Source organism: Eubalaena glacialis, chromosome 5 (genome assembly GCF_028564815.1).
Source record: "Eubalaena glacialis isolate mEubGla1 chromosome 5, mEubGla1.1.hap2.+ XY, whole genome shotgun sequence".
NCBI classification, from domain to species: domain Eukaryota; kingdom Metazoa; phylum Chordata; class Mammalia; order Artiodactyla; family Balaenidae; genus Eubalaena; species Eubalaena glacialis.
The window spans coordinates 73,437,313-73,650,435 of record NC_083720.1 but is presented as its reverse complement, the minus strand read 5'-3'; the positions used below and the strand labels follow the sequence as shown (position 1 = coordinate 73,650,435).

At 40.1% G+C, this 213,123-nt stretch overlaps 1 protein-coding gene and 2 pseudogenes across 2 annotated transcripts; 2 read left to right on the top strand and 1 right to left on the bottom strand.

The window, feature by feature from the left end:
• The first annotated feature begins 45,867 nt into the window (after window positions 1-45,867).
• On the top strand, window positions 45,868-195,282 carry TEC (tec protein tyrosine kinase). Of its 2 annotated transcripts, XM_061191376.1 has the most exons (18): window positions 45,868-45,976; window positions 103,277-103,462; window positions 156,314-156,418; window positions 159,352-159,433; window positions 160,095-160,223; window positions 162,047-162,093; window positions 163,274-163,449; window positions 167,127-167,192; window positions 172,146-172,200; window positions 174,490-174,569; window positions 176,017-176,150; window positions 179,180-179,254; window positions 180,008-180,179; window positions 180,301-180,517; window positions 190,401-190,465; window positions 193,114-193,232; window positions 193,316-193,473; window positions 194,650-195,282. In XM_061191376.1, the coding sequence occupies exons 2-18, from the start codon at window positions 103,325-103,327 to the stop codon at window positions 194,740-194,742; spliced, it is 1,911 nt and encodes a 636-aa protein (XP_061047359.1). In that variant the 5' UTR covers window positions 45,868-45,976; window positions 103,277-103,324; the 3' UTR covers window positions 194,743-195,282. The 2 variants fall into 2 exon arrangements, with proteins under 2 accessions (XP_061047359.1, XP_061047360.1); XM_061191377.1 differs by lacking the exons at window positions 45,868-45,976; window positions 103,277-103,462; window positions 159,352-159,433; window positions 160,095-160,223 and having other exon boundaries at window positions 156,352-156,418.
• LOC133092141 (large ribosomal subunit protein uL6-like) lies at window positions 67,001-67,576 on the top strand (annotated as a pseudogene).
• Window positions 105,978-108,206, bottom strand: LOC133092474 (small ribosomal subunit protein eS8-like; annotated as a pseudogene).
• Window positions 195,283-213,123: the final 17,841 nt, after the last annotated feature.

The following is a 213,123-nucleotide window of genomic DNA, read 5'->3' as shown; positions in this document are numbered from 1 at the left end:
GGGGTGATTCTCTGCTAAAGCTAAGTGGTTGCAGGCTTTTTAGCAGGTTGTGCGGGAGGAAGAGTTGCATTTAAAGGGCCAGTGATGCTGCTGTCTGGCTGGTTTGTGAGTTGCTAGTCTTGGGACACACTGGTAACCAGATATGTTGGACTAGGGCCTGCTCTTCAGAACTCCCTGATGCACAGGAGTCCAGCATTGTGTCGATCTGTAAACAGATTCCATCTCCCCAAAGTTCCTGGAAACCAGATAGCTCTCATCTCACATCTGCACTCTAGTCTAGAGAAACGAGGGTAGAGTGTCGGGCAGGGAAGAGATGACTAGTAGGGCATGGCACAGGTGGTTCCCCTGTTATCAGTGGGTATGGTTTCCTTCAGATAGGGCACCTGCACATGAAGAGGTGGCTCTCAGTTCAAACAGAGCTGCTCTGTCTGTCGGCACGGTTGTCTACCCCAGTATTATGGAAGACTTGTTTCCTCTTTTCTACCATCACCATTCTCCCAAATTGATTGCACTTTCACTATTGCCGGTTTTTGCAGCCCCCCTCAGTTGATCAGGAGGTGTGGCCAGGTATTCAGGCAACCTTCAGTCACACACAGCTGTCAGTTCGCAGTTCTGCTTCAGCATCCTCTGGTCCTTCAATACCGGACCCAAATTATGATGTGGTATCTTTGTAAACAACTCTTGAGAAAACCACCAAAATTCTGCTGTGCATTGGCAGCAGGACATATCATGGTGTTGCTGGCAATGATCCTGGCAGGGAGAGGGTATGTATTCTATGGGATAGCAGGGCAATGCGTATTGCTTTCAAAGATGGGATTGCAGTGTGCGTGGAAGGTGATAAATTTCTCAACCTCTCCACCTGGCAGGATAAAAGAGATGCTTTTCTACTTCTCCACCACAGATGCCTTCAGAGCTACATCATAATGTCGCACAAGGTCCCCTCCAAGAGTGGGCGTAGCCTATAAGACTCCAGGCAGATAAAACAACTCCTCCTACACTTAAGTCAAAAGGCTGATAAAGGCCACCACCTCCACACAGAAGCTGATGTGCTCCCTGAGCACAATGATGTAGTTGCCATATCTTCCACACGACTGTAGTAATGCGCTTGGCTCTGGAGCCTTATATTTGGGCAAGAACATTCAGTCATCCCTTGAAGGGTCAGCCCAGCAATTAACCAGCCAGGATTAGTACCATGAGCAGAGAATATGGGCAGAAGCTATGTGAGAAGATCCCTAATGATGGGCTAGAGGGCTCCAGGCTCATTTTTATTGGGTCAGTCTAGCTTAAAGCCACGAAGTTCAGACAGTCCTTTCCCTGACCTCTAAACAAATGCTAAATATCACACCTTTTTTTCTTATAGTTTCTTAGAATTCTTACATTCAACTCTTCAGTTGACATGGGATTTATTCTGGTGGGTTGTGTGAGGTATATCTCTAAATGGACAGTTTTATATGGGGCATTGTCGTATGCTAGATTATACTCTATGTACTTATTCAGTCACTGTTACTAGTTCAAGGTACACTGTTAAGGGCCAGAGATGATAAAGGTCATAAGGACTGTGCTCCTCGCTCTGGAGCAGCTTGTCATCCAATTAAGGGGATGAAATGTACACAAGATAACAATACATACAAAGAACCATGTGAAAAGTGCCATGTGAGCCATATGGACAAGAGAGAATATAAGGGCTTTTTTGGTGTGTTTGTTTTTCCTCTGATTTTTTTTTTTTTTTTTTGAGAGTATTAAGGGAATAGAAGTGGAGCCTTTCTCCTTGAGATAATAAGAGCTTTCCCAGAAGAAGCGTGATTTCAGATGGGCCTTCAGGGATAGGTAGCTATTTTAATCTTGACTTGTTGGTTGCAAAGAACAGAAAACCACTTGGATAATCTCAATTTAATCTCATCTCACTTGTAAGAATCGATTCCAAAAGGAAACTGGAAACAAATATGAACAGAAATATGCACAAGGCAGTTTACTATTTTTATGCCATTATCTGTAATATCAAAAGACTGAGAGCAACCCTGATGTTATCAATATGGGACTAGTTGAGAAAACCATGAAGCATCCACACAATGGAGGACTAAGCCTCAATAAAAAGGAAAGAGAAAAATCTCTGTATGTCTCCAAGATAACTGGTTCAGAATGGTGCTTAGTGTTAACAGCAGGAGGGATATAAAATATATACATATATGCTTATATATGTACAAAAATATACATATAAATAAAAAATAAACAATGGAAGCCTAAACCAAAAATCGATTTTAAAAAATGGTGACCCAATGAGGAAGGAGGAAACAGAGTGAAGGGCATAGAAATTGTGAAATAAACTTCATATTTTATGGCAAGACAAGAAAAATTTAAACATGAAAAAAATTTTCTCTGCCCTTTGGCCTCCTCTCTCCCCTTACTGTGCATGGTGTATCTGCATTATGCATCAACCAAAGCTCCCCATCAGCAGAAATACCTGCTCAACCATAAAGAGCAACATTCTCCTAGCAGCAATCAGACAACTCCTTTAAAGATAACATTCCTTCTTGATCTTTTAAAGGGGTCTCTATGATCCACCACTGTGTACTTGCAGATCTGGATTGTGTAAACTGTCAATAATACATCATTTAATGTACAGCGTTCTGTCTCAAAAAATTTTCATAACTGTACTTTGGCTTCTAATAGGTGGAACATTTCTCAGAGCTTTCTGAGGAGCCGTTCCCGGGTGATAATACTCAATTTGGCTCAAATAAAAATTTCCATTTCATTTTTAGATTGATTAATTTTTCATCAACAAAATAGAATTTATCTTGAGTTTATCTTGTAACATGGTTTTGACTTTGGAACCATGTAAATACTGACATGCTTAACAAACAAAAATTAAAAGTAAAAAAGGGGAGATATTAAAAAGTTGTATCATACAAAAATAAACTCAAAATGGATTAAAGACCTAAATGTAAGGCCAGACACTATAAAACTCTTAGAGGAAAACATAGGCAGAACACGCTATGACATAAATCACAGCAAGATCCTTTTTGACCCACCTCCTAGAGAAATGGAAATAAAAACAAAAATAAACAAATGGGACCTAATGAAACTTCAAAGTTTCTGCACAGCAAAGGAAATCATAAACAAGATGAAAAGACAACCCTCAGAATGGGAGAAAATATTTTCAAACAAAGCAACTGACAAAGGATTAATCTCCAAAATTTACAAGCAGCTCAATATCAAGAAAACAAACAACCCAATCCAAAAATGGGCAGAAGACCTAAACAGACATTTCTCCAAAGAAGATATACAGATTGCCAACAAACACATGAAAGGATGCTCAACATCACTAGTCATTAGAGAAATGCAAATCAAAACCACAATGAGGTATCACCTCACACGGTCAAAATGGCCATCATCAAAAAATCTACAAACAGTAAATGCTGGAGAGGGTGTGGAGAAAAGGGGACCCTCTTGCACTGTTGGTGGGAATGTAAATTGATACAGCCACTACGGAGAACAGTATGGAAGTTCCTTAAAAAACTAAAAATAGAAATACCATATGACCCAGCAATCCCACTACTGGGCATATACCCTGAAAAAACCGTAATTCAAAAAGACACATGCACCCCAATGTTCATTGCAGCACTATTTCCAATAGCCAGGACATGGAAGCAACCTAAGTGTCCATCGACAGATGAATGGATAAAGAAGATGTGGCACATAAATACAACGGAATATGACTCAGCCATAAAAAAGAAATGAAATTGAGTTATTTGTAGTGGGGTGGTTGGATCTAGAGTCTGTCATACAGACTGAAGTAAGTCAGAAAGAGAAAAACAAATACCGTATGCTAACACATATATATGGAGTCTAAAAAAAAGAAAATGGCTCTGAAGAACCTAGGGGCAGGACAGGAATAAAGACGCAGACGTAGAGAATGGACTTGAGGATATGGGGAGGGAGAAGGGTAAGCTAGAAAGAAGTGAGAGAGTGGCATGGACATATATACACTACCAAATGTAAAATAGATAGCTAGTGGGAAGCAGCCCCATAGCACAGGGAGATCAGCCCGGTGCTTTGTGACCACCTAGAGGGGTGGGAGGGAGACACAAGAGGGAGGGGATATGGGGATATATGTATATGTATAGCTGATTCACTTTGTTATACAGCAGAAACTAACACAACAATGAAAAGCAATTATACTCCAACAAAGATGTTAAAAATTTTTTTAAAAATAATAATAACAGCAAAAAAATAAATTGTATTAGCTACAAGACCAAATTATCTTCCAGTTATCACTTGAGATATTAATATTACAAAATTGCTATCCTATTAAGAAGCAGTCAGAGATGATGAAGCCAAAACATGTAAGAGAAATAAGCATTATAGTTGTGTATCATGTGTGCTCATTTATTTTGAAAAAAAAAGATTTTTCTGGATATTATAATGCTAGTGGTATATGTCAACTATTAAAAAATCTAATGAGTAAAAAAAAAAATGTTGTATTATAACATCAGAGAGTAGGTAATACAGTGCGGCCAGGCCACTTGAGGAACAGAACTACAAAGTAAGAAACCAAGGAAATGTCCTCCATCTCCTTTAATGAGTCATTCATTTATTTATCCAACATATTTATTGAGCACGTACTATGTACCAGGAATTGTTCTAGGCAATGGGCATATAGCAAAAAAATCAGAGGAAAAAGACCTGACTTCACGGAGCTTACATTTTACTGATGGGTGACACAATAAACACATAATTAAAATGTAGAGTATGCCATATGATGATGGCGCTATGGAGAAAAATAAATCAGAGAAGAGAATAAGGAGTGTGGGCAGGGGTGGTATTGAAATTTTAAATAGAGTGGTTAGAGAAAGCATTGCAGAGAAGGTGACATTTGAGCAAAGGTCTGAAGGAGGTGAGAGAGCAAGACATGCATGTAACTTAGGAAGAGCATGCCAACAGAATAGCAAGTGCAAAGGCCCTGAGGCAATAATGTGCCTGGCTTCAAGGAAGAACAACATCTATGTGGCTAAACTGGAGTGAGTGATGGGGAGAGTCTTGGAAGATGAAAGTCGGAGGGACGGAGGAAGGAGTCTATAGGACCTACTAGGCTCTTGTAAAGACTTTGGCTTTTACTCCAGCCAAAATGAGAAGAAAAGGGAAGATTTTGAGCGGAAGAGTGACATGACCTGATTTACATTTTAACAAGAGCCCTCTCTTCTCTGCTTCTTGCGTGTTTGCTCCATTCCCCTAATTCTCTCTCAAAACATCTGCTTACTCATGGTTTGTGAGTTCCCTTCACAACATCAGTTTAGATGTGGGTTTTTGTTTGGTGTTGTAACAACTGTTGACATTTGTGTGCCTACTGTGACCTAATCAGTCTCTCAGTGTCTCAATTCCAGATTCTTGGGTGACATAATATTAGACTCACATACTATTAGGCTAAGATTAGTCCACTGAGGGAGAACAAGATGAGGTGGCGGGTAGGGGCAGAGGTGAACAGAATCCTATAGTATTTCCAGGAAGGGATTATGGGCAAAAAGGCAATAGTTAGCACATCAACTTCATCAGGTACCTCAAATATTTTGGGTTTTCAATATATTCATAACAGGGCTTCCCTGGTGGCGCAGTGGTTAAGAATCCGCCTGCCAATGCAGGGGACATGGGTTCAAGCCCTGGTCCGGGAAGATCCCACATTGCCACGGAGCAATTAAGCCCGTGCACCACAACTGCTGAGCCTGCGCTCTAGAGCCCACGAGCCACAACTGCTGAGCCTGTGCTCTACAGCCCGCGTGCCACAACTACTGAGGCCTGCGCGCCTGAAGCCCGTGCTCCGCAACAAGAGAGGTCACCGCGATGAGAAGCCCGCCGCAAGGAGGAGTGGTCCCCGCTCGCCGCAACTGGAGAAAGCCCGCACGCATCAACGAAGACCCAAAGCAGCCAAAAAGAAATAAAATAAAATAAGTAAATTTAAAAAAAAAAGAATATATTCAGTTTTATAAAAGATAACATGTAATTTGTTCTATTTAAATTTGCTATTACAGATTAACTCTACTGCTAAATATAGCTGAAATAAATTCTAGTTTCTCTTGGGTTAGAAATGGGACAAACAAGGGGAAAAAGGAAATATATTTTCTTAAATTTCAGAGATAGACAACAAAAAAGTACTAACACTAAATTAGAGGAATGGTGCTTCTAAGTATTCGTCTTTCATTAAGATTGAAAATCTTGGTTCTATAATTGATTTATGGACCATTTTCTAATTTAGCTAATATTTAAGCACTCAATTGCTATGCTAAGTTCTCTATAAAGTGAATTAAACTGATTAATTCAGTATTTTATGGTTTCATCATCTAAGACATATGTAACAATAAGTGTAACTGAAGAAACAGTAAATAAATCATTGATTTGTTTACAAACTACCATTCCATAATCACTGATTGGAGAGAAATCATAGAATAAGGTTACTCTGATAGCTGGTTTATTTCCTAAGACTATACGACTTTCTTCATCTACAGAGTTCTGGGTAACCAGAATTTCAAATTCATGTACAAACATAATTTTAAAAATCTGAAATGGTCATGAGGGATTAAATAAGGGCATTTAAGTCCCTTAGTACTGCCTCGAATTTCTTTTAAAGACAGCTATAAATGTTCCAAGTTTTGTTTTTATTCATACAGAATCAGAGTAGTTCAGATTCCCTTAAGCAGGAAAAACATAAAACAATACCTTTCTTGACCCTTTGCCACAATCTACTCTTTATTTATTTATTTTTAAAATATTTATTTATTTATTTGGCTGCACTGGGTCTTAATTGCGGCACACGGGATCCTCCTTGCCGCATGCAAGATCTTCGTTGCGGCATGTGGGATCTTTAGTTGTTGCATGCGAACTCTTAGTTGTGGAAGTGGTATCTTTAGTTGCAGCATGCAAACTCTTAGTTGTGGCATGTGGACCAGGGATTGAACCCAGGCCCCCTGCATTGGGAGTGCGGAGTCATTAGCCACTGGACCACCAGGGAAGTCCCCACAGTATACTCTTTGGAAAAAGAAAATTTAAAAAGGGAAATTAGTTTTAAAGAATTATTTCAATGCATCATCGCCAGGAATTTAAATTGTTCTCCTCCATACCAATTGTTGTGAAAACACATTAATATTGTTTTCAAAATATTCTATACCTTTTGCGAAGAGTTTTTTAAGAAAAACAGGTTCTATGGGACTTCCCTGGTGGCGCAGTGGTTAATAATCTGCCTGCCAATGCAGGGGACATGGGTTCGATCCCTGGTCCAGGGAGATCCCACATGCCGCGGAGCAACTAAGCCCGTGCACCACAACTACTGAGCCTGCGCTCTAGGGCCTGCGTGCCACGACTACTGAGCCCGCGTGCTGCAACTACTGAAGCCCGCAAGCCTAGAGCCCATGCTCTGCAACAAGAGAATCCACCGCAATGAGAAGCCCTTGCACCGCAACGAAGAGTAGCCCCCTCTCGCCACAACGAGAAAGCCCGGGAGCAGCAACGAAGACCCAACGCAGCCGAAAAAGAAAAAAGAAAAACAGTTTCTAATGGTAAGGTTCTATAAGATAAAAACTAGTAAATATTCCCTGAATTCATTTGTAAAAAGTGCTAAACTTATTCCCACAACCATTCTAAAAGCTACCACGCTCCAGAGATTTTGGTGGATGTCTGTTATTTTTTTGGGCTTAGGGCATCCTGTCCCCCTCACCTGCCTGGTGGGAGCCATTTCTCCCTGGATCTCTTGCATTTCTGCCTATCTTGTGAGAGAGGCACTGCCACCCTTCTTCTGGATTATCTTTTCAAGGATGTTTATACAACAAACAACCTTGGAACATAAAGAGAATGTCTCTCTGTAGCAAAAAGCAGGTTTGTTTACGATCCAATACAATAAAAATAATGTTTCCTCCCAGGGCCAAGGTCAGGCATGCATCCTGCCCATTATAAAAGATTTGGGTTCCGTAAACTTGGAGTTTCTCACCTGTAACACAACACACTGGGTGCGTAAGCACCACCTGGCTCTCTTCATGTCGCCCTGTGGGAACTGGAGCTCAGAACCAGTGCAAATGCTGATACTCTGGCTACTGCTATGGGTATGAATGATATATTGTTCTTTGTCTCTGACTCAGGAACCTTCCGTCTTCTGCCAGAATGTAACGGTGGCAGGCTAACTAGTTAGCTTGCAAGTAGGGTAAAATCCCCAGATTCCCTACAGTACCCCAGTTCCTGTGTTGAGTTCTTTCCTAAGACACATCTGTAGCTTTGCCCTTCAGCTTCCTGAGAGAATCCTGTATCTGCAACTTTTTTTTTTTTTTAATCTTTATTGGAGTATAATTGCTTTACAATGGTGTGTTAGTTTCTGCTTTATAACAAAGTGAGTCAGTTATACATATACATATGTCCCCACATCTCTTCCCTCTTGCGTCTCCCTCCCTCCCACCCTCCCTATCCCACCCCTCTAGGTGGTCACAAAGCACCGAGCTGATCTCCCTGTGCTATGCGGCTGCTTCCCACTAGCTATCTATTTTAAGTTTGGTAGTGTATATATGTCCATGCCACTCTCTCACTTTGTCCCAGCTTACCCTTCCCCCTCCCCGTATCCTCAAGTCCATTCTCTAGTAGGTCTGCATCTTTATTCCCATCTCTGTATCTGCATCTTAAATGGGCTTCCTTTACTTATAAACAAAATAGTCCTGATACGGCCAAGAAAATCTGTTTCTTTTTGAAAATTGAACAATAGGGGGAAATATTCAAGTGGTTTTCTAAGTGCTTTCATTCAACAAATCTTTATTGAGCCGTTCCAGGTATTTTGCCGTATGCTGGGGCTACAATAGTAAGTAGCATGTGGTTCATAGAGGTTTAATTCTCATAAGAGAAACAGCCTAAAGTATAAGTAAAGCAACACATAATAGTTGCAAATTGTGAGAAGTGTTGTGAAGAAAACGAAAAGGAGATGAAGGAAGGGAATAAAAAGGGAGGCTACTTTACAAAAAGTGATTGGAGAAGGTGACTTTGCGAGAGGCATGTTTAAGCTGAAATGTGAACAATGAGAAGGCAAAAGATCGGTACAAATTGAAGGAACAGTAAGTGCCAAAGCCTTGAGATGGGAACAGCTTAGGAAATATGAAAATTGAGAGAAGAACAAATGTGAATAAATGTAGTGAGGAATGGGAAGAATGCCAGGTGGGGACTTAGGCCAGATTATTCAGGGATTTACTGTGTACAATGGGAAGCTATTGGAGAGTCTTAAGCATTTAAGTGACAGGACCCAATTTACATTTAAGAAAACAAGTTTTGCTGTTGTGTGTGGGAAAGGCTGGAGGAAAGCAAAAGTGGAAGCAGAGAGGCCAGTTAAGAGTTTGTTGCTTTGTCCAGGAGAGAAATTATGGTGGCCAAGAACAAGTGGTAGCAGTGGAGATAGAGAAAGTGGATTCTGTGTACTGGGGAGACTGGGACAGTGGATGTGGATGGAGGTGGCAACCTGGGGGAATGGTAGGTGGGGAGGTTTGGGGCTGTAGAAATCAAGATTGCCATTTGGGGCTATGTTTAGTTGTATATTTCTGTGCAATGCCCAAGGGAAGATATCAGGTTGGCTATTGGAAATTGGAGCCTAGAGTTAGATGTGAGCTATAAATTTGAGGGTCATCAACAGATACATGGTATATGGTCCCAGGATCATAATTTCCAGGATTTGGTGCCTACCCTCCCCAAATTGGGGCATGCAGGAACTTCTGAATCTCCTGCAAACCACCCACAGAACATGAAGCGCCGGGAGCACCATCTCCAGATTTCTCTCTGCCTAATGGTGCCACCATTACTATTTTTTTTTTTTCTATTATAGCTATTCCAGGTTGGTGAGGGTCTTCCTGTAAGGTGGCCTCCTCCCAGAGACGCTGACAGAAAGGTGCCTTTGATTTCAGCCTTCGCCTCAACCTACCTGGAGGGTTTTTACTGACATAGTTTAATGGGGTAGAGTTCTGGGTCCTTTCTCAGATTTATATCTATCTATGTTCATGTCTGTAATCTAAAATAACATTCCCTCCCTCTCCCCCAAGCATAAGTGTTTCTTCTTTAAAGACTTTTTAAAAACAGTGGGTTTTTTTTTTTTGGGACATATAAGTTACGTACTATAACATTCGCCCATTTTAGGTTTATAATTCAATGAATTTTAATAACTCACAAAGTAATATACAAAGTTGTGCAACCATCATCACCATCCAGTTGTAGAATATTTCCATCACCCCCTAAAAATCTTCTGTGCCCATTGGCAGGCACTCTGTTTCCTCCCCCATGGCTCCAGGCAAACACTAATCTATTTTAGGCACTTTTTTGGCCTTTTTTAGACATTTCATATAAATGGAATCATACAATATGTGGTCATTTGTGTCTGGCTCCTTTTACTGAGCATAATGTTTTTGAATTTCATCTGAGTTGTAACATATATCAACATTTCATTGCTTTTTTATTGCTGAATTTCCTTCCTTTGTATGGATAGACAACATTTTGTTTATCCATTTGCTTGCTGATGGCCATTTGCGTTGATTTTGGCTATTATGAATAATGCTGCAGAAATAACATTCTTATTCACCAACCTCATTGTGTTGTTGAAAGAATTACATAATTTTTTTTTAATTGAAGTATAGTTGATTTACAATGTTGTTCCAATCACTGCTGTACAGCAAAGTGACTCAGTTATACACACATATACATTCTTTTTTTATATTCTTTTCCATTATGGTTTATCACAGGATATTGAATATAATTCCCTGTGCTATACATTAGGACCTTGTTGTTTATCCATTCTAAATGCAACAGTTTGCATCTACCAACCCCAAACTCCCAGTCCATCCCTCTCCCTCCCCCACCCCCCTTGGCAACCACAGGTCTGTTCTCTGTGTTTATGATTCTGTTTCTGTTTTGTAGATAGGTTCATTTGTGCCATATTTTAGATTCCACATATAAGTGATGTCACATGGTATTTGTTTTTCTCTTTCTGACTTACTTCACTTAGCATGATAATCTCTAGTTGTATACATATTGCTGCAAATGGCATTATTTAGTTCTTTTTAATGGCTGAGTAGTATTCCATTGAATATATGTACCACATCTTCTTTATCCATTCATCTGTTGATGGACATTTAGGTTTTTCCATGTTTTGGCTATTGTGAATAGTGCTGCTATGAACATAGGGGTGCATGTATCTTTTTGAATTATAGTTTTGTCCAGGTATATTCCCAGGAGTGGGATTGCTGGATAATAAGAATTACATAATTTTTAAAAATTGTGGGTTAAGGGTATAATTTGGGGTGAATTTTCCTCTATTTTCCAATTTTTTGGGGAAATTTGGTTACACTGTGTATATAGTTTTAGAACTAAACTTTATTTATTTGATTTAAAATTTATCATGGAATAGTTTAGTCATACACAAAGGCATAAAGATTATAATAACAAAAAATCATGTACCTACCACAACTCAAGAAATAGATGTGGGAAATTCCTCTGGGAATTCCCTGGTGGTCCAGTGGTTAGGACATGGCGCTTTCACTGCCGGGGCCTGGATTCAGTCCCTGCTCAGGGAACTAAGATCCTGCAAGCTGCACAGTGCAGCAAAAAAAAAAAAGAAAAAAGAAAAAAGAAATAGCTCTCTGTCCAGGAGATAACTGCTATCATTAATTTGTATTTTCATTCACATTCATGTCTATGTGCTTTTACATGTATACATTCTTACAAAATACCCAGTATTTTTTGCATGATTTTAGACTGAAGATACACTGTAAGAAAAATAATGGTATTATGTATTCTTCTCAGTACTTTAGTACTAACTCATTTTTCTTTTCATAATAACCACATTAAGTAGAACAATTATTATCCCCATTTCACAGAGAAGGAAACTGAGGCCAAGATGGGTTAAGTTACTTGCCAATGTCACACATGTAGTAAATAGTGGAGATGGCTTTGAATTCAGGAGTCTGACTCCAGAGTATCTGCATGACTAAGCCACACTGTTTCAAATACTGTTATATTGTTATACTATGTTTCTTTTGCAACCTGCTTTTCCCTTCATCAACATTATATTTGCAAGATTCCTCCATAATGATACATGAAGCCATAGTTCAGTCCTTTTCATTACAGCACAGTATTTTGTTCAATCAATAGGCCACAATTCAGTTATTTATTCTACTATTAATAGAGATTATAACCAACAACACTGCAAGTACATTCTTGTACAGGTCTCCCTGTGCATATATGCAAGAGTTCTAGGGTATATATCTACGAGAAGAATTTCTGGGTCACGTGGTACGTGCATCTTCAAACTAACTAGATATTTCTAATTATTCTCCATAATGATGACATCATTTTACTTTATCAGCTTGTAAAAAATTCTGTTGTCTCTGGTTACAATATAAAAAATAACCCAGCACTACAAGAAAGTGGAATAAAATGCCAAGAAAGGTGACAAGAAATGGAAGTTAAACAGGATAGTACAGTAACCCAAATCTGCCATTTATCAATTCTCCCTTCCAAGTGCATGCAACAAAGATGAAACACAGCTTTTTTTCCCCTCTCCACTGTCATCTCCTTTCCCTTTCCTTCCAAGCTATATTCAACACTTGGATCTTCCCTGAAAAGCATGAATGTGATGTATTACTATAAATATTAAAATCCCTGAATTCTTTCCAGAGGAAGGAGTGAATAATGTTAAAATGGAGCGCCTTCACAATCCAGTGTTTCATTGACTCCCTCTTTTCCTTAAACATTGCCATAGATTTCCTCTCTACTAGTCTGAAACTTGCTATTTTGTTTTATACTCACAATCACGTAGTACTAAAGGGTTGAAACTCTCTTTCACATACAGATACAGATATAATATAGAGATATAGGTCTCAAGTAAGTTTTCTCAGTGAAGAACTTGTAAAGTTGTAAGCAAACAATATGTTTAGTGTAAGAAATTTTAGTCCAATTGTTTGATAATTTACATTAACTTTAACACTGCATAAGAAAAATTCTTATATAAAAGAAATATAAGCAAACTTTGGAAGGTAACTATTCTTTTCAAAATATTTCACCTTAAGATTCCTTTCAGGGACTTCCCTGGTGGCACAGTGGATAAGAATCCGCCTGCCAATGCAGGGGACACGGGTTCGAGCCCTGGTCCGGAAGATCCCACATGCCGCGGAGCAACTAAGCCCGTGTGCTACAACTACTGAGCCTGCGCTCTAGAGCCCATGAACCACAACTACTGAGCCCGTGTGCCACAACTACTGAAGTCCGTGCGCCTAGAGCCCACACTCTGCAACAAGAGAAGCCACTGCAATGAGAAGCCCGTGCACTGCTATGAGGAGTAGCCCCCGCTCGCCACAACTAGAGAAAGCCTGTGCGCAGCAACAAAGACCCAATGCAGCCAATAAATAAATAAATAAATAGATTTTAAAAAAAGATTCCTTTCAAAAGCTTTCTCCCTTATGCATTAAGTAGAATCAAATGCAGTTTGCTTCTAAATTAAGAGCACTATACTGCTTCCTCTGCAGCTTGGAGGGACATCAAGGATGATGCCTTTCAGGTATAGAGAAGGGGGGAGGATTAGCAGGAGTGGAGGGTGGGAGGAGAGAGAAAAAGCCTCCAAAACACAAGCTCATGGAAGATTGTAAACACTGCACTTTTATTCTTCAGGCCAGCTAGGCACCTTAATCCATTTGTCTTGTCCCCCTACCCACCATGCTCTCTGAAACTGCCTCACTTTCTTCTGTGCTCGTCTTTCACTAGTCTCTCCTCCTTTGTCCTATTGTGGCAGGACAGGATTTACAATGTGCAAGTGCTACCCTCCTGTATGCTTTCTTTCACTTGATGCCCCATCCCTATAGAAGATATGCTCTTTCATCTCACAGATGCTTCCTGTCCTTCCTGGTGTGCCTTACAGAGCAGGGGTAGCAAATTCAAATGCCCACAGGGGGTAGAAAGGCAACTTGAATGAGGAAAAGTGGGAAGGGATCATGGAGAACTGGAGTGATGCCCCACAAACGGAGACGGCTGCTATCAAGCTCCCGTTGATGCTCACCATGGAGAAAATGGGATCCCAATGTTGCCAGGTCTTTTAATTTTCCAGAAGATCTGGAAATCCAGATTTTTAGGTGAAATTCACCCACTGTGAAATGTTGGAAACTAACTCAATAAAGACAACAGCAACACTCTACAACTTAAAATAAGTTGGAGGGCTATGGGTTGCTTGTGGGCTGCCATTTTGCCATCTCTACTTTAAGGAGAATTTTGTCTTGGCCAGCTTGATTCCCAGACCTTTTGCAGAATTGAAAAAATGAGTAGAGAGAAGCAAGGTCTGGGAGGTGAAATAAAATACATAAGGACCTAACTGGATGAGGTAAGAGGATCTAGATAACAAAGAGTTGGGAGAGAGAGAGGGTAAGAGGAAAAGAGGTCCCAGGGTTGGGCAGTCCAGGTGTGGAGAGGTGGGAAGTTTGTGAGTGTGATGCTCTAGAGGAGCTCTGAGTGAGAAACTTTCTCAGGGTGGAGGTGGGTGAGGAAAGACCATGAGTATCAGTAAATATGGGTCATAAAAGAGATCCCTTTTAATGTTCTTCAGAGAAGTCAGACAGGGATTGGAACTCTTTTTACAGTTCTTTTTGGATGCAGGATTGGGCTATTAAAATGTGACTTAAAAAAAAGACAGAAAAGAAAGAAAAAAACCCAAAAATGAATAAAAAAGAAAAAAAAAATGTGACTCCATGTGGAGGCCAGGTCACTTCGAGCCCTGGGAATTGGTAGGAATAAGTTTCTTGATGGCAGACAACCGAAAGCTACTCTGGATAATTTAAGAAGAAAATGGATTGATTGGAAGGATATTAGGTACATCAAAGAACTGGTAGGAAAACTAGAAAAGCAGGCTCAGAAAACGAGCAGGAATGAGGGGACCTGGCAGTCTGGAAGACAGCTAGGTCACACCACCGGAACAGTCTGCTTATCTTGTCACTACTGGACACTCACTGTTACGCCCCTGACTGCACTCTCACTGCTGTCACTCCACTGGACACTGGCAGCTGCCACGAGCAACATAAATGATACTATAATATACTGTTCTTGCTTCTTTGTATTAAGACTCAAAGTCCTGAGTCGAGAGCTTCCAAATGGCTGACCTTAGGTCGCATGCCTATTCTCTAGCTGTGAGGAATCTGGGAGAACAAGGGTCAGTTCTTTTTGACTTCCCCAGTGGGAGGCAGAAAGTGCCTCCTGCCAAAATTCATGCAATGGCAGCTTCTCCAAACAGGGAGTTTGTTTGTATCAAGTACTGGGTAGCCATACATCTATTACAGAACCTCAGTGGAGGTAGTACCCTGTGTGAAAGAATGATTAGGAGATGGCCAGTATATCAGCCGGGATAGGATTCTTTTTATTTTTATTTTTAAAAATTATTTTTTGGGCCACACTGTGCAGCATGCAGGATCTTAGTTCCCCCGACGAGGGATTGAACCCCCGCCCCCTGCAGTGGAAGCTCAGAGTCTTAACCACTGGGCCACCAGGGAAGTCCCCAGGATAGGATTCTTAATGCTGCAGTAATGGATAACTCCAGAATCTCAGTGGCTCACAGCAACAAAGGTTTACTTCTCATTCCCGTCCATTGTAGATTGTCCACATTGTCCTCACTTTAGGACCCAGGCTGGTGAAGCAGCTTCTACCTGGAAACATTACGAATCTCATAGCATGGGGAGAAAAAAAGGAGCACAGCAAGCCATGTTCTGGCTCTTAAAGCTTATGCTTGGAAGTGACAAACATAACTTCTGCTCACATATTCCTAGTCCAAACAAACCATGTAGCCAAACCTGATATCTGTGGGACAGGGAAGTATGATATGACTCCAAGGAGGGGCAATTATTGTACTATTTTGGAAAAAGAATTAAAGTCATTTTCAGGGAGGGGGGTATGCTAGGTAATAGGAATGAGCATATTAGAGGCAAGAAACAAAGTGGTGTTTGTGCAGTAGCTATAAATAGCTTGCTATTAATGAAGCATAAGGCTCAGGACAGGAGGAAGTAAGAGATGAAGCAGTAGTGACAGGTGGGGGAGAGGTCAGCAGACCCTTGTCAAGGGCTTGATCCTTATTCTGTAGGCAATGAGGCACCCTTGAGGGCTTTTAAACAGGAATATGAGATGGCTAGATTTATGCTTTAGACAGACTACTTTATGTAAAGGATGATTTGAGAGAGATCTGTTAGGAGGTTATTGCATTTATTCAAGTGAAGGATGACAGCCTGAACTAGAGAAGCTAATAGGGGTGAAAAGGTGGTGACAGACAGAGAAAAGGCAGAATGGCTGGGTTTGTTGATTCATCAGTTGTGAAGGGTGAGAGAAAAAGAGGCAGAGAGGATGCTCCAAAGTGTCCAGACTGGGCAATTCAATTTCTTTCACCTTCCCACCAAATGATAAAGCTGAATGTCCCAATATCACCAAAGTATCTTAAAATCTAGGATCTTCTGTTTCCCTAGATGTGTACATCAGACTGGGCTAAAAGCTCCCAAGAAAATCAAAATGGCTAAACATCACCTCACATCCTAGTGTAAAAAGATAAAAGTCAGAAATGAATGTTCTTCCTCAGGCGACTACTTGATCTCTCTGTTCCATTTATCTCCCTTTTTATCATCCTATTCTTACTTCTTATCCTATCCTTTAAGATGCAGTGTCAGAGTGAGAAAGGCATTCACCCTTATATATAGCTGCTGAAAGGGTAGATTATAGCAAGCTTTTTGGAAAACAATTTGGCAATATGCTCCAAGAGCTTAACTGTATTCATAGACTTTGACCAGATATCCTACATCTGGCAATCCAACCTAAGAAGATAATTATCAATGAGAACAGAGATTTATGTACACAAATGTTTATTCCAGCATTACTCAGCATTGTAAAAAACAGGAAACAAACTCAATGTAAAAATTAGGACATGGTTAGGACACATCTATGTTTTCATTAATGATGTTTACAAAGACTTTTAAATGAAATGGAAGAATGCTTATATGATAACATTACGAAAAAAACAGGATATAAAAGTAAATGCCTATAATAAAATCAAGTTTGTTTTTTAAGAGCGTGGGAAACATTGGAAGAAATTATATCAGAGAGTTATAGTATTACGGGTGATGTTTGTTTTCTTCACTTTACTTTCATTTTCCTCAAATTTCTAGAATGTGATGATTTCTTTTATCATCAGGAGAAAAGGTGCTTTTCCCAACCCTACCTGACTTCTACCTCTTAGATCAACTCTGAGGTGATAAGGCAAGGTCACTGACGATGCAAAATATTTAAAAGACAAGTACAGCCAACTGGACTTCTGGAGCACATTACTAGAAAAGAGAGTGCAGCATCAAACTGAGATGCACTCACCTATCCACAGAAACTCAGGTTGCAGATTACGATTAGGAAGCTACAAGATACCAAGCCACCAGTGATGCTGGACTGATAGAGGTGGCCTCTCACTTTCTGCCACTTCCTCCATCAGGAGAGCTTTGCCTTCTGAGTATCACTTCATTTTTGTGGACCAGGACCAAGACTTAACTCCTCACATCCAACTTTTGGGCCCTCTCAATAATTTTTGGGATGAGAGCAAGCATGGGCTGGGGAACATGTTGCTCTTTAACCATGATTAATAAGACCCTTAATAATTGGTCTTATTAATCCAAAAAACATTAGAGGGAGAGGGAGGAAGAATATACTAGCTCCCACAATTACACTGATGATTTGCTAGGCAGCTGGTACAGTTTTCCCAGTCATATAATCATACATAAAGAATATAGAGAAAGAGACAGATTCAAGAAATATTTAGGAGGCAGGATATTCAGGGCTTAGTGGTTTATCATATGTTCACAGTGAGGGGGAGGGAGAAATCGCAAATGACTGGGGACCATTTGGGGTCAAAGGGACTAAACTGGTACACCTGGCAGGTATGGTAGGGCCGGGCCTGAGGAGGTAATCTGTGCATTTGATTTGGTTGTGTGAGCCATGGAGATGGAGGAGATGGCTCACTTAATCTGAATACTCGTTACTTACAGAGAAAACAAATATATTAATGATGACGGGAGACAATGTTCTTGTTGGAGAAGGGGGTACAAATATGGAAAGGGGGGAGGCTAGAATAAACTTTGCGGTATTGGATTGGAATTGTAGAGATTGCTGTGAAGTCAGAGTTATTTACATATATAAATGAGAGAGGGGCAGAGAAGGGGGGAAAGAGAGAGAGAGAGAGAGAGAAAGAGAGAAAGAGAGAGAATGTTAGAACAGATATAGGTGTAGATACAGGAGTAATTCTAGCTCTTTTTGGTGAGAGGCCTGCAAGCAATGACACCCAGATCTTGGTTTCTAAGTAGCTTACTAAAAGGAACCAGAGTTCATTGGATAAGTTGCCAGTTCTAGGGCTGTGCCATGGAAAGTAAAGATGAGTCTGAAACATCTTCTTGCTCCAGAAAATAAGGAAGCTCCCAAAGTATGTTGGGAACATATTAAAGGATACAGAATTTAACCTGAAGGGGCTCTCAGTGGTGAAATATGGGACATTTTGAGCATCAAAATAAATAATATTAATAATGGATTATAAACCATTGAACAAAAGGAATCCATGAGTCTATACTGGTATAAATAAACAAATAAATAAATGGAAAGAATGCCAGCTAATTAATGTAGAAGGAATAATGGAATTAGAAAATCAACATTTAGTAACAACCATAGTAATAATTTATTCAGGCAAAATAGCAGGTGAAAGTTTGATGAGAAAAAGGGTATTTACATAGTCCCAAAGTATCTCCCCACAAAATACTTAAAAATTATATGTTAATTAGTAACTACAAAATATTTATTAATTATCTCTGAGTGGAGAAACAAAATGAGAAAGGTTAGTATTACCAGTAAGAAGACACATTGACACTGTGTGCTTCCTGACATGATGCGCTGAGGACACAGCATCGCATTTGTAATATTCCTGCCCCCCAAACCATAACGTGTATCTAATCATGAGGAAACAACAAACAAACCCAAACTGAAGGTCATACAAAGTACCTGGCCCTCAAAAATACCAAGACTATAAAAGATAAGGAAAGTCTGAGAAACTGTCCTGATTTCAATAGGGATGCTGTAGTTTTTGTCGAACAGTGCCCCTTGTTTATAAGGCCAATGGGACACCATGTCTGCAACTTACTCTTAAATGGTTTAGAAAATTATACATAATTGATACCTCATATATTTATACATGTGAGATAATGAGAAGGGGAGGGAAAGAGAGAGAGAGAGAGAAAAGGCAAGAGAATGGTGAAATATTAATAAGAGGGAATCTAGGTCTTGGGTGAAGGGTGTATAGAATTTCTTTGTACCATTTCCTATAACTCTGATCTCAAACTAAAAAAATAGGAATGAAGCTATTGAATATCGAAAAACATATTTTTCAGAAAAAATATCCTTGACACAGTATTAGAGATAGATATTGCTAAGGAACTGAACAAAATAAGTGGCTTGGGGAAACAGCAAGCTTCAGAGATGTGTCCCCAGTGCCAACATGGTGTGACAGGCAGAAAGCAGATATGGCTCTCTGGGTCCAGATTACAACTTCTCTAGTGCTGGTGTCTAGTCTCTTCCTCCAATGATGATGCGGAGTAATTACAGAAATGTAGCAACCTAATAGAAGACAATACAACAAACTACTCAAAAGCCAATAGGCACCATCTAGTGGCAAGAAGGTGATTTTCCCCACAGTTTAAGGATGGTCAATTTGCACGCCTACCAGCAGTGTGAGAGTTCCCGAAGTTTCACATCTTCACCAAGCTTGCTAAGGTCAGACTTGTCAAGTTCTATCATTTTGATAAGTATGGGATGTTATTTCCTATAAACTTGCAGTTAGATTTAGAGGCTTGGTTTAGATTTAGGTTTATTTACTTAGGCAAAGATACTTCATTCATAATGCTGTATACTTCCTATTGTATCACATCAAAAGGCACATAACGCTGATTGTCAATCAATAGGTTCAAAAGTGGTCAACCTGATTCATCAATACATGTAATAATAAGGTCCCTCATCAACATTTCACCTAATGATTTTAGCAACCATTGATAATCCCCTATGCTTCACTTACTCATCCCTAACCCCTTCCTCCCCCAGAACTTCCAGAAACCACTGATTTTTTACTGTCTCCATAGTTTTGCCTTCTCTAGAATGTCATATAATTAGAATCATACAGTATGTAGTCATTTCATATTTGCTTCTTTCACTTAGCAATATGCATTTAAAGTTCCTCCATGTCTTTTTGTGGCTTGACAGCTCATTTATTTTATTTTTTTATTTTTATTTTTTTTAAATTAATTAATTAATTAATTTGTTTATGGCTGTGTTGTGTCTTCGTTTTTCTGTGCGAGGGCTTTCTCTAGTTGCGGCAAGTGGGGGCCACTCTTCATCGCGGTGCGCGGGCCTCTCACTATCGCGGCCTCTTGTTGCTGAGCACAGGCTACAGATGCGCAGGCTCAGTAATTGTGGCTCACGGGCCCAGTTGCTTCGTGGCATGTGGGATCTTCCCAGACCAGGGCTCGAACCCGTGTCCCCTGCATTGGCAGGCAGATTCTCAACCACTGCACCACCAGGGAAGTCCCAGCTCATCTATTTTTATTGCTGAATAATATTCCATTGTTTGGTTGTACCACGGTTTATATATCCATTCACCTACTGAGGGACATCTTGGTTGCTTCCAAGTTTTGGCAATTACGAATAAAACTGCTATAAACATCTGTGTTCAGGTTTTTCTGTGGATATTTAGGTAAATACCAAAGGATGTGATTGCTGGGTCATATGGTAAGAGTATGCTTAGTTTTGTAAGAAACTGCCAAACTGTTTTCCAAAGTGGCTGTACCATTTTGCATTCCTACTAGAAATGAATGAGTTTCTGTTGCACCACATCCTTCCCAGCATTTGGCGTTGTCAGTGTTTTGGATTTTAGCCATTGTAATATGTGTGTATTGGTATCTTGTTGTTGTAATTTGCAATTCTCTAATGACATACCATGTTGAGCATTTTTTCACATGCTTATTTGCCATACCTTGCTTCTGGTTTTTTCCTTCCACTATACGTAACCATTTTTATTGGCTTTTGGTTTGTCCTTCTATTGTTACTTAAAAAAAACACACACACACATATCTATAGTCTCCTTTCTTACACAGGAAGTAGCATACTGTGCATATTCCATAGCATTTGTTTTTTCTTTTTTCTCCCCCATAGCACTTTACAGAGCATCTTTTACAGCAGCATAGGATTCATCATATGGATGTACCATGGTTTCTTAAACTAGTCCCTTACTGATGAACATCTGAATGGTTTCTAATCTTTTACTATTACAAATAATACTACAATGAATCACCTTATACATACATCATTTCATGTTTCTGCCTATATATCTTTGAGATACATTTTATAGAAAGGTGATTATAGTGTCCAAGGTTAAATGCATACGTAATTTTGCTAGATATTGCTAAGTTCCCCTGATATTCCTGCATTCCAACCAGCAATGTATGAAAATGCCTGCTTCCCTGCAGATTTTCCAATAACATGTTTTGTCAAACTTAAGGATTTTTGCCAACGTGATGAAATACTGTAATGCTCTACATTATAGCTGTATGGTGGGTACAAAGAAGTTTGTTCTTTTTTTTTTCTTTTTTAATAGATTTATTTATTGATTGATTGATTTTTGGGTGTGTTGGGTCTTCGTTTCTGTGCTAGGGCTTTCTCTAGTTGCGGCGAGCAGGGGCCACTCTTCATCGCGGTGCACAGGCCTCTCACTGTCGTGGCCTCTCTTGTGGCGGAGCACAGGCTCCAGACGCGCAGGCTCAGTAGTTGTGGCTCACGGGCCCAGTTGCTCCGTGGCATGTGGGATCTTCCCAGACCAGGGCTCGAACCTGTGTCCCCTGCATTGGCAGGCAGATTCTCAACCACTGTGCCACCAGGGAAGCCCCTGTTCTGTTCTTAATTACACATTTTGATGCATCTAAGATATTTTATAAAACAAGCTAACATAAGGAATTGCTTTTAAAGAAGACAGGTTTTCTATTTCAGTCTTAGAAGAAATATACCACTTTTATTGATAATCTAACTGTTGATTAAAGAACTAGAGGGAATTCCCTGCTGGTCCAGTGGTTAGGCCTCCATGCTTCTACTGCAGGGGGCACGGGTCTGATCCCTGGTTGGGGAACTAAGATCTTGCAAGCCGTGTGGCCCAGCCAAAAGAAAAAAAAAAAAAAAAATTGGAAAGAATTTCAGAGATAAAGTCTTATCATTCAACAAGTTAAAACTCTTGGGCTCAAAGAAGCCAGGTAATTAATTTCAAGTCACATGGTTAATGAAAAACAAGCTCACTTCTTTTTTTTTTTTTTAATTTATTTATTTATTTATTTATGGCTGTGTTGGGTCTTCGTTTCTGTGCGAGGGCTTTCTCTAGTTGTGGCAAGCGGGGGCCACTCTTCATCGCGGTGCGCGGGCCTTTCACTATCGCGGCCTCTCTTGTTGCGGAGCACAGGCTCCAGATGCGCAGGCTCAGCAATTGTGGCTCACGGGCCCAGTTGCTCCGCGGCATGTGGGATCTTCCCAGACCAGGGCTCGAACCCATGTCCCCTGCATTAGCAGGCAGACTCTCAACCACCGCGCCACCAGGGAAGCCCCCAAGCTCACTTTAAAAAAAAAAAAAAAAAAAATTATTTATTTATTTATTTTTGGCTGTGTGGGGTCTCCGTTGCTGCACACGGGCTTTCTCTAGTTGCGGCGAGCAGGGGCTACTCTTCGTTGCTGTGCGCGGGCTTCCCGTTGCAGTGGCTTCTCTTGTTGCGGAGCATGGGCTCTGGCGCGCGGGCTTCAGTAGTTGTGGCTCATGGGCTCTAGAGCTCATGCTCAGTAGCTGTGGTGCATGGGCTTAGTTGCTCCGCGGCATGTGGGATCTTCCTGGACCAGGGCTCGAACCTGAGTCCCTTACGTTGGCAGGCTGATTCTTAACCACTGCACCACCAGGTAAGTGCCCAATATTAAGTCTTGAGTCACAGTACTGGATAGGAGTTGCCAGGATATTTCTCATAACATCCTGTTAGTTCCATGGATGACACCTGGGGTTTTGTAACACCTGATGCCTAATGCTCTGCCATTTGGTAAGAAATTTCTTTCCTGGAAGGATTGAATGAGTAGCTATTTTTCATATCCATATGAAACACCTCACACCCAACTCCACCTTGCTGAATGTTTGGATGGTAGGATGTATATACAAAGCTGATACAATAATTACTTTGCATCCACCAGGATGAAAAAGATGGTACACAGCTTCCTTTTTAATGACCGTGAGAACTAGAAAAGTTACTTTCCCCCCTAAGACTACGTAGCTGAATCAACCCAAGCTTTAAAATCCTTGGTGAATTTTCCTTATTATGAAATTTCTTTTAAAGCAAAATTAAAGAACAACTTATTAGTCATTGCCAATACCAAAAATCATACAACAACTTCCACTGATTCTCCATAGATAGAAGGCTCATCTTCCAGAGAGGTGGGGCAGAGAGAAAATTGTTTCAAGTGATCACTTCCTTTTAATGCTTTCTTTTGTGTTTATATGTGAGGCTTTCTTCATTTTTTCACGATGATTTCTCTAGCCTGTATTAAGGACTGCTTTTTTTTTCTTAAGCTATTGAATTTTTATTTCTTATTAAAAATCATTAAGTTCAGTAAAACTGTTAACAATGAGAGTTTTAAAAAAATAATAACTGGGGATTCCCTGGTGGTCCAGTGGTTAGGACTCAGCACTCTCACTGCCCTGCAAACAATCCCCCCTGGATCAAATGGTATAAAAAATTTTAGGGCTTTTGATATTTACTACAGAATTTCTCTTGGTAAAGCTTATATAATTTATACACTCAAAAGCATTTTAACCCCCCTTTTTTTTTTTACTTTCTTACAGATAAGATTTTAAATTTGTTGGTCCTACTCTATAGATAATACATGTCAAGCTTGATAATATTTATCAACATCCAATGGAATGTTGATCCATTAGCATCCATTTAGTACAATGTTATCCATTAGAAATCTTACCATATACTAGCTAACTATTAATCTGAGAGCCATTTCTAGCATTAAATAAAGATGAAAATTAAACTTAAAAACTTGTCTGTGAATTGCTTCAAAACATATTCAGGAAAATACTTTTTCTTTTTTACAAACTACTGTATCATTGGAGAATGAGTAAGAGTCACAAGAAAGGTAGGTTTTGAACAGAACCATATCTTTATATCATAATATAAACATTTGGAAATTATTCCTAAAGTTGTATAGGCTGAAACTATAATAGAAATTTTTAAAAATTTAGATAAATTAATGGATAATTGAATGATTGACTCAAAAGAGAGATTAAGTATACTATACATAATTATTTCACAGAGCAACACTTTTCTACAAACTAGATTCATTATAAATACTAGACTAATAATCTGATCCCAAATAGAATTACATTCTATTGTCTTACATTCATTCATTCAACAAATATTGAGTGCCTATATGTGCCACTTAAAGATTTTTAGTCTTTTTTCTATAAACAGTCTTCCATTAGCAATTTCATATTCTACATAGCAAGAGTTTAGATTTCCATGATACCTAAATAAAAAATAATATAGAGGGACTTCCCGGGATTTCCCTGGTAGTCCAGTGGTTAAGACTCTGAGCTCCTAATGCAGGGGGCCGGGGTTCGATCCCTGGTCAGGGAACTACATCCCGCATGCTGCGACTAAGACCGGTGCAGGAAAAAAAAAAAAAAAAAAAAAAAAAAAAAAATATATATATATATATATATATATACACAGAGAGAGAGAGAGAGAGAGAGAGAGAGAAAGGCTTCCCTGGTAGTCCAGTGTTTGAGACTCCACACTTCCACTGCAGGGGTCATGGGTTCGATCCCTGGTCGGGGAACTCATAAGATCCTGCATGCCATGTGGCCAAAAATAAATAAATAAATAAATAAAAATAATAAATAAGTTAAATAATGTAGAGAGTATTAAATCTTTGATATTTATGGAGACAAATGTGACTGGTGAATGACCTTGTAGTCCTAGAAAGAGAATTGCTGGGACTGGGGTTTCCCTGTTTCTGAAGTGGGAGGTGCTGCATCTTCCCACTAAGTCTCCAGGTGCTAGGAGCCGCTTTCTCAGCACTGCTCAAGACTGCTGGCAATTAAGCTCAGATTGCCCAAGTGGTCCATCTATCCCCGTGACACTCTCATGCTCACCTTGCCTAAAGAGGGGGCGGGTCCCTCTATTAGAGGATGGCCCCCACATTATACCCACTATGTCCTGGCTCAAGTACATCTCTTTTTAGAATGTGTAAAGAGGAGGAACACATCTACCTGCTGCCCCTTCTACCTGGAGTTCCTGCTGGCTCAAAGTGATACCGCTGATACTCACTGGAGCCGTTTGCATGGCAATATTTAAGTAAACATTGTGGGAATCTTGGATCTGGCAGGGTCCCACTACCCCCTTCCAGCCTTCTCCTCAACTCTATCATGCCTTGGCGAAACTACTAGAGTCCCAGGCAGGACCATCAAGGCACGTTGCCTTCTCCTCTACGCCCCCTGAGCTTCCCTGAGAGCAGCTCCACTGCTTTTTGTTCCCTTACCCAACACACACAGGAGCTGGGACGTGAGGAGTTGAGGGGGGCCGACTAACTTCTAAACCCTATGGGTTCCTCTTCATTTCTTCCCCACCCTCCCCAGGTTTGAGGAGTGTTTCTATTTTGGATTTTGGTGATGGGGAAAGAACTGGCCTCTCTGCTGCATTTTCTTTCAAAACAATTTTTTTTTAATGACCTTACATCTGGACATTCCTTTTGAACTTAGAAAGCTAGGATTCAGTGTTTTTTTCTCACACCCAGAACTGACCTCTGTCTTGACCTTACCCAGATGGTGCCCTCTTGTTTTGCAGCCCAAAGGGGAGAGATGGTCGTAGGTTTGGGGAACAAAACACATGGACTAACACCTCATAGAATCATCCCATCACATAGCTCATGAATATTATGTTTTACGTGAAGAAAATTGTTATGTTGTAATATGTGAAAATAATAGGAAAAATGTAATTATACCTTGATTAAAGCAATATAAAATGAAAATGTCTGTATAGAAAATAAGACAGGGATGAGGAATACTAAATTGCTAATCTTGGTTACATTTAGAGTGGAGGGATTATGAGTGAGATTTTATCTCTTTTCAAAATGCTTGTGAATACTTTCATAAGTAGGAAAAAAAATGAATTTACCAAAAGTAAAAGAGAAATGTCTCTTCATTGCTTGCATGTACATTTCCTTGAGCAGACCTTGAATAATGAAGAAATAACCTACATTTATAGATAATGATCCCAGTCTCCTGTGGTAAGCCATTCTAGTGCTCTAATAACCTTCTTGGTCAGGAAGTTTTCCTTTTATCTGTCATTAAATATCTTCTGCTATATTATTATAATGTTTCTTATGTCCCTGGCTAAAGTTTTAGCTTGTTATTTAGCCAATGTTTACATTGTGGTTAATCACAAAGGAAAAGTATATTCATATATTATAAATAACAATAATATGTTAGCTAAACTATTAGTTGTTTATTGAAAGCATTACAAATTATATAAACCTCTATCATAAAGTATCATAATATATTGGAATAAATATAAACAGGGATAAAATAATTTGTCTTTATCTACCAGACTTCTTAGCATATGGGAGACTTCCAATAAATGATTATTAAATAAATTAAATTTTATGATTTTAAAAATTATCATTTCTTAAGTATATAATGATTTGAAATATCTTGATTTTTGGAAGTCTTTGGATTAAAATTCGGATCAAGGCTTTTAGATATTTATTTGAAAAATTGTCATCATCTACAATATGAGAGTTTTGCCTGGAGGGCCTCTAACTAACCCTTTCACCCCCTATAAAGACAGGTAATTCTTTTTTTTTATTTTTGGCCTTAGTTCCCCAACCAGGAATTCCCCGGCAGTGAAAGCGCTAAGTCCTAACCACTGGACTGCCAGGGAATTCCCTCAAGGTGTGTAATTCTATGACTTTATGATTCTTTGGCCCACAAATGCCAAAATATTCAAACCTAGTTAATTTTTATATTTAAATATTGTTTTATTTATTTTAAGAAACATTAAAAAAAAATAGAACTGGCATATTTAGGCCAGACCTGTATTGTCAATAGAAACAGAGTTGAGGGCTTCTCTAGTCTAGTGGATTCAGATAGCAGAGCTGTGTGACTAAACAATCCTCCCTCAAGATGACAGAAGGTAGGCTATTTTTACATGTAGTGAGGATAGTTTTTTTTAAATGGCTCTATGATTTATACAGTCTTTTTCACACTCCATGTTGACTATGCACATGGCCTAAAATAAAATAGTATTAAGAGTACGGTAGAAACACTACAGAGGCAGCTCATTGACAATCAACAGTTTTGGAAGCTTTGATTATAAAATCACAGAAATTGCCTGGAGAAAGGGGGAAAAGTTAAACCCCCTAACTAAGGTGTTCTTCAGCCACTGGTACAGAATTTTGTATAGTTTCAGCAATGGCCCAAAGGAGTAGCAATTCAGACGGGATAATCAATCCCTAGTCTGGAGGTCCCTGAAACATTTCTGAGGACATTGTAGGCAGTTTTAGGATTAACCAAGGAATTTCACTCAGTATAATCCGACTAGGGATCCCTTAATATCATGAAATCAGGCTGTGAAAACTCCAAGGGTAGTGTTTCCCGAAGTGTAATACCTGGGGTATTTAAGGCAGTGACATTTTCCCTGCCCACCCCTCTGTGAACGTACTACCACAGTATGCTCTGGGCCCATGCTGTCCAATATGGGGCCATCAGGCCCAAACAGCCATTGAATACTTGGAAGTGGCTAATCCAAATTAAAATGTGATGTGAAATACACACCCAATTTTGAAAGCATAGTAGGAAAAAAAAGAATGTAAAATGTCTGACTAATAGTTTTTTGCGTGGATCACATGTCAAAAAGATATTTTGGATAAACTGGGTTAAGTAAAACGTACTCTTAATATTAATTTTGCCTGTCTCTTTTTACTTTTTTCAATGTGGTTATTAGAACTTTTTTTTTTTTTTAATTTTTATTTACTTATTTATTTATTTTTGTCTGTGTTGGGTCTTCGTTTCTGTGTGAGGGCTTTCTCCAGTTGCGGCAAGTGGGGGCCACCCTTCATCGCGGTGCGCGGGCCTCTCACGGTCGCGACCTCTCTTGTTGCAGAGCACAGGCTCCAGACGCGCAGGCTCAGTAGTTGTGGCTCACGGGCTTAGTTGCTCTGCGGCATGTGGGATCTTCCCAGACCAGGGCTCGAACCTGTGTCCCCTGCATTGGCAGGCAGATTCTCAACCACTGCGCCACCAGGGAAGCCCTAGAACATTTTTGATAACACGTGTGGTCTGCATTTGTGGCACACGTTACGTTTTGGCTGGACGGTGCTGCTCCGGACAGACACCACTGGGAAGAGCTCCTGCCCATCCCAGCAGTCCGCTCCCACAGCATGCTGGGAGCTACACCTGGGGCCACCAGAGAAAGCTCTGCCTCAGGCGAGGAGGAGGATTTATCTGATGACCAGCAGCAGGGCGCTGTGTGGGAAGCTCCGTGCTGGGTGCTGGGGCCGAGCCTGGGGCTGAAGGCGGATGAGGTAGAGGGAGGAAATAGATCTTTGCACTTTCGGTTTCCTGAAGTTTCCTTATGAAGTAGATTTATGTAAGCGGGGGGCAAAAAAAGCAAGGGAGTTAACAAATATATTAGTACAGGTAAGTCTTTAGATATGTAAATATGGCAATTGAAGTTTGTTTCATACATCAAGGTGACTGTTTACTTAAGATTCTTTGGCTAAAACCATTGATATATGTATATTAGAGTATGATTTTCTGGGTTTTATTGTGAATCATTAGCTTTTCTGTTTCATACTAAGTACAGGGTTCATTTTCTCCATTACATCAGGAGATAGCTTTTCATTCAAGGAAGGAGAGAAGCTAACTTCTCTGCCCCACACGGTTTCTTCTCTATCTACACCCGCAGCAGTCACCCTCTCTGTCTACGTTACTACTGACACTTAATCAGTGCCTACAGTTGGGACCCGTGAGAGGTGTTGGTAATATGCTAAGCTGTCCTTTTGAATGTTTCTATCAGCCCCTGAAGACTAGAGTTGCATTAGTATGGAAGGACATTCAAGAAATTTCTGTTTAAATAGGATACAGGAGTGCTACTAAAGACATTTTTTTTTTTCTGTTAAAGTTAATAATGCAGGAAATTATAAAGAGCAGAAAAACAGTCTGAGAATGAAGGCAATTTCGCAAACAGAAATGAGTTCATTAACTATCTTCTTCTACAGAGAAATTTATTTATTTATTCACCTACTTGGTAATTTGATGAGAGTCTCCCAGCTAGGCGCAAGGCGAAGGTATATACAGTGGGTGCTAGTTTCATGAAATCTTCCAGGCAGTTAAGAAGAAATTTCACAGAGGACAATCTCTAGTACAGATCTGAAAACTTCAAAATGGAGAAACTCAAAATTAGCAAAGAGGGGAAGAAATTCCTTTTTAAAAAGAGAAAGATGTTCATTTTTACCTCTTGAAAAAGACCAAGAGCACTGCCATCAGTTCTAGCAGACTCCTTAACAGCAATATGTCTTGTAGGCCAAATTTTCTACTGGGTTTTGATCCCACCATTGTTTAGAAGCCAAGAATTAAGTTGAACTAAAGAAGCCTAGCTTGTTTTTGGTCTTCATATTGTGTTATCAGTGTTATGAAATAACATGCAATATTAGAAAAACAAGCACAGGAAAAGGGAGTTCTTTATAACTTCTTTATTTCTTTTGTTTTTAAATTATTCCTGGGGGAAAAGAGAACAGAAGAGGCAAAAGTGTTTCTTCCATTTTATAAATACATGTAGTACATAATCTCCTTAATTTGGAATTGATTTGGCTGAGCACCTCTGGGTGGGTACCGACGGAAGATGATGTGGAACATGCCTTGATCTCAGTTTCTAACACTACCAGTTGCAGCTATTAATGAATTCTTAATACCAGGGTGTAAAACACATAGTCCTTATTTTTCTAAACCAAAGGTCATCAGCGTTGACCCCTCATCTATTCACCTGGCAGGAAATCAAATCTCAGTTGTTATTCAATCCCCTTTTCTCCCCCCCATGGAATCATACAAGAATCACAGGCTTATACTGTCCGAGGAACTGTGGGAAGAGGCCCAAACTTAGTCCTTGGATAGCTGTTGACTTCACTTCCATTGTTTCTTCTGTAGGTGCTGATCACTGATACTCTGGTGGGCTCAAGACTGTGGTGAATGAAGTAGACCTTTGCTTAGTGCATTCCTGAATTTACCTGGAGGTAAAGAGTGCAGTACATGAATGGGGCTCTGATAGCTGCCATTCCTAGAACCAGATCCTACTTTGAGTCTGGGGGCAGGTCCTGTCTTACCTTGGGTTCCCCCAAAAGCAGAGCTGTGATAAGCACTTCTACGTAGGCAGTATGGAGTGACCGCAGAAAACAAGAGTAATATAGTGGGGAGATTGAAGCAGAGAAGGAGGAAAAGCCAATATGAGGTGTGTTTTGGAGGTCAATGCTTTGGGCAACAGGGCTTTGATTTGGCTAAAGCCTTCTGAGCAGCATGCTAAGTCCCTTCCAGAATTGTCTGCTCAAAGGACTGGAGGTGGAAAAATTCATATGTACATCAGATATTGTCCCCCAACTGTCGAGGACTGCTGTATTAGTTTGCCTCAACTGCCATAAAAAAATCCCAGACTGGGTGGCTTAAACAACAGAAATTTATTTTCTCAGAGTTTTGGAGGCTGGAAGTCTAAGATCAAGGTGTGGGAAGGTCTGTTTTCTCCTGAGGTCCGTCTCCTTGGCTTGCACAAGGCTACCTTCTTGCTGTGTTCTCACCTGGCCTTTTCTCTGTGCACAGGTACTCCTGGTGTCTTTTCCTCTTCTTATATGGACACCAGTCCTATTGGATTAGGGCCAACCCTTATGACCTCATTTAACTTTAATTACCTCCTGAAAGGCCCTAACTCCAAATACAATCACATTGGGGATTAGGGCTTAAAACTATGAATTTGGCAAGGATTGGGATGGGTGGGGGGTTGGTACAATTCAGTCCACAACAGTTGCCCTTGGAGGAGTTAACTGGACCACCAGAGTAGAGAACAAATTCATTAGTGCAAAGTTACTGGAAGTTCAGACTTGGATGAATTCAGAGGTGAGGAAGAAAGAATACCAAGTTGGGATTTCAGATGCTTCTGCTCTCACCTTTTCCCTTCTCAAGTCAAAAACTAGACCTTATCTCTCCATCTAAAACCAGCCAGGTTAATCCTTTTCAATGGACTGGAAACACAGCCAATCTTTACTTTCCTCCTGGGTGAGGCTATATATATATATATATATATATATATATATACACACATATATATATATTTATTTATTTATTTTAAGAAGTTCTTTTTTTAAAAAATAAATTTATTTACTTTATTTATTTTTGGCTGTGTTGGGTCTTCGTTGCTGCACGAGGGCTTTCTCTAGTTGTGGAGAGCAGGGACTACTCTTCGTTGAGGTGCGCGGGCTTCTCCTTGCAGTGGCTTCTCTATTGAGAAGCACAGGCTCTAGGTGCGTGGGCTTTAGTAGCTGTGGCATGTGGGCTCAGTCTATGTGGCTCGAGGGCTCTAGAGTGCAGGCTCAGTAGTTGTGGCGCATGGGCTTAGTTGCTCCCCGGCATGTGGGATCTTCCCGGACCAGGGCTCGAACCCGTGTCCCCTGCATTGGCAGGCGGATTCTTAACCACTGCACCAGGGAAGTCCCAAGGCTATATTTTTAAAGACAACATGCTGGGGACTTCGCTGGTGGTCCAGTGGTAAAGACTCTGTGCTTCCACTGCAGGGGGCACAGGCTCATCCCTGGCTGGGGAAGTTCTGCATGCCCAGTAGTGGGATTGCTGGGTCATTTGGCAATTCGATTTTTAGTTTCTTGAGGAACCTCCATACTGTTCTCCATAGTGGCTGTATCAATTTACATTCCCACCAACAGTGCAAGAGGGTTCCCTTTTCTCCAAACCCTCTACAAGCATTTGTTGTTTGTAGATTTTCTGATGATGCCCATTCTAACTGGTGCGAGGTGATACCTCATTGTAGTTTTGATTTGCATTTCTCTAATAATTAGTGATGTTGAGCAGCTTTTCATGTGCTTCTTGGCCATCTGTATGTCTTCTTTGGAGAAATGTCTATTTAGGTCTTCTGCCCATTTTTTGATTGGGTTATTTGTTTTTTTAATATTGAGCTGAATGAGTGGTTTATATATTTTGGAGATTAATCCTTTGTCTGTTGATTCATTTGCAAATATTTTCTCCCATTCTGAGGGTTGTCTTTTCGTCTTGTTTGTAGTTTCCTTTGCTTTGCAAAAGCTTTCAAGTTTCATTAGGTCCCATCTGTTTATTTTTGTTTTTATTTCCATTACTCTAGGAGGTGGATTAAGAAAGATCTTGCTGTGATTTATGTCAAAGAGTGCTCTTCCTATGTTTTCCTCTAAGACTTTTATAGGGTCTAGTCTTACACTTAGGTCTCTAATCCATTTTGAGTTTATTTTCGTTTATGGTGTTAGGGACTGTTCTAATTTCATTCTTTTACACGTAGCTGTCCAGTTTTCCCAGCACCACTTATTGAAGAGACTGTCTTTTCTCCACTGTATATCCTTGCCTCCTTTGTCATAGATTAGTTGACCATAGGTGTGTGGGTTAACCTTTGGGCTTTCTATCCTGTTCTATTGATCTATATGTCTGTTTTTGTGCCAGTACAATATTGTCTTGATTACTGTAGCTTTGTAGTATAGTCTGAAGTCAGGGAGTCTGATTCCTCCAGCTCCGTTTTTTTCCCTCAAGACTGCTTTGGCTATTCAGGGTCTTTTGTGTCTCCATACAAATTTTAAGATTTTTTGCTCTAGTTCTGTAAAAAATGCCATTGGTAATTTGATAGGGATTGCATTGAATCTGTAGATTGCTTTGAGTAGTATAGTCATTTTCACAATGTTGATTCTTCCAATCCAAGAACATGGTATATCTCTCCATCTGTTGGTATCATCTTTAATTTCATCAGTGTCTTACAGTTTTCTGCATACAGGTCTTTTGTCTCCTTAGGTAGGTTTATTCCTAGGTATTTTATTCTTTTTGTTGCAGTGGTACATGGGAGCGTTTCCTTAATTTCTCTTTCAGATTTTTCATCGTTAGTGTATAGGAATGCAAGAGATTTCTGTGCATTAATTTTGTATCCTGAAACTTTACCAAATTCATTGATTAGCTCTAGTAGTTTTCTGGTGGCATCTTTAGGATTCTCTATGTATAGTATCATGTCATCTGCAAACAATGGCAGTTTTACTTCTTCTTTTCCAATTTGTATTCCTTTTATTTCTTTTTCTTCTCTGATTGCTGTGGCTAGGACTTCCAAAACTATATTGAATAATAGTGGAGAGAGTGGACATCCTTGTCTTATTCCTGATTTTAGAGGAATTGCTTTAGTTTTCACCATTGAGAATGATGTTTGCTGTGGGTTTGTCCTATATGGCCTTTATTATGTTGAGGTAGGTTCCCTCTATGCCCACTTTCTGCAGAGTTTTTATCATAAATCGGTGTTGAATTTTGTTAAAAGCTTCTTCTGCATCTCTTGAGATGATCATATGGTTTTTATTCTTCAATTTGTTAATATAGTGTATCACATGGATTGATTTGCGTATATTGAAGAATCCTTGCATCCCTGGGACAAATCCCACTTGATCATGGTGTATGATCTTTTTAATGTGTTGTTGGATTCTATTTGCTAGTATTTTGTTGAGGATTTTTGCATCCATATTCATCAGTGATACTGGTCTGTAATTTTCTTTTTTTGTAGTATCTTTGTCTGGTTTGGGTATCAGGGTGATGGTGGCCTCATAGAATGAGTTTGGGAGTGTTCCTTCCTCTGCAATTTTTTGGAAGAGTTTGAGAAGTATGGGTGTTAGCTCTTCTCTAAATGTTTGATAGAATTCACCTGTGAAGCCATCTGGTCCTGGACTTTTGTTTGTTGGAAGATTTTTTTTTTTTTTAAATTTTATTTATTTATTTATTTATTTATTTTATGACTGTGTTGGGTCTTCGTTTCTGTGCGAGGGCTTTCTCTAGTTGCGGCAAGTGGGGGCCACTCTTCATCGCGGTGCGCGGGCCTCTCACTGTTGTGGCCTCTCTTGTTGCAGAGCACAAGCTCCAGACGCGCAGGCTCAGCAATTGTGGCTCACGGGCCTAGTCGCTCCGCGGTATGTGGGATCTTCCCAGACCAGGGCTCGAACCCGTGTCCCCTGCATTGGCAGGCAGATTCTCAACCACTGCACCACCAGGGAAGCCCTGTTGGAAGATTTTTAATCACAGTTTCAATTTCATTACTTGTGATTGGTCTGTTCATAGTTCTGTTTCTTCCTGGTTCAGTCTTGGAAGGTTACACCTTTCTAAGAACTTGTCCATTTCTTCCAGGTTGTCCACTTTATAGGCATAGAGTTGCTGGTAGTAGTCTCTTAGGATGCTTTGTATTTCTGCGGTGTCCGTTGTAACTTCTCCTTTTTCATTTCTAATTTTATTGATTTGAGTCCTCTCTCTCTTTTTCTTGATGAGTCTGGCTAAAGGTTTATCAATTTTGTTTATCTTCTCAAAGAACCAGCTTTTAGTTTTATTGATCTTTGCTATTGTTTTCTTTGTTTCTATTTCATTTATTTCTGCTCTGATCTTTATGATTTCTTTCCTTCTACTAACTTTGGGTGCTGTTTATTCTTTCTCTACTTCCTTTAGGTGTAAGGTTAGATTGTTTATTTGAGATTTTTCTTGTTTCTTGAGGTAGGCTTGTATATCTATAAACTTCCCTCTTAGAACTGCTTTTGCTGCATCCCATAGGTTTTGGATCGTCACGTTTTCGTTGTCATTTGTCTCTAGGTATTTTTTGATTTCCTCTTTGATTTCTTCAGTGATCTCTTGGTTATTTAGTAACGTATTGTTTAGCCTCCATGTGTTTGTGTTATGTTTTTTCCCCCTGTAGTTGATTTCTAATCTCATAGCGTTGTGGTCAGAAAAGATGCTTGATATGATTTCAATTTTCTTAAATTTTCTGAGGCTTGATTTGTGACCCAAGATGTGATCTATCCTGGAGAATGTTCCATGCGCACTTGGGAAGAAAGTGTAATCTGCTGTTTTTGGATGGAATGTCTTACAAATATCAATTAAATCTATCTGGTCTATTGTGTCATTTAAAGCTTGTGTTTCCTTATTAATTTTCTGTCTGGATGATCTGTCCATTGGTGTAAGTGAGGTGTTAAAGTCCCCCACTATTATTGTTATTGTCAATTTCCTCTTTTATAGCTGTTAGCAGTTGCGTTATGTATTGAGGTGCTCCTATGTTGGGTGCATATATATTTATAATTGCTATATCTTCTTCTTGGATTGATCCCTTGATCATTATGTAGTGTCCTTCCTTTTCTCTTGTAACATTCTTTATTTTAAAGTCTATTTTATCTGTTATGAGGATTGCTATTCCAGCTTTCTTTTGATTTCCATTTGCATAGAATATCTTTTTCCATCCCCTCACTTTTAGTCTGTATGTGTCCCTAGGTCTGAAGTGGGTCTCTTGTAGACAGCATATATATGGGTCTTGTTTTTGTATCCATTCAGCAAGCCTGTGTCTTTTGGTTGCAGCATTTAATCCATTCATGTTTAAGGTAATTATCGATATGTATGTTCCTATCACCATTTACTTAACTGTTACGGGTTTGTTTTTGTAGGTCCTTTTCTTCTCTTGTGTTTCCCACTTAGAGAAGTTCCTTTAGCATTTGTTGTAGAGCTGGTTTGGTGGTGCTGAATTCTCTTAACGTTTGCTTGTCTGTAAGCTTTTGATTTCTCTGTCAAATCTGAATGAGATCCTTGCTGTGTGGAGTAATCTTGGTTGTTGGTTCTTCCCTTTCATCACTTTAAGTATATCATGCCACTCCCTTCTGGCTTGTAGAGTTTCTGCTGAGAAATCAGCTCTTAACCTTATGGGAGTTCCCTTGTATGTTATTTGTCATTTTTCCCTTGTTGCTTTCAATAATTTTTCTTTGTCTTTAATTTTTGTTAATTTGATTACTATATGTCTTAGCGTGATTCTCCTTGGGTTTATCCTGCCTGAGACTCTCTGCACTTCCTGGACTTGGGTGGCTATTTCCTTTCCCATGTTAGGGACGTTTTCGACTATAATCTCTTCAAATATTTTCTCAGGTGCTTTCTCTCTCTCTTCTCCTTCTGGGACCCCTATAATGTGAATGTGGTTGCGTTTAATGTAGTCCCAGAGGTCTCTTAGGCTGTCTTCATTTGTTTTCATTCTTTTTTCTTTATTCTGTTCTGTGGCAGTGAATACCACCATTCTGTCTTCCAGGTCACTTATCCGTTCTTCTGCCTCAGTTATTCTGCTATTGATTCCTTCTAGTGTATTTTTCATTTCAGTTATTGTATTGTTCATCTCTGTTTGTTTGTTCTTTAATTCTGCTAGGTCTTTGTTAAACATTTCTTGCATCTTCTCGATCTTTGCCTTCATTCTTTTTCCGAGGTCCTGGATCATCCTCACTATCATTATTCTGAATTCTTTTTCTGGAAGATTGCCTATCTCCACTTCATTTAGTTGTTTTTCTGGGGTTTTATCTTGTTCCTTCATCTGGTACATAGCCCTCTGCCTTTTCATCTTGTCCATCTTTCTGTGAATGTGGTTTTTGTTCCACAGGCTGCAGGACTGTAGTTCTTCTTGTTTCTGCTGTCTGCTCTCTGGTGGTTGAGGCTATCTAAGAGGCTTGTGTAAGCTTCCTGATGGGAGAGACTGGTGGTAGGTAGAGCTGGGTGTTGCTCTGGTGGGCAGAGCTCAGTAAAACCTTAATCCGCTTGTCTGTTGATGGGTGGGGCTGGGTTCCCTCCCTGTTGGTTGTTTGGCCTGAGGTGATCAAACATTGGAGCCTACCTAGGCTCTTTGGTGGGGCTAATGGCAGACTCTGGGAGGGCTCACGCCAAGGAGTACTTCCCAGAACTTCTGCTGCCAGTGTCCTTGTCCCCACGGTTAGCCACAGCCACCCCCCGCCGCTGCAGGAGACCCTCCGACACTAGCAGGTAGGTCTGGCTCCGTATCCTATGGGGTCACTGCTCCTTCCCCTGGGTCCTGATGCACACACTACTTTGTGTGTGCCCTCCAAAAGTGGAGTCTCTGTTTCCCCCAGTCCTGTTGAAGTCCTGCAATCAAATCCTGCTAGCCTTCAAAGTCTGATTCTCTAGGAATTCCTCCTCCCATTGCCAGACCCCCAGGTTGGGAAGCCTGACGTGGGGCTCAGAACCTTCACTCCAGTGGGTGGACTTCTGTGGTATGTGTTATCCAGTTTGTGAGTCACCCACCCAGCAGTTATGGGATTTGATTTTATTGTGATTGCTCCCCTCCTACCATCTCACTGTGGCTTCTCCTTTGTCTTTGGATGTGGGGTATCTTTTTTGGTGAGTTCCAGTGTCTTCCTGTCAATGATTGTTCAGCAGTTAGATGTGATTCCGGTGCTCTCGCAAGAGGGAGTGAGTGCACGTCCTTCTACTCCGCCATCTTGAACCAATCTCCGATCAATGTAGTCTTAATAATTTTTTTCTCCATGACTTTTTCATTTTGCAGGCACAAGGTAATGTTCAATGTTTTTTGTTCTTTTTGGCCATGCTGTGCAGCTTGACGCACAAGGTAATGTTGTATGCCAGGGTCTAAAAACTTTAACGTCTACAGGACCTGGTGGGTAACATCAATGGATGAAGTGAACTGGGAATAATAAAATAGACTCCACTGAAGACAGAGTAGTGGACACTTTGACAAATGTATAACAATGCCCTGCCTAGAGGGGCAGCAGCTACTGATCCTCAGGCAACTGTTGCAGAGTAGGAACGTTGATACAGATTTATAAAGCTGAGAAGCCTGAGTATGTGGAATTGACTGGTTATCAGCACTGAAGTTAAGATTGTAGGCTCTGGAGCCAGGCCTCCTGAATTTGAATCATAGTGCTACCAATTAACTACATAACCTTAGGCAAGTTACTTATCTGTTCTCTGATCCTCAGACTGTACCTGTATCATAGGGTTGTCGGGAGGATTAAAAGAATCATGTGCTTAGATTTCATATTTAGCATTAAGTATTCCAAAATTGGGGGCTATTGTCATTATCAGCTGTTAATTAAAATTTTAATTAAACTTTCAATTTTGAGATAATTATAGATTCAAATGCAAGTGGAAGAAAAAAATACAGAGAGTTCTCATATTTCCTAGTTTCTCCCAAAGGTAACATCTTGCAAAATTATAGTACAGTATCACAGCTAGGATACTGATATTGATACGGTCAAGGCACACATTTCCATCTCCATAAGGCTCCCTCACATTGCCCTCTTACAGCTGTACCCACTTTGTTCTGCCACCACTCCCTTATGAACACCCAGTAACCATTAATCTGTTCTGTTTCTATAATTTTATTTCTAGAATGTTATATTAATGGAATCATATGGTATGTAACCATTTTTATTGGCTTTTTTTCGCTTAGCATAATTTGCTGGAGATTTGTCCAGCCATTGAATCAACAGTTTATTTTTTGTTGCTGAGTAGTATTCCTTAGTATGAGACACTACAGTTTGTTTAACTATTCACCTGTTGAAGGACATATGGGTTTTCCCACGTTTTGAATATTATGAAGAAAGCTACTATAAACTTTGGGGACAGATTTTTGTGTGAACTTAAGTTTTCATTTCTCTGGCACAAATGCCTAAGTGCAATTTCTGGGTCATATGATAGTTACATGTTTAGTTTTTTTAAGCAAGTGACCAACCATTTTCCTGAGTAGCTGTACCATTTTACATTCCCACCAGCAATGTAAGAGTGGTCAAATTTCTCCACATTCTCATCTACATTTGATGTCGCTGTTTTATTTTAGTCATTCTGATATCTCATTGTGATCTAAATTTGCATTTATCAAATATTTAATAATCTTGAAGATTTTTTCATGAGCTTATTTTCTATTTGTATATGCTCTTTGGTGAAATGTCTTTTTATGTCTCTTGCCCATTTTCTAATTGCATTGTTTATTTACTGTTATGAGAGCTCTTTATATAGTGTAAATACTAGTCTCTGTTAGATATTCAGTTTGCAGATATTTATTTCCAGTCTGTAACTTGTCTTTTCATCCTCTTAACAGGGTCTTTCAGAAAGAAAAGAGTTTTATTTAATTGAGATATATATTCATATAACATAAAATTCTCCATTGTAAAGTGCATACTTCAGTGATTTTTTTTTTATTATATTCACTATGTTGTGTAACCACCATTACTACCTAATTCCACAACATTTCCATCCCCTCCAAAAGAAACCCTGTACATATTAGCAGTTAGTCCTAAATTTCCTCCCTATCTCCAACCTTTGGCAACCAGTAATCTACTTTTCTATCTCTATGGATTTTCCTATGTTGGACATTTCATATAAATGAAATGAATACAACATGTAGCCTTTTGTGTCTGGCTTCTTTCACTTAGTGTAATGTTTTCAAGGTTCATCCATGTTGTAGCATGTATCAGTAATTCATTCCTTTTAACAGTATAGTATTCCCTTGTATGGATATAATACATTTTGTTTATCCATTCATCAGCTAAAGGACATTTGGGTGGTTTCCACTTTATAGCTATTCAAATAATGGTGCTATGAACATTTGTGGACAAGTATTTGTTTTAGTACCTGTTCTCAGTTCTTTTGGGTATACACCTAGAAGTGGAATTGCTAGGTCATATAGTAATTCTATGTTTAACTTTTGAGGAACTGCAAAATATTTTCCACAGTGCAAAAGTTCTTGTTTTTCTTTTTTAAAATATCAAACCAGTCTTGCATTCCTGGAATAAACTTCACTTGATCATAGTGTATAATTATTTTTATGTATTACTAAATTCTTTTTGCTAATTTTTTTTTTTTTTTTTTTTTTTTTTGGCTCATGGGATCTTAGTTCCCCAACCAGGAATGGAACCTGGGCCCCAGCAGGGAAAGCACCGAGTCCTAACCACTGGACTGCCAGGGAATTCCCAATGAGTACTTTTTAAGAAATTGGTCTATCTCATCTGAATTGTCAAATTTTTGTGTGCAGAGTTGTTTGTAGTATTCCTTTATTACCTTTTTGATGTCTGAATGGTCTTTAATTACAGTCCCCTGTTCATTCCTGATACTGGTAACTTGGGTTTTCTCTCTTTTTTTCTTTGACAGGCTTGCTAGGTGTTTGACAATTTTACTGATCTTTTCAAAGAACCAGATCTTTCATTGATTTTCTCCATTATTTTTCTGTTTTGAATTATATTGATTTCTGCTTTTGTCTTTATTATTTCCTTCCTTCTGTTCGGATTTATATTGCTCTTCTTCTTTTTCTAGGTTCTTGGCAGTGGGAGCTTAGATTTTTGATTTGAGACTTTTCCTCTTTTCCAATGTGTGCATTTACTGCTATAAAATTTTCTCCCAACACTATTTGGCTGTGTGCACAAATTTTGATATGTTGTATTTTTGTTTTTATTCCATTCAGAATATTTTTTGTGTTCCCTTACGACCTCCTCTTTGATCTATGGATTATTTACAAGTAAGTTATTTATTTTCCAGAGGTTTGGCACTTTTGCTGGAAATCTTTCTTACTGATTTCTGGTTTGATTTCATTGTGATCTGAGAACATACACTGTATGATTTCAATTATTTTAAATTTGTTCTGGTTTGTTTTATGGCCTAGGATATGATTATCTTGGTACATGCTCCATGAAGAGTTGAGGGATATTTTTTAGAATTCTATTTCAGTTTATGTAGGGTGTTTTTGTGTGTATCTTTTTTTATAGCTTTTTAAAGTGGTTGCTCTAGGTTTTACATTACGTCTACATAATTTCTACTGATGTCATCATTTTACCAGTTTGAGGGAAGCATAGAAAATTTAGCTCCCTTTCCATATCTTACTCTCCCCCATTTAAAATTGTCCTAAATAGTGACTTATGATGAAAATCTCGTTTAAAATGTTTTTATACTTTACTCAATCCATTTTTAAATGACTGACTTTTCCACCATAACGTAAGTTCCACCATAACAGGGAGTTTTGTTTTGTTTTGTTTTTTAATTAATTAATTTATTTATTTTTGGCTGTGTTGGGTCTTCGTTTCTGTGTGAGGGCTTTCTCTAGTTGCGGCAAGCGGGGGCCACTCTTCATCGCAGTGCGCAGGCCTCTCACTATCGCGGCCTCTCTTGTTGCGGAGCACAGGCTCCAGACGCGCAGGCTCAGTAGTTGTGGCTCACGGGCCTAGTTGCTCCGTGGCATGTGGGATCTTCCCAGACCAGGGCTCGAACCCGTGTCCCCTGCATTAGCAGGCAGATTCTCAACCACTGTGCCACCAGGGAAGCCCTAACAGGGAGTTTTGTTGGGATTGTTCACCAATGTTTTCTCAGCTTCCTGCTAATGCAGTGATGGTCACATTTTCATAACTGCCACCATTGAGAAGGAGGCAGCTTCAAAAAGTTCTAGGGATAGATCATTCTAGGTAGAAGAAACAGTAAGTAAAAGGCACCAGGCCAGAATATACTTTCAGTCATACTAATAATACTGAATATAACATTCTATGTGACATAGCTCATTTTATCTCAATCCTCATAAACTATAAATATGTTGATATGTTGGACCCATTTGAAACACTATTTGGATTCTAATCCAAAACATAAACTGGCCAAACCCAGATGGTTTCACTCAGTATTTTCTTCATGTTACCTTTTTATCTGTCTCTTCTAAGTATAATCTGGTTTTACTTCTGTGCCTTTTTTTCTGACTCTGTAATTAAATATGTTTTTACTCACTGTTAAATTAACATTAAAACATTATACAAGGAAGTTTAAAAAAAAAAAAAGATTCACGATTCAAACGTTATTTTCGCTGGCAGCTTTGCATGGCTAAGGCTGCAAACTCTAGAGCCATACTACTTTATAGTCACATCCTGGCCATGTGACTTTGGGTAAATTACTTAGACCTCTGCCTCAGTTCTCTCATCTGTAAAATGAGAAGAAGAACTGCACGCAGTTTTCTATTAAAGCTATTGTACCTCACGCAGTTGTTGTGAGAATTAGGTGAATTAATCCAATGCACTTAAAACAGTCTGGCACATAGGAACCCCCTGAATAACTGTTCATAATTATTTTCAACCCATCAATTTTCTTCCCACATAATTTGAATTTAGTTGTAATCATAGGATATGTAAAGCACTGTGTTCTACTTTTTTTCATTTAATGTTCATAGGTTTTCCTCCACATTTCTATTTATTAACATAGATACTATTTTTAATGACAGCCTGACATTCCATACCATTGATATATTTTGCTTAAACATTTCTCTAGCATTGGACATTTAATTATTTTATTATTATGAGTCATGATCTTATACACATACTTTGTACATGATGTTATTTCTTTCTTTTGAATGATTTACCTAGCAACAATTCCCAGGAGTATAATTTTTGATTTCGTGTCCCATATTTAAAACTCTTTCCTTCCTCTATTTAGTTCCAAGGAAGCAACTACTTTCAGTACATCATGGAAGGAGAGGCAGACATATCATACCACCACAATGAAGTAATCTTCATGTAGCAATAGACTCTCTGTACAAGACTGATAAGGTCTGCATTATTAACATCACTGTTGTCATCACTCATTCATTCAACAGACAATTACTATTCACCTAGGACGTGCCTGTCCATAGGTAGGAAGAAAGTTACAAAAGGGAGCCAGAGATGTACAAAAAAGAGTGGGAGAAGCTCCAAATACAAAACACCACATTATTTACAAACTTTCCATGTTGATGCTGTGTGTCTTCTTAGGCACAACGTGGAATCTATTTCCAGTTAAAAAAAAAAGCATTTTCTTTTCTCAAGGAAGCAAAATTATGTCAACCTGACATTGCTCACCTAAACATACAAATTTTATAGAAACCGTGTGGATATTCGTTAAGAAGGGAGTCCCTGTCTTTAAGAAGTCATAAATGCCTTTTTTCTGTATCTCAATTTTATTAAAATAAAGAAGGCAGTAATAGTATTGTTTGAATCTTCTTCTTGGAGGAAGAGGGAGAAATCTTTTTAGGTCCACCATCACATTCCTTCTTTTGAAGAGGCTCAACCTGAAAGCTCGAGTTACATAAGCCTAACTTTGTATTCTGTTTTCTATTAAAGCTATTGTCCGTTTCACATAAGAAATAGTACACATTAAATTTTTTTTTAGCCTACCACATCCTGAGTTCAGTTTTACACCTTTTCATCCATGTAGCTGAAGCTCTCTTACAGTCTCTCTCTCTGACACTGTCTCTAACAACACTGCTGAAAACCAATGCAAGTACTCTTTACTACATGCTCTGGGGATCATATACAGGCGTTAACCACCTACTTACACTGTTTGGTAATATAAAGAATGCTTTCTTCAGGAAACAGTATGGGAAACGACCTCAATTATCACCGATAAAGAGTTATGTTGATCTAGATGTTTTGTTTACAAATCAGTTTCTGGTTTTCTTGAGAACTAAGAGTGACAATAAAGATATTCTCTTCTCTTTTAATTTTAAACTTTTTGAAGGGCTTACATGAGGATCTGGATTTGCTTCCCTTTCAATCAACCTTTATAAACTTTGAGAGCCTCATTTCCATTAAGTCAGAAATATGAGCCTCCACAGTTGCCTAGCTAGCCCAGGCAAAGTGAGTTGGAAACTAGTTCTTTTAATCACCACAGTATCAGTTAAAATCTTCAGACAGTGACTTTTACGCTTTTTGGATCAGACCATTTGATGAAAATTCTAAGTCCTCTCCATTATGCATATATATATATGTGAGCATTTTTCTTGGGAGAAAGCCAACTTTATTACCATAATTATGTAACTATAACTTTTTCTCTACACACACGTTTTGCATCCTTTCAGAAGGTTCCTGACTTCTGCTCCCTCAAAGAACACCTGCCCTGGGGGAAATTATGTTAATTAGTCAACAGGAGGCAGAAGAGACAGGGGCTGGGAGGAGGCAAGATCACAAAAGAAAAATTTTACTAGATTCTTCCTGAGACAGCCCATCATCATCACCTGAGTGAAAGAGAATTTGGAATCAGAAAGCCTTGGTTCAAACCTGTGTGCTCTTCCCATCCTCCCCCTCCCCTCCCAACCCTTTTCCTAAGGAGTAGTATGACTTTAGGCAAATCATTAATCATTAGATTTTTTTTTTTTCCTGTAAAATGGAATCTTGTCAGACTTCTCAGGGTTATTGTATGATCAAAAGAGAGATAATATAGGAAGGCATGTTTTTAGGTCTCCAACAAGCATGAAGTAGAATGATGATTATTTCACGTGCCTTTCCCTTTGCTTCATCTTCAGGCTGACTGCCTGGCCTACCATTCAGTTCCCAGCTCCACTGTCAACTCGTCCGAGAAGCCTCCAGGACAACTAGATCTGTGGCCTCCCCATCCCCATCACTCTCAACACCATCACCTACTTGATTTTAGTCAGGACACTTCTCACATGTGTAATGGCTTCATTTTTTACTTGCTTATTGATGACTGATTGTCCTTCTCCCTGAACTAGACTAAAAGCTCCTTGAGGGCAGAGCCCGGGCCTTTACCAGTTCATGGGACATGGTGGACACTCAAATTTTGTAAGTCAGGAGAGCAGTAGTTTAGAGCAGCGGTCCCCAACCTTTTTGGCACCAGGGACCGGTTTCATGGAAGACAGTTTTTCGGGGGGTGGAGGGTGGGCGTAGAGAGGTGGAGGGGTGGAGGGGTGGAGGGGTGGGGAGGGATGGTTCAGGCAGTAACGCGAGCCATGGGGGGGAACGGTTCAGGCGGCAATGCCAGCGATGGTTCAGGCGGTGGGCGAAGCGGAGCGCCATTTGAAGCTTTGCTAGCTGGCCCGCCGCTCACCTTCTGCTGTGCAGCCCGGTTCCTAACAGCCACAGGCCGGTACTAGTCTGCAGCCGGGGCGGGAGGGTTGGTGACCCCTGGTTTAGAGCTCAAAATCAGGAGGCCGACTACGGGGATTTGAATTCTAGCTTTTATATTTATTAGTTGGGCGACACTAGGCAGGTTGTTTAACTTCTCTGTGCTTCACTTTCACCCTCCATAAAAATGGGGGATTCTTATAACATATACTTCACAGAAATGTTGATACGGGTAACGTACTTGAAAGAGTGCCTGGGACACAGTAAGTTACCTAAGGGCAATTTTCTACCTTACAGTGAATGAAGAAAGTGTTACTACAGAACTAGGGAGGCCACGTGACCTGTAAGTGTATCAGATACGCTCTGCTGCTTCAGGTTTGGCAGTAAAAAGACTTACTCTTTTGGTAAAACTCGTTGCTTCGCTCCACCGCACCGCGTCACCCACCTGGTTCGCCACCATTTAGCGGAAGGGGAGGTGCGGTCCCTAATTGCGACAAGAGTCCCCGGTCACCCACAGGTGGCACTGCTCGGGTTCTCCCGGGCTGGGGGGTGTCCGTGACGTCGCGGGTCAGTTCTCTGGGGTGAGGGGGGAAGGAGGAGGCCCAGCACGGCGTCCAGGAACACCAAGGACGTTCCCGCGACTTCCCCGAAACTCCGACTGGGTCGGGGGAGCCGGGAGGCCCATCCGACCCACTCGGGCCTCCAGTCTCAGAACCGCAGCAGACCCTTGCGAACCTGTAGCCGCCGGCCTCGGCGTGCGGGGGCGGAGCCATCGGGGGCCTGGCTATCGCTGGGCCGCGCGGGGCGGAACGAGTGGGGGCGGGGCCGGGACGCCAGGCTCCAGACGCCAGGCTCGGGACTCCGCGGCGCCGGCAGGCTTCAGCGTCTCCCGGACTCGGCGCAGCCTGCGCGCTCCAGCCAGGTAAGGGCGCCGCGGGCCGGCGGGGCGGCCCCGGGACTGCGCCACTCTGGGAGGGGACGGGTTGGGGACGAGGATGCGCGCGGCGAGAGGAGGCTTCCACAAGCCCAGAGACGGACCCTCGTGGAACCAGGAAGGATTTTCTCTCCTCCGCGCCGCCGTGAGCGAGGGCGCGCCACGCCAGATGAGGACCTGTCCCCTGCGGACCACGAAGGGACAGGTGCGCGTCCCGGCGTAGCCACGCCTTCCGGCGGCCGCCGCTGCCTCTCCGCCTCCCGGGCTCCGGCGCCGGCCTCTCCCGAGGAGCACCCGTCCGTTTTCCTCTTGGGTCCCTGGACGCGGGCCGCCCCGCAGCAAGTTAAGCGTTGGGCTCACTTCCCAGCTTCCCCGCGGGGTTGATTCCTCCTCTCTGCTTGGGCGGCGGCGCAGTCTTGATTGAAAGTTGGCAGCATCGACAGAGACTTTCCACAGTTGCACGTGTGTGAGTGCCTCGCCCCACCAGCCTCACATTTTCAATCTGGGAAATTGTGTTTGAATCTTGATAACAGGGATTCGGTGAATACATGTGTTGGGAAAACTAGGGCCTTGCCTCGGGGGTGTGCGCTTTCCCTTGGATCCTCAATTTCCTTTTGATTTGATTTTTTGGTTTTGTTTTCATGGAAGAATAACACGTTGCTGTGTATCAGGTTCGGAAACAATCTCATCTATTGCCATTCTTTGGAAACTGGAATATTTGATTAGAAGGGTAGATCTCAATGTTAAGTTGGAACAACAGGATGACTGGTGGCTAAGTGGGTTTGAAGCTTATCCAAAATAAAGTGTTTTGAGCATATACCCTGTGTTTTTTCAGTGAGGGCCCATTTTTTCCTCTTAGGAAATTCTGAGAACTTACTTGCTTCTAGAAGATTCTCCCCTGAAGAGCTGGAGAGGAGAAAACAGCCCCAACAAACCAGTGGGTTTCCCAAATAAATTTAGGATTTAGCAGGCTGGTTTGTGATGCTGGTAGCTCAGCTGGCGAGAATCACATGTAGTATGGAGTGTCATGATTTATATGGAGAAAAGAAAAGTGTGTATAATATTCTCATTATGTATTTGAAAATATTTTTTTGGTTTAGGTACATTTTCATTGTTTAGGGAAAACTTATACTTTCCCAATACTCCAATTAATCTGATCCATATATTCTCTTGTCAGCTGTAGACGCTTACTGCATTGTTTATGTTAATGATCTGGATTCTTCCCTGAGGTTGTGTACATTTTGGTTTGTAGAACTGTATAGGGCAAGTGTTGCAAACACATGCGAATCAGTGCAGTGCTCTACCACACATAGGTCCTTGAACTAGAATTTTCACACCTTTACAGATAGGAGAAAATATAGAATATTAATATATGCTTTAGCACTGTCAACCTGTTTATCTACTTATTCTGTATCAAGATAGTCATCTTGGGACTTCCCTGGTGGTGCAGTGGTTAAGAATCCGCCTGCCAATGCAGGGGACACGGGTTCGAGCCCTGGTCTGGGAGGATCCCACGTGCCGCGGAGCAACCAAACCTGTGCGCCACAACTACTGAGCCTGCGCTCTAGAGCCCGTGAGCCACAACTACTGAATCCACGCGCTGCATCTACTGAAGCCCACGTGCCTAGAGCCCGTGCACCGCAACTAGAGAAGGCACTGCAATGAGAAGCCCGCGCACCGCAACAAAGAGTAGACCCCGCTCGCCGCAACTAGAGAAAGCCCGCGCGCAGCAATGAAGACCCAACACAGCCAAAAAAAAAAAAAAAAAAAGATAGTCATCTTGTTTTCTCAGCAGCTGGTTATTCAAGGGCAGGGGCTGTGTTTTATCAAGTCAGAGTGAAGCTCAGAGAATGGCCACCTTTGCTCCCTAAGTTGACCCTTGACAGCATGGCTGCAGGGGTTGTGGGTAGTGTCTGGCCACTTTTTGCTTTTGGGGAAGAATTGCTGGTCTCTCTGCCTTCCTCTGTGTATGCAGAGTACTGGCAGCCTGGGCCTTGGGCCTCCAGGCACACCTCTGTCTACAGGTTCCTCCAGGTTGACCTGGTTGGTGCCTCCCTTCCCCAGCCCAGCTCTTCCAGCTCCTTGGTTTCCACCCGACTCCACCCCTTCGTGGGATCCCCCTCCTAGGAAGAATCATCTTATTATTCAGGGCAGGGAGACTTGGTCCACAGAGTTGACAGGGCTGTTGATCCTCAGCCTGGTGCACAGATGCTCAGTAACTATCTGTTGATGACAGTGTCACTTGCTTCAGAGCCCTTACTGTGCTCTCCTATTATCCAGTCTACACAGGCAAAGTGGAGTAACTGAAGTTGAATCCAGATCAACCACTGTGGAGGCTAGCCGCCTTGGTTGGATTAGGGTCATAAATTGGGCATTGGAGTCTGTTAGAAAGGAGTGAAATTGGTCCATGGTCACTGCCAATTCTAAAATTACCCTGTCCCAGGTGATTATGCCGTGAGAATAGCTTTGTTAAAAAGAACCCCAGAGGAGAGAAGCTTAGTAGTTGGCTTCACCTCCAAACTTGCCTCCACCTGGACTTGCCTTTGCATCTCTGCCCTAGCTCAACCTGTCCTTCCTTGGATTGGATTATAACTATTAACTTTCCCACTATATTTGACTGCTCAGAGCTCAGATGATCACAGCTACATGGTGTAGATGTAGAAAGTGACCTTTTCTTTTTATATTATTATTTATTTATTTTTGGTTGCATCAGGTCTTAGTTGTGGCATGCGGGATCTTCCTTGCGGCATGTGGGCTTCTCTCTAGTTGTGGTGCACAAGCTCCAGGGTGCTTGGGCTCTGTAGTTGTGGCATGCGGGTTCCAGAGCACGTGGGCTCTGCAGTTTGCAGCACACGAGCTCAGTGGTTGTGGCATGTGGGCTTAGTTGTCCCGCGGCATGTGGGATCTTAGTTCCCTGACCAGGGATCGAACTCGAGTCCCCTGCATTGGAAGGTGGATTCTTTACCACTGGACCACCTGGGAAGTCCCTGACATTTTTTTGTTTGTTTGTTTAGGGAAAACAAGGATGGAATTTTCCCAAATTGTTATTGGGAAACAAAGCAAAAGCAAAAAAAAAAAAAAGAAAGGGCATAGAAGTCAATATGATTTTTGTTTTGTTCTTTTCTTCTTTTTTTTTTTAGTTTTAAACCTTTAATCCAAGTTGCATTTTTCCCTCTCCAGAAGCAAACACTTGTGATTCTTCGAGTTGGTTATTTTGGTATTTGTTGCTTGTAAGTGATACTTGTAATTTTTCAGTTTGAAGCATTATCTGTTGACTTCCTGCTGTGGAAGATGATGACTTGGCTCTCTTCGTCTAACCCCCAGCCTAACCACAGCTTCCCTATTTTCCCATCCTTGCAATAGTTAAACAGTAATTTTGGTTAGATCAATATTCATAGCCAAGCCAAGCACAACTTTTTCTTTTCCTCGGAGTCAGTAATTGCTTTGTTTGTTCACTGGCTTAGTTTTTTATGTACTCATCATTAATTCAACCCAAAACTTTTGACCAGTTTTCTAATTCTTGCCTCAGATGAGTCAGGTATTCTGTCAATTTCATTTTCCCCAAAGAAACTGTCCCTGAGCCTCCTGGCTTGCTGTAGTCTGGACTGGTTGCCCTCTACACATGGGGCACAGATGTCACCCTGAGGACCTCCCTTTGTCATCCTGGGGGGGAATCCCCATCATTTCTCTCTGTATTGGATCTTCTGTTACCTGTAGTACATGCCTTTCTCTTTCTTGTAGACTCCTTTTTTTTTTGATATAGCCCATTTTCAAGGAATTTTCTGGTAAAGGATGCACAGGATGTCTGTTTTCCTTCCTATTTATTTTATCTATTCATATTTTGTCTATTCATTTTTCTTTTTTTAAAAAATCATCCTTTTTGTTTGTTTATTTATTTATTTATTGCTGCATCGGGTCTTAGTTGTGGCACATGGGATTTTTCGCTGCGGCACGTGGGCTGCTCTCTAGTTGTGGAGCTTGGGCTTCTCTAGTTGTGATGCGCAGGCTCCAGAGCGTGTAGGCTCTGTAGTTTGCAGCACGTGGGCTCTCTAGCTGTGGCTTGCGGGCTTAGTTGCCCCGTGGCATGTGGGACCTTAGTTCCCCGACCAAGGATCAAACCTGCGTCCCCTGAATTGAAAGACGGATTCTTAACCACTGGACCACCAGGGAAGTCCCTCATTTTTCAGTAGGTGCCTGAAAATATCTGTTTTCTACAACAATTGATAGTTTGTCTGAGTGTAGACTTCTAGGATGGAAAATTTGAAGGCATTTTTCCATCACCTTCTAGCTTGTGTTGCTGTTGAGAAATTCAGAATTGTTCTGATTCCTTAATTTTTGCCTCTAACCTCTCTACAGGTTACAAACCAGCTGTGTCCTTTGTGGAAGTTTGTAGAATTTTCTCTTGGCCTCCACAATCTTGGAGTTTTCATGATGTGTGCTGTGGTATGGGTCTGTTTTCATCCATTGTGCTGGGTTCTTTCAATCCAGAAATCTACATCTTTCAGTTTGGGAAATTTTCTTGAGTTATCTCATTGATAATTTCCTCCTCTCTATTTTGTGATGTCTCTTTCAGAAACTTATTGTTCAGATTCTAGATATTTTGGGCTGTATACTAGATATTTTCTTACCTGGAAAGTTTTTTCCTTCATGCATAGACTCAGTTTCCCCAAGTTGCTATTGTCTGTTTATTTGTTTAGGCCTCTACATTTCATGTTAGAGGCTTTCCTTGTATTTCTGATACCCTAGGTTGTCTGCTCACATCTGAGTGGGGGATTAAAAAGCTTGTTGGCTGGGAACTTAACCGTTGGGTGATTTGGCTGAGTCTTTTTTTTTTTTTTTTAATTTTAATTAATTAATTTATTTTGGCTGTGTTGGGTCTTCGTTTCTGTGCGAGGGCTTCCTCTAGTTGCAGCGAGCGGGGGCCACTCTTCATCGCGGTGCGCGGGCCTCTCACTATCGCGGCCTCTCTTGTTGCGGAGCACAGGCTCCAGATGCGCAGGCTCAGTAATTGTGGCACATGGGCTCTAGAGCGCAGGCTCAGTAGTTGTGGCACACGGGCTTAGTTGCTCCGCGGCATGTGGGATCTTCCCAGACCACGGCTTGAACCCGTGTCCCCTGCATTGGCAGGCAGATTCTCAACCACTGCGCCACCAGGGAAGCCCTGGCTGAGTCTTTTATTTGGGGAAATTTTGATGTTAGTACCTCTTGGGCTGGTGAGGGTCCTCAGAAAAAGCTCTTCCAGTCTTTTTCCTGGGCGGTGGGAAGAGCCTGGCTGCCAGTGATCTGGGAACGAGGTAGAGAAGAAGGCTGAATGTCTCAGCATCTGCATGTTCATATAACCTCTCCACGGTATTTCCAGTAAAACACCTGAGCTGTGCCTGACATACTCCAATCCAGAGACTTTCTCTTTTTCACCCTCTCTGGGGAAGTTATATGTTCATGTAATTCCTCTCGGGGAGGGGGGTAAGGAAGAAACTCCAGGTGTTTTTGCTGGGGTAGAGAAGGGGCCATCACCTAACTGCTCAGAGTGGCTGGAGGGACCTGGGAGATCCAGGTGCTTTCCAAGGAGGCTTTCAATTTTTATTTTATTTTAGATCAGCCCCCGTCCCCCCACTCCCCACAGAGAGTCCAATTGCCTTTAATTATTTAGCATTTCGAGATTCCATGGTATAAATCAGGTTGTTTCTTGGCTTCCCCTCACCCCACCTAAATGTTTTTACTGTTGTCTCTTCTTTCATTCTCCCCATCCTTGTGGGTTTATCCCTTTACTGTCATTTTATTGAGCTTTCAGGAGGGAGAGAAAGTAGAGAGTTTTGTTTCATTTTGTTCATTACTACTCCTTAGTGCCTGGAGTATAGCTTTCTTAACCAACCTCTGCTGAGAGACTAGTGTGGTTCAGCCATGGCAGTTTGCTGCCATTTTCCCTGCCTTTACCCAGCAGAGTTGGGGCCCCCGATTCCTTCCTATACCACTCTAAGCGTCCACTACCAATTCATTACAGTGGTCTTGGGAGGCAGAACCTCTCTGCAGCCCTAGCCTGTTGCTATATAGCTTGCTGGTCGTAGAGCCCTGGTTCCCACGTCTCAAATTCACCTCGTCTGGGAGGACTCATTCTGTCACCTTGGCCTCTGAACGTTTTACCTTTCCGTGAAGCTCAGCTTCTGTAAATCTAATGTTTTAGGCTGAATGGTGGGCCTGGTGTCATTGGTGGCCATGTGGCCCCAATGGAAATTATCGTTATTTCCTTCTGGAGGCGTTTATCACACAGTTGCCTTCCCAGCAGCAGAATCCTCTCTTCCCATTTCAAAGCTCATGCCTTTCTTGGAGTGTGCACCAAGTTCCTGTTTCTGGCTGGGCTGAGCAGAGATGACTGACCTACCCTGCTCCTCGTGGATGATCACAACTTTCCAACCCTGTTTAACCAGTTGAGTCATTCTTCAGGCTTCCTTAATGCAGTGTGACCTTCCAGCTTTCTATCTCAGTAGCCTGACAACATCAGCATGACTTTCTGCTTATACACAGAGGAATGGTGGCAAGAGTCAGCTTCTGCTGAAGTAGGAAGAGTGTTGTTTCCACACCATCTTATCTGCCCAGAAAAAGCAAAGCTCTATACTCTCATGATGGCAGCTATGCATTGGGAATCCAGAAAATACCAGTGCTGGCAATTGCTACAGTGGAGCAGATACAGTAGTCATTCTGAAGGAGGACAGCGCAGGATAGATGGTTAGAAAACACTTCTTCAGCTGGACCTACCGGGTACCATTATGAACAACAGTTTGGCCAGTGGGAATATCTGCAATGCTCATTCCTCCCTCTGTGCTTCCACAGGCATCCTTCCCTTTTCTAAACAGAACCTTTGAAGTCATTGCAACCTCTTTTTCCAAGCAGTATAGTTTTTCTCTAATGTGCTAGGTAATTCACGTAAGTTCTTTTTGTCTTCTCAGCTGAATTGTGAACTCTCCCAGGGAAGAGCACATGCCCAGTAAATACTAGATCATTGTACCAGATGAATTTTCCAGATAGTTGTGGACAGTTGGCAGTTTAAAAAAAAAAAAAAAATATATATATATATATATATATATATATTTGGTCATAATTATCCAAGTTGTATCCAGTAGTTAAAGTCACTAAATTCCTTTTTAAATTTTGTTTATTATTATTTTTTAAAATTTATTTATTTATTTTTGGCTGCATTGGGTCTTCGTTGCTGCGCGCGGGCTTTTCTCTAGTTGCGGCGAGCGGGGGCTACTCTTCGTTGCGGTGCGCGGGCTTCTCATTGCGGTGGCTTCTCCTGTTGCAGAACACGGGCTCTAGGCACCCGGGCTTCAGTAGTTGTGGCACGCAGGCTCAGTAGTTGTGGCTCGCGGGCTCTAGAGCGCAGGCTTAAGTAGTTTTGGCGCACGGGCTTAGTTGCTCCGCGGCATGTGGGATCTTCCCGGACCAGGGCTCGAACCCGTGTCCCTTGCATTGGCAGGTGGATTCTTAACCACTGTGCCACCAGAGAAGCCCTAAATTCACTAAATTCTTGATTAGACTTTCACTCCTCTTTGGCTGTATAGACTGAAGCCATAGAGTATTATTCAATTTAAGTGTTCCCAAGTGTATTGTTTTTCATATTATTTAGAAATAATCCTCACTGAAAACATCCTTGAAAGGACAACATTAATTGTACTTATTATTATTGTTATTTTTCACCCATATATTTCTTCTTAGCATAGTCTTGTGATTGTCTTGATTTTTATGGCTAAGAAGAGTGGATTTGGAAGAGGGAGGGAGGTGTGTGCGGATTAGTTTTCTAGTCTGCTAAGTGTTACGTTTCTAAAAGAGGAAGATGTCTTTGGATTTCAGCAATATTAGATATATTTTTCCTTTCGTAACTACATGCCATTTATTTTTTAAGGTTGAGAGCTTTGGAAATGCTTAGCTATAGAGTATCAAAATGAAAGACTTTAAATTGTCATATACTACATGAAATGCTTATAAAGTAGAACTCCTCATCAAATATCCTACTCCCTGTACCTTTAATTTTTTTGAAGTTCTAGCCTGATTTAACGGGGAAAACTTTTCATGTCTTCTCTTTATCCTAAAAAGAGTTCCAGCAGTGTCTTTCTGTTAGCTATTTCCTTAGAAACTGTGATGTCCTCATGTATCTCCCAGTATTAGGTTTCAACCACAACTTGTGAGAGCTCCACATGACTACCCCCAAAAATAAATCGTGGGTTTTTTTCCCTACAAAGTAGTGATTTCAAAGTTTATTTTTCTGCAAATATAATTTAAGCATGCAGTAAAGTTAGTTTTTACCATTGGGGTTATTTTTGTTTCACAGAAGGCAGTTGGCTTTCTTTTTTATTTTCCTGCTTTGAGTGCTAAAAATGCTTGATCCTTTAACCATGCAGAGAAACAGAAATACAATTTAACTGAGTTATGAATGCTGTTATATATGTAAATTTATGAATGCTTTTTACTTTTTAAAGTATTGTCAACTTATTTGTCACATATTTAAACCAGTTATAGAAGCACTGCATTAAAGAATTCTTGTTCATAGGTTCTGGAATCATAGCTGGAGATTTTCGGGGCTCAGAGCTGGTGATGCAACCCCCTTTCCTCCCCCAGACAAAGGATAGAACTCTGCCTGCCACTGCGATTCCCCAGCTCTCAGTTTGCTCTTTGGACTCTCCCTGCCATCATTAAAAAAAAAAAAAAAGTCATTTTATAGAAATTTATTTATTCTTTGTTAAAAAATTGAAATAATACTGAAGCTTACAAAAAAGAGATTAAAAATGACCCCAAAACTATTCCAGAGAGACTCTTGGTGAACCCCCTCTCCATCATCTTTATCATCATTTGACTTTCTACAAATCTTTAGCACCTTTCTAGAAGATAATTAACCTAAGGAGCATTGTGTGCAACCGTTTATGTAACTCCAAATTCTATAATGTTTATATCTATATAATTATATAAATATATATATATATACACACACATATATACACATACACACACACATATATATATACACACACACACTTTATGAGGTTATAATTAGTTCAGGCATAATGTTCTTTGGTAACAATATTCCAAATAGACATTTTCTTGTAAGAAAAATTGCCATTTTTAATAGCTTGGTGACAGTCTGTTATGTTAATATACAATGGTATTTTGAACCACTCCCCAGTTGTTGGACATATGTTTTTTTGTTTGTTTGTTTTTGTTTTTAAGTAAGTAGTGTTGCTATATGTTTTTCCCTTTTGGGGATTGTTTCCTTGGGAAATATTTTTCAAAATACCACTCTGGGATTAAAGGATTTCTTGTTTCTGTTAATGTCAGAAGGACACAAAATAATAATTTAAAAAAACTCACTGGCTATATAAAGTTATATAAAGTTTCCATTACCTCTTTTTTGACCTTTTGGATCCACAGTATCTCCTTTATGTGAAGACATAAGGTTTATTTGGAGTTACTGAGGCCATGCCATGTATCTGACCAGTTGTAGGTCAGATAATAAAGCCCGAGTAACCTGACAGGTTCATTTGCAGAGGCTGTGTTCTTTTGATAAATCTCTATAGCCTCATTTTATTTTGTTGGATGTGTGATAGGAAAAGTTTCCAGGGATCAGTAACAAAATGTGGAGAAATTGTTATGGTATCTGTGAAACTACATTTGCCCTTAGTACCTGGTCTAGGGTTCATGACCCTTTCTGTAAGCGGGGGAAGGCATTATGCGTTCAATAGGGAATATCAACTCTCCCACCCATTTCCCCATTCCTGGACTGCATGAGGAAGTAGGAGGGGCAGGGCAACCAGTAACTGGAGAGAATTTTGCAGTAATGTAGTTTCTTGTTAAAGAACTAGAGCAGAGTGAAATTCCTATTCAGGTTTTCCCCCTGACATCTTTCTGACTAATGTTTAAAGCCTGGGCTAGATTTTTAAGTTAGCTATTGAGTGGTATTGTGTTCCCATGCCTTATGTTTTCCATCTATTAAACAAAGCATAATGACACCTAATTAACAGTCCACTTCAGAACGATTCATGGCCTAATGCTTGTAAAGGGCTTTGAGCTTTTCCTAGAGTGTTTTATATACATTCATGAGTAATGAGATGGCTTGCTCTATTTAGCAAAGGGCATCTATATTATGCCCATTTTATAGATGAGAAAAGTGAGCCTCACAGAGGATAATGGCTTGTTGAGAATCAGATGGAAGATTTAATGTAATGTCTGTGGAATTTTTCTTGGACTTTGTGGAACAAGTGGAATCTAAAATAAATTCTGCACAAGTGTATGTGTTGGGAAAATGGATTTTACAGTTTTTAAATAGATAAAACCTTTTGGGGGGATAGGTTACTCCTTTGTAAGGAGGAATCATGTTTGACAAATTCACTAGAGTTCTTGAAGAACTTTAAATGATTATGGAAGCTAGGGATAAACTGTGATTTTCCAAGTGTTTTTGAAAAGACTCCACACAAAGGTTATTAAATAAATTGAGTCAGTGGGAGGCTGGGAGAAATGTTTTTAAAAGTCAGGAATAGGGAGGGGACTGGAAGACAGAACAAAGGTTTAGCATAGATGGGCATTTCTCAGGTTACAAACGTGAGTAAACTGTTTATTACTATTTTTAAAATAAAACATGTAGAAGAGGGAGTACACAGTGTAAACTCCAAGTTTACAGTCAACACGAACCTTTTGGGACATTAAAAAGCAAATTGCTGGTCTCAAGTTTATGCAAAATGGCAGGGAAGAGGTAAAGAATGCATTTAGGTAAAATGAATCCATCTGTACATGCAGATGGACGTTCTGGTTTTTACTCAAGAAAGAGATTCAGATATTACTATAAACTCTTAACTGAAGACATTGATTCAGTGTAGGATTTGGAACAAAAAAGCTAGTTAAATCTTAGCTGTTGTTACACACAATTCAGAAATGCCACCTTACCCATTTTCATGATTTTTCAACATCTACGATAGTTTCATCAATGTACCTTAAAAACATAATGCACTTAGAAAAAAGCCAACATATTAATCAGCAGCATAGAGGATTGAGTAAAGTAGACTCCTGTCCAACTCTTTGGTCTAGAAAGATAAATGCTGAGGAGACATGTGGACAGGGTGTGCCCTCTTATACCATGGCAACCTGAGCTCCATGGTACAGGGAGACCATTCATTTGCACCTTCTTTATTACCAAATAATGCCCCAGTGGCCCCCAATAGTTAGTTGAGCACATAAGATGTGCTAGGCTCCATGCTAAACTCTTTACATTGGATTATCTCACTTAATCCTCCCAACAACCCAATAAAGTGGGCAAGATTATTTTAAGCATTTTACAGATGAGGAGCCTGAGGCTCAGGGAGATTCAGGGGAATTTGGTTAGATGGTGGAGCCAGAGCTCAGAACAATACAGTCCGACTCCAGAGTGTACTCTGATAGCTCTCCTGAGCTATCCACACTGAACTACCCTCTTCCCCTCTCCTTCTGTTATTTTCCTTCCTGGTCAACAGAGTTGGACAACCTAGAAGAAAACATGAAGGTCTGCTTCAAACAAAACCAAAAGCAACCAGTTCTTCTGGGTATCATTCCATCCTCCTTAGTACTATAGATCCTAAGGTGTCTTCAGAGCAGCACTGGTGAATAGAAATATTCTGTGAGCCAGACATGTAATTTAAAAGTTTCTAGTTGCCACATTAAGAAAAAGCAAAACGCAACAAGTGAAATTAATCGTGAAATTAATCGTAATAGTATATTTTGTGTAGCCCAATATTTAAAAAATATTATAATTTCACCATGTAATCATATAAAAATTATTAATGAGATACCAGAAACAACTCAGGAGCTTGATATGTGCAATACAATACAGTACAATACAATGCAATTCAATAGAATATCTTATGCAGTGCAGTGGATAAAGTAAAATGTAGTCCTACCAAACAAAGTTAATGGAAACATATTTACACCACTTCAGTTTTAAATTTTAAATTAAAATTAATTAAAATGAAATAAAAAAAAATTAGTCCTCAGTTGTACTAGCCACATATCAAATGCTCAATAGCAATTTGTGATGAGTGGCTACCATATTGAATGGAGCAGCTCCATAGCAAAAGTTATTCTCTGTCTCCAAAGGCCTGGGGACTCCCAGATTCTCCATCCCCGCCCTATCCCTTGACCCCTCTCAGCCCCCATGTCATCTTCCCTGCCTGCCATGTACAGTTGTGCAGGTTATACACTGCAAAACTCTGTGATGTCATTCACATGGAAGATCTAGTAGATTTGTTTACTGTGACAGTTTTTTGGAAGATGGAAGTAAACTTTCTAAAGGAAGAGACACTTTTTCCTAGTTCATGCAAAGGCATTTTTTTTGAGGGGGAGGAGGCTGTGACTGTAGTCCTTTTATACCTTCCTAGCATTCCAGCAGTTGGCCCCAGGCATCATTCTCTTGTACGCTCAGCACTTTTCCAGTGCCTACAGCCTATGGCTGAAAGTAAGGAAGCAGATTCAGTCAACTTCTCCTCCCCGCAAAATAACGTCATGAAGCCATAGTCATTTTTCATGGTAGGTTACCTTGGAGCCATGTGTCTTATTCATAATTGTATCCCCAGTGCCTGGCACATAATAGGTACTCAACACATTTATTGATTTGAATTGTCATCTTAGAGTTCATTCAGGGCCCCTGTATTGTATTCTGAGTTGAGCTTAATGAATCTTGACCCAGGGCTGATTTATCCAAGTGCTGACTTGGCTCTCTCTTTCACCGAGTCACAGCTCACTCTTCAAGCTCACCCTAGTTCTAAATAATAATTGTCATGATTGTTATTATTACTAATAATAGCTACCATTTATTGATCACTTTATGTCAAGCATTGTGCTTAGCAGTTTATGTGCATTATATCATTTAATCTTTCCAAACAGCTCTAGAAGGTAGGTACTATTCTATTTTATAAGGAGGAAACTGAGGCACTGAGAAATTAAGTAATTTACCTGAGGTCACCCAGCTAGTAAGTGTCAAAGCTGAAATTTAAAACCAGTTCTGTCTGACTTCAAAGCCCTTCTGTGCTTAAGCAACAAGACTGGGCTTCTTTTTTGGTATCTGGGGCCTGACTGACAAGTGACCACGCTGTCTATAGTAGACTTATTCTTTGTTTGCCCAGACTTCCTTCCTCTGGGGAACATCTCTGTCCACAATCCATGTGGTTTGGGTGGGGTTGACACCAATACCAGGGATGGTCATGTGACTCAGCTTTGGCCAATCTGAGAAGTGCCTTGTTCATCTGACCAAGTGATTGGTTCGGGGTGAGCATATGACCCAGGCTCACTCAAATCAGGCTCCTTTTCTGCTCCAGTTTAGGAAAGGAGTCATTCTTTTCCTCTGGGATTTTTTGGCTGCTGGAGTGATGTAGCCTAGAGCTCCTGGTGGCTATCTTTCCACTAGGATTCAGATGTGTCTGAAGGATTCAGATGTGTCTGAAGCTTCCGGGACTTCTTGGTTATGTGAGCTAATACATTCCTTTTGTTGTTGTTGTGTGCCTAAATCTAGTTATTTGCAATTGAAAACCCTGCCTAATAGACAGACTTTTCAGAAGATATTTTTGTCTTGCATTCCCCATTGCCGTTCTCTGTCTACCGTTTGGATGAGCTCACTAGATCTTGGGCCTTGGTGCCTACTGTTGTCTGCCCCGTGCCTGGAGATCTTTTTTTTTTTTTTTAATTTTTATTTATTTATTTATTTATGGCTGTGTTGGGTCTTCGTTTCTGTGTGAGGGCTTTCTCTAGTTGCGGCAAGTGGGGGCCGCTCTTCATCGCGGTGCGCGGGCCTCTTACTATCGCGACCTCTCTTGTTGCGGAGCACGGGCTCCAGACACGCAGGCTCAGTAGTTGTGGCTCACGGGCCCAGTTGCTCCGCGGCATGTGGGATCTTCCCAGACCAGGGCTCGAACCCGCGTCCCCTGCATTGGCAGGCAGATTCTCAACCACTGCGACACCAGGGAAGCCCCGATCTTTGATCCCTGTAAACACTGTACATGTTCAGCTTGCTTCTTCCCTTTCTGGTCTATGAGCCCTGCCCTAGTGAAGGGAGATACCACACCCAACCCAATCCCTCCCTGATACTGCCCCCAACCCGCTACCCCCATGGCATAGCCCACTCACAGGGATAAGGATTGTGCCATGAGTGGAACACTAGGGAAATCTGTTCTTTGCAGACATTAGAAAAATTACTCATCAACGTACTTTCGAATGTTGATCAAAGACTGTTGAATTCTTAACTCATCTGGCCCCTGACACTGTCTGGGATCTCAGCCAGTTTAGGTTAAGGCATCGCCTCTTATCCCCAGTTTCCTTGGCTCCCAGCCTTTCTGATCAGCTGTCTTCTTGTGTACTCTCAACTAACTGCCCTGTGATTCTGAGCTTCCATCCTTCTACTGGCTTCCTTCCCAAATCTTTCCGGTGGCCCTCTGAGGGCATTGTTCCATTGTGAATCAACATTCCCACACCCCAGCCGTCTCACAGAGTGAAAACACTCCCGTTTCTGCAGCTCTCTCTGCTGTAGCCTTCTCTTGGCTTCCCTTTGCTGCTTCCAGGTCATGCCACAACCCTTTCTCCTTTAGCGTTCAAGCCATTCTTGCAAATACCCTTCTGGTTTCTCCTTTTGTCACCAACCTCTTGGTCATTCTGCTTGATAGACTCACCTGGTTCATGGTCTTCTCTTCCAGCTCTGCCATCTCTGCATTCATATGTACAACTAACTTTCTGTATCTGTGATAAGTTTTGCAGTAGCCTTGAGGTAGTTAAAAGGAGTAGCTAATTGTGGCCAGAGTGGGATATAAGGGAGACTTCATAAAAGAGATTACCTATGATCAGGACCTTAAAAAATGAGTAGGATTTCAACAGGTGCTCTTCTAGGCAGAGAGAACAACTCAAACAAAGGCATGGGGATGTGAAAATGTTTAGTTGCTTGAGCTCTTGGAAATAAATGGTAGGATGGGAAGAGGGAACCCAGATGGGATTTGACATGATTATATGTACTTAAGATTAAGGAATAACCCTAAGGAGGATCCAGCGTGGAGAATGCAAGTGAAGGACCAGCCTTTATTATTTTTTATTTATAGTTTTAAAAAAAATTAATTAGTTTATTTTTGGCTGCGCTGGGTCTTCGTTGCTGCACGCGGGCTTTCTCTAGTTGCGGCGAGCAGGGGCTACTCTTCGTTGTGGTGCACAGGCTTCTCATTGCAGTGGCTTCTCTTGTTGCGGAGCACGGGCTCTAGGCGCGTGGGCTCGGTAGTTGTGGCATGCGGGCTTCAGTAGTTGTGGTTCGCGGGCTCTACAGCACAGTCTCAGTAGTTGTGGCGCACAGGCTTAGTTGCTCTGCAGCATGTGGGATCTTCCCGGACCAGGGCTCAAACCTGTGTCCCCTGCATTGGCAGACAGATTCTTAACCACTGCGCCACCAGGGAAGTCCCCACCAGCCTTTATTATTAAAGGGAGAAGTACTTTGAAGTTTCCAGGCATAGGAGGATATTGTAAATTACAAGATTGAAACTCCGTTGGGTTGATTATAAAAAGAAGAGGAGTAATTAAAGCAGTTGAAGGAAGTCCATAATAAGACTGAGGATGAAGAGAGAAGGGATAGTGGAAGAAAAGGTGGGAGGATTTGCAGAGCATACTGGTCATGAGGGTGCAGGGAGCAGGGCAGAGAAACCAGGCAGGACATCTGCTGCTTAGGAGATGGGAGAGATTGAGGCCCTGCCTGGTGACAGGTGTTTGAAAGTGTAGGATGCTGGGGGAAAACAACTGCATACTAGATGTGAATCAAAGTAGTTGGCCTTTTAATTACCTTATGTATAAAGAGTAAGATGTTTATTTCATGATGGTAAAAATGACTTAAATTATGTAAGCTTGGGAATTCCCTGGTGGTCCAGTGGTTAGGATTCTGCGCTTTCACTGCTGAGGGCCCAGGTTCAGTCCCTGGTTGGGGAACTAAGATCCTGCAAGCCATGTGGCATGGCTAAAAAAAAAAAAAAGTAAGCTTAAGATGTTTCTCAAACTGTTCTATAGAATACTACAACTCTGGGAGATGTTAATCAGGTTAATCAGGTTCAAGGGAAATAGAATGAGTTCTATGATCAAATAAGGTTGGGAAATACTGCATTCTATATGATTCACAGAGCCTATTCACGTATTAAAGGTTTTGAGAAATGTGCACAAGGAACCAGTTTGACATTGTTTAACCCAGATTTCCCCAAATATATTTGTTTATTCAGCAAGCATGCAGTAAACACATACTATGATAGTATAATTTGGCCACTGTGCTGGCCACTGGTCCTGCAGTAGAGAATAAAATCAGCCCATGTCCCTGCCCTTGTGAGATTATGGTCTGGTGTAATCTAACAGGTTTTGAGTGTTCTGGAACAGCTTGGGAAGCTTTGAGGTAACGTGTTTAGATATTCTTGTTTGTGGTCTGCAATGGAGCAGAGCAGATTATCTGCCAGCCTGTCTCTCTGCATCCCTGTCTCTGCATTATGCCAATACCTCCACTTCTTCTCAGAATGTTTCCTGCAGCTCCTGCCTTGGGGATGGACAGAGCTGATGACAAGGTAACTTTCAGGTCTGGGAAGTTGGTGACTTGCCCGAGGTCACCCAGCTAGTTAGTGGCAGAACCAGAGCCAGAACCCAGCTCTTTGGATTCTAGGTCCTATGCTCATTCCATTCTTGGTGAGAAGGGACAATTTGGAATGCCTAAAAACTGAAAAAAAATTAGGTAGACTAACGGGTTGAGTGAGATACTATGGATTATGCCAATTTCATCAATAATAGCGGGGCTGATTTAGATATCACCACCACCACCACCATCATTGCCATCACTAATGTTGAGTAATTACTGTGATCCATGTACTGTGCTAAGCGCTTTATATATATTTAATTTCTACAACAACTCTGTGAAGTAGTAATTATTACCCCATTTTATAGATGAGGAGACAAGCTCAGAAAGGTGAGTGGTATATCCATGTTTACACAGCTAGGAAGGAACACAGAGCCAGGCTTCCATTCTAGGCTGTTTTTAGAGTCCACACGCTTAACTTCATTTTATATTAGGTGAGTTTATTTTTTTCTTTGCTTCTAAAATTTCCTCTCAGAATCAGTCTGTCTTTTTTCCCTTGCCATTTCAGTTTGCCTGGCTCTTTCTCTGTGTAAAAACCTGATCTCAGGGACTTCCCTGGTGGCACAGTGGTTAAGACTCCACGCTCCCAATGCAGGGGGCCCGGGTTCGATCCCTGGTCAAGGAACTAGATCCCACATGCATGCTGCAACTAAGAGTTCCCATGCCACAACTAAGGAGCCTGCAGGCTGCAACTAAGGAGCCCACCGTCCGCAACAAAGGAACACACATGCCACAACCAAGACCCAGCGCAACTAAATAAATAAAATAAATATGAAAAAAACCCTCCTGATCTCAGAAAGGATCTGATCTTTTATTTATTCCATGTCAGGTAGCATTCTTCAAGTATTTAGTGAGTACTTACTATGTGAAGGAACTATTTTAGGAGCTGAGGATCCAGTGGTGAATACACAGACCAGGTTCCTGCTCGTGTGGAACTCACAATCAGTGGGGGATCACACAATTAAACACAATCAATAAAAATGTCACATAGTGATGAGTATCATGCAGAAAATTTAAATCCCTGTTTTAATTTAACCAGAGTGACTAGTTATCTACTTTAGATTGTGTGGTCAAGGGAACGCCTTTTTGCGAAAGTGACATTTAGGCTGAAATATGAGTTATAAGAAGTTATTGGTTAGAGAGTGAGCAAGAGGGAACAAGTGGAGTGATTTTCTAGGTAGAGGGAACATGATTTGCAAAGACCTCGCCATGCTGTGAGTTTGCTGTGTGTGAAGGACAGGAAGAAGGCTGGTGTGGTTGATGCATAGTGGGTCAGGGAGAGAGTGGTACTAGATGAGGTTGGACAAGTAGGTGATGTACTAAGTTAAGAGATTTTTAGTCTAAATTCAGGGAGGCCATTAGTGGGTTTAAGTAGGACTGAGGACATAAGCTGATTTATGTTTTTAAAAGTTTGTGTTGATTGATGAATGGAGAAAGGATTATAAGAAGATAAGGAAGGAAGTAGTGAGACCTAGTAGGAGGATGCTAAAGTAGTCCTGACAAGGGATGATGGTGGCTGTATCAGTTATTGCCACAGTAATGCCATGCAACAAACATCCCCATAAACTTAGTGGCATATAGGAATAAGGATTTATTTTTGCTCGAGTCAGTGGGATGGTTGGGTAGTTCTGCCGTTCTGGGCCAGGCTCAGCTGATCTTGACTGGGCTTCCCCATGTCTATGATCAGCTGTCGGTCAGGTAGGTAGCTCTGCCATATTGCCTGGTTTTCCTGATGTGTTTGGCAGGGCCGGATGGCTGTCAGCTGTCTAGTATGGCCTCGGCTGAGATGGCTGGGACAACTTTGCTCTCCTCTGTGTGTTTATGTTACATCCCTCTAGTAGGCTAGCCTGGGCTTATTCTCAGGCTGGCCCAGTCATAGTCTCATGGTGATCACAAAGAAGCAAAAAGGAAGTAGAAATGAGTAAGCAGATTTTTAAGCCTTAGCTTGTGTCAAATTTGCTACTGTCCCATTGGTCAAGGCAAGTTGCAAGAGTACATCCACAGTTAGTATAGGAGGGCGTTGCCAAAGAGCAGGGATACAGAGAGGTGTGAAAAGATGCAGAGAGGCATGAAAAATCAGGGCCATTAGTGCAATCAATCTACTGCACTAATGGGAGAAAAGAGAAGTAGAGACTTGAATATTCAAGTTTAGAATATTTTGGTGGTACAGTCTGAAGACCATGCTGATGGATTAGAATTGAGGTATGAGGGAGAGGAATGAATCAAAGATAACTCTTAGATTTTTGGCTGGGCAGCTGGGCAGATGGTGAGGCCATTTACTCAGATAGCAAAGACTAGGTAAAGAACAAATTTTAGAGGACTATCTAGCACTGTGTTTTAGCCATGTTATGTTTGGGATACTTGTTAGATAGTCAAATAAAGATGTCAGGTTTGCAGTTGAATATATAAATCTGAGGTTCTTGGGGACAGGGCTAAAGATGTAGATTTCAGGGTTATCAACCTATAGATGGTATTTCAAGCCATCCAACTGGATGAGGCAGCCCCTGAGGAGGAGGTATAGATGAAGAAGCAAAGCAAGCCCAGGATAGAGCCCTGGTGCACACCAGTGTTTAGAAGTAAAGCAGAAAAATAGAAGCCAGCAAAGGAGACTGAGAAGGTGCAGACTCTAAGATTGGAGAAAAATCCAGGAAACTTTGGTGTCCCAGAGAACCAAGAGAATCTAAGCATTTCAAGGAGAGAATGGTCAGCTGTGTTTAACACTGTTGGGAGAGACAAGAACTGGGAAGTGACCATTGGGTCTGGCAACAAGGCTGTTCTTGGTGACTTTGACAAATGCAGTCTTAGTAGAATGATGGAGACAGAAGCCCAACTGGAGCAGTTTGAGGAAAGCACATGAGTTGAGAAGCAGGGACAGCAACCCTAATCCTGTCTTGCAAGAACTTTTGCTGTAAAGGGACTCAGAAGTGATATGGTAGCTGGAGGTGAATGTGGGTCATGGCAAAGATTTATGTTTGGGAACGTAAGTGATGCTGCTGTACCAAAGGGGATGATCTAGTAGAGAAGGAACAGGTGCACTGAAGAGGGGGAAACTGTAGGCCAGAAATGTTTGAAATGGCAAGAGAGGATGGGACTGAGAATTTAGGATAAACTTAGTCAGTGTGTTACCTTCCTCAGGGGTACTTGGGTGCTGTGTTTTATTTCTCATTTTGGAATGAAGAGGTATATTTACCATTGGAACAGTTTCAGCCATCTCTAGGGTAGGGAAGAATATGAGTTCTGTTGTGACACTGGGCAGACTGAATGTCTCTGTGTTGGGCTCATTCAGCTTCTGTTGTAGAGAAGAGACCTCTTTGGAATTACTCTATCTCTGTTGGTGGTGTTCAGTTTTTCTTATAATGATAGAAAAGCTGATAAATTCAGTTTCTTAGATTTTGATATGGGTAGCAAGTTTGGCAGGTCCTGGGCAGAGCTAAGAAGGGAATGTGAATGAATGTGCCACTTCCTCCTCCAGGTTCCTATACCAGTATGACCTGATGTTTTGATCAATTCAGTAGATCCTAGATCAGGCACGTGTTCTGGAATTCCAGCTGAGAGGTAGAAGTTTTGCCTTTTATGCTTTTTAAGCCACTGTTACTTCAATTTGAAAGTATAATGTAAAGCAACTATATCTAATAAATGGTAATTTTAAATGTATTTTGTTTAAGGTCAAGTATACATTTGGTGGTATTTAAGCAGCTATTTTCATCAGCCTTCCTGGGGTCTGTGCTTTGTGTGTGGTGGGTGAGGATGGCGGTGTGAAGAAATGCAGTACCCTGTCTTAGAGTGTCTTTACAGCCTTGGAAGATTTTTTGTTCAGTTGCTTTGAATCTGCTTTGCTATTTCACTCGTTTAAATTATTGGTGTCTACTCATCCAATTCATATTGTGAATTGAGAACCACATCTGTCGCCACTCTGCCTTTTACAGCTTTCTGATTTGGTGGAAATAATACTGAAAAGGACATCTGCTAGGGTCTTAGTAATTCTTATATATAGCAGTCTGAGGACTGTTAATTCAGAGTTAGCAGAACTATCATGAAGTCAAGAAGCAAGACGTAAATCAGATGAAGTCAGAGTCTCAAAATGTAAATGTTTCTAGTGTGAAGCTGTAGATCTTTGGAACTGTTGCTGTTTTTTGTTACATTAGGTCTTTCAGGAGGGTATATCTGAAAATACTTGGCCTATCAGGAAGGTGGTACCTATTAGCCTTCAAAAATTTTTACAACAAATATATTGATTATTTTATCATTAATGTAATATTTACATTTCTGTCACATATTGGAGAGTAAGTCTTAAACTAAATTTCATTCAACGTTTGTTGAAAATGAGCTTAAGATAGTGTTTAACACTCTTTGCCGCGTCTACTGTGAGAATGAAGACCATTCTCGGCACTCAGACTGTTGACATTACAGAAAATGTCATTACTTTGAAGGGATGCACAGTTATGGTGAAGGGCCCTAGAGGCACCCTGTGGAGGGACTTCAGTCACATTAGTGTAGAACTCAGTCTCCTTGGAAAGAAAAAGAAGAGGCTCCAGGTTGACAAATGGTGGGGAAATAGAATGGAACTGGCGACTGTTAGCACGATGTGTAGTCATGTACAGAACATGATCAAGGGTGTTACCCTGGGCTTCCGTTACTAGATGAGGTCTGTGCTTGCTCACTTCCCCATCAATGTTGTTATTCAGGCGAATGGTTCTCTTGTTGAAATCCAAAAATTTTGGGGTGAAAAATACATCTGCAGGGTTTGGATGAGGCCTGGCGTTGCTTGCTCAGTATTTCAAGACCAGAAAGATGAGTTGATTCTTGAAGGAAACGACATTGAACTTGTGTCAAATTCAGCTGCTATGATTCAGCAAGCCACAACAGTTAAAAACAAGAATATCAGAAAATTTTTGGATGATATCTATGTTTCTGAAAAAGGAACAGTTCAGCAGGCTGATGAATAAGATCTGAGTGGTCAGGCTACAGAAACAGCAAGATGCCAAATGATTTTCGGACTCGTTTGTGATATTTTAAAGATGCAATAAAACCTCTTTTGATTTGGGGAAAAAAAAAAGTAGATAGTGTTTAACAGATGTAGCCCAAGGATCATTTCTATTTACCTAATTCTGTACTGTACTCCTGTTTCTTGAGTTAACAAGAATACCTGTCTAGCTCAGCCCAGAGAGAAATGATTTTATCAGGCTTTATTTACTAAGCTATTATCAAGTGTTAATATAAGAAATAGCCAGGTGAGGAATGTTTTTATAATTTCTGCCCAAACTTCTATTGAAGATGTATCATGTAATATCTTTCATTGTCCTTTATGATCATATAAACTAGTTTGTCCTTAGAATTTAATGACAGGGAAAGTTTTTCTTTTGATCAATTGGTTTGTATCTTATGATAAAAAATTATTATCCTGTGAAGCATTATGTTATCCTTTGTTCCCTGGATTTTGAGGAGCTCCAAATCTAATGCTCTGATTATCAGTGTGCAGTAGCATTGTAGTATCTGTGCATTCAACTTAGGGGAATTAAACTCTATGGGTTAACAAAGAAAAGAGAGAAAGAAACAACATTTTTTTAAAAGCTTGGACCCCTTTTTAAAAATTTAATTATTGTTTTATTTTGGAGTATAGTTGTTTACAATGTTGTGCTAGTTTCAGGTGTACAGCAAAGTGATTCAGTTATACATATACATATATTCATTCTTTTTCAGATTCTTTTCCCATACAAGTTAGTACAGAATATTGAGTAGAGTTCTCTGTGCTATACAGTAGGTCCTTGTTGATGATCTGTTTTATATATAGTCGTGTGTATATGTTAATCCCAACCTCCTAATTTATCCACCCCCCCCACCCCGACCTTTCCTCTTTGGTAACCATAAGTTTGTTTTCTAAGTCTATGGGTCTATTTCTGTTTTGTAAATAAGTTCATTTGTATCATCTTTTTAGATTCCAAATATAGGTGATATCATATGATATTTGTCTTTCTCTGACTTACTTCACTTAGTATGATAATCTCTGTGTCCATCCATGTTGCTGCAAATGGCATTATTTCATTCTTTTTTTAATGGCTGAGTACTATTCCATTGTATATATGTACCACGTCTTCTGTTTTTTTAAATAAATTTATTTATTTAATTTATTTATTTTTGGCTGCATTGGGTCTTTGTTGCTGCGCGCGGGCTTTCTCTAGTTGTGGCGAGCGGGGGTACTTTTCCTTGTGGTGCGCGGTCTTCTCATTGCGGTGGCTTCTCTTGTTGTGGAGCACGGGCCCTAGGTGCGTGGGCTTCAGTAGTTGTGACATGCGGTCTCAGAAGTTGTGGCTCACAGGCTCTAGAGCACAGGCTCAGTAGTTGCGGCTCACGGGCTCAGTTGCTCTGCGGCCTGTGGGATCTTCCCAGACCAGGGCTCGAACCCGTGTCCCCTGCATTGGCAGGCGGATTCTTAACCACTGCGCCACCAGGGAAGCCCCTGTACCACATCTTCTTTATCCAATCCTCTGTCGATGGACATTTAGGTTTCTTCTGTGTCTTGGCTATTGTAAATAGTGCTGCAGTGAGCATTGGGGTGCATGTGTCTTTTCGAATTATGATTTCTCCATATATATGCCCAGGAGTGGAATTGCTGAATCATATGGTAGCTCTATTTTTAGAGAAACAATTTAAAGAGTGTCGGTGCTTCTATTCACCATTTTACTTTGGGAGCATATGCCCCAGAGGGTGTGTGCATTGGGAGATGCAGGAACCTCCCGCTTCCTTGTCTTAGTCTGCCAAGGTTTTTCCATGAGCATCTCATAGTGCCGAATGTGATTTTAGTGGTTAAAGATAAGTTTTTCACACAAACTGTCCCTTGAGTCCAAACCAACTATTGATACTTTATCTGATACTAAATCAAATAACCAAAAATCTGTTTTTCTCTCTGCTAGGTTGTTAGATTGTTTGCAAAAAGTCCTCCATAATTCCTTTCCCCGTACGTACTCCACCTTGAAGAATCACCTCCAATTCTGAATCTGGGCTTGGCCATGTGACTTGCTTTGGCCAATGAGATAATAGCAAAGGTAAATCATTCAGAGACGTGAAATGTGTTGTGTATTGGGGCTTGCTCTCTCTTACTGCTCTTGGAACCTTAAGAACTACATGTATAAATCCAGGTTGTCCTGTTGAAGAGACCACATGGAAGGGAAGTGAGGTGTCCTGGCTGATAGCCTGCAAGTGCTTGAAATGTGCGTGAGGCCGTCCTAGACATGCAGGCCAGAATTGCCCACCCAACAGAATCAGGAGCAATAATACATTTTTATTGTTTTTATGCTAGTAGTTATGGAGTGGGGTTTTTTGGTGGTGGTCATTCTCATCAAAAGCTAACTAATATAACTTCCAGTGCTAGTGGACATTTTTGCTGATGCTATGTTGGACTTATCCAGGGATAGTATGGCCATGTCTTCTGTGGAATGTTCAAGGCTAATTTTGATTATATTCAGTTTCTGCTGTACATGCTGATGTGAGAACCAACCTCCACATAAGCTTTGGTTCCACTCTGTTTTATTCCTTCCTTTTGGTTTCTAATTTCTCCTTTTACTTTTAATTCTCATCTGTATATTGTTTACATGTTGTGCCTGTATTTTCTCTTAAATTTCTTTTATTGAGAATAAATTCAGGTAACATAAAAACCACCATTTGAACCATTTTAAAGAGCACAGTACTGTGGTTTTTAGTATCAATATATTTACAGTGTTGTATAACCACCACCACTATCTAATTCCAGAAGATTTATATCACTCAAAAAAGAACCTGATACTCTCTCCCCTGCCCCCCCCACCCCATTCTTCCTTCATCCCATCCAAACAGTAATCTACTTTTTTTCTCTATTGATTTGCCTATTCTGGGCATTTCATATAAATGGAATGAATACAACATGTGGCCTTTTGTGCCTGGCTTCTTTTCCTTAGTATAATGTTTTCAAAGTTCAGTCATGTTGTACTATGTATCAGTACTTCATTCTTTTTTATGGTGGAATAACATTCCATTGTATGGGTATATATATATATATATAGAGAGAGAGAGAATGAATAAATAAATAAATAAATAAATAAATAAATAAATATATATATATCACCATTCATCAGTGTATGAGCATTTGGATCGTTTCCACTTTTTGGCTCTTATGACTAATACCACAATGAGCATTAGTATACAAGCTTTTGTGTGAATATATGTTTTCAGTTCTCTTGGGTATATACTTAAGAGTGGAAATGCTGTGTCATAGCTTAACTCTGTGTTTAACTTTTGAGGAACTGCTGAAATGTTTTTCACAGTGGCTGCACCACTTTACACTAGTAGTATTTGAGGGTTCCAGTCTTTCCATATTCTTGTCAATCCTTATTTTCCTCTTTTTTTTTTTTGATTATAGCCATTCTAGTGTGTGTGTAGTAGGATCTCATTGTGCTTTTGATTTATATTTTTCTAATAACTAGTGATGCTGAGCATCTTTTCATATGTTTATTAGCTTTTTGTACATCTTTGGAGAAATGTCTATTTAAGTCCATTACCTGTTAAAATTTTGTTGTTGTTGTTCAGTTGTAAGTGTTCTTTATATATTCTGGATACTAGACTCTTATTGGGTATATCATTTGCAAATATTTTCTCCCATTCTGTGGGCTGTCTTTCCACTTCCTTGGTAGTGTCCTTAGACATACAGAAGTTTTTAAGTTGAAGTCCAGTTTATCTATTTTTCTTTTGTTGCTTGTGCTCTTGGTGTCATGTTTAAGAAACCATTATCTAATCTAAAATTATGAAAATTTACAGCTACGTTTCCTTCTGAGGGTTTTTTGATTTGAGTTCTTACATTAAGTCTTTGATCCATTTAGAAATCATTTTTGTTTGTGGTGTGAAGTAGGGGTCTAAATTCATTCATATCCAGTTGTCCCAGCACCATTTATTGAAAAGACTACTCTTACCTCGTGGAATGGTCTTGGCATGCTCGTCAAAAATCAGTTGCCCATAGATATATGGGTTTCTTTCTGGACTCCCAATTCTATATCGTTGATCTGTGTATCTATCTTTATGTAATACCACACTGTTTGGATTACTGTAATATTGTGGTAAGTTTTGAAATTGGGAATGTGAGTCCTCCAACCTTTTTTTTTTTTTTTTTTCCCAAGATTAACTTGGCTATTCAGCATTACTGTATGAGTTTTAGGATCAGCTTGTCCATTTGTACAAAAAAAGAAAAAAAAATAGGCAGTTGGAATTTTGATAGAGTTGCGTTGAATCTGTAGAGCCATTTGGAAAGTTTGTTATTTTAGCAATATTAGGAATTTCAATCCATGAACATGGATGACTTTCCCTTTATTTAGGTCTTCTTTAATTTCTTTCAACAACATTTTTTGGTTTTCAGTGCATAAGTCTCACACATCCTTGGTTAAATTTTGTTCATGTATTTTTTTTTAATTTATTGAAGTATAGTTGATTTACAATGTTGTGTTAATTTCTGCTGTACAGCAGAGTGATTCAGTTATACATATATATATTCTTTTTCATATTCTTTTCCATTACGTTTTATTACGGGATATTGGATATAGTTCCCTGTGCTATACAGTAGAACTTTGTTGTTTATCCATTCTATATGTAATATTTTGCATCTGCTAATCCCAAACTCCCAATCCATCTTCCCCACTCCCCTCCCCCTTGACAACCACAAGTCTGTTCTCTATGTCTGTGAGTCTGTTTCTGTTTCATAGATAAGTTCATTTGTGTCATATTTTAGATTCCACATATAAGTGATATCATATGGTATTTGTCTTTCTTTTTCTGACTTAATTCACTTAGTATGATAATCTCTAGGTCCATTCATGTTGCCGCAAATGGCATTATTTCATTCTTTTTTTAATGGCTGAGTACTGTTCCATTGTATATATGTACCACATCTTCTTTATCCATTCATCTGTCTATGGACATTTAGGTTGTTTCCGTGTCTTAGCTATGATAAATAGTGCTGCTATTGTTCATGTATTTTTATTGTAAGGTGTCTCAATTTCTCACTGGATGTACACAAGGTATAAATTATAAATCAATAAAAATAAAATTTTTAATGTAGCTTGTCAGCTATCTAATGTAGCCAGACTTTTACTATAGAAGTCTGGGAGTAAGGACACTAGATTTCTAGTCTCAAAGGTATTATTATTGTTGTTGTTGTTATATTGGTTACATTCTCTTTGCTTTTATTTATTTATTTATAAAGTGGTACTTGCTATGGGACTCTTGCACATTTTAATTTCTTAGTGATTAATAGTAACACTATGAAAAATAAACTAAAATGATAACACTAGGAGGAAACACTTACATGACTCTTAAGTGCCACGTACTCTTCTGAGTGCTTTATGTGTACGAACTTATTTAATGAAATGAAATACTGAGTGGGGGTGCAGTTTTTTTTTTTTTTATAAATTTATTTACTTATTTTTGGCTGCATTGGGTCTTCGTTGCTGTGCACGGGCTTTCTCTAGTTGCAGCCAGCAGGGGCTACTCTTCGTTGCGGTGCGCGGGCTTCTCATTGCAGTGACTTCTCTTGTTGCGGAGCATGGGGTCTAGGCACCCGGGCTCAGTAGTTGTGACTCGCAGGCTCTAGAGCGCAGGCTCAGTAGTTGTGGTGCACGGGCTTAGTTGCTCCGCAGCATGTGGGATCTTCCCGGACCAGGGCTCGAACCCGTATCCCCTGTGTTGGCAGGCAGATTCTTCTCAACTGGGAAGCCTGGGGGTGCAGTTTTAAAAGTTAAAGGACTGTGTGATTGTGTGTTTGTGTGTGTGAAACCTTACCTTCTGAATGGCATTGAAAAAAGGACTGTGTGATTGTGTGTTTGTGTGTGTGAAACCTTACCTTCTGAATGGCATTGAAAAAAGGACTGTGTGATTGTGTGTTTGTGTGTGTGAAACCTTACCTTCTGAATGACACTGAAAAAAAAACAACCCATAATTTTAGCCTAGAGTTCTTAAAAAATTGCTATGGTGAGTAGTTAGTTTTTAAAAATTAAGATACTGATAACAGTATTAATGAACAAAGAGAGAGAGGTAGTATTTGTCAACTCAGCTTTTTTGGACTCTGATATTTATATTATCAGTAGAGAGGTTTGGACCTAGTGATTTCTAATCATTGGAGTACCCAGCTCTCATTTTCTGTAATCAAATAACCTGAATATGAATAACCTGGGTACACCCCTGTCCTCTGTGTGGCATTTGAGAAGGATGTTGCAGGGGAGGGCTCTTTAAGGCATTAGAGAGAAACCCCACTGGAGTGTAAGCTCCAAGAAGGCAGGGCCTGTGTCTTCCCTTGCACTGTTGTATCTCTGTCACAGCGCTTGGTATACAGTAGATTTTAAACAAACCTTATTTGGTTGAAAAATGAATGAACAAACAAACACAAGGCTGGAAAGGAATCATTTTGGATTTCGATTTCTTTTTGATAGTGGAAATAGCATTCTCTCCTTTGAGAGTATGTGTACGTATTTGGATGGGAATGGGGAAGAGGAAGGATTACTGAAATAGAATATATTTAAATGAATAGAAGCTGTTTTTACTGTTTGTTTTTCTTCAAACTCACCTTGCATTTCATGCGACTGAGCCCTTGCTCCACTATCTTCCTTGGGTGACAACTAACTCAGCCTTTACCCAGCTCAGACATCATCTCCTCTGATTATCTTTCCACCTCCTACCTCTGGGCAGAGCCGAAGCTTGTATCCATCTGTGGTGTAGCACTTATCACGTGGTTAATGACATCATTAGCTTCTGTCATATATGTCCTTTCTCCTAGGCTGTGGACACCTTACTGGATGTGTCTTACGCTTTATTTTGTGTCCCATCTGGCACTTAGCAGATGCTTAGTTAACAGTTGTTGAATGTGTAGATGTGTATCAGTTCAGAACAAAGGTATGGCAAAACCAACTGACTGTGCTTTCCTGTTTGCTGTTTTTAAGAAACTTTACGTGCATTTTTCTGATTTACACCTCATGATACTCCTTTAAGGTTGGTATCATTATCCTCATTTTATAGGTAAGGAAATAGTCTCAGAGGAGTTAAGTAACTTGCATGAAGTTATACAGCTAATAAATGGCAGAGCTAAGATTTAGAGCCAGGTCAGTCAGACTCAAAAGTTCAGGTTCCTGTAGGCAAAACATTCTCTGACATAAATCGTAGAAATGTTTTCTTAGGTTGTTCTCCCAAGGCAATAGAAATAAAAGCAAAAATAAACAAATGGGACCTAATCAAACTTATAAGCTTTTGCACAGCAAAAGAAACTGTAAACAAAATGAAAAGACAACCTATGGACTGGGAGAAAATATTTGCAAACAATGTGACCAACAAGGGTTTAATTTCCAAAATATACAAACAGCTTATACAATTCAGTAACAAAAAATCAAACAACCCAATCAAAAAATGGGCAGAAGACCTAGACATTTCTCCAGAGAAGACATTCAGATGGCCCATAGGCACATGAAAAGATGCTCAATATCACTAATTATCAGGGAAATGCAGATCAAAACTACAATGAGGTATTACCTCACACTGTTCATAATGGCCATCATTAAAAAGTCCACAAACAGTAAGTGCTGGAGAGGGTGTGGAGAAAAGGGAACCCTCCTACACTGTTGGTGGGAATGTAACTTGGTGAAGCCACTATGGAAAACAGCATGGAGGTTTCTTAAAAAACTAAAAATAGAGTTACCACATGATGCAGCAATCCCACTCCTGGGCATATATCTGGAGAAAACCGTAATTCGAAAAGATACATGCACCCCAATGTTCATAGCAGCACTATTCACAATAGCCAAGACATGGAAGCAACCTAAATGTCCATTGACAGATGAATGGATAAAGAAGATGTGGTACATATATACAATGGAATATTACTCAGCCATAAAAAAGAATGAAATAATGTCATTTGCAGCAACATGATGGACCTAGAGATTATCATACTAAGTGAAATAAGTCAGACAGAGAAAGACAAATATCATATGATATGACTTATATGTGGAATCTAAAATATGATACAAATGATCTTATTTATAAAACAAAAACAGAATCACAGACATAGAAGACAAGCTTATGGTTACCAAAGGGGAAAGAGGGTGGGGGAGGGATAAATTAGGAGTTTGGGATTAGCAGATACAAACTACTATGTATAAAATAGATAAGCTGGGCTTTCCTGGTGGCGCAGTGGTTGAGAATCTGCCTGCCAATGCAGGGGACACGGGTTCGAGCCCTGGTCTGGGAAGATCCCACATGCCGCGGAGCAACTAGGCCCGTGAGCCACAATTACTGAGCCTGCGCGTCTGGAGCCTGTGCTCCACAACAAGAGAGGCTGCGATAATGAGAGGCCTGCGCACCACTATGAAGAGTGGCCCCCACTTGCCGCAACTAGAGAAAGCCCTCGCACAGAAACGAAGACCCAACACCGCCATAAGTAAATAAATAAATAAATAAATAAAATAGATAAGCAACAAGATCCTACTGTATAGACAGGGAACTATATTCAATATCTTGTAATAACCTATAATGGAAAAGAATATGAAAAAGAATCTGTATATGTATATGTATAACTGAATCACTTTCTTCTACACCTGAAACTAACACAACATTGTAAATCAGCTATACTTCAATTAAAAAAAAAAATAGTTCAGCTTCCTTCTACTAAATCATGCTGCTTAGCCAGAAGTTCTAATGTAAGCAGTTGGTGAAATAAGGTAACGGAGGGTGACATAGGGAAAGGAATCTTTAGTATAATGTTTAAAGAACCATTGTTTATGTCTTTTGCAGCTCTGTCAGGGAACATATTAAAAATTTGAGAGTTAACATGTCAAAAGGTATAGGCCTGCCTTCTAGATGGTTGAATTTTCTGTGTTTAATACCATAGTAATATAGGGAACAGGTGGGTTTCTAAAATGTTGAGCTACATAGAATTTTAGGGCTAAAGACTACGTTAGAGCTCGTCAGCTTCAGTGCATTAATCTTAGAGATGACATCATAGGGTCTCAGAGTTTGTGAGTTTTGCTTTCCGTTGCATTGTCAGCTAAGAGCAGAGAAGGTTCTTCTATACCATGAGGCTCACTTTTACATGTTAACAAGAGATTCGGAATAGTGGAGGACAAAGACCTGTCACATTGAAGAGATAGCACAGGAGAGCTTGGAGGAAAACACCGTCAGTTCTCAACATCAGAGATGTGTGGGACTCTGGGTTGAGTAAACTCTGAGCTGCCAGCCCCGTCAGAAAAAAGAACCTCGTGCATAGGGCAGAATTAATCCTCAGGAACATTTCAGAGGAGAAAAAGATCCTGTTAGTTTTTTGTTGATTTATGGTTCAAAGACAAAGACCATGCTGATTTGAAATGCAGATGGATGTACTTTTGAAAAAGATTTTTCCTGCAGGTCTGTCCAGTGACAATAAGAGAAACTAAATATGGTGAGAGGGCTGAAGTAGATGCTTCCGTTACCTTTGAGGTTTGGCTTCTGAAGTAAATACCATTGAGGCTTAAATAAAGGGAAATCATTAAGCCATCTAATACTTATTGCATATGTATTGTGTTTCAGGCAGTGTACCAGTTGCTAGATCATGCCAAATATTACACTTTCTTTTGCTTGGTTTGTGTTAAGACAGAGTATTCAGAGGGGGAAAAATACTTGGAAATATGCTTTTGAGAAATTGCTGTGGAACAGAATGGATATTTATATGTCTGTATAACATGTATACACACACATAGATATTAACTAATTTATTCTGTGTGGCTATCTACATATCAGTATTCTTATTTACGTAAAGTTGATTTTTTACAATTTTCACACAGCACTGGAAAAAATTAGGCATCTATTTTATAGAATATAATTTTTCAAATGGAATTTTCAGACACACTGAAATATGCAATCATCTGTTGGCAAAACATGATATTAAGATTTAATGCTTGGGGGACTTCTCTGGTGGCACAGGGGTTAAGAATCTGCCTGCAAATGCAGGGGACACGGGTTCGAGCCCTGGTCTGGGAAGATCCCACAGGCCGCAGGGCAACTAAGCCCATGTGCCACAACTAATGAGCCTACGCTTTAGAGCCCGCGAGCCACAACTGCTGAGTCCGCGTGGCAAAACTACTGAAGCCCGCGTGCCTAGAGCCTGTGCTCTGCAACAAGAGAAGCCACTGCAATGAGAAGCCTGCGCACCGCAGCGAAGAGTAGCCCCCGCTCTCTGCGACTAGAGAAAGCCCGCGCACAGCAACAAAGACCCAACGCAGCCAAAAATGAATAAATAAATGAATAAATTTTTAAAAAAAGATTTAATGCTTGGATATCACCCCCAAAGGAGAACTGTCTAGAGTCAAAATCTTTGTATGGTTAGGGGATGCTTATGTACGGGAAACATTTGTTTTGGAGAAGGTAGTTGAAAGTAATAGGATGATGGTGAAATGAAAGTTCTGTAAAATACTAGATTTGAATTCAAGCTGTTGACAAATTCTGGAAGTTTCATGAAACCATTTCTCAATTCTTTAACACCCAGAATGGCCTTGTTTCTTTCCAAAGATTGGTACCATGTGTATCGAATAAACGTTTTTCCCCATGCAAATGTATTTTTAATTCTATAATTGAATCCATATTGGCACATTATTCTAGTTAAAATTTATTTTAATTTCAGCCATGTACTTGGAATGCATTTCGTATGTAAAGTGAAGAATATATGTAGTTAAAAGAGTCATTCTTCTGTAACTAAGGCTACTGCTTTTCTGTTTAACTTCTTTTCTACACTAACAAAATATGCAAAATTAAAACTCATAGTGGAGAGCCAGAATAAAACTTCTGAACATACAGATGGCCAACAAACACATTTGTCAACAGCTTGAATTGCAAAGATGCTCAACATCACTAATTATTAGAGAAGTGCAAATCAAAACTACAATGAGGTATCACATCACACCGGTCAGAATGGCCATCATGAAAAAATCTACAAACAGTAAATACTGGAGAGGGTGTGGAGAAAAGGGAACCCTCATGCATTGTTGGTGGGAATGTAAATTGATGCAGCCACTGAGGAGAACAGTATGGAGAGTCCTTAAAAAACTAAAAATAGAACTACCGTATGACCCAGCAATCCCACCACTGGGCATATACCCTGAGAAAACCATAATTCAAAAAGACACATGCACCCCAATGTTCATTGCAGCACTATTTACAATAGGCAGGATATGGAAGCAACCTAAATGTCCATTAACAGAGGAATGGATAAAGATGTGGTACATATATACAATGGAATATTACTCAGCCATAAAAAGGAATGAAATTGGGTCATTTGTAGAGACATGCATGGACCTAGAGACTGCCATACAGAGTGAAGTAAGTCAGAAAGAGAAAAACGAGTATCGTATATTAACGCATATATGTGGAAACTGAAAAAATCGGTATAGACGATCTTATTTACAAAGCAGAAAGAGAGACACGGACGTAGAGAACAAACGTATGGATACCAAGGGGGAAAGGGGAGTGGGATGAATTGGGAGATTGGGATTGACATATATACACTATTGATACTATGTATAAAATAGATAACTAACGAGAACCTACTATATAGCACAGGGAACTCTACTCCATGCTCTGTGGTGACCTAAATAAGAAGGAAATCCAAAAAAGAGGGGATATATGTATACGTATAGCTGATTCACTTTATTGTACAGTATAAAGTAACACAATATTGTAAAGCAACTATACTCCAATAAAAAAAAATTCTGAAAATGACAGAGTGAACACATGCCATTTAAAAACTTTTATTTCCTTTTTATGATTCAGATTAAAATCAAGCAACTTTTAAGAAAGAAAATTTTCATATATATAATACATGGAAGTGATTATACAGACCAGAATATTAACATCTACTTTTATTCATGTGTTGGTGTATCTCTAGCCATCTGTCAAAATTCTCTTTATATGTCATATCCGCATTGAAATGGTCCACCATACTTCGAAGAGGGGTAATTGTTACCTCTTTAGTGATTACATGTTAGTGATTTTTAGGGGCTATTAGTGTTCCAGAACACTTTGTACATATCACTTTTTATAGCCCTCAACAGATTGTATTGTAGCTCTTTGTTTTTAAGTCACTTTTCCCTATGCCACTCTAGAGCAAAGATCATGCCTTGCTCATCTTTGTAACCACCTCAACGCCTCATGCATAGTTCCCCATACATCATGGCTATGCAATAAATGCCAGAATGAATGATTATATATGAATGTCTGAAACTACTCCTGTGAACAGATTGGTTCGTGAACTGAACATGGTGAAAAGATGGATGAGTGAAGAAATGAATGAGGAAACATTTAAGGGAAGGAAGAGAGTTGACAGGGATTAGAGATGAATGAAATGAGAATGAGGTGGTCAAGAATGATGTAGTATATTAATTATATGTCCCAGTTATCTACTGTTGTGTGACAAACTACCTTAAACTTACAGGCACACAGCAACAACCATTTTATCACACTCATGGATTCTGTAGGCTAAGAATTGGACAGGGCACAGTGGGAATGTCTACTCCACAATATCTGTGCTCTTGGAAAACTTGCTACCTGGGAGCAACTTGGACAATTAAGGGCTGGAATCATCTGAGAGTTTTCTCAGTCATATATGTGTCTCCTGGGCTGGGATGATTTGAAGGCTGGGCTCAGTAGGAATTCTGCACTAGAACACCTATATGTGGTTTCTGCATTTGGCAGGAGCTTCTCTCAGTATGGTGGCTAGGTTCTAAGAAGGACTGTTCCAAGAATGAGAAGTCCAAAAGAACAAAGCAGGAGCTACTTGGCCTTTTCTGGCTTAGCCTCAGAGATTACATAGTATCCCTTCTGCTGTACTATATTAGTTGAAGGAATCAAAATCCCACTCAGATTCAAGGGGAGGAGTGTCAGTGAATTTGCATCTGTTTTAAAAAAGAGCAGCATTACATATCATAGATGGTCCAGATAATGATGATAATAGGTAGAGCAAAGAACAGGGAAGTACATTGTCAGTTTACTTCATTAGGGATAGGGTATATGAAAAAGGCCCAGTTCCATTCTTTGGCATATAGCTGTCCAGTTTTCCCGACACCATTTATTGAAGAAACTGTCTTTTCCCCCATTGTATATTCTTGCCTCTTTTGTTGTAGCTTAATTGACTGTATGAGCATAGGTTTATCTGGGGGCTCTCTATTCTGTTCCACTGATTCCAGTGCCATACAGTTTTGATTACCATAAGTTTGTAGTATAGTTTGAAATCAGGGAGTGTTATGCCTCCAGCTTTGTTCTTCTCTCTTAAAATTGTTTTGGCTATTTGAGGTCATTTGTGGTTCCATACAAATTTTAGGATTATTTTAGTTCTGTGAAAAATGCCATTGGTATTTTGATAGGGATTACATTGAATCTATAGATTGCTTTGGGTAGTATGGGCATCTAAATGGTATGGATTCTTCCAATCCATGAGCATAGTATATCTTTCCATTTATTTGTGTTGTCTTCAGTTTCTTTCCTCAATGTCTTATAGTTTTCAGAGTATAGGTCTTTCATCTCATTGGTTAAATTTATTCCAGTTGTAAATGGGATTGTTTGCTTCATTTCTCTTTCTGATGGTTTGTTATTAGTATATAGAAATACAGCAGATTTATGTATATTACTTTTCTTATACCATATTCAAAAATAAACTCAAAATGGATTAAAGACTTGTATGTAAAACCTGAAACCGTAAAACTCCAAGAACATATAGGCAGTAATTTCTTTGACATCAGTCTTAGTAATATTTTTTTGGATATGTTGCTAGGGCAACAAAAGCAAAAATAAAGAAATGGGACTACATCAAACTAAACCTTTGCACAGCAAAGGAAACAACCAACAAAACAAAAAGACAACCCACTGAATGGGAGAAGATATTTGCAAATGATATATTTGATAGGGGGTTAATATCCAAAGAACTCCTACAACTCGATATCAAAAAACAAACAAACAGCCTGATTAAAATATGGGCGGAGGATCTGAATAAACATTTTTCCAAAGAAGACATAAAACAGACATAGGAAAAGATGCTTGATACCACTAATCACCAGGGAAATGCAAATCAAATTGTATACAATGAGGTATCACCTCACACCTGTTAGATTGGCTATTACCAAAAAGACAAGAAACAACAAATGTTGTCAAGGATGTGGAGGAAAGGGAACCCTTGTGCCCTGTTGGTGGAAATGTAAATTGGTGCAGTATAGAAAACTATATGGAGGTTCCTCAAAAAATTAAAAATAGAACTACCATATGATCCAGCAACTCCGCTTATGGATATTTATCTGAAGAGAATGAAAACACTAACTCGAAAAGATATATACCCCTCAGTGTTCATTGCAGCATCATTTACAATAGCCAAGATATGCAAGCAACTTAAGTGTTCATCGATAGATGAATGGATAAAGAAGGTGTGATATATATGTGCAATAGAATACTACGTGGCTATAAAAAAGAATGAAATCTTGCCATTTGCAGCAACAGGGATGGACCTGGAGGGTATTATGAAATAAGTCAGACAGAGAAAAATAAGTGAAATAAATCAGACAGGGAAAAACAAATACTATATGATTTTACTTATATGTGGAATCTAAAAAACAAAACAAATAGACAAACAAAAACAAAACAGAAATAGACTCATAGATACAGAGAACAAACTGGTGTTTGCCAGAGGGGAGGTGGGTGGGAGGATGGATAAAATAGCTGAAGGGGATTAAGAGGTACAGTCTTCCAGCTATAAAGCAAATAAGACATGGGGAAATAACATACAGCATAAGGAATATAGTTAGTAATACTGTAATAACTTTGCTGACAGTAACTAGACTTTTGTGGTAATCATTTCATAATGTATAAAAATATTGAATCACTGTGTTGTACACCTGAAACTAATATAATATTGTGTGCTAATTATAATCCCATAAAAAAAGGTCACTGGACATCTTCCACAGTAATTAGATCATGGCTTATATTCATACTTTTAAAAAATAAATTTTTTTATTTTATTTTATTTATTTTTGGCCACATTGGGTCCTCATTGCTGCACATGGGCTTTCTCTAGTTGTGGTGAGCGGGGGCTACTCTTCGTTGTGGTGCGCGGGCTTCTCATTGTGGTGTTTTCTTTTGTTGCGGAGCATGGGCTCTAGGCATGCAGGCTTCAGTAGTTGTGGTGCATGGGCTCAGTAGTTGTGGCCCGCAGGCTTTAGAGCTTAGGCTCAGTAGTTGTGGTGCACGGGCTTAGTTGCTGTGCGGCATGTGGGATCTTCCTGGACCAGGGCTCGAACCCGTGTCCCCTGCATTGGCAGGTGGATTCTTACCCACTGTGCCACCAGGGAAGCCCCCATGATACTTTTTGAATGTAGTTTACAATTTTTATTTGTTATAAGTGATGTATTAGAATGTTTAGTATTTTTATCAGTGTATTTTTATCCTTTTAGAGATCAGGTATGTAACAGCTGGCATTTCAGTTTTGGAAATTTTTCATTAACTGAGCCTCACAAGTCTTAGAAGTAAGGGTAAATAATTCTCTGGTCTAATTTGCCATCTTGTTTTAGTATGCTCTGTAGTTTCAGTTGTGATGCTTACCTTTGGTGAGCTTTCTAATGATTCTTTTATAAAAAGGCTGCAATTTGGATATACTCACTTTACCTGACTGCCCACTATTCTTTGGTACTTTGTTAACCTGTACAGAATTTTCTTTTTATTGTGCTTTAGGCTTGAAAAGCTAACTTCTGCTTTCATGAAATTTGAACAGGGGAAGGGAAAGGAAATAGAGGGAAGAAGAGGAGTTATAACAAGGACAAATGTTGCATACACTGTGGTTTTATTTTTGGCCCTGGAAACCACATATTCCTGTTTGTTGGGGAAGAAATGGTATCACATTACCTTATCATGAGGTTCTGCTGACTCAGGGAATCATTGGGATCATTGGAAGAGCTTCCGTGATGAGCTGGGTAGCGTGGTAATAATATCCTGGAGGAAGGAGAGCCCACCCACCTTTTTCTACTTTTATTTGGCTGCCTTGGTTCTTTTTTTCCCCTTCTCTCCCTTCTCTTCCTCCTTTCATCTTTTTCTATTCTCTTTCTTACCAGTTCCAAAGGGTTGGATGACAGGGACATGGAAAACCATGCTATTCCCTTAAACATATTTCAAAAGTTTTTATTATGGAAAATTTCAAACACAGACAAAAATAAAGTATAATGGACTCTTCCTGTGTGCCTCACTCAGCTTCAACAGTTATCAACTCATGAACAATTTTATTTTGTCTGTGCTCCCATATCCCCCTTACCAGGTTATAAAGCAAATCACAGACATTATTTTATCTGTAAATTTTTCAGTATGTATCTCTAAAAGATAAGAACTCCTAAAAGTACAATCACAATACCGTCATCGCACCAAAAAACTCCAGAACAACCTAACACTATTTTGTTATCATCAAATAAATCTTACCACAAACTTAAATATCACCAATATACAGTTAGTATTCAAGTTGCCACAGTTGTCTCACGCATTCAACTGTCTCGTAAGACTTTTAAAGTCTATTGGTTCCTCCTCAATCTCACTGTTTTTGTTCTTGAAATTTTTGTTAAAGAAGCTTGCTCATTCTGTAAAAAAACTGAATGCTATAATGACTTGGGTTCTTTATTCCTATTTTTTTTTTTTAAACATCTTTATTGAAGTATAATTGCTTTACAATGGTGTGTTAGTTTCTGCTTTATAACAAAGTGAATCAGTTATACATACACATATGTTCCCATATCTCTTCCCTCTTGCATCTCCCTCCCTCCCACCCTCCCTATCCCACCCCTCTAGGTGGTCACAGAGCACCGAGCTGACCTCCCTGTGATATGCGGCTGCTTCCCACTAGCTATCTATTTTACATTTGGTAGTGTATATATGTCCATGACACTCTCTCACCCTGTCACATCTCACCCCTCCCCCTCCCCCTATCCTCAAGTCCATTCTCTAGTAGGTCTGTGTCTTTATTCCCGTCTTGCCACTAGGTTCTTCATGACCTTTTTCTTTTTTTTTTTCCTTAGATTCCATATATATGTGTTAGCATACTGTATTTCTTTTTCTCTTTCTGACTTACTTCACTCTGTATGACAGACTCTAACTCCATCCACCTCATTACAAATACCTCCATTTCATTTCTTTTTATGGCTGAGTAATATTCCATTGTATATATGTGCCACATCTTCTTTATCCATTCATCCGATGATGGACACCTAGGTTGCTTCCATGTCCTGGCTATTGTAAACAGAGCTGCAATGAATATTTTGGTACATGACTCTTTCTGATTTATGGTTTTCTCAGGGTATATGCCCAGTAGTGGGATTGCTGGGTCATATGGTAGTTCCATTTTTAGTTCTTTAAGGAACCTCCATACTGTTCTCCATAGTGGCTGTATCAATTTACATTCCCACCAACAGTGCAAGAGTGTTCCCTTTTCTCCACACCCTCTCCAGCATTTATTGTTTCTAGATTTTTTGATGATGGCCATTCTGACCGGTGTGAGATGATACCTCATTGTAGTTTTGATTTGCATTTCTCTAATGATTAATGATGTTGAGCATTCTTTCATGTGTCTGTTGGCAATCTGTATATCTTCTTTGGAGAAATGTCTGTTTAGGTCTTCTGCCCATTTTTGGATTGGGTTGTTTGTTTTTTTGTTATTGAGCTGCATGAGCTGCTTGTAAATCTTGGAGATTAATCCTTTGTCAGTTGCTTCATTTGCAAATATTTTCTCCTATTCTGAGGGTTGTCTTTTGGTCTTGTTTATGGTTTCCTTTGCTGTGCAAAAGCTTTTAAGTTTCATTAGGTCCCATTTGTTTATTTGTGTTTTTATTTCCATTTCTCTAGGAGCTGGGTCAAAAAGGATCTTGCTGTGATTTATGTCATAGAGTGTTCTGCCTATGTTTTCCTCTAAGAGTTTGATAGTGTCTGGCCTTACACTTAGGTCTTTAATCCATTTTGAGTTTATTTTTGTGTATGGTGTTAGGGAGTGTTCTAATTTCATACTTTTACATGTACCTGTCCAATTTTCCCAGCACCACTTATTGAAGAGGCTGTCTTTTCTCCACTGTATATGCTTGCCTCCTTTATCAAAGATAAGGTGACCATATGTGCGTGGGCTTATCTCTGGGCTTTCTATCCTGTTCCATTGATCTATATTTCTGTTTTGGTGCCAGTACCAAACTGTCTTGATTACTGTAGCTTTGTAATATAGGCTGAAGTCAGGGAGCTTGATTCCTCCAGCTCCATTTTTCGTTCTCAAGATTGCTTTGGCTATTCGGGGTCTTTTGTGTTTCCATACAAATTGTGAAATTTTTTGTTCTAGTTCTGTGAAAAATGCCAGTGGTAGTTTGATAGGGATTGCATTGAATCTGTAGATTGCTTTGGGTAGCAGAGTCATTTTCACAATGTTTATTCTTCCAATCCAAGAACATGGTATATCTCTCCATCTATTTGTATCATCTTTAATTTCTTTCATCAGTGTCCTATAATTTTCTGCATACAGGTCTTTTGTCTCCTTAGGTAGGTTTATTCCTAGATATTTTATTCTTTTTGTTGCAATGGTAAACGGGAGTGTTTTCTTAATTTCACTTTCAGATTTTTCATCATTAGTATATAGGAATGCAAGAGATTTCTGTGCATTAATTTTGTATCCTGAAACTTTACCAAATTCATTGATTAGCTCTAGTAGTTTTCTGGTAGCATCTTTAGGATTCTCTACGTATACTATCATGTCATCTGCAAACAGTGACAGCTTTACTTCTTCTTTTCCAATTTGGATTCCTTTTATTTCTTTTTCTTCTCTGATTGCTGTGGCTAACACTTCCAAAACTATGTTGAATAATAGTGGTGAGAGTGGGCAACCTTGTCTTGTTCCTGATCTTAGTGGAAATGGTTTCAGTTTTTCACCATTGAGGACGATGTTGGCTGTGGGTTTGTCATATATGGCCTTTATTATGTTGAGGAAAGTTCCCTCTATGCCTACTTTCTGCAGGGCTTTTATCATAAATGGGTGTTGAATTTTGTCGAAAGCTTTCTCTGCATCTATTGAGATGATCATATGGTTTTTCTCCTTCAATTTGTTAATATGGTGTATCACGTTGATTGATTTGTGTATATTGAAGAATCCTTGCATTCCTGGAATAAACCCCACTTGATCATGGTGTATAATCCTTTTAATGTGCTGTTGGATTCTGTTTGCTAGTATTTTGTTGAGGATTTTTGCATCTATGTTCATCAGTGATATTGGCCTGTAGTTTTCTTTCTTTGTGACATCTTTGTCTGGTTTTGGTATCAGGGTGATGGTGGCCTCGTAGAATGAGTTGGGGAGTGTTCCTCCCTCTGCAATATTTTGGAAGAGTTTGAGAAGGATAGGTGTTAGCTATTCTCTAAATGTTTGATAGAATTCGCCTGTGAAGCCATCTGGTCCTGGGCTTTTGTGTGTTGGAAGATTTTTAATCACAGTTTCAATTTCAGTGCTTGTGATTGGTCTGTTCATATTTTCTATTTCTTCCTGGTTCAGTCTCGGCAGGTTGTGCATTTCTAAGAATCTGTCCATTTCTTCCAGGTTGTCCATTTTATTGGCATAGAGTTGCTTGTAGTAATCTCTCATGATCGTTTGTATTTCTGCAGTGTCAGTGGTTACTTCTCCTTTTTCATTTCTAATTCTATTGATTTGAGTCTTCTCCCTTTTTCTCTTGATGAGTCTGGCTAATGGTTTATCAATTTTGTTTATCTTCTCAAAGAACCAGCTTTTAGTTTCATTGATTTTTGCTATTGTTTCCTTCATTTCTTTTTCATTTATTTCTGATCTGATCTTTATGATTCTTTCCTTCTGCTAGCTTTGGGGTTTTTTTGTTCTTCTTTCTCTAATTGCTTTAGGTGCAAGGTTAGGTTGTTTATTCGAGATGTTTCCTGTTTCTTGATGTAGGCTTGTATTGCTATAAACTTCCCTCTTAGAACTGCTTTTGCTGCATCCCATAGGTTTTGGATCGTCGTGTCTCCATTGTCATTTGTTTCTAGGTATTTTTTGATTTCCCCTTTGATTTCTTCAGTGATCACTTCGTTATTAAGTAGTGTATTGTGTAGCCTCCATGTGTTTGTATTTTTGACAGATCTTTTCCTGTAATTGATATCTAGTCTCATAGCATTGTGGTCAGAAAAGATACTTGATACGATTTCAATTTTCTTAAATTTACCAAGGCTTGATTTGTGACCCAAGATATGATCTATCCTGGAGAATGTTCCATGAGCACTTGAGAAGAGTGTGTATTCTGTTGTTTTTGGATGGAATGTCCTATAAATATCAATTAAGTCCATCTTGTTTAATGTATCATTTAAAGCTTGTGTTTCCTTATTTATTTTCATTTTGGATGATCTGTCCATTGGTGAAAGTGGGGTGTTAAAGTCCCCTACTATGATTGTGTTACTGTCGATTTCCCCTTTTATGGCTGTTAGTATTTGCCTTATGTATTGAGGTGCTCCTATGTTGGGTGCATAAATATTTACAATTGTTATATCTTCCTCTTGGATCGATCCCTTGATCATTATATAGTGTCCTTCTTTGTCTCTTGTAATAGTCTTTATTTTAAAGTCTATTTTGTCTGACATGAGAATTGCTACTCCAGCTTTCTTTTGATTTCCATTTGCATGGAATATCTTTTTCCATCCCCTCACTTTCAGTCTGTATGTGTCTCTAGGTCTGAAGTGGGTCTCTTGTAGACAGCATATATATGGGTCTTGTTTTTGTATCCATTCAGCCAGTCTGTGTCTTTTGGTGGGAGCATTTAATCCATTTACCTTTAAGGTAATTATCGATATGTATTTTCCTATTCCCATTTTCTTAAATGTTTTGGGTTTGTTATTGTAGGTGTTTTCCTTCTCTTGTGTTTCTTGCCTAGAGAAGCTCCTTTAGCATTTGTTGTAAAGCTGGTTTGGTGGTGCTGAACTCTCTCAGCTTTTGCTTGTCTGTAAAGGTTTTAATTTCTCCATCAAATCTGAATGCGATCCTTGCTGGGTAGAGTAACCTTGGTTGTAGGTTTTTCTCCTTCATCACTTTAAGTATATCCTGCCACTCCCTTCTGGCTTGCAGAGTTTCTGCTGAAAGATCAGCTGTTAACCTGATGGGGATTCCCTTGTGTGTTATTTGTTGTTTTTCCCTTGCTGCTTTTAATATTTGTTCCTTGTATTTAACTTTTGATAGTTTGATTAATATGTGTCTTGGTGTGTTTCTCCTTGGATTTATCCTGTATGGGACTCTCTGTGCTTCCAGGACTTGATTAACTATTTCCTTTCCCATATTAGGGAAGTTTTCAACTATAATCTCTTCAAATATTTTCTCAGTCCCTTTCTTTTTCTCTTCTTCTTCTGGGACCCCTATGATTCGAATGTTGGTGCGTTTAATGTTGTCCCAGAGGTCTCTGAGACTGTCCTCAGTTCTTTTCATTCTTTTTTCTTTATTCTGGTCTGCAGTAGTTATTTCCACCATTTTATCTTCCAGGTCACTTATCCGTTCTTCTGCCTCAGTTATTCTGCTATTGATCCCATCTAGAGTATTTTTAATTTCATTTATTGTGTTTTTTATCGTTGCTTGGTTCCTCTTTAGTTCTTCTACGTCCTTGTTAAATGTTTCTTGCATTTTGTCTATTCTATTTCCAAGATTTTGGATCATCTTTACTATCATTATTCTGAATTCTTTTTCAGGTAGACTGCCTATTTCCTCTTCATTTGTTAGGTCTGATGTGTTTTGACCCTGCTCCTTCAACTGCTGTGTGTTTTTTGTCTTCTTATTTTGCTTATCTTACTGTGTTTGGGGTCTCCTTTTCACAGGCTGCAGGTTCGTAGTTCCCGTTGTTTTTGGTATCTGTCCCCAGTGGCTAAGGTTGGTTCAGTGGGTTGTGTAGGCTTCCTGGTGGAGGAGACTAGTGCCTGTGTTCTGGTGGATGAGGTTGGATCTTGTCTTTCTGGTGGGCACGTCCACGTCTGGTGGTGTGTTTTGGGGTGTCTGTGGCCTTATTATGATTTTAGGCAGCCTCTCTGTTAATGGATGGGGCTGTGTTCCTGTCTTGCTAGTTGTTTGGCCTAGGGTGTCCAGCACTGTAGCTTGCTGGTCATTGAGTGAAGCTGGGTCTTGATGTTGAGATGGAGATCTCTGAGAGATTTTCGCCATTTGGTATTACATGGAGCTGGGAGGTCTCTTGTGGACCAGTGTCCTGAAGTTGGCTCTCCCACCTCAGAGGCACAGCCCTGATGCCTGGCTGGAGCACCAAGAGCCTTTCATCCACACGGCTCAGAATAAAAGGGAGAAAAAATAGAAAGAAAGAAAGAATTAGGATAAAATAAAATAAAATAAAGCTATTATAATAAAAAATAAGAAAAAAATTAAGAATAAATTTATTAAGAAAAAAAAATTTTTTAATTTTTAAAAATAGATTTATTTATTTTGTATAATAAAAAATAAGAAAAAAAATTATTAAGAAAATTTATTAAGAAAAAAATTTTTTAATTTTTTAAAATAAGAAATATGAAAAAACTTATTAAAATTTTTTTTTAATTTTTTAAAAATAGAAAATAAGGAAAAAATTATTAAGAAAACATTTATTAGGGAAAAAAAATTTTTTTTAAGTTAAAAAAAAAAAAAAAAAACAACGGACGGACCTAACCCCAGGACTAACGGTGAGAGCAAAGCTATACAGACAAAATCTCTCCCAGAAGCATACACATATACACTCAGAAAAAAAGGAAAAGGGGAAAAATTAATATATCCTGCTCCCAAAGTCCACCTCCTAAATTTGGGATGATTCGTTGTCTATTCAGGTATTCAACAGATGCAGGCACATCAAGTTGTTTGTGGAGCTTTAATCCGCTGCTTCTGAGGCTGCTGGGAGAGATTTCCCTTTCTCTTCTTTGTTCGTACAGCTCCCGGGGTTCAGCTTTGGATTTGGACCCGCCTCTGCATGTAGGTCCCCTGAGGGCGTCTGTTCCCCGCCCAGACAGAACGGGGTTAAAGGAGCAGCTGATTCGGGGGCTCTGGCTCAGTCAGGCCGGGGGGAGGGAGCGGTACGGAGGAGGCGGGGCGAGCCTGCGGTGGCAGAAGCCGGCGTGACGTTGCAGCAGCCTGAGGCGCGCTGTGCGCTCTCCCAGGGAAGTTGTCCCCGGATTACGGGAGCCTGGCCGTGGCGGGCTGCACTGGCTCCCGGGAGGGGCGGTGTGGAGAGTGACCTGTGCTCGCACACAGGCTTTTTGGTGGCGGCAGCAGCAGCCTTAGCGTCTCATGCCCGTCTCTGGGGTCCGCGCTGATAGCCACGGCTCGCGCCTGTCTCTGGAGTTCGTTTAAGCGGCGCTCTGAATCCCCTCTCCTTGTGCGCCACGAAACAAAGAGGCAAGAAAAAGTCTCTTGCCTCTTCGGCAGCTGCAGACTTTTTCTCGGGCTCCCTCCCGGCTAGCTGTGGTGCGCTAGCCCCTTCAGGCTGTGTTCACGCTGCCAACCCCAGTCCTCTCCCTGCGATCCGACCGAAGCCCGAGCCTCAGCTCCCAGCCCCAGCCCGCCCCGGCGGCTGAGCAGACAAGCCTCTCGGGCTGGTGAGTGCTGCTCGGCGCCGAGCCTCTGTGCGGTAATCTCTCCGTTTTTCCCTCTGCGCCCCTGTTGCTGTGGGATCCGTGCTGATAGCCGCGGCTCGCGCCCGTCTCTGGAGCTCGTTTAGGCGGCGCTCTGAATCCCCTCTTCTTGCGCGCCGCGAAACAAAGAGGCAAGAAAAAGTCTCTTGCCTCTTCGGCAGCTGCAGTCTTTTTCCCCGGACTCCCTCCCGGCTAGCACCGAAGCCCGAGCCTCAGCTCCCAGCCCCCGCCTGCCCCGGCGGCTGAGCAGACAAGCCTCTCGGGCTGGTGAGTGCTGCTCGGCGCCGATCCTCTGTGGCTCTGAAGCTTACCCCCTCTGCTAAATCTATTTTTTTTTTTTTTTTTTTATGAATTACCTGATAACCTTTATTCGGGAAGTGAGAGTAATTCTGAAACAGTGCTTCGTGAGGTGCATCAGACAATGCCTTTGTTTCCAGCGTGTGCAAGGATGCTGCCCAGTCCTGCGCTCCCCTAAGGCACCTGTTAAGATGTCACCCTGTTGGGCCACAAGATGGTGGCAGCATCTTAGCCAGGAATCTCTCCGCTTTGCCCTCCGCACCCCTGTGGCTGCGCTCTCCTCCGCGGCTCTGAAGCTTCCCCCCTCTGCCACTCGCGGTCTCCGCCCGCTAAGGGGCTTCCTAGTGTGTGGAAACCCCTCCTCCTTCACAGCTCCCTCCCACTGGTGCAGGTCCCATCCCTATTCTTTTGTCTCTGTTATTTCTTTTTTCTTTTGCCCTACCCAAGTACGTGGGGATTTTCTTGCCTTTTGGGAGGTCTGACGTCTTCTGCCAGCGTTCAGTGGGTGTTCTGTAGGAGCAGTTCCACGTGTAGATGTATTTCTACTGTATCTGTGGGAAGGAAGGTGATGTCCGCGTCTTACTCTTCCGCCATCTTGCCCAGACCCCACCCCCTTTATTCCTATGTTGAAAACAATAGGAAAATAATATGTTGACATAGATGAACGTTTCATATTAAAAACAATTCAGATTAATGTAATAAAGGAACACATTTTGGTGCTATTTTATATATAATTTCCAAATTACTTTTATGTTTTTTTCTAGTAAAAGTTGCTGAAAATCACTTTACCTACTTGAGAAACTTGTTATTCATGCCTTGTTTTCACTGGTTGTTTCCTTCTGAATTAGCAAGAAGCAGAAAGAGAAATATTTGGTGTGTATTAGAAATTCCTTCATGGGAGGAGAATTAATGCCAGAATGTTGTCAAAGTGAATCCACTTACATTTCATAGTAAGTAGTAAAAAACCAAACAAAACAAAACCAAAACCAAAAAAACCCAAAAAACAAAAGAACACAAACTGTTATGATTCAGACTTTATCATGAAAAATAAAGTGAAAATGTTTATTTTATCTCATATATGGCACCATTTAGATTATAATTGTTAACTCTTAGAACAAAGATGGAATCAAATATTAGTTGTTTTCTTGAGATTATTTTTCTGATGAAAATGCATGATAAAAAGTTGTGACTGCCTTTACGTTTAAATTAGTCAGCACAGATCTAAAGAGGGCCATTTTTTTCGAAAGCGTTAGAAAGCTTTATCAGTTTTTGCAAGGGTGTATCCATGAGGTAGAATAAAGATTAAGTCACTGTAACAAAGAAACCATCATATGTCATTTCTAAAATAAGATAGAAGTGTGTTAACCTCTCAAAGTAGGGTACCAAGTCTAGGCTGATAGGGCAGCTCTGCTCCATGAAGTCATTCAAGGACTAGGTTCCAAGAGACTAACACACCATGTAAAGCAATTATACTCCAATAAAGATGTTAAAAAAAAAAAAAAAGAACTAGGTTCCATCTTGTTTCTCCCTTGCTCTTGTCTACAGTGATGTCTTGAATGCATAAAGTTGAGTCTGCCATGTGTACTTTCCAGCTGGTGGGGAGGTGAAAAATGCCCTAAATCTGGGGAGAGTAGCTTGTCTTTAAGTTGAAGTTGGCCCACACATCACTTCTGCACACATCCGCTTGGCTTGACCTTAGATGGCCACATCTCACTGCCAAGAAGGCTGGGAAGTATCATCTCTAGCCCATACGTCCAGGAAGAAGGGAAGAATGGATGAGGGCAGGGGGTTACGAGTGGGCAAGGGAGCAAAAAGCAGTCTGCTTCAGTGTACTTTAGTAATTTAAGTGTAAGTCATTCTTGACACTTGTTGTGTTATTTTATTTTATTTTTACTAGCTAACTAATTGCAAGATCCTCATTTGCCAGTGGCATTGAGTGTGATGGGAGCAATTCTCCAACATTATTCTCATTATTGACTTTTTGAAAACCCTCATCTTTTGAGTATTTGAAGTTGTTGACTGTTGCATTCCCTTATTCAGTGAGAGAAGCAAAACCTAGTAATGTGGAAGGAATATTTGATTGGGACCTATGTGGTTAATTGATCAGTGAGTAATTTTTATGACAACTCTTGCTTCTCTCTAGAATTACTTAACTATGAATCACCTATAGAGTAAATATATTTGTTGATGCTTTGAGGTATTGTAAGCATATAGGGTCGGGGTCCCCGGAGGAAGAGAACGTGGCCATTTTAGGCCTAAGCCATTTTGTGATCTAAGCCCGGCCACAATGCTTGCCCTTGCAGAAGAATAGGTCTCAGTAGTTAATGATTTTAAGGGAGCAAAAGAAGGTAAAAACAAACAGCTGTTACCAGGCCAGGGAGATAACTTAACCATAATATATCAGTTTACTATTTCAAAGGTAAGGGTTAGCCTGAAGCACGTTCTTGAGCCGTTTTGCAGAATGCACACCCTCTTGAGGGCTCAACCACCAGATCAACTGGAACCTAAGGAATGATTATTTCGACCTTTGCTGACCCTTCTGACTTCAGTCAACTAGTGCCTGGACTCTGTCAACCTTTCCCCAGTATATGCTGAATTCTCTTTGTTTCAGCCCCAATCTTGCTGTTTGGGGAGACACCGCTTTGGGAAATATCCCTGTCGTCCTCTTTACTTGCTGCAAGAAATAAATCCTTTCTTCTGCTCTTTGGTTTGGTTCTGTCTTTTGGCTTGATACCCACCAAGAGGCAAGTCCAGTTTTCGGGTAACAGTATTACACATGGTTTCTTTTCTCCATCCATTGTTCTTTTTCTCTCTCTTTCTTTTCTCTTCCTCTTTATCAGCCAGGAGGCCCTCAACCACAGTCATAGCCAAGGACCACAGTGGGGACCTTCATTGTGAAACCCAAACTTGTCTTAAAGAGCACATGTTAAATCAACGCATGTACCTGTATTATATGGGCAATAAGAAACAACTGTCCTTAGTGCAGCACTGCTGAGTCTATTTCCAGGTTCACTTGTCCCCCAGTACAACACTGTAATCACCCACCATTTGGCAGTGGGCTGGATGGGGGACTACATTACCAGGAAAGATGAGATAAGTCAGCTGGCCTCTGTAACTTTTGCCTTTTGACCTTTTGAGTCTTCTCTTATCTAGACCTAGGTTCAATAGGTCACCAGACAAGGGTACTCAAAACTTTGTAGCCTGCTACAATATCAGTTGGTTGAAAGAAGACACAGTCAAGACTTTAATACAGGTTATCCCTGGGTGCCTTTGTTTCATAGGCAAGGAAGACCTGAGGGCTAAAGTGTTACTTTCTTCTAGAGCTACAAAGCTGCCTGATCCTGGAATAGCTCCAATTCATGATAAGTAGGGAGCCTAGAATGTACCCTTTATTCTGATTGAAGTCAGCCTAGCATTTTTTTCTTCTTTGCTTGTGTTTCTGCTACTCAAGTCCCCTTTTACAAAATAAAATTGGGGCTTAAGCTGAGAGTATACATTGCAGAAGAGAGCATGGTAAGATTTGTTCCTATATAGTAGCTACCCATTTTAGGTACTTTTGAATTGAAATATAATCTACAGATACTGTTGGCAGGCACACGTTTGATTTCTCGGGTAAATGTCAGTCTGATGTTTATTCATGCTAGATTTCTTAAAATTGCAAACAGGCACTAACTTTGTCGTAAACCTATGACAAGATGTGTAATAGGCAATGTGTTCTGATGTATAAATTCCAAAATTGAGGGCTTTAACTAAACCCTACTAATCTTAGGGCATTAACAAGTATTAGATTGAATTAGATAGTATTGCTGATTTTGTAGGTAAAATATTGCCGAACATTGGCAATTTCATATGGCTTAACCTAGTAAGGTGAGAATTTCAGCAACCTTAAATCACTCTTTGCTCCTTCCTGTAAGGAGTTCATCCTTTTTCTACCCTGATAACTAGGCTGTTTGTTTCTTATTTACTATACCGCTTACCATCCTATCATTTGGTAACTCACAGTCACCTCTGTTCCCTTGATTAAAAATGTTATGAAAGGGTGTATAGAGTAGGCTGGGTAGCCTTAGTAGCCATTTATAATAAATATATAAAAATATATAAAATATATTTAAAATATATATATTTAAAATATATATATTTAAATATATATATTTAAAATATATTTTATATATTTTATATATTTAATATATTTTATATATTTAAATATATATATTTAAAATATATATAAAAATATAAAAAAATATATAAAAATATATAATAAATATATAATAAAATATATATATTTTCAGGCAAAATTTTTTATGATGAAAAAGAGTTTTTAGATCTTTTGGCTAAAATTGCTAGACCATGAAACTGAGATCCATTAGTCTGGTACTCTGATTTGCAACACTGGGCAGAGAATGTAACCTCTTGGTGGTTTGGGTTTCTCATTGGTGAAACAGTGTTCATTACCTGAACAGTGTCTGTTACCTACTTCAGAATATTGATGTTCAAGATAAGCAACAAGAATTTGCTGTGTAGCACAGGGAACTATATTCAATCTCTTGTAATAACCTACAGTGGAAAATAATCTGAAAAAATATACCTGAATTACTTTGCTGTGTACCTGAAACTAACACAATATTGTAAATCAACTATACTTCAATAAAAAAAAAGAATGTTGGTGTTCAAAGACTGTGTTAAGTTTTTCAAACTTTTAACAATTAGCAGTCAGAGTAAAGAAAATAGTGTTCTTTTTTTTAAAAAAATGTTTATTTATTTATTTATTTTTGGCTGTGTTGGGTCTTCGTTTCTGTGCGAGGGCTTTCTCTAGTTGTGGCGAGCAGGGGCCACTCTTCATCGCAGTGCGCGGGCCTCTCACTGTCATGGCCTCTCTTGTTGTGGAGCACAGGCTCCAGACGCGTAGGCTCAGTAGTTGTGGCTCACGGGCCTAGTTGCTCCGCGGCATGTGGGATCTTCCCAGACCAGGGCTCGAACCCGTGTCCCCTGCATTGGCAGGCAGATTCTCAACCACTGTGCCACCAGGGAAGCCCTTTTTTTAAAAAAATAAATTTAATTATTTATCTATTTTTAGCTGCGTTGGGTCTTTGTTGCTGAGTTTGGGCCTTCTCTAGTTGCGGTGAGCGGGGCTACTCTTCGTTGCGGTGCGCGGGCTTCTCATTGTGGTGGCTTCTCTTTGTTGTGGAGCACAGGCTCTAGGTGCACGGTCTTCGGTAGTTGTGGCACTCTAGAGCGCAGGCTCAGTAGTTGTGGCGCACGGGCTTAGTTGCTCCGCAGCATGTGGGATCTTCCCGGACCAGGGCTCGAACCCGTGTCCCCTGCATTGGCAGGCGAATTCTTAACCACTGCGCCACCAGGGAAGTCCCAAGAAAAGAGTGTTCTTGTGTTCACCTTCAAGGAGACACAGAGGAAAGGGGCTTAACTTGCAGCTCCGAGTTTTATTTTAAAAAGATATTTGTAACCCAGAGTTGGTTCCTTTGTGATTCTTTTTTCTGAATGGGTCAGTTCTTTTCGGTGTGGAAAATGGCTGGGAGAGTGAGCTGGAGGACTCTGAAATTTTGTTTCATCTTCGTTTTCTACTTTAGAGCATCAAACCTATTATTTCTCCAGTTTAAAAAAAAAATTAATTATGTATGTATGTATTTTTATTGAAGTATTGTTGATTTACAATGTTTTTATAAATCTGCTGTCTCCAGTTTTTTAAAAGAGACTGTCTCCAGAGAGACTGTCTCCAGTTTTTAAAAAAAATTAATTAATTATGTGTGTATGTATGTATTTTTATTGAAGTATTGTTGATTTACAATGTTGTGTTAGTTTCAGATGTACAGCAAAATGATTCAGTTATACATGCTTATATATATGTATTTTTTCAGATACTTTTCCCTTATAGGTTATTACAAAATATTGAGTCTAGTTCCCTGTGCTGTACAGTACGTCCTTGTTAGTTATCTATTTTATTTATAGTAGTGTGTATATGTTAATCCCAAACTCCTAATTTATCTCCACCACCTTTCCCCTTTGGTAGCCATAAGTTTGTTTTCTATGTCTATGGGTCTATTTCTGTTTGAATATAAATTCATTTGCTCTCTTCAGTTTTTGGTATTGAGAGGTTGGTGTCCCTCTTAATGATGCCTTGGAAGTCATAGAGTATCTGTTGAAATCTGGAGATTAAGTCGAATTGCTTTTAGCAATCTGCCTAAATAGGAGGCTGAAAATGGCACATCATTATGCTGTTTCCTTCAGTTCCCCCTTCCCTTCCACTGGAGAGGCTGTATGTGTAGTGGGTAATAGTGCAGGCTCTGTGGTTAGAATGTGCCTGTATATTAAAATCTGGCTCTTATTCTTACCCTGTGTCTAGGTAGTAGTACCTACTTTAGAAGTTTTGTTGAATTAAATGCTTTGCTACATCTAAAGTGCTTATTGCTTAGAACAGTGCCAACACATAGCAAAATAGTAAAAGCTTGGTAATGATAATTTTTATTATTTTTCTGTACAAATAGTAACTCTATAGGGATACTTCCTGATTCTCCTATGGTTGCTTATCCCTCTGGTTTTCATTGATCTTATCAAAAGGTCATTGGATTGATCTTTCAGGACAATGATGTCTACTATAAGGGAAATCTACTCAGCCTCCTCCCCTATTTTGGTCTACTTTTCACAGTATTTGGCAAATATGTGTTTCATAGTTTGTAGCTTGGGGTTCATGGCCATCTTTTTGTTCACTGGACTGTGGAATTATCTTCCTCTCTGATTTTAATGTTTTATTGCTTGCATAGAGTTTTAGGGAAGGAGAACAGAGAACATACACCTTTCCACTGCCATCTTCCAATAATTTTCTGATTGCCAGAGGCAACCACTTTTATTTTTTAAAAAACATGTTAGTATTGTCAATCTCTAAGTAACATATTTCTTGCTTTTTCAATTTTAGGTATGATGTACTGACTTCCTACTAGTACTATGGAGGATATAGTTCTCTTTCACAACATACTTCTGGATCCACACACAAGCACATTGCCTGTACTCACTTATCCTAGTAGTAAGATTATTATTTATTATTTACCTTATTATGATGTTCCAGATGTTATTTATAGCTGAACTCTGTAGCATACTGTGATTATTTTTCCTTTACTGCACAATTTTTTGTTTTCCCTGCAATTGATTTATTATTTTTAGGTTTGCTAAGTTTTAACTAATTTATTATAAATCTTCTCCCAACACCTTCAGGTTCATCTCCTGGAAAAATTCCTTCCAAGAACCTTCTACCTTGGTCAGTTTGGCCTGGTTGCTCTCTGTCTGTTGCTCAATGTCATCTTAGGATTTCCCCTCACCATCATCTGGGAATCTCCTTACCTCTTTTGTTTTGAAACCCTTGTTTCCTGGATTCCATGTTTTTTGTGGTTTACTTCTTTATTTAGATAGAGTGTGTCCTCAAGTAGCTATTTGAGACGGGTGAATAGGAGATAAAAATTTTAAAGCCTCGCATATTTGAAAAATGTCTTTATTCTCTTGTCGTTGCATTGATGGTTTGGCTGAGTATAAAGTTTTAGGTTAGAAATCAATTTCCTTTGAAATTTTTCTCCGTTATCTTCTAGCTTCTAATAGTGCCCTTGATAGTTGCTGTTATAAATTTTGATCCTTTCTATAAAACCTATTTTTAAGCTTGCTGAATCTTCTTATCCCCATGATTTTGAAATTTTATGAGAATTGCCTTGATTTGGTTCTATATCAATCTGGAAATAACCTTCAGTTTGGGGAAATTTTCCTAAATTTCTTCTTTGATTGGTTTCTCATTGTTTTCTCCTTCTGGAATTCCTATTTTTCAGATGCTAAATTTTCTGAATGGGTCCAGAAAATTTTATTTGCTCTCCAAGTTTTAATATTATTGACTTTTTTATTTTTTGGGAGATTTCCTCAACTTCATATTCTAACTCTTCTGTTGAGCTTTTCATTTCTATCTTATTTTTTTCTCTTTTTTGGCTCTCTGTTCTTTATTTTGACTGTATCCTGACCTTATTTCATGCCTGCAGTATCTTGTCTTAACTCTGATTTTATTGTTTTTGTTTGTTTGTTTGTTTTGTTTGTTTTTTTAAGCATTGTCTTTTCTCTGAACAGTCTTTGTTTCCTCCAAGTTACTCTTTTTGTTTGTTGTTTCCCATGTTTGAATTCATATTAGAGTCATTCCTTAGTTGTCTGGTGATCCTTGACTTTCTCTCATACATGAGTGGGGCTCTAAAAAGTCAACTGGAAACTTTGTGGGTGAAACTTCCTGACTACAGGCTTTCCTGAGCCATTTCTGTTGGGGAGCTCTCCTGTGTCTGCATCTTGAGGTCTTTTCTCACAGTACAGACCTTATCCGACATTGTGGAGTCAGGTGGGAGAAGAGATCTGAGTGCTGTGAGAGCTGCAGAGCCCCCTTTGCAATATGGTACTCCTAGCCTCAACTGTTTATAGCTTCTCCCAGTATAGAGACCCTCTGTTTTATAGACTTTAGAAAATAACCTCCAGTTTTCTTCCAGGTTTGGGGAGGTTTAGTCACCTAGCTATATGGCATGGGAGAGGGGATTTGGGGAGTCTCTTAAACAGACCCATAAACAATTCTTTTGCTTTAAGTCCTTTACCACCACTTTTAGAGATACCAGGTTCTGCTGATTCCTGAGCTACTTGGAGGTTTTGCAGCATAAATTGGTTATTTCCAGGCTTCTTCCCAGCTGAACCGACCACATGTTTGTTTTCAATAAACATGTTTTCACAAAGCAATATTTTGTGTCCAGAATTTTGTTATCAGCTGTCCTATTTCCTATTTCCTTGAGAGTTAATTCCTTAGTGATGACAACAACATCAGCAGCAACAAAGAACTGATTTAATGGGATTTCAGGAGGGAGCCTAGGCTAATGTGTACGTTCAACCCTCCATCTTTAACTGGAAATCTGCAAGAGAATTTTCCTTCATTTATATGAACTTTAATAGTGTTCTTTGGTGAGGATTTCCCATTGACCGACGGATTATTAAAACAACAATGAACTTTTAACTGTATGGTATGGAATGCTGGAGACGGCTTCTCAATTGGAACCAGGAGACTTCTTTTCTAGTCTTGGTTTGTGTGGCCTTGAGCAAGTCACTAAATTTTCTAAATCTCAACTTCTTAATTTGTAAGATGAGTGAGATAGATTAGGTGATGGCTAAGATTCGTATGATTCTGTATATGACTATTCACCTCTCATACAAATCAGATAAAATTTTTTTTCCAACACATCCAACATGAAATAGTTCTCCCCTGTCTCTGTGTTGAGGCCTTTTGCTTCTAGCACTGCAGATGAGCCATGCCCAACTTATCCTCCTCGGCTTTCCAAAAGTCTGCCTTCCATTTGGTAACTATGGTATTGCCCACTGGTATGGCCATTTGCATATGGCCTGTTATCCAGGGCATATCTTGCTTTTTCCTTACACTCCGTTTTTGTAAGTTGTCATCTTTACTCTGCATTGAAGATACGTTGCACAGAGATGAAAAGATGATTTCCAAATAAGTGTATTTATACATCAACAGTTTCTCAGGAACAAAAAGATAGAGTACCAAAATTTTAGTTTAAAATAAGGAGGACCAACTTAGAATCAAAGGAACAAGAACTTTTTTCTCTGACTTCTCAGCTTAGGATAATGGGTCAATTGGGTCTGTTATCCAGCTGCTAATCTGTTATCCATAAACACCAAGAGTGGTATAAAGAGTTAGTGTAAGAGCCCAATTTCTCTTCATTTAAGATAGTGGCTCTCAAATCTACCTGCACATTAAGTCATGATGTGCTGGACCCCACCCCAGACCAATTCAAAATATCTGGGTATGGATTCTGGACATCTGCATTCGGAAAAAACCTTTCTATGTGATTCTAATGTGCGCTTAAGGTTGAGAACTATTCCTCTAGGAGCATAAAATCTAGGTGAGAGTTAGAATATGTACATCTATTGCTCTAGAACAGGGAAGGCAATGATGAGCTCTATGATGGGTGATACAGAGATCATGGGTACAGGAATTGGATGGTTTTTAATTAATTGGAATCATCAGGAAAGGCTTCATTAGGGAGGTGAGTTTTGAGCTAGTAGAGCTTTCATAGGTGGAGAGAGGGAATTTTCTAGGCCAAGGGGAGTGAATGCTGACTATTTCGACTGGGGTGTGGAGTGTTTGGGGAGCAGTAGAAGTAAAGATTGGATGTTAGGTTGCAGCCAGATTGTGGACAATGTCCAGTGTTTTGGCTAAGGAGTTTTGACTTTATCTTGCAGGTGATGGGGAGGACTTTGGGGAGGCATTGAGGATTTCTGGTGAATGAAATGGCATGACGAAAGTGGTATCTTTGAAGGTTGATCCAATGGGAATAAGGGGCATGTAGTTTGAATAAAATGTGGCAGGAGCCGGGGGTGAATGGAAGACCAGTTGGAAAGCTACTGTCACGGCCCAGATCGTAATTCTTTGAGGTAGGAAAAGAGCATTGGAATTAAAAATAACAATAATAAACATTTGTGTAGTGTTTTCTTAATAAGTTCTCTCCCACATCTCAGTAACCTTGTGGTATTTACCTCCATATTTTATGAATGAAGGAAACTGATGATATTCAGAGGTTAAGCTGTTGTAAAGTAACTTTCCAGAAAATGGAGGGCCTGATTGGATGATGAGAGTTCAGTAATAGGGAGTTGCAAGGGTGTTTCCGAGGTGTCGGGTTGGGCGTGAAGATGGTAGACTTCCTCACTGGCAGTATCAAGTTCCCGGCTGTGCTCTTCACATGACTCCTGTTGCCTCTATGGTTTGATACACAGTGACTTCTTGTCAGGGTGTGGTGGAGGGCAGGGAAGAAAGGGCTGTTGTCCATTCAACTTGTCTCAGGTAAGAATGTTCAGGCCTTTTCTGAGTGTCTTTGGTTTTCAGAGAGTTAAATTTTGTTGGATTTTAGAAGGCTTATTAGTCTAGGCATGGATAGTCTAGACGTGGGGCTCCAAATACAGGGCTGAGGACCTTATACAGGTGAGCTCTGCCCTGAGGGGCAGCTGTGTAGGGTAGGTTAGCTGAGTAGGATTAGCTGTAACTGGGTGGGTTTCCTTTCTCTTGTGGTTGAGACAGGAGCCATAGGGAAGAGAAATGTGGAGCATGGTAGTGTAGGTATCAGAGAACATCCTCGTGGCTTTGGTGACGAGGATGCTTGATCAAGATTACATCCTTATTAGAGCTGGAGATTGAATGCTATCCACCACTGTGGTAATGCATTTTGTTCACAGTCTACCGTGCCTGTGTGCTTGTCTGTTTTGTGTACCAAGATCCCGAGGCAATTTAAATATCAGCCTAAACCAGCCATGCAGGTGATGAAATGTACTTTTCCTGCTGAGATATTTGTTTCCCTGCAATCAAATAGCAGAAGAGTGTGCCAGCAAGCTAAGGGATGGCAGGGAGGGACAAAGGAGTGAATCATCATCATGGCAAATCTTGATTAGATTTTCTTATGAAATCCAGGAACATGGAGGAACAGGATGGGGCTGGGGAAGAAGAGGAGGTTGAGCTTTCATGCCCTGGGCATTTTTAGTCCAGGTGCATGGAGTAACATTCCTCGGCTCTAGCTGTGGTCAGAGTAAAATCTGTTTTGGTAAATTTGGAATGACAGCATTCTTGGATAATTAACATGTCGCATTTATTTCAACTATTTATTTTCTTACTTTAGAACCCTGGGATCTTCAATGGCAGGAGAAACAGTGATCAGAAGACCGAGATGAATTTTAACACTATTCTGGAAGAGATTCTTATTAAAAGGTCACAGCAGAAAAAGAAGACATCGCCCTTAAATTACAAAGAGAGACTTTTTGTGCTAACAAAGTCCATGTTAACCTACTATGAGGGTCGGGCAGAGGTAGGAGACAATCAAAGTTTACTTTGTTGCTTTCCATGTTGATACTATTTTATAATACTGACATTCAGCATACCCTCCAAATCTTATGGAGTAAGCTTCAGGTTAATGAAGTTAAGGTAATGATTTGTTATCATTTGGATTTGAATGATAAAGTTAAGGATATGGATAGACATTTTTCACAAGTCTGATAATTATGGGTTTAGTATACATGGGTATACATTTTATATCGGCCTACTGAATTAATGTGTTAGAGAAAACAAATTCCTACATCAGTTTTAGATCCTTGTGGAATTCATTAAGTATGTTGTGTACATGGCTCTTTTCCATAAACTATCATATTATGTATAAAAGTCTTCTTTAGCACATATAAACTATGTCCATCACTTTATATGAATATTTCTTCATTGTTAAGTGAAAGTTACTTAAAACTGCTTAGTGATTTGGTGAAGTTGACTGACAACAGAACTGTTCAACTTTTTTTTGTGTTAAGCAGCTAGTGCAAAGTTCCTTTGATGGGAGCAGAGGGCAGTGGCTCACTAAGAACCTGGTCAATGAGCAGGTGGCAGAGGGGGGCCATGTTGTCAGCCAGCTCCTGGCTTTTCAGTTGTTTTAGCCTCTGGTTCTACCACTAGATGAGGTGCATGCATATATAGTGGCCTCTGACCCATCTTTTTTCTCCTGCCATCTTGGGAATGCCTCATCTAGTACTGCAGGCCCAGCCACGTTCCTCCCTTTTAGAAATTTTCTTGGGTTCTAGGGAATGGCTGGGAGACTGTGTTGCCCTTTTTGACCACATGCCATTGTCTAGTTGGTTACAGTAGATTGTTGGTGATCTTGATGTTTGATTTTATTTTATTTAATTCTGCTATTTTCCTAGAGCACCTTCCTCAGAAATAGATTTACTCATTTTTATTTTGTTTTTGTTGTGTTTTACTTCCACGAATTTCTCCCACTGATTTCTCTGTATTTTGGTTCCCCCAATACAGACAGAATGGCATTGCTTCTCGCTGGTGGTCCTCAACTCTGTTAATTTCTGCTGTGGCTTGTCATTGTGACCTTGTCATTGTGGAATTCTGCAGGCTCACTTAATTTAGGACTATAGTCCTTTATCCACCTTCCTAAATCCCCAAAACGCTGAAGACCCAAACTTCAAAAACTCTTTCAGTTGCAAAACCTGACCTTAGATGAAGCTATTTTTAGTCCTTATCTTAGTGTGATTTTGTGTGTGTGTGTGTGTGTGTGTGCAGAATTAGTAATGTGTTTAATTATGTGGGGCTGTCCAGTTCTTGCTGAGAGTGTATATGGTGTATGTGCTATATTACATTTATTAAATCTGAAAAATTCAGGATTCCAAAAGGGTTTCAGATAAGACTAGAAATGTGAATTATTTTAAAATCTAAAATAAAATTTAAGGGGAAACATTAATAATTTTTTGCTGTATAATAATGATTTGTCATAATTTGAATAATATCATAAGAAAAGAATAGGAATGTAACAGTAAACATTGGAAAGTGTGGTCCTTTACTAACCAAAAAAACCCTCAGAAACCTACATTACCTGCTTAGAAACATGGACCGATACAGTTGAAATACATTGCAATTGTTAAGTCACTTTGAAGATGATAAATGATAATACAAAGATGATACAAAGTTAAAAGTGCCCTAATTGCTTTAGCTTAAGCAGAATAAAGAGAACAGTGGAAACCCTCTTATCTGAGAACCTGACCCACTGTCTTTCCTGGCAGCAGCCTCCGCCACCATGAGAACCAGAAAGGACAGAATGAAGAGGTTGTCACAACATGTAACAGCCCAGCCTCTGACACTTAGCATTGATTTACTGTATAGCACAGGGAATTATACCCGATATCTTGTAATAACTTATAATGGAATATAATCTGCAAGAAGCCTGAATCACTGTGCTGTACACCTGAAACTTATACAATATTGTAAATCTATACTTCAATTTAAAAAAAAAGAAAAGAAGAATCCATCTCCTTTCTGGCTACTGCTGAGTGGCCCAGGGAGCCTAGTCCCGTTAGCTAGTCCTGCCTGAACCCCCCTCCTCCCATGAGCTGGGCATTTTGATCCCTCCTGGATTCTTTTCTCGGGGACTGATGTTCATTGGCAAACTTATGACCTTCAGTTGGAAATATGGTTGCAGATTTGTTTGCCTCCCACAGTTAAAAAGAAATAGTTACCTATATTAAAAAGTCAGGAATTTTAAGATAAGAATCTGAATTCATGAGACAATAAAAGTTCTGATAGTACTAGGCTGAATTCCTTCTTGACAGCTCTCAGCCTAGCTCCTAGGTAAGCCCAGTAGCACTTCACTGTTATGTTTCTTCCCTGTTTGGGTTAATCTGCCCAGTTCTCTGTTTTCCTTGGATAAATGTTCTTGTTTTCATCTCCCTCGCCCTAGAAGCTGTGATCTGAAAAGGGCTGTAATGTGGGTAACCCACTTTTTTTAGAACAATAAACACCTTTATTATATGAGCTAAGATAGGAGGGAAGAGGATTTATTTGCCTTTCTGGGCCTTGACTTTCCTCAGATAGATCTCCAGCTCCTTTCCCTCTAGCACGTAGTGATCTGCTCAGCCACACTGGCCTGCTCTTGAAGTGATGCATGCAAGAAGCTTGTCCTGCTGGAACTGCTCCTCTAGAAGACTGCTGATTTTGGCATTCTTTTTCTTTTCATTCACTCATTCATTCATTTATTTTTGCCTGTGTTGGGTCTTCGTTGCTGCCCGAGGGCTTTCTCTAGTTGCAGCGAGCAGGGGCTACTCTTCGCTGCGGTGCACGGGCTTCTCATTGTGGTGGCTTCTCTCGTTGCGGAGCACGGGCTGTAGGCATGCGGGCTTCAGTAGTTGTGGCACGGGGGCTCAGTAGTTGTGGCTTGCGGGCTCTAGAGCGCAGGCTCAGTAGTTGTGGTGCACGGGCTTAGTTGCTCCGCGGCATGTGGGATCTTCCTGGACCAGGGCTCGAACCTGTGTCCCCTGCATTGGCAGGCGGATTCTTAACGACTGCGCCACCAGGGAAGCCCCCTTTCATCATATTTCTTCTGAATATTCTTTGATCGTTTTTTGTTTAAAATCTCTTCCTCCTCAGGAGTCAGCTTGGCCCCCTTCTTGCGGCCCAGGGGCAGTGCATAGTGGGACTTGTACCACTGTCGGTACGGTGTGCTGTCAATGAGCATGATGCAATTCTTCACCAGGGTCTTGGTATGGACCTGTTTGTTGTTGGTTGCATTGTAGACAACATCAATGATCCTTGTCTTGCGTGTACAACACTCTGAGCCCCAGGAGAAGTTCCCCACGTCCAGCCTCAAAGCCCGGTACTTCCTGTTGCCCCTCCCTGCACATGGACTGTGTGTATGCGGCGGGGTCCAATCTTGGTGTTGGCAGCGGGGCGTTCCAGCTCATACTTCCACTTCCTGTGGTAGGGCTTTCTCTTGTCCCCGGTCTTGCGGCTCATGTGCCAGTTGTCCCGAGAGATGCCTACGTGTGGAAGCAGGGGACAGGAGCCTCAGCCAGGGAGCCCGGGGCTGGGCCCTGCCAGCCCAGCACCCTGCGCCCAGAATCAACAGGTATTAAAAAAATATATTTTGTTAAAAGTGTAAGACTCTAAGTGGATTAGAAAAACCATGGGGGCCATTCTGTGGTAGCCCCAGAGATATTTATTTTAGTTGTTCATAGTTCTGTTTTTAAAAGAAATACTGGGTAGGCTACTGATTGATCTAGTAGCTATGATTCCTAGTTTCTTTGTAGCAATTCAGTGACATTCATCCTTTATTAAAACTCTCAGTTAATCACAGAGTCAGACATCAATCTTTTCCTGGTTCTCTGGACCCGAGCTCCTTCAATAGGATGGCAATAAGCTTTTTACTGAAAATTTTCCTATTAAGTACAGTTTATTGTACTTTTCAAAGTATGCTAAGAAATTCTGTTCTAGATGATGAGAGATTCAGTGAAGCTGTTTCTTCCAAGTCTGATGTTGGAAAACTTGTGTTTCAGTTTCTGCTGTGGGCCATTCTTTGGTTTGTCCTCCTTGCTCTTTCTCAACTAGCTTATGTTTCTGCATCTTCTAGTGAACTGATAAAAGATCTTACTGACAATTTATATTGTTTGCTCTTCTTATAATAACACAGAACAAAGGAAACTGTGCTCTTGCTTTCTGGTCAGGGAACTAAATGACACATGGGTTAGATCACCTGACGTTCTGCTGGAGCCTCCACATGGTTTTGAGATGGAATCCAGGGAAGAACAGGGCTGGAGTTTAATCAGAAAAAAGGCCTGTTAAATAATGGTGAGAAAACAAGGAATGGAGAGATTTTTATATGTTTAGATATTTGAATACAAAAATTTCGAGTAGCGTGTAAATCTGCAACTATTGTTAGCTAAGAAATCAGGAAATTTTTATAATTGGACTTTGGTATTACCAATTTTGTTGGTTTCTTGTCTGTAATACTCCTCTGTTATGAAAACTGACAATAGTTTATAAGGTTGAGGAATAGGGAGACTAGTTGTGTCAGGGATCCCCAAGGCCACCCCAGGTTCAGTAATTCACTAGGAGAACTCAGGGGACTGAGCACTGAGTTTAACTCACTGCTATGATTTATTTCAGTGAAAGAAGAAAAAGCAAAATTAGCAAGGGAAAAGGTGCCTGGGGCAAGTCTGGAGGAAACCAGGCACAAGCTTGCGAGAGTCCTTTCTCAGCAGAGCCACAAAGGGGGTGTATAATTCCTCCATTACCGAATTGTGACAATTGTGAAATGTTTTCTAACTGGGAACCTCATTAGAGACTCAGTGGCCAAGGTTTTCATTGGAGGCTGGTCACATAGGCACCCTCTGTCTAAGCATGTACCAAAATTCCAGACTCCAGAAGGAAAGCAGGTGTTCAGCATAAGCCAGGTTGTTTGTACAAACAGGTTAGGCCCAGTGAGCCATTCTTATCAGTGCTGGGAATGGGAGAGCCCTCCCCTCCCAAAGTGCAAGTTCCCAGATGCCAGCCAAGGACCAACCTTGTAGGCAGCGTCATAGGCCTGTCATGTTAACTCTTTCCTGCACATTAGTAGTAATTATGATACAAATTATTGAGTACCAAATACAGGCCAGGCACTGTGCTAAAAAAGTACATGCATTATTTTCTTTATTCCTCAAAACAATGCTGTATGAAGTCTTATTAGTACCCCCATTTCAAAAATGAGTGATATGAGGCTCAGAAAGTTTAAAAACTTACACAAGGTCAAATACTAATGAATTGCAGGGCTATTTCTTCAGAGCCTATCTTTGAAACAACCTTGATACTCTGGGGAAAGTTAGGGAAAAAAATCTATTAAATCTCTCTATAATACAGATGAAGTTTTATTTTAAAACTTTTGAGGATATTTTTATTACTTTCAGTTATGATTTTTTTAAAAAAATTTCTTTGTGGTAGAAGAAAATTAACGTCAGACAAAATGAGGGTTTTTGTTTGATTGTGCCACTATCTAATTGGACTTCAGAAAACAATGTTCTTCAATTGTTTTTATAGTTTAGAAATTGCTTTCATATAAATATATTGTCTCTTTACACCCTTAACTCCCTTGCCATCACTGTTTCAACCCAACACACATCCAATCTATTTCTAAGTCCTGTGAATTCTCCTTCCCTTCATTACAACCTTATTGCAGCTCCCAACTCCATTCCCTTGGTGGATTACTGCCCTAGTTGATTTTACTTTTGGATCTTCATCTTTCAACTATACAACCATAAGAGGGATTTTTAAAACTTGTAGCTTTGCATCTGCTCTAGGATCAAGTTTAAATTCGTTAGCTTGGAATACAAGGTACTTGATGCCCTTTTTCCTTGTCTTCCCTCTCTCCTTCCTCCATCCCCAGCTGTCTTCTACCTGCAGTTACTCTTTCACATTGTGTCTCTGTTACTATTGTTCAATCAACTTGAAGTGATATATTCCTCTGCCTGCCTACCAGGCTCTGTCTATCTATCCATATCTATTTTATCCATCAGAAATGTGTTGAGTGCCCTAGTAATCACTTACTCATCTTTTCTGACTCAGCTCAATCCCCACCTTCTCTGAAGCCTTTCCTGTATCCCTCCCACCAGTGGTAGAATCCCCAGCCCACCTCAGCCCTTTGTGCCCCGTCCATATTTTTATTGTGACATCTTGGTTGCTTGACTCTATCTACATATCTGTGTCCCCCATTGGACTTTAAGCTCTTTGAGGGCAGGGTTCATAGCTTTTCTATCTTCGTATTTCTGAGAGTTTAGTGCAGAGTTGAGTGGATGGCTGGATGGGTCCAAGGAGACATGGGGAGACCTCAACCCTTAGAAGCAGGCAGGGCAGATTTATCCTATGCAAACATCATGAACAACCAGAAAGGTTGTCATGCTGCTAATAAGTAGAAGGGTCAGGATTTGAGCCTTGGTATTCTGACTCTAAGTTCAGTGCTCTTCCTATAATGCCTCCCTTATCCTTTTATTCCAGTTGTACTGAAATCAAACATTTTATGTGATGAGTTGTTTGAAAATTTAACCTTTTACTCAGGTTAACTGTCGGGATGGTGGAGGTAGTTATAAGATGATGGCACGAGTCTCTTGAATATCCTGGGCAACCTCTCATATTTCTATAAGGCCTTCTGGGTCATATAGAGTTGTTTTCTTTACCACCCCTGGAACCTGGAGACTCTAGTGATATAGGCATAAGAGCTTATTAAGGTTCTGAAATGATCAGATATTTCTCCCTTAGTTGTATCGCTAGACTAGGTGGACTCCCAGTGGGAAGCATAGGTTTACAGGACCTTTCTAATTGCTACCTGAAGATTTATATCTTCTGGCACTTTCTAGGATTCTGGGGGGCGAGTGTGGGGTGGACAAAATGGTTTCTTTTACTATAGGACAATTGGAAGTGTTTGCATCAGACTTTAGAGGTTATAAGACAATTCACTAGCTTGTAAAAAGTGGGACAGCTCTAGATGCTCTCAAGACGGTACAGTGGTTAGTGTACTAGGGCTCTGAAAATTCTCAACTCTATCATCCCATGAAAACTCATTTTCTTTTTGGCAGTTGAGTTTCCTTGTTTCCGAAATAAGGTCGTATCAACTTCCTGTCTGTGTCTCAGTTTCCTCTCTGGTGTCTCTTTCCCCACTTTTGATTCATATCTGTTTTCTTATTCTACTGTCCTGGATCTGACCTTCCTCATCACTTAAAAGAGCCAAGATGCAGGTCTGAAGTCCTAGGGTCTGATTTACCTTCTTAATTTGTCAAATTATCCATTTTCATTTAATAATGTTCACTGTTTTTTTCCTCTAGGAAGCAGAAACCTATTTAAGATAGAAAAGAGGGAGAATACCATTTGTTCCATCCACACTCCTAAAATATTTTTGTAACTTTTAATTTTGCTATAGTTTCAAACTCACAGAACAGTTGCAAGAATAGTACAAGGAACTCTCAAGTAACCTTTACTCAGATTCACAAATTACCTGTGGTTGCCCCATTTGCTCTGTCATTCTCTTGGTCTCTTCCTTGGTCTCTTTCTCTTCATATGCATGTTTTCCGAACCATTGGAAAGTAAGCTGTAGACAGTCCCCTTTTGCTGTTAAATAATTCGTTGTGTATTGTCTAAAAATAAGGACATTCTCTTTTAGAACCACAGTACAATGATCAAAATCAAGACATGTAACACTGATACAGTAGTATTATGTGGTCCAGAGTCCATAGTCAGATTTCATTCATCATTCCACTGATGTCTTCATAGCTGTTTCTCAACCTCCCCTCCTTGCCCAAATCCAGGATCTAATCCCTGATCACACATTGCATTTAGTAGGTCAAGACATAAAGTTTGTAAATGTCCATGGTGCAGGGAAGAGAAATGTATGGAGGAAATACCGTCCTTTGTCGTTTGTTGTAAAATGCCAACTACATCATGAACACTCAGTGATTGTATATCAGAGTCCGCAAACGTGAAATTGGATTTAAAAATCATTAGAGTTGTTCTCCTACTCTCATTCTCATGGTCCTCATTAGGGGCTGAAGATCACCTTCCTGCGAAATAAGTTATTTTAGCCTGGTCCACTGGGATGAATAGAAATCACTTATTCCTGTTTCCCTTTCTCTCTCCCCCACCTCAATTTTAACTTTTTCTTCTTCCGTGTTAAATAATTATTAGTCATGTAAAGCATTTGTTGGAGAACAGTACAGTATGAGTAATTTCTAGTAAATGAAGAGGGAGTTTAATCAAAGGTTTGGTCCTCATGCTACTTAAAAGTAGAAATAATAAAAGGATTCTAGATCTCAAAAAATACTCTTGGATCTGGCTGTGATAGTTGTGGTTTATTCAGTGATTATTTGTATCATGATGAGAGAGACAAAGGCCATAAGAAAAATCAGCATTTCTGTTCATAAATGGTATTACCTAGTTTATTTTATTCATAAGACTTAGCTCTCAGCAGTTTTTAGTGTTATCAAAAAGTCAAATTTCCATCAGAGTTTTATATAGCTATTTTAGGACTGAATCTATTCAAAAAACTGTGCTGTAGGCACTGAAGGCAGTTATGAAAAGAACAATTCCCAGAATGTTTGGGAAATGGCAGTATAGTTGAAATAAACAGTGTTTCCTCCCCACCCCCTTTTCCCACCTGTCTATCTTGAAAGAAACTTGTCTTAATCAGAAGTGCGTGTCGCTTGTTGAATTGGAAAAAAAAAGAACTGTATCTGACATCATGATTTTCGTAAGCTGAGTTTTGTTTTTCTCTGCATCGTGAACTGCTGGGCTGGGGATTCTTAGAAATCTTTGAAGCTAGTTCTGTAATCAGTAGTTTCTATTAAGTGTTTGTTGATGAGGATAGGTATGATAGCACTTACCCTGAGGAACAGTTAAAAAAGAGACCAAATTATATGAGTAGAGGAAGCATTGGTGGTAAAAGTGCAGACTATATAGATTTTTGGTGAGGGGTGGGGTTGGGGAGGGATTGGGGAAGGTCTCCATTTGGCCATGGGTTGGAGTATGAGCAGTGTTGGGCAGAAAGAGCCCGTTCATACAGTGGGAACATCACGTGCAAAGGCCCTGGGGTGGAAGAGGGCTTGGTGTGTCTGTGAAACTGTTCTGTTCTAGACCTACATAGATTTATATGCTGATAATTACCCATTCATGGGGATGATTATTTGTTAGTAATGAAGAAGTGATACAGTTTTAGAGCTGGAAGGCACTTTAAAGAATAACCTTCAAGTCTTCCACTTGTGGAAACTGAAGATAAGGAAATGATTTGCTCCAGGTCACCCAGTAAGCTGGTTGTTAAGCCTGGACCAAAACTCAGATCAGCCTCTCTGATTGCACTGCCTTTGTTTTGGAAAGGATGAGTTTGGGTTGCCCAGGTAGGTGAGGGCACTTACACAGCTTAAATAATATGGTTGTTCACAGAATGGACTCCATCTAGTGACTATTCAGACCCCTTTGCTTGAAAATACTTGTCACTTCTTTGCCTTTGAAGCTTTGCTCTTGCTGTGCCTAACAGTTATCCTTCTGTTCATCCAATTCCCATCTCAAGTCCTATTTTTTTCTTTAAATTTGAAAAAATTTTATTTTTTTAAAAAATTGAAGTATAGATTTACAATGTTGTGTTAGTTTCTGGTGTATAGCAGAGTGATTCAGTCGTGTGTGTTTGTGTGTATATATGTATCCTTTTTCAAATTCTTTTTCATTATAGGTTATTATAAGATATTGAATATACTTCCCTGTGCTATACAGTAGGACCTTGTTGTTTATCTATTTTATGTAAAGTAGTGTGTATCTGTTAATCCCAAGCTGTTTCTGTTTTGTAAATAAGTTCATTTGTATCATTTTTTTAGATTCCATATAGAGGTGATATCATATGATGTTTGTTTTTCTCTGTCTGACTTACTCTTAAGTGAGAGACCTTGTTCACCTTCCCACTCCCCAGTTGTAAATGCCAGCCCCTTCAGAATTACTGTTAAATTTATATGTATTATTATTGTTATTGCCTCTTTAAAATCACCAACTACATAATAATCTCCTTGAAGGCAGAGGTTGTTGCCTTCTAATTTCAACATATCACACAATATCTTGTACCCGTTGCCTGCTCAAAAAAGTTTTTGTTGGTAATAATTACAATAGTGATGATCAGTGAGTATTTCAAGTAAGCAAAAAGATCTTTAGAGACATTGTAATAGTTATTTCCCATGCAATTTTGTTCCATTTTAGTTGTTGAGAAGATGCCTTATTTAAATTTAGAATCAAAACTATGTTTTTATTTAGTATTTATTAGTATTAATCTCTCCCCCAAACTAAAATGTGGACATTATTGTAAACAGCCAGAGTATGAACTGTCAGAAGAAATCACATGGCCATTTGAGAAAGTGAAACTACATTTTGAGTTGTTTCTAAATCCATTTAGAACATGGTTTAGCCACTGGTTGATGCTGGTCAGGTACACGTAGAGAATCACCTATAGAAGGGCACTTAGAAACACCTGGGTTATTCAGTAGTTAATTCCTTGACTCTCTTAAGAGAACTCTTGACGTTATTAGCCTTTGGGTTTTGTGACTATACTGTACTTCTGAGATAAATATTATCTCATGATGGCTTGATGATTGCTACTTCAGATAATTAAAAACATTGTTATAGTCTTCTTACCAAAGCTCTTCATTTACCTTTTTTATTTTTAATCTTAGAGAACTGCCTATAATATTTGCATGATACCACATTGGTAAACACCTGAATTGAAAAATTGCACAAAATATGTGCAATATAGTTGTTAAATAAAATTAAATGAGTAAGCAAGAGACTTAAATGAAATCTCTAGTGATTTTTAATAGACTGCGAGAAAGGAGTCCCCCCGACCCCATCATTTTGGTTGTATGTGAAGACTTTTGGAAAAGTTCTGTCTTTATTCCAAGTAATCACATAGGTATAGCTGTTCCTTAATTTTATTTGCCACTGCAAAAAGTAACATGGATAGGTGCAATTCCCTGCTCATGAGATTGTAACATGTGAATTTTTCTCCTTTTAGGGGAATATATATATGTAGAATATTAATATTTTTTTCATCTATATATATTTCCTGGCAAAAGAGAGGCTATGCACTTATTTGTTATATGGGACTCAGCTCATTTGCTTTCATTCATTCATCATTTGTACAGAAAAGATTTAGTGAGTATGTACAGTATGGTAGGGATGGAGGAATTCAAAGATGAATGATTCTGGTTTTGTTAAGCTTACAGTCTGATTAAGTTATACTTCTGCCTTTCTGGATTCAAAATGGCAAACTTTCCTATACTGCATCCAGTCTGTTTTGAAGAGGGCCTCTTGAGACCTGGAGTTATCCTTGTGTGCCACTGTTGTTTTCACTCACCCATGCTTTTCTGGATTACCTGGGAGTCTTAACTTTCCTGGCCCTTGGGTTTCCCTCCGTTCCTAGACTTTACATAGCATAGAGTTCACAAAAGTACAGGGGTTTTGCATACATACTTGCAATGCTCTGTTCTCCGTAGCATCTCCATAAAGTGTATCTGTAGATAACCAACACATTTGCCCACCATCTACTTCACAGTTGAAGACACTGGGGAACAAACAACTAAGTCAGGTACCTTCTCTGAAGTGACATCCCATTTGACTAGCTGAACCAAGATGTCTTATCTTTCTGGCTAGCGTGCTGTTAAACCACACTGTGCTAGTTGAGGGAAGGGGGACTTCCTTCAACAGTGTGTTCACTGACCACCTCTATATATACGTTTCCTTCCTCCTTCCATTCTTTAGCTTTATATATAAGACCTTAGAAAGGGTGTTCTTTTAGCACTTGTTGATTTGTGTTTGTTTTTTCCTCACTGCACCCCTGTGAGGTGGTGGGAATTCTATGCGTTTCAGTAAATTAGAGTTGTACAGAAAAGAGACCCACGGAAAGAACATATTACTGTGAATGCTTACATGAAAGAAACTGAAAGGGTTATACTGAAGTTGTAACTCTTAAGAACTTTAAAATGGGTTTGGTTAAATAGTTCATTTCATAAATACTTTAAATGATTCTTTGCAGAGAAAACTCACAGGTAACTTAATTAAAGATGAATTTATTCACATTCATAGTCTGTCCCAACAAGTAGAGAACAATGTCACAGTTGAAGAGAATCCCTAAAATCTACTGCAGTAATTAGTTCAACACTTTTCAAAATAGTAAATAAGTAAGTTAAACACTTACTAAAATAGTAAAGTAAGCTGATTTTTAGGTTAACTCAGTTCTGACTAGGATTGATTACAGTATAATATCAAAAAAAGGGTAGAGACTTGACTTTTCTTGGAAAAAGATGAGTAGCTTGATGCTGAAGATCAAATATGTAATTCAGAACTTATTTTTTTAATATATTTTTTAAAAATTTATTTATTTATTTATTTTTTGGCTGCATTGGGTCTTCGTTGCTCCGTGCGGGCTTTCTCTAGTTGTGGCGAGTGGGAGCTACTCTTCATTGCGGTGTGCGGGCTTCTCATTGCGGTGGCTTCTCTTATTGTGGAGCACGGGGTCTAGGTGCGCGTGCTTCAGTAGTTGTGGCACAGGGGCTCAGTAGTTGTGGTGCATGGGCTTAGTTGCTCCGCGGCATGTGGGATCTTCCCGGACCAGGGCTCGAACCTGTGTCCCCTGCATTGGCAGGTGGATTCTTAACCACTGTGCCATCAGGGAAGCCCCAGAACTTGTTTTTAAACAGGGTCATTCTTTTATTTTCAGACGTCACACTTAATCACTTTCTAAGGTTAGGTGTTATGACTAAAATATGTGTAGGAAACAAGACCAATTTCCATTGGATGAGATAATGTGTTTCTTGAGGTTCTAGAGTGAGCTTACCAGCAGTTTTCTATTCCTTCTTCATTATAGGGAACTTCTGTTGTGGTCTGAGGTCCATCTCTGAGTTAATCGAAATCCTGTGAGTTAGAGAGTAGACTGTGGACTTTGGAGCCAGATCGTCTGGGTTCAAATCCTAAATTTGTTACTTATTAGCTGGGTGACCTTGGTCAAATTACTTAATCTCTCTGTGCCTTATTTTCCTCATCTTTAAACTGGGGCAAATAATAGTACTTCCCTCACAGGTTTTTGTCCGGAGTAAATGGATCCCTATATATGAAGTAGTTAGGACAGTTCCTAGCATATAGTAAGTGCCATTGTAAGTATCAGTGATTATTATTATAAGTAGCTTCCATTGTCACCCACTTTTATCTTTTTTGTATAACGTGTTTCAGAGTTTCTGCTCTTGCATCTGGCTTTTCCCAGATATAGACTTTTTTTTGCAATAAGCATAACCATTTCATTCTCCTAGTAAGTCACTAATCACAGGTGATTCGTTCTTTAAATTGATCTTTGCTGCTTGTGGTCCAGTTACACTGTGGAGCTCTGGTTACTGGTGGAAATGCATACCTTGGGGTAGGGCTAGTTCTCATTCTTGGCACCTCTGAGCCTGTGTTGGTGGAACTCTCATTGGGTCTGCTCTGGATGTTTCTCTCTGGACGTTTGTCTGTGGGCACATGACAGGGTGCTGATTGCGATAAATGTGTGCTGTTCAGTTTTACATTTCGTAACATCAGAGGTGGATCTACTAGTAAGCATTAGAGCCTTTCAATTGCGTAGCCCTTTCTAAGGCCCCTGGAAGGCCCCTAGCGCTTTCACATTCATAATTTTGCACTGAAAAAAAGAGAGTCTTCTCCCCAAAGTGTGTAAGCTTCAGGCCACTCGAAACCTGGATCTGTCTCTGCAGAGCATGTGAGACTCTCTTTGTTCTAGTATCTGATAATATCTACAAATTCTGCCAGTGAAATACCCCCAGGCATCTTCACTGTAAAACATCTAAAATGTAAGCATATTTATAGTTTATGTTCTTAAAAGTTTTTTTTCTAGAACAAAGTAGTGTATCTACTTTAATCTGTCAAATTTATTTTCCTTTAATAAAAGTTTCAGCGTTGTTGTTATTTTTTATTTATTAATTAAATTAATTAATTAATTTTATTTTATTTTATTTTTTGGCTGTGTTGGGTCTTTGTTGCTTCACGCGAGCTTTCTCCCATTGCTGCGAGCGGGGGCTACTCTTCATTGTGGTGCACGGGCTTCTCATTTGCGGTGGCTTCTCTTGTTGCAGAGCAGGGGCTCTAGGTGCACGGGCTTCACTAGTTGCAGCACGTGGGCTTCAGTAGTTGCGGCTCACGGGCTTAGTTGCCCCACCATGTGGGATCTTCCTGGAGCAGGGATCAAACCTGTGTTCCCTGCGTTGGCAGGCGGAATCCTAACCACTGCACCACCAGGGAAGTCCTCAGTGTTGTTTTTAAAACTCCCATACTTTTCTTGTTAAATGTATTCCTGAGTATATTATGGTTGTAGTTACTCTTGTGAACAGGTGAATTTTCATGATATGTTGTAATGAGATATAGTTGATATATAATCAAGCTCTAGAGTTTTATAAATCTATTTTGTAACCAACCAGTATACTATGCTATTTCTAAGTATTATGTATTTTCTAAGTATTACAATTTTCTATTACCAACTTTGCTATAAAAGGGTTGTTTTCTATTAAATTTAATCCAAATTATGAGAAGAAAATAATTTTTAAAAAAATATTAAGAAAAATAGAAGCATTTTAAATTCTAAATGGGAATACTCGAAAGGCCATGTGGAAGCCTGGGGGAGGGCGTTCCAGCAGGGGAATCCAGGAATGTAAGACCCCAAGGGAGGCAGGAGCAGCAAAGAGACTGAGGGGCTGAAGTGGAGTGGGATGGGGCGTAGGGGGGATGTGGCTGGAGACCTGGGCAAGATCCTGCATGGATCATTGCGGACCATGGAAAAGACTTCGGATTTTTTTTTTTTAATTTTTATTAAAACAATTTTTTTTAAACGTGATACGAAGATTTTGGAGGGTTGGGAGTGGGGAGTGACAAAGTTTGGCTCTTACATTCATGCGCGTTAAGATACTGGGGCACAGTAGAACATGAATTGGCAGTTAGAAGGTGTGAGGTTTAGTTCTGGCTCTGCTAGCCAGTGTGATCTTTTTTTTTTTTTTTTTTTTAAATCTTTACTAGAGTATAATTGCTTTACAATGGTGTGTTAGTTTCTGCTGTATAACAAAGTGAATCAGCTATACATACACATATATCCCCACATCTCCTCCCTTTTGCGTCTCCCTCCCACCCTCCCTATCCTACCTCTCTAGGTGGTCACAAAGTACTGAGCTGATCTCCCTGTGCTATGCGGCTGCTTCCCACTAGCTATCTATTTTACATTTGGTAGTGTATATATGTCAGTGCCACTCTCTCACTTCTTCCCAGCTTACCCTTCCCCCTCCCTGTGTCCTCAAGTCCATTCTCTACATCTGCATCTTTATTCCTGTCCTGCCCCTAGGTTCTTCTTAAACATTTTTTTTTCTTAGATTCCATATATATCTGTTAGCATACGGTATTTGCTTTTCTCTTTCTGACTTACGTCACTCTGTATGACAGTCACTAGGTCCATCCATCTCACTACAAATAACTCAGTTTCGTTTCTTTTTATGGCTGAGTAATATTCCATTGTGTATATGTGCCACATCTTCTTTATCCATTCATCTGTCAATGGGCACTTAGGTTGCTTCCATGTCCAGGCTACTGTAAATAGTGCTGCGATGAACATTGTGGTACATGACTCTTTTTGAGTTATGGTTTTCTCAGGGTATATGCCCAGTACTGGGATTGCTGGGTCATATGGTAGTTCTACTTTTAGTTTTTTAAGGAACCTCCATACTGTTCTCCATAGTAGCTGTATCAATTTACATTCCCACCAACAGTGCAAGAGGGTTCCCTTTTCTCCACACCCTCTCCAGCATTTATTGTTTGTAGATTTTTTGATGATGGCCATTCTGACCGGTGTGAGGTGATACCTCATCGTGGTTTTGATTTGCATTTCTCTAATGACTAGTGATGTTGAGCATCCTTTCATGTGTTTGTTGGCAATCTGTGTATCTTCTCTGGAGAAATGTCTAGTTAGGTCTTCTGCCCATTTTTGGATTGGGTTGCTTGTTTTTTTGATATTGAGCTGCCTGAGCTGCTTGTAAATTTTGGAGATTAATCCTTTGTCAGTTGCTTCATTTGCAAATATTTTCTCCCATTCTGAGGGTTGTCTTTTCGTCTTGTTTATGGTTTCCTTTGTTGTGCAAAAGCTTTTAAGTTTCATTAGGTCCCATTTGTTTATTTTTGTTTTTATTTCCATTTCTGTAGGAGGTGGGTCAAAAAGGATCTTGCTGTGATTTATGTCATAGAATGTTCTGCCTATGTTTCCCTCTAAGAGTTTTATAGTGTCTGGCCTTCCATTTAGGTCTTTAATCCATTTTGAGTTTATTTTTGTGTATGGTGTTACGGAGTGTTTTAATTTCATTCTTTTACATGTAGCTGTCCAGTTTTCCCAGCACCACTTATTGAAGAGGCTGTCTTTTCTCCATTGTATATTCTTGCCTCCTTTATCAAAAATAAGATGACCATATGTGCGTGGGTTTATCTCTGGGCTTTCTATCCTGTTCCATTGATCTATATTTTTGTTTTTGTGCCAGTACCATACTGTCTTGATTACTGTAGCTTTGTAGTATAGTCTGAAGTCCAGGAGCCTGATTCCTCCAGCTCCATTTTTCTTTCTCAAGATTGCTTTGGCTATTTGGGGTCTTTTGTGTTTCCATACAAATTGAAATTTTTTGTTCTAGTTCTGTGAAAAATGCCAGTGGTAGTTTGATAGGGATTGCATTGAATCTGTAGATTGCTTTGAGTAGTATGGTCATTTTCACAATGTTGATTCTTCCAATCCAAGAACATGGTATATCTGTTGGTATCATCGTTAATTTCTTTCATTAGTGTCTTATAGTTTTCTGCATACAGGTCTTTTGTCTCCTTAAGTAGGTTTATTCCTAGGTATTTTATTCTTTTTGTTGCAGTGGTACGTGGGAGCGTTTCCTTAACTTTTCTTTCAGATTTTTCATCATTCGTGTATAGCAGTGCAATAGGAATGCAAGAGATTTCTGTGCATTAATTTTGTACCCTGCTACTTTACCAGATTCATTGATTAGCTCTAGTAGTTTTCTGGTAGAGTCTTTAGGATTCTCTATGTATAGTATCATGTCATCTGCCAACAGTGACAGCTTTAAATTCTTCTTTTCCGATTTGGATTCCTTTTATTTCTTTTTCTTCTCTGATTGCTGTGGCTAAAACTTCCAAAACTATGTTGAATAATAGTGGTGAGAGTGGGCAACCTTGTCTTGTTCCTGATCTTAGTGGAAATAGTTTCAGTTTTTCACCATTGAGAATGATGTTGGCTGTGGGTTTGTCATGTATGGCCTTTACTGTGTTGAGGTAAGTTCCCTCTATGCCTACTTTCTGGAGGGTTTTTTATCATAAATGGGTGTTGAATTTTGTCGAAAGCTTTTTCTGCATCTATTGAGATGATCATATGGTTTTTATCCTTCCATTTGTTTATATGGTGTATCACACTGACAGATTTGCATGTATTGAAGAATCCTTGCGTTCCTGGGATAAACCCCACTTGATCATGGTGTATGATCCTTTTAATGTGCTGTTGGATTCTGTTTGCTAGTTTTTGTTGAGGATTTTTGCATCTATGTTCATCAGTGATATTGGCCTGTAGTTTTCTTTCTTTGTGACATCTTTGTCTGGTTTTGGTATCAGGGTGATGGTGGTTTCGTACAATGAGTCTGAGAGTGTCCCTCCCTCTGCTATATTTTGGAAGAGTTTGAGAAGGATGGGTGTTAGCTCTTCTCTAAATATTTGATAGAATTTGCCTGTGAAGCCATCTGGTCCTGGGCTTTTGTTTGTTGGAAGATTTTTTGTTTTTTTTAAAACTTTTAATTTTTTATTTTATTTATTTATTTATTTATTTATGGCTGTGTTGGGTCTTCGTTTCTGTGCGAGGGCTTTCTCTAGTTGTGGCAAGCGGGGGCCACTCTTCATCGCGGTGCGTGGGCCTCTCACTATCGCGGCCTCTCTTGTTGCGGAGCACAGGCTCCAGACGCGCAGGCTCAGTAGTTGTGGCTCACGGGCCTAGTTGCTCCGCGGCATGTGGGATCTTCCCAGACCAGGGCTCGAACCCGTGTCCCCTGCATTGGCAGGCAGATTCTCAACCACTGCGCTACCAGGGAAGCCCCTGTTGGAAGATTTTTAATCACAGTCTCAATTTCAGTGCTTGTGATTGGTCTGTTTATATTTTCTATTTCTTCCTGGTTCAGTCTCGGAGGGTTGTGCTTTTCTAAGAATTTGTCCATTTCTTCCAGGTTGTCCATTTTATTGGCGTATAGTTGCTTGTAGTAATCTCATGATCCTTTGTATTTTTACAGTGTTGGTTGTTACTTCTCCTTTTACATTTCTAATTCTATTGATTTGAGTCTTCTCCCTTTTTTTCTTGATGAGTCTGGCTAATGGTTTATCAATTTTGTTTATCTTCTCAAAGAACCAGCTTTTAGTTTTATTGATCTTTGCTATTGTTTTCTTCATTTCTTTTTCATTTATTTCTGATCTGATCTTTATGATTTCTTTCCTTCTGCTGACTTTGGGGTTTTTTTTGTTCTTCTTTCTCTAATTGCTCTAGGTTATGTTATGTTGTTTATTTGAGATGTTTCTTGTTTCTTGAGGTAGGGTTGTATTGCTATAAACTTCTCTCTTAGAACTGCTTTTGCTGCATCCCATAGGTTTTGGATTGTTGTATTTTCATTGTCATTTATTTCTAGGTATTTTTTGATTTCCTCTTTGATTTCTTCAGTGATCTCTTGGTTATTAAGTAGTGTATTGTTTAGCGTCCATGTGTTTGTATTTTTTACAGATTTTTTCCTGTAATTGATATCTAGTCTCATAGCGTTGTGGTCAGAAAAGATACTTGATACGATTTCAATTTTCTTAAATTTAACAAGGGTTGATTTGTGACCCAATATATGATCTATGCTGGAGAATGTTCCATGAGCACTTGAGAAGAAAGTGTATTCTGTTGTTTTTGGATGGAATGTCCTATAAATATCAGTTAAGTCCATCTTGTTTAATGTATCATTTAAAGCTTGTGTTTCCTTATTTATTTTCATTTTGGATGATCTGTCCATTGGTGAAAGTGGGGTGTTAAAGTCCCCTACTATGATTGTGTTACTGTCGATTTCCCCTTTTATGGCTGTTAGCTTTTGCCTTATGTATTGAAGTGCTCCTATGTTGGGTGCATAAATATTTACAATTGTTATATCTTCTTCTTGGATTGATCCCTTAATCATTATGTAGTGTCCTTCTTTGTCTCTTGTAATAGTCTTTATTTTAAAGTCTATTTTGTCTGATATGAGAATTGCTACTCTAGCTTTCTTTTGATTTCCATTTGCATGGAATATCTTGTTCCATCCCCTCACTTTCAGTCTGTATGTGTCCCTAGGTCTGAAGTGGGTCTCTTGTAGACAGCATATATATGGGTCTTGTTTTTGTATCCATTCAGCCAGTCTATGTCTTTTGGTTGGAGCATTTAATCCATTTACATTTAAGGTAATTATCGATATGTATGTTCCTATTACCATTTTCTTAATTGTTTTGTTTTTGTTATTGTAGGTCTTTTCCTTCTCTTGTGTTTCCTGCCTAGAGAAGTTCCTTTAGCATTTGTTGTAAAGCTGGTTTTGTGGTGCTGAATTCTCTTAGCTTTTGCTTGTATGTAAAGGTTTTAATTTCTCTGTCAAATCTGAATGAGATCCTTGCTGGGTAGAGTAATCTTGGTTGTAGGTTTTTCCCTTTCATCACCTTAAATATGTCCTGCCACTCCCTTCTGGCTTGCAGAGTTTCTGCTGAAAGATCAGCTGTTAACCTTATGGGGATTCCCTTGTATGTTATTTGTTGTTTTTCCATTGCTGCTTTTAATATTTTTTCTTTGTATTTAATTTTTGATAGCTTGATTAATATGTGTCTTGACATGTCTTTCCATGGATTTATCCTGTATGGGACTCTCTGTGCTTCCTGGATTTGATTAACTATTTCTTTTCCCATATTAGGGAAGTTTTCAACTATAATCTCTTCAAATATTTTCTCAATCCCTTTCTTTCTCTCTTCTTCTTCTGGGACCCCTATAATTCGAATGTTGGTGCATTTAATGTTGTCCCAGAGGTCTCTGAGAATGTCCTCAATTCTTTTCATTCTTTTTTCTTTATTTTGCACTGTAGTAGTTATTTCCACTATTTTATCTTCCAGGTCACTTATCCGTTCTTCTGCCTCAGTTATTCTACTATTGATTCCTTCTAGAGAATTTTAAATTTTATTTATTGTGTTGTACACCATTGTTTGTTTGCTGTTTAGTTCTTCTAGGTCCTTGTTAAATGTTTCTTGTATTTTCTCCATTCTGTTTCCAAGATTTTGGATCATCTTTACCATCATTACTCTGAATTCTTTTTCAGGTAGACTGCCAATTCCTCTTCATGTGTTTGTTCTGGTGGGTTTTTACCTTGCTCCTTCATCTGCTGTGTGTTTCTCTGTCTTCTCATTTCGCTTAACTTACTGTGTTTGGGGTCTCCTTTTTGCAGGCCGCAGGTTTGTAGTTCCCGTTGTTTTTGGTGTCTGCTCCCAGTGGCTAAGGTTGGTTCAGTGGGTTGTGTAGGCTTCATGGTGGAGGGGACTAGTGCCTGTATTCTGGTGGATGAGGCTGGATCTTGTCTTTCTGGTGGGCAGGACCACGTTCAGGAATATGTTTTGGGGTGTCTGTGACCTTATTATGATTTTAGGCAGCCTCTCTGCTAATGGGTGGGGTTGTGTTCCTGTCTTGCTAGTTGTTTGGCACGGGGTGTCCAGCACTGTAGCTTGCTGGTCGTTGAGTGGAGCTGGGTCTTAGCGTTGAGATGGAGATCTCTGGGAGAGCTTTCGCCGTTTGATATTACGTGGAGCCGGGAGGTCTCTGGTGGACCAATGTCGTAAACTCAGCTCTCCCACCTCAGAGGCACAGGCCTGACACCCGATCAGAGCACCAGGACTCTGTCAGCCACACAACTCAGAAGAAAAGGGAGGAAAAAAAAGAAAGAAAGAAAGAAAGAAAAAATAAAATAGTTATTGAAATAAAAAATAATTATTAAAAATTAAAAAAAAAGTAATAAGAAAAAAAAGAAAGAAGAGAGCAACCAAACCAAAAAAGAAATCCAGCAATGATAACAAGCACTAAAAAGTATACTAAAAAAAAATAAAACGGACAGACAGAACCCTAGGACAAACTGTAAAAGGGAAACTGTACAGACAAAATCACACAAAGAAGCATACACATACACACTCACAAAAAGAGTAAAGGGAAAAATATATATGTATCGTTGCTCCCAAAGTCCACCGCCTCAATTTTGGGATGATTCGTTGTCTCTTCATGTATTCCAGAGATGCAGGGTTCATCAAGTTGTTTGTGGAGATTTAATCTGCTGCTCCTGAGGCTGCTGGGAGAGACTTCCCTTTCTTTGTTCGCACAGCTCCTGGGGTTCAGCTTTGGATTTGGCCCTGTCTCTGCGTGTAGGTCGCCTGAGCGTGTCTGTTCCCTGCTCAGACAGGACAGGGTTAAAGGAGCAGCTGATTAGGGGGCTCTGGCTCACTCAGGCCGGGAGGAGGGAGGAGTACGGAATGCGGGGTGAGCCTGCGGTGGCAGAGGCCGGCGTGATGTTGCACCAGCCTGCGGCATGCCTTGCATTCTCCCGGGAAAGTTGTCCCTGGATCATGGGACCCTGGCCGTGGCGGGCTGCACAGGCTCCTGGGAGGGGAGGTGTGGATAGTGACCTGTGCTTGCACACAGGCTTCTTGGTGGCTGCAGCAGCAGCCTTAGTGTTTCATGCCCGTCTCTGGTGTCTGTGCTGATCGCCGCAGCTTGCACCCATCTCTGGAGCTCGTTTAGGTGGTGCTCTGAATCCCGTCTCCTCCTGCACCCCGAAACAATGGTCTCTTGCCTCTTAGGCAGGTCCAGACTTTTTCCTGTGCTCCCTCCTGGCTGGCTGTGGCGCACTAGCCCCCTTCAGGCTGTGTTCACGCAGCCAACCCCAGTCCTCTCCCTGGGATCTGACCTCCGAAACCCGAGCCTCAGCTCCCAGCCCGCACCTGCCCCGGCAGATGAGCAGACAAGCTTCTCGGGCTGGTGAGTGCTGGTCGGCACCGATCCTCTCTGCGGGAATCTCTCCACTGTGCCCTCCGCATCCCTGTTGCTGCGCTCTCCTCCGTGGCTCAGAAACTTCCCCCCTCCGCCACCCGCAGTCTCCACGAGTGAAGGGGCTTCCTAGTGTGTGGAAACTTTTCCTCCTTCACAGCTCCCTCCCAGAGGTGCAGGTCCCGTCCCTATTCTTTTGTCTCTGTTTTTTCTTTTTTCTTTTGCCCTACCCAGGTACGTGGGGAGTTTCTTGCCTTTTGGGAAGTCTGAGGTCTTCTGCCAGCATTCAGTAGGTGTTCTGTAGGAGTTGTTCCACATGTAGATGTATTTCTGATGTATTTGTGGGGATGAAGGTGATCTCCACGTCTTACTCCTCTGCCACCTTGAAGGTCTCCCCCAGTGTGATCTTGAAGAGGTCAGTTATCCAGTTTCTACCCTAAAATGAGGAAATTGGATTTTGTGATCAATAGAATCCCTTTCATGGCTAAATATGATTCTCAAGTCTTCAAATAATTATAAACATTCAACGTGTATTGGCAGTGGTTGTTGGCTGTGCAGAATAGGAGACCTCCCCCCCACCCCACCTCCCCCACCTTCTGCTCAGTCCTGAGCTTCACCTCTGTCTCTGGGCGGCCAGGTTCTTGTGTGTGTGTAGTGGTGTTACAGTGTTTTTTTCAACATGCATTTCCCTGATTACTAAAGAGGATGAGCAAGTCTACCTATTTTCATTGTCTATTGGCATTTACTCTCTGTTGAGGACCCATTTAGATATTTTTCCCTGTTGTTTTTTTAACTTAATTTAATTTATTTTTATTTTTGGCTGCATTGGGTCTTCGTTGCTGTGCACAGGCTTTCTCTAGTTGCAGCGAGTGGGGCTACTCTTTGTTGTGGTGCGCGAGCTTCTCATTGCGATGGCTTCTCTTGTTTTGGAGCATGGGCTCTAGGTGCGTGAGCTTCAGTAGTTGTAGCACGTGGGCTCAGTAGTTGTGGCTCATGGGCTTTAGAGCGCAGGCTCAGTAGTCGTGGCACACGGGCTTAGTTGCTCCGTGGCATGTGGGATCTTCCCAGACCAGGGCTCAAACCCGTGTCCCCTGCATTGGCAGGCAGATTCTTAACCACTGCGCCACCAGGGAAGCCCCCTCCTTTTTTTAAAATTAGGTTTTCTTCCTTTTAAAATTTATTTCTAAAAGATATAAAATATATATTCTGAATCAAACCCATTATCTGTATATGATTTGCAAATACTTGTTTGTACTTTGTGGCTTGCCTTAACTCTCTTAATGATATCTTTTTTTCTTACTGTGGTAAATACACATAAAATAAAAGTTACCATTGTAACCATTTTAAAGTGTACAATTCAGTGGCATTATGTATATTAATAATGTGCAAAAACCACACTGTTTAATTCCAGAACTTTTTTTATTACTCTAAACAGAAACTGAGAATGTTCTGTGTGCACTGGAGGAGAATGTGTATTCTGTTGCTTTTTGGATGGAATGTTTTGTATATATCTGTTAAGTACATCTTGTATAAAGTATCATTTAAGGCAGATTGTTCCTTATTGATTTTGTGTCTCGATGATCTATCCATTGATGTAAGTGGGATGTTAAAGTCCCCTACTGTTATTGCATTGTTCTCCTTTTAAGTTGGTTAATATTTGCTTTATATTTTTAGGTCCTCCTCTTTTGGGTGCATAATTGTTTATGATTCTTCATCTCTTATAACAATCTTTATTTTAAAGTCTGTTTTGTATGATACAAGTAAAGCTGCCCAAGTTTTCCTTTGGTTTCCATTTGCATGGAATACCTTTTCAATCTGTTCACTTTCAGTCTGTGTGTATCCTTACATCTAAAGTGAGTCTCTTGTAGGCAGCATATATTGGGTTGGCCAAAAAGTTCATTTGGGTTTTTCTGTAATATCTTACAGAAAAACCCAAATGAACTTTTTGGCCAACCCAATAGATGGGTCTTTTTAAAAAATCCATTCAACCACTGTATGTCTTTTGATTGGTAAATTTAGTCCATTTACATTTAAAGTAATTATTGATAGGTATGTACTTATTGCCATTTTGTTAATTGTTTTCTGGCTGTTTTTTTAGTTCCTCTGTGTTCCTTTCTTCTCTTGCTCTCTTCCTTTGTGGTTTTATGACTTTCTTTAGTGGTATGCCTAGATTCCTTTCTCATTATCTTCTGTGTATTTACTATAGGTTTTTGCTTTGTGGTTACCATGAGGCTTACATATAACAACTTATATCTATAACAGTCTATTTTAAGTTAATAACAACTTAAGTTTAATTGCATTCTAAAGCTGAAGGTTTTTACTCTCTACCCCCAGACTTTTTGTATGTTGATGTTACATTTTACATCTTTTTATCTTGTGTACCCCTTAACTAGTAATTGCAGTCATAGTTATTTTTACTACTTTTGTCTTTTAACCTTCATACTAACTTTATAAGTGATTAATCCACTACCTTTACTATATATTTATCTCTCCCATGAGATTTATTCTTTCGAATATTTTCTTGTTGCTCATTAGTGCCCTTTCTTTCAGCTTAAAGAAATCCCTGTAGAATTCTTATACATCTGATTTAGTGGTGGTGACTCCTTTAGCTTTTGTTTGTCTGGAAAACTCTTTATCTCTCCTTCAATTCTGAATAACTCTGTTGGGTGAAGTATTCTTGGTTGGAAGTTTTTTTCTTTAAGCACTTTGGCTGCATTGTGTCACTCCCTTGGGGGCTGCAAAGTTTCTACTGAAAAATCTGCTGATAGTCTTATGAGGGTTCTCTTGTACATAACAAGTTGCTTTCCTCTTGTTCCTTTTGAGATTCTTTCCTTGTCTTTAACTTTTAACATTTTAATTATAGTGTGCCTTGGTGTAGGTCTCTTTGAATTCATCTTATTTGGAACTCTCTGAACTTTCTGGATCTGGATGTCTGTTTCCTTTCCCAGGTTAGGGAAGTTTTTAGCCATTATTTCTTCAAATAAGATTTCTGCCCCTTTCTCTCTCTCTTTTCCTTCTGGGAGCCATATAATGTGAATGTTAGACTGTCTGCTATTGTTCCATTCATCCTTAAGTTATCATCACATTTTTTCTTTTTTTTTTTTTTGTTTTGCTGCTCTGGGTGAGTTTCACTGTTTTGCCTTGGAGTTGACTAATTCTTTCTTCTGCTTCATCTAATTTGCTGTTGAATCCCTTTAGTGTAATTTTCAGTTCAGTTATTGTATTCTTTAGCTCTGCGATATCTATTTGGTACTTTAGTATATTTTCCATCTCTTTGTTGAAGTTCACACTGTGTTCATCCATTCTTCTCCTCAATTTGGTGAACATTTTTATCACTGTTACTTTGAACTCTTTATCAGGTAAATTACTTATCTCCATTTCATTAAGGTTTCTTTTTCTGAGATTTTATCTTATTCTTTCATTTGGAACATATTCCTATGTTTCTTCGTTTTGCTTGACTCTCTGTATGGATTTCTGTGTAGTAGCTAAAACAACCACCTCTTCCAGTCTTGAAAGAGTGGTCTCGTGTAGGAGATGAACCTTGTCATTCAACTTTGCCCCAGCTCTTGGTTGTTCCTCAAACCTTTGTGCTTGTCCAAGCAGCCTATTATATTTTTAATAGTGCCAGTATTTGAGGATATGCTGAGACCTGTCAATGTCCCAAAGGGGAAGATATTAAGCACTTAGATTCAGGCTAATTGGAAGCCAGACTCACAGGTAACAGGTTTTAAAACTATGCAAATATATACAGTTCTATGGGACTGCAAGTGTAAGACCTGCTGGCCATCAGAGCCAGGTGAACTGAAGGTGTCCCCTGGGTGGCAGTTGCAAAAATTGGGGCTCCAGATGAGTATATAAGCTATTTTCTGGAGGAAGCCTTTTTCTGGGATAGATCCTCTGTTAGGCCACAAAACAAGTCTTAATAAATTTAAGACGAATGAAATCATATCAAGCATCTTTTCTGATGACAATAGTGTGAACCTAGAAAACAGTTACACAAAGAAAGCTGGAAAAGTCACAAATATGGGGAGATTAAACAACATGCTACTGAACAACCAGTGGGTCAAAAAAGAAATCAAAAGAGAAATCAAAAAATATATTGAGACAAATGAAAATGGATATATAATATACCAAAATTTATGGAATGCAAAAGCAAAAGCAAAAGCAGTTCTAAGAAGGAAGTTCAGCAATAAATGCCTACCTTAATAAGCAAGAAAAGCCTGAAATAAATAACCTAATTTTATACCTCTAGGAACTAGAAAAAGAAGAACAAACGAAGCCCAAAGTTAGTAGAAGGAAGGAAATAAAGATTTGCACAAAAATAAATGAAATAGAGACTAAAAAGATAATAGGAAAGATTGATGAAATTAAAGCCAGATCTTTGAAATCCGCCTGCCAATGCAGGGGACATGGGTTCGAGCCCTGGCCTGGGAAGATCCCACATGCTGCAGAGCAGCTAAGCCCGCATGCCACAACTACTGAGGCCCGTGTGCCTAGAGCCCGTGCTCCGCAATAAGAGAAACCACTGCAATGAGAAGCCCGTGCACCACAACTAAGAGTAGCCCTCTCTTGCCGCAACCAGAGAAAGCCCACACGCAGCAACGAAGACCCAACGCAGCCAAAAATAGAAATAAATAAAATTTAAAAATTTATATTAAAAAATATATATATAAACAAAATTGACAAAACTTTAGTTAGACTCATCAAGGAAAGAAGAGAGAGGAGATCTTACAACTGATACCACAGAAATACAGAGAAACATAGAGACTACTACAAACAATTACCAACAAATTGGACAGTCTAGAAAAAATGGATAAATTCCTAGAAACATATACCCTACCAAGACTGAATTATGAAGAAATAGAAAACATGAACAGATTATTAAGAAGGAGATTGAATCATTAATCAAATACCTCCCAAGAAACAAAAATCCAGGACCAGATGGCTTCACTGGAAAATTCTACCAAACATTAATAGAAGAATTAATGCTAAACCTTCTCAAACTCTTCCAAAAAATAGAAGAGGAAGGAATTCTTCCAAACTAATTTTACAAGGCCAGCATTATCCCAATATCAAAACCAGACAAGGATGTCACAAGAAAAGAAAATTACAGGCCAATATCCCTGATAACTACAGATGCAAAAATCCTTAGGCTGTAAGCTCATTGACATAGGTCTTGGTGATGATTTTTTAAATCTGACACCAAAAGAAAAGGCAACAAAAGCAAAAATAAACAAATGGGTCTTCATCAAACCAAAAAGCTTCTGTATAGCAGGACTTCCCTGGTGGTCCAATGGTTAAGAGTCCACCTTCCAGTGCAGGAGACGTGGGTTCCATCCCCGGTTGGGGAACTAAGATCCCACATGCTGCGGGGCAACTAAGCCCACGTGTCACAACTATTGAGCCCACACGCTCTAGAACTTGCATGCTCTGGAGCCTGTGCACCACAACTAGAGAGCCTGTGTGCCACAACTAGAGAGCCCGAGTGCTACAACTACTGAGCCAGCACGCCGCAACTAGAGGAGCCCCCGCACCACAACGAAGAGCCCATGCACTGCAATGAAGAGCCCACATGCCGCAACGAAAGATCCCATGTGCCGCAACTAAAACCCAGTGCAGCCAAATAAATAAATATATATATATATTAAAAAGTACCTAAGTTACTTAAAAAAAAAAAAAAAGCTTCTGTATAGCAAAGGAAATCATCAGCAAAATGAAAAGGCAACATACTAAGTGGGAGAAAATATTTGCAAATCATGTATCCGATAAGGAGTTAATATCCAAAATATATAAAGAACTCATACAACTTAATAGCAAAAAAGAAAAATCCAGTTAAAAAATGGGCAAAAGGTCTGAATAGACATTTTTCCAAAGAAGACATACAGATGGCCAACTGGTACATGAAAAGGCATTCAGCATCACTAATCATCAGAGACATGCAAATCAAAACTGCAATGAGATATCATCTCACACCTGTCTGAAAGGCTATTAAAAAAGACAAAAAATAACAAGTATTGGTGAGGGTGTGGAGAAAAGGGAACCCTTGTGCACTGTTGGTGGGAATGTAAATTGGTGCAGCAAGTATAGAAAACTATATGGAGGTTCCTCAAAAAATTAAAAATAGAGCTACCATATGATCCAGCAATTCCACTTATGGATATTTATCTGAAGAAAATGAAAACACTAACTCGAAAAGATGTACACTCCTCAGGGTTCATTGCAGCATTATTTACAATAGCCAAGATATACAAGCAACCTAAATGTCCATAAATGAGTGAATGGATAAAGAAATTGTGATACACACAGAGACAGACAGGCAGACAGACACACACACACACACACACACACACACACACACACACACACACACTGGAATATTACTCAGCCATCAAAAAAGAAATCTTGCCATTTGCAACAACATAGATAGACCTCAAGGGCATTGCTAAGTGAAAGTCAGTTAGAGAAAGACATATAGAGTGATTTTTTAAATATGTGGAATCGGGCTTCCCTGGTGGTGCAGTGGTCGAGAGTCTGCCTGCCAATGCAGGGGACGTGGGTTCGGGCCCTGGTCTGGGAGGATCCCACATGCTGCGGAGCGGCTGGGCCCGTGACCCACAATTGCTGAGCCTGCGCGTCTAGAGCCTGTGCTCCGCAACGGGAGAGGCCGCGATAGTGAGAGGCCCGCGCACCGCGATGGAGAGTGGCCCCCACTTGCCGCAACTGGAGAGGGCCCTCGCGCAGAAGCGAAGACCCAACACAGCCATAAATAAATAAATAAATAAATAAAATTTAAATATGTGGAATCAAAAAATAAAAGTAAAAAAAACAAGTTTATAGATATAGGGAATAGATTGGTGGTTGCCGGAGGTAGGGGGTGGAGGGTGGGAGAAATGGGTGCAGAGGTATTTAAATATTTAAAAAATAATAACATAAAGTGATCGGGGCAAAAATAAAAAGGAATTACAATAAAACTTAGGATACATAGTTTCCCTTATTTTACATAAAAAAGTAAATCCATTAAGGCATTTTTTGAAAATGCAAGTGAGGTGCTTTCCATACATTCTGAGATAACCCATTGGTTCCTGAATTGCAATAAAATTTTTTCGGCACTAAGATTCATAAACATTATACAAAAGAAGCCTAAATGAAGCTGACTTACTATGTCAACTTGTAGCTTTCATTTCCTCTATGAGGACACTGACATACCACTAGAAATATTTTTTGTTTTGTTTTTATTTAGAAGGAAGTTTAATTACATTCTTTGCTAATAGTTTCTAGTCTATGAATTTAAATTAACTCTACAGATAACATCCTGCACTTCTACCTCTAACTTTTGATAGTCTCTAAGACTGTCAAATATAAGAATGGGGAGTCAGTAAACCCAAGGTCTAGTGTTTATTTGGTCTGTGGAAACAGGGAGTCACATAATTACTCTGAACTTCAATGATCTTATGCGTAAAAAGGTGAGGGTGGGATGGGGGGAGTAGCATCTGCCTTACCTATTTCATACAGTTGTGAACATCTACTTAAAAATTGGTATTGAAAACAATTTGCATCTTTAAAAAAATTAGCTATCATTATTATTATGATTCTGAATTGATTGTCATTATAAGTCATCTGAAAAGTCATAAGATATAATATATTAGGTCGTATAAAACCAGATGGCACAAAATTACGTAATTAACATCTGAAAAACTGCATATAGTTTTGGTCATTCCTCAAGACAAAAAAACTGGAAACTAGCTGGAAACTATCAAGATGGGTCATTAAAATGTTCAGCGGGAAGGACTTCCAGTGTAAAGGAGTAGACTAAACATTATAGAATCCTGAAGACTGATACAAGGAAAGCCAAGAAAGGAGAGCAATGGGTCTTTAAAACAAACAAACAAACAAACAAGAGAATCCTAAAGACTGACACAAGGAAAGCCAAGAAAGGAAAGCAATGGGTCTTTGAAACAAACAAATAAACCAACGAACGAACAACCCTTGTGCTCATTAAGCAGTCAGTCCCTTTTCCCCCCTCCTCCCAGCCCCTGGCAACCACTAATTTGCTTCCTGTCTCCATGGATTTGCCTGTTCTGGATATTCCATATAAACAGAATCATACACTATGTTACCTTTTTTTTGTATATTGCTTTCATTTAGCATAATGTTTTCAAGGTTCATTCATGTTGTAGTGTGTATCAGTACCTCATTCCTTTAAAAACTTTTTATTTTAATACAATTTTTAAAGGTTACTTTCCATTTACAGTTATTGCAAAATATTGGCTATATTCCCCGTGTTGTACACTACATCCTTAAGCCTATCTTACATCCAGTAGTTTGTACCTCCCACTTCCCCACCCCTATACTGCCCCACCCCGTCTCGTCACTGGTAACCACTAGTTTGTTCTCTGTATCTGTGACTCTGATTCTTTTATGTTATATCCACTAGTTTGTTGTATTTTTTAGATTCCAGGTATAAGTGATACCATACAGTATTTATCTTTCTCTGTCTGACTTAATTTCACTTAGCATAATGCCATACAAATCTAACCACGTAGCTGCAAATGGCAAAATTTCATTCTTTTTTATGTCTGAATAGTATTCCATTTTATATATAGACCACATCTTCTTTATCCATTCATCTGTTGATGGATACTTAGGTTGTTTCCATGTCTTGGCTATTGTAAATACTGCTGCTGTGTGCATGTATCTTTTCAAATTAGTGTTTGTGTTGTTTTTTTTTTCAGATATTTACCCAGGCCTCATTCCTTTTTAGAACTACATAATGTTACATTATAAGGATATACCACATTTTGTTTATTCACTTCTCTGTTGATGGCTGTTTGGGTGGTTTCCACCTTCTGGCTATTTTGAATGGAGCTGCTGTGAATATCCAAGTACAAGTTTTTGTGTAGACATATGTTTTCATTTTTCTTGCTGGGTCATTGGGTAACTATGTTTAACGTTTTGAGGGACTGCTAGACTGTTTTCCAAAGGGGCTGTGACATTTTACATTCCTACCGGGAGTGATTGAGGGTTCCAGTTTCTCCACATCCTCAAGACACTTGTTAAAATCTCTCTTGTTGATTGCAGTCTTCTTAGTTGGTGTGAAGTGGCATCTCATTGTGGTTTTGATTTGCATTTTCCTTATGGCTAATAATGTTGAGCATCTTTTCATGTAGCCTATTGCTTTTTAAAATGCATATATGCTTGCCTTCTTTGGTTAGGCAGTAAAGCTTGTCTGGCAGGAACTTCATTTTTACTTGAGTTTTTAATGAAGGGGACAGTGGTGTGCTAGTAAATGTTTAGCAACTGGGGGTCAAGGGGGAAGCCCATATTTTTAGTGTTTGCTACTTTCCATGGTTTACACACTCCTACCGTGGCAGATTTCCAGCCACCAACATGACACTGAAAGTGGAGCAGGGAAATGGTGTGCACAGTAGGCTCTCATGAGCTGGCACAAGCTGACTCCAGCACATTAGTGGAGGGAGGAGTGGGTGAAGTGAACCTCATTAGGGCTGCCTGGTGTGTACAGGCTGGGCCCTGCACATCCGTAGGGGTGCCATTCACATGTTAGTCTAAAGAGAAAAGCATATAATGTTCATTGAGTGTCTACCACATACTTAATCTTCACGACAGTCTTCTGAGGCAGGTTTTACTATCTTATTTTCAGATAAATCCAAGGCTTAGGGAACTTTATTAACTACCTCAGTGATTCACAGCTAATAAGTGTCAACGTTGGGGTTTAAGTCAGGTCTTTCTTACTTCAAAGTTCATTTCAGTTTACCAACTGTTTTGGAGAGATGGAGGGATCTCTAAGGCCACCCCCCAGGTTTGATTAATTGCTGGGGGGACTCATTGGACTCAGCATATTATTGTACTCATGACTCATTTATTACAGAAAAAGGTTGCAAAGTAAAATCAGCAAAGGGAAAAGGCACATGAGGTGAAATCCTGAGGAAACCAGGCATGAGCTTGCAAGAGTCCTTTCTCAGCGGAGTCACCTTGAATGTGCTTAAACCTCCATCAGTGAGTTGACAACACATGTGAAATATTGCCTACCAGGAAGCTCATTAGAGACTCATTAGGTGACTAGTTGGTTAAATAAGCACCCTTTGCCTAGCATGAACCAAAATCCAGACTCCAGAAGGAAAAGCAGGTGTTCAGCATAAATCAAATTGTCTGTACAAACAGTTTAGGCCCAGTGAGCAATTCTTATCAGTGCTGGGAATGATGGGACCTTCCCAAAGTCAGAGTTCCTAGATGCCAGCCCAGGCCAACTGTAGAACCGGCAAGTAGGCCTTTCTAAGAGTAACAGTCTCGAGCCTGCTGTGTTAACTCTTTTCTGTATGCTAACCAAATGCAAAAATAGGAAAGAAAGTTGAGAAAGGGTAGAGACCATGTCTGCTTATCAGTACATCCCCCTTCCCTTTCCAGCGCCTGCATCAAAGTTGATATGAGCTGGGTTTCTAATAATGGTGCGCTGAGTTGTGCAAATCCTCAATGATACTCAGCCCCTGTGTGTGTGTGTGTGTGTGTGTGTGTGTGTGTGTGTGTGTGTGTGTGCCATCTGTAAGGCCTCTGTGCTGGAAGGGCTCTCTGGGTTCAGCCAGAACCTCCAAATCATGATTAATTATAACTGCTTAGTCCAGACATCTCTGTGTAGCTTCACAACCGCGACTCTGACTTCTCAGGGACTGTTCTCTCTTGAAAGGCCTTCATTTGAAGTACTGAGGTCTGCTATTTGTATCTCCAGTGGAAATATTGGTTCTTTTGTTCCAGTGCCCCAGACACCTTGCCTCAGACTCACTTTTACTTCTGTGAACTTTGACTAAAAGTGGAAGTTTCCTCCACCTGACTTCCTCTGTGTCACGGTCACATGTTGAGGTCACACCTTCTTTTGTTCTTATGGGCACAGACTGACTGAATTGTCTACACTGTGTCCAGTTGTTATAAGCACATTCACAGGGGCTCTGCTCTAGAAGAACAGTACTGGGAGAGAGCAGACCAGGCTGAGTAAAACCCGGTTCCTTTCATTCTGAGTCACCAGACAGACCAGTCAAAGAAAGAAAACAACTTAACTTTCTTTGGCCATTTCCCTCAGCTCTCAAGTGAAGTAGTTATTATCCTGCCTATGGCTTTACATCATTATTTTTCCACTAATTAATGTTATGGCTGGAAATGTTCTTTTTTGGAGTTAAGAAAAGCAAGCTTTCTAACTAAAACAAGAAGCACTGATTCTGATGTTAGATGGCCAGTGTTCCAGTCCCAGGCTCTGTCACTCAGTAGCTCATGTGAAGCTGGACAAGTGAACTTAACTGCTCTGTGCCTCAGTTTCCTCTTCTGTGAAATGGGGACAATAATAGTTACTACCTCACAGGGTTGCTGTGGGAATCAGTTGAGAGAATGCCTCTAAAACATGCACCAAATGAGTTTAAAACACAATCTGCCATATAGTGAGCCTTGAAGAAAAGTTAGTAACCTTGCTGTTAGTGTTAACCCTCGGTGTAGAGAAATCATTCTTTTTGACTGCTCTTGTTGCTCTGAGTCAGTAAAATTCCTGACCCTCTACCCCACACTCCTTTAAAACTTTATTTAACTGACAGCAGAAAATTTAGGATAATTGTTTGAAAAGAGTTCCAGTGTGGTGGATGAAGCCTGCCTACCTTCAAACAAGCCGTGGTGGGCTGGAGCCAGGCAGCCTGGGGTCCACGTATGACTCTGGCTGTGAGTGGAGGAACACCTACTGGGCTCTTGATTCTTGGGGTGTCGGGGGAAGGGGATGATTCCGCCTCTCCCATCTGCCCAGAATGTAGCCCCTCCAAAGTCTCTCTCCAGTCTCAGAGCTCCCTCCCACCACACCAGACTCCCAGAACATTCTGCTTCTCCTGTTCCTTGCTCCTCTCTCCTTATCCTCTGCCTGGCCCGTCTTTGTCTGTTAGACCCTGCTTCCATGTTCTTACAATGCCATATGGAAGTGATCTCCCTGCCTCTTTGATGGCCCCTAGCCCTTCTTGTTCATATAATGAGTAATGGAGTTTATCTCCTGGGGTGAACTCCACGGTTTTCCTGCTTCCTTTCTGGCTACTGGTTCTTGTCTCCTTCAAGAGTCAGTGTTCCTCCAGGTTCTGTTCTCAGGCCGCTTTTCTCACTCTGCACTTGCCTTAGGAGACATCATCCATTCCAGTGGCTTTGGGTTGGCATCTATGTGCGAATGACGTCTCCACTATGTTTCCCAGCCTGATGTCTATTCTGAGTCCTCAGAGTTTCCATAGGCATCTCAAATTCAGAATGTCTGAAAAGAAACTCAGGATGTCCCTACCATCTCTACCTCAGTAATTGTACCGTGGTCTACCCAGCTGCTTGTGCCAGATACCTGGAAGTCAGTCTGACCTTACCCCTCTCCTTCACCCTCTCTCATGTCTGGACTCTCAACAGATTTTGTTGATTCTATCTTCTAAATATAATCTCAGTCCTGCCACTTTTCCCCATCTCTACCACCACCATGATCCAAACCACCCCTGCCTCTTCTTGGATGAATACAGTAGCCTCTTTATCAGTTAGGATGGAGTTAGGCTATATATCACACAAACCCCCTAAATAATAGTACAATAGCTTAAATAAAATAGAAAATTTTTTTCTCTGTCCAGGTGGAAAAAAGACAAAGACTGGAGGCAGGCTGTCCTAAACTGGTATGGTAGATCCAACCCATGGATCTTGGAGCCTGTCTTTCCCTTCTATCATCCTAGCTTATATCTTTTATTTTGGCCCAAGATTTTTGCTGGTGCTGCAGCCATCTTTTCTGAATTGCGGGTTGGAAGAAGGAAGAAAGAAAAGCAAGAAGGTACTTCTCCCACCTGAGTCGATTTCCCTTAACAGCCTTCCCTTACGTTCCATACAGACTTCTGCCTGTATCTCATTGACTAGAACTTGGCCACATGGCCATACTTCGCTGCAAAGGGAGCCAAGAAATAGTGTTTTATTCTGAATATCAATAAACACAACTAAAAGTTAGGGTTCCGTTACTGCTGAGAAGTGGATATTGTGGCTAGACAACTAGGGATCTCTGTCACATCCTAATAGGCTCCTTTTTCTACTCTTGTCCTCTCCAGTCTGTGGTCCATAATGGCCACAGTGATCTTTTAAAAACACAAATACAGTCATGTTCTTCTCCTGCTTAAAACCCTTCAGAGGGACTTCCCTGGTGGTGCAGTGGTTAAGAATCCGCCTGCCAATGCAGGGGACACAGGTTCGAGCCCTGGTCCGGGAAGATCCCACATGCTGCGGAGCAACTAAGCCCGTGCACCATAACTACTGAGCCTGCGCTCTAGAGCCCGTGTGCCACAACTACTGAGCCTGCGTGCTGCAACTACTGAAGCCCACGTGCCTAGAGCCTGTGCTCTGCAACAAGAGAAACTACTGCAATGAGAAGCCTGCGCACCGCAATGAAGAGTAGCCCCCACTCGCCGCAACTAGAGAAAGCCTGCGCGCAGCAACAAAGACCCAACAGATCCAAAACTAAATAAATAAAATAAATTTATCAAAACAGAAAAAACAAAAAAAACCCTTCAGAAACTTCTCATTATCCCTAATTTAAACCTCAGAAGTCCTCAGCAGGCCTTTGGTCCCGTAGCCTGCCCATCTGCCTACATTCATCTGCAATTCCTTCTCTTCCTCACTTGTAACCTTCCAGCTCAACAGTCTTTGTGTTCCTTTAAGGCTCCTTTCCACATTAGAGCATGTACTTTAGCTATGTCCTCTGTCCAGAATCCATGCATCCCCTTCCTTGACTGGCTAGCTTCTTCAGGTTTCAGCTTGATTATCACTTGCTCAGTGCAGCCTCTCTGATCTTCCAGGTTAGATTAGTTTTCCATGTATAATATCATCTTGTGCTTTTTACTTTTTACCACCTATCTCTGTTCAATAAATTATTAGTACAATTGTTTTTTCAGTCTCTGACTCTTAACTAATCACAAGGCAGGTGAAAGCATTGCTTAGCCTAGTACTTGACCTGTGGTAGATAATAAATGATTGTTGAATGATTGAATGGGATTGAAGTTCAAGGATGGGTATGGCGAATTTATTCTGTATCATGTTAAAGAGATATAAATGAAAGACATAAAGAGAAGTGTCTTGCTACGTAGTCAGAGATACTGAATCAGGCCCAAGTGAGAAGTTGGGACTAGAGAAGTGAATTTGAAATCATCAGATCTAATCCATTTAATTCTCTTTATCCCAGAAGGAGTTAGCTTCCCAAGGGGATGTGCAGCAGGCTTTAAAGCCAGACAGATTTGCTCTGAATCCTGGATCTGTCATTTACCAGCTGTGACATTGGTCAGTTGATAAAACTCTCTGAGTCTCAGTTTCTTTATCTGTAAATGGAGAAAATACCTACCCTGCAAGGCCATTTGTATGCAGACAGAATATTTCAAACTCTTCTGTCTGTTTGGGCCAAAAAAAAATTTAAGAAGGAAGATATATCTACTTTGAAAACAGAGGCAATGGAAAACATTATCCTTTTTATCATTTCGTGGTTCCTGAATGCACATCCTTTTTTTTTTTTTGCATGTTATGTTTTATTAAGGTTCAAATACAAAACATTCCAAAAAGAGAAAAACCATTATACCTAAGTTCTATATTCAACTACCAGTTAAACAAGAAAAACATGTTATTCTATTATTCTATTTCTTTTACAACCAGTATAAAGTCAGAAGAATCAAGACAGATTCTTTTTCCAACAGGAGCAGAATTAAGTCTGCTGGGTCAGCAAACTATTTGCCAAACAGCTGTCTGGTCATTAAGCGTTCTTCAATTTAGTATTCATGTTTACTATGGTTAATCTCTATGTTCTACACTATCTTCAAGGTAACCTAAATAAAATCTCAAGAGCCAAAAGGTCCATGGAAGCATAAACCCAAGTATTTAGATTACAGAATGATTGAGGAAGACAGCAATGTAAGTGCAATGGTTTTTTAAATTTGGTCAGTACTCTTATGGTCTGCTGAATGCACATCCTTTTGCACAGTGAAAATCAAGATTGCCTTCTGGGCTTAGGAGCAGAGGGCTTTGGGACTTTTTTGTAAGCTTTTTTTTTTTTTTAAATTCAATTTACCAAATACTTCCGTAGTGCTTACCATATGTCATGGTCTTATGTGCTTTGCAAGTATTAACTTTAATCCTCTGAACTTTATAAGGTGGATGCAGTTATCATTCCCATTTTACAAATGAGGAAACTGAAGGACGGGGAGGTTGAGTACCTTACCCAAGGTTGTAGAGCCAGAACGTGGCAGAGCCAGGAATCCAGCTGAGACTGTCTGATTCATACTTATATTAATCTTTATATTCAACAGAAAAAGAATTAACCCTCAAGAAAGCCTAAGAAACTGGTAGAAGTATGCCTTTGTAATACTACTATTATACTTTGAAGGAAGAGAAATTTTTGGCCAAAGGTGTTCTCTGCTGTTGTGTGTAAAGGCTGTGCGTTACCAGAGATCAACTGTTTCTAACATAAAAAGGAAGTGCGTATATAGTCACTTGCTGATTCATTATTGGTTTCATACTGTAAGACAGCTAAAATAGCCTCAAAAGGCAAAAATAGCACAGTCACATGAAGCATCAACCATCCTTTTAAAAAACAGGATTATCAGACCCATGAAGTAAAGGTTAATCTCTTTTTCTGGATGAAAAGAGTGGATGTTGGTGGATACTGGTCACTTCTAGTATATCCTCCTGTAATTTTAGGGAACTGATATTTGTCATGACCCAGGGAAGAATCTCATTCATGCCATTTTATTTTCTAAGATACAATCAAATTTGACATCAGTTCTCAGAAGATCTTTCCTAGAGTCTAGAAGGTAGGTGTGAGGGTCTTTCCTTTAACAGAACTAGTGACTTTTCCTTTATTTTCCCTAAGGACTAATATTTTTTAAAAAAAATATTAATAGCTAATTTTATCAAGCATTTACCATTTGTCAGCTTTGTTTTGAGAGCTTAACATGAATTGACTCTTGAATTCTTACAACAAACTTATGAAGTTGTGGTGCTATTATTCACCCCATGGTATAGCGAAAGGAACTAAAGCACAGAGAGGTTAAGTAACTTGTCTAACGAGACACAGCAAGTAAGTGGCAGAGCTGAGATTCAAACTCAGGCATTCTGGCTCCAGTCTTTGCTCTTAAGCAGTAAGCTCTTGTTAGAGTCCTGCTGGTTCTTAGTCTGAAGAGGTATAAGATATGTAAAACAAAGTAAAAATGGTTTGTCCTTTTATTTTTGTTTTTCAAAAGCTACCCGGGTTTCTTCCTCCAAAGAAGAATAGCACACCAAGTAACAGAGCCAAGCTTAGTTTTCTGTTTTTAACCGCCTGGGTCCTTGCATGCCAAAATATAATCATTCAAGGCCATGGTTCCTCATTGCCTTGAAGATTAAGTGCAACCCCTTAGCCCTATATACAGAGCCCTTCATAATCTGGTCCCTTCCCACTCTCCCAGCCTCCTCTCCTGCCTCTTGCACTTGTCCTCCTCAGTACATCTGAACCTACAGGTACACTGACATCCCTAGATCTGCTGTGGTCTTTTGTAACTACACACCTTTGCTTATGATGTTCTAGTTGTTGGTGATACTTTTTCTCCTTTCTTTGCTTGGAAAACTCTTGTTCATGATTCAAGCCTCAGTCGGCTCAAAGAGACACCTTCTCCATGCAGCCTTCTCTGACTCTTCTTCTGGAAGAATTAACCTCTTCTTCCTTTGTGTCCCACTGCATTTTGTTCAGGAAAGAACTTTACACACTGCCTTATGAATAATCATCTCTTCCCAATCAGTTGGAAATTCCTGGGAACAGGAGCAGATACTACATAAATGTTGACTGTGAGAGCTAGAGGGGTAAGGAGGTGTAGGGGAGATAATAGAAAGGTTTGAGGATATGTGGGTTAATTCCAGACATTGTTTAATATCCTGTGTATGGAATATAAGACTTTTTGATTTGGGGACATAAACTATTCATTGTAACCTACTTCCTTTCATAACTAGGAATGAAAAGTTTACAAATTACAAAGTTCACAATTGTGATATCCATGAAACATGCAACAATGAAACAACTATCAATTTGGCAATTGAAATAGTGTGTGATTTTAAATAATTGAGCTTACTCTAGATTAACTGTCTGATGCTTTAATTTGGTTACGTTAAATCTAATTATAATTCCAACATTTTCCTGGGTTGTCCACACCAAATATTGATTGAGTTCTGGCTGTGCTGGGTGCTGGTGGTGAGCACACCAGGTGGGCACTGTTCCCCTACCCATCTATTATGGACATCAGGTACCCAACAAGAGTTTCACAAATGATAACTGCATTTATGATATGCAGAAGTTAGAAAAAGTACAGGCTGCTTTTATTTCAGACTGTGAGGTATGTGAGTAGGACCAAAATGTTCTAAAGGTACAAATCTATTAAATGGAACCATCTGAAATTACTAGTATTTGATCATTTTTGACAACAAAAATAGCAGTTTCTTCTGGTTTGACCTAATATTACCTTAGTGAATTGATGAGAAAAGCCACCTTTCTTTCTGAATCCACTTAAAAGCCTGTGCTTGGTAATATGGAGGTTTCAGATATACTCACTGGAGTTGTTACAGTAACTCCTACAAGTTCCTTGAAAGCCTTGCGAGGCTGGGTGCTGTCTAGGTGGTGTGATGTGGTCCCTCAGAGAAAATCAAACAGATAATGCCCCATCACAGGTGCTGGTGGGCTCACAGTGAGTATAGCTTAGGCTGTGAGGATCTTGTATTTGGCATTGGGGAGCATCTCTTGGAATGGCCGTATATTCTGCGACATGGATTAATTTTTACTAGATTATTTGAGGGTTAATTGTATTAGCAATAGCAAACTAAGAGGGATGAATAGTTTAATTATGGTCTCCAGCTGTGATAGTCAGTGAAGAGTAGAGCAGTGCAGCCTAGAGTTCTGTATCTTCTTCATTTGCCCTTGATCAATTGGTTTAACCTCAGTGCCCTGTGTACCTAATTGTAAAATGCAGATGCTAAATAACTCATTACTTGAGCAGGATCAGTCGATCTGTAATTAAATTTGGAGCACTTAGAGATTGATGGATGCAAGGAGCTCTATAAACATGACCTCTAAGAGCACTGTGTGAACATCAGGGATTGTGCTGATTCTTCTTCTGAAGCCAGTGTAACACAGTACCACAAGGATAGCTGAAGCTTTAGTAGTCGTAGTTAAGCAATTTGCCCATCTGTACTTTCTACCCATTTATAATGGACCCTTTCTATATTCTCACAAAAAATTTTTGTAAGTAGATCCAACTACTGCTTTGATCAGGATTTTTTAAAATATGATGGGAAGAAGGATTTTTTAGACTTTTCAAATATACTCAAGAGTAGGCAGAATAGTGCAGTGACCCCCATGTATCCAGCACTCAGCCAAATAACCCCGTCATACTCCCTCCCCCCACTTCCATTATCTTGTAGCAGATCCTTCCCACTCTCATTATCATATAGAAATCATACCATTTCTTCTACAGATGCTTCAGTATCCATCTCCAAAAGACAGAGTCTCCATCTTAAGTAGAACCTTTATACTATCATTACACCTCAAAACATATCAACAGAACTTCCTTGATGTCATAAACCATACCCAGTTAGTGGAAGAAATTGTTTTAAAAATAATTTTATCTGTAGAATGTTTGCAATTAAGAGGTTGTTTTACCAAAGTTTTCCGTAAATTAATTGTAACACAAAGTGAATATTCCTATAGAAACCATAGTAAAAGCAGTGATTGGCACCCATTAGGCCTCCAGAAACCCATGGAACTAGGCAATTTTGTATATTTCTCTTTGGGTATCTTACTGTGGGGAGAATTGATGGGCAGTTCATCTTTCCTTATGAGAGACCTCAATCTAAGATACACATTTTCTCTTTCTTGCTGGTGTTCTCCTGGTGATTCCTTCTCCCCACGTCCACCTCATCACTCTCCTCCCTTTCACCCCCAGCCCCTAGGCCCCAGTAGAAGCAAAAGGAAGGACCTTTTCCTAGGACGACCGATTATCTTTATAGGAAAAAAAGAAGGTATGTCGCTTTCTCAGGGGCAGCAAGTAGTCTAGGGAAGCTACTGTTATAGGCCGTTGAATATTTTAAAGGTATTTAGAAAACAAACTGCAGGGTGATCCCTTTAACACTGGAGAAAACTAGAGAAATATTGTATATGGTCCAGTGGAAGCTTATTTAAAGATCAAGTTAATGCTCTGGTCTTGGAGGACCCTAGCAGAGCTCGGTTCAGTGTTAAAGAAATCACATCTCCAGTTCATACTTGTCTGAAAACACCTTTGTGATCCGCTCACATCAGATAAGCAGAGAGAAAGGTTTTTCTTAGTGGAGGAACTGGTCCAGTGTGGACAGTGTGGAGGTCAATTTCCCAAGAGGCTATGAGCCTCCCAGCTTTTTCCCTGCCCAGAAACCCAGTCCTGCATGTATATCACGGGTCAGCCTCCTAGTATGAGGCTGCGGGGCAGTTGCCACAGGGGTTTCCCACTCCTGGGGCTGTGATTTCTCTGGATTCATCAATCCCTTTGGTCATGATGGGGATACTGGGAGTGAGGATGAGAATCGTACCCCTACTTGTGCTGCAGCTGTGGGTTCATACCGCATGCAAAAGCCACAGAGTTTGCCTCGTGTGTTGGCACTACTAATTGCCTCTGCCACATACCACCCATCCCGGAAATGGAATTTCCTATTTTGCCCTGTTTGCTGTCTGTAATTCTCACCCACCAGAAACTCACAAAGCTTCTCTCTCCCAAGTTCCTCTTGATAAGAGATCACGTTCGTGTGATTCTAGTTATTTCCACTTTCATAAAGATATAAAATGTCATTAAAAAATAACCCTGAACACGCGAAGTGTCTACTGGAGAGCCTCAGACTGCACGCGCGCGCGCACACACACACACACGCACGCACACACACACACACGCACACAGAATCCCTAGTACAGAAGCAAAGTTCTACTAGTCACCGTTAACCATAGAAACTTAAGAACTGAAACCTAGGTTAAAGGACCTTCCTTCTCTCTTTTTTCTCCGTTTCTTCTCTTTTCCTACTTAAACAGACAAACAAAAAAGGCAGAGATTTGCAGAGACATATCCAGGGATTACCATCTCTGTGGTTGAGGAGGGGTCCCTTGATAGAGTTGTGTCTCTGAGGATTGCAACGTGACAGTTACTCTGTTAATTGGTATTCACACATGCAGCAGTGTGCTTTGATTGAACAGAGGGGCAGAGGAAGGGCCTCTTAGGTCCTGGTGATTTGTGGCGTGCCTGTGCCCACCTGGGATGGCATATGTCTGAGAGAGCAGGGGCAGAAATAAAGCTAGCCGAAATTATTCTCTGAAACAGCATAGTCACAGAAAAGTGGTGGCTGTGACTGGATATTGTGAAATCAGACCTAAGGAAGGCCTCCTGTCCACTTAGCTGAATCCCCTCCTGTTCATTCACATCCTCATTCATTCATGCACTTATGCAAAAAGTTGTTGGGCACCTGCCACGTGCCAGGTGCTGAGGAGGAGGTGGTGTGTCTTCATTGACCTTCCAGTTGGTGACCTTTACCATGCCTGCCTCGAAGAAGCAGGTGATGAGAAAGGAAGAAAGAGGACGGTAGGATCGGGCACCAGCTTTGGGGGAAGGTATTAAATTAATTTTATTTCTTAACCAGAAATTCATTTAGTACTAGATGAATCAGGTGAATGGATAAGTTGTTTCTAAATCAGAATAAAAACTAAGGCAGAGCCTTTATTTAATTGAGAGCTGATTGATTGCCTACTTCTGGCCCATTATGAAGTTATGTTGCTTAATTTTTATACCTATTTTTTTCTTTTGTCGCTGCGGTTTTTCTTTTTTAAGTCTATGATTTAGAACACTAAATTATTAGCAAAGAATTTCTTAGTTTCCAAGTGTGCCCAGATGTCAAGTTCCCTGACGGCAGCGGCCATATTTTTTTCAGCTCTATTGAGGTTATAATCAATATATAGTCAACTGCATGTATTTAAATTGTATTAATTGAGGAGTTTTTTTTATGGTTGTTTAGATTTCCTACCTAGAATTCTCCTTTATATCTCTCAGTGAGGTTTTCTATTTTTCCTCATATATGTTCTACTCATTTCTTATAAAGTTTATTCCCAGGTATTTAACAAATTTTATCAAAATTGTAGAATTTTTTTCCTTTTATAGGACATAAGAAAAAGTAACTTTTCCCTTAACCATTCCTATTTCTTACTGAAATAAGAAAAATATCCATCAAATTTCTACTGTTTATACTGTAATAGGAATTGAACCAGAGACAGATCACGTAAGGAGACTATAAGATTTTCAGCAGTTTAGAGTATCGAATTATTCCTCCTGCTGGAACAATGAGTATTGTGCCTAGCACTAGAAATTTTTGGCATATATATATACACACACACACACACACACACACACACACACACACACACATATGTATAGTTTGAATATAATTACAAAATATTTTTTATCCCAAAGTAGAAAATAATTTACAGTAAATATTTTCTGGGGAAAAAAAACCAGATACAAATCTGCCTATGACACTTATGTGACTTTTATTATTTTATATTACTGAACTACTATCATTTTGACCTGTGCCTAAACACGTATGTAAGCATCAATATGACTAATATAACATTTGAAACTCACTAAATTCATTGTACAGTTTGTAACACAAGCGGCAAAGAAAATGCTATTTTTAGTGTTTAAGGAGTTTTGATATATGTATACACTTGTGAAACTATCACTACAATAAAATAATGAACATATCCATTACCCCCCAAAATTTTTTTTGATATACGTATACACTTGTGAAACTATCACTACAATAAAATAATGAACATATCCATTACCCCCCAAAATTTCCCCATGCTTTTTGTAATTCATACCTCCTCTTTCATTCCCACTGTCCCTAGGTAATCACTGATCTGAATTTTGACACTATAGATTAGTTTGCGTGTATGAGAATTTTAGAATAAACTCATATAGCATGTACTCTTTTTAAAAAGCTAGCTTCTTTCACCTAGCATATTATTTTGAAATACATTCATCTTTTGTATCAATATTGCATTTCTTTTTATTACTGTGAAGTATTTCTTTGTTTGTCCAGTCACCTGTTGATGGACATTTGGGTTGTTTCCAGTTTTCAATTAATACAAATAAAGCTTCTGTGAATATTCTTGCACAAGTCTTTGTGTGGTCAGATGCCTTCATTTCCCTCGGGTAAATACAGTGGCCGTATTTTTTAATATCCGCGTCTCTTGTGCTTAGCATATTTTCTAGCATATATTAGATGCTCAGAAAATATTGTCCTAAGTAGTTGCTGGACTTTTCCTGCATTTCTGTGGTAATCAATAGATAGGACCTAATTACTTTAAAAAATAGCTTCTTTCTCTCTCTCTCTTTTTTTTAACATCTTTATTGGAGTATAATTGCTTTACAATGGTGTGTTACTTTCTGCTTTATAACAAAGTGAATCAGCTATACATATACATATATCCCCATATCTCCTCCCTCTTGCATCTCCCTCCCACCCTCCCTATCCCACCCCTCTAGGTGGTCACAGAGCACTGAGCTGATCTCCCTGTGCTATGCGGCTGCTTCCCACTAGCTATCTATTTTACATTTGTTAGTATATATAAGTCCATGCCACTCCCTCACTTTGTCCCAGCTTACCCTTCCCCCTCCCTGTGTCCTCAAGTCCATTCTCTACGTCTGCATCTTTATTTCTGTCCTGCCCCTAGGTTCTTCATAAACATTTTTTTTTTTTTTTAGATTCCATATATATATATATATGTTAGCATATGGTATTTGTTTTTCTCTTTCTGACTTACTTCACTCTGTATGACAGACTCTAGGTCCATCCACCTCACTACAAATAACTCAATTTTGTTTCTTCTTATGGCTGAGTAATATTCCATTGTATATATGTGCCACATCTTCTTTATCCATTCATCTGTTGATGGACACTTAGGTTGCTTCCATGTCCTGGCTATTGTAAATAGAGCTGCAATGAACATTGTGGTACATGACTCTTAAAAAATAGCTTCTTAAAATATTGTTTTATTTCAAGAGACAGAGTGCTTCTGCTATGATCCTAGTTCCCTAGTTTGCTCTGCAATATTTTATGCATTATAGCTTAATTGTCTACTCCTAGGTTTTTTGAGTTCTTGGAGTATTTGTTGAATTCCTCTGAGGAGAGAGTGGAGAAATATTGCTATGTTACCTAAGGACACAGTGTAAAAGCCAGTAAAGTATTTAAAATATCTCCATTAAATCCTCTGATCTATTTGTGGGAAAAAAGGGTTTAAGTGCTGAAAAATTTTAGAAATCTTTTATCTAAAGGCAAAAAAATTATACTAATAACATATTAATGATTGCGATGGGCCAGATATTGTGTCGAGTGCTTTATGAACGTATCACAATTAATCCTCACAATAATCTAGGAGATAAGTTATTTTAATATCCCCATTTTACAAATGAGGAAATAGAGACTAAATGAGGTTAATTAATTTGCATTGGGCCACAGAGCTGGCATTTAAATGCAGGTCTGCCTGACAATGAAGGTGTGCTCTCAACCATTATGACACATTGACTCTGCTGTGTTAAAATGTTAAACAATACTCAAAATATTTTGGCATTTTCAGTAAGTTAAAGAAAAGTCCATGTAGGTAAGTAAAGAGAGCCTAGAGTCTAGCAATAGAGTCAATTGTTGTACATATTATTCACATAAATATTTCTAAAAGTTAATTGACTTGACAAGTTTCTTTCCTAATAACTTCTGACTTTGTATTTAAAGCCACTTTTGGGACTTCCCTGGTGGCGCAGTGGTTAAGAATCCACCTGCCAATGCAGGGGACACGGGTTCGAGCCCTGGTCTGGGAAGATCCCACATGCCGTGGAGCAACTAAGCCCATGCGCCACAACTACTGAGCCTGCGCTCTAGGGCCTGCGAGTGACAACTGCTGAGCCCATGTGCCACAACTACTGAAGCCCACGCACCTAGAGCCCGTGCTCCACAACAAGAAAAGCCACTGCAATGAGAAGCCCGCACACCACAATGAAGAGTAGCCCCCGCTCGCCGCAACTAGAGAAAGCCCGCGCGCAGCAACGAAGACCCAATGTGGCCAAAAATAAATAAATAAATAAATAAATAAATCTGTGACTCTGTTTAAAAAAAAAAAGAATTAAACTAGGTAAATCAGTTTTAGACTTATTTGAAAATACTTACATTAGTAAGTTTTGCTTTCAACTATAATAAAACATACCTGGTATTAGTTTTTAGAAGTTCCCTTGGGTCGCAGAAGGGAGTTGGCATGAGGGTTGCCAGAAGTATAGAAAAATCATAAGAGTAAGTGATCACTCAGGGGGGAATAAAAACTTTAACTTTGAATACAGTGAAAAACTATCTCCAGAAACCTTATAATTATCTATATCAGCACAATCTTATATGAAGATTATTATGTGATTTTGAAAATGAAATTTTTTGCCTTCAGATTCCTTATAATTTATCCTGTTTTTATTCTGGATGTTATGTTAGAAACCATAATCTTCATAATTAAGCCATGCTTGTGTATGTAACTACTGGCTTCTTAATGTTAAAGTACTCTTTTTATGTGTTTGTTTGTTTAGTGTAAAATCACTTTGTAAAATGTAAAGCCGCTATGTCACTTATTATTATGAGCTGATTAAAAGGGAGGAAAACAATATTAGGATGCCACATTTTTGGTTTTGCTTTCTTCTGTTTTTCACTAGAATTTCGTACTTAGCAAAGAGGACGTTTCATCATAGAATCACCAAGTTGGAAATGACTTTATTTTATTTATTCTACTTCTCCTGATACCAGAAAGATCTACATCAAAATTATTCCCAGTATCCACAAAAAAAAAAGTCATATCCATCTTGAGGTTTTCTTTCTTTCTCATGATTAATGTGTCCTGCTGCACTTGAGGCCCATTCTTTTAACTCTTTCTTTTAACTCTGTTCTGAGTAGAAAGGGAAAAGAACCTTCGTGTATAAAATAGACCTTTGGCTCATTGGAGATTTTTGGTAGAATACATCATTTTCTTTCTTTTTTCAAGCGTTGACTAGAGCTCTTTTAAGTCTCTTTCATGGTTCTTTGGCACCTCTGTGCCTTGCTGGTGGTAGAAGAAAGGAAGCCAGAATCAATCTTTAATCAATGTGGCTGAGTGAAGAAATGATCATGATGGAACACAGTGAATGGCAGTAGTAAGCTTTGGTGCTGTCCGTCTGCTGAGGACTGCAAGATCTAGGAATTCTATTTTATATTTTATTGTATATAACGTATCTTTTGTCTGTATTCTCTGGATGGTCCCTTGTCACTAAACATGCCACGTCAGCAGCCATCTTTGGGTTTGTATTTATGGTCTGTTTTAATTGTTGTGTCCTATGGAGAAAGAACAGAGGCTGACTGAACACTAAACAATTTAGTGGGACCAAATGGAGGCCTAATGATAGGCTGACAGCGTGTGTGCAAACAGATGTGCGTGCTTCGATAGTTGGAAGTAAGAGAGGGGAGGAAGAGGCCGTCACATGGCACACAGTATTGCAAGCCTGAGGACGCCAGACGAACTGGTTTGGGGAGAGGGATTCAATTCCAGCAAACACCCCAGCTGTCACATTCAAGTAAGCTGTTAGTTTAAATCTTATTTATTGTCCAGTTTGTTTGCATTTAACTTGTGAACTCTTAACAGTCTTATAGTTGTTAAGAGTTATAAGCATGAGAAATTTCCACTGAGTTTATGTTTGTACTTAGTTAAGTGGTGTCAAGTTACTAAAGTGTACGTGGCACTTAAGAATTCAAGGTTGGAATTAAGAGTTCAGGTCCTGGTTTGTTGTATGACTTTAATTACACCCTTTAAGTCTTGATTTCTTCATCTGTAAAATGGGGTGACAAGAGTTCCCATAATTATGTGAAGATTCATTGAGTTACCATGTGAGAGGTGCACATAGTGCCTGGCGCAGAGTGAATGCTCTGTAATTGTTAGGTTTTGACATAAGATAATTTTCTTTTTCTAAAATAAGAGTCCAGAAATATTCAGGCTTGAGAGACCGGGAGTCAGGTAAAAGCTTTTGTGATTTTGAGAGATCTGGGTTCAGTTCTGGCTCAGCCTCTTAGCCAGTCTTGTTACCTCTCAGATGCTCAGTTTCCTAACAATTTCCCAGGGTTGTTGTGAAGACTAATTAATAGTAAATGCTGCCATTTAGGGAGTGACTTCCTTGTGCCAGACACTGTACTGAGCACCTACGTACCTTATCTTTATTCCTGCTTATAGCTTAGTGAAGTGAGGAGTATTATCCTATTCCTGAAGACAGAGGAACTGAGAGAAGGCAGAGCGTGGCTGGACTCAGGATCTGCCTGCCTCCAAAGCTCATGCCCCCGACCTGAGGTCCCTTTGCAATGCACAGGTGATTCATCCAGTAGATTTCTTCTGTGGCAGGCAGCTGGGAATAGCCACATTAGGAACAAAAGTTGTGGTATAAGGGAAAGGGAGGGATCCTTGCAACACTGGAGGGAAACTCTTACTGCGTGTAATGGGTCTCAGGATGCCTTGGGAGAGGGGTGTAGAAAGGAGGACCTGAGGCTGGGTGTTCTGTAGATACACCTGGGGCCAGCCCTGGATATTTGTATACAATTATAAAAATTTAGTTTAATTTAGGATTGTTATTGATATTTTAAAAAGTATTTTAATTCTGGAAATTAAAGGAAAACTGTGTATCTTGTAAGACTTGCCCAGGGGCAGGATCTCTTTCACCTAAATCCCAGTTCTACTATTCAGTAGATGTGTGGTTTTAAGCAAGTCATATTTCATCTCTTTGTCTAGTTTCCCCATTTAAGCTGGTTTACAAATGGGTGAAATGGCCATTACTTACCTCTTCCTAATTTGGTCTCAAATAACCATTTTGGTGTCCTTTCCTACACTTTCCCTGAACCACCCTGAACTTCAGCCACAATGAATTTCTTTCCCTTCCCTAAATCAGTGCTTTGTTGTTTTTGCTGCCTGAATTCTCTTCTCCACTTTCTCTAAAGAAAAACTCCTACTTATCCTTTAAAAACCAAAATATCAGTTCCTCCCCAAAACTTCCCCAGCTTTTCCTGGCCCAATCACTGTCTCACTCCATAGCATACCATGAGCGCATGACTTCATCTTTATTTGATTATGAATCACTCCCCTCTTCCCCTTCCACCTACCATATGATTGTGAATTCCTCTTGAGGGAACCCTCAACCCCCTTCCATAACGTTGAAGCTGCAGCACACAGTGCTGTGCTTGGTGTCTGATCAGTGTTTGCTGGCAGGATAGGTAAAATAATGAATGGCCAACTTAAGTGTGAACCTTTATCTTCAAACTTCATAGCAAAGTATTTGGATTAATAAGCCCAAATATTAGCATAATACAATATATTATATATCATGGAACATGTATTCAGGGGGCATAAACCAGCCCAGTATACCAGTCATCTCAAATTTTCCTGTGTGGATTGACTGGCATCTGACAGCTGCTTTTAGTCGCAGGGGCAAGTGGTGAGTGGAGACAGGCATCTTAGAAGCCGACCACAGTCTGCTTCTCAAGAAAGAGAGCCGGTAGGTGATAAATGACCCCAGAGCAGTGTCTGGAAAAACTCCATGATGTCAACAGGGATTTTCTCCAGAGTTGGGGGATTAAGGGTCATTTGATTTTCTTTGTGCTGTTAGTATTTTCTAAGGTTTCTATGGTGAACATGTGTGACTTATTAATAGGAGGATGGCGCTCTGGCAGTTTCTTTTGCACACTAACTGGCATAGGCCCAGGAGCAGGGTAGGTGGCCCTGTCTGACCAGACCCTTTGGCACTGTGCAGCAGGTTCTTTACAAGCTGGCCCCTGCTCACCTTTCCATCCTGCCTCATGTACCCTGTGCTTCAGCCATACTGACCTTTATTTTCTACTTATTTATTTTATGTGGCAAACACTCATAGATATGATACTACAGGTCACTCTTCTAAGCACTTTGCAAATACTAACTCATTTAACTCTCATAACTATCTAATAGTATCTATGAAGTGGATACTATTATTATTCCTATTTTATAGATGAGGCAACTTAGGTCATTCTGGAATATGTTTTTCATCCCATGTGCTGTGCTGTTCATTCCCTCCCTATGATATTATCGGAATTTCTTTTCGGAAATTATCGTGTAAGTCTTGGTTCCTCTGTGTTCTCTTAGCATCTTTTTTATATTCAGTACTTACTACGTTGGATGATAAAGTTGCTGTGTATGTCTCTCCCACAGGTAAACTTGGGCAAGTGACTTAATTTTTGTTTCTTCCTTTTGTAAGATGTGTCTAATAACACTTATCTCCCAGAGGATCTGAGGATTAAATGGCGCAATATTTGGACTGTATGCTCAGGAAATGAGCTTTTCCTATATGGACTTGATATATTCCTTGACACAGTTGCTGGCACAGAACAGGTGTTGTCCTGTGGGAGACTGAGTGGAAGGGACAGAAGGAAAGCCTGGGTGACCCAAAGTCAAGGCCACTGCAGGAGAAGAGAGTGGAGCACCCCCGAATGCCTCGTAACAGCTTGAGCAGAAGACAGCTGAGTGAAGGCTGTTGGGTTTGGTCATTGGTGGTGTTTTTGAGAACAGCTTTAGCAGCTGTGACGAGAGGGGCGGCGGATTGCAAGTGAGGAGGAGTAGGTGGGAAGGAAATGAAGACTGATGGTGTAATCATCTCTCTTTCAGCAAGGGAAGAGCAGAGTTAGGGCAGTAGCAGGGCCAGAAGAAGGTTCTTGGTATGGATGGCAGAGGCCTGAAGGTGTCTGTAGGCAGGAGAAGTAAAAACCTTAGAAGAGCGTGGGTGGGGAGAATGTTCCTCTTCCTATTGTGGCTGAAGCTCAGGCCATGCTCAGAATCCAGGTTGCCCCCGCAGGGACTTGGCTCCATTAATTTTGTCACCTGTTTGCAGCTGGGGCATCCAAGGTCTGGGGAGCTTTAGGATCCCAGCTTTCAGTTGGGATCCTTGGGTAATGTGTTTAACCTGTCTGAGCTGCAGTTTCCTCATCTGTAAAATGAGAATTTTGTGAGCATGAAAGGAAATGACATCTGTTAAGTGCCACTACGGTGTCCTTAGCTGTTGTGTCCTTTTAACCTTCTCACAGAGGCAGGATGAAAGAGAAGAAAAAAGGGTAAATCTTAGGGTGCTTTAGACCTGCAGAAGGAAGAAGTTGGGGGTGTGCTCCTGGGACAGCTGTTCTCTTCTCCATGAAATAGGGGAATGGGAAGGGTTTGTAGCTCTGATGAGACTGGTGGGCTCCATGGAGGCCACCAGGTTCTCTCCACTAGAGATACACAGAAGACCTGTGGACAGCAGTGAAGGCCTGGCTAAGCACAAAGAGGACAGTTAGGATTGTTTCGTGACCTTCTGCAGCCAGGCATGCATGAGTCAAAAAAGGTGTGGGTAGAACTGGGGGCTGATGGAAATGCCGGGGGTACGGGGATTCGTGTGCTGCGGGGTGGGAGGCAGGGAGAGAGAGACAGGGGGAGAGAGGGAGGATGGGAGGATGCACTGGTGAAATGACAGCCAGACGTCACATGGGAGCTGATGGCCTGGGAGGGTTGGCAGGTCTGAAGGTCACATGGTGACAGTGAGGATGCAGAGCTGGTTACTGGGAGCAGGATAGGGACCCCAAAGATTGTGGCCAGAGGGGAGTTTCAAAGTATTAGATGAAGCAATTTTGAATTACTAGGTCCAGGGGAGGGCTGGGTCACCCAAAATAATCCAATGTTCTTCATCTTCATTTCTCTACTTTTCTTCTGTTCTTTGTCATATGACTATCTACACCCCCTCCTAAAATAACCTTAGTCTTTATACAGCTTTTTGTGTGGGATGTATCGGTTAATATAATTCAGTAAACATTTTTTATTTCTTCATTGTATTTGTAATAATTTTTAATGGATATGATATATCAAGTTATCTTTGCACATACTACTTTGTATCTTCCGGATTCTTCCCTGGGATAAATTCTCAGATGTGAGATTACTGTGCTCAAGAGTGTGAATGATTCGGAGGAGGGAGTCTTGGTATGCCATTAGTTACTTGCTGTAGGGAGATTTGCATTGAGCAGGGAGGAAGGGCAATATGGAAGAAAAAAAAAAAAAAAGAAAAAAGAAAATTCAAATATAGACTCTGAATGGAGGCTTTATGTGAGCGTCCTATGTCCATCTCACATCCTCCTGAGTTCCGTGTGCTGGAGTGGAAGATGTAACTGGTGGAGTTTGCGTTTGTGATTGAGTGCTTGGTTTGGTCTCTGATGCTTTCTTTTTCAGGGGAGAGGGGGTGGCTGTCATCAAGAAGTTGAAGAAGTTACAGTGTGTGTCTGAGAGGAAGGCACAATCAAAGGGACTGTCTTTCTAAACAGATCTAGAGCTTTTGGAGGAGGGCAAGGACAGAGCAATTTCATCTTTGGAAATTAAAGGACTTAATTCTTTTGATTACAATCCTCATAGTGTTAGTATTTTGAATAATTTCAACAATATAGGGAGACATGGTTTAGATAATTATTAAGGAAATTGTAATATTTTGAATCAATGATTTTTTAAAACAAATATTATTAATAACATTTTTTTCCTTAACTTACGATTGGAATGGTTCTCTCTCTTTTTTTTTCTTTTAACAGAAAAAGTACAGAAAGGGATTTATTGATGTGTCAAAAATCAGATGTGTGGAAATAGTGAAGAATGAAGATGGTGTCATTCCCTGTCAAAATAAATATCCATTTCAGGTGAGCTGGCATATTTTTGTGACAGTGAAATTCTGGGCTTTTAGTCATGCTTACTATTTGACGTTAGTGTTTCCTGTCATTGCTTTGTTGATTGATTTCTTTCAGCTTTGTTGAAGTATAATTCACACAGAAGAATTGTATATATTTAAGGTGTACGATTTGATGTTTTGATGTATGTAAACATTGTGAAATGATCGCTACAATCAAGCCAATTAACATATCCATCACTTCACATAGTTGCCATTTTCTTTTCTTCCCTTCTTTTTTTTTTTTTTTTTTGGTGGTGAGACTACTTAGCTACCTTCTTAACAAATTTCAAATATGCAGTATTGTTAACTGTAGTCCCCATGCTGTACTTTAGATCTCCAGACCTCATTCATCTTGCATAACTGAAACTTTGTACCCTTTGACCAACATCTCCCCATTGCCCCCCTTCACCTGCCCCTGGCAACCACTTTTTTGCTCTCTGTTTCTAAGAGTTTGTTTAAAATTCTACATCTGAGGTCATGTAATGTTTCTCTTTCTGTGTCTGGTTTATTTCGCTTAGCATAATGTCCTCCAGGTTCATCCATGTTGTTGCAAGTGGATGGATTTTCTTTTTTAAAGCTGAATAATATTCCACTGTGTGTGTGTGTGTGTGTGTGTGTGTGTGTGTATCAATTGTCTTTATTTATTCATCTGTCCGCGGACATCTCCTCATGTTTACCAACGCTGAGGCTCTCAGAACCCTCTCCTTTTTGGGTTTTCATAGAGACTTCGTTACATGGGCATGATTGTTTACATCATCGGCCATTGATGATTGAACTCAATCTCCAGCTCCTCTCCCCTCCTCAGAGGTGGGGGGTAGTGGGACTGAAAGTTCCAACCCTCTAATCACAGGGTTGGCTTCACTGGCAACCAGCCCCCATCCCTAGGGGCTCTCCAGTAGTCACCTTATTAGTATAACAAAAGACACCCGTATCATTCTCAGCACAGGAAATTCCAAGAGTTTTCTAGGAGCTCTGTGCCGGGAACCAGGGTAGAGACCAAATATATATTTCTTACTGTGAATCACAGTATCACAGGTGTGAAAGTCATGGGCCAAATGAGGCAACTACAGCCCCACGTCCCTCTTAGAGCTTTATCTTTACTTCTTTATCACGTCTCATTTCCTGTCTTGTAGTAAGGTATTTGATTTATTTTTGTATCTCATGTAGTCCCAGCAAAGTGCTAGTTGGATGAGTTAATCACTAAGCAGAATATAGCAGTATTTGTTCTATGGTGTTCCCATTGCTGTTTGACCGCACTTATTTGATTAAAGTGAATGAGAAGGGATTGTCAACAAAAAATTAATCAGTCGATCTAAGAAAGAAATGGAAAATTTTATTCAAGCCAAATTTGAGGATTATAACCTGGGAAGAGAATCTCAGAAAGCTCTGAGAACTATTCTGCCCATTAGAAGTCAAGACACAGTTATGTAAGTTTCTTGAGACAGAGGGCTGGACGTCGTATGACGTATTATTGACAGTTTACATATTCCAGATCTAAGCGGCATCACAGTGGGTCATGTGACCCCTTACAAGATCAGGAAGGAATGCTATCTTTTAAGGAGTGATTGCTGCTAGGAGAATGTTGCTCTTTAGGGTTGAGCAGGTATTTCTGCTGATGGGGAGGTTTGGTGATGCATAATAGAGTTATACAATGCACAGTGAGGGGAGAGAGGAGGCCAAAGGGCAGAGAAGGATTTTTTGGTTAAATTTCTCTTGTCTTGCCATAAAAATATGACTTTTATTCCACAAGATTATCTATTGAATATGGTCAGGAACAGCCAATTATTGATGAAAGAGCTATCTGTGTTCAATCCAGTGACATGGTAAAAGGAGGTTTCTAGCCAGATTTGTTTTTTGGATTTTTTTGTTTGTTTGTTTTTTTGTTTTTGGCCACAAGCGGCTTGTGGGATCTTACAGGACCTTAGTTCCCTGACCAGGAATCCAACCCAGCACCCACCCCCCCACCCCCCAGCAGTGGAAGCACGGAGTCCTAACCACTGGACCACCAGGGAAGTCCCCAGATATTTTTTTAGTCAGTTGGGGGTGTTTCTGCCTTGTGACTGACCATCAAGGGTAAAGTGATAGACCAAAGACAAAACTCTTGGGTTAGTTTCCCATGCTTAATTTTATTCTTAATATTAAGAATATTAAGAATGACTGTTAATTGCTCACCTGGAGGTACCTCTGAAAGAGGTACTGTGGTTAAAAGTTTGGGCTCTGGAGTCAGGATCCTGGCTTTCTGGATGACCAGCCAAATGCTGATGGGCAGGTAACTTAAGGGGCACCAGTTGCAGTGCATTCTATGTGAATAGTGCCTCTGGGAGTTATCTAGAATTGGGGTGTCTTGGATAGGCCTTAGTCTCCTCCTCTGTAAAATGGAAATACTAATACCTTGATGGTAGGATTAGTTGAGTTAACGTCTGTAAAGCACAAAGTATAGAGTTGGGGTGGTCAGTGCTTAATTAAGCTACCTACTGCAGTTATTTATAGTGGCAAAAGGAAGATATAGGAGTGATGTTGAAAGAGTAGTCCATTCATCTCAAATATTATTCAGAAAAATATTCGATTGGAATAGTCCCTGTTATACCAAGTTTACTTAAGGAACTTTAGTTAATTAGATCGCAAGAAATAACAAGATTGGCAAAGCATCCTGGCCTCTGTATATACTTTTTTTCTGTAAAAGCACAGTCCTTTGTAAAATGTATATCCCACTGGATGGAGACATGAAGAAATAGATGTGCTTTTGTAAGAAGGGAATCTAGGTTCTTTGGATCGGAAGTAATTGACTTTTGGTCAATCATTTCAGAATCCTTTATTGATGCCTGTGGTACCAAGGGCTCTGTGCTAGCCAAGAGTGCTGTGTCTAAGCTTTTCTCACCTGTTCCATCTTTTGTCTTATTTCAGGTTGTGCACGATGCTAACACACTTTACATTTTTGCACCTAGTGCACAAAGCAGGGACCAGTGGGTGAAGAAGTTAAAAGAAGGTAAAACTCATATAATAAAATATTAATCTGTACATAATTTCAGAATATAACATTGTTGTCACTAAGACAGAGATACGGCTAGTGTATCTTGCATTTATAATCTTTTAATCTACAATAAGTGTTTCTCCAAGAACATTCTCTGTTACTGTAAGTGACACATGTTGAAGTTAACTTCCTTTTTTATAATCTGGTTCCTTCTAGTGGCATATACATAGTTTTTAAGAAGAACATGCTTTCATTTAATGTGTAATACATTTGGAGGTGACTAAGCACTGGGCTTTTATGGTAACAGGATTTGGTATTTTCTAAGAAATTGCCCATGTAGTCAACATTTGATGTGGATGAATTGACTTGTATGTAAAGTATACTAATCAGTGATTTGACCTGCATAATCCTCATCGCTTTTTCTGCAGAACAAAATGGTGGTGGGCTGACTTTTGTGTTTATCCATCACGGTGTAGCAGAGGTCACTTCTGTTAACAAGGGTGCCTCACCAAAAAAAGAGGTGAAAGAGAATTCTATGGATTTTCTGAATGCTGGATTATATGTTATGAGGGTTTCCTCATAATAAACATAGTATTTGAGAAAGAATGATCAACAGGAAACATTCTGTTATCTCTGTTTTATTTCACTCATCATTTAATGTATCTATGAATTACAGAAATAAAGAACAACAATAATATTATGATTAAATATCATCCTAAATTCTGGGCAGATGGAAGTTATCAGTGTTGCAGACAAACTGAAAAACTAGCACCTGGATGTGAAAGATATAATCTGTTTGAGAGTAGTAAGTATTAATTTTATTCTATAGTTATATTGTGTTCAGGGTGTACACACTGTTGGTATTATTGGGAGAAAGTGACATGATTTTGATTTTGATGTTGGTTAAATAATGGCCTTCACACTTTCTAGCACAGTGTAAACATAGGGTAGGTGTATTTTTGTAAGAATAATTTTATTTAGTTAGCAGTAGGACCATCTCATGGAATCAGAAGGTCTGTTTTTGGGAGTTTTTATCACAATATGAAAGCCTACTAAAAATGACTCTGTTAAAAGTGTGAGCCTAATGCAGCACCAACAGCAGCTTTTCTCTTCTCTTTTTTTAAAGCTTTACTGAGGTATAATTAACAAAATTGTAACATATTTAAATTTTACAGTGAGATGACTGGATATACTTATCTATCCATTGGAAAGGGTTCCTCCCATTGAGTTAATAAACACATCCATCACCTTGCATGTTTACCTTGTGTGTGTGTGTGTGTGTGTGTGTGTGTGTGAAAACATTTAAGTTCTACTCTCTTGGTAAACTTCAGTTATACACTACAGTGCTATCAATTATAGTCACCATGTTATATGTTAGATCCTCAGACCTTATTTATCTTTTTTTCCTGCTCTCTATATATTTTAATTGAGTTGTAATTAACATACCTTATTCATCTTTTAACTGAAAGCTTGTACCCTTTTACTAACATCTCTATTTCCTCCACCCCCCCATCCCCTGGCAACCATTTTTCTACTCTCTATTTCTATGAGTTTGACTTTTTTTTTTTTTTTTTAAGCTTCCCCATGTAAGTGATACCATGTGGCATTTGTCCTTTTTTGTCTGGCTTATTTCACTTAGCATAATGCCCTCCAACTTTATCCATGTTGTCACAAATGATAGGATTTCCTTCTTTTTCTAAGGCTGAATAATATTCCATTCTCTCTATATATATGCCACATTTTCTTTATCTATTGATCTGTTGATGGATGCTTAGCTTGTTTCTATACCTTGGCTATCGTGAATAATGCTACTGTGAACATGGGAGTGCAGATATCTCTTTAAGGTATTGATTTTGTTTCTTTTGTGTATATACCCAGAAGTGGGATTGCTGGATCATATGGTAGTTGTATTTTTAATTTTGGGGGGAACCTCTATATTATTTTCCATAGTGGCTGCATCAATTTACATTCCCACCAGCAGTGCACAAGGGTCCCCTTTTCTCCACATCCTTACCAGCATTTGTTATCATGTGTGGTTTTTATAATTGCTATCCTAATATGTATAAGGTGGTATCTTATTGTGGTTTGACTTGCATTTCCCTAATGATTAGTTATGTCGAGCACCTTTTAAGGTACCTATTGGCCATTTGTATGTCTTCTTTAAAAAAAGTGTCTGTTTAGGTCCTTTGTCCATTTTTAATTGAGTTATTATTATTATTTTAACTATTGAGTTGTATGAATTCCTTGTATATTTTAGATGTTAACCCCTTCTCAGATATGTGGGTTGCAAATATTTTCTCCCCTTCTGTTGGTTGCCTTTTCATTTTATTGATGGTTTCCTCTGCTGAGCAGAAGCTTTTTGGTTCTGAAGTAGTCCCATTTGTTTACAGTGAACAAGACATGGCCCCAATCCCTGTGGCATTTACAGTCTGTTCAAGAAGGCAGAAATACAAACCGGCTTTAATAGCATTGAAAAAAATCTGTTCTAAAATAGTATTACAAGCAAAATGCACCAGAGTGAGAGAGTCTGAGTGGACTTCTTGTTATGGGTTCATTTTTACTTTTCCTTAAAACTATCAATCATTGGTAGATGGCATTTTGACCTATTTTTGTCGCTGTCATTTTCAGGTATAAGAAAAGCACTACCTCGAGCACCAGCACCGGAAACAAAGAAGGTAAACTGGTCTTTAACGTTTGGAAACATTTGCGGTTTATTAAGTATGTTTACCTTCATTCCTGTGTGCTGCTCCCTGCAAGGATCACGTCGGAAATGGATAGACTATGGCTCACTTGATTGGTATTTTTTTGGTGTCAAATAATATCAATTTAATTGTATCAGATATTATCATCCGGCATTCTGCCTGTATTTTGGCTTCGAGAATTATACAAGAGGCGTGGGACTTTAAAGGAATATTTCAGTCTTAAGACCCCAGTATTATGACAAAGGAGTGACTGTGAATAGTGGAGTATGGTAGAAGACACATGTACTTTGGACTTAGGAGGAGCCTGATCCAGCATGAATCTGAGATGGGTGACTTTGGGTGGGATACTTCAGCCATTGTTTCCTCAGTTGTAAAATGGAAATTATTTACTCTACTTCATGGGATTAGTATTAAGAATAAATGAGAATACAGATGAACTTATTTACAAAACAGAAACAGACTCACAGATGTAGAAAACAAACTTATGGTTGCCAGAGGGGGAGGGGGATAAATTAGGAGTTTGGGATTAGCAGATACAAACTACTATATATAAAATAGATAAACAACAGGGTCCTACTGTGTAGCACAGGGAACTATATTCAGTATCCTGTAATACACCATAATGGAAAAGAATATGAAAAAGAACATATACTGAATCACTTGGCCGTACATGAGAAACTAACACATTGTATATCAACTATACTTCAATTAAAAAAAAATGAGAAACAGTATGCTAGCTAGGTACTAAGAGTGTGCCTTGCACACAGCAGGCACAAAGCAGTGCAGATTCCTTTGAGTGGGAGGAGACCTGACAGAGGTAGTTCTGCTTTTCCCCACTGAAGGCCATTAAATGGTGGGTCTGCCTTTAGTCCTCCTGGTTTCTACTCACGTTACCCTTGCCTCTCCCGGGAAAGCTAGTCCTGACACTGGGCAGAAGCCGTTTGATGTTTAAAGACAGCTTTTGCTCTTGTCCTAGCTTCTGAAACCCATGAGAGGTCCAGTAGCATCAATATCATCAAACTCATGGTGCGGGTTCACCAGATTATCTACGGCAGACTTTATACTGTGGGGACGTGCGCATTGCTTGGTGTTTTACTGCACACCCAGTTTCAAACAGAAGACTAAACTTTTATATGTTACCTCCTTTTCTTAGCGAAGGCCTCCCCCACCAATTCCACCTGAAGAAGAAGGTAATAGTGAAGAAATAGTTGTAGCCATGTATGATTTCCAAGCGACAGAAGCACATGATCTCAGATTAGAGAGAGGCCAGGAGTATATCATCTTGGAAAAGAATGATGTTCATTGGTGGAGAGCAAGAGATAAATATGGGTAGGTATTCCCTCTCTGTGGATGATACACAGTGGGTGGCTGGGAGTTAAATACTGAGTGAGAAGAGGATAACCTGTAACTGTTATGTAATGAGACTAGTTCAGCGGCCATAAATGAAAATATATGTTATTACTTTGCAGTAACACAATGTATTCTTAGTAGTGACTCAATAAATATAAATGAATCAACCACTCCTTTCCAGAAATTAGAATCCATTACACCGGTCTCTTTCTCATCCATTATATGTCTAATTGGATTGTTTGATCTTGGGGGAAATTACATTTTAGGTCCCTTCCCCCCGCACCCCACCCCCAAGATAAAGTAATCTTAGATTTGTCTAGGAGAGAGAGAATGTGTATGTGTGTGTGTGTGTGTCTGTCTGTCTTTCTGTCTATATGTATGTGCATATGTGTCTATGTCTAAAATACATACATTCAAGAAATTTAAAAACAAACATTATTTATACAAAATAATTTAGGATTTAAAGAGAATAGTCCTTTCAACCTTATTATTGGTAAATAATGGGTAAATGTGGATACACATAGGGGATGAGTCTTAGGCTTCGTTAAGAAAGCTCTGTGTCCTGTGCTTACCTCTGAAATACAATCCTGTTTATATTCTGAGTTCCTGTGGGTAGGAAGAGGAGGACTTTTTTGTCCTGGTTAGAGCATGTCCTCCCTCCAAGTCTGCTTTCTCACCTCCTGTCCCACCTCCGGTTCCAGTTCTCTGTTCCTCAGGTCACTTCTGGAGAAGCAGTGGAAGCCTCTGGTTTGGGCAGGGTCCATATCTTCTGCTCACTTCCCAGCAGTGGTAGATCTCCTGAGTGCTGGTTTGCTGTGCATTATTACCTTTTTGGAAACCTTTTAATCTATGTTTACAAGAAGGTCATCACTGCTTTTTTTTGCCAAACACTGTAGAAGATTGATTTTTATTTTTTATTATAGACATTTTCAGATATCCAAAAAGTACATAATAGTATAATGGAGCCTCTTGTCACTTGACTTCAGAAATTACCAACATTTGGCCAGTCTTGACTGTAAAATCTTCCCAACTGTTTTTTCTCAAGTATTTAAAACTAAATGCAAATCATCATGTCATTTCACCCCTAAGTCTAACCGCTAAAGATTTTTTTAAACAACTGCTGTGTCATTATCGTACTTAATAATAAGTTAAAAAACATCATCTGTAGGCTTTCCCGCAACATTTTCAGGACTAGAAGAAGAGTACAAATAAAAGCCCAGATATCATATGTTTAAATATTTAGAAGTTATAAGTCAAGCTAACAAACTGGTAAATAAGATATAATTTATCCTCCAGCTTGACAAACATACCTTCAAAATGACAAGGAAGGCAAGGTTTGGATTGGAGTTCCATGCCAGAATGTGATAGTGCACAGAGGGCCAGCTCCCTGGGGTGTCTCCCTTCTCTCTTCCCTTCTGCCCTGGGCTCCATCTCACATGTACCATGTGAATCCCCCAGCCGTACCTCCAAACTCTGTCCACATGATTTGCAAAAGCCACCCCCCAACTTGGTCACTCCTTGGACCTGGGCTGGAGTGGGTGCACACAATCAGCATCATTTGCTTTTCAAAGGATGAAACCCATTGGAAAGGCCCATGTAGGGCTTGGTAGTGGGCAGAGAATTCTGGGGCCCTAGGTATGCAGATGATGGTCCAGAGGAGGGCTGAGGGATCATGGGCTTTAGCATCCTCTCGAAAGTGTGAGGTCAGAGCAGGGGCCCTCTGGCCCAGGTCTAAGGATAGTACCAACTCTGTAATTCTGGTTTCCCTTGATTAGCTCTAATCTGTATTTTACAGTTTAATCAAGGTTAAAACAAGGTCCACACATTGCATTTTGGCTGATAGGTCTCACGTCTTTCTTTTATTCTATAACAATCCCTAGCCTTTTTTTTTCTCTCATTTTTGATTTATTGATAAAACCAGGTTATTCTCTCTATGAAATGAGCCACAATCTAGATTAAGCTGTTTGCTTCCACATGGTGTCATTTAATATGTATCTGTGTCCTGTATATCTGGTTGTTCCACTTCTGATGATGCCAGGATTACTCATTGGTTCAGGTGTCAACATTATCCCTCCATCATAAAGTTCTTTATCAATGTTTCACCTAATGATTTTGCATCCATTGATGATTATTGCTTAGATCCATTATTTCATTAGGGATAGCAAAATGGTGATTTTTCTAATTCTGTCATTCCATCTGCATTTATTAAATCTCTAAAGAAGAACTGCCTCATGAACCAGTTCATTTAGTTCATTCAGGAAAGGCAAGATACATTTTGGATTCTTATCTTTTACCAACTTTTCAGAATAATGAGTTGATGACCAAGCTTCCTCTGTTGATAACAATGGTAACCAATAATGTTTTGTGTTATTATAGATGCTTATATATTTGGTTTCAGTCTATTGCAGTCATCATTCTTTTTGCTTGAATTGTCCCATCGTGGGTCAGTGGTAGCTATTTTTGATTGGGGACGCTTTTAGTGTTTCTCAGCTTCCCTGCTTTCTGAATAAAATAAAATAGCTCAAGTTCATGTATTTTCCTTGCCAAACCTGCAATTTGCCATTTCCCCAAGGAGTTCTGGCTCCTTGTAGTAAGAAGCAATATTTAGAGACAACAGTTGGGGTGCTTGGATTCTAATTGCTGCTGGATTGTTGTTGCTTCTAGGCCTTTCTCAGTGCAACAGAGCTACATATATGCACTAGTGTGTGTGTGTGTGTGTGTGTGTGTGTGTGTGTGTTATGAGTTCTTACTAATAGTTCAAATTCAAATTTAAGATTACAAGGTTTTTACTCAACTTAGAAATTTTATACATGTATCTCTTTTATGCTGAAATTCTTGGCTCCAACCAAGATTTTACCTGATATGATTGCTCCTTAAACTGTAATGTGCATAGGAGATAGGAGTCATCTGGGGTAAAATCAAAGATTCCATAGGCCCACATAGGCCTTCTCAGTTCAGATCTCTTGGGGTATGACCCAGGAATTTGCTTTTTTTTGGTTGTGCACCACGCGGCTTGCAGGATCTCAATTCCCTGACCAGGGATCGAACCTGCACCCAGTGCATTGGAAGCATGGAGCCTTAACCACTGGATCGCCAGGGAAGTCCCGGAATTTGCCTTTTTAACAAGTGACCTGATGATACTGGTGTAGATGTCAGGCATTACCCTCTGTGAAACAATGCACTACACAGACTGTTGAGGTATTGGAGTGATGGGTGTTTTTATCCAACACTTCAACTTTTCTGAAGTAGTGGTTTCTTTAAAACATCCCAAGAAATTGTGAATTCAAAAGAAGCAACATGGAATATTAGGAAGGGCTCTGAACCTAGTCACAAGTTCAGAATTCAAGTTATGGCCCTGTTGCTGGCTAGCTTTGAGACCTTGAGAAAGTCTCTCAACCTTTCTAAGCCTTAGTTTCCCCACCAAAAAGTGGGTACAGTAATGCCTGCCTACCTCAGAATTTTTGTAAGGATCAAATGAGGAAGTCCTTTGTAAAGCATCAAATACTATAGCTATATTTACTTATTGGGGGTCAACTAGTCTTTCTTATAAGCTTTAGGCAATTTTATACTTTATTCCGGAAAGGCAGTAATTTTTCTTTTAGTACTCTCTCAGTAAAATAATTTCAGTTTATCTAAAGTATTTTTCTTATTTCTAGGAGTGAAGGATATATCCCAAGTAATTACGTGACAGGAAAGAAATCAAACAACTTAGATCAATATGAGTAAGTAAAAGGTTTTTCTGTGAATGTGGAGAACTAGAAAATGTTTTTATTTTCCTAATTATGTAAGACATTTTGGAGATTAATGGTTATCTTTCATTATCTTTGGAAGGATGTACTAACTTATCCTTAACTCAGTTGTCTAGGATGGTAAATAGACGTTGTGAGAATTAGTTTCTATAATACACTTTACCTGAAGGTACTACGTGTGAATAGAATTGCAGAAGTGAATATAATTGAATTGATTTTAAACGAATCATAGCTTTAGCTGACTTTGAAATACAGCTCATTGTTCATTCATTCAAGAAATCAAAATACAGTTTCCCAGAGTGGCCTTTAAAAAAACATTTGATTGTTTCTTTTTTCTAACTATAATAACAATATGTGATTATTGTTTTAAAATTCTTTGAAAATATGAAACATGTTAGTAAGAGAAATTATTCAGAAATCAACTAGAGTTGACCTCTGTCAACATTCATATATTTCCTTTCAATCTTTAGAATCATGCTGTATATACTGTTTTATATCCTGTTTAATTCACTTAACAGTATATTATGAGTGTGAGTATTTCCTCGTGCCACTAAATGTACTTCGAAAACATTTTAATAATTGCATTATATTTCATTCAGTCGTGAATTCTTCAAATGTTTACTGAGACCTTAGCGTGTATCAGGCACTGTGCGAGGCCTTAAGGGGTACAACCAGACATATGGCACATGGATGTGCAATAATTTATATAATCATTTCCTTATTTGTGTGGCATTATGTTGTTTAGGCATCTTTACTATGTAAAAATACTGGGATACCTCTTCCTGCTTATTGTCTTAAACCAGATCTCTAAAAATCTACGTACTGAGCTAAAGGCTAGTTATGAACTTCTTAAGAGTCCTAATCATGCTGTGAAATTACTTTTCAGAGAAAACAATGGGCTGCTGTTTATATGCTCACTAGCAGTGCATGGCCAGGTTTTAGTGAGAGGCTCATATATACCAAATATATATGAGCCTTTTGTGGTCATTCTGAGGTGGTGTATTGATGCTTCATTCACTTCTTTAAAAACAACACTGTCACCACCACCACCAACACAAAGCTGTTTCCTCTGTCCATGTTACTTCCTGTAATGTGAGTGTACCTTAAAAGTCTAGAAAAGGATTAACAGATTCAAAAGTCATAGCACTCGGTGGTGTGACCCCTCAAAGTTGTTTTAGAAGTAGGTGAGGGTATAAAAAGCATGTAACTAAAATAGTGGTTTTGTTCTTGAATAAATTTTAGGAAAATAGAGTAAATCCTTAGAATTAGGGAAGATGCTAAAAGGTAAAAACTTGGACCTGATTTTAAGGGGATCTGACCGAGAAGTAACTGGTGATTTCAGGAGGGATGTTCTTGGAAACCAGATAATCCTTATCTAAATGTGAGAACTCCCCTTATGACTCATGGGATTACAAATAAGGGTTTTAGGAAGTTTATGATTCATTGCCATGCAATTTTTTGGTGCCTGACTCCACCTCGGCATGACCAAGTGAACTTGCTGTGGGAGTCCCCTCAGCCAGCTGCCCAGGGAGTGGGGATTCCACGTGGCGTGGTGCCAGCCCTGACTGGATGAGGAAGGAAAAACCTGTTCTCAGTGCTGACAGTCACTTCTGCTGTCTTTCCACTCCACTGTTTGTGTTGGATTTTGCTAAAGCCCATCCTGTAACACGTCTTAAATGTCTCCAGGGTTAAAAAGCCTTTTGCCAGCTGCTGAATCAAGAGCCCTTCTGCTGTTTGTTTGGGGGCAGGAGGAGTCCGGGCAATGACTGTGCACTGGGCTGGGCTCAGGACTGGCAGCCTGCAGCTCCCAGGGCCGTCAGTACCCTAGTTCCCACCTCCACACCCAGGTCCCAGTTGGAGGGGGACAGGACCATCGGAAGTGCTGCAGGAAAGAAACTGGGCTCGTTGTGGTGGTCAGTAAGCTGTTCTTTTTTTTTTTTTTTTTTTTAAATTAATTAATTTATTTATTTTTGGCTGTGTTGGGTCTTCGTTTCTGTGCGAGGGCTTTCTCTAGTTGCGGCAAGTGGAGGCCACTCTTCATCGCGGTGCGCGGGCCTCTCACTATCACGGCCTCTCTTGTTGCGGAGCATAGGCTCCAGACGCGCAGGCTCAGTAGTTGTGGCTCATGGGCCCAGTTGCTCCGCGGCATGTGGGATCTTCCCAGACCAGGGCTCGAACCCGTGTCCTCTGCATTGGCAGGCGGATTCTCAACCACTGCACCACCAGGGAAGCCCCAGTAAGATGTTCTTGATGGAAGCATGTTAAAGGAAGAAGGTGACAGGAATGCAAGAACCCTTAGAACAGGAAAAGTCTAGGACAAGACTTTGCGTGAGTGATCCAGGAGGCAAGGGCCAAAGTGAGAACCGGCAAAGATTACATAGCTCGTTGGTTGGTTGGTTGGTTGTTTTCAATTTTTTGTTAGTTTATACCTGTTGCCTCCTTTTTCTGATTTACCCAACCCACCCTCTCCAAGAAGCTTGGCCAGGATCCATGCTTTCCAGAAGGTTGTCCCCAAAGCTGCTTTCCCCTCTATTCAGACAGCACTGTGAAGTCCTGTCCCTCTGGAGTGTTTGAAGTGACTAGCCAATCTGAAACCCTCATTCCCATTAGGGTTTTGATACCTAAGAATGGAATGACAAGTTACTTACAAATCCTGGACATTCTTTCTAGAAGTATATAGTTCCTTCATCAGGGGAAGCTAACTAACCTCCAACAGGCATTTCTGTGCCGGGCTCGTGGGTGACGCACGCGGGCTGGCGTCTGGGCGGCAGCTCTCCGGCTCACCACGTGTGCATCGTTCTTCCCGACAGGATGCGTTCAGCAGAGCCACTCTTGTCTTTCCCTCCTTGCCTGGTGATAGGTATCATGGAAGAGGAAGAGAAGCCACAGAGAACCGTTAGGAAATACTCACCACGAGATGACTCATCTTTTGATTTGTTCATCACTCCTTCCTCCTTTCCATTCTTCAACATACCCTTCAGGGTCTGAGTTTATATCCTAGGGAGGAAAACATCCTTTCTGGGGAAACTGCAAATACCATACAAATGACCACTTAGAATAGGATTTGTACTGTGGATTTTTTTTTTCTTTCCTTATTTCTTTTATCCCTTCCCAGGAGCTTGAATATACCAAGTGAGGAAAGGACCTTTTTCTTTCTCTGAGTATCTTATATCTAATTTCTCTTGAGAGCCACAATCTAGCTTTACTGATTTCTTGCATCTGAACATGAGCCTGAACCTCCATCGCTTACTCTCACTGTGAAGATGTGGGCTTGGATCTCCAGTGATTAATAAAGAGAATTTTTTTTTCAATCTTTCAGGTCCTGTTGGTTTATAATGCATAATGAGAGCTGCAGCTACCTTTTCTAATTAACTTTTATGATTGTTTTTGGTATCCTGACAAATATTTCTCCTATCAATGGGAAAGCTTTAGGGACAGAATCCATTCTGTTCTCCTCATTTATTTTATTTCTCAGTTGCATTCAGAAATTGATCAGAATTTAAATTTGCAATTTTGTTGAACTTGGCCTCAGTTCATAAAGTGGGGTCCACAACAATGAGATCTTAATACCCACTATCCTGAGGCCTGGTTAATCACTTCAGGCTCCAAATAAAATTGGAACTTTTGGCTTGTGTTTAAATTGTGTTTTTGGCTTGTGTTGAGATTATAATTTGTGTTTGTCCACTCCAACTGCATAAAAGAATCCAGACCAAAAATGATCTTGTATTCTTTTCTTTGTATTTTTCCCTTCCTCAGTCAGGGAAGGCCTTTGTATTCGCTTGTCTCGGGGTGTTTGCTGGGCCAAAAGCAGGTGCTGTTTCTTTTATAAAAGGCTGAGGCAGTGGTGGAAACTTCACGGGTTTAGAGGGGCCAAGCTGGTTTCATAACATTGGAATCCTTGGGAAATAGGACTGTGATGGAGGGTTCTCTGCCCACTAAAGTCCATCTAGAACAAACCATACAAAACAAAACAAAAACCCAAGTTTAAAGCTGACAGTCTGAGTTCATCTTCTTTGGCCAACTTGCTCATAATCCCCTGGAGAGCATGGGCTGGGGGAAGCAGGGAGAGGGGAGTACCTCTGAGGATGAGGTGGGAGATGGCAGTATCCATCTTTCCTTAGGAAAGATTTCTCAAGTGTTAAGCAGGGGCACCCATATGCAGGGGCTTGGCACAGAGTGGTGGGAGGGCAGGTGCCACTCTTTGGCCCTGGCGGGATTCCTACAGTAGACCTTCGGAGGGCTGCCAGGGGTCGGGGCTGTGCTGGAACCAGTAAATCTGGAAGACCCAGGAGGCCTGCTCTTCTGTTTTGCTCTGTTTCTTTCAATACTTGGGACCTTCGTGAAATTTGCGGGGGAGGCTTCATGATGATTTGAGATGAAATCTACTGTCTATTGGTGGGATGGGGGCTTGGGATTAGATTTAATTGGAATCCAAGACAATAACGTGGTGACATTTCCTGCGTATTTGAGTCAGTGGGGTAAAATTCATTCTTGCTATTATTATAATAGTTAAAAATTGGAAATGATTTTTATGTTAAATAATGAAGAATAGCTTAAATAAATTATGGCACATCCAGACCGTGATGCGCAGGACTACATCACTTTGCAAAGCTGTGTATAATATACCGTTATATGAAAAATTCAGGTTCTGATATAGCAAGTGTAGCTTGACCTCACTTTAATAAAGAAAATAAGAATGTCGGCGTACATATGTGTCTTCATAAAAATATGGGTAGAAAAAGTCTGCATGTATGCGTGTCCAAATGCTACTAGTGGTTGTCTATATTATTGAGATTATGAATGAGGTCTTGTTCTTATTTATTGTTTGTTATTGATGAGTAATATTATCAAATCCTTGCTAATCCTAAAAAGAAAAAAGAACAATTTTAAAAACCTGAGGCCTTAAACATATCTTTTTCTGTTCAGATGGTATTGCAGAAATATGAATAGAAGCAAAGCAGAGCAACTCCTTAGAAGTGAAGTAAGTGTTTGTACTTGTCTTGTGGGTTTGGTTTCAGCACAAAATCAATTGTAACGAATCCCTGATGAGTAATTCCACCTACCTCTGTTTCTGAAGCCCAAAAAATACTATGACGTAAGTACAAGTTTTGGTTTTTTGAAATCATTTACAAGTGAAGACTGCTCTATTAGTTTCCTGGGGCTGCTGTAACAAAGTACCACAGGCTGAGTGGCTTAAACAGCAGAAGTTTGTTGTTTCATGGACCTAGAGGTTAGAAGCCTGCAATCCAGATGTCAGTGGGCGTGGCTCCTTCTGGGGGCTGTGAGGTAGGGATCTGTCCCAGGCCCCTCTCCTTTTCTCCCCGTGGTTCTTACCTTGATGCATGCCTGGCTCTGTGTCCAAATTTCCCTTTTATAAGGACTCCAGTCATATAGGATTAGCCCCCCACCCCCACCCCATGACCTCATTTTCACTTGATTCCCTCTGTAAATCTCCACAGAAGGTCACATTCTGAAGTACCAAGGGTTAGAACTCCAAAGTATGTTTTTTGAGGGGGAAACAATTAAACTCATAACAACAGGTAATAGCTATACACGGGCAACATTTTCTTTACTGTTTCTTACTGATTTATTATTTGCTACCTTGATATTAGTACTTACATGTGTTTTTCCTTTTTGCTTGAAGTTCTTTGTTTTAAAATAGTTTACATCAGTGTTACGTGCTATCTTTTATAAATTAAGTTTTAACACAATATTTAGTTGCCTTTAGAAATGTGCTAAAATTCTTACACTTTACAAAGAAATAAAGTGGAAGGATGAAATCTACTATAGAGGAAACTAAGTGGACTTAATAAGGAGACCACCTGAGTCTAGCTGTGACTTTTCTAGTGTTTTTTGCATCTGTAAGACAGAGAGGTTGGATTAGAAGATGACCTCTACAGTTCTCTGCATTCATGATCTAGTTATTCTATTTAGTAATTGCTCCCAGCCTTTTAAACCTGTGCTTTCTCATTTTATCTCCTGCTTAGTATCCACAGTGGAGGTTTAGTTGGACACTTCTTTCTGTAGTTTATGTTACGAGAGCAATAGCAGGTGACTTTGCTTGATTCAGATGACACGTCACCTCTCCCTGCCCCTCCCCCTCTACAGGATTCTTACACGCCTCCCTGGTGACCTCACAATGAGAGGCAGCTCTAGGGAAGTGGGTAGCTAGAAGGCCTGGGGTCCAAACCCTGGCTCTGCTACTTACTAGCTGTTTGACTTGGGGCAAATGTCCAACTTTTCTGTGTCCTATTTCCTTACCTGTAAAGTAAACAGGCAAGGAGGTAACAATAGTGCCTACCTCATAGGACTGTTTTGAGGACTGAGTAGATCCACATATTAGAACATATTAAAACAGAGTAAGTGTTCAATAAACATGTTTTATTGATCGATTAACTGTTAGGATCATTGTCCCTAATTGTTCTTATCAGATTTATTTGTGGGCCTTTATTTCATTCCATTGTCTTCCCTAGGAATAAGAAGAAAATTTATTTTATTTTAATCTGTTAAACACACTTTCATTTTAAAGCAATTTCAGTGCTAGAGATTGACTGTGGCATTATTGGTGGAGAGGTATTTGAGGTTCCTAGCTTCTGTTTCTTGCTCTTAGGCTAAGAACCTGATGAGGATTTAGCTTTTGGTCATTCAGCGTGTTGCTGCCTTTTGGTTTTCTCTGCTTAAGTTGCTTGTGCCTCTGTCTCTCCTTTCGTAAAGAGTGATATTTAACATCGATTTCCAGGGGAATTAAGGATTTAAAAAAAATCTTCCTATAAAGAGCACTGAGGTATTTACAGGAAAAATGCTGTGTGGATAGAAGATGATATTGAGTCGGGATTCAAGGCTTATAGCAAATATGAAAAATGTATGAAATGAAACCCAGTCATTAAGAAATACATTTTTCAGTAACTGTTTCCCCACATGTCCAGGACATAAAGGAATTGCAAAATTTTGTCTGTTAGTTCTGAAAGGGCCCTGAGAGATTGTCTTGTTGAAATGTCTCGTACTAGTGTGTGTGAAGAGTTGTGATTGTGGGGAATTATGAGTGTGCTTTCTTTAGCTAATCTCATGGTTCAGTAATGTGAAGTGGAAGGTCACATGGATGGGAGACGGTCACGTGGATGACTTACCTGTTGGTAAGTTGCGCTTCTCCAAAGCAGATTTTCTCGGCAGAGGATAATCATCATAAAATCATAAGATTGGGTTCTTGGATCTTCTCTGTGGCATTGGTATTTGTTATTGGAATGAAAAAAATTTTCTTCTTGGATTTCAGGATAAAGAAGGTGGTTTTATGGTAAGAGATTCCAGTCAACCAGGCATGTACACAGTCTCCCTTTATACAAAGTTTGGAGGGTGAGTAATCTCTCTCTCTCTGCTTAAATTCAGAGTTTTTATATGAAGTTCTTATATAGTTTATATGGATTCCTAATTTTCAAAAAATAAGCTACAGTTCAGCGTTAAAAAAATCTGAACTCGATTTCTAAAGTCTATACCATTTTTATATTCATATCTAGTAATTTTCCTCATTTTCCATATATATATATTTGTTCTGAATGACTATAGAAACTTTAGCAACATTCCACAGATAATTACTTTGCACTGTGCTGGGTACTAAGGATACCACACTGAGCCATGTAGACACAGACCCAGCCCTCCAGTAGCTTAGTGAGGGCTTCTTTCAGACAGGCAAACAGGCAGTGATGGTATATGTGAGTGACTGCTATGCAGGGAGGGCAACGTGTGTGTGTGTGTGTTTGTGTGTCGGGGTGGGGGTGGGTGGTACATAGCCCAGACACATCTGAGTTAGGCATTAACGTTGTCTACTGACATCCAATATGAGACCTGACGGGTGAGGCAGGCAAAAGTTGGAGAGAGGGCTTCCCTGGTGGCGCAGTGGTTGAGAATCTGCCTGCCAGTGCAGGGGACACGGGTTCGAGCCCTGGTCTGGGAAGATCCCACATGCCGTGGAGCAACTGGGCCCGTGAGCCACAACTACTGAGCCTGCGCGTCTGGAGCCTGTGCTCCGCAACAGGAGAGGCCGCGATAGTGAGAGGCCCGTGCACCGTGATGAAGAGTGGCCCCCGCTCGCCGCAACTAGAGAAAACCCTCGCACAGAAACAAAGACCCAACACAGCCAAAAATAAATTAAAAAAAAAGTTGGAGAGAGGGAAATGTGTTTCTGACACAGGAAATTGCCTGGACCTGGAAGTGAGGGAGCACTTGGTGAACTGACAACAGTGTATTGTAGCTGGATTGTAGAATGGGAGGGGCAGGGGGAAGGGAGGAGAGAGAAGCCTGAGAGGTAGAAGTGGAAGACACGTCATATCCGTGTCAAGGAGTCTGAGCTTTATCTTCACAGCAGCAAGAGTTCTCTGGAAAGGATTTTCAGCAAGAGATGACTCAGGAAGATCTAAGATATCTAAAATAGAATGTGTACATGATTTGTACGTCTAGTTTATTAACTTTTAGAGGTCTTCTGGGCATTTGCAACACCAACAGCAGGGACAAAAAGTAGTATCCAGCTAGTAGCTATTTTAAGACTTTTAATTGTTGGTAAATGGAGTTTTGGTAAATGTTCTCCTTCACGATCTCATACAAGGGACCAAGTATCAGTTATCAGTGACCACTTTATAACTTCCATCTGTTAATTTGAAAGGTGAAGCTAAGAAGAACATGGGGAAAAATAAAATTTGTGTAGAGAATAGAGGGGGCCATATGAAGGGACCCTGGTAGAAAACATCGTAAGGGTGAAGTTACATTATTCCAACTTGGTTCTAACACATTCTGATTTTTGTTACAGAGAAGGTTCATCAGGTTTCAGGCATTATCATATAAAGGAAACAATGACATCTCCAAAGAAGTATTATCTGGCAGAAAAACATGCTTTTGGTTCAATTCCTGAGATTATTGAATATCATAAGCACAATGCAGCAGGTAAGTGAGCTGTTAAAACCTATTTCAAATATAAAGTAGTGATTAAAATGATTAGACATTGTGATGAATTCTTCCTTGAGCACGTTTATGTTGTAGTTAATTGTAGAATGTGATTGATTTAAAATTACTGCATATTAAGGAAATGATATATACAAAGAAAAATCAGAAATAATAACTCTAAAGAAGCCCCGTCTTGACCTTAAAACACAAGTTATCCTTATCGTGTGTGGCAAACGTTCACATCTGCCACATACAATACAAGGTTTACATCCTTGGTACTGACAAAGATTCTTTGCTTGACTGAACTTTAGTCAGTCTCCCGAGCCATCTCCTGGGCCCATCTGTACACTTTCTTATAAAATCCAGTTTTGGCAATAACCCTGCTAAATCACTTTAACCAGAACCCCTTACCCTTGAGATCTGATGTCTAATCACCCTCAATAACTGGTCGGGTTCCTTGTCTTCCACCGTCCCCCGGGGTAATGTCTGGGTACCCTGGCTTATCTTCAGCAAGAATCTTGTTTGATTAGTTTGGCCAGAACCACTCTAAACCCTCCCTGCGTTGATGTTTCTTTTAGTAATTTTCCGTCCACTGATTCCCCACCCTTCTCCTGGGCTGTGAGTTCTCATTTGTCCAGGCTGTATTCGGAGTCGGGCCCATCTCTCTCCCCCACTTTAAAATCCCATTGCAGTGGTCTTTATACCTATCACAGTGGTCCTGAATAAAGCCTGCTGGACCATCTTGAAAAGCATCATTGAATATTTTTTTTTCTTTAACAGTACCAAACTAAAATCCAATGTATGTCTATGTCGCAGCTGTCACAGAAGCTGCCAGATGAGCAGCTTAGGTTTAGGCCTGTGTTAGAGGCTTCCAAAGACTAGCGTAAGAGTGTCCCAGACACGTCTTCCATCTTCCCAAATCTTTGCTACACTTAACCACCAGAGTGGGAACAAACCAAACATCAAAAACAAAACCAGAAACCACATTTGTGCCCTTGGAAGCGCCAGAGGATGAGAGAGAAAGATTTCTAGCCTTTGACTTCAAAGATGTAACTGAGCAGGGGTTAGCCAAGTGTCCAGCCCAATTTATGGAAAATTAACTTTTGAAATTTTATCGAAGGCCCTTGCCAAGTCTGTTGCTATTTGTGACTCTGTTCACGTCTCTCAGATAATGATAGGAACAGTTATTGAGATATAATTTACACACCATAAAGTTCGCCCACATGATGTGTACAACTCAGTGGTCTATAAATTAGTATATTTACAGAGCTGTGCCAACTATCACCATAATCTGAGGTCATTTTCAGCATCCCCCATGAAGAAATCTTGAACTCATTAGCAGTCACCCCTTAACCCCTTCCACCAGTCCTGCCCTAGGCAACCACTAATCTACTTTCTATCTCTACAGATTTGCCTATTCTGGACATTTCATGTAAATGGAATCATACCATATGTAGTCTGTTGTGACTAGCTTCTTTGAGCATAATATTTTTGACATTCCTCCATGTCGTAGCCTATATAAGTACTCCACTCCTTTTTATTGATGAACAATAATCCATTGTGTGGATTTTGTTTATCCATTTTGTATCATTCATCAGTTGATGGACATTTGGGCTGTTTCCACATTTTGGCCATTATGAGTAATGCTGCTGTGAACATTTGTGTACAAGTTTTTGCGTGAAACATGTTTCATTTCTTTTGGGTACTAACCTAGGAATGGATTTGCTGGATCATATAATAACTCTGTGTTTAACATTTGAGGAACTGATTTCATAACAATTTATCCCCTGAAGAACTTTTTCTTATCTTTTATTCTAGTCTTTTTCAGCATTCACATTCCCCTATTTCTTTCTTTTTGTTCTTGTGTGAATTTTTATGCTATCTCAATTCACTCATTTCAGAAACATGTATTAAGTGCCTACTGCATGCCAGGAACTATGCCGGACTGTAGGGATACTATGGTGAACTAGATGGCTATTGATCTTGTCTCTTCCAGATCTTACCATCTGGTAGGGGAGACAGAGAAGTACATAACAATATTAAATTTAGACTACTGTAATTCCATTTCATAATTCAAATCTCATACTGGAAAAGAACATGAAATAATAATTGATAATAATTGTTGGAAACCTTTTAACATCCTTTAAAGTGTTTGCAAGACACCATGCTAGCATAGTGCCTGATAAACAGTGTATTTAAAAAAAAAATGTTGAATGAATAAAAACGTATTTTTTAAAAATAAGAAATTGTCGGCTCAGAGAGTAGTGAAACCAAGCAGGACCCTGTGGGGGCCTTCCTGGGTACAAAAGCTCCTCTGTGTTTCCCGTTTCTTGTTTGAAAAAAAAAGGCTTTAGTCTCCTAAGCCTTCCCCAAGCTCCAAAGAGCAGGCTCAAGCAGTTAATGATTAGAGTCACAGGACTCCTAGTTCCTCCTGCAGGGATGTAGATAACAATCTGATGCATATCTTTGAGTCGCTCTGCAGAAACTAAGACCCCCATCCGGTTGGAGGATGGTAACTACATGCTGACCACAAGCAGGTAGACCCCAGGCTGGTTGGAACCAGAAGGTTGATGATTGAGATTCCTGAAACATCACCCTGTTACCTACCGTCGGCCAATCAGAAGAAGGTCCACGAGCTGATCACTTGTCTTACTACCCTCTCCCCTAACAATGTCTTTAAAAACCCTTGTTGAAGGCCACTGGGGAGTTTGGGTCTTTTGAGTACAAGCCCCCCATCCTCCTTGCTTGGCCCTGCAATAAACCTTTTTCTGCTCCAGACTCCGACATTTTGGTTTGTTTGGCCTCACTGTGCATCAGGCGCACAGACTTGGTTTTGACAATAGTAGGATCATCTTCCTGCCTGCCTTCCTTTATTTTTTGCTAGCACATAGCAGGGGGCTATATATACACAAAGAAGATGAGCACTAAGTGAATAAATGAATGAATTTTGTAAGTGAGTTTCTAGTTTAGCACTTTACCATGCAGAATGATTGAGTGAATTCAACTGTAATACTCTTTTTGATTTCTAGGACTTGTCACAAGGCTGCGGTACCCAGTTAGCACAAAGGGGGAGAATGCACCAACCACTGCAGGATTCAGCTACGGTAACTCCTTTTGTAGTTGCATGGCAAATTTTCCTTGAAAAGAACCCATTATCACAAGACCAGTTTAGATGTGTAGAATTCCACATAGCGGAACTGTTTTTATATAAGTTTACCATGTGAGATGTTAGATGATTACACTTACAGCTGTAGTCACCCTAGGTTTTTTGTTTTCATCATTATTCATTATTTGGTAGAAAACTGTCCATCAGTGAAAAATAAGCATTACCATGTTACTTCTAAAATAAATCAAAGCCTTTCCTGCTTCTCACTGGGCTTGGTTGGCTACTCACAGGAAAGTAAAGATGGAGGTAATAGAGAAGACATGCAACTTGATTGTCTTTGTGCTACTGGTGAAAGCCTTTTAAACAGGTTAAACTCTTTCCAACTTGATGGAATTGAAAAAGAAAAAAAAACTTCAGGGGGAGGAATGGTAAAGGAGGAAGTATTTGTTTAAAAAAGAAAAAAGTGCCTTTAACTTTCAAGCTCCATTATTATTAGCCTATTGTGCAGCATCTTCTTGCCTTCTTCAGTTCACTTTGCTTTTATTGTGACAGCTGAGAAGGGGTCCATCCTCCCCAGAGGGAGGAAAGCCACCTTCTGTCGCTTATGGGCAGGTTGCAAGTCTGCTCTGTGTTGGTAATTGTATTACCTTGTAAGTTTTAGATTGACCTTGGTTATAGTTTCTTTGTTTCTCACTGATTCCTACTGTATTCTCCTGATTAAATTTTATCACTTTCCCCCTCTGTCTCACAGAAAAATGGGAGATTAACCCTTCAGAGCTGACCTTTATGAGGGAGTTGGGGAGTGGACTCTTTGGAGTAGTAAGGCTTGGCAAGTGGCGAGCTCAGTACAAAGTAGCCATCAAAGCTATTAGGGAAGGTGCCATGTGTGAGGAAGATTTTATAGAAGAAGCTAAAGTAATGATGTAAGTTTCTATGTTTTTTCCAGTTCCCCTTTTTGTATTAAAAAGTGACCCCTTGCCAGCTAACACCCCTGGTGGTTTCTTTCCCTGCAGTAACTCTGTGTATGCATGACTTCCCTCTCAGGAAACTGACACACCCGAAGTTAGTACAGCTTTATGGTGTATGCACCCAGCAGAAACCCATTTACATCGTTACCGAGTTCATGGAAAGGGGATGCCTTTTGAATTTCCTCCGACAGAGACAAGGCCATTTTAGTAGAGATGTGCTGCTGAGCATGTGTCAAGATGTGTGTGAAGGGATGGAGTACCTGGAGAGAAACAGCTTCATCCACAGAGACCTGGTAATCACAGACCACCTGCATTCCCATCACCAGCCAAATTCCTTTGTAATCTGGGTCAACAGATGAGCAATGACGTGTTCATACCCAAGTTTTGTTCTCAACAATATATCACCATTACTTTTAAATGTGGTAAATTTAACTTGCCCCATAGTTTTAACAGAAAGACCTTTATTAAATCTAATACATGTAATATATAATTACATAGGTACCTGCTTATTAAATCATACATAATTACCTAGGTAATATTTCCAAGTTAGTTACCATGCATTACATTTGGTCTTCATAAGAATCCCATGAGATAGCTAATCATAACAGATTTTCTGACCACCATTGTCTTATAGATAAGAAAATTAGCATCAGAGAAGTGAAATGACATGCATATGGTGATAAAAGGGAAGTTAAGCGTTGACTTATCCTTTGACTAAGTCCTAAGCTGTTTTCCATCTCACACGCTAGAAGCTGAAACTATAACAGAAATCCTTTCGTTCACTGGAAAGAGATGGAGTCGACATTAACTCCAGAAAATACCAGAAAAAGTAATCTATTACTGGTTCTAAATTATTGTGATGGAGACGATTCTTAATTTTTCCTCTCTCTTACTCTGTCTCCCTCTCTTCTCCACTCTTTTTTTCTTTCTCTTTTTCTTCTCTGCCTATTCTTCCCAAATGTGTCTATTTTCAGTATGTTGGTAGAACCGTTAGTCCCTGTTAAAGTATACAATACTCTATTATTAACTATAGCCATCATGCTATATCTTAGATCCTCAAAACTTATCTTGTAACTGAAAGTTTGTACCCTTTGACCAACATCTCCATTTCCCCTAACCCCCCAACCCCTGGCAATCACCAGTATAGTCTTCCTTTCTATGAGTTCCATTTTTTTTTCCCCCTTAGATTCCATATATAAGTGATAGCATATAGTATTTGTCTTTCTCTGTCTGGTCTGTTTCACTTAACATAGTGTCCTCCAGGTTCATCCATGTTGTTGCAACTGATGAGATTTCCTTCTTTTTTTTATGGTTGAATAATGTTCCATTCTGTCTATATATATATATATACACACCATGTTGTCTTTATTCATTCCCCCGTTGATGGACACTTAGGTTGTTTCCATATCTGGCTATTGTGAATAATGCTGCTATGAATATGGGAGTGCAGATATTTCTTTAAGGTACTGATTTTGTTTCCTTCAGCTGCATACTAAGAAGTGGGACTGATGGATCATATATATGGTAGTTCTGTTTTTAATTTCTTGAGGAACCTCCATACTGCTTTCCACAGTGGCTATACCAATTTGCATTCCCACCAACAGTATACAAGGCTTCCTCTTTCTCCACCTTTTCTTTTTTTTTTTTTTTTGTTATTTCTGAGACATACATTTTAAAGTAATAACTAGAATTATGACTTATAACATTATGACAGAACATATAAGATTTTTAGGAATTTCATGTAATGTCTGAAACATTTATATTAACATATTTCCATAAAAATAACCCAAAGAAAGTTTAGTATTAGTTGTTTATTTTTTTAATTTCTGAATTTTATTATTTATTTTTTATACAGCAGGTTCTTATTAGTCATCAATTATATACACAGCAGTGTATACATGTCAATCCCAATCACCCAATTCAGCACACCACCACCCCCACCCCCCCATGGCTTTCCCCCCTTGGTGTCCATACGTTTGTTCTCTACATCTGTGTCTCAACTTCTGCCCTGCAAACTGGTTCATCTGTACCGTTTTTCTAGGTTCCACATACATGCATTAATATATGAGATTTGTTTTTCTCTTTCTGACTTACCTCACTCTGTATGACAGTCTCTAGATCCATGCACATCTCAACACATGACTCAATTTCGCTCCTTTTTATGGCTGAGTGATATTCCATTGTATATATGTACCACAACTTCTTTATCCATTCGTCTGTTGATGGGCATTTAGGTTGCTTCCATGACCTGGCTATTGTAAATAGTGCTGCAATGAACATTGGGATACATGTGTCTTTTTGAATTATGGTTTTCTCTGGGTATATGCCCAGTAGTGGGATTGATGGATCATATGGTAATTCTATTTTTAGTTTTTTAAGGATCCTCCATAGTGCCTGTATCAATTTACATTCCCACCAACAGTGCAAGAGGGTTCCCTTTTCTCCACACCCTCTCCAGCATTTGTTGTTTGTAGATTTTCTGATGATGCCCATTCTAACTAGTGTGAGGTGATACCTCATTGTAGTTTGATTTGCATTTCTCTAATAATTAGTGATGTTGAGCAGCTTTTCATGTGCTTCTTGGCCATCTGTATGTCTTCTTTGGAGAAATGTCTATTTAGGTCTTCTGCCCATTTTTGGATTGGGTTGTTTGTTTCTCTAGTATTGAGCTGCATGAGCTGTTTATATATTTTGGAGATTAATCCTTTGTCCGTTGATTCGTTTGCAAATATTTTCTCCCATTCTGAGGATTGTGTTTTCGTCTTGTTTATGGTTTCCTTTGCTGTGCAAAAGCTTTTGAGTTTCATTAGGTTCCATTTGTTTCTTTTTGGTTTTATTTCCATTACTCTAGGAGGTGGATCAAAAAAGTTCTTGCTGTGATTTATGTCAAAGAGTGTTCTTCCTATGTTTTCCTCTAAGAGTTTTATAGTGTCCGGTCTTACATTTAGTTCTCGAATCCATTTTGAGTTTATCTTTGTGTATGGTGTTAAGGAGTGTTCTAAATTCATTCTTTTACATGTAGCTGTCCAGTTTTCCCAGCACCACTTATTGAAGAGACTGTCTTTTCTCCATTGTATATCCTTGCCTCCTTTGTCATAGATTAGTTGACCATAGGTCCGTGGGTTTATCTCTGGGCTTTCCATCTTGTTCCATTGATCTATGTTTCTGTTTTTGTGCCAGTACCATATTGTCTTGATTACTGTAGCTTTGTAGTATAGTCTGAAGTCAGGAAGTCTGATTCCTCCAGCTCTGTTTTTTTCCTTCAAGACTGCTTTGGCTATTCGGGGTCTTTTGTGTCTCCATACAAATTTTAAGATTTTTTGTTCTAGTTCTGTAAAAAATGCCATTGGTAATTTGATAGGGATTGCATTGAATCTGTAGATTGCTTTGGGTAGTATAGTCATTTTCACAATGCTGATTCCTCCAATCCAAGAACATGGTGTATCTCTCCATCTGTTGGTATCATCTTTAATTTCTTTCATCAGTGTCTTATAGTTTTCTGCATACAGGTCTTTTGTCTCCCTAGGTAGGTTTATTCCTAGGTATTTTATTCCTTTTGTTGCAATAGTAAATGGGAGTGTTTCCTTAATTTCTCTTTCAGATTTTTATCATTAGTGTATAGGAATGCAAGAGATTTCTGTGAATTAATTTTGCATCCTGCAACTTTACCAAATTCACTGATTAGCTCTAGTAGTTTTCTGGTGGCATTTTTAGGATTCTCTATGTATAGTATCATGTCATCTGCAAACAGTGACAGTTTTACTTCTTCTTTTCCAATTTGTATTCCTTTTATTTCTTTTTCTTCTCTGATTGCCATAGCTAGGACTTCCAAAACTATGTTGAATAATAGTGGCGAGAGTGGACATCCTTGTCTTGTTCCTGATCTTAGAGGAAATGCTTTCAGATTTTCACCATTGAGAATGATGTTTGCTGTGGGTTTGTCGTATATGGCCTTTATTATGTTGAGGTAGGTTCCCTCTATGCCCACTTTCTGGAGAGTTTTTATCATAAATGGGTGTTGAATTTTGTCAAAAGCTTTTTCTGCATCTATTGAGATAATCATATGCTTTTTATTCTTCAGTTTGTTAATATGGTGTATCACATGGATTGATTTGCATATATTGAAGAATCCTTGCATCCCTGGGGTAAATCCCATTTGATCATGGTGTATGATCCTTTTAAAGTGTTGCTGGATTCTGTTTGCTAGGATTTTGTTGAGGATTTTTGCATCCATATTCATCAGTGATATTGATCTGTAATTTTCTTTTTTTGTAGTATCTTTGTCTGGTTTTGGTATCAGGGTGATGGTGGCCTCATAGAATGAGTTTGGGAGTGTTCCTTCCTCTGCAATTTTTTGGAAGAGTTTGAGAAGGATGGGTGTTAGCTCTTCTCTAAATGTTTGATAGAATTCACCTGTGAAGCCATCTAGTCCTGGACTTTTGTTTGTTGGAAGATTTTTAATCACAGTTTCAATTTCATTACTTGTGATTGGTCTGTTCATAGTCTGTTTCTTCCTGGTTCAGTCTTGGAAGGTTATACCTTTCTAAGAATTTGTCCATTTCTTCCAGGTTGTCCATTTTATTGGCATAGAGTTGCTTGTAGTAGTCTCTTAGCATGCTTTGTATTTCTGTGGTGTCTGTTGTAACTTCTTTTTCATTTCTAATTTTATTGATTTGAGTCCTCTCCCTCTTTTTCTTGATGAGTCTGGCTAATGGTTTATCAATTTTGTTTATCTTCTCAAAGAACCAGCTTTTAGTTTTATTGATCTATGCTATTGTTTTCTTTGTTTCTATTTCATTTATTTCTGCTCTGGTCTTTGTGATTTCTTTCCTTCTGCTAACTTTGGGTTTTGTTTGTTCTTCTTTCTCTAGTTCCTTTCGGTGTAAGGTTAGATTGTTTATTTGAGATTTTTCTTGTTTCTTGAGGTAGGCTTGTATAGCTATAAACTTCCCTCTTAGAACTCTTTTGCTGCATCCCATAGGTTTTGGATCGTCGTGTTTTCATTGTCATTTGTCTCTAGGTATTTTTTGATTTCCTCTTTGATTTCTTCAGTGGTCTCTTGGTTATTTAGTAATGTTGTTTAGCCTCCATGTGTTTGTGTTTTTTACATTTTTTTCCCTGTAATTCATTTCTAATCTCATAGCATTGTGGTCAGAAGAGATGCTTGATATGATTTCAATTTTCTTAAATTTACTGAGGCTTGATTTGTGACCCGAGATGTGATCTATCCTGGAGAATGTTCCGTGTGCACTTGAGAAGAAAGTGTAATTTGCTGTTTTTGGATGGAATGTCCTATAAATATCAATTAAATCTATGTGGTCTATTGTGTCATTTAAAGCTTCCTTTTCCTTATTTATTTTCATTCTGGATGATCTGTCCATTGGTGTAAGTGAGGTGCTAAAGTCCCCCACTATTACTGTGTTACTGTCGATTTCCTCTTTTATAGCTGTTAGCAGTTGCCTTATGTATTGAGGTGCTCCTACGTTGGGTACATATATATTTATAATTGTTATATCTTCTTGGATTGACCCCTTGATCATTATGTAGTGTCCTTCCTTTTCTCTTATAACATTCTTTATTTTTTAGTCTATTTTATCTGATATGAGGATTGCTACTCCAGCTTTATTTTGATTTCCATTTGCATGGAATATCTTTTTCCATCCCCTCACTTTCAGTCTGTATGTGTCCCTGGGTCTGAAGTGGGTCTCTTTTACAGAGCATATGGATGGGTCTTGTTTTTGTACCCATTCAGCAAGCCTGTGTCTTTTGTTTGGAGCATTTAATCCATTCACGTTTAAGGTGGTTATCGATATGTATGTTCCTATGACTGTTTTCTTAATTGTTTTGGGTTTGCTTTTGTAGGTCCTTTTCTTCTCTTGTGTTTCCCACTTAGAAAAGTTCCTTTAGCATTTGTTGTAGAGCTGGTTTGGTGGTGCTGAATTCTCTTAGCTTTTGCTTGTCTGTAAAGCTTTTGATTTCTCCGTCGAATCTGAATGAGATCCTTGCCGGGTAGAGTAATCTTGGTTGTAGGTTCTTCCCTTTCATCACTTTAAGTATATCATGCCACTCCCTTTTGGCTTGTAGAGTTTCTGCTGAGAAATCAGCTGTTAACTTTGTGGGAGTTCCCTTGTATGTTATTTGTCGTTTTTCCCTTGCTGCTTTCAATAATTTTTCTTTGTCTTTAATTTTTGCCACTTTGATTACTATGTGTCTTGGCATGCTTCTCCTTGCGTTTATCCTGTATGGGACTCTCTGCGCTTCCTGGACTTGGGTGGCTATTTCCTTTCCCATGTTAGGGAAGTTTTCGACTATAATCTCTTCAAATATTCTCTCAGCCCCTTTCTTTTTCTCTTCTCCTTCTGGGACCCCTATAATGCAAATGTTGTTGCATTTAATGTTGTCTCAGAGGTCTCTTAGGCTGTCTTCATTTTTTTTCATTCTTTTTTCTTTATTCTGTTCTGCAGCAGTGAATTCCACCATTCTGTCTTCCAGGTCACTTATCCATTCTTCTGCCTCAGTTATTCTGCTATTGATTCCTTCTAGTGTAGTTTTCATTTCAGTTATTGTATTGTTCATCTCTGTTTGTTTGTTCTTTAATTCTTCTAGGTCTTTGTTAAACATTTCTTGCATCTCATCGATCTTTTCCTCCATTGTTTTTCCGAGGTCCTGGATCATCTTCACTATCATTATTCTGAATTCTTTTTCTGGAAGGTTGCCTATCTCTGCTTCATTTAGTTGTTTTTCTGGGGTTTTATCTTGTTCCTTCATCTGGTACATAGCCCTCTGCCTTTTCATCTTGTCTATCTTTCTGTGAATGTGGTTTTTGTTCCACAGGCTACAGGATTGTAGTTCTTCTTGCTTCTGCTCTCCACCTTTTCTTTTTTGCCAGCTGTTGTCATCTCGTGTTTTTGTTGGTAGTCGATCTGACAGGTGTGAGGTGATATCTCATTGTGGTTTTGATTTGCATTTTCCTGATGATTAGTGGTGTTGAGCCCCTTTCCACGTACCTATTGGCCATTTGCATGTCTTTTTTTTTTTTTTTTTTTTGGCCTTGCCACATGGCATGCAGGATCTTAGTTCCCCAACTAGGATTGAACCTGTGCCCCCTGCAGTGGAAGTGTGGAGTACTAACCACTGGACTGCCAGGGAATTCCGTTGTGTGTCTTTTTTGATAAAATGTGTATTCAGTCCTCTGCTCATTTTTCAATCGAATATTTGCTTTTTTGCTGTTGAGTTGAATGAGTTCCTTATATATTTTAGATATTAACCCTTTATCAGATACATGTTTTACAAATATTTTTTTTCCCATTCTGTAGTTTGCCTTTTCATTTTGTTGATTGTTTCCTTTGCTGTGAAAAAACTTTTTACTTTGGTATAGCCCTAGTTATTTATTTTTGCTTTTGTTGCCTGTGCTTTGGTGTCAGATCCAAAAAATCATTGCCAAGACCATGTCAAAGAGCTTTTCCCCTATGTTTTCTTCTAGGAGTTGTATATTTTCAGGTGTTACATTTAAGTCTTTAATCAATTTCAAGTTAATTTTGTGTATGGTGTAAGAGTAGTGTCCAATTTCATTATTTTGCCTATGGATATTTGAATTTCTCAGCACCATTTATGGAAGAGATTATCCTTTCCCCATTGTGTGTTCTTGGTGCCCATGTTAAAGATTAGTTGACCATATATACATGAGTTTATTTCCATTGGTCTATGTCTCTGTTTCTGTGCCAGTACCATACAGTTTTGATTACTATATTTCTGTAATCTAGTTCAAAATCTGGAAATGTGATGCCTCCAGCTTTATTCATTTTCAAGATTGTTTTGGCTATTCAAGGTCTTTTGTAGTTTTGTATGAAATTTAGATTGTTTTTTATATTTCTCTGAAAAGTGTAGTGGAATTTTGATAGGGTTGCATTAAATGTGTAGATCATTTTGGGTAGTATGGACATTTTAACAGTATTAATTCTTCCACTCTGTGAACACAGGATATCTTGCCATTTATTTGTGTCTTCTTCAGTTTCTTTCATCAGTGTCTTACAGTTTTCAGTGTACAGATCTTTCACCTGCTTGGTGAAATTTACCTACATATGTTAATGTTTTTGATGCTATTGAAATTCACTTGCTTTCTTAATTTCTCTCAGTTCATTGTTAGCGTATAGAAACAAAACTGATTTTTCTATGTTTAATTTGTATCCTGCAACTTTACTGAGTTCTTTTATTACTTCTAACAGTTTTTTAGTGGAGTCTTTAGAGTTTTCTATATATAAGATCATGTCATCTGCAAACAGAGACAATCTTACTTTTCTATTCCAATTTGGATGCCTTTTATTTCTTTTTCTCACCTAGTTGCTCTGGCTAGGACTTTCAGTACTATGTTCAATAGAAGTGACAAGAGTGGGCATCCTTGTCTTGTTCCTGATCTTGGAGGAAAAGCTTTTAGCTTTTCACCATTGAGTATGTTGTTAGCTGTGGGCTTGTAATATATGACTTTTATTATGTTGAGGTACATTCCTTCTATACCTAACTTGTTGAGAGTTTTTAATCATGAAATGAAAGGATTTTGAATTTTGTCAAATGCTTTTTCTGTATCTGTTGAGATGATCATGTGATTTTTATCCTTCCTTCTGTTAGTGTGGTGTATCATGTTTTTGATTTGCCTATGTCAAACCATCCTTGTATCCCAGGGATAAACACCACTGGATCATGGTGTATGATCCTTTTAATGTGCTGTTGAATTCTGTTTGCTAATATTTTGTTGAGGATTTTTTCATCTATGTTCATCAGCCATATTGGCCTGTATTTTTATTTTCTTTTTGTGTCCTTATCTTGCTTTGGAGTTAGGGTAATGTTGACCTTATAAAATGAGATTGGAAGTGAACCTTTTAAAATTTTTTGGAAGAGTTTGAAAACTTAGGATTGGTGTTAACTCTTCTTTAAATGTTTGGTAGAATTCACCAGTGACGCCATCCAGTCCTGGGCTTTTCTTTCACAAAACTTTTAAAGATCACATTTTATGATTGGGGCAAAGGACTTTGCAAAATAGAAGATGTGATATGTGTAACATTAGTTATTATTATTATGCTCAGTGATGATAAAGAACATCTCTTTGTCATATTGAAACTTGTGAATTTAGCACCTTCCTCTTTTTTGACTTTTAAAACTGATGGAAATCTGTTGTCTACATGGGTATGGCAGGTTACACCTCTCTACACATACCACACCTTGGTGAAGGCAATTTTGATGTTTGTGCCTATGATACTGACATCATTAGGGTAGGTTTTTGTCATCCCTTAAGGGAAGATTTTGATGCTTCTGTCTCCTGGGTGAAGAATCGTGGTGACTATAAAGTAAAGGCATGATAAGGTATCTTTATAGGAAGATGGTGATAATCCAGGGAACGGGTATTAACTCATACTTTAAAAGAGACTCTTAAAACGCATTCAACAGGAAATAACCTCGTGTAAATGGAATTTGCCGTGTACAGAGAATAAAATTCTGAAGCATAAGGAAGAAAAATACATTCTTAGTCTATAGGTTATAGCATGTAAAAAGATTGTCATCATGTCTTCCTTCTGAGAAATACTATGTCTTTTTCCAAACTATTATCTTGAACCTTGTAACCTTAAAGAATGGGGAAGAAAGTATAAATAATCTAGAATTGTATTTGTCATAAATGACAAAGCAAACTATGTTACACATGGTTGTTCTTTTGACTCTTTGGTTTAGAGAAGACCAATCATTGAGCAAAGCCACTGGGTAAAAGATTGTTCACCCATCACTCTGATGCTTGTGTGTTATAAGGCTCGCCTAGTAAGAACCTGAATTAAGGACTTTAAGAGATGTTGTCACTATCAATAAGAAAATCAGATAGTTTAATAAGAATAGAAATGGGTGGGCAAAAAGCTGATTGACCCTCCTATTAGTCCTTGTATAGATATGACAGTTGGCAAAGATTATGTAATAATGCCTTTTTGCACATGAGACTTTTGACCTGTCTTTCTATCCATTCTTTCATATAAATGTTGAAGACATTTCCATAGGGGTAAAAAAAAATTTATAAGAGACACCACCTCTGCAAATGTTGACTGGGTTACACTAAATTTAATATAAATAGAACTTATATTTTTCTACTTTTATTGTGGAACTTTGCAACTAATATACCATTATAATGTTGTTTTCCAGGCTGCCAGAAATTGTCTAGTAAATGAGGCAGGAATTGTGAAAGTTTCTGATTTTGGAATGGCTAGGTAAGGCTGAGTATATGTGAACATTTTCTATAAATTTTGGATTAAATTAATGTAAGACTGTGGCCTTTCCCTTGAAAGTACTTGACTTTTTCTTTGCAGTTTGTGTCAACTTCTTCCTCTGACGCCTGTTTAAGAGCTATTTTGAAATATCTTTTGTTCCTTTAACAAAACATTAGAAGTACCCATCATTTTTTTTTAAGTCCCCATCATTTTTGTACAGATTGATTTTTCTGCTTCTTAGTGTTTTTTATATAAGGTTAGAAAATAGATTATCTATATTTTGAAAGATTTCTTTGCTGAATTTGTCTTTTTACTGTTAGCTTTGGCTTTTTCTCAGGTAAACTGTTGAGAAATTATGATTATTTAATACTTCATTACATGGCTTTAGTTGATATTCACATTAGCTTATAGAATTGATAAGCATGGAAATATTCTGCATTGATAAAGCAAAAAGGAAACCCTATTAGATGTCCTGAGATAAAATAAATATATTAAAATAACACAGTATACATTGTGTTAATTATTGTTAATCATTCTCTCCACTAGGTGGTAGTATAGCCCGTTAAATACACTACTTTCTTTTCTCCCTGGTGTGGATTAAATTTCTAGAATCTTTTGTTTTGATAGAAATGTGTTTGGGGTAAGTTTTTAGAATACACAAATCTGTAATGTTTTTATTCTCTAAATTTTTGTAATCTTAATAGGGTGTTAGAAAAGTCCTTTAAAAAGTATTTCATTTGTCCTTTCTTTCCCTCCTTCCTTCATCCATTCATTTATCTGTACACCCATCCATACAAAATTAAGTGCCTGCTCTGTGCCAGGCACAACACTAGAGATTGAACCCTAGCAGAGGATGACATTATCCATGTGAGTCCCTGCCCACGTGCAGCTTAAATTCAGGAGGCGAGAGAAACATAAGACCTGAGAACCACTAAGAGGCGAGAGCACAGAGCGAGGTGACAGAGCAGGGGTCCGCAAACCTCGGCTTCTGGACCACATCTGACCCAACACTTATGTGTGTATGGCCCGTGAGCAAAACCACGGTGTTCACATTGTTTAATGGTTGGGGAAAAAAACTTTAAAAATATTATGACATGTGAAAATTATCTGAAAGTCAAAAGCCAGTGTCCATAAATAAAGTGTTAATAGGACACAGACTCATTCACAGATGTGCTGGCTGGCTGCTTTCACTCTACAGAGGCCTGCAAAATCTAAAACACTCATTGTCTGGCCTTTTACAGAAAATGTTTGCCGACCCCTGTGATAGCGATACCTTGGGGCTGGTGGGGCGGGCGGGTACTGAGTGATGGTGCGGGGCAGGGGTGACGGTAGCGACTTCAAATCTGGTGCCTCTCGAAGGCCTCTTTGAGACCAGGATATCTGAAAAGAGACCCAAAAGGCAGGAAGTAGTCAGTTAGGTGAAAGTCTGAGGATAAAATATTCCAGGTGGCAGAACACCGAGTCCAAAAGCTTGAAATTTGGGATGAGCTTGACCTGCTCAAGAATCAAAAGGGGGTCGGGGTGGTCAGCCCATGGCCAGCATGAGGAACGGTTATAAAGGCAGGCCAGGCCAGGTCTCACTCCTGAGGAAACTGGGGCCGAGGGAGGTTAGAAAGCCATTGCTGTCCGAAATGGGACCAAAACTGCTGGCTGTCAGGGCAATAAGGACCCAGTGCTCTTTGTTTTCTGTGAAGATATTCTGTATCTAACAGGCAAGGCCTCCAATTTCAGGTTTGATTTTCATATGTTTGGCTTTCAAAAAACCTGTGCTTTTGCATCAGCTCCTTTGAAACACTCATTCTACACTCAGTTCAGACTCCCCTGACTGACAGACGCCCATGGTGGCACTGTCACCATCTTTGTCTATACAGCAAAGGAAGTTTGTGCAATCATTTGAATATTTTCCTATGGAGCTTGCAGAAATTAACCTGGTATGTTCCTATAATACATAAACACCTTCCTCTTGTAAATACATACTGAACACATTACAGAAAGGGCTGAAGAACCCATATTTAGCACCCCAATTAAGATCCTACCCAGGGGTAACCAGTGTTACCAGTTTGTGTGTGTCCTTCCAGAAGGACATAAGTATGCTCCCATAGAGAAATTACATAGTATTGTTCTGAGTGTGTATGTATAGAGGATGGACGTCATGGTATATACCTATATACACCACCATGTGCGTACATCATTTTGCAATTTGCTCTTTTTATTTGCTATAGTTTTAAGTCGTGCTCTGTGGAATCATGGGGGCAAAAGCACATGTGCTCCAAGTGCTTTGCACCACTTCCTTTAGAGCAGCTCTGCTTTAGATGTTTTACATGTGGGGCCTTTGTGTAAAATTTTTTGTTTAAAGAACAGAACTGCATCTTAAAAAGAAAGTTTGCAAACTCTTTTATTGTATGCTGCCTCCAATGCCTTATAAAAAAGAAAAACAGAAAAGTGAAAGCGCAGATAGAATGTCACAGTGCATCCATCTCAAGCACTTAGAGGAAGAGGGCAATTGCAGAGGCGTGGCTGCACAGGCAAACAGCCAGCTTCAACCGGATGCCTGTTGGACTTCAGTCAACTGTGCTTTTGATTATAAGGGGGAGAAAAATTAAAGAACATGTGCAAAATACAGACCGTAACTCAGTGTCTTACTCTAGGTATGTTCTGGATGATCAGTACACGAGTTCTTCCGGCGCTAAATTTCCCGTGAAGTGGTGTCCACCTGAGGTGTTTAATTACAGCCGCTTTAGCAGCAAATCAGATATCTGGTCATTTGGTAAGAGTCATGCTCCATTTCCCCTCATCTCTGCCCTGAAGAGGAACTAAGTGCATCGTTTGGCAATCCTTCTCCTCTTCCAGGTGTCTTAATGTGGGAAATATTCACTGAAGGCAGAATGCCCTTTGAGAAAAACACCAACTATGAAGTGGTAACCATGGTTACTCGCGGCCACCGACTCCATCAGCCGAAGTTGGCGTCCAGATATGTATACGAGGTGATGCTGACATGTTGGCAGGAGGTATAACATTTTTCGGGTGCTTTTTTCTTCAATCTCTAAAGCATTCAGGGATCTGGGCTTGGTCGATTCAAACTGTGTGGTCTTTATAGCCTAGTGAATGAGTGCATGTTTTATATGATTTCTAACTCTTAAGCAGGAAGCCAGTCTTCTCAACTCAGTCTGAATAATGGGAAGAAGATGTGAAGAAGTGGAAAACACTAATAATTAAGATAGTAAATTCAGGCTGCCGCTCCCTTCCCAAGTGGGGCTCCTGCCACAGTCGCCTGAGCTGGGGACTCTGGGGATAAGCCCAGAGAAGTAGCTGTTCTTTCAGTGGATCTCTAGTGTTGTCGAAGTATTACTCTTTCACCAGAGAAGTTTTTTTTCTCCAAGCCTCAGCTTCCTCAGGTCATTTACTCTCAGTCGTCAGAAGTTTTCCTTCGCCCCATGTTAAAATGTCACCTCATAGAAGAGATTAGACACCAAAATGACTTTTGAAAGATAACAGTAACATTAGCTCACAGGTATGATGTGCTAGGCACTGTGCTAAGTGCTTTCCATTTAGTTCTCGAAATAACCCTTCAAAGTGTGGATACTTTTACTATGACCACTCTGTGGATGAGGATATCAAGTTGTTGCTTGCCTAAGGCCACTTAACTACAGAGAAGCAGAGTCCTGTCTGACTCCAAAGCCCATGCCCTGGTCACTTGCTATAATGCCTCCCAAGAGCACTAATTGGCCTTCTGGCCAAGAAGTGGTGCTAGGGGGAGTGGGGACAATGTGAGCAAAGGTAGGGTGGTGGTAATGAACTTGGTGTGTGTATACAAGGGTAGAGATTGTTCTGATTGAGCATAGGGCCCATGTGAGGGTTTCTGTGGGAAATAAAACTGGGTAGCAAGGGCCTGGGGGAGGGGCAGGTTATAGAGGGCCCCGCAAGTTAGCAGGACTTGATTTTGCAGGCAGTTAGGATCTCTGCTAGGTTCTTGAATGGGATGCCAAAGCCATGTGGCAGAAAGGTTAGTGTAGCAGCAGCACATGCAGGATCGATTAGACCTGTTTGGAGATGCGTGTGTGTTCTGGCCCCGAAGCAAGGAGTCCCTTACTCTGGTATGCAATGCTATCTGAGTTGGAGCAGTGAAAAATCATTTTGGGGATGGATTCTGGAACCCACAGCTTCTACTTGATTTTGAATTGTAGAAACCAGAGGGAAGGCCTTCCTTTGAAGATTTGCTGCGCACGATAGATGAACTAGTTGAATGTACAGAAACTTTTGGAAGAGAAGTGCTGTGACTGGATGATGTGATGGCTTCCAGATTCCAAAGCACGAGGAAGAAACGGCACTTTGTGGCAAACTATTAATTTATTTAGCACTTGAACGTGTAGATTGTTTTACTTATAAAGTGGAAACACCTAAAACATTTGCTTCTAGACCAGCCGTAGCTCTGTGACCGAATCTTCTGGATTATGGAAATGCTGCCTTAGACATGATGGTTAAAAGCAGCCACTTTTATTCATTCCACAAGTACTGGAGTGCCCACTATGTGCCAGGCACTGTGCCCAGGCCCCAGGGTCTGCCCATTTTAGGGGTGTATGTGGGGTCATGTTAGCCGGTGCCAGTGGAAAGCCAGGGTAATTGGGAGGCGGAAGGGTATCCGAGCCACATTCCAGCCACCCCTCTCTTCCCTGTGACTTCTACAGAAATCTGGGCTGGGGCATTGTCTAGAATATGGGTTCCGGATGGATCAGGAACCCACCTTGGATAAGTACCCATCTTTTGTTTTGAAACATCCGTTTTCAAGACTGCCATTAGTATTACATTAAAACATATTTGTATGCTGTACATATTGTAAATATATATAATATATAAAGTTATATATTTATAAGAAACATGAGTCGTCTTTTCTTTAATTTGATTTTTATTAGAGTATAGTTGATTTTATGAGTTGTCTTTTAATTGAAATGTTTAATTCTGTAATATATGAGCCAACCCTCTTAGGACTAGGGATTTTACCTTACAGCTGTCAATTCCTTTTCCCCTGGGGATGAAATATTCCCTACTAAAGAGAAAAATGTCTGGACCCTTCTATCACTAATGCCCCCTCCTCACTTGGGTAGCCATGTTTGAGGTGCCTGTCCAGCTTAAGCCCCCAGCAGGGGCTGTGTTTGGGCTAAGTGGACCTGCCCACGGTATCCACAGCTAATTGGAGTTGGATGGAAAATTGAGCCTAGGGACAATCAATCAGTTTCTGTGTCTTAAGAATCTGCCCCTGGACATAAATGTGGAAGGGTGCTCTGGAGCGGAAGGGTCAGAGGATGTTCACCGTAAAGGCCGTCCCAGCTGCACGCAAGACCCAGGAGCAAGCCAAGTTCTGGCGGAATTCAGGAAGCAGCCAGGAAAAATGGAGAGCATGGCGTCTGAGCTGTCTCCCAGATGGCTTTCAGGAGGCCAGGTTGGACTTGGGTTCCTGCATCAGAGAGATTGTCTGTTATAGCTTCATAGTAGACCCTGCAATTGAGTTTATTTGAGTGGGTTTCTGACCCTTATAATTTCTGACCAGGACACCATCTGAGTTAGAGCCTCATTTACTCATGAGCCCAGGGAAAAGAAAGGCAGTCTCCATCATGAAAGCAAGGCCGTGTATCGCCCCACACTGTATTGTTGGTTTTGTGGGCATAGAAAGCCCAGGAAGACACAGGGCTTTTCTTCGGGAGTTCATTTGCTCTGGGGGACCATGGTCTCCCCCATGCTGTGGAGCGTGGTGTGAACACTCTTTACGTAGCGTTCACATAAGTAGTTCTTATGTGAAGAAGCTACTTAATGCCCAGTGACGAGTTGTCTCAGTCAACAGCATCCCACAGAACATTCTCCAGAACAGCTGATGAGGTTAAACCACAGTGTTGCCAAGGAAACAGCTCACAGGTTGGCAATGCTAGGTTCAGGAGTTTACCCCCCTGGTTTCCCAAGCAAGTAACGGGCCAGAAGTTGTGCCCATGGCCTCAGAATAGCACAAATATTATTCCCTGGCTGCCTGTTTCCTCGAGGACCCCCTGTAGACCTTGGGACATGAAGAAGGCATCTCTGTGGTTTGTGTTTGAAGCACTAAGAAGTCTTATCCATTCACGTGGGGCCCAAAGGAACCTGTGTAGAGCAGGACTCAGGATCCCAGAGGATTTATTATGGCTCTTGCTTCCAAGAATGAGCTGAGGCCTCTACATTTGATTTTTTTTAAGCTACATCCTCAAGGCCCACTTCCTCTACCATCTTCAAGTCTCATTAACAAGGGAGTGGCTTCTTTTGTCACATGCCAGGTTGTTGGGACCCGGATAGCATGTCCTCTGCGTGTGACTTCTTATTTCCCTATGTTTCCACTAAGGATCTAGAGGCAAGAGCAGGCAAAGTCAAGGTGAATGACCCATCTACCCTCTTTTGTTGATTGCACTGGCTTGAATATTATAGCAGTGGTACTAGGACCATTTAACTCACTAAGTGCTTTAATGGTTAAAAACATTATTATACATGCTGCGTTTATGGAAAATCAAGACCTTTTAAGGGACACAGGCAGTGGCTGGCTACTCTGAGTAGCACCTTCATATGACCATGGAGAATCATCTTTCCATTCTGGTCAGTTCATCCCCTGAAGGCTGTCTTCTATCCTTCCCTGTCCCCCCTTATAATGGAAAAAAATAAAATATTTATCCTAAGCCTTGTCACAATCTGTTTGCCACCTTCCTTCTCATCTTCCTGTTTAACTGTACCCCCATCACAAAAATATACACACCTGTTAACTGAATTATAGCTCATTCAAGGGGTTGGCTGTATGCGAGCTGTACCCTACTATCATTGTCATACCTTTCTCCTTCCTTCGTCTCTCACCTTGACTCTCTCGCCCCTCCCAGCCCCATCCCATACTTCCCTTTTGACCTTGAGGAACTGTGTTTAAAGTGCTAGGTGGCTTTGAAGAGAGAGGAGAAAGTATAGCCCTTGCCCTAATAGTTACGTATACTTTTGATGGGAAAACAAGATTTGGCAACATTTGGGAATATTTTCTCCAAAAATCTTTAAATATTTCACCAGAGCTTAAAAAAAAAAGTTTTTATATCAAACCGTAGCTACAGCTAAAGGAGAAGTAAAAATAGAAGAATCCACCCAGAATGTGTAAAGAGATCTTAATCTATAAAGCAGGAAATAGGAAGGGCAACGTGAATCTGCTGTGTCTTCAGTGCAGTGGTTCCCTTTGGTTTTACTTTTTGGTTATTTTTCAGTGGGATGAAGTGAAACTCCTAAGTGCGTTTTTATTGTTGATGTTGTTGTGTTTGTAGTTCTCGGCCACGCCCCAGTCACCTGGGGATGGATTAGTTTTCCCTCCTGCCCCGCAAAATAAACTTTCCTCATATGGTGCCTGAAGTGTTAGTACTGAGTAGGAGGACAGAATATTCTAGACGTGGTACTTCAAAACTTACAATCTAATTCTGTTTCTACCACTAACGGTGTCCCTTATCTTATCTGTGCCTCCAATTCTTTCTCTGTCCAGAGAAAGCAATTTGAGTTCATGCTCTTTTTAAGGTCCCGTTTACCAAAATCTTGTGATTTCTTGAAAATGGTGTTTGCTGGAGTCACCCACGCACTCGGGAATGAAGAACTAATAGCAGCTACCCTCAAAGATCTGGATGTAGATTATTGAGCTTTCTCTTATATAGGCCATCAGGCTGTCATTCACACACTTCTCTGAGGTTTTTAGAACAGGAAAATAGGTGGGGTTAACTTTGCCTGTGAGAAACGTCTTGGGTGAGCTATGATTTCAGTTAAAAGTTGTGTTTTTGTGACAGGAGCATCGCTGAAGACCTGAAGGCTGTTTTGTTTGCTCCCCACACAAGTGCAGCCATGATTCTTTCCACCTGTAAGTAAGATGGCTTTGTCCTTTATCTTCAGGGCTTGTTCTGGGCATGGTACTTAGTCTTGAACGCCAGAAATTGTGAAGTGTGGAAGATAATTTCCCCAGATGTTGTGACAGGGTTTTGTTTGTTATTTAAATACCCATGATGGTGATGTAATTTTAGAAAATGTTCAGCATTAAGAACACAAAAGAAAACAAAATAGTGTCCTTAAGTCTACCTGTGTGTGTAGAAATGCAATCAGTTTGAAAACTATTTGTATTTAGAATATTTAGTATAAAGAACTGAGAGCAAAAGTCTAGGAGACCAAGTTCCACTTCAGGATTTGCTGCAACATTAGTGGGTCACCTTTGGTAACTTCTTTAGATCAGGTCCCCATCTGTACAATGGGCACTCTCTTTTTGCCTACCTCCCAACAAGATACTATAGAGAAACAATAGATTAAAATGACAGGCTCTTCATGAACTTAATTTTGGAGTTGCTTTGGAAGACTGTTCAGTCCCATGTACAAGTTTGGAAATGCTTGTTGATTTCCCTCGAAGACTCAAGAGAGCCTTATCATGCAAATAATTAAAAATTGGGAAGAAAAATACTGATTTTAATTCTGGATGACTATGGAAACAAGCTTCAACAAAGCTCAGTCACATCAGAATAAAGCAATCAAGGCCACTGACAACAGTTTTTGCACTTCTGATTTTTAAGTGGCATTAGGAAAAATTTTTTGCAATTTTTAAATATCATGTGTTTAAACCAAATCACCGCATAGGACCCAACACTTGTTGGTAGGATTCGTAAAAAATAAAGCCAGGCTACTCCACTTGTACCTACCTGAATTATAACTTACAGTCTGGGTCCACACATAGATCAAGACGGGGTGCCCATTATCAGAAACACAGGCCAAGCAGAGCAAAGCAGAAAGAGCTAAGAAGCAGTAACCCATGTCCCCACCTCCCCCAACGGCAGGACAAAGATGAGCAGTGACTTAATAAGAACCTTTCCATTAAAAGCCATGTGGGCATCTGTTCTTCATTTCTCCTTAGGTCAGAACTAGAGAAAAGGCTGTAAATGGTAACAGGAAGGATTCAGCTATATATAAAATAAACAGTAAGGGTTGAGACAAGGATTAGATTGCCCAAAGGATTGAATAAGAGACCACCTATTAGTGGGGATATTTTGAGGATCATTCTATCTGGCCTGGAAGGGCATGGGTTTGATGAACTCTCACTGTCCTTTCCAGCTTCTGATAATTTGATTCAATGGTAAGACTCACCTGTTTATTTCTTCCACAGATTGCACTTAGATGTGGCTCCATTTTCTTTCTTTCTTTTTTTTTTTTAAATTAATTAATTTATTTTAAATTTTTGGCTGTGTTGGGTCTTTGTTGTTGCACACGGGCTTTCTCTAGTTGCAGTGAGCGGGGGCTACTCTTCGTTGTGGTGCATGTGCTTCTCATTGCGGTGGCTTCTCTTGTTGCGGAGCACGGGCTCTAGGCGTGCAGGCTTCAGTAGTTGTGGCTCGCAGGCTGTAGAGCACAGGCTCAGTAGTTGTGGTGCACGGGCTTAGTTGCTCCACGGCATGTAGGATCGTCCTGGACCAGGGCTCGAACCTGTGTCCCCTGCATTGGCAGGCGGATTCTTAACCACTGCACCACCAGGGAAGCCATGGCTCCATTTTCTTCTGGGTAAAACAATGAGTGTTTACTGTTGACCAGAGAAAGCTAAGAGGTGCCCCAGGGTGTGTTACTACTAATCAAAAAAATGTTTATAGGTGTTTTTCGGGCCAGAGTCTTTTGAGAAATACATTGGTTGTTTTAAGGGCTGTCATAGAAGTCTGGCCTCATAGGCTGCTGTAGGGCAGGAGGAGATCCTTGTGGAAGGTGCGATATTGATCTTACTGACTGGTGGGCAGAGCCTGGGAGTGGTACCAGGGCACTGCTCCTGTGAGGGTCAGTTTGTGAAACACAGTTGGTCGTTTCTCCCAAATAACCCCTGCTCTGAGGACAGACCCAGCCCAGGAGAATCATTTAGGGGACGGGGACCAGGGAGATGTGCTGGGGGTTCGAAAAGCTGACCACCTCCCTTCCCTCCATCTCATCATCACCTAATTTCTCTGTCTTTTCTTCCCAATTTATAAAGTAGAAGGAAAAATAATAATTGGGTGGTTCTTAAGTGTTGGTGTGCCTGAAGTGTGCTTTAGGATACTGTTAAAATGCAGTTTTCTGGACTCATAATTTGATCTGGGGGGTGAGGTAAGGACCCCTTGGTCACACTGCCTTTCTTGGGTCTCTGCTTTCAAAGCCCTCTCTTATTCCTTGTGTGTTTGAGTCCCACGCCAACCCCTTTAAGTTAGTATCTTCTGTTATTTCTTTTACAATTAATACAGAGATAACGAGGGTGGCTGCACAGGCATCTCTAAGGTGGCCCCAGTGATGTCCCCCTCCAGCTGTTCACACCCTTGCACGATCCCTCTCCTTGGGTATAAATGGAGTATGGTAACAGGGATGGATGGAGTGTTACTGGGAGGTTAGGTTACGGCAGACTGTGGCTTCTTCGTGCTCTTGGGCTCTCTGTCTCTTGGATAACCTGCTGCCATGCTGTGAGCATTCTCAGGCAGCCTGTGGAGAATCCCCATCACCAGGAACCATGCCACCAAGGCCAGCGACAGCCATGTGACTGAACTTGAAAGTAGATTCTCCAGCAAATCCCAACTCCCCTTTACTACAATTTCGTGAGCTTCATGAACTTCTCAGTTTGATTCAGAGGTGCCCAGTTAAGCAGTGCCTGGACTCCAGACCCACAGAAACTGTGAGATAGTAAACAGTTTCTGCCTCTAGGTTTGGAGCTAATTTGTTTCCAACAATAGATACCTAATTCAGTGGCAAAAGCTAGGAGAGCCATGGACCAAAAAAAGACTTGGCCACTTTTACTACCACTTTGCCTCAGGCTGGAGTTGGTCCCCTTTCTCAAAAAGAGGTTCATTGTTAATATGGACACTAGTATATGTGTCTTTCCTTTTGTTTCTAAACCACTTCACTTCTGTGCCCCTGCAACTGCCTGAAACCTGTAGCAATAATGCTAACAGCAGTCACCATCTGGAACTGCGTCTGTGAGGTTTCCACGCCTTCTTGTGTGTGACCAGCAGATGCCCCTTCTGTGCAGTGAAGCCCACTGGCTGGCATCTGTCCCCTTCCTGCCCTCGGGGGGCAGGCTTCTGCCCAGTGCTGGCTGCCAGCGGGTCTGGTGGCCAAGCACCTACATCCCAAGCTGGCCAGGTGTCTTGGTTGTGATGTCTGTGAGCTGCTCTTGAACTTGGAGCTCACGGGCCACAGTCTCCTAGGAAACACTGCTCTGAGACCTGGGGATGGAGGAGATGTGGGCAAGATGCCTGCAAAGTCCGCCTCATGCCAGCTCAGGACTGGGAAGGAATAAAATTCCTGTGTGGAACAAACGAGGGCTTCTGGTGCTGGAATGTTTGGTGCCTGGGGCTTTGCTGGCTGAAGCTGTGAACAGAGGAGCGATCCGTCTTCAGGGAGACTCTGCCTTTCCCTTCAGCATCTTTGCTCCTGGGACCCTGTCTCCCCTGGTGCCCAGCGCCCCATGCAGCTCCCCAGGCTTCCGGAGTCTCTGCACCCCTTCCCCACACACAGCACCCCTCAGGCCCAGCCAGGCCAGCACCGTTCTCCTCCTCCACCCAGATTATCAGTACTGTCCCATGAGCTAGCTGCCTGCTTTCTGTTAGGAACCAACAAATCCCTAATGGAGTTACTCCCCTTACTTGAAGGTTTCACAGACAGGATAATGTCCAGAAGCCAGTTTGGGATCTAATAATGGGTTGCTAACTTATTTTGTCCATACATTCAAAAACACTACCATCTCTGGTGACTATCATGTCTTAGAAGAACGGACATTTTTATATCAAAAGGAAGCACAGTGTTCTTTCAGTAATTCTGTTGAAAGGAGTGCCCTTTTAATATCAAAGGAGGCACACACACAAAGCAAGGATAACTTAATGCTTCAAATATATAAAGAGCATAAATTCAGAATCAAGGATATCTTTAAAAATTTTTTTAATTTAAATTTTATTTTATATTGGAGTATAGTTGATTTATAATGTTGTGTTAGTTTCAGGTGTACAGCAAAGTGATTCAGTTATACATATTCATATATCCATTCTTTTTCAGATTCTTTTCCCATATAGGTTATTACAGAATATTGAGTCGAGTTCCCTGTGCTATACAGTAGGTCCTTGTTGATGATCTGTTTTATATATAGTAGTGTATATATGTTAATCCCAAGCTCCTAATTTATCCCCCCCCCCACCTTTCCCCTTTGGTAACCATAAGTTTGTATCAAGGATAACTTTTTAAATTGAATAAATGTTTCCATGAAAAACTCAGTGTATTTCTCTCTCTCTCTCTTTTTCTTCCCCCTGTCCTTCCCTCTCTCCCCCTCTCCCTCTCTTTCTATTTTCTTTTCTCTCTTTCCCTCATTGGTGTGGATTCTTGGTTTGGTGTACAGAAAGTCTTTTCTGGTGCCTGCTTAGAGGTAGAAATTCAGGTTAAAAAAAAAGCTAGCTATGTGTCACACCTCCCAGATGATATGGGTTAAGTCCATTAACATGTATCTGGTCTTCAGAAGTCCCTTAAATAGATCTAGTGGTGGGAATTTATTACAGTCATGAGGAGGTTTGACCTTTCTGTAAATTTCTGGAAAAAAAATAAGGCGCTTCTTGTAGTGAACTTAGAGGATCAGTTCCAATTGCCCAGAGCCATTTTTCCAAAGCCACAGGTTTTCCACACTTTTCCGTTCCCCGAGCCCTTCAGCTGTGAGCGCAGCTGCCCTGGAATTCCTCGTCCTAAAACCGCAACCTGGATTGTGTGCGTTGGGCCACTAGCCTAGTCTTTGGCTCAAGGCAGTTCTTGAAACGAGCCAGTTATTCATGTTTTCAAATAAAAATCACCAGCCTTCTGCCAGTTATTATAAGCCAACTCAGGAGGACTGAATTTCGCCTGAAGCACTGATTCACAACGAAACTCTGCCATCGTAAATGCCAGGGGATGAACGTGAGGTTACACAGATATAAAACTGAAAACATTCGAAACGGAGGGAACGCCACCAGCTTCGCTTCCTAGACGGCGGTGACCCAGCAGCCCTTCAGCTACTGTTCATCTGCTGGACTGAGAGCGGCGGGGAGCTGTTCGGAGAAGTGGTGCTTCTCCCACTCGCTCCCTTCCAGCGCCCCCTGGTGGAAACCCGTCCCCAAGGCGAGCCCCGCTGCAGCCACGCACACAAGCAGAAAGCTGTTAGGAGACCTGCACGGGCGGGAGAAGGGGGAGCAAGCCTTCCCAGGAGAGTACGCGAACACTAAAGAAAATAAGAGGTTCGACTCCCTTACCCGTGAGGGACGTGCCAGTTCCTAAAGGTCACGGAGATTACGCCGGGATGTGATGCCCTTTTCCTGATTTGCTGGTGCAAGATAGATAATTAAAGATATTTGCTGGGGAATAAGAAGCAGATGAAAAGACTAGCGCAGATGTAAGCCTGGGAGGGGAAGCTCTGGCTCCTTCCTGCGATAATCCTCCACCGTGAATATAACCTTCCAGCAGGCAAATAGTCATTGCCCATCTCTGGGGCATTTTAGATTGTCTCTGGCAAAGACCAGATATGCATGAGTTTCTGCCTTCATTGGGGATTTTATAAAGGCGAAAAAGGGCTTTCTCTCTGCAGGTTAGTGAGAAAAACAATTCAAAGAATGGCTTCTGTAACCACAGCAGGCGTGTGGCAGTGACTCTCCATTTACCCACTCACCTGGAAGACCTGTGATGCTGTAAATAGAAAATGACCACAAATCTAATAATCATTGCTATCTGCTTTGGCATGAATCAATACTTCAGTCTGTAAATAAAGAGGCCTAGTGTCTTGAAGAGTCACGCCAAGCAAGGAACACCAGGAAGCTGTTTGGCTTTCACAGCTTGTTTTTTACTCACTCATCAATTATTTATTGGGCAGCGACTAGTTGCTAGCAACTGTGCTGGGCAGAACTGAACGATAAACAAGGCAGAGATTGTCCTCGCTGCTCACAGCTATTCTTGGTCTTCAGGGGAGATAGAACAAAACCGTGTCATAATTAAAGCTGTGGCAGAGTAGTACCTTTATTTGAAGGCAGTTGTCTTTGCTACTGAATGAGGACAAATAAATGCTTCTGAAAAAACTTCCTCCTAAATTCCAGGCTGCAGAAGAGAGTAAAGATAACCGAGAGATTGCTGTTGGGTTTATAGTCCACTCTGTTGGTGTGTAGTCATGTATGGTAAATTCAGTGAAGGGGGGGAGCCTTTTCCTAGTCCCCAGATATCATTCCTGCTGACAAATACCAGCAATTTCTCTTTGAAAGTTCTATATGTTTAATTTAAGGTATAATAATGGTTAATTTTATGGGTCAACTTGGCTGGGCCATGATGCCTAGGTAGTGGGTTAAATGTTACTCTGGATGTTTCAGTGAAGATATTTTTTGTGTGAGATTAACATTTAAATCAGTGGATCTTTAGTAAAGCAGATTACCAGACATAATGTGGGTGGGCCTCATCTAATCAGTTGAAGGCCTTAATAAACCAAAGACTGACCTCCACTAAGCAAGAAAAAAGTCGGCCAGCAGACTGCCTTTGGACTCAAACTGCAGCTCTTCCCTGAGTCGCCAGCCTACCCCGTCAGATTTTGGACTCACCAGCCCTCACAATTGTGTGAGCCAATTCCTTAAATCAGTTTCTCTTTCTCTCTCTCTGATCACTCTGACAAATACAGGTGTCATGCTTACAAATACGAAAATGCCTTTAAAAGAAGCACCGCCGTACATGTTTACTGTTATATCAGTTTACTATCATATCATTTTCACCTTGGCAAGACTAAGCTTCAGAGCATCTCTGGAGAGCTGTGTTGATAGTGGGGAGAGGGCCCCTTAGAGTCCTGAGCGGGGTGAACAGGGGTAGAGAATGGGCTCGGAACACAGGAGTTGTGGGGTTGAAGGTCAGCTTTGGCTTACTTGACCTTCTTCCCATTTTGTCTTCATTGGGAGAACCATAGTGTGCTTCTATCTGTTTACCTTAAATCTGCTCTTTGAATACACAATACATACTTGCTGAATGAGTTCTAGGGAACTGAGTGAGGGAAAAGGTCGGACATTCAATGAGTAACTGCTCTGTTCTAGACATTTCGTCTCTGCTGTCTTATGTAATCTTCTCATCCACAAGGACTGTCTCATTATTATGCTCATGGACTCAGCCAAGCTCTGTGGGCTTAAATTCAATCTCAGCTGCTTTTTAGGTATGTAGCTTTGGACAAATGACTGAACCTGTCTGTTACTCAATTTCTTCATCTGTGAAATGGGGATAATTTCAGGACCTATTTCAGTGTGTAGGGAGTGAGTTAGTATAGGATAGTAAGATCTTAACTGTAGTCCCTGCATATGGTAAATGCTTTGTTGGTAGCAGTGGGGAACTGCCTTTCCTAGAAGGTAGGTTTTATTTCTAACATTTTCCAGATGAGGCTCCTGAGTAATTGCCCCAAATCATATTGTCGCTACAAGAAAATGGAGTCGTGATTTGACTTCAGGTTACCCTGACCCTAGTGACTGCTCAACCCCATATGCTCTCCTTATACAGAAAAAAAACATTTGAACACCAGGTTTTAACCATTTCATTTAGCATCTCGTGGATTGATGCTTGATTTTGGATAAGCTGCCGCTGCTTTTTCTCCTTCCCACCTCCTTCCTCCTCCTCCCACTCCTCCTACTTCTCCCTCTCCTTCTTCTTTTTTACTATATCTGGAACAAAAGGTTAGACTTATGACCTACTACAAGCTCCGGAAGCTGTCTTCTTCAACTTTACTGTTCCACTTAGTCAAAAGGACGTGGTCAACCTAGCTTTCTCTGCGGCCAGCGTGGAGCTGTGAGATACCATGTGGTAGAATGAGTTACTGACAAATAGAGCCTAAATGTAACGTGATGGTGTAGATATTGGGGAGACGTTATTTAACAGCTATCTGTTGAGTTCTTGCCCTGTACCGGGCTCTGATGCTGGATGCTATGGACAAGACAAAAAACCATGAGACTCAGACCGTGAAATTGAAGAGTTCACAATCTAGCTCAGCGGTTCTTAACAAGGGGTGATTTTTGCCCACAGGGGACATCTGACAATTCCTGGAAACATCTTGGTCTTCACACCTGGGTGGGGGAGGTGGGTATTAGAGGAGTGAGGCGGCTGTTGGTACTGGCACCTAGTGCACAGGGGCCAGGGATGCTGCTCAACATACTGTAATACACGGGACAGCTCCCGCAGCAAAGCACTCATCACTCTAAGGTGTCAATAGTGGTGAGATTGAGAAGCCCTGTGAGAGGTGAAGCTGCACAAAGAAAAGTAAATAACCATTGAAGATGGTACCTAATTATGAGCCACAGAGCAAGACAGATAACAGTGCTTTGGCAGCCGAAGGAAGATTAGGTGGGAGTGGATTGCAATGGAAGCCTTTTTTAAGCCGGGGGCAGAAATGTGCAAGGTGTCTGTGAGAACAGTGAACAGAAGAATCTGGGGCTTCCCTGGTGGCGCAGTGGTTAAGAATCTGCCTGCCAGTGCAGGGGACACGGGTTCGAGCCCTGGTCTGCGAAGATCCCACATGCCGCGGAGCAACTAAGCCCGTGAGCCACAACTACTGAGCCTGCGCGTCTGGAGCCTGTGCTCCGCAATGGGAGAGGCCGCGACAGTGAGAGGCCCGTGCACCGCGATGAAGAGTGGCTCCCGCTTGCCGCAACTAGAGAAAGCCCTCACACAGAAACGAAGACCCAACACAGCCAAAAATAAATAAATAAATTTAAAAAAAAAAAAAAAAAGAAGAATAGAAGCTGGTGTAATAGGAATTGGTGAACACTAAGAATCAGGGTGGGGCTGGCCAGATTATGGAAGGCCTCGGAAATAAGGAAAGATATAATCTTGTTGCCATATGTAATTGAGAGTCTATTTTACTTTATTAATTTAATTAAAGGAGTGAAGGAGTGGCGAGAGTAGGGAAGGCTGACAGCTGGGGGAAGAATGGTCCAGGCAGAACAAAAGCGAAGAGCCTTGGGTGAGAGCAGTCCTGGTGCAGAAGCACCGCGGGGGCAGTGTGGATGGGGTGAAATGAACACAAGCACATCGGAGAGAAGGTGAGAGGCACCAGGAGGCCAGGTCGTGGACGGTTTAAGGGCGATTGTGAGAAAATTGGCTGTAACGCACAGTGAAATGGAGAGCCATTGTGGGTTTGTGAGACAAGGAGTAGCATGACCTGACCTAGGTTTTAAATTAATTACTGTGGCTGCTGAAAAATAAGCCATAAAGGATGGGGGGGGGATGGGATTAAGTGTAGAAGCAGAAAGAAGTTAGGAGGCTATTGGTATAATCCAGATAATGGAGACTTAGACCTTGGTAGTAACAGAAGGGTGGGGAAAAGCAGTAACATTCTGTGTGTGTGTGTGTTTTAAATTGCGGTGAAATGTAATTAACATAAAATTTACCATTTTAACCATTTGTAAGTGTAGAGTCCAGGAGCGTGAAGTCTAAGCACATTATTGTACGATCATCACCATTACTCACCTCCAGAACTTTTTCATCATCTCAAGCAGAAACTCTTGGATACATTTGTAAGGAAGAGTCAGCATGCTCTCCTGATGGATTGGACTGGGGTGTGAGAGGAAGAGAGGAGTCAAAGATAACTCCAAGATCATTGGCCTGAGCAACTGGAAAAATGGAGTTGCTCTTGACAAGATAGAGAAGAGTGGATAGACGAGTTTGGGTTGGGGAGGAAGAAGAGAGGAGTTCAGATTTCTTCCTGTGAATTCGAGGTGTCCACTAGACATCCAAGTGGAGAATTTGAGAGTGCCTTTGGCTATGCAAGTCTGGAATTCATTGGAACTGGGGTAGAGGTGTACATTTGGGTGTCATCAGCAGATAGACGGCTTTTAAGACACAGGAAAGAATGAGATAATCAAGGGAGTGAATAAGGCCAAGTAAAGAAAACAAAAGCTTTGGGGCAGCCTAGCATTAGACCCAGTCTAAGAAGTTAGCGGGGAGGAGAAGAAAGCAGTAAAGGAGACTGAGAAGAAGGAAGACCAGGAGGACATAGTGTCAAATGCTGCTGAGAGCACAGGTAAGATGAGGCCTTAGAATTGACCATTGTTTATAGCAGTGCATAGGACCCTGGTGACCCTAACAAGAGCAGTTTTGGGAAGTAGTAGGATCAAAAGCTTAACTAGGATGGGTTAAGAGAAAGTGGGAGGGAAAGAATTGGAGGCAGCAAATACAGACTGCTAATTACTATAAATGGGGAGCAAAGCTGATGGAAGAAATAAGATCAAGGGTAGTTTGTTTTGTTTTGTTTTTAAGGGGTGAAGTAGCAGTATATTTATATGCTATTGGGAAGGATCCAGTAGAGCGGGGGAAAATGGTGATGTAGGAGAGGGAAGGAGTATTTAAAAATTTTTGAATTTGAATACCTCTACATGGGACTTTGACACAGCATTTTGCCCCAGTCCATACCATACTCTGCTTGCTTCTCTCACTTGTATACCCTACATTGGACTTCACATTTCTTGGCCTGGATGGATGCATATCTGTACGGGGCTCTAAGGCAACACTGGAGTAAATCGGTAAGAATGCGAATTAGAACCACTCCTGCTAAGGTAGACAGAGCCCCCAAGTGCTAATGTACCCTGTTTGGGGGGAGTGTTTTTGGCAATTTGCTCATGCAGAGGCCACCAGATGAAAAATGACAGAAGCAGTTGAGATCCAAAAGCCTAATAATACACAATGTAGTGAAGATTTGCGGAACTCTGTTTTGGTCCCTGGAAATCAACTTTGTGTTTCTTGGTGCAGGCTAAGGAAGAAAGTTATTAAACCAGGGGTGACTGATCTCACAGCAGTGGGAGCAAAAGTGAATCTTTGCCTGGGCTTGGACTAGAATTGTATCTCCAGAGTAGAAATGAGATGTTTACCCCTGGACCACCAATGTGTCTGTAGCCCAAGCACTGAATAACGGCAATATCCAAACCGGAGAAAGGCAAGTAACTAATGCATGAATCTAGGTTTTGAAGGTGAAAGGAAAAGGAACCAGTATATATTGATTACTACGTTGGATATCTTTATTCTTATCCAACCTATTCTACCCTGGAAGGATGACCTGTGGGGATTAAATGTGGAAGCCAGCCATCGTGGCTCAGTGAGCCCGGCCTCTTGGTATTCATTCTTCTCCACCTTGCACTCTATCCTGGAAAAGTAATCTGTAGGGCTTGGTTCAGCATGCTTCCGAGCACTCTGGCTTCTGGTTACATTACACCCATGGGGAGCCCTGGAAGGAAGCTGTGGTGAGGTTACCTTGAACTGGCTGTGTCCCTCTACAGCAGATCATTGCTCCTGTAAAATGGTCTCTGCTCTACTTAACTCTCTCACTTTCCTGGGCCTTTTGGACATGGGGATGGTGACAGTTCCACTATTGCTGGACCCAGGTGTCTGCACATTCTTTATCGTTACTTTACCCCCTTCTACACCTTTGTAATTAGTCTCTTTGTAAATAAACCCTTCTAAAAGTATTCTAATTTAAGTATGTCTTGTTTTATACTATAGGCCTGATTGATACCATAATTGGTATCATAAGTGGCTCTAGGAAACAGAGTCAAAATTGGATCTGGGATTTATTTGGTCATATAGTTAGAAGTCCAGGGATAGCCTTATTGCTGGGAGAAATAACTCAATTTTCCATTACTCCAATTATCATTGGTGGTAGCCTGGGATGAAGGGCAAAATGTTGGCTATATGGAGCTCTGAAAGTCCCATTGTGAGAATCACAGCACAAACCCTCAGAAATTTGGAGTAATGACTTGACCCTGTGCTGATAACTATTTTTGATTTTTTTTTTTTTGGCCACACTGCGCGACACGCGGGATCTTAGTCCCCCAACCAGGGATCGAACCTGTGCCCCCTGCAGTGGAAGTGCAGAGACTTAACCACTGGACCTCCAGGGAAGTCCCCACTATTTTTGATTTGAAAAGTAGCTCCTGGCTTCCTACTGGTGAAGACTGAATGCTCCAACCATGCCATGAAATGTTTATGCGATCCAAACTGAGTGAGCCTGTCGTGAGCTGAGTGTTATCTGATTCACTGAACCAAAAAATTGGGCATGTGTAGGAGTAATCCATAATAATATGGAAATGGTGTATGTGAAAGTGGGCCCCCGTAGATCCAGAAGGCTTAAGAAAACTTCATGAGCAGGTGACATTCACATAGTACCTGTTCTTTCTGCTTCTCCTTTGACTCACACCCAAGACCGCAAGAGGAATTTCCCATTGGGCCTGATTTACAGGTAGATCTGCATCCCAAACCCACATGAGCAGGAAATGAACAGCCATCATGCTACAGCCCTATTCAGAGGTAGCCTGAAAGATGGTGTTGAAGTAACATTCTCCTTGAACTTCAAGAAGTACATCAGTTTATTCACTTCATTAGGGACAGTTAGTCTGAGGCATCGATCTACATTGACTCATAGGCAACGGCAAAAAAGTTGGCCTGCTAGTTCAGGAACGTGGAAAGAACGAGATTGGGAGGTTGGTGAAAGATCTGGGGAGGAATGTGTTTGAAACTCTTGGAATGGGGACAAAATGAGAAGATGTAACCAAAGGTCTACAAGATGATCCATTTTGTGGAGTCAGCCTTTTCTTAGTTTCATTGGTGCTGGCACAGTGGTTCTCTGAATACTCTTACCATGTGTCCCGTAATTCAGAAGCAGCTGGCTTAATAGGACAGAGGAATGGCCTGCTAAAGGCTCAATTGCTATGACAGCTGGGAGACAACATCTTGCAAAGTTGGAGTGGTGTCCTATCATATACAATAAATGCCTTAAGCCAACAGCAAATATGGTGTTGTTTCCGTATAGCCAGGGTGTCTGAGTCTGGGAACTAAGGAGTAGAGATTGGAGTGGCCCCTCTCACCACCTAATAACCCACTGGATATTGTTATTCTCTTTCCCTGTGACTTTGGATTTGGTGAGTTTGGAGATTCTAGTGCCCGAGAGAAGAATCCTTTTGTTAGGGAACATTGGAAGTTGCGATTGCCCTCTAACCATTTTGGGATTCCTTGTATCAGCAAATTGATAGGCACAGGAGAGGGTCAGTGTAGCTGGGTTGAGTATCCTGATTACCAGGAATTGGGTTCATTCTTCACAATGAGGAAAATGAGGACTTTGAAACTCAGGGAATTCACTAGCTTCATTTCTTAAAATTCATAATAGTCCTGGTCAGTAGAAAACTGTAACAACCCCATTAAGACAATACCAACTAAGGACCCAGATCCCACAGGAATGAACATTTGGGCAATTCCATTAGATAAAGTACCTCCTTCGGCCAAAGTGTCGGCAGAGGCAAGGGGGCACAAAGAATGAATGGTGACAGAAGGTATCTGTGATCAGCTTAGGACTCAGGACAGCTTAAGAGGTGGGAATTGTAGCAGCTATGTCCTATGTTACTCTTCTTTTCTCCTTGTTTCCTTCTCTACCTGACTTAAGAATCCTAATGGTGGTTAATGTACTAGGTTTCAGGTGGGAGTATGGTCAAATTGACATCACCTGGTGATAATATGGTAGCTGATGGGACTCTATTTCATCCCTTGTTCTGGAGACATAGAGTGGATGCTGAGGGGTAGATTGTACCGGGTGTCGTCTGCTTGTACCCCTCTTCCATGTTCCAGGACTTTAGAGAAAATATCTAATTTAATCTTCTCAACAACCCTATAATGATAATAGGTCTTCTTGATTACCCTCTTACTATTGATATATACCTGGCATTGTTCTGCGTGCTTTATATGAATTCATTCAATTAATCCTCATAGTAGCCTTACATGCCTAGTATCCTATTATTCCCATTTTACAGATGAGGAAACTTAAACACACAACAGTTAAGTAACTTGCCCAAACCCACAAAGTTGGAGATTAACCTCTGCCCCTTAAGGCTTCTCAAAGGGGGTAGGTATGATTATCTTGTTTTCACAGATAGGAAAACAAAGACTTAGAGAAGTAAAGGGACTTATCCCAGATATAGTCAGCACCCTGCCCCCTACCCCTCCAGCTAGAATTCATCCTTAGATCTTTCTAACCTCAAAGCTAATGCTCACGTCTAATGTACTCTGCTTCCTTAACAATGATTCATTTTCAGGGGTCAATATGAGAAAGTGCTGCTGTGAAATGCAGATTCTATGAACATAAAACAGCTTTTGATAAATTCAAAATTTATGGTTTGAAAAAGGCAAATGGTCTAACTTAAATAGAGATTAAACTTGACAGTAGAAGTGTAAGCATGACCCAGATTTACTAGATAGCTAGTGCTTTCTTTAAATATTCAGTTTATGTTTGGACCTAATCCATAGAAAATTTGAGAGCCAAAAAGGTATAAATGTATTTTGATACATAATATATAAAAATAAAATAAATATGTTAAATTATATTATTATATAATAAGTATATTTATATTACTTTATGTAAATATATAAAATATATATTAAAATATTTTTGAAGAAATGCGATGGACCTAGTTCAAAATCCCTGATAACAGATTTCCTAGGAGAACATTGTTTCTGGAATCATGTTCTTTTGTATACTTGTCAACTGACATTAGCCCTGATCAAGGTAAAGAGGAATACAATGGTCATTTATCATTCACAGACTGAGGAAATGCATGAAACCAGACCCAGGAACAAGAGCCTGAGAAGGGAAA

Coding starts and splice junctions, on each gene's coding strand:
- TEC (XM_061191376.1), top strand. CDS start 103,325: ATGAATTTTAACACTATTCTGGAAGAGATTCTTATTAAAAGGTCACAG. Junction 159,434..160,094: donor GGTGAAGAAGTTAAAAGAAG/GTAAAACTCATA, acceptor TATGAATTACAG/AAATAAAGAACAACAATAAT. Junction 162,094..163,273: donor CAGCACCGGAAACAAAGAAG/GTAAACTGGTCT, acceptor TCCTTTTCTTAG/CGAAGGCCTCCCCCACCAAT.